Source organism: Rhipicephalus microplus, chromosome 8 (assembly GCF_043290135.1).
Source record: "Rhipicephalus microplus isolate Deutch F79 chromosome 8, USDA_Rmic, whole genome shotgun sequence".
Classification (NCBI taxonomy): Eukaryota; Metazoa; Arthropoda; class Arachnida; order Ixodida; family Ixodidae; genus Rhipicephalus; species Rhipicephalus microplus.
The window spans coordinates 13,665,349-13,953,706 of NC_134707.1; the positions used below are offsets into that span (position 1 = coordinate 13,665,349).

At 44.4% G+C, this 288,358-nt stretch overlaps 7 protein-coding genes and 2 long non-coding RNA genes across 30 annotated transcripts in view; 5 read left to right on the forward strand and 4 right to left on the reverse strand.

The window, feature by feature from the left end:
* Nucleotides 1-8,121: 8,121 nt before the first annotated feature.
* LOC119164151 (uncharacterized) lies at nucleotides 8,122-29,581 on the reverse strand. Its single transcript, XM_037416267.2, has 11 exons — nucleotides 29,467-29,581; nucleotides 29,156-29,245; nucleotides 24,803-24,847; nucleotides 23,376-23,589; nucleotides 21,071-21,166; nucleotides 19,818-19,883; nucleotides 17,340-17,468; nucleotides 14,366-14,494; nucleotides 13,319-13,452; nucleotides 10,592-10,667; nucleotides 8,122-8,588 (listed from the first exon to the last, which is right to left on the reverse strand). The coding sequence occupies exons 2-11, from the start codon at nucleotides 29,173-29,175 to the stop codon at nucleotides 8,502-8,504; spliced, it is 996 nt and encodes a 331-aa protein (XP_037272164.2). The 5' UTR covers nucleotides 29,176-29,245; nucleotides 29,467-29,581; the 3' UTR covers nucleotides 8,122-8,501.
* Nucleotides 29,582-32,073: 2,492 nt separating this feature from the next.
* On the reverse strand, nucleotides 32,074-62,954 carry LOC142768816 (uncharacterized). Of its 5 annotated transcripts, none has more exons than XM_075871092.1 (15): nucleotides 60,253-62,954; nucleotides 59,944-60,033; nucleotides 55,572-55,616; nucleotides 54,258-54,471; nucleotides 51,958-52,053; nucleotides 50,616-50,681; nucleotides 47,648-47,776; nucleotides 44,416-44,544; nucleotides 43,411-43,569; nucleotides 42,215-42,289; nucleotides 38,904-38,981; nucleotides 38,303-38,395; nucleotides 36,147-36,230; nucleotides 34,120-34,185; nucleotides 32,074-32,387 (listed from the first exon to the last, which is right to left on the reverse strand). In XM_075871092.1, exons 2-15 carry the CDS (start codon nucleotides 59,961-59,963, stop codon nucleotides 32,259-32,261), a joined length of 1,383 nt encoding a protein of 460 aa, XP_075727207.1. In that variant the 5' UTR covers nucleotides 59,964-60,033; nucleotides 60,253-62,954; the 3' UTR covers nucleotides 32,074-32,258. The 5 variants fall into 5 exon arrangements, with proteins under 5 accessions (XP_075727207.1, XP_075727206.1, XP_075727209.1 ...); XM_075871091.1 differs by having other exon boundaries at nucleotides 60,133-62,954; XM_075871094.1 differs by adding an exon at nucleotides 55,698-55,811 and having other exon boundaries at nucleotides 59,944-62,954.
* A 152-nt stretch (nucleotides 62,955-63,106) lies between these two features.
* LOC119164153 (TNF receptor-associated factor 3) lies at nucleotides 63,107-80,979 on the reverse strand. Of its 8 annotated transcripts, XM_075871098.1 has the most exons (11): nucleotides 80,735-80,979; nucleotides 78,825-79,051; nucleotides 77,308-77,572; nucleotides 76,632-76,730; nucleotides 75,185-75,343; nucleotides 73,343-73,417; nucleotides 70,035-70,112; nucleotides 69,390-69,482; nucleotides 67,195-67,278; nucleotides 65,171-65,236; nucleotides 63,107-63,417 (listed from the first exon to the last, which is right to left on the reverse strand). In XM_075871098.1, exons 2-11 carry the CDS (start codon nucleotides 78,830-78,832, stop codon nucleotides 63,289-63,291), a joined length of 1,056 nt encoding a protein of 351 aa, XP_075727213.1. In that variant the 5' UTR covers nucleotides 78,833-79,051; nucleotides 80,735-80,979; the 3' UTR covers nucleotides 63,107-63,288. The 8 variants fall into 8 exon arrangements, with proteins under 8 accessions (XP_075727213.1, XP_075727216.1, XP_075727215.1 ...); XM_075871101.1 differs by lacking the exon at nucleotides 78,825-79,051 and having other exon boundaries at nucleotides 80,735-80,977; XM_075871100.1 differs by lacking the exon at nucleotides 78,825-79,051 and having other exon boundaries at nucleotides 77,308-77,567; nucleotides 80,735-80,975.
* On the forward strand, nucleotides 79,469-100,410 carry LOC119164154 (TNF receptor-associated factor 3). 2 transcript variants are annotated; one of them, XM_075871082.1, is made up of 13 exons: nucleotides 79,469-79,489; nucleotides 85,202-85,456; nucleotides 88,449-88,553; nucleotides 89,155-89,316; nucleotides 89,568-89,642; nucleotides 90,295-90,372; nucleotides 91,593-91,694; nucleotides 92,928-93,011; nucleotides 93,577-93,663; nucleotides 94,489-94,542; nucleotides 94,634-94,684; nucleotides 96,556-96,798; nucleotides 99,641-100,410. In XM_075871082.1, the coding sequence occupies exons 1-13, from the start codon at nucleotides 79,484-79,486 to the stop codon at nucleotides 99,869-99,871; spliced, it is 1,533 nt and encodes a 510-aa protein (XP_075727197.1). In that variant the 5' UTR covers nucleotides 79,469-79,483; the 3' UTR covers nucleotides 99,872-100,410. The 2 variants fall into 2 exon arrangements, with proteins under 2 accessions (XP_075727197.1, XP_037272166.2); XM_037416269.2 differs by lacking the exon at nucleotides 79,469-79,489 and adding an exon at nucleotides 81,883-82,488.
* A 2,523-nt stretch (nucleotides 100,411-102,933) lies between these two features.
* Nucleotides 102,934-145,309, forward strand: LOC119164156 (uncharacterized). Of its 7 annotated transcripts, XM_075871083.1 has the most exons (18): nucleotides 102,934-103,175; nucleotides 113,644-113,881; nucleotides 114,778-114,882; nucleotides 121,950-122,012; nucleotides 122,697-122,765; nucleotides 126,786-126,902; nucleotides 129,009-129,062; nucleotides 129,142-129,186; nucleotides 129,252-129,314; nucleotides 130,009-130,059; nucleotides 130,890-130,952; nucleotides 134,302-134,328; nucleotides 134,409-134,465; nucleotides 134,861-134,920; nucleotides 135,008-135,076; nucleotides 137,837-137,896; nucleotides 139,972-140,028; nucleotides 145,063-145,309. In XM_075871083.1, exons 1-18 carry the CDS (start codon nucleotides 102,949-102,951, stop codon nucleotides 145,150-145,152), a joined length of 1,515 nt encoding a protein of 504 aa, XP_075727198.1. In that variant the 5' UTR covers nucleotides 102,934-102,948; the 3' UTR covers nucleotides 145,153-145,309. The 7 variants fall into 7 exon arrangements, with proteins under 7 accessions (XP_075727198.1, XP_075727200.1, XP_075727202.1 ...); XM_075871085.1 differs by lacking the exon at nucleotides 139,972-140,028; XM_075871087.1 differs by lacking the exon at nucleotides 130,890-130,952.
* A 4,467-nt stretch (nucleotides 145,310-149,776) lies between these two features.
* parvin (beta-parvin) lies at nucleotides 149,777-174,956 on the forward strand. 3 transcript variants are annotated; one of them, XM_075871078.1, is made up of 14 exons: nucleotides 149,777-149,835; nucleotides 154,580-154,931; nucleotides 157,121-157,542; nucleotides 160,273-160,553; nucleotides 163,401-163,490; nucleotides 164,517-164,690; nucleotides 165,565-165,708; nucleotides 169,521-169,636; nucleotides 171,763-171,821; nucleotides 171,931-171,950; nucleotides 172,057-172,118; nucleotides 172,192-172,260; nucleotides 173,136-173,310; nucleotides 174,487-174,956. In XM_075871078.1, the coding sequence occupies exons 1-14, from the start codon at nucleotides 149,792-149,794 to the stop codon at nucleotides 174,558-174,560; spliced, it is 2,082 nt and encodes a 693-aa protein (XP_075727193.1). In that variant the 5' UTR covers nucleotides 149,777-149,791; the 3' UTR covers nucleotides 174,561-174,956. The 3 variants fall into 3 exon arrangements, with proteins under 3 accessions (XP_075727193.1, XP_075727194.1, XP_037272171.1); XM_075871079.1 differs by lacking the exon at nucleotides 149,777-149,835 and adding an exon at nucleotides 150,371-151,668; XM_037416274.2 differs by lacking the exons at nucleotides 149,777-149,835; nucleotides 154,580-154,931; nucleotides 157,121-157,542; nucleotides 160,273-160,553 and adding an exon at nucleotides 162,581-162,739.
* Nucleotides 174,957-211,611: 36,655 nt separating this feature from the next.
* Nucleotides 211,612-246,617, forward strand: LOC142768820 (uncharacterized). Its single transcript, XR_012885486.1, has 2 exons — nucleotides 211,612-212,287; nucleotides 242,415-246,617. It is a non-coding gene; the product is annotated as an uncharacterized LOC142768820 (long non-coding RNA).
* On the reverse strand, nucleotides 242,301-255,362 carry LOC119165717 (uncharacterized). Its single transcript, XR_012885485.1, has 2 exons — nucleotides 255,207-255,362; nucleotides 242,301-242,779 (listed from the first exon to the last, which is right to left on the reverse strand). It is a non-coding gene; the product is annotated as an uncharacterized LOC119165717 (long non-coding RNA).
* Nucleotides 255,363-255,498: 136 nt separating this feature from the next.
* Nucleotides 255,499-288,358, forward strand: part of sd (TEA domain transcription factor 1 homolog scalloped) — a 237,377-nt gene continuing 204,517 nt past the window's right edge. For both annotated transcript variants that reach the window (XM_075871106.1, XM_075871107.1), the window contains exon 1: nucleotides 255,499-256,403. The gene's annotated coding sequence lies outside the window, so the exon portion shown is untranslated. The remainder of the gene's footprint in view (nucleotides 256,404-288,358) is intronic.

Sequence of the window (288,358 nt, forward strand, 5' to 3'; positions counted from 1 at the left end):
GAATTCCCTAGTCAAATTCATGAAGGCAAGCACACGGGAAACTTGCATTTGGAAGGGCTTGACGGCGCGTCTCTTTGAAGAGTTGGTGTATCTGTGTTGTCATTTTTTTTTGTGCTACCACCCGACCATCTGTCTTAGTGTCACTGAAATTACCAGGGCAACCCACCGCGGTTGTCTAGCGGCTAATGTACTCAGCTGCTGACCCGTAGGTCGCGGGATCAAATCCCGGCTGCGGCGGCACCACTTTCGATGCAGGCGAAAATGTTGTAGGCCCAAGTGCTCACATTTGGGTGCATGTTAAAGAACCCCAGATGGTGGGAATTTCTGGAGCTCTCCTCAGTGGCACTCTTTCTTGACGTGAAGGGTGCATATGATAATGTAGCTCACGATGCCATCCTCACTTCTCTCGCAGCAATGGGCATTGGTGGACGAATGTTTCAATGGATAAAAGATTATACAACTGGCAGGGGTTTCTTTGTACAAACATGTGAGGGTACAACTGCCCAACATTACACCTACTGCAGAGTACCTCAGGGAGGTGTTTTAAGCCCCACATTGTTCAATGTGGCCCTCATTGGTCTGGTGAAGGTTCTGCCAAAGTCGGTGTGCCTATCCATATACGCCGATGATATTTGCCTTTGGAGTGCTGCAGTTACTCGCCCTCAGGTGCGTGCACGAATACAGCGGGCAGCAACCCTCACAACAGCCTACCTTCAGAAACAAGGCCTAAATATATCAACTGTCAACTAAATATCAACTATCAACTATCAACTAACAACTAAAACTAACTATCAACTAAATATATCAACTGAAAGATATTGTTCTGAGGACTGCTAAGAAGCAACGACTTAACACGACAGCTTTAGGTTTTCAGGGCATCGCATCTCCAGTATACATAAATGAGCACTTGTGTCCGGCAAACAAGGAATTGCTAACAGCCGCTCTAAAGACAAAGCGGGAAAAAACTGGAAGTACACCTGGGTAACTGGTGGAAAGATTTTGATGCGGAAGGCGGATAATTCACGTGTGCTTCACGTCACATGCTGAGGATCTTTCCAAAGTTGTTTGAGGATTGCCTTCTTGTTTCTGTAAACCTGGAGTTTCCTATATTTGTAAATGGCGTTTTCCTTTTCTGAGGTTGAAAACATATGGCTGCAGCAGGATCATTTCGCAGTATTACATTGTAATATTCGCAGCATAAAGAAGAATTTCGATCATCTGCTTTCGTACTTATCACAGCACTCGTTTAAATATGATGGCATCGCTATAACTGAAACTTGGCTTCGAGAAAGCGAATCAGTTCATCTACCCGGCTACGTCATGCTTTCGCAACCTAGAAACAGTGCTACACGAGGAGGGGGCGTGGCGCTATTTATCAAAGACTGTTTTAGTTTCGTTCACCTTAGCAATAGCTCATGCTGCAGTTCATCGGCAGAGACTCTTTTTATTCATCTTCAAAATGGTGTTATCATCGGTGTAATTTATCGTCCGCCAAATTCCAGTGTGGCTGACTTCATTACTGTGATGGAAAGTACCATGATACCCATTGTGGCCTCTAAAGCACCTTTTATTGTCTGCGGTGATATTAACATAGACGTGTCTGGAGATGCATGTGATGATTACGTGTTTTTGCTACAATCAGTTAATCTGAGAAAAGTTATTTCATCACCCACTCGCATAACAGACCACTCGGAGTCGATTATTGATCACGTATTGTGTAACGCTGACCTGGATGTATCGGCAGGCGTATACACTGTTGCTATTGCGGATCACAATCCCACCTTTCTATTTTTACCCCAGAAACACATTTGTGCTCCTGACATACCTGCCGATAAACGTACAACACGTGTCGACTATAATTCCTTGCAAAAACTACTACAAGGTACGAATTTTGATGCCCTCTATGATGAAGACGTGGACGTCGAGTGTGATAACATTGTAAAATGCATTGTGAATGTCATTGAACGATCAACGCGTAGCTGTTCGCGCCGAAATTATGACCATGCCATATGTTCATGGATGAATAGAAATATACTTGAGGTTTTGAAGCTGAAAGATTTTTACTACGACAAATGGAAAAATAACAGGAGCAATGAATACTACCATCAAAATTTTAAGCTTTACAGAAATAAGTCAGTAGCAATGATAAGAAAATCCAAGAAGTGCTACTATACCAACCTAGTGAAAGAAAATGATGGTAACACGAAGAAGATATGGCAGATTGTTAAAGACGTCACTGGCATGGGTAGCAAAGAACGCATTATACCTGATAATCCAACTCGTGAAGTGGCCGACAACTTTAACGCTTACTTTACTAATATTGGTCTCAGCCTTGCGAGGAAGTTCCCTGCTCATATGCCGAATTTAAATGCACCCTGTACTGTTACCAATAATTTCGATCTATGTGATGTAACTGAGGATGACATCCGACAAGTAATTAATAAGTTACCAGGGAACAAGGCAGCTGGCCATGACGCCATATCATCAAGGATTTTAAAGGAGAATATTGATGTTTTGTGTGGTCCCTTATGCCTTATATTTAATCATGCATTTTCCTCTAAAACTTATCCTAGTATACTTAAGACCGCCAAAGTAATACCAGTGTACAAATCTGGTGATCGGAATTTTCCGGACAGCTACAGACCAATATCTGTCCTGAGTAGTATTAACACTACGCTTGAAAAACTAATTTCGTTGCAATTAAGGCACTTCCTGGGTGAACAGAATGTACTTTGTCCCCAGCGGCACGGCTTTGTTGCAAACAGGTCCACTTCAACTGCTGTTTCGATGCTTACGCAATATATTAATTCCGCGCTACATGAAAACAACATAGCAATAGCAGTATTTTTAGACATACGAAAGGCATTTGATGCTATTAGTCATTCCATTTTACTGGAAAAAATGCATTCCTGTGGGATAAAAGGTAACTCGCTTGATTTTTTTTCTAGTTATTTATGGGCACGCAAACAAAAGGTAGTCATTGGTGACATTAAGTCATCTTACGGTTATATTAAATGCGGGGTGCCATAGGGTTCAGTTTTGGGCCCTATATTATTCTCTCTTTATATTAATGATGTCCCGTGATCCCTACAGAGGTCAAGGGCACTGATGTACGCGGACGACACTGTTTTAGTTCTCACAGGGCACTCCTTAGCAGATTTACAAAATGACGCGATGACCAATTTATCGAACATTTCGGAATGGTTTGCCAGGAATCAGCTGACTGTTAACTGTACTAAAACAAAGTACATGGTGTTTCACTCTCGTAGGAAACATATTGACGCTGAATCTCTTAACCTAACAATAAACAACGCTCCTATTCAACAAGTTCCTTGTTTTAAATATTTAGGCGTCACTTTTGATGAACATTTACACTGGCATGAGCAAGTACAGAGTGTGTGCGCAAAGGTAGCCTATGGCTGCTATTCTCTAATAAAAGCTCGCCAATATTTTCCACAAGCTATACTTCGCACACTCTACATTTATTGTGTCATTGTCACATAAGTTACTGTCTTGAATCGTGGGGTGTGACGTACAACAGTTATCTAAAAACTCTTGAACGACTTCAAAAGCGTACACTGAAAATCATAAGCCAAGGTGAATCAGTAAGTAATATTTTCCAATCACAACGCATTCTCTCGGTTCCGATGTTGCGTGATTACAAAATTGCCGTTTTAGTAAATAACATAATTAATAGAAATTCACCTTTGCCTGCTGATCTTTTTTCAATTCCTAAACGCAATACGCGACATGCTTCGAATGGTAATTTCAATCTGCCCAAATGTTTTAATGTTTACGGAGAAAGACTGATACAGTTTAATGGAACAAAAATATGGAACACGGTCCCCCTAGAAATTAAAACGGCACGTAATTTCAGCATGGCATGTAAATCATTTTTTCTGTAGAGTCAAGACATGTAAGCATGTGTGTGTTTGATTCGATTTTCATTGTATTTTTTTAATAAGTGCCTATCTATAGAAACTAGCTGCAAGCTAATAAGTATGCATATCTGCAGGAAAAATGTATTACTGTGTTATCTGTATTATATGATTGTTTTTTTTGGTTTTTTTTTGATGTTGTTACCTCAGAGCTGACCTGTACACTTTTTTATGTTGCACATTGTATTGGACCGTCCACTAGCCACTTTAGGCAATCGGTCCAAATAATCCCTGTAAGTGCATATATCTATTCATGAAAAATAAAGTTTCATTGATTGATTGATTAAAAAAACTGTGAAGTGTGCGTTGATGGCGTTTACACGCAAACCAATGACGCCATACCCTGTTTACATCAATGGGCAGAGTGTCAAATATGCACGGACGCATCGTTTCCTGGGCATAATAATCGACATAAGTCTTTCGTGGAGCCCACATTGTGCGTACTTGAAGAAGAGACTGCTATCTATTGTGCATATCATGAAATTCTTGTGCGGTAAAGCATGGGGAACTTCTGTGGCCTCCATGCTACAGCTGTACAGGGCCCTATTTCTGGGTCTATTGCGCTACAGCTTGCCGGTACTGACTAACACTTGCAAATCGAATACTCATTCATTGGAGAGTTTGCAGGGTAAGGCACTGCGTACCTGCCTAGGACTGCCCCGATGCGCTTCTACTTATGCCACAATCATGCTTGCCAAAGACCATCCGGTCAGGACATATATAGTTGTGGATTGCCTCAGAGCGCACATTCGACATGCTAGCCGTGTCCCCGACCACCACTTGGCCCTTCTACCTTCCGAAAGACCACGTGCTACGTTTTCAGACGTCATAGCCAAGCACCTAAACAGCATTCCATCAGGATACACGCCAGCTGCGAGAACGGCATGCCCTTTGTGGTGCCTCGACCAGCCGCAAGTACGTCTAGAAATTCCGGGAATCAAAAAGAAAAGCAGTCACTCCAGAGTAGCAGTGAAGCAAGCAACACTGCTATTATTACATGAGTTGTACTTAGACCGAACGCAGATATACACTGATGGGTCCGTCTCATCCAGCAGCTCATCCGGTGCCGCTGTAATTCCGGCTGCAGAAATGACAATCAAGTTTAAGTTGTCGCATATGACTACATCTACGGCATCAGAGCTTGCTGCTATAAGGGCTGCTTTACAATATCTCGTTCAAGAACGTCCAGGAAAATGGGTCATATTCTGTGATTCGAAGGCAGCGCTTCAGAGTTTGCAGTCTGCCATGCGTAGAAGGAGCCATGACCAACCGGTACAAGAAATAAGACATTGCCATCATGAGGCTCCAGCACGAGGGCATGATATTATATATCAATGGCTGCCTGGACATATCGGTATTACCGGAAATCAATTAGCCGATGATGCAGCCCGCTCAGCCCATGGAGAAACCCGTGTAGTCCCGATTCCTCTATCAAGGAATGATGCAGCAAGACAACTTTACCTGCTGGCTCGAGATCTCACACGCACGTTCTGGTCGTCTACCAGCTTCCAAAGGTGTCAATTTTATGAACTGGATCCTTCGCTCAAGCTAAAGCTACCATCACAACTTTCCCGCTCCGATGCGACACTGTTATGCCGCCTTTGGTTGGGTGTTGCATTTACAAAAGTGTACTCCTTTCGCATTGGTATGGCAGACACTCCTACATGCGACTACTGCAGAGCTGAAGAGACCATCGAACACGTCCTGTGCAGCTGCGCTTGCTACGACACACAGCGATGCCAGCTCCGGATGGTTTTGAATCGACTTGACCCCGGACCATTTTGTGTGCTGAAGATACTAGGACCTTGGGCATCTGCCTCAGTTGCGCAGAAAGCAACTAAAGCACTGCTATTTTACCTTAAGTCAACAAACCTGAGCGACCGCCTGTAGACTGTGTGTGCTCCCCGAGTGTGCTCGTGATTGTGTGTACCTTCTCATCTTTCTGCAACCTCTTTTCTCCCCTTTATCCCTTCCCCAGTGCAGGGTAGCAAACCGGATGTGCGTCTGGTTAACCTCCCTGCCTTTTCTTGTATCTTTATCTCTCTCTCTCTCTCTCTCTCTCCCCTCTACGGCGTCTCTCATAATCATGTGATGGTTTTGGGACGTTTAACCCCGAATATCAATCAATAAATCAATCAATTACTAAGGTTACCAGCGGTCTCATTACGGCGCCATTTTGTACGCGAATCTCAGTATTTTGCCATCATTCGTCATTTACCTGAGTCACTGGGGTGAACATTGCCGTGAGTCTCGCACGCTCGCTGAGCCGCAGAACATCTGGTGCAAGAAACGGGACTAGGCTAGGTGCATATGACACCTCGCTTGTAATTTGCTACGGACAACACGAGGAGTGATCAAGAAACGTGGGCAGGTCTTGGTTGCTTAGTCGCTTCGTGACAGCACCACAGTGTTGTGGCCAGAGCCCGAACAATAGTCACCAGGCCCCGTTGCTTCGTCGCAGTTTGTTCTTCGGTTTGCAACGCCGTAGAAGGACCGCTAATTTCACCTCCTCCGCTTCCCTAAACGACCATAAAGGTCGCGGAATGTGCCAACCTCTAAGTGAACCCGGGTATGTGGCGTCGTTTTTAAACTGATTAAAATAGCATCATATGAAAACCAATTGGTGTGTACGTTTTTCTGTAAGCACCATTCTCAGTGATTCAAGACGCTTTCTTTCACCATGCGTTGGCATAGTATTATCTTGATTTATCGTTATTAAAACAACTCGCCTTTAAACAGTTGATCTATTCTTGTTAGTATGTCTCTAAGTAATGGTAAGCAAGTTGTGTTGCATTATGTGACCCGAATGAAGTTTCAACTTACTAAAGCGGGCACCTGAAGTTGCAGATGGATGGCAAAGTAAGGGCGCACTGTAATAAACAAAAAAAAACAAGTTACTATTATTTTGTCTACATAGTTTTTATTACTACATTTAGTTGGTTACAAGAAATCTTAACGGCAAATAAGTTTCGCAAAATAGAGCTCCTCTCCAGAGTTTAACCGATACCTATGTCATCGCTGAAATGTCTGACCGATTATGCCAGTTTAGGATGAGACGGCAGCTGAGGGAAAACAAACATTTTGCCCACTGTCTTTACACTTGCTTTGTGCTTGTCTCCTTCTTTTCTTCCTTGAACTGTATATCGATTTTACAGCGTTATGTGTCTTTCTTGTATCTGAAAATTATCTGGAAACTTATATGAAAGCACTTCTTGCACAATTAAAAGTAAACGTGGTGTTGAACAAACTCGGTGCGGACGGAAGCAGATTGTGCACTGTCGAAGACAAGTGCCATTGTCTCCGAGACCAAATGCAGGCTGCATGAACCAAAAAGAACCTTCGGTGCCCTTTCTCTTACATTCTTTGAACTACTGTATAATACGGCGGACACTACAATGATTTTGGCATCTTTTATGGACTCCTATAGAGCCACGCATAGTTGCAAGTCTCGATGAACCCTGGATCGGCGCACTCCCATGTACCACGGACAAAAACGTTTAGTAGATGACGTGATGATAGTATCGGTTTTCTTGAAGCTTTAGACAGGCTGATTCTGCCGAACTAGCTCGAGCGACTTTTGAGGCATAGAGTAAAACAAGCAATGAAAGTACACTGGTTTGTGGAATTGTTAACTGAAGCGCCATTCTTCTTTCAACGATTTATCTGTATGTGTGATTTTGGTGAGGGGGAAGTGGGGAGGGTGCAGGGCATTGCTTCGTTAGATACCCTTGTGATCGGTTGTTTGTTCCGTCCATCAGTTCGCTATTGCTCATGCTCGAGACGTAGCTAAAGAAATGAGACGTGCATTCAACCAACCGAAACACAGCGATATATATTAGCATTGTGCGTTGTTAAACGTACATCTTTCTCCGTGCCCTGTTCTCTCACTTGCGCCACAAGAAGTTTGAAAATTTCAGGAAAGTAATCCTTTGTGATCCCCCATAACCACGCTATGGCCGTTTTAAGATTGACGTTCATCAAGAAGTGTGTAAGTTTCATGACTTTTTCGTGCATGCCGAGCACATGTTCGGGTCCAAAATAACACCCAAGGGTGGAGAAAACTGTTATATGCAGTCAGATGTCAAAATCGGCCCACTTACCTTCATACTTCCAAAGGGAAAAAAATTGGTGAAAATGCAGCAAGATCTGATCACAGGCAACACTGATTACAATGGCCACCAAATTCAATATTACTGTTTATTGCGGCCAAGTGGGTACAGCAACTGGAGAGCACGCTATATAAATCAGCACAGAGGGACAGTCCTCCATGAACATTAGGTTGCTTTAGTATGCCGAGTCACTCGCCTTTTAGGCACTGAAACGGCAAACGTAAGACAACTCGCCAAAAGTCACTCTAAAGTACCACGCGCGAGATTGGCTGTGTTATTATTTGGTGAAAGTGTTACGACGCAGTCCTGTAAAATTCAAAATATAGTGACAATCCAAAATCAAAAATTTCTTATTCCTTTTCTCGTGCAATAGTCAATTTCTAAACAAAATATTGCAGCGATAAAGTAATAGAAGTTTAGGAATATGCCAGTCACACCGAAAGTAGTAAACCGGCTAAGATGCGTTAACCTGGTTTTCGTAAAGTCGTGCGATTATTATCTGTAGAGGTTCTTCTATGCTCTCAAGTCTGTCTTCCAGAACCTGAAATAAAAACAATTTCGTTATTAGACATTCATCACAGACAACTTCATTATACGTGCGCCGACTACTTACCAAAGAGGTTTTTTTGAGCTAAATAAGAATTTTAGACTCGTGCTTTATTCCAAGAATTCCACATTACGAAACATTGCATTAGCAATTTATTATTTTTATATATATAAACCGTAAACCTACTAATCAGTCATAAGAAGAGCTCTAGAACACCATAAATCTTATTTTAAAGTGCTACAACACAAAAAACACTCAATTTTGTCATGCAATATGTGTCATTGTACTCCACAGTTCGCTTTTAAAGTGCACTTGCTTAGTCTTGAAGCTTCCGAAATATATTCATGCACCCCAATGGCCGCGGAAGATAATCAGGCTTGCACACTGGAACAAGGGTCTACAATACGCTAATCCGATAAATATATACAGCAACACCAAAACTCAAGTCCGCACTCTTACAGTCATACATCGGTGACAAACGAGTCATCTTCATGTATGGAAAAAACACCCAAAGCTTTTAGGTAGCAAAGAACGTCGCTTTTTTCATGTATGTATCAAACAGAAACACATCACTTTTAAAAAGTACAGAAACTGCAAGACGAACGCCCCTATAAGAATTTAGTTGAGGCATAGTAACATTTAGATCAAGAGCTTTATACATTTCCTGTAACATCAGCTTTGTTCTTCACAGTTAGGTGTACAAACCACACGTTCTCAGCTGGGATCAAAACGTGAGCTAGCAAGTTATGTTTGACGGTATATATATAGAGCCAGTAGCTTCACGGCAGTTTTGTTTCATGATGATTTTCAAGCCTGGCGCACGTTGACGTCGACAGTTTTTACTGACACTGTGACACTCTTTACCGTCTTCGGGGCCACACTGTACAGCGCTCATTTGAGTAGCGGGAAAACTCTGATGAGAATTTCAAAAAAATACAAAAATAGTAGAATGGGCTACCTACGTGTTGTATATAGTAGAGTGAACTCTTAAATGTTGCATGAATTGAAAGAATAATATTAGTAGAAGTCAATATAAAAACAAGTCAAACTCCAAAACCAATCGTGTAGGGCTCGTTGCAATACCTTGGGGATCAGGTCTGAACAAGGGGTCTGGTCTCTTCTGCTGTATAGTTTCGGTACAACGCGATTAACAATGTTCACCCAAAGAATACGGCCGGGCACAGGAACGCTGTCTGTCGGATTCCATTACCATACAAGAGAAAAATCTGTCTCCTCTCGGTTTTTCCAAGTTCCTTACACTTATATGAGGAGATTTGCTGTGTGGACTTGGTGATGCATACTTAAGGGCTTTCTGTAGCGCGAGGCAAAATACGGAAACAAGAAGGGATAGAGTTCATTCACTCTATCCCTTCGTCTTTCCGTATTTCGCTTCGCGCCACGAAAAATTCTTATACTTAGAAGCGTAGTGGTTCGGGCTAGTTGGTATGACGAGACGATTTTTATAGCTCTAGATCAGAACGGCGACAAAGGTTCAAGAAGAAGACGAGCACTCTCCTTATTCTTTTGCCTTTGTCATCGTTTTGATCTCGTGCAATAACAATCGTTCCTTCTACTGCCTAGTTATATCAATCTTGTCTTATTGAGCTATGTTTTTTTTATAAGCGTTCTGTCACCCAATGTCGCAATGCCTTCAATTAAAAATAACGTAAGGTTGACGATTAGCAAGGTGAAGATAGACAGGAGGAAATCTCGGAAATACAGTAAAACCTCGTTCATAAGTTTTCAAAGCAAAAGGGGCAGATAAACATACGATTTGGCAAAATGTACAATATGAATTGGGCGATCTCAATCGACTGAATTTACTTTTCGTGACAGTTAGCGCATCGAAGTGTTGATGGTTGCTCAACTAAAAATTTAGAAAAGGGTATGTATCGACGGGGTTTTCCTGTTGAATCATGAGACTGCATCAGCGATGCGTCAAAAAAGACACTGCAGTAAAGACCACTGTTTAGGATCCAACATGCTTCGCTACTCACGTTTATTTTGTGCTTGAGCTCCCGAATTTGATCATCCATCTTTTGCTTCTCAGCACTGCCATCTCCTTGCTTGACTCTATAGCAAAGTAAAAAGAAATCCTTTGAGATTAGTGTGGGTGTATTTTAAGATTAAATCAAACCGAATTTGTTCATGTTTCTAAGAAAGGAAAGATAGGAGCTGTCACGAAAAGTTACAACAGTAAGTAGCACCATGAGGGGACAGTCCTGCCTGGGTAGAACAGCAGCAGGCAATGAAATAGAACAAATATTATTAACATGGAACTGATTGCGAAGCTACAGAGGACTTTTTGACACATATTAGCTGAAGATATACAACATTAGTACCATTGTATATGACGAAAAAAAGCGAAGTGTGAAATAGTTTTAGGCAAGCTGATAAAATAGCTCTCAAAAAGCATAAAAAAACAAGGTGGGTTGCCCATCGTGATAATTGAAAGGAGACACACAAAGAAGTGGTCTAATAATATGAAGAATAGTTTGACCCATTTATATACGTATATCGCAAAGTTATTTATTTGATATTTTTTTCCATTTTGATGCCTTTTGCTCTTTGCAACTGGTTTAACAGTGATCGTAGGTGGTAACGGACAATTTCCTTTCCATAGTTTGTGCAACATCGTGCCACTTCCCACTTGTTTTGGTTACTGGTGCTGTATGCTACTATATTTGTTTTAAGGTCTATGCGCATGGCTATAAAATTTACCTCAGGTAGAAAGAATTCTACGTACTCACCTCTCTATCTCACCATCGTCATTCATTAGTCTTTCTTTTCCCCTTTCCCTTCCCCCAATGTAGGCCAACCTCTCTGTCTTCCTGTAAATAAACCTCTCTCTCTCTCTCTCTCTCTCTTGTTTTAAGGTTGGCTAAGTTTTGCAAGGCATTGTCGTGGTTTTTGGTGCACTGTTTGCCTTTTTAGGATTTTAAGAGCAAACCTTTTTTAAACACGGGGTGAAACGTCTGGCGCCCACAAAAAACCCTCGGCTCCGTTGCTTAGCGAGCGTTGCTGAACCCCCTACGCCAGTGTGGATTAGCCAAACCAAGCGACTGGGACAGTTCGCGCAGCCGCCATGCTAGCCGAGTATACCTGCAGTGAAGGTTCGTGCTTCTACCAGGGACGCCGCAGCCGGTTCTGCAGATTAGTTCTAACGCATGAGTTTCGACGCTTTTGCAAGGTCTGTGAATGGTGGTGGTTTAACTCTACTTTGTCTACGCCAAAGAAAGACGTAGCATCAGCCAAGAGGGTCATGTTATGTCCCTAAGAGCAACTGGCTTCACTGTTTCCTAAGTTTAACATGGAAACTGTAACCTTCACTCTCTCCCTCCTTTTTTTGTTCTTACTACCCGCGCTGAAAGCTAAAACGCGAACCAAGTTACAGAAACAGAGTACTGGGTTATACTGCATGCTGGAAACTTTATTTAAGCACCAACCGCGTTGGTTGTGTACTGTGATATTCCAACAATTAAAGAAGTGTATATGGTTGTTGTAGCAACCAAGAGATGCTGTACTCTTAGATCATTCAGCACATAGGTTAAGTACGTGCATAAAGGGCACTTTTGTCCTTGAAAAAGTATAAATTAACGTAAGTTAGCTTCGCAACAAACGCGAATGACCCTGTAGTCCTAAATAGGGCATAGTTAAAGAGGCCCAGCAACACTTTTTGAGCATGGTCAAGTAATGCATCTGATCGGTAGTATATGCTCTCGAGAACGCGCGAGCCAAATATTATAGCGCAGTACGCGACCTGAAATTCTCTATAAATTACCAAAGTCAGCTGAAAATTGCTTCCTCTTTTCTCAACAAATCGCAGGGGAAGCTCAAAAATCACTAATAGAAGTCCTTCTACCAACCGTTGGCTGGTTTCAACATGACGTGGTCGGTAGTTACCAGGAACGCCGCGAGAGGCCGCGACTTGCGCACGCGTGCGCATGCGATGACACTGAAAGACCCTTGTATTAAAAAAAAGCGCTCAAGGTCGCAAGGCACCCATGACACCTTTTCTTAGCCCCTGTCAGCCCCCCCCCCCCCCCTCCTGCTTAGCTTCCGTTGGTACGAGAGAAGAGAGAATGCATTTGCAGCGGCCGACAAATCTTTGTAACTGCGCTTGTACTGGACGTATCAAAATTCTTGCAGCGTCGAATTCATGAGGCAATAAGCTTTTTAAGTGAATCCATTTCATGGTTACTTGAAAAAGTCTTTCAAGGACCCTTTAGGAATATTGTGTAACAATTTTGGATTGTATAACGTATTATAGACGATATTTCTGTGCACATTGCCAAGTAATTCCTAAACATTAATCTATTAGAGAGTAGATTTATCCACCCTAACTATGAGGTTTTGTTCCATGGCTTCCTTAACTATTGAGGCCATAGTTTTACTGAATCAGATCCTCATTTTTTCGATAAATGTCCAGTATTAGGCCACAGGAGTATGGTAGCGTGAATTTATATATTATGACCAAGATTTCCTTTTTTCAAGACATCTCGCAATAACCATCGTACTATCCACAAAAGTATTTGCAAATACATAGATGACGAAGAACATGTGCAACGAACAGTGCGCGTAATTCATTAACATTTTTGGCCACGAATTATGACGAGGCACTCTTGTTGCATCAGTTTTCTTAGTGGCCCTTCACCATTTATACTCCACGATGCGAAAACGTGGTTATTGCGTAAAAAGGTGATGGTGTAACCATCACGACTTACCCGGGCGATGCTTCAGGTTCGTTGCGACTTTGATCTTGGCATAGCTGTTCGTGTCTTATAAAATCTTTTGAATATATATTTACTTTGCAGATTGTGCACTCAGTGAAGTACTTGCTTAGGGCTTCCTTAAGCTTCTGTTGAAACAAAAAAAATATTGATGAATTATTTGTTTAATTTATGTATTTATGTATAATTTATGTATTTATTTATTTATTGTGATTATTATATCACTGTTCTTGTACTGAAGAAAGCCATAGCTACATTTCGGTTAATTGCTGGCTGCCTCTTGCTTAACGTAAAGCAATGTTTTTCGCCCTTGTCCATAGTTTGCTGGAGTTTCATGGGGCAGTGCTACATTCCCCCTGAAGGTAGATGCGCAAAAGTATGCACCAATGAACGTACGCTAAGAGGCACAATGCCTAGGAACGCATAGATGAAGTTCTTTGTTCTAAAGGCAATGTGAATGTGAAGAAGGTAATGTGAACGAAAAGGTAACTTTGCTCCGCCAGAGCCTGAACCTGTGGCCTTCTAATAACGTTTCCAATGCTCTGCCAAAAGGGTAACATGCTTCCGGCAGGGGCTGAAGCTGCGACATCTGTATAACGCGTTCGATGTTTTAATGACTGAGTCGGTAGAACGTCGGGTGCTTTACCAATACATTTGGTAGATCGGATGCAGCGTGCTATAGCACAAGACCTACCAAGATACATCGGATCTACCAACTTAGTTGGTAGAGCTCCCGACGCTCTACCAGCTCAGTTGGTAGACCAGCGGACTCGTTATTAGAAGGTCGTGGATTCGGTCCCTGTCGGTGGCAAGTTATCGTTTCGTGCACTTTTCATTCTTGACATTCACTTTATAGATACAACAAATAACTTCCCCTATAATTTCTATGGCATGATTGTCTGTTGGCTGTCATTATTCCTAATGTATCCCAAAGTGTAAATGTATACCTACTTTATTTTTAGACACAATATCAGGGATATAATAAGTCTTCTGTTAGTTCTCATCAATAAACTTTATCTGAAGCAATTTGAAGGTGAGTACCTCTTCAGATTCAATGGCAGTTGGAGGAAGGTCGCTTTGTTCATTCTTCTGGAATTCCTGACCTCTACCCACATAACCGGTGAAATTGCAGTTTTGGCGCTCGTCTTTGCAGCGGATGTCTGGATTGTCCTGTATCCATCAAAATCAACCGATAAAATCGAGTAAAAAAGTTAGTAGTAAGCACCAAGTGATGAAAAACAAATATTTCAAGCACAAAGTTGATCGTACACTAAAACGAAAACATTCCGCGTATTTAGCTCAGTTCTTTTTATGTTTCCAGACCGGTGTGTCAATGCCAGAGGTGACCCATTTCCGACACGTTTGCACAGCCCATCACCCGAAACAATCATACACCGAAGTGTACACTTTGCGAGAAATAAATCAATTATATGCCACAGATAACTCCCGGAAAGCATTTCGCGTTTACAAAATATCCTCTGTCTGAAGAATCACGTATTGCCATATGCACTTGGCAAGAAATTAAACCAGTTATATATAGCGAACGTTTTGAAAGTAATCTTACAGCCGAATTGATACAACAAAGGCCCTTCTTCAGCTTTTTTGCCGCTCTTAACCACCCACGCTTCGCGAATAACGAAACTGAAACTGCAAAAAACAGTCTGTAGACAGTTCGCTAGCTAATCCTATCCAATCCGAAGCCTGTACTTCTCAGAATTTTCATGGAACTACACGATCGCAGCATCAGATTCCTCTTTGGGTATCATTGTATGGAACTACATGCCCACACTTGTTCGGTGGGCTGCGAACTCAAATCAGCCGCAGGGGAAGGAATGTCCTCTCTTAACTTTATATGTTATACTCTATGCTGCACGTGCTTCCTTGCACCTGCGGCCGTTTCATCCTCGTCGCTGCATAGGCACGGCAGCACGCGACAGGGTCTCCTGCAATCTAGACGAAGTCATTGTCAAGAAGTGTCCATTGACAGCCCTGGTAATCAGCGGAGAGGCGAGGGTGTTGTCAATTTTCTTCTGGAGGTCGTGGCTGCGAGTGGCGCAAATGGAGTGTATCAGGTGTTCCGTCAGGTGTAGTGAAATGAAGCTCTTCCGTGTCCCAGGTTTGAGAGCTTCCTTCAAAGCTGGGGGAGCTGTTGCGTCAAAGCTTTGTCGGGTTGAGCCTTCGGTTGAGCACATGAACGTGCCATTGGGGTGTGGATCTGCGCCAGTGTGTGGCAGCGAGATACGGCTCGTTTTGAAATGGGTCACGTCGTTTGATGCACAGGTATGAGGGTGGGCAGAGAAAAAAAAACGCTGCGGTACTGGACCCAGTTTGACTAGAAACCTTCCTTTGTCCTTGACCTGTGGGCAGGAGCTTCATGGTGGTGCTGTAGGGCGGTACTTGGCGTTTGTCTATTCTAGAGAGCTGTCCAGTTGCGTCGAGCTTTATTGTCAACACACAGGATGCATCAGGTGATGTTGAAGCTGGCTGACTACACGTAAGACAAGGTGGGCTAGCTGTAGCGTTGGCGATTGTTGCATCTCCAGGCAATGGTTCTAGACGAAGCTTACTGCAGGCATTAGAGACATCAGACGGGTATGCCATTCGCACGCCTGGCGGAAAGAGATCCCTATGATCTGCGAGGTTTTATGCGGCCGGTGGCACTTGACTAGCGGTGTCTAAGGACAGAGCTTTTTGTCACTTGACGGAGAGAGATGAGCATCTCTGACGAGCTCCCTCACGTTGGCACATCAGCTAATGATGTCGGTGTTACTTTACAGAGTGGCACTGGTAGACGTAAGCTGGTGTTGGTGATGAAGAGTGTGGCAGAAGCAGCTGAGGTGCGGCGACACTCATCCGTGGCACTTAACGTGCTAAGTGTCGTCTTAGGTGTGCCGTCGAAAACCATGTCGTGCATTGACTGCGTGGTCACCTGCGAAATGGTTCATATCGTAGCGCCATCACCTAAGGAGTTCGGGCAGACTCGAGTTGACTCGTTCGGGGCAGTGAGATTGCGATGGCCTGTGGTTCGAAAGTGAGGTTTCGCATGGCAGTAAGTGATTTGGCACTGCAGGTTGAGGTAGGACTAGCACAAAACTTTGAAGACGGTCGTATGTTTGCGATCCAGGAGGAGGCACAACGCATCGCAGAGTAGAGGAAACATGGCTACCATGCTGTGGTACTTTTCCTGCTGCGAGACGTTGTTGCGCAGTTAGAAACCAGCCTGCATCTGGAACATCCAGATGGTTGTGCTTTCCCGCCAAAATTCGGTAAATTCTGGCGGTAAAAAAATGCAAGGCGCCGTGGTCATTACATGCAGTCGTTGCGTCATGGTGACAGGTGGGGTGGAGGTTGGCTAGCTCGGTGTGAGTGTTTAGTGGAAGCTTCTGGAATTTTAACAGATGGTCAGCAGTCATCACTGTAACGGTGAGGTAGGGGAAGAATGATGCTGCCGCATCGAATGTTAAAACCAACTGTTTGATTTCACAGCCTTCGCGTTCCTCTTCGCGCTGGCGGCCACTTTGTCATCGTCGCTGCGTATGTATAGCAGCACGCGACAATGCGATTATCATATTGACCTCGGGGTTTAAAGCCAGTCACCCACTACAAAAGGCACACACGCTGCTGCATCCTTAGGGCGACGTAGTGGGTGTATCGCAAGTTCGAATAGGTTTCATGTGCTGAGTGTTCAAAGTGCGCACTATAGGAACAGCGTATCGCTAGCGCGTTCAACTCCTAAAGGCGAAGGTTCAGGGTCTCCTAATTTTTTTTCCTTTCACCTGCGTCTACTATTTGTGTTCAACAAGACGGGATTACATGCTCTTTCCAACAAACTTATTCTTAGCAGTTTCAATAAATTTAAGTAGCGTGGTTTTCGTTGCTTATATAGCAAATATTACATATGGCATATAAAAACATACGTGAAAAATTTCTGGCGCTGAGAAAAAAGGATTAAATATATCGAAAATACAAAGTTTTGATAGTAAGTACGAAGCAACGCGTGCTTAATTGTTGGTACCTTTTTAGTATCTGCGACACCTTCGTAAAGCTGGCCTGGTCTCGCGTTCGAGCACTCTGGATCTCGGCCCTCATAACCGTTGGGGATGAAGTTTCGGGGCTCGTTGTTGCCCCAGATTTCAGTTGGCTCCTGTTTAATTGAAGCAAGGGAAATGATTCAGGGAAGTAAACTGATTAGTGAACACATAAGGTAGATACTACGCAACGTAAGCTACGGCGTCAAATGTTGGTCTACTTTGAGAAATAAAAAGAGAGACATTGCATTTAGCTTACTCAGGCGTTCTAATGTAAAGACATCAGTAGGTTTTGACCACGGGTCTTTCAGGCACTGTAAACCTCTGACCTAAAGGGTATGGCTAGCTCACCAACCCCTGTATCGCACGGTGACACATGAAATGTAGTTCTCATTGTGTTTGTGTTGTGTCCGTATTTCCAAGAGGATATTTACACTCTGGTACCTTGATTTTGCTCGATTTTTACCTTCTGTGGCATTTTCAATTACGGTGCTGCTTGCAATGAGACGTTATTCAATAAAAACTTCAGTTGCTAGTGTAGCGCATGTCCTGTCGTCGTCTCGTCTTTTGCATTCTTTCCACTGCTGCCCCACTTTTCCTTTCATCATGGTGCATTGTAAAAAGTGTCAGAAATCCTTCAACGTTTTAGCACGTAAACGCCTGTGTCGCTGCGTGCCGTGAATGGCTGACCCAAATCAGTTCGCTAATCTTTCTGTGATTCTGTATAATATGACCTTCGAATTACGTTTGAATGTGCTTTTGACGGCTTCACGTAATTTGTAAAAGTGGTATTTGCAGACAATGTCCCTGTTAGAAAAAAAAACTAGGCATCTAAGCACTTCTCGTGTCACCAGAAGAATCAACGAGCATTGGTGCTTCGGGCATTCCCGCCGTAACATCTCCAAGTATCTGGTGTTTTCAGAACAAAAATGGTGCCTATTCATTGATATTTAAGCCCAGGTTCCGCAGTACTGATTATTACCCTTTCTTCATCAATAACGTAGTAAGGCTACCCGCGTTCTCATTCAAACAGCGAAAGACGCAGACACAGTGGTCCTTTGAAATCGGAATGACGTGAAATTAACTAGAATTATACACAGGCGTATGTAAGGTTATGGAGGGGGGCTCCTCCTTGTCTGATAATCAAAAGGGTGCCAAATGCGTACCCTAGCTTTGCTCAGTAGGTCCTGTACACCCACCATGATGTTCTTCTCGTTGTGATTTTCGACCGCTTACGTGCAGATCGCGGGACCAAGTCTCGCCTCCAGCAGCCGCATATTTGATGGAGATGAAAATGCTTGTGGCCATGTACTCAGGTTTACGTGCGCGCTGAAGAACTCCAGGTGTAAAACATTTACAGAGCCCTCCACTACGACGTCTTTCATAAAGATAACGCGGTTATGGAACTTTAAACTACAATAATTATTATTTAGGACCTCCTCCTCCCTGTGCACGGAATTTTTTGACAACAATGGAGGCCAGAGAGTCGAGGACCTCTCATACTGCGCTCCAAAATTCGATTGATTAAAATTTTGAATTGATTGATTAATTAATTGATTGATTGATCGATCGATCGGTTGATTGATTGATTGATTGAAGTTCCGCTGACCTCGCCTCTTTTCCCGGAATCTGGGCGAGCAAAGACATGCTCTTGTAGAAAGCAGGAAAAAATACTTTGCTACTTTCGTTCTACTCGACTGCACTCAATGTGCGACTCGTGTGCATCCTGTATGTGCTGTCTCTAACCTACTGGAAGTATTACATGATAGGCGGGAAGATGCGTCAATGACCGCATGAGGTAACACGCGAAACCATTTAGAAATAAAGGTATTTCACTGCGCACCTTTTGGCACATTGCAAAGCCTGCTCTCTTGTGAGCCGATGTTCTATGATGGGAGGATCCTTGCTAGAAGGAAATATAGAACGGCGCGTGCCCTTACGGAGGCATTTCCCTAAAAGAGACAAATTGTGACCGTTGCAGCCAAGCGTCCGAGTCGCTGTATGGCGCGGAACACATCTAATTTGAATATTTGGTTTGATACGCCTTCAGCACCATCGCCACCTGGACGATGTCGCTAATGCGTCTGCGCAACGTAATGTAAGTACCACACCCTTTCGGTTTGTATTAAAGTTGTGAAATAGCACTTTTCCCATCGACGTGCATTTTTTTTTCGTGAGCGTGCTAAAGCAGTGAAAAATTCTGTTAACCCGTGGGTAGAGGTGTAGAGAGGTAGGTTGCGATGAAACTTAAAAATCAGCCCCCTCCCCCTTTAACGGAGAAACCGGCGAAATTTATGAGCTCTGCGATGCGTAGAAAAACGCTGCAGAATGTCATGGGCTTGGATAGCTTGTTTTCTGTTATGAGCCCAAGATAGACGTGTTTTCCTTTTTGAACGATTGCGTCCTTGATATAAGAGTGTTCGAAATTTATGCGAGATTACCGAGAGGCTTTGGAAACTACCCACCTGCACAAGTTCCCGCGCGGTGCGGGATTTTTGCTGAGTAACGGGGTGTTCCTTTTCAATGTGGCTCTGAAAAAAAAAAAGGCCTTCGGTAGTCGCAAGTAGAAACAATATCAAAGACCGATTGAGCGTAGTGGTAAAAACGCTCAAGCCTTTCGCCGACGTTACACTGGACTGTTCTCCTTTTTGTGTCATCTTTCCTTCCACTACCATTAAATATTCTGTTAAAATAGTAGTTAACTGCTATTATTATAGATGCCACTCTTTCAGAAGCCTTCTCCATGATTTATTGACAGCTGGGTTTAAACGAAACAAGTGGTATATAGCAAAAAAGTGCCCCATACATTCACTAGCAGGAACTCTGGCGCTAGTCCCTATATGGGAGCTGAAACGCGTGGCGCTTCAGCGAGCACGGGAATGATGTGTAGCACGCGGATTCACCTAATCTTCGTACTTCGGGATGCGTGTGTGTTCGTGCGGCTTCGAGCTGTTCTGTCGCTAAACAAAAATCAGCGAATGTTTAGCGGTTGTGCTTTACCACTTTAATATTTTATGTCTACCACTTGATAGTAACATATATACAAAGGGTAACTAACTAGATTCCCAGAGAAGGCAAGCGGGTTAGGGGGAAACAGATGGTTAGGTGGGCAGATGAGATTAGGAAGTTTGCGGGTATAAATTGGCAGCAGCAAGCACAGGTCCGGTTTAACTGAGGCCTTTGTCCTGCAGTGGACGTAGTCAGGATGATGATGATGATCATCATCATCATGATAATGATGATCATGATGATGATGATGTCTACCACTTATTGTGTTCAAAAAGTTCAAGGGTTCAAGAAGTTCAAAAAGGATCGTTATTTCTTTTGAAACATAACCAACACACAGCAACAAACGAAACCACAAGCGCGATTCGCCTCCCGCAAGTATGAAGACTAGTCCAATCCGTGTACCATACCTATCATTGCCATTTTCGCTGAACGATCGCAGCGCCAGAGTTCCCTTTAGTTAATTTTAGGAAACGCTATGGTTTATAGTGGCGATATGCGCTAACTAAACATTTTTTTAGAAACATTGGTACTGTAAAATACACAGCGTATAAAATGAGTTAACTCTAGTTCTTATGAGCTAAAAGTGGCCATGTAACTATAGTATAATATTCTGATGACGTCATTAAAAGGTACGCCATTTTGCTTGTGCACTGATTTGATGACACTCGGCCGTAAAGAAGCCGTTTCAAACAGAACGAAGTGCTCGCACCGCGATAGAGTTGGGATCCTTCAGCGCTCCGCATAATGCGCATTCGATGAGGACGTCTTTCCATGTACCCCCATACGTGCAACTTCCTGTCGATGCCTGCACAAAACAAAAACAGAAATGAAAAAATACGTATATAATGAGGCATCGTCATAGGTCGGAAAAATTTGTGAAACTCACTCAGACTCGCTCATGAAATATATTTCATTCTTTAGACTACCCTGAACTCAAACTCGCGAAAATTTTTCTGAGCCAGAAAACTCAAACTTAGACACTCAGCTTGATCTGAGTCGGAGTGAGTCCTGTTTAGTCGACCCCTGAGTCCGTTAGCCTAGGATTAGCTTCTTCGATTATGCTACGAGTGCTCTTTAGCACTAATATCTCACGTAATAAGTGCACTTCATGGCTTCGTTTGCCATAGTATCTTGAAAACGAGTTAAGAATGTTTGCAAACCAAAGAGGTCATTTTTCTTCTAAGGGGTGGCAGAATTGTATATATTTATCAATAACTCCCCTGGAAGAGTTGCAGAGGTTCAAGTCACCCCCTTGTGTAATTCACGCCTTTGATCAATAAATATTGAAATGGTGTACAAACACACTGCTTTTGGATACCTGTGAGTAGACGTGAGTATAAATGTGAATCCAGGTTGACAGTACTACTAATGATTGATAGGACGCACCGGTTACATGCGTAAGCAGCAGCACAAAGTTACAAGGATGATGTGTTGCAGTGCTGACCACAATGTGCTCTGATAGCTTTGATATGCCACATTGAAAAGTGTAAGCACTCTAGGTCACTCCAACATTACTATTAGCCTTATGTGTGCTCATTTTAATGCTCACGCCAACTCCTACATGCTACAGCACACCAGCGTTCATAGGACACTTCAATATTTATTGACCTGATACGCCAGTTCTGACCTTCCCTATTCCCCCAAGGGTTTTTTCAGTGGAGATTCTTGAAAGAAAAAAAAGCTATCGTGTCGTGAATATCTTTAAACTAAAATGTCGTTACTCTATTGAAACCACAGGTAACTCGTATTTGAAGGCACGATTTCAGAAGGTACCAAGTAGAGCATCTATTGTGCGAGATACTGGTGCTAAAGAGCACTCGCAATACGGTCCAAAATGGTCATGTCGACTCACCCAAACTTGATGGAGCTACGAGCGTCAGTCTGAGTGAATCCGAGGGTGAAATATTTTGCGAGCTTGAGCACAAGTGAGTCCCATCGAAAAAAAAAAATACTTGGTGAGTCTAAGTCCGACTAATCCCAAAGAGCAAAATGTATTGAATGAATGGGCTTCCCATTTCTCGCCGACCTGTGACTAGTCCAACCAACAACAAAAAAAGTGTCAACTAACCACGATTACATGCGTGCACACGCCAACAATTTAAAGCGGAATCCGGGAAGCCGCACTGTCGTACGCTGTGTATTTTGCGGGAGTTTTCTCGTCTCGATGAGGCCATCGTTCTCGAAGCATAAAGAAGACCGGATTATACAGCAAACTTTTATCGTCATCACGTAGAATACAGGTTGGGCGCCCTTGTGTCAGTCAGCCTTCTGGATTGCTTTCGTGGAAAGAGCAGTTTTTTTTTTTTTTGTAAAACATCATGTATATTCTATGTTTACTTATCATAACCTTACCGGCACATTTAATTATAGCTTTCCTTATCCCTTTATCAGCGTTATTGAAATATTAGAGCGTGACAGCTGTAAAGTACATAATTGGTAATAATGAGACATTTAAAGGAAACAATATCGATAAAAACTACCCTATATCACAGCAAGAGTACCAAGCACAGGACACTGAAATTGATATCCTTTGTGACTAAAAAATCAAGTATGCTACACACAGTAGCATGGGATTTTTATTCGAAAAATTGAATGATAGTATCGAGTAAAAAGTGCTGCAAATTATTGGTTAGGTTACTACATTCCAAAGCGTGGACTTCCGAACTACTCACTTCTTCACTTATATTTCTAACCTTGTTGAATATGCTTTGCTGTTGCCTTTTAATCTTTCACTTTTCATGAAGACCTCGCTTTTAGTTAGTAAGATTTTTTTCATGTCCCGACAACTTGCCTCTATAAAGCTGCTTATCAATTTACTTTCTACTCCTATGTGACAACACCTTTCTATTAAATCGTGCATTCATATTGAATATGCATTTTTGCTTTGACATTTCGCCTGTTGACAGCAGTTTCTTCTTCGCATGCATTTGTGTAACTCATTACTCTCTATATAAATACGCGCTCTGCCTTTAAAAGGTTCCCTCCAATAACGATGAAAACACAAAAGTTATCACCTGGGATTTAAAAATCTGTGTTGAATCTGCAGGACAAACGAACGTCATGGAGTTCTTGAAACATTCAATGCACAGGTTGTGACAGCATACGAGTCTGACCCACGACGTAATGAAAAAGTAGCAGTTGATGCAGCGGGGAAGGTTCCCGGCGTTTTCTGCGTGTAACTTGCACGTAACGTGCTGGCCATCCTTCAGCGTCACTTTCACATAGTAGCTGCATTAAAAAAAGAAGGTCCGAATGGTGAGTGTTTTAGCGTCGCGATTCTTGTTATGAAAACACTTGTCCATTATCTGCTTTTACGATAGTCAATAAATGCTTTTTTATGGTGTATTCGCGTAACGTACCAAATCGCGATTCGAGCCTGCGGAGTGCGTCAATTACCCCGTCCTCGCATCGCCGCACGCGGACAGATTCGTGAAACGACGGAAGGCCAAATCGGCGTGGAGATCCTCGGGAGGCAATGCCGAAATCCCTGCATGTATAGCGTGAATTCTCCCCTGTCCTGTAAATAGTGGCTGCAGAGGGAGGCAAACTATGCTTCATGTCAATTGAATGATCCGTCTGCGATCACGTCCGTCATGTGAATACGGCTTTGAGATCTCGAAACTGCCGACTCGGCCTCTTATGGAGCCACCTGCCGCCGTTACAGAGGTGCAACTGGGCATAATAGATGACGCGGAGTGGTGGTTGTGTCTGAGACAGCCTCGGTATTTTATCTTTTCAAGCGTCTGCAACGGTCGCTTAGTTTTAGGCATTCACTTTCAGCATGCATCAAGCATAAATAACTGCCTCAACGCGTTACTCTTTGAAAATAAGCACCCGGGAAACGAAACAATGCCGCTCGAAACATGAAGCCGGTGGTGTTATCAGCTTAAAACAGAAAAAAAAAGATGGGCACACCTACATGAAGTGAATAACGACCAATGGTTGAAAATATGGGTATTGTATGGATGAGTAAGCGTACGCTATCTGAGCGTGGCCCCACATAATGTACTTTGATCGACATAAAGTGACTTAAAGAGTCGGCATTCAAGCTAGGTCCTAAGTACCATATTGCCTACAATGAAGTCGCCGACGAAAAGTGTGGCAGCTTGGGCTAGTTGGTATGGCATGACGATAGATATAGCGCGAGAACAAAACGATGACACAGAGACTCTCTGTGTCGTCGTTTTGTTCTCGCGCTATAACTATCGTCACGCCGACTAAAGTAAATGTTTTGTCTTTGTAGGTGTTTTATATTGTTCTGTCAAAATTATGATTATTATAAGTGTGTTATTAAACATTCTTTTTATTGTCTCCCATCCCCTTAAGTCTCAGCATCAGGGCGACATGTCAAGTTTAGCACCAAGGCTCCGTATTACACACGTCAGCATAGCTATAGTCTATGTGGTGCAAAGTATCCGTATGCAGACAAGTAAACGGTTACCTGCTCAAAGATTCCTCAGGACCACTTGAGTTCTGGTCATCGAAGCTGCAAGCGTACAGAAAACAATCCATCGAATAAATATTAGCAGCGTTTTTAAATGTGACGAAGTCACACGTTCCGCTATACCTTTATAACTGAAAGTTGAACGCCGACTTCTTCTCAGTACTGTGTTGCTCTTTCCAGCCATAGGGTTTCCTATAGGTACGCTAGAGCACACTCTGGCGGTAGAGTCTATGGGAGCTGCAACGAAGGGTGTTTCCTCGAGCAAGGCATTGATGGGTAGTACATGAATCTGCCCAATTTTCGTACTTTCGGCTTCGTTTGGGTTCGTGTGGCTTGGAGCTGTTCCCTCACGGAACAAAAATGAGCAAATGTTGCGCTTCACCGCCTTAATTTTTTAGGCCTATCTTCTCATATCGCGTCACAAAAATCAAACCTGGTTGTTCTTTTATTTGAAACAAAACCTAAACACTGCAATGAACGGAGTTACGAATGTGCTCGCAGCCCGCAAGCACAAATACTAGGCAAATTGATGTACTAGCCATCATCCCTCATGGTAACTAAACGATTGCACCGCCAGAATCCGCTCTAGTTAGTTGTAGGAAACTTTTTTGCTTCCACCCTTCTCCTTAAGACTTTTCGCACGCAACGTGGTTTTTTCTACCTCTCAAGTTGCAGTAACGAGAGGCTTTCTGTGTCTCACGCTGTTTCCCAGTACTTCCGAGATGGGTCAACCTCTCAGAAAACCACAAATCTGATGGCGTCATTAGGCGACGTCTTGATGACGTAACAAATTTTAGCAGCCTGTGACGTCATCACATGATTAACGGTAGCCCCCCTAGAAGTGTGCGAATAATTAATTTTATAGTCAAAGTGCACACGAATAGAATCGTTATGGCGCTGAATCAAATAGGAAAACGAATCGAATATTATCGGAACAGTTTTCGCATCTTTATGCAGCTATCTTACACACAGCTTTCGAGTTTCATAGCATTTTATTTGCGATAAATGGTAACAAACAACGAACCATTCTAGATTACATTAAACCGCCAACTATATCACAAGTATGTAAAGTGAGCTAAGTTGGTACGCAGCTGCAAGAAGAACCTTTGAGGCATTTTGCATGTTTGGGATGAAATACAGTCGTTACTCCTGTAGCAATTGTGCAATATGTAACCACTTTTCAAATAAGACACACAAAAAAACGTTAACAGTGTTTCATGAACGAACAGTGCCTGGACACTTGTGATGATGACAGCGGAGGGAAGACACTTTCGATTCAGTGACAGACACACACACACAAAAAAAAACGCGCGTACGCAGCGTAGTATCGAAAGTAGTGTAAAGGTTTGGGCTGCATGCGGATTGGTATCTCAATGAATAAAACAATAAAAATGATCCCTCACTCTTCTCAGTTGCAGTGTAATTCACATGTCAAATAAATTGCCAAGGTGTGTTGTGAAAGAGAATTCGAACAAACTATGGATTACTATCTCAACGAGTTTAGCGCATCAACATAATGTTGCCTTTATTTACATTGTCTCCAATTGTTTTTCACTTTTGCCCCGCCGCGGTGGTCTAGTGGCTAAGGTACTCGGCTACTGACCCGCAGGTCGCGGGATCGAATCCCGGCTGTGGCGGCTGCATTTCCGATGGAGGCGGAAATGTTGAAGGCCCGTGTGCTCAGATTTGGGTGCACGTTAAAGAACCCAGGTGGCCGAAATTTCCGGAACCCTCCTCTACGGCGTCTCTCACAATCATATGATGGTTTTGGGACGTTAAACACCACAAATCAATTGCAACAAAATCGAAAGTTGGGCTAGTTGGATATGCATGGTATAACTGTCAGTTCAAGCGCACGAATAAACAGAAAGGAAGAGAGGACAAGTGCAAATCAATCAATTTATTTTTACTTTTTCTCTGTTTTCTCTCTGACCGGACCCTCTCAGGAAGGTTGACAGTATTGATAGATAAATAATTAAATAAGACATTTTTGTTCTTTTTACTTAAAAATAAAACAAAGTACACCACAATGTTTTGATACATCGTGTTGTGTCCAACCACCTCTTTTTCTGGATGTTCACACGAGTGAAATCTTGGGTGTAGGTACATTGTGCTGGTTAATTTGCTGTATGAAATGATTATACTCCTTGCCACAGGAATGAAAGGTGTACTGCTGTGTTCAGAGTTCATTTTCTATATTTCATCTGTAGTTCATGATAACGCGATGCAATGAATGGGCCTCAAACTGCGTCACAGGTTTTCCACGTAAATTCACGATGTCACGTAATTTCCTCGATGTCACGTGGGCGCTAGAAACACGAACTTTAAAAAGTGCGATTGAATGAAGTGGCGAAAGTTGGAGGACACTTGAGCTTCGCTTTTAAGCGCAGTTCGCAATAGCGTAATCTAGATCTACAATCCCCGAGGTTTCCCCTAATATAATCGCGGACAACTTTTCCTGGCAACCCCGTTGCCAGGAAAGCTACAGAACCAATTTGCATATATCCTACCGCTAACAAGTGTAGTTCCGTAACTGCTTCCTTGTTTTCTGCGTGAAATATGAAAACTATTACCTTCTTCTTTTTTACATACGGCTTTTCAAGATGGGACACAGTTCACAGCAGTGAGATATTGGTATTTGCTTTAATCTGTACGTTGTCTCTTCGTGTTTTGGCACATGGGAGAAAGCCGCACCTTTGAGGGGCCTTTAGAACGGCAGGCGTTGTCTGCATCGATATTAAACGCCGATCGCACACAGCCTTGATTTTCCGCAGCGGTGCGGAACGAACGTCATACCAGATTATATCGAATAGCGAAACGCGTGCTAAGTTCAGCCCCTGTAGCTTTCCCTTCGTTGCCAAAAAAAAAAATTGTCCGCGAGTGTAGACACCTAGTTAAAGCACTAGGGTCACTTCGAATCGTTTTTGCTATAGCTTTTTTTTAATAAATAGTGTGCTATCCTGGCTATGAGGCAGTTTTTACCCGTGGACTCCAGAGTTGCGTTGTCGGTTGTGCCGTGCAGCGGCCGCATTGGGGAGCATGTGCTGTCACTTGAACTGCGGCTCGGGCTAACACATGTTCTTAATCGCATGACAGTGACTTACTTCATCTACGCTGAACTGCAAATTCGCTTTACAACTGGAGCCCGCTGCTAGTTTGAAGCATTCAATAAAGTACAGCGCCCTCTGATTTGCCTACCTCAGTTGCTATCCGTTCGAAAGAACGCTTATCATCTTCGAGTTACAATACGCCATCGAAGTTATACCAACTTTGCTTAAAAATACTCGCTGAAAAGGACAAGAAATTTAGGTCCTTACAAAGGGTTTGAAAGTAGCGCTATAGGCAACAAACGCATTATAACTCAATCTTTCTCCGACTTTGCTATCTACGCAGAGTGGCAAGCATAGCGCTAACTTTTGTGAAACCGCAGCGTATCTCCGATATAACACACAACTGACTAGCAGCGTCAGGACATTCTGCGTTTGACTTCCTTACTCTGTTCTTTTCTTTGTATACAGGCACTGTTTATTGTGAAAGCTGCATTATAACAGGAGATAGAATGGCTTCATCGACTACGCTCTATATCAGCCCCAACCAAACACTTAATAAGTCAGAAAGTTGCAGAGACAGCTATAGATCGACGCTACAGTAGCGATTTCAGTGCAACTTGGAGGGACCTTTCCCACACATCCTAATGTTTCATTAAAAACATCCTCCAGCAGCTAACATTGATGTCGATATATGTTACGTCCAAGCAAAACACTTTATTGCGTCATAAAAGACTGAACGAAACGCCACGCTGCTTTACTGCTGCCTTTCGAAGCAGTATCCAGGCAGCTTTCACGCTCGAACCATCAAACAAAGCAAAATGGCCTAAATCAACTGTGTCAACAGCGTCCTTCTTTACTTAAATATTATAGTTCCACACTGTGATGGTCAAACCTTCATATAAACAAAAATTGAAAAGAGAATGCTCACGTTTATTTTGTACCTAGCTACCTTCAGAAAAATGATCAAACGATATTCTGCTACAGCGTTAACAATGCAGCACTCAACTTCTAACGGCTGTGTGAAGAAAGCCCGAAAAATTCTGACTTGTTCGAGCATGCTAGAAACGGAAACATTTCGACAGGTATCGGTCGTGCTGGGTAGAATATGTAGGTGGTTGAAATAGCTCTATAATTCATATAAAAATGTAGAAGTCACTGCAATGAGCAGGGCTTTACCTGTTTGGGCGACACAGCCATGTCGATTTGGACAGGCTCGTTTACACATTCAGCTACACAAACGACTGGCCGAGAACCAGTACTTTCGTGTCACCATAGGAAGAAAAAAAACATGGAAACTAACCTTGCTTTGACGCCAGCCATCTTTCGCTCGACCGTGTGAAAGCAAGCCACTGCTTTTGAGAGGCCTGTTCCGATAAGCCGACGTGCCTTCCTGCATGTGTCGTGGGCAAACGTTCGGTATCACCGCCCGGTCGCTCTATGCGATATTGTAGCTACGCTCAAAGGTCACGCTGGACATGCGGTGACTCACGCTTGGTATTCATCGTCTACTAAGTTTCGTTGTCCGGGGTTTTTTTTGTTTTTTTTTTTAACTGCCGCTTTCTAACAAGTTCGGCTTAGGTCCAAGCAATTCAATTCCAAAGCCTTGCTTACGCTTCAGGTGTTTGCCAGCCGGTGTATACTTTTCTCTGTCGTCGTCAGCGCGCTATCTCCTCACAGTCTCTGCGTTATCTCCCCGTGCCTTCCTGGTGGCTCACCATTATGTTTAGAGTTTCCTTCAAATGCTACCAGAGGAAAATCTGGCGCTTGAGTCGGGGAGCAGGAGGCGCTCGAGTGGCCATATTCTAAGAATAAAAAAAATAGAAAGGGAAAGAGGCAGTACATATTGGGATGAGGCGAAGGTTGACCTTTCTCTTTCTCCGGTACCGCTGGGATAGCCTTTGTGACGTTCTTACTGTCCTGTTCTCTTTCCATGTCTCCACGCACTTTCTCCTCTCTTTCTTTTTTAATCAGGTGCCATACATACATCAAAGTTTAGTCATTCAAATAGGCCAGAAAACTGCTTTAAGCAGCCTAGATGGCATTTGCTCGGTACTTACCGCATCGTATCGTGGCACAGGCACCATCCACTACGGCGTCTCTCATAATCATATGGTAATTTGGGGACGTTAAACTCCACATATCAATCAATCAATCGGGACACCGACGTTCTCCGGCTTGACGTTCGTTGTTGCGCGTGCTCATTTCTCGCAAGGGTACCCTCTCCTTTTTTACTGTCTCTTTACTCTCTCCTCTCCCTGTGACGCTGGGCCATAATCCATCATGAGTTGCCGCAATGCGAATCTTTCATTATATTGTTAAAACACAACTACTACTCCTATTACGAATACTCGTTTATTGAAGCTATCGCAGCCCTTTCATCAAAGAAGGCATTAAGAACTCCACTCTGCCTTTAGGGAATATCTTTCTGAGACAGCTCTTACCAGCCTTACGAGCGACAGTCTTGCAAACTTTCCGAGTGATTATTTAAATCCTAACAGTTCGTTGTCACGTGACCTGAGCAGAAACGTCACGAACGGCTAACCGAACGCTAGGATACTTACGCCGCAACTTTTCTCGCGCTCCGCTGTCCCTCAAAATTCTATTATACCGATCACTAATTCGCCCAAAGCTTGAGTACGCGTCCGCTATATGGGATCCCGTGCAGCAAAATTTAATTAACGCGTTAGAATCTGTTCAGAACCGCTCAGTTCGGTTCATTTGTTCTAATTATTCCCGTACTGCTAGCATATCAGAAATGAAATCTAACCTTGACCTGCCCAATTTAACTGTCCGGAGAAAACTGGCGCGACTGCATTTTTTTCATAAGATATTTTTTCACAATCCATCAATGAAGCGAGACCTCATTTCACAACCGTCATACCACTCATCGCGCATTGATCATCAGCATAAGGTTGTCATTCCGTTTTGCCGCACCAAATTCTTTTCAGCAGCCTTCTTACCGAAAACAGCCGCCGATTGGAACCACCTTCCCTCTTCCGTTGTAACAATAACAGACCCTTTGTTATTCAAGACTGCAATTTCTCAGCAATGCTTGTAACTATACGCAGTTTCCATTATCTATCTTTGTCTTGTATGTGCTTGAATTCTTATACATTTTTAGTTGACTTATGTTGCCTTCCCGATTTGCGCATCTGACACTTGTTTCTTTATTTTGTCTTTTTTTCTTGTGTGTTATAAATGTTGTACCCACCCCCTCTGTAATGCCCTACGGGCCCTGAGGGTATTCTAATAAATAAATAAATAAAATACGGCATGACTGGTCGAGTACTTCGCTATTGGCCAAGACTATGGCAGTAGCATAGTCACGTGCACGGTCGGGAGTAACAAGGGGGGCTTGGCTACACCCTAATATTGTATAAGGGATGGGCAATTTCGCCTCTGGCCTCTAATCAGTCAAGCCTTATACTTCATTTTTGTAGCAAGAGCTACATTTGCCGGCTTCTTGCGCCGTTTCGCTAGGGCTGGTAGCCACACCACGAGTTGAGTGAGCCGTTGTCTAGCAACCGCTGCAGCCGGCAGCGCCACTCACCGTGCCATCTGGCATGACGTCAGAGGACGAGCTCGTGAAACCACCTCGCAACAAAGGAGGAGCCAGCGTCGCATCGTGTAGTACAAGAGGTGGCTCAGTATGATTCGTTGGCAAATATAGAAAGTGAATCGGAGAGGCTGAAATCGGTCAGACTTTGTCAACGTGACGAACCCAAAAGGAAGCAGTGAATTGAGGAGAAGGAGGAAGAACGAGCCGCACGCCCTGAGAAGCGTAACTCTACAGAAAACCATCTTCCTACTTCTCCCTTCGCACGCTCAAGTATAACTACGTTAAGTCACAACAATTTTTATATGTGTTTTTACCCTTGTTTTTGACGGTAAAGGTTATATAGACGACTCCATAATGTATTCAACGAGCAGTTTACTTCTCACCTAGTGTTCTTAAAAGCTCAGTACCAATGCCAGAAGTTTATAAGAAGTACGTCGACGCACCATTTTTATTTTTGCATATACTGCGAGCATTGTTTTCTTTCGGACTCTATCAATGGGGTGGGCGAGGGGGCGGGGTGTTTTCGTTGCAGCGAAAATCCCCTCAGCCCTAACAAAGAACCTTACTCAGTCTTCTGGGAAGTACTGATGCTCCGTCATCAGTAACAACCATGAAGAGGCATGACATTGCTTACTACCGCACCCATTGATCTAATCAAGTTTCACTGCACTCGAAAAGAAGATTTATTCGAAAAAAAAAAAAGCTTCTGGAAACAAACTTGTTCAATCGTGTCTCTCAAAAAAAATTTAAAACACAATAGCCACCAATTTCACAAATACATGAACAAGAAGTAACTTTACAGTCGTTTCAGTGAAAAACGACCAAGTTAAGCGAAATATTTATCCTAATTCATCGTAGCCATTTCAGCCAATAGTTTTCCTATTGGCTCATCAAGAAATGTGTTCCTTTGTTCCAGGGCCTGGAACCTTGCCCTCAAATCCGACTCGCTTGTCTTGTAGTCTCTCTCCACTTTCTGCAACCAAAGAACGCAAAGAATTGCGGTTACTCGTCATCGTCAACCTGTGGTAGACCAAAGCCACACACTCACGAGACACCAATCAAATCACTTTGAAGTTCTCAATCTACTGCAGTGTTTCTTGACCCAAAGCCCATGCCAGAACTCACACATTACTCAGAACAATATTTTTAAAAGTTTTTATAGCTGGGGTTTTAAACGCGGGGATCGTGGGCATTTTGCAGCCCGTCAACCTGTTATTAGTGACTCATGGTCTACCTGTTACCGTTTGTGGCATTGCTAAATGGTTCTCGTCATATCCTCTCACCTAACGTGATCAATAACACTTTGTTTTCGTAAGATATAGTGACGTAAGTGGTCGTAAGTTTTTTTTTTTTCATGAGGTACCCCATGCGGTCATTCTTTGTCGAAACGATCAACATCTAGATTTTAGACATTGAGGAGATCGGTATTGATATGTTCTCGAATAATTTTGCCATCACGTCTTCCAAAATCTGCATATATGAGATATGGGAAAAGCTTTCGTCAAATAGCAATGTTAACCAACATTTTTTAGTAACTCAATAAAAAAAAACAGTAATATAGGAGCGGATATGAAGTGCAACTCGGTAAGTTAGTAGCCGATCATTTCATCATCCCTGTCACTCTCGAGGCTTTCACAGCCTTTTACGTCCAGTCAAAAATCCTCATTGTCAAGACAGCTCATTTCAGCATCAAGCTGAAAACAGTCTGTATAATTTCCAGTGCCAAAAGACTTCGACCACTCCTCAGACTTAAAGAATCATCTGTGCTCGGAGTACGTCAGCCACAGAACACCTACACACAAACATCTGCATCAAACTTCGACAAAAAACAATCGCTTGCGAAGTGCTGTCAACTATCCACGACGCGTAAAACCAAGCGGCCAAGCGCTTGCTATGAAAGCAACATACAGGTTAAGGACAGCGCTGAGAGCGTTTGCACCACAGTGAACTCTAGGGCTCACGCACCCTCAAATTACAGAAAGGTCAATCACATGATTAGTAATTTTGAACAACGGATAAAAAACCATACCATGAACTATCGCAATATTGAGATCGCTCAATTACAGAAGAGCACATCGCAAGCCCGCGCGACTTTTCACGTACATTGCTACAGGCAACAAAAATTACGAATTCTATGTGCAAGTCAAACATATCGAATTCTAACTCAAAAGGTCAGGCTATAACATCTAACTAACCTACGTGGCTACAGAAAAGCTTCGAAGCTGAGATGCGTACGCGGTGGGCTATAATTTAACGCGTCACTTTCCACACAGTGTCACAAAAACTTCGTGTCTTGGAAAAATGAATCGCATTTTGCATGGCCCTGAGGGAGTTCGTTCACGTATTCAGGGAACATTCTAAGTCGTAGAGTTCCGTTCCAGCCAAGCAGTTAACAATCTGACTGGCACACACGACAAAAGGCACGGCTGGCAGAGTTCCGCCGCATTGTCGTCTACTGACCCTACTCGCGGGGCTTCTCATGACATCCGCTTAGCGGTGTAACAGTCGACGGGCGTTGCGAACACGCAAACGGGGCCACATTACGTTATTGCTTCCTTCTTTTGAAAGCGAACCTTCATCGTCCTTCATGTCTGTGCAAATATTTCAGCTTTTATGTATTTCCTATATGTATCATGGTTTAGGACTAATGCTACGAATTAGAACAATTTTACAAAATAAAGGTTAGTAAGATAAACAGTACATACCTGAACTTGAGTTCGTACTTCATCTATGTCTTCTTGCAAATTTTTACGAAGGTACTCATCTGTTTTCTGTGTTAAAAAACAGAATGATGGCGTTCGTTTAAAAACAGCAAACATCCCTTACATACCAAGCTGACAAAAAATGGCAGTGTGTGTGGGGCGTGTGCATGTGTGTGTGGGTGTGCACTTTTACATTCTAAAAACGACACTATTGTGGTGTACCTTCAAATTATATTGTAATTACCAGGGTTTCTTTGATTGCGTCACGTGAGGCTTATGTATTACTGCAATTTTCTATTAAATTACGAATAGGCATTGGACGCTGCGAGTGTAAGCAAGAACAGACAGTAAGCTGTTTATTTGTGTATATTAGAATTATATGTGGTAACCATGAACTGTATATAGTGTTCTATTTTGTGCAGCAGGTCATATCGCACTTTGCAAGAGAATGACTGACAATCACTTGCTTGTAGCACAAAGCACCAAAGCGAAGATCTTGAGACCTGCTTGAATTATGCTTCATCTAAGAATCTTTCAGTTATTACAAATCCTTACGATGTTTCTTGTGGTTTCCGGCTGGTAATGCGTGATTGTCAACTACCTTTCCCAGAACCCCTCTCTAATCCTACGCAAATTTGCAGAGCTAAGTTGTTACACTTCATGTTTGCATGACAGTTAAGTAGAGGACCAGTAGCATAACTTTCTTATTGGCAACAACCATGCAGAACTGAGCACCACGTTTCGTTTTTTTTTTTCATCTCCACCACAATTCTATAGTGCCTTTTGCAATGTAATCGCCTTTCAAAATACAAAGCTCAATGCAAGCTACATCATTATAAATTGACTTTGAAGGAGATTAAACTCGCTCATTACTTGATAAGAATCAACTAGCAAAAAAGACTGCATGACCAAGTGTGTGCATTACCTGGAAAGGTTGTAGTGCACCAAAATTTATGTACACTGCTGTTTGTGCATTGCGCTTGCATATAAATTCCCCGGAAAACCTAATCCGCACCCTCGTGCTCAGCGAAGTGATGTCGTAGCCACTAAGCTAGAGTGGTATGTAATGTTTCTGAGCTTGAAAATCTGAAACCGTAGACGCTGAACCTCTTTTACTCAAGCAGTATACTATGTTGGTTCGAATCATGCACGGCCAATCGATAATAACAATTGTTGGAATTCAACCTCCCAAAACCAGCACAGCTAACAGTTATTGTAGAGTGATAGAAAATGCATTTTGAAGACAATAGAGATAAAAATAGTACGAGACGTGCTAATTATTTTACCTTTATCACGACACTCTATCTTACGTGCAAAGAATCACGTGCATCTGTGAGAGCTTGTGACAAGCGTGCCTGCAAGCAGGATATTTACTTTCTCTGTCACACATTCTTCCCTTATTTTCGTAACGTTTTTACACTCACCCTATAATAATATAGTTCTGCGAGTTGAATGTCCCAAAACCATGATATGGTTATGGGAGACACAATACTGGAGGTCTTCGGAATTTTCAACAAACTCGGTTTTTTTATAGTGCACCTAAATCTAAGAACACAGGCCGTCAGCATTTTTGCCGCCATCCAAAATGCTACAGCCCTCGCCGGAATTCGATCCAGTGTCCTGTGGGTCAATATTCGAGCCCCATAGGCACTAAACCATCGTGGTGGGCCATTAGATTACCTTGATAACTCTGGTTTTAAATAAATTAGTAATATGTGGTACGTTTAGCGAACGCACTGTCCCATTTTTTTCAGCTCGTGCACTCCGAAATCCGTCCGTAGCAACTAACTGCAGCTTCCATACCTTCTCATCTCTTTGCAACCTCTTTTCTCCCCATTATTCCTTCCCCAGTGCAGGGTAGCAAACCGGATGTGCGTCTGGTTAACCTCCCTGCCTTTCCTTGCATCTTTATCTCTCTCTCTCTCTCTCTTCCGTAAAGAGCGAATTCGCTACTTCAAGGCTCCATAGACTCAGGAAATCATCGAGCACATCTGCACCGCTTATTTGATGAGGACGCAGCATATACTTACGTGGTACTCATCCTCTTTATCGGCGATCAGCTGCTTCAACTGTTCTTTGTCTTTTTTCGCTTCCTCTAACGCAGATTTTACATCCTGCAAGTACAGTAATAATGCACATTTATTACCTCACGATTGTTATGCAGGAACACCACAGACATTTTATCTGAAATCCCAGCAGTATTATGTAATTTTTCAGGTAAATGAAAAGTTTGCAGAGAAACCCACTAATAATGTAGCGAGTCATTTCTTCTTGGGTCAACTTTGTTTTATTCATTGTGTAGTTTCGCGCGCATGTATTTTTGAATATTTGGCTGCCGGCTTCTGACTCCTGTTTTTTTTTAAATAATAGGTGATGCACTTAAAAGAAGCGGAACCACTGTCTGTGGGTATTACGCCACGATGTTGCCAGTTTACTATAAACGCAGGGACGATTTTGATTGTAAGCTGTTACTGTTGGCGCTTATTCGCATTTTGATCTCCTGTGCACGATTCTGTTAATGCTGAATCCCTGATGTATAGTATTTTTTCTCCTTCATAATTGGAGTGCTTTTACGTCATGTCATGTTAACATGAACAGCACACGCGGGCTACGTTGAGCCAATTGTAAGGACTCTCATTACCGAATCACAAAAGTATGCGACTGCTGAGGCTCTGAACGAAGGCGCACTGCAATAAGGTGATCGGTGCGAGGCTCACGTGTGAGCCGACAAAGATCGTGGCTCAAGATACGTCCTCCTACAGCATGCACCCACAATTTCAGCTACTTCTATTACAAGAAGAACTTGGCTAGCTGCCTGAGAGTAACCGTAGTGAAATTAAGTTCAAGACGTAATAAAATACCCGACGCATGCAAGGTAGGAGATGATACATCAGGTCATGGTCTCAGAGTGTGGGTTTCTTGGCTCTAGCATTACTCGTTGCGAATTCTAAAGCATGATGAGATCGTGAGACCACAAGCAGCAAGCCCTATAGCTGTCAATTACGCCCACGAAATGACCAGTATAGAATAGTAATGTATAGTATAGCAATGAGATGATAAAGAAAGCGATGTGAGGGTATGGATGTGAGGGTATGTAATCATACCCTCATGATGTGAGGGTATGTAATCGAGAAAGCTAAATGAAAAGTAACTCATGGCCTAATATGTATAGCATAGCTTAGAAAGTATATAGAGAAGGAAAGAAAGTGGGGAGGACTGATGTAAGGTTGAGAAAAAGAAAAAAAGGAAGAGAGTGGTTAAAAGATAGCATAGCCTTCCACACTATGATTCCTTTAGCTGTGAATCATAATATACCACCTTAGAATGTGTCACATTCACATAGGATAATTCCAAGACACTCAATATTACAATCCAAGAAAAAACATGAAGCAATTCATGGTGCTGAGAGAAATGGGATAACGATTGGTAACTAGCATCCAAATAAACATTAATTCACTCAGCTGTCAGTCGCGTTTCATTTGGACAAAAATACAGAATCTGGGGCTCCAATGGTATGCACAATAAGGTTTTGGTTGCGTTCTTTCAAGATGAGAAAATTAACACTGTTCACACTGGTCTTCTAATGTGACACGTCGAACAATTCGTCAAACACCGTGCTGCCTTCACCAAAGTGACTGGCGACGGTCACATGCAGCACATTGATGTCCAGACATACTGACCACACCGAAAGTTCTAGTGATCAGACGAACGATGCATCCTGCTCTGTTTCAGCCCCAAGTCGAAACAACAAACAAACAATTTCCGTGCACAAATGCAGCTGACGTCGATGAAGCGAATAATACAGTGCGTAGATGAGAAAGGAAATTGAGGGTGAGGGCACCCATACGCAAGCGATTAGAATGGAAAGGAGGTTGAGTGAGAATAAATTAAAGCATAACCATCGGCAGTAGAGTAAAGCAAGGCAGTTGCAACGGCAAGGAGTGTTGAGAAAGAGGAAAAAAGGAAGGAGGCCACCAGCTCCGCGGTTTCGTCAGAGTTCACGCTATATACTAACGCGCAGCTGCCTGACTTTTTTAGGAAAACATTCTAATAATTCATAAATATACACTGACATTTTCTATACAATTACTAACAGTTTAGTTGTCCCGTGCAATATAAAAAGACAGCTAAATTACAACGCATATCAGTTGTGGTTTTATAGTAGTGCCAATGCCATAAAACATACCTGCAGCTCTGCTTCCAGGTGCAGAACTCTGTCGATCAGGGATGACAAGTGCTGGCAGGAGGCAGCATGTTTTTCCATCATATTGGCTGTGGCCTGTTAAAAATGCACAAATGTGAATTAGGGCAGCACTTTTGAATAGAAACTACTATACCGTAACCAAGAACTAGCGTGTGAGAGTCTGATGAATTTCCCACAATGAAAACATCTACAAAATCAATATGCTCTAAAACACATATTTCTCTCTTCCAGATTTGTTTCCGTAAACAAGTAACTCAATTCACCTACCTTTTCTTTTTTTCTTGTTTGTTTAGAGCTCATTCTCTGTACATCTCTAGATGCATTATGAAATAATCGACAAGCACTGTAAAAAAACTGCAAAACTCGCACAAATACTGGACCAACAGTGCAGAAGTCGTCCTAAAGAATTTTCCAAACTTTTTACTACGAAATTAATAATTACTCAGCTCAGCGTATAATGCAACTGCCATCGACTTGGTCACATCTTAATTATAAACGCATAGCTACGCTACAAAATGCACACCTTTTGTCTTAGTAAGCAACCTAAAGAAGACGATGCACACGCTCAGAGTGAGTGCTTTACCTGAAAGTTGCATCCCACACGGGCATACGGGCACTTTGTAGGCTTCGAACGGCAAGTCAGCAAACGCTCATCCCGCAGCTTCAAGAAACAAAGCAAGAAAATTAAGTTAGAACACGCGCATGGTGTTGCAAATCCGTATAGCGTCTGTAATTTTCAAGTATTGCGTTTAAAGAGACAATTGTATTGACAGTTCAAAGCGATAATGTCATAGTCCATCATTAGCCTGACTTCAACCAGTGCAGGGTAAGAGCTCCTTCCATATTCTTCGTAGTCTTCTGCATAATGTGGTCAGGTTATCCCCGCAAAGTTTTCTATATAGTTTGCTCCAATTATTTTATGACTCTCCTTCGCGTGCTTGCTTGCTCATGGAGTTGAGTGTGCCACTCTGAGTGATCAGCACCTACTTTGCTTCTACTACTTGTCTTGTCCGTGCCACTTCTCTCCTACCCCAGAGCGTACAGATATAGATGTCTGTAGTGCAGAACATCGCAAACTCTTGATTTGATTGATATGTGAGGTTTACCGTCCCGAAACCTCGCAAACTCTGTTTCACATTACGTAGGAGTGTACCTTTCGAGGAAAACCACAACGAGGAACACCACCACATTAACAAATTTTGCCTTTGACGATGAATTTTGGCTGGTCCAACAGACAGGGATGAGTGAGGGTAAGGGCCATCGGAGCTCTGGAATAAGGGCCCTTCCATTTGCAATGCTCTAAGTGATGCACAAATAAAATTGATCTCTCCTTCCTTAATTTCCTTATTATTTTAGCACACCTTTGTTCCCTGGCCCCCACTGCCCTTTTCTTCCTTCGTTTTGTTCTAAATAGGAACCTCATAACTTTTATTATGTGTTCACAGTTTATATATTACGTGTATACTGCCTGGAAAATTATATGCTTGTGCTGTGCACATAGCTAAGTTCTTAAAGAAAAGAAAAACAGTAGAGAAGGAAATACAGGGAGTTTAAGCAGTTTTGGAGAACCAGTTTGCTATTCTGCACTTAGGTATAGATCATAATACGCACTGATTGCTTACTGAGCCCTTCACCTCATTTTTGAGTTCATTCGGCAAGTTTAATAGGGTTGTTTGTTTTTGTGTTCATGATCGTGTTCAGAATGAAACAGTAGCAGATATTGCTCAGCTACGTCTTTGCATAACCAATTTCGCCATGCGTCTCTAACCCCCGTATTCTAGAACGTCTCTTCACTCAATGATTCACCTTCACTTGAGAAAGCCGATGGAAGCGCCCTCTCTAGACATTGATAGTGTGCTGTGATTCTCGCGCAGCGCAGCGTCAATTTCAGCCGAGCAGCGGCGCAGTGCTGAACTCTGTCAAGTGAAGGGTGAAAGTTGAGTCGAGGATCGTTTGTGAATACGGGGGTAAATGTGCCAATATAACGCCGCAATGCGAGTTTAACACCGGCTGCTTTGCATCTACACTTGGTTCCCTTTGACGGGAGATGGTGTAATTGTTAACTTCTTTTTATTCATATTTTTTCCCAAATAGGCAGCCCTTCCTGTGGTCGACAAGCAAATGAGCAAAGTGGAGGCATGTCGTGAAACCATGACAGAACGCGACATATTAAAGTTACTTATTGTGCATTGACATAAAGCCCATTGGCAGATGTCAAGCGTATCTTTTTCATTATTAGTAACCTGCATAGCCTCATTGAGTTTTAAAACAAAAAGTTTGCCCATTGGACTGTGTACATGAAGACATTCTTTTAACACGTAGAAATAAAGCATTACTTGATATAATATATTCAATGCTTGATAAGAACCCCGCACCGTTCTTGAGAAAAATGTTATAATGCAGCACATCTCCTTCAGAATTAAATTCCCTAACTTTCAAACAGTGACCCAGAGACTTAACACTCACGATGATGCCTGAATGCATTTTAACGCGAATGCGTTAGAGAGATCGTACCGCGAAAAACCCGCACCCGGCGTTGGCCCCGTTGGTTGTGAGCGAAAAATCGTCTGTGCGTCTGTGACCAAAAAATTAAGTTACCGAGATAGCCCTGAGAGGCTGCTACTTGTCCGCGTGTGCAAGCGCGATCGCACTGAAAAAGCACCGCGTTCGAAGAAAAAAAGGGGCTCAAGGTCATGAGGCGCGGTAATTTTATTGCCCTGCCACCCCTCCCTGCTTAGCTTCCAGTGCTTTCGTCGGGAAGAGAGAAGAGATAATGCAATTGCAGCATGCGACAAGCCTTTGTAACCCCACTCGCACCGGACGGATTCTTGAAATTTTTGCGGCAATGAATTCGTGAAGCAATAAGCTCTTCTAGTGAATTCATTCCATGGTTACTTCGTCTTTCGAACGTCTTTCAGGGTTTTTTTAATGCAATTTTGACAGGTGTCACAACGAAACCGAGCCCGTTCGGCGATAATAGCGCGCACTGGTCCAATCTACTGTGTGCGTGTTTGTGTGCGTGTGCGTGTATGTAACAAAACATTAATAAACATACACTTAGTGGTTAAAGGGTGCATTAGGGGCTGGATTTCGCTATCGCGTTCAACTCTTAAAGTCGAAGCTTGAGGGTGCCCCAATTTGTGGTTAGGGTAGACTGCCGGTATTGCATGTCTAGCGTATCCCCAGAGAAATAATCGAGTGCCCTTCGGTTTCTGCACTCACTGCCGCAATTAAAGAGACGAAATGATAGCACTTTTATCACTAGTGCTGTAGTAACGTGTCATAAGAGCTTCACTCATGAGTCACTAATTATTTATCGACGTATTCTTTTTTTATTTTAGTTATCACCTCTGATAATACGCAGTGTGTTAAAATGTAAAATTCACTTAACAGACAGTTGTTTTCTTTTCTTTTCCCATGATTTGAAGCGTTAGACAACGCATTGTATCAAGTGTCACTACTCACGTTGGCCTACCCATTGTTCGCCATTACATATCGTATAATTGTATTGGAGTGCCACATCTCACGCACGTTTTGATTCTTTTTGTTGTTTTGTTTGTAAGCTCCTTTTTATGGTTCAAGAGCATTTCCACAGAAAATCTAACGTCTCCACTTCTGCTTAAGGCCTGGAAATTCACGTCAGCATTATTTAACAACGTAATAAATAAATAAAAATAATCAACTGCTTACAAATATTTGGCACATATAAATATTAAGTCACACCAGACGTGTAATTTATCGCTCAATTGTATGCGTAAGCAGTAAAGTAAGTTTCTCGCGATTGTACCTCCAAGCCACAAACCGTAAAGCAGCTGTTCAAAAATGCAGCATTACAAGCATTAATTTAAAACGTTAAGGCTTGCTGGTGATCACGGTATTTTTTTTTCAACTTACCTCTGCAAACGTGTCGAACTCCTCAGCACAGTGAGGACATGTTGCCGGCCTTTCATCGCAGTCTTGCATGTGATTCTGAAACCACCCAAAACGGCAGCGGTGAAACATCTCGGCTTACATCATCTAGAACACATGCGCTAGGCTTACATTACCATCATTCAGATTAAGCCACTGTTGAGCTTTTTTAATTTGTTTTGTATACATCGCTATCTGAAAAAGGGGTGTATAAAAAACCCTATAGGTTCACGCATTTTCTGGGTCACTGTAGGAAGTTTCAACCATCCAAATAAAGATTCCTGTATATGCAATATTTTCGGTATATGCAATATTTTCTGCACCATTGATAAAAAACGTCGGAAAAAAGGTCACATTACTGAAATTGCACAGTAATGGTACATTTTGTACGTGACCACACTTTGCAGTTGGCAGTGCTTCCAACCTTTAACTGTGACGGAAGAAAACTGCTAGAGGCTTGTTCGTGTGCTTAAATATCGATGAACGTTGAAGAACCCTAGGTAGTCAAAATTACCAGAATATTCATCTACAATGTATTTCATAATCATACCGTGGTCATGAGATGACTCTACACCCTTATAATTACTGTTTTTAAACTTTAACCATATATTTATTTTACGTCGACGTACTTATTGACGTCCCGTCGCTAGGTAAATCGACACAGCTGCCCACCAAGTGAACAAATTAAGTACTTAGTGACGGGATACACATAGATAATTTTGTGTAAATAGCTGCTCATTTAAAATCTGGCACCAGCCATTGTGTGTACATTTAGGAAAGCGCGCCAATAAGTATCAAGTTTCGGGTATTCAGATGCAAAAACCAAGATAAAATTACAAGAATGGTCTGGTCCAACTTTGAACAACTGGAGTTGTCGAGCGTATATATATATATATATACGCAACGCTTTGATGCTTCTCAAGTTTCTTTTCAATGCTGAAAAAACGGCGGCAACACGTGCAACACTTTAGCGACTAACAGATCAGCTAGTGACACTGCCCTTTTTTTTCTATCCAGTCATGTTTTTAACACACGTACCCGCACGCTATTTTTAAAGGACTCATCTGTTGCCCTCTCCACCTAACATAGGATGATTGCCAAATTGTCCTATACAACTACTAACGACAGATGATAATTACAGCGTTGTAAGAGAAAGAGCTATATTGCAGCTATGCGCTTGCCTTCAGATGTCTGTCTTCCACTTCCATTCCACAGTAAGGGCAGTTGACAAGTCTATGTTCACAGACGCTTGATATATGCGCTGCCAATGCCTTCTTGTTGACTTCCTTCTGACATAGTGGACACTTCGCCATCTTAACAACGCAAGTTTTATAGTGAGTCTGAGGAAAGAAGAAGAAAAAAGGTTTGTCACACATGATTCACAAAACAAGCTTGCAATGTCACAGCGAGTTCACCTTCAGCAGTCTTAAAAACTTGTAAGCACACCTGAGTGTTCGCTATGAAAGAAGCAAGACTATGAAGCCCAGTAAAACTTGAATGAAATTCACAGCTTCGTCGCTGGTCTTCATGTTTCTGTAATGCTCCTAACAACGCATCAATTCAGACACGATTTCGCACAGAAAACTGTCGAGCCACGAGTCATAGTATGTGTGGAACCCGTAGTGCGGCATTGCTGATAACCCACGAACAATACGTCCGCATTGATTGATTTGTGGGGTTTAAAGTCCGAAAACTACCATATGATTATGAGAGACGCCGTAGTGGAGGGCGTCTCTGTATCTGTATAACGCGTCCGATGTTTTAATGACTGAGTCAGTAGAACGTCGGGTGCTTTACCAATACATTTGGTAGATCGGATGCAGCGTGCTATAGCACAAGACCTACCACGATACATCGGATCTACCAACTGAGTTGGTAGAACTTCAGACGCTCTACCAACTCAGTTGGTAGACCATTAGACAGATTATTAAAAGGTCGTGGGCTCGGTACCTGCCGGTGGCAAGTTATCGTTTCATCCACTTTTCTTTCTCGACATTCACATTACACATACAACAAAGAACTTCCCCTATAATTTCTCTGGCATTATTGTCTGTCATTATTCCTAATGTATCTCAAAGTGTAAAGTATTGACCCATTTTCCTTTTAGACATAATATCGAAGATATAATAAGTCTTCTGTTAGTTCTCATCAATTTCATTTATATGAAGCAATTTGAAGGTGAGTACCTCTTCAGATTCAATGGCAGTTGGAAGAAGGTCGCTTTGTTCATTCTTCTGGAATTCCTGACCTCTACCAACGAAACCGGTGAAATTGCAGTTTTGGCGCTCGTCTTTGCAGAGGGTGTCTGGATTGTCCTGTATCCATCAAAATCAACCGATAAAATTGAGTAAAAAGTTAGTAGTAAGCACTGAGTGATGAAAAACAAATATTTCGAGCACAAAGTGGATCGTACATTAAAACGAAAACGTTCCGCGTATTTAGCTCAGTTCTTTTTATGTTTCCAGATGGGTGTGTGAGTGCCAGAGGTGACCCATTTCCGACACGTTTGCACAGCCCATCACCCGAAACAATCGTACACCGAAGTGTACACTTTGCGAGAAATAAATCAATTATATGCCACAGATATCTCCCGGAATATATTTCGCGTTTACAAAATATCCTCTGTCTGAAGAATCACGTATTGCCATATGCACTTGGCAAGAAATTAAACCAGTTATATATAGCGAACATTTTGAAAGTAATCTTAGAGCCGGATTGATACAACAAAGGCCCTTCTTCAGCCTTTTTTGCCGCACTTAACTACCCACGCTTCGCGAAGAACGAAACTGAAACTGCAAAAAACAGTCTGTAGACAGTTCGCTAGCTAATCCTATCCAATCCGAAGCCTGTACTTCTCAGAATTTTCATGGATCTACATGATCGCAGCATCAGATTCCTCTTTGGGTATCATTGTATGGAACTACATGCCCACAGTTGTTCGGTTGGCTGCGAACCCAAATCAGCCGCAGGGGAAGGAATGTCCTCTCTTAATTTTATATAATATATGCAGCACGTGCCTCCTTGCGCCTGCGGCCATTTCATCCTGGTCGCTGCATAGGCATGGCAGCATGCGAAAGGGTCTCCTGCCATCTAGACGAAGTCATCGTCAAGAAGTGTTCATTGACAGCCCTGGTCATCAGTGGAGTGGCGAGAGTGTTGTCAATTTTCTTCAGGAGGTCGTGGCTGCGAGTGGCGCAAATGGAGTGTATCAGGTGTTGCGTCAGGTGTAGTGAAATGAAGCTCTTCCGTGTCCCAGGTTCGAGAGCTTCCTTCATAGCTGGGGGAGCTGTTGCGTCGAAGCTTTGTCGGTTTGATTGATTTGTGGGGTTTAACTTCCCAAAACCACCATATGAATGTGAGAGACACCGTAGTGGAGGGCTCCGAAAATTTTGACCACCTGGGGTTCTTTAACGTGCACCCAAATCTGAGCACACTGGCCTAAAACATTTACGCCTCCATCGGAAATGCAGCCGCCGCAGCCGGGATGCGATCCAGCGACCTGCGGGTCAGCAGCCGAGCACCTTAGCCACTAGACCACCGCGGCGGGGCAGCTTTGTCGGGTTGAGCCTTCGGTTGAGCACATGAACGTGCCATTGGGGTGTGGATCTGCGCCAGTGTGTGGCAGCGAGACACGGCTCGTTTTGAAATGAGTCACGTCGTTTGATGCACAGGTATGAGGGTGGAAAGAGTGAGAAAAAAACGCTGCTGTACTGGACCCACTTTGACTAGAAACCTTCCTTTGTCCTTGACCTGTGGGCAGGAGCTTCATGGCGGCGCTGTAGGGCACTGCTTGGCGTTTGTCTATTCCAGAGAGCTGTGCAGTTGAGTCGAGCTTTTGTGTCAACACACAGGGTGCATCAGGTGATGTTGAAGCTGGCTGACGACACGTAAGGCAAGGTGGGCTAACTGCAGCGTTGGCAATTGTTGGTTCTCCAGGCAATGCTTCTAGATGAAGCCTACTGGAGGCATTAGAGGCATCGGACGGGTATGCCATTCGCACGCCTGGTGGAGAGAGATCCGTACCATCTGCGAGATTTTGGGTGGCCGGTGACGCTGGACTAGGGGCGTCTGAGGACAGAGCCTTTTGTCACTTGACGGAGAGAAATGAGCATCTCTGACGAGCTCCCTCGCGTTGGCACATCAGCTGATGATGTCGGTGTTACTTCACAGAGTGGCACTTGTAGACGTTGGCTGGTGTTGGTGATGACAAGTGTGGCAGAAGCAGCTGACGTGAGGCGACAGTCATCCGTGGCACTTAACGTGCTAAGTATCGTCTTGTGTGTCATTGAAAACCATCTTGTGCATCGACAGCGTGGTCACCTGCGAACTGGTTGATGTCATAGCGCCATCACCGGGGGAGTTCGGGCAACTCGAGTTGACTTGTTCGGGCCAGTGAGATTGTGATGGCGTGTGGTTCGAAAGTGAGGTTTCGCATGGCAGCTAGTAAGTGATGTGGCACTGCAGGTTGAGGTGGGACTAGCACGAAACCTTGAAGACGGTCGTATGTTTGCGATCCAGGAGGAGGCACAACGCATCGCAGAGCAGTAGGAAACATTGCTACCATGCTGTCGTACTTTTCCTGCTGCGAGACGTTGTTGCGCAGGTAGAAACCAGCCTGCATGTGGAACATCCAGATGTTTGTGCTTTCTCGCCAAAATTCGGGAAATTCTGGCGGTAAGAGGATTCAGGGCGCCGTGGTCGTCGTATCTGGTCGTTGCGCCATGATGATAGGCGACGCGGAGGTTGGTTGGCTTGGTGCGAGTGTCAGGTGGAATCTTCTGGAATTTTTTTTTCATTTGTCTGGAGTCCCAACTGTAGCAGTGAGGTAGAGTAAGAATGATGCTGCTACATCGAATGTTGAAACCAACTGTTTTATTTCACAGCCCTCGCATTCCAACTCGCGCTGGTGGCCACTTCGTCATCGTCACTGCGTATGTGCAGCAGCACGCGACAATGCGATAATCATACTGGCTTCGGGGTTTAAAGCCAGTCCCCCACTACAAAAGGCACACACGCTACTGCACCCTCTATGGCGAAGTAGTGGGTGTATCGCAAGTTCGAATACCTGTTGTGTACTAAGTGTTCGAAGTACGCACTATAAGAACAGGATATCGCTATGACATTCAACTTCTAAAGGCGAAGCTTTAGGGCCTCCTTATTTTTTTCCCGTTCACCTGCGTCTACTATTTCTGTTCAACAAGATGATATTACATGCTCTTTCCTACAAAATTATTCTTAGCAATCTTATTAAATTTCTTTAAGTGGCGTGGTTTTTGTTACTTATATAGCAAATATTACATATGGTAAGTAAAAACCTGCGTGAAAAAATTACTGGCGCTGAGAAAGAAGAATCAAATACATTGAAAATGCAAAGTTTTGTTAGTAAGTACGAAGCAACGTGTGCTCAACTTTTGGTACCGTTTTAGTATCTGCGACACCTTCGTGAAGCTTGCTTGGTCCCGTGTTCGAGCTCTCTGGATCTCGGCCTTTATAACCGTTGGGGATGAGGTTTCGAGGCTCGTTGTTGCCGCAGATTTCAGTTGGCTCCTGTTTAATTGAAGCAAGGGAAATGACTCAGGGAAGTAAACTGATTAGTGAACACATAAGATAGATACTACGCAACATAAGCTACGGCGTCAAATGTTGATCTAGTTTGAGAAATAAAAAAAGAGACATTGCATTTAGCTTACTAAGGCGTTCTAATGTAAAGACATCAGTAGGTTTCGACCCACGGGTCTTTAAGGCACTGTAAACCTCTGACCTAAAGGGTATGGCTAGCTCACCAACCCCTGTATCGCACGGTGACACATGAAATGTAGTTCTCATTGTGTTTGTGTTGTGTCCGTATTTCCAAGAGGATATTTACACTCTGGTACCTTGATTTTGCTCGATTTTTACCTTCTGTGGCATTTTCAATTACGGTGCTGCTTGCAATGAGACGTTATTCAATAAAAACTTCAGTTGCTAGTGTAGCGCATGTCCTGTCGTCGTCTCGTCTTTTGCATTCTTTCCACTGCTGCCCCACTTGTCCTTTCATCATGGTGCATTGTAAAAAGTGTCAGAAATCCTTCAACGTTTTAGCACGTAAACGCCTGTGTCGCTGCGTGCCGTGAAAGGCTGACCCAAATCAGTTCGCTAATCTTTCTGTGATTCTGTATAATATGACCTTCGAATTACGTTTGAATGTGCTTTTGACGGCTTCACGTAATTCGTAAATGTAGTATTTGTAGACAATGTCCATGTTAGAAAAAAAACTAAGCACCTAAGCATTTTTCGGGTCACTAGAAAAATCAATGTGCATTGGTTCTTCAGGCACTCCCGCCGTAACATCTCCAAGTATCTGGTGTTTTCAGAACAAAGTTGGTGCCTATTCAATGATATTTATGACCAGGTTCCGCAGTAGAGATTATTACCCTTTCTTCATCAATAACGTAGTAAGGCTACCCGCGTTCTAATTCAAACAGCGAAGGATGCAGACACAGTGGTCCTTTGGAATCGGAATGACGCGAAATTAACTAGATCTATACAAAGGCGTATGTAATGTTAGGGAGGGGGGCTCCTCCTTGTCTGTAACCAAAGGGGCGCCAAATGCGTACCCTAGCTTTGCTCAGGAGGTCCTGTGCACCCGCCATGGTGTTCTTGTCGTTGTGATGATCGACTGCTTAGGTGCAGATCGCGGGACCATGTCTGGCCTCCAGCAACCGCATATTTGATGGAGATGAAGATGCTTGAGGCCATGTACTTAGGTTTACGTGTGCGCTGAGGAACCCCAGGTGTACAAAATTTACAGAGCCCTCCACTACGACGCCTTTCATAAACATAACGCGATTATGGAACTTTAAACTACAGTAATTATAATTAGGACCTCCTCCTCCCTGTGCACGAAACTTTTGACAACAATGGAGGCCAGATAGTCGAGGACCTCTCATACTGCACTACAAAATTTGATTGTATGAAAATATGGATTGACTGATTGAAGTTCTGCCGACCTCACATCTTTTTCTGGAAATTGAACGAGAAACGGCATGCTTTTGGAAAAAGCAAGAAAGTATACTTTGTTACTTTCATTCTACTCAACTGCACTCAATGTGCGACTCCGCCCTGCCGCGGTGGTCTAGTGGCTAAGGTACTTGGGTGCTGACCCGCAGGTCGCGGGATCGAATCCCCACTGCGGCGGCTGCATTTTCGATGGAGGCAGAAATGTTGCAGGCTCGTGTGCTCAGATTTGGGTGCACGTTAAAGAACCCTAGGTGTCGAAATTTCCGGAGCCCTTCACTACGGCGTCTCTCATAATCATATGGTCGTTTTGGGACTTTAAACCCCACGAATCAATCAATCAATGTGCGACTCGTGTGCTTGATGTATGTGCTATCTCTAACCTATAGGAAGTATTACATGATAGGCGGGAAGATGCGTCAATGACCGCATGAGGTAACACGCGAAACCATTTAAAAATAAAGGTATTTCACTGCGCACCTTTTGGCACATTGCAAAGCTTGCTCTCTTGTGAGCCGACATTCTATGATGGGAGGATCCTTGCTAGAAGGAACTATATAACGGCGCGTGCCCTTACGGAGGCATTTCTCTAAAAGAGACAGATTGTGACTGTTGCAGCCACACTCTCAAAAAAAATAGCGAGTAAAAAGGGTGTCTTTTTGTCCCGAAACGATAATCGTCATCTATATTGCGTTCCATACTTGCGCTATCGCGGGGCGATAGCGCAAGTATGGAACGCAATATAGATGACGGTCACGATCGACATGCCCATTAACAGGGTTACATTGCATTCGCGATAGGAAAGTGGCCAGCGCCGAGTTTTTAAATAAGGAAGCGCACGCATGCCTGATGACGATTATTGTTGTGGGACAAAAAGACAACCTTTTTACTCGATATTTTTTTAGAGTGCAAGCGTCGGAGTCGCTGTATGACGCGGAATACATCTAGTTGAATCTTTGGTTCGATAGGCCTCCATCACTATCGCCACCTGGACGATGTCGCTAATGCGTCTGCGCAACGTAATGTAACTACCACACCCTTTCAGTTTGTATTAAAGTTTTGAGATAGCGCTTTTCCCGTCGACGTGCATTTTTTTTTGTGTGAGTGTGCTAAAGCAGTGAAAACTTCTGTTAACCAGTAGGTAGAAATGTAGAGGGTAGGTTGCGATAAAATTTAAGAATCAGCTCCCTCCCCCTTAACGGAGAAACCGGCAAAATTTATGAGCTCTGCGATGCGTAGAAAAACGCTGCAGAATGTCATGGGCTTGGATAGCTTGTTTCCTGTTATGAGCCCAAGATAGACGTGTTTTCCTGTTTAAACAATTGCGTTCGTGGTATGAGAGTGTTCGAATTTTATGCCAGATTACCGAGAGGCTTTGGAAACGACCCACCTGCACAAGTTCCCGCGCAGTGCGGGATTTTCGCTGAGTAACGGGGTGTTCCTTTTCAATGTGGCTCTGAAAAAAAAAGGCATTCGATAGTCGGAAGTAGAAACAATATCAAACACCGATTAAACGTAGTGGTAAAAGCGCTCAAGCCTTTCGCCGATGTTACACTGGACAGTTCTCCTTTTTGTGTCATCTTTCCTTCCACTACTAATAAATATTCTATAAAATTGTAGTTAACTGCTATTCGTATAGATGCCAGTCTTTCAGAAGCCTTCTCCATCATTTATTGACAGCTGGGTTTAAACGAAACAAGTGGTATATAGAAAAAGAGTGCCCCATACATTCACTAGCAGGAACTCTGGCGCTAGTCCCTATATGGGAGCTGAAACGCATGGCGCTTCAGCGAGCATGGGAATGATGTGTAGAACGCGGATTCACCTAAACTTCGTACTTCGAACTTCATGTGTGGTCGTGCGGCTTCGAGCTGTTCTGTCGCTGAACAAAAATCAGCGAATGTTTAGCGGTTGTGCTTTACCACTTTAACATTTTATGTCTACTACTTGATAGTAACATATATACAAACGGTAACTAACTGGATTCCCAGAGAAGGCAAGCGGGTTAGGGGGAAACAGAAGGTTAGGTGGACAGATGAGATTAAGAAGTTTGCGGGTATAAATTGGCAGCGGCAGGCACAAGTCCTGTTTAACTGAGGCCTTTGTCCTGCAGTGGACGTAGTCAGGCTGATGATAATGATGATGATGATGGTGATGATGATGATGATGATGACGATGATGTTGATGATGATGATGAGGAGGAGGAGGATTATGATGATGATGATGATGATGATGATGATGATGATGATGATGATGATGATGATGATGATGATGATGATGATGATGTCTACCACTTCAAGTATTCAAAAGGTCCTAGAGTTAAAGAAGTTCAAAAAGGATCGTTGTTTCTTTTGAAACAAAACCGACACACAACAACAGACGAAGCCACAAGTGCGATTCGCCGCCCGCAAGTATGAAGACTATAGCCAATCCGTGAACTATACCTATCATTGCCAATTTCGCTGAACGATCGCAGCGCCACAGTTCCCTTTAGTTAATTTTAGGAAACGCTATGGTATATAGCGGTGATATGTGCGAACCAAACATTGGTACTGTAAAGTACACAGCGCATAAAATCAGTTAACTCTCGTTCTTATGAGCTAATTGTGGCCATGTGACTATGGTATAATATTCTGATGACGTCAGTAAAAGGTACGCCGTTTTGCTTGTGCACTGATTTCATGACACTCGCCCATAAAGAAGCCATTTCAAACAGAACAAAGTGCTCGCACCGCGATAGAGCTGGGAACCTTCAGCGCTCCGCATAATGTGCATTCGATGAGGACGTCTTCCCATGTACCCCCATACGTGCAACTTCCTGTCGATGCCTGCACAAAACAAAAACAGAAATGGAAAAATACGTATGTAATGAGGCATCGTCACAGGTCGGAAAAATTTGTGAAACTCACTCAGACTCGCTCATGAAATATATTTCATTCTTTAGACTCACCTGAACTCAAACTCGCGAAATTTTTTCTGAGCCAAAAAACTCAAACTTGGACACTCAGCTTGATCTGAGTCTGAGTGGGTCCTGTTTAGTCGACCCATGAGTCTGTTAGCCTAGGATTAGCTTCTTCGATTATGCTGCGAGTGCTCTTTAGCACTAATATCTCACGTAATAAGTGCACTTCATGGCTTCGTTTGCCATAGTATCTTGAAAACGAGTTAAGAATGTTTGCAAACCAAAGAGGTCATTTTTCTTCTAAGGGGTGGCAGAATTTTATATATTTATAAATAACTCCCCTGGAAGAGTTGCAGAGGTTCAAGTCACCCCCTTGTGTAATTCACGCCTTTGATCAATAATTATTGAAATGGTGTACGAACAGACTTCTTTGGAATACCTGCGAGTAGACGTGAGTGTGATTGTGAATCCAGGTTGACAGAAATGCTGATGATAGATAGGATGCACCGGTGACATGCGTAGACAGCAGCACGAATTTACAAGGATGATGTGTTGCAGTGCTGACCACAATGTGCTCTGATAGCTTTGATATGCCACATTGAAAAGCGTAAGCACTCTAGGTCACTCCAACATTACTATTAGCTTTATGTGTGCTCATATTAATGATGCTCACGCCAACTCCTACATGATACAGCACAATAGTGTTCATAGGACACCTCAATATATATTGACCTGAGACGCCAGTTCTGCCCTTCCCTATTTCCCCAAGGGCTTTTTCAGCGGAGTTTCTTGAAAAAAAATCTATCGCGTCATGCATATCTTTAAACTAAAATGCCGTTACTCCATTGAAACCGCAGGTAACTCGTATTTGAAGGTACGATATCAAAAGGTACCAAGTAGAGCATCTATTGTGCGAGATACTGGTGTTAAAGAGCACTCGCAATACGGTCGAAAATGGTTATGTTGACTCACCCAAACTCGATGGAGCTACGAGCGTCAGTCTGAGTGAATCCGAGGGTGAAATATTTTGCGAGCTTGAGCACAAGAGAGTCCAATCGAAAAAAAAAATACTTGGTCAGTCTAAGTGCGATTGAGCCCAAAGAGCAAAATGTATTGAATGAGTGGGTTTCCCATTTCTCGCCGACCTGTGACTAGTCCAACCAACAACGAAAAAAGTGTCAACTATCCACGATTACATGCGTGCACACGCCGACAATTTAAAGCGGAATCCGGGAAGCCGCACTGTCGTACGCTGTGTATTTTGCGGGAGTTTTCTCGTCTCGATGAGGCCATCGTTCTCGAAGCATAAAGAAGACCGGATTATACAGCAAACTTTTATCGTCATCACGTAGAGTAGAGGTTGGGCGCCCTTGTGTCAGTCAGCCTTCTGGATTGCTTTCGTGGAAAGAGCAGTTTTTTTTTTTTGTAAAACATCATGTATATTCTATGTTTACTTATCATAACCTTACCGGCACATTTAATTATAGCTTTCCTTATCCCTTCATCAGCGTTATTGAAATATTAGAGCGTGACAGCTGTAAAGTACATAATTGGTAATAACGAGACATTTAAAGGAAACAATATCGATAAAAACTACCCTATATCACAGCAAGAGTACCAAGCACAGGACACTGAAATTGATATCCTTTGTGACTAAAAAATTAAGTATGCTACACACAGTAGCATGAGATTTTTATTCGAAAAATTGAATTATAGTATCAAGTAAAAAGCGCTGCAAATTATTGGTTAGGTTACTACATTCCAAAGCGTGGACTTCTGAATTACTCACTTCTTCACTTATATTTCTGACCTTGTTGAATATGCTTTGCTGTTGCCTTTTAATCTTTCACTTTTCATGAACACCTCGCTTTTATTTAGTAAGATTTTTTTCATGTCCCAACAACTTGCCTCTATAGAGCTGCTTATCAATTCATTTTCTACTCCTATGTGACAACACCTTTCTATTAAATCGTGCATTCATATTGAATATGCATTTTTGCTTTGACATTTCGACTGTTGACAGCAGTTTCTTCTTCGCATGCAGTTGTGTAACTTATTACTCTCTATTTAAATACGTGCTCTGGCTTTAAAAGGTTCCCTCCAATAACGATGAAAACAAAAAGTTATCACCTGGTATTTGAAAGTCAGTGTTGAATCTGCAGGACAAACGAATGTCATCGAGTTCTTGAAACATTCAATGCACACGCTGTGACGGCATACGAGTCTGACCCACGACGTAATGAAAAAGTAGCAGTTGATGCAGCGGGGAAGGTTCCCGGCGTTTTCTGCGTGTAACTTGCACGTAACATGGTGGCCATCCTTCAGCGTCACTTTCACATAGTAGCTGCATTAAAAAAAGAAGGTCCAAATGGTGAGTGTTTTAGCGTCGCGATTCTTGTTATGAAAACACTTGGCCATTATCTGCTTTTACGAGAGTCAATAAATGCTTTTTTAAGGTGTATTCACGTAACGTACCAAATCGCGATTCGAGCCTGCGGAGTGCGTCAGTTACCCCGTCCTCGCATCGCCCCGCGCGGACCGATTCGTGAAACGACGAAAGGCCAAATCGCTGTTGGGATCCTCGGGAGGCAATGCCGAAATCCCTGCCTGTATGGCGTGAATTCTCCCCTGTCCTGTGAATAGTGGCTTCGGAGGGAGCCAAACTATGCGTCATGTCACCTGAATGATCCGTCTGCGATCACGTCCGCCATGTGAATACGGCTTTGAGATATCGAAACTGCCGACTCGGCTTCATATGGAGCCAGCAGCCACCGTTACAGAGGCGCAGTTGAACATGAGAAAAGAAGCGGACGCTGCTATACGTGGTAGTTGTGTCTGAGACAGCCTCGGTGTTTTAGCTTTCTAAGCGTCTGCAATGATCGCTTAGTTTCAGGCATTCACTTTCAGCATGCAGCAAGCATAAATAACTGCCTCAACGCTTTATTCTTTGAAAATAAGCACCCAAAAAACGAAACAATGCAGCTCGAAACATGGAGCTCGTGGTGTTATCAGCTGAAAGCAGATAAAAAAAAAAAGATGCGCACGTCTTCATGAAGTGAATAACGACCAATGGTTGAAAATATGGGCATTGTGTGGATGAGTAAGCGTACGTTATCTGAGCGTGGCCACATATAATGTACTTTGAGTGACATAAAGTGACTTAAAGAGTCGGCATTCAAGCTAGGTCCTAAGTTCCAGATTGCCTACAATGAAGTCGCCGACTAAAGTAAATGTTTTGCCTTTGTAGGTGTTTATATTGTTCTGTCAAAATTATGATTATTAATAGGGCATTATTAAACATTCTGTTTATTCTCTCCCATCCCCACAAGTCTCAACGTTAGGGCGACATGTGAAGTTTAGCCCCAAGGCTCCGTATTACACACGTCAGCATAGCTATAGACTATGTGGTACAAAGTATCCGTATACAGACAAGTAAACAGTTACCTGCTCGAGGATTCCTCAGGACCACTTGAGTGCTGGTTATCGTAGCTGCAAGCGTACAGAAAACAATCCATCGGATAAATATTAGCAGCGTTTTTAAATGTGACGAAGTCACACGTTCCGCTATACCTTTATAACTGAAAGTTGAACGCCGACTTCTTCTCAGTACTGTGTTGCTCTTTCCAGCCATAGGGTTTCCTATAGGTACGCTAGAGCACACTCTGGCGGTAGAGTCTATGGGAGCTGCAACGAAGGGTGCTTACGCGAGCAAGGCATTGATGGGTAGTACATGAATTTGTCCAATTTTCGTACTTTCGGCTTCATTTGGCTTCGTGTTGCTTTGAGCTGTTCCCTCACGGAACAAAAATGAACAAATGTTGCGTTTCACCACCTTAACTTTTTAGGCCTACCTTTTCATATCGCGTCACGAAACTCAAACCCGATTGTTCTTTTATTTGAAACAAAACCTAAACACTGCAATGAACGGAGCCACGAATGTGCTCACAGCCCGCAAGCACAAATACTAAGCAAATTGATGTACTAGCCATCATCCCTCATGGTAACTAAACGATTGCACCGCCAGAATTCGCTCTAGTTTTTTGTAGGAAACTTTTTTGCTTCCACACTTCTCCTTAAGGCTTTTCGCATGCAACGTGGTTTTCCCTACCTCTCAAGTTGCAGCAACGAGAGGCTTTCTGTGTCTCACGCTGTTTCCCAGTACTTCCGAGATGGGTCAACCTCTCAGAAAACCACAAATCTGATGGCGTCATTAGGCGACGTCATGATGACGTAACAAACTTTAGCAGTCTGTGACGTCATCACATGATTTACGGTAGCCCCCTAGAAGTGTGCGAATAATGAATTTTGTAGCCAAAGTGCACACGAATGGAATCGTTATGGCGCTGAATCGAATAGGAAAACAAATCGAATATTATTTGAACAGTTTTCGCATCTTTATGCAGCTATCTTACACACAGATTTCGAGTTTCATAGCATTTTATTTGCGATAAATAGTAACAAAAAAACGAACCATTATAGATTAGATTTAACCGCCAACAATATCACAAGTATGCAAAGTGAGCTAAGTTGGTACGCACCTGCAAGAAGAACCTTTGAGGCATTTTGCATGTTTGGGATGAAATACAGTCGTTACTCCTGTAGCGATTGGGCAATTAGTAACCGCTTCTCAAATAAGACTCAAACAAAAATCGTTAACAGTGTTTTATGAAGGAACAATATCTGGACACTTGTGATGATGACAGCGGAGGGAAGACACTTTCGATTCAGTGACACACACACACACAAAAAAAAAACGCGCGTAAGCAGTTTAGTGTCGAAAGTAGTGTAAAGGCTTGGGCTGCATGCGAATTGGTATCTCAATGAATAAAATAATAAAAATGATCCCTCACTCTTCTCAGTTGCGGCGTCATTCACATGTCAAATAAATTGCCAAGGTGTGTTGTGAAAGAGAATTCGAACAAACTATGGATTACTATCTGCACGAGTTTAGCGCATCAACTTAATGTTGCCTTTATTTACAAACATTGTCTCGGATTGTTTTTTTACTTTTGCCCCGCCGCGATGGTCTAGTGGCTAAGGTACTCGGCTGCTGACCCGCAGGTCGCGGGATCGAATCCCGGCTGCGGCGGCTGCATTTCCGATGGAGGCGGAAATGTTGTAGGCCCGTGTGCTCAGGTTTGAGTGCACGTTAGAGAACCCCAGGTGGTCGAAATTTCTGGAGCCCTCCACTACGGCGTCTCTTATAATCATATGGTGGTTTTGGGACGTTAAACACCACAAATAAATTGCAACAGAATCGAAAGTTGGGCTAGCTGGATATGCATGGTATAACTGTCAGTTCAAGCGCACGAATAAACAGAAAGGAAGAGAGGACAAGTGCAAATCAATCAATCTATTTTTACTTTTTCTGTGTTTTCTCTCTGACCGGAAACTCTCAGGAAAGTTGACAGTATTGATAGATAAATAAATAAATAAGACATTTTTGTTCTCTTTACTTAAAAATAAAACAAAGTACACCACAATGTTTTGATACATCGTGTTCAGTCCAACCACCTCTTTTTTTAGATGTTGACACGAGTGAAATCTTGGGTGTATGTACATTGTGCTGGTTAATTTGTTGTATGAAATGATTATACTCCTTGCCACAACAATGAAAGGTGTACCGCTGTGTTCAGAGTTAATTAGCCAACTTTCACCTGTAGTTTATGATAACGCAATGCAATTAATGGGCCCCAAACTGCGTCACAGGTTTTCCGCGTAAATTCACGAGAAGGTGCCGCGATGTCACGTGGGCGCTAGAAACACGAACTTTAAAAAGTGCGATTGAATGAAGTGGCGAAAGTTGGAGGACACTTGAGCTTCGCTTTTAAGGGCAGTTCGCAATAGCGTAATCTAGATCTACCATCCCCGATATTTCCCCTAATATAATCGCGGACAACTTTTCCTGGCAACCCCGTTGCCAGAAAAGCTAAAGAACCAATTTGCATGTATCCTACCGCTAACGAGTGTAGTTCCATAACTGCTTCCGTGTTTTCTGCGTGAAATATGAAAACTAATGCCTTCTTTTTTTGCATATGACTTTTCAAGACAGGACACAGTTCACAGCAGTGAGATATTGGTATTTGCTTTAATCTGTACGATGTCTCTTCGTGTTTTGGCACATGGGAGAAAGCCGCACCTTTTAGGTGCCTTTCGAATGGCAGGTGTTGTCTGCATCGATATTAAACACTGATCGCACACAGCCTTGATTTTCCGCAGCGGTGCGGAACGAATGTCATACCAGATTATATCGAATAGCGAAACGCGTGCTCAATTTCAGCCCCTGTAGCTTTCCCTTCGTTGCCAAAAATAAATAAATTTGTCCGCTAGTGTAGACACCTAGTTAAAGCACTAGGGTCACTTCGAATTGTTTTCGCTATAGCTTTTTCTAATAAATAGTGTGCTATCCTGGCTATGAGGCAGTTTTTACCCGTGGACTCCAGAGTTGCGTTGTCGGTTGTGCCGTGCAGCGGCCGCATTGGGGAGCATGTGCTGTCACTTGAACTGCGGCTCGTGCTAACACACGTTCTTAATGGGATGACAGTGACTTACTTCATCCACGCTAAACTGCAAATTCACTTTGCAACTAGAGCACGCTGCTAGTTTGAAGCATTTAATAAAGTACAGCGCCCTCTGATTCGCCTACCTCAGTTGCTATCCCTTCGAAAGAACTCTTATCCTCTTCGAGTTACAATACGCCATCAAAGTTACACTCACTTTGCTTCAAAATACTTGCTAAAAAGGACAAGAAATTTAGGTCCTTACAAAGGGTTTGAAAGTAGCGCTATAAGGCAAAAAACGTATTATAACTCAACCTTTCTCCGGCTTTGCTATCTACGCAGAGTGGCAAGCATAGCACTAACTTTTGTGAAACCAACGCGTATCTCCGAGATAACACACAACTGACTAGCATCGTCAGGACATTCTTCGTTTGACTTCCTTACTCTGTTCTTATCTTTGTATACAGGCACCATTCATTACGAAAGCCGCCTCATTGCAGGAGATAGAACGGCTTTATTGATTACGCTTTATATCAGCCCCAACCCGATGCTTAATAAGTCAGAAAGTTGCAGTAACAGCATAGACCGATGCTACAGTAGCGATTTCAGTGCAACTTGGAGGGACCTTTCTCACACATCCTAATGTTTCATTAAAAACATCCTTCAGCCACTAACAGTGATGTCGATATATATTACGTCCAAGCAAAACACTTTATTGCGTCATAAAAGACTGAACGAAACGCCACGCTGCTTTTCCGCTGCCTTTCGAAGCAGTATCCAGGCAGCTTCCGCCTTCGAAACATCAAACAAAGCAAACGGCCTAAGTAAACTTCGTCAACAGCGTCTTTCTTTACTTATATATCATAGTTCCACCCTCTGATGTACAAAAATTGGAAATATCTATTGTTCCACCTTCATATGAATAAAAACAGGAGAATGCTCACGTTTATTTTGTCCCTAGATACCTTCACAAAAACGATCAAAAGACATTCTGCTACAACGTTAACAATGCAGCACTCAACTACTAACGGCTCTGGGAAGGAAGCCCGAAAAATTCTCACTTGTTCGAGCATGCTAGAAACGGAAACATTTCGACAGGTATCAGTCGTGCTGGGTAGAACATATAGGTGGTTGACATAGCTCTATAATTCATATAAAAAAAGTTGAAGTCACTGCAATGTGCTGGGCTTTACCTGTTTGGGCGACATAGCAATGTCGATTTGGACAGGCTCGTTTACACATTCAGCTACACAAACGACCGGCCGAGAACCAGTACTTTCGTGTCACCATAGGAAGAAAAAAACATGGAAACTAACCTTGCTTTGACGCCAGCCATCTTTCCCTTGACCGTGTGAAAGCAAGCCACTGCGTTTGAGAGGCCTGTTCCGATAAGCCGACGTGCCTTCCTGCATGTGTCGTGGGCAAACGTTCGGTATCACCGCCCGGTCGCTCTATGCGATATTGTAGCTACGCTCAAAGGTCACGCTGGACATGCGGTGACTCACGCTTGGTATTCGTCGTCTATTATGCTTCGTTGTCCGGGGTTTTTTTTTGGTTTTTTTAACTGCCACTTTCTAACAAGTTCGACTTAGGTCCAAGCAATTCAATTCCAAAGCCTTGCTTACGCTTCAGGTGTTTGCCAGCCGGTGTATACTTTTCTCTGTCGTCGTCAGCGCGCTATCTCCTCACAGTCTCTGCGTTATCTCCCCGTGCCTTCCTGGTGGCTGACCATTATGTTTAGAGTTTCCTTCGAATGCTACCAGAGGAAAATGTGGCGCTTGAGTCGGGGAGCAGGAGGTGCTCGAGTGGCCATATTCTAAGAATAAAAAAAATAGAAAAAGAAAGAGGCAGTACATATTGGGATGAGGCGAAGGTTGACCTTTCTCTTTCTCCGGTAACGCTGGGATAGCCTATGTGACGTTCTTACTGTCCTGTTCTCTTTCCATGTCTCCACGCACTTTCTCCTCTCTTTTTTTTTATCAGGTGCCATACATACATCAAAGTTTTGTCATTCAAATAACCCATAAAACTGCTTTAAGCAGCCTAGTTGGCATTTGCTCGGTACTCACCGCATCGTATCGTGGCACAGGCACCCTCCACTACGGCGTCTCTCATAATCATATGGTGGTTTCGGAACGTTAAACCCACCATATTAATCAATCGGGACACAGACGTTCTCCGGCTTGACGTTCGTTGTTGCGCGTGCTCATTTCTCGCAAGCGTACCCTCTCCTTTTTTTCTGTCTCTTTACTCTCTAATCTCTCTGTGACGCTGGGCCATAATCCATCATGAGTTGCCGCAATGCGAATCTTTCATTATATCGTTAAAACACTACTACTACTCCTACTACTACTACGAATGCTGTTCTGTTCTGTTTTAGCTGTTTTGCTGTGGGGAGGTTGAGGTGTCTATTGCCTCGGCTACTCCATATCACAAAGTTCTGCAGCGAAAAATAAAACAATAATACAGAACGGTACCCAAAAATTAACAATACGAAAAAGAAAAAAAACACATAATAGGACACTGAAACCAGTTCAAATAACATGCCAATACACAGTTTTCTTCACGCAGTTCACACAATCATAAAACTACTTACACGCACACCTGCGTTTATTGAAGCTATCGTAGCACTTTCATCAAAGAAGGCATTAAGAACTCCACTCTGCCTTTAGGGAATATCTTTCTGAGACAGCTCTTACCAGCCTTACGAGCGACAGTCTTGCAAACTTTCCGAGTGGTTATTTGAATCCTAACAGTTCGTTGTCACGTGACCTGAGCAGAAACGTCACGTACGGCTAACCGAACGCTAGGATACTTACGCCGCAACTTTTCTCGCGCTCCGCTGTCCCTCAAAATTCTATTATACCGATCACTAATTCGCCCAAAGCTTGAGTACGCGTCCGCTATATGGGATCCCGTGCAGCAAAATTTAATTAACGCGTTAGAATCTGTTCAGAACAGCTCAGTTCGGTTCATTTGTTCTAATTATTCCCGTACTGTAGCATATCAGAAATGAAATCTAACCTTGACCTGCCCAATTTAACTGTCCGGAGAAAACTGGCGCGACTGCATTTTTTTCATAAGATATTTTTTCACAATCCATCAATGAAGCGAGACCTCATTTCACAACCGTCATACCACTCATCGCGCATTGATCATCAGCATAAGGTTGCCATTCCGTTTTGCCGCACCAAATTCTTTTCAGCAGCCTTCTTACCGAAAACAGCCGCCGATTGGAACCACCTTCCCTCTTCCGTTGTAACAATAACAGACCCTTTGTTATTCAAGACTGCAATTTCTCAGCAATGCTTGTAACTATACGCAGTTTCCATTATCTATCTTTGTCTTGTATGTGCTTGAATTCTTATACATTTTTAGTTGACTTATGTTGCCTTTCCGATTTGCGCATCTGACACTTGTTTCTTTATTTTGTCTTTTTTTCTTGTGTGTTATAAATGTTGTACCCACCCCCTCTGTAACGCCCTACGGGCCCTGAGGATATTCTAATAAATAAATAAATAAAATACGGCATGACTGGTCGAGTACTTCGCTATTGGCCAAGACTATGGCAGTTGCATAGTCACGTGCACGGTCGGGAGTAACAAGGGGGGACTTGGCTACACCCTAATATTGTATAAGGGATGGGCAATTTCACCTCTAACCTCTAATCAGTCAAGCCTTATACTTCATTTTTGTAGCAAGAGCTACATTTTCCGGCTTCTTGCACCGTATAGCTAGGACTGGTAGCCACACCACGAGTTGAGTGAGCCGTTGCCTAGCAACCGCTGCAGCCGGCAGCGCCACTCACCGTGCCATCTGGCATGACGTCACAGGACGAGCTCGTGAAACCACCTCGCAACAAAGGAGGAGCCAGCGTCGCATCGTGTAGTACAAGAGGTGGCTCAGTATGATTCGTCGGCAAATATAGAAAGTGAATCGGAGAGACTGAAATCGGTCAGACTTTGTCAACGTGACGAACCCAAAAGGATGCAGTGAATTGAGGAGAAGGAGGAAGAACGAGCCGCACGCCTTGAGAAGCGTAACTGTACAGAAAACCATCTTCCTACATCTTCCTTCGTACGCTCAAGTATAACTACGTTAAGTCACAGCAATTTTTATATGTGTTATTTACCCATGCTTTTGACGGTAAAGGTGATATAGACGACTCCATAATGTATTCAACGAGCAGTTTACATCTCACCTAGTGACCTGAAAAGCTCAGTACCAATGCCAGAAGTTTATAAGAAGTACGTCGTCGCACCATTTCTATGTTTGCATCTACTGTGAGGATTGTTTTCTTTCAGACTCTATAAATGGGGTGGGCGAGGTGGCGGGCTGTTTTTGTTGCAGCGAAAGTATTCTAAACCTTAACAAAGAACCTTACTCAGTCTTCTGGGAAGTAGTGATGCTCCATCATCAATAAGAACCACGAAGAGGCATGGCATTGCTTACTACCACACCCATCGATCTACTCAAGTGTTCAGTGCACTCGAAAACAAAATTTATTCGAAAAAAAACCTTCTGAAAACAAACTTGTCTAAGCATGTTTCTTAAATAAATGTAAGACACAATGACCACCCATTTTACAAATGCACAAACAAGAAGAAGTAATTTTATGGTCACTTCACGGAAGAACGGCCAAGTTAAGCGAAATATTTATCTTAATTCATCGTAGCCATTTCAGCCAACAGTTTTCCTATCGGCTCCTCAAGAAATGTGTTCCTTTGTTCCAGAGCCTGGAACCTTGCCCTCAAATCCGACTCGCTTGTCTTGTAGTCTCTCTCCACTTTCTGCAACCAAAGAACGCAAAGAATTGCGGTTACTCGTCATGGTCAACCTGTCGTGGACCAAAGCCACATACTCCCGAGTCACCAATCAGATCACTTTGAAGTGCTCAATCTACTGCACTGTTTCTTGACCCACAGCCCATGCCGGAACTCGCACATTACTCACAACAATATTTTTAAAAGTTTTTACAGCTGGGGTTTGAAATGCGGGAATCGTGGGCCGTTTGCATCCCGTCAACCTGTTATTAGTGACCCATGGTCTACGAACGATCTTCTTTATAACACTTCATTTTATGACTGTTACCGTTTGTGGCATTGCTAAATGGATATCGTGTTATCCTCTCACCTAACGTGATCAATAACGCTTTGTTTTCGTAAGATATAGTGACGTGAGAGGTCGTAAGTTTGTTTTGTTTTTTTCATGAGGTACCCCATGCGGCCATTCTTTGTCGAAACGATCAACATCCAGATTTTGGACATTGAGTATATCTGTGTCGATATGTTGCTCGAATAATTCTGCCATCACGTCCTTCTCAAATCTGCCTTTATATGAGATATGGGAAAAGGCCTTCGTCAAATAGCAATGTTAACCAACATTTTGTAGTAACTCAGTGAAAAAAACAGTAATATTAGAGTGGATATGAAGTGCAACTCGCTAAGTTAGTAGCCAATCATTTCATCATCCCTGTCACTCTCGGGGCTTTCACAGTTTTCTACGTCCAGTCAAAAGTCCTCGTTGTCAAGAAAGCTCATTTCAGCATCAAAGCTGAAATTAGTCTTTATGATTTCCACTGCCAAAAGACTTCGACCACTCCTCGTCACCATGTTCGAAATTGAAGAATCATCTGTGCTCGGAGAACGTCAGCCACAGAACACCTACACACAAACATCCGCATCAACTTTCGACAAAAAACAATCGCTTGCAAAGTGCTGTCACCTATCCACGACGCGTAATACCAAGCGGCCAAGCGCTGGCTAAGAAACCAACATACAGGTTAAGGACAGCGCTGAGAGCGTTGCACCACAATAAACTGTAGGGCTCACGCACCCTCAAATTACTGAAACGTCAATCACATGATTAGTAATTTTTAACAATGGATAAAAGGTCATAACATAAACTATCGCAATATTGAGATCGCTCAATTACAGAAGAGCACTTCGTAAGCCCGCGCGACTTTTCACGTACATTGCTACACGCAACAAAAAATTACGAATTCTATGTGCAAGTCAAACATGTCCAATTCCAACTCAAAAGGTCAGACTATAACATCTAACTAACCTACGTGGCTACAGAAAAGCTTCGAAGCTGAGATGCGTACGCGGTGGGCTATAATTTAACGCGTCATTTTCCACACAGTGTCACAAAAACTTCGCGTCTTGGAAAAGTGAATCGCATTTTGCATGGCCCTGAGGGAGTTCGTTCACGTATTCAGAGAACATTCTAAGTCGTAGAGTTCCTTTTCTGCAAAGCAGTTAACAATCTGACTGGCACACACGACAAAAGGCACGGCTGGCAGAGTTGCGCCGCATTGTCGTCTGCTGACCTTACTCGCGGGGCTATGGGCGTTAAGAACGCGCAAACGGGGCCATATTACGTTATTGCTTCCTTCTTTTGAAAGCGAACCTTCACCGTCCTTCATGTCTGTGCAAATATTTCAAATTTTATTTATTTCCTATAAGTATCATGGTTTGGAACTAATGCTATGAATTAGAACAATTTTACCAAGTGTAGGTTAGTAAGATAAACAGTACATACCTGAACTTGAGTTCGTACTTCGTCTATGTCTTCTTGCAAATTTTTACGAAGGTACTCATCTGTTTTCTGTGTTAAAAAACAGAATGATGGCGTTCGTTTAAAAACAGCAAACATCCCTTACATACCAAGCTGACAAAAAATGGCAGTGTGTGTGGGGCGTGTGCATGTGTGCATGTGTGCGCTTTTACATTCTAAAAACGACACTATTGTGGTGTACCTGCAAATTATATTGTAATTACCAGGGTTTCTTTGATAGCGTCACGTGAGGCTTATGTATGACTGCAATTTTCTATTAAATTACGAATAGGCAATAAACGCTGCGAGTGTGAGCAAGAACAGACAGTAAGCTGTTTATTTGTGTATATTAGAATTATATGTGGTAACCATGAACTGTATATAGTGTTCTATTTTGTGCAGCAGGTCATATCGCACTTTGCAAGAGAATGACTGACAATCACTTGCTTGTAGCACAAAGCACCAAAGCGAAGATCTTGAGACCTGCTTGAATTATGCTTCATCTAAGAATCTTTCAGTTATTACAAATCCTTACGATGTTTCTTGTGGTTTCCGGCTGGTAATGCGTGATTGTCAACTACCTTTCCCAGAACCCCTCTCTAATCCTACGCAAATTTGCAGAGCTAAGTTGTTACACTTCATGTTTGCATGACAGTTAAGTAGAGGACCAGTAGCATAACTTTCTTATTGGCAACAACCATGCAGAACTGAGCACCACGTTTCGTTTTTTTTTTTTCATCTCCACCACAATTCTATAGTGCCTTTTGCAATGTAATCGCCTTTCAAAATACAAAGCTCAATGCAAGCTACATCATTATAAATTGACTTTGAAGGAGATTAAACTCGCTCATTACTTGATAAGAATCAACTAGCAAAAAAGACTGCATGACCAAGTGTGTGCATTACCTGGAAAGGTTGTAGTGCACCAAAATTTATGTACACTGCTGTTTGTGCATTGCGCTTGCATATAAATTCCCCGGAAAACCTAATCCGCACCCTCGTGCTCAGCGAAGTGATGTCGTAGCCACTAAGCTAGAGTGGTATGTAATGTTTCTGAGCTTGAAAATCTGAAACCGTAGACGCTGAACCTCTTTTACTCAAGCAGTATACTATGTTGGTTCGAATCATGCACGGCCAATCGATAATAACAATTGTTGGAATTCAACCTCCCAAAACCAGCACAGCTAACAGTTATTGTAGAGTGATAGAAAATGCATTTTGAAGACAATAGAGATAAAAATAGTACGAGACGTGCTAATTATTTTACCTTTATCACGACACTCTATCTTACGTGCAAAGAATCACGTGCATCTGTGAGAGCTTGTGACAAGCGTGCCTGCAAGCAGGATATTTACTTTCTCTGTCACACATTCTTCCCTTATTTTCGTAACGTTTTTACACTCACCCTATAATAATATAGTTCTGCGAGTTGAATGTCCCAAAACCATGATATGGTTATGGGAGACACAATACTGGAGGTCTTCGGAATTTTCAACAAACTCGGTTTTTTTATAGTGCACCTAAATCTAAGAACACAGGCCGTCAGCATTTTTGCCGCCATCCAAAATGCTACAGCCCTCGCCGGAATTCGATCCAGTGTCCTGTGGGTCAATATTCGAGCCCCATAGGCACTAAACCATCGTGGTGGGCCATTAGATTACCTTGATAACTCTGGTTTTAAATAAATTAGTAATATGTGGTACGTTTAGCGAACGCACTGTCCCATTTTTTTCAGCTCGTGCACTCCGAAATCCGTCCGTAGCAACTAACTGCAGCTTCCATACCTTCTCATCTCTTTGCAACCTCTTTTCTCCCCATTATTCCTTCCCCAGTGCAGGGTAGCAAACCGGATGTGCGTCTGGTTAACCTCCCTGCCTTTCCTTGCATCTTTATCTCTCTCTCTCTCTCTTCCGTAAAGAGCGAATTCGCTACTTCAAGGCTCCATAGACTCAGGAAATCATCGAGCACATCTGCACCGCTTATTTGATGAGGACGCAGCATATACTTACGTGGTACTCATCCTCTTTATCGGCGATCAGCTGCTTCAACTGCTCCTTGTCTTTTTTCGCTTCCTCTAACGCAGACTTTACATCCTGCAAGTACAGTGATAATGCACATTTATTACCTCACGATTATTATGCCGCAACACCACAGACATTCTATCTGAAAGCCCAGCAGTATTATGTAATTCTTCAGGTAAACGAAAAGTTTGCAGAGAAACCACTATTAATGTAGAGCGTCATTTGTTCTTGGGTCAACTTTGTTTGATTCCTTGTGTAGTTTCACATGCGCATGTATTTTTGAATATTTGGTTGCTGACTTCCCACTCCTGTTTTTTTTTTTTTGTTAAGTAATAGGTGCTGCACTTAAAGGACGCAGAACTACTGTCTGTGGGTATTACGCCACGATGTTGCCAGTTTACTACAAACGCAGGGACCATTTCGATAGTAATCTGTTATTGCCGCTTATTGGCATTTTTGTTTCCTGTGCACGATTCTGTTGATGCTGCATCCCCGACGTATAGTAGTTTTTTCTCCTTCATAATTGGAGTGCTTTTACGTCATGTCATGTTAACATGAACAGCACACGCGCGCTACGTCGTGCCAATCGTAAGGACTCTCATGACCGAATCACAAAAGTGTGCGAATGCTGAGGCTCTGAACGAAGGCGCACTGCAATAAGGTGATCGGTGCGAGGCTTACTTGTGAGCCGACAAAGATCGTGGCTCAAGATACGTCCTCCTACAGCATACGCCCACAATTTCAGCTACTTCTATTACAAGATAAACTTGGCTAGCTGCCTGAGGGTAATCGTAGTGAAATTAAGTTCAAGACGTAATAAAATACCCGACGCATGCAAGGTAGGAGATGATACATCCGGCCATGGTCTCAGAGTGTGGGTTTCTTCGCCCTAGCATTACTCGCTGCGAATTCTAAAGCATGATGAGGTCGTGAGACCACAAGCAGAAAGCCCTATAGCTGTCAATTACGCCCACGAAATGACCAGTATAGAATAGTAATGTATAGTATAGCAATGAGATGATAAAGAAAGCGATGTGAGGGTATGGATGTGAGGGTATGTTTCTCGATTACATACCCTCACATCGTGAGGGTATTACATACCCTCACGATGTGAGGGTATGTAATCGAGAAAGCTAAATGAAAAGTAACTCATGGCCTAATATGTATAGCATAGCTTAGAAAGTATATAGAGAAGGAAAGAAAGTGGGGAGGACTGATGTAAGGCTGGGAAAAAGAAAAAAAGGAAGAGAGTGGTTAAAAGATAGCATAGCCTTCCAGACTATGATTCCTTTAGCTGTGAATCATAATATACCACCTTATAATGTGTCACATTCACATAGAATAATTCCAAGACACTCAATATTACAATCCAAGAAAAAACATGAAGCAATTCATGGTGCTGAGAGAAATGGGATAACGATCGGTAACTAGCATCCAAATAAACATTAATTCACTCAGCTGTCAGTCGCGTTTCATTTTGACAAAAATACAAAATCTTGGGCTCCAATGGTATGCACAATAAGGCTTTGGTTGCGTTCTTTCAAGATGAGAAAATTAACACTGTTCACACTGGTCTTCTAATGTGACACGTCGAACAATTCGTCAAACACCGTGCTGCCTTCACCAAAGTGACTGGCGACGGTCACATGCAGCACATTGATGTCCAGACATACTGACCACACCGAAAGTTCTAGTGATCAGACAAACGATGCATCCTGCTCTGTTTCAGCCCCAAGTCGAAACAACAAACAAACAATTTACGTGCACAAATGCAGCTGACGTCGATGAAGCGAATAGTACAGTGCGTAGATGAGAAAGGAAATTGAGGGTGAGGGCACCCATACGCAAGCGATTAGAATGGAAAAGAGGTTGAGTGAGAATAAATTAAAGCATAACCATCGGCAGTAGAGTAAAGCAAGGCAGTTGCAACGGCAAGGAGTGTTGAGAAAGAGGAAAAAAGGAAGGAGGCCACCAGCTCCGCGGTTTCGTCAGAGTTCACGCTATATACTAACGCGCAGCTGCCTGACTTTTTTAGGAAAACATTCTAATAATTCATAAATATACACTGACATTTTCTATGCAATTACTAACAGTTTAGTTGTCCCGTGCAATATAAAAAGACAGCTAAATTACAACGCATATCAGTTGTGGTTTTATAGTAGTGCCGATGCCGTAAAACATACCTGCAGCTCTGCTTCCAGGTGCAGAACTCTGTCGATCAGGGATGACAAGTGCTGGCAGGAGGAAGCATGTTTTTCCATCATATTGGCTGTGGCCTGTTAAAAATGCACAAATGTTAATTAGGGCAGCACTTTTGAATAGAAACTACTATACCGTAACCAAGAACTAGCGTATGAGATTCTGATGAATTTCCCACAATGAAAACATCTACAAAATCAATATGCTCTAAAACACATATTTCTCTCTTCCAGATTTGTTTCCGTAAACAAGTAACTCAATTCACCTACCTTTTCTTTTTTTCTTGTTTGTTTAGAGCTCATTTTCTGTACATCTCTAGATGCATTATGAAATAATTGACAAGCAGTGTAAAAAAACTGCAAAACTCGCACAAATACTGCACCAACAGTGCAGAAGTCGTCCTAAAGAATTTTCCAAACTTTTTACTACGAAATTAATAATTACTCAGCTCAGCGTATAATGCAACTGCCATCGACTTGGTCACATCTTAATTATAAACGCATAGCTATGCTACAAAATGCGCACCTTTTGTCTTAGTAAGCAACTTAAAAAAGACGATGCACTTGGCTTTTTTTCTAGAAACTACTGCTTTCACAGGGTCAATCATACGCTCAGAGTGAATGCTTTACCTGAAAGTTGCATCCGACACGGGCATACGGGCAGTTTGTAGGCTTCGAACGGCAAGTCGGCAAATGCTCATCCCGCAGCTTCAAGAAACAAAGCGAGGAAGTTAAGTTAGAACACGCGCATGGTGTTGGAAATCCGTATAGCGTCTGTAATTTTCAAGTATTGTGTGTTAAATAGACAATTGTATTGACAGTTCAAAGCGATAATACTGTAGTCCATCATTAGCTCGACTTCAACTAGTGCAGGATGAGAGCTCCTCCCATGTTCTTCGTAGTCTTCTGCATAATGTGGTCAGGTTATCCCCGCAAAGTTATCTATATAATTTGCTCCTTTTACTTCATGACTTTCCTTCGCGTGCTTGCCTGCTCATGAAGTTGAATGTGCCACTCTGAGTGATCAGCGCCTACTTTGCTTCTACTACTTGTCTTGTCCTACCCCAGAGCGTACAGATATAGATGTCCGTAGTGCAGAACATCGCAAACTCTTGATTTGATTGATACGTGGGGTTTAACGTCCCGAAACCTCGCCAACTCTGTTTCACATTACGTAGGAGTGTACCTTTTGAGGAACACCACAACGAGGAACACCACCACATTAACAAGTTTTGCCTTTGACGATGAATTTTGGCTGGTCCAACAGACAGGGATGAGTGAGGGTAAGGGCCATTGGAGCTCTAGAATCAGGGCCCTTCCATTTGCAATGCTCTAAGTGATGCACAAATAAAATTGATCTCTCCTTCCTTAATTTCCTTATTATTTTAGCACACCTTTGTTCCCTGGCCCCCACTGCCCTTTTCTTCCTTCGTTTTGTTCTAAATAGGAACCTCATAACTTTTATTATGTGTTCACAGTTTATATATTACGTGTATACTGCCTGGAAAATTATATGCTTGTGCTGTGCACATAGCTAAGTTCTTAAAGAAAAGAAAAACAGTAGAGAAGGAAATACAGGGAGTTTAAGCAGTTTTGGAGAACCAGTTTGCTATTCTGCACTTAGGAATAGATCATAATACGCACTGATTGCTTACTGAGCCCTTCACCTCATTTTTGAGTTCATTCGGCAAGTTTAATAGGGTTGTTTGTTTTTGTGTTCATGATCGTGTTCAGAATGAAACAGTAGCAGATATTGCTCAGCTACGTCTTTGCATAACCAATTTCGCCATGCGTCTCTAACCCCCGTATTCTAGAACGTCCCTTCACTCAATGATTCACCTTCACTTGAGAAAGCCGATGGAAGCGCCCTCTCTAGGCACGGCAAGTCATTGCATATCATTGATAGTGTGCTGCGATTCTCGCGCAGCGCAGCGTCAATTTCAGCCGAGCAGCGGCGCAGTGCTGAACTCTGTCAAGTGAAGGGTGAAAGTCGAGTCGAGGATCGTTTGTGAATATGGGGGTAAATGTGCCAATATAACGCCGCAATGCGAGTTTAACACCTGCTGCTTTGCATCTACACTTGGTTCCCTTTGACGGGAGATGGTGTAATTGTTAACTCCTTTTTATTCATATTTTTCCCCAAATCAGCAGCCCTTCCTGCGGTCGACAAGCAATTGAGCAAAGTGGAGGCATGTCGCAAAACGATGACAGAACGCGACATATTCAAGTTACTTATTGTGCATTAACATAGAGCCCATTGGCAGATGTCAAGCGTATCTTTTTCATTATTAGTAACCTGCATAGCCTCATTGAGTTTTAAAACAAAGTTTGCCCATTGGACTGTGTACATGAAGACATTCTTTTAACACGTAGAAATAAAACATTACTTGATATAATATATTCAATGCTTGATAAGAATCCCGCACCGTTCTTGAGAAAAATGTTATAATGCAGCACATCACCTTCAGAATGAAATTCCCTAACTTTCAAACAGTGACCCAGAGACTTAACACTCACGATGATGCCTGAATGCATTTTAACGCGAATGCGTTAGAGAGCTCGTACCGCGAAAAACCCGCACCCGGCGTTGGCCCCGTTGGTTGTGAGCGAAAAATCGTCTGTTCGTCTGTGACCAAAAAATTAAGTTACCGAGATAGCCCTGAGAGGCTGCTACTTGTCCGCGTGTGCAAGCGCGATTGCACTGAAAAAGCACCGCGTTCGAAGAAAAAAAAGGGGCTCAAGGTCATGAGGCGCGGTAATTTTATTGCCCTGCCACCCCTCCCTGCTTAGCTTCCAGTGCTTTCGTCGGGAAGAGAGAAGAGATAATGCAATTGCAGCATGCGACAAGCCTTTGTAACTCCACTCGCACCAGACGGATTCTTAAAATTTTTGCGGCAATGAATTCGTGAACCAATAAGCTCTTCCAGTGAATTCATTCCTTGGTTACTTAAAACGTCTTTCAGGGCCCCTTTCACGCAATTGGTTCGACAGGTGTCACGACGAAAACGAGCCCGTTTGGCTATAGCGCGCGCTGGTCCAACCTACTGTGTGCGTGTTTGTGTGCGTGCGTGCGTATGTAACAAAACATATTAATAAGCATACACTCAGTGGTTAAAGGGTGCATTAGGGGCTGGATTTCGCTATTGCGTTCAACTTTTAAAGTCGAAGCTTAAGGGTGCCCCAATTTTTGGTTAGGGTAGACTGCCGGTATTGCATGTCTAGCGTATCCCCAGAGAAATAATCGAGTGCCCTTCTGTTTCCGCACTCACTGCCGCAATTAAAGGGACGAAATGATAGCACTTTTATCACTAGTGCTGTAGTATAACGTGTCATGAGAGCTTCGCTCACGACTCACTAATTATTGCTCGATGTATTCTTTGTTTATTTTAGTTATCACCCCTGATAATACGGAGTGTGTTAAAATGTAAAATTCACTTAACAGACAGTTGTTTTTTTTTCCCCATGAATTAAAGCGTTAGACAACGCATTGTATCAAGTGTCACTACTCACGTTGGCATACCCATTGTTCGCCATTACATATCGTATTATTGCATTGCAGCGCCACATCTCATGCAGCTTTTCGTTCTTTTTGCTGTTTTGTTTGTAAGCTCTTTTTAATTGTTCAAGTGCATTTCCACAGAAAAGTTAACGCCTCCACTCCTTCTTAAATCCTGCAAATTCATGTCAGCATTATTGAACAACTTAATAAATAAATAAAAATAATCAACTGCTTATAAATATTTGGCACATATAAATATTAAGTCACACCAGTCGTGTAATTTATCGCTCAATTGTATGCGTAAGCAGTAAAGTGAGTTTCTCGCGATTGTACCTCCAAGCCACAAACCATAAAACAGCTGTTTGAAAATGCAGCATTACAAGTATTAATTTAAAACGTTAAGGCTTGCTGGTGATCACGGTATTTTTTTTCAACTTACCTCTGCAAACGTGTCGAACTCCTCAGCACAGTGAGGACATGTTGCCGGCCTTTCATCGCAGTCTTGCATGTGATTCTGAAACAACCCAAAACGGCAGCGGTGAAACATCTCGGCTTACATTACCATCATTCAGATTAAGCCAAATACATTGCTATCTGAAAAAGGGGTGTATAAAAAAACCCTATAGGTTCACGCATTTTCTGGGTCACTGTAGAAAGGTTCACCCATCCAAATAAATATTCCTGTATATGCAATATTTTCGGTATATGCAATATTTTCTGCACCATCGATAAAGAACATGGGAAAAAAAGGCAAATTACTGAAATTGCACAGTAATGGGACATTTTGTACGTGACCACACTTTGCAGTTTGCAGTGCATCCAACCTTTAACCGTGACGGAAGAAAACTGCTAGAGGCTTGTTCGTGTGCATAAATATCGATGAACGTTGAAGAACCCTAGGTAGTCAAAATTACCAGAATATGCATCTACAATGTATTTCATAATCACACCATGGTCATGAGATGACTCTAAACCCTTACAATTACTGTTTTTAAACTTTCACCATATATTTAGTTTAGATCGACATACTTATTGACGTCCCGTCACTAGGTAAATTGACACAGCTGCCCACCAAGTGAACAAATTAAGTACTTAGTGACGGGATATACGTAAATAATTTTGTGGAAATAGCTGCTCATTTAAAATCTTGCACTAGCCATTGTGTGTGCAATTAAGGAAGCGCGCCAATAAATATCAAGTTTCGGGTATTCAGGTGCCAAAACCAAGGTATGATTACAAGGCTGGTCTGGTCCAACTTGGAACAACTAGAGTTGTCGAGCGTGCAACTGCATATTATATATATATATATATATATATATATATATATATATATATATATATATATATATATATATATATATATATATATATATATATATATATATATATATATATATATATATATATATATATATCAAAAAGTATAGAATAGGCAAAACGAAAACTTTAATTTTCCTACGTTTCAGCCGGGGACCGGCCTTCATCAGGGTTTTTTTTTTCCCTGATGAAGGCCGATCCCCGGCTGAAACGTAGGAAAAATAAGTTTTCGTTTGGCCCGTTCTCCACTTTTTGGTATTTTTCCACTGGATCCAAGGACACCTTTTTCATATATATATATATATATATATGTATATATATATATGAGATCTAACAGACAGTAATTCCAAGGAATGTACAGGGGAAGTTACTAGAGCCAATGGAATGTAATTAAGAAGAAAGAAAAGTGGATGAAAAAATAACCAGCCGTAAGCTCACGGCATGTTATTTTTTCATCCACTTTTCTTTCTTCTTATTTACATTCCATTGGTTGCAATAACTTCCTCTGTACATTCCTTGGCATTACTGTCTGTTAGATCTCATTAATAGTGTGTCAAAACACGGAACAAACGAGCCCTTAGGTATACACTTCGTTCCCTTATATATATATATATATATATATATATATATATATATATATATATATATATATATATATATATATATATATATATATATATAACCGCACCGCTTTGATGCTTCTCTAGTTTCTTTTCAATGCTGAAAGAACGGCGGCAACACTTGCAACACTTCAGTGACTAACAGATCAGCTAGTGACACTGCCCTTTTTTTCTATCCATTCGTGTTTTTAACACATGTACCCGCACGCTATTTTTAAAGGACTCATCTGTTACCCTCTCCACCTAACATAGGATCATTGCCAAATTGTCCTATACAACTACTAACGACAGATGATAATCACAGCGTTGTAAGAGAAAGAGCTATATTGCAGCTATGAGCTTGCCTTCAGATGTCTGTCTTCCACTTCCATTCCACAGTAAGGGCAGTTGACAAGTCTATGTTCACAGACGCTTGATATATGCGCTGCCAATGCCTTCTTGTTGACTTCCTTCTGACATAGTGGACACTTCGCCATCTTAACAACGCAAGTTTTATAGTGAGTCTGAGGAAAGAAGAAGAAAAAAGGTTTGTCACACATGATTCACAAAACAAGCGTGCAATGTCACAGCGAGTTCACCTTCAGCAGTCTTACAAACTCGTAAGCACACATGAGTGTTCACTATGAAAGAAGCAAGGCTATGAAGCCCAGTAAAACTTGAATGAAATTCACAGCTTTGTCGCTGGTCTTCATGTTTCTGTAATGCTCCTAACAACGCATCACTTCAGACACGATTTCGCACAGAAAACTGTCGAGCCACGAGTCATAGTATGTGTGGAACCCGTAGTGCGGCATTCCCACGAACAATACGTCCGCATTGATTGATTTGTGGGGTTTAACTTCCCAAAACCACCATATGATTATGAGAGACGCCGTAGTGGAGGGCTCCGGAACTTTCGACCACCTGGGGTTCTTTAACGTGCACCCAAATCTGAGTACACGGGCCTACAACATTTCCGCCTTCATCGGGAATGCAGCCGCCACAGCCGGGATTTGATCCCGCAACCTGCGGGTCAGCAGCCGAGTACCTAGCCACTAGACCACCATGGCGGGGCCAACACGTCCGCATACAACCGCAGATAGATTCTCATAATGGTGTGGTAGTCAAGGCATGACAGACCGTGAATTAACTTTACTTTTTGTTCTTTTTTTTTTGTCAACTCCGGAAGCGACACTCTTACGTTGCTGACGTACTGTATCGCTTTCGTCTCTCTCACGTCCCTGTCTGTTAGCTCTCAATATGTCGTCGAGTTTCGTTTACCAACACGTCATAAAATGGCATTGCTAAAATTTATTTCTAGTGGTCATTAGGCACATCTTATGTGTCCTATTTGAAGCAGGCAAAGTAACAACATAAATGGAAATTAACTTGTTTGCAGTAACATCACGGACCCGCACACCTCATGAGGGATGAAGGTGTGCGTTGGAAAGATTCTGAAGTGAGTTTTTTGAATTTTGCATTCATTTGCGTTCCGCACATAAAAAAATCGTCATCTAGTTTGGCGGCGTTTCTTTTGTTGAAAACTCGGCGTACGCTTTTTCGTGTCACGAGTGAGTCACGTGACCATGGCAGGCTGCTATGTTCTAGGCACACGCAGTTGGAGGAAATAAAAGAAACGAACGTTGAACATTATATTATCTGGCCGAAAACATTCTATATTGTGGAATTTTTCTTTAAAGGATCGGTAAGTGGGTCGCTTCATACCGCTCATGCAAGTTATCCAAAATAAATTGACGACAACATGGTATTGAAGCAAAATTGTTGTGTAGAGTGGCCGTGGGCGCTACTCACCATAATCTCCCGAAGGGTGGCACGGTAATTGCAGCCTTCGTTAGGGCAATTGGCTATCAACTTCAGGGCTTCACGGAATCTCTCACTTCTGTCTTTCATCTAGTAAAACAACATCATAAGCAGATTTGTTTCTACAATTTTCCTGTTGCCTACGCATCAATAACGCAGAAAAGGAAAGAAGTTTTCGAGAAGGTTGTCCTGCTACGAAATCCTCTACCAGGACGAGGTAATCTAAGCCTTCCTACGGTCTTGGGAGTTTAACAAAATATTAAGATATAGTGACTTCACCGTTGCAACTGTCATTGTGTCGTAACTGACATGCACTCTCAGGCGAATGAAGTCTGCGGAAGTTGGCAACGCATAAGAAGATAGAACTGACGAGATGTCCACCACCCGAATTAAGCTACCCCAACATGCAAGACAAAATTATACTGAGACCTTCATCTCAGTACGGCATAACGAGCAAGGGCAAATTTTATTCACCTGTGAAGCTTTCTTCGTAAAAAAAACTGTGTATATATCGTTTCAATTGATGTACTACTTTTAAATAATAAGTGTTGATCCCTTTCAAAAGCCTTGTTTCACCTAAAACGTTTCCACAGAACTGACGCAGCACTATCATTTGTTTTGCGAAAAGTAAAAAGTCATGCTTTGAAAACGACTCAAAAACACTTACCTCGTCAATATTGTGCACTGCATAATCTGTGACGCAGTCAAATTTTCCGTCGTTGTCCAACATTGCGAGGCACGACTTACAGTACAGGTGGTCACGTGGATCGGCCATAAGCTGGGAGGAGATGTTCCAGCAGCAGGCGCACAGCACATCTTCCGGAACATCGGCCGCAAAAGTAACAAGCTTGTCATTGAAAGTGTTGCTACTATCTTTAACCAGTAGCTTTTTCGTGGCCATCATTGATACAGTTGCCCCTTCAGTGCCTGCGCTAACAGAAAAGAATATGTCAGGAGCAGTTCAGCAGTGAATGTGCGAGAAAAGCTGTGGCATTGCTTCAATTCCTTCTGTGATGTATACCGTGCCGCAGCCATTAAGTGAAAGAATGGTGCATATTCGATAGAACAAAGAAAGCTACACCCAGTTGTCGTTCTGGCTATGAGAGCCGTAACCCCGTCGAACAAACGAGGGCCACCGCCACAAGCGCCATGTCGCTAGAGGGTGCGTCGACACCTTCTGCCATGCGATGCCGTGCTCTGCTCACTTTTGCTCAGCCCGTACCAACTTGGTGACACTGCGTGAGCTCACCGACTCGTACCGGTCTGTAGAGCTGGCCTGGCGTCACGCCTGTAGTCGTGTTTAGAATAAAGCGGCAGGATGCGACGGCAACCCATCACCCGTCGTCGCTCGTCGCAAGTAATTCCATGCAAGGTAGGCTATTCGCCATGCGCTCGTGTGTTCAGGCTCATATTGCTCACGATAGTACAGGCTGCTTCATACTGAGGGGAAACCTCGGAGCGCCTGGCATCGCACTGCGACTAGCGCTGCAATCGCGCGCCGGCAGCAGCTCGCGCATGCGCAGACGCTTCAAGGGAGTGGAGTTGAACAGCGTCGTCTGCTACGGCAGCGTGCGTGCCGCATTGCCGGCCAGCGCACTGATATCAGTGATGACACGGGAGCTGGGCCGATGCTCATTTTCCGAAAAAAATCTGCACCGCTATGTAGGACACGAAGCAACAAAGAGCGACAAACTAGCACGTGGGTTTGTTTTTGTTTTTTTTTTTTTTCGTTACACGTATGGCTGCGTACTTTTTTTCAGATGTTCCTATATCAACTTGGCCAACTTTGAACGCTTGGCTGGACTAAACATTGCGCAACGCCAACCTCTCGGCCTTTATTCGTGATTATGGGGCACTAGCAACAGTATTTTACCGCATACCTTGTCTGCTCTATCGAAACGCTGTGGTGCTGCGTGCGTTCGTGAATATTTCTTCGCTATGTGTGCCGACACGAGGAAGACACGACAATTAGTAAGCAATATGCGTTTCCTTTATTTGACCTAAAATAAAAATAAGGACTTAATAGTAAGACTTGTGCGAATACTCTGGCTTGAAACGACAGAACAAATTGCAACAAACTCGGGAATGTTCTAGGTGAGGTCAAAACCCGAATGTGCCTCTTTTCGACGAAATTTCATTACAACAAAACTCGCTAACCATCTCGCGACGCATCCCGCTTAGTACCTTGTCATGTCACCAGCGGCTCTGATGACGGCACTCTTTCTTGACGGCAGTCAGGCGTAGAGTGACTCCATGAGTGATGCATTCACTCGCATGGCGTCCAGCTCACGGATGATCGCGGACCACAACCACTCCTCGCACAGTCCGTGTGGAGGATGGCGTACCAGCGACATTTCCATAAAGCCCCAGACATTTTCGAGGCCTGGTGATTGGGGCAGCCATTCCACGGCCTTTTGACGAAGCAGGTCACAGAAAGGACATAGAAAACACGCACACAAGAGGTGCGCAAACTCGCACAACGTTTAGTGCAGACGATCGGCTCAGTTCCTGCAGTAAAATCATATATCCACGCGCTCGCCAGCAATGCGACAAGCAAGAATGGTCGTAGCAGACGACGCGGTTCAAAACTACCCTCCTGAATCATCTGCGCATGCGCAAGCAGCTGACGGCGCGTCGTTGCGACGCTGGCCGCATTCAGATGCCACGTGCTCCGAGATTTCCCCTAAGTGTGAAACAGCCTGTACAAGCTTCTTCAAGGCAACACCTTCCGAGTGATGAAGCCGTGATTCAAATGGTCGGAAGGAATATGAAAACAGACTGCCCACATGAGCCGTCTGCCACCCATGAGTTCGTCATCGAGGGCGAGTCCCAAACAACCTTAAATGACCGTGAGTTTCTGCGAACGGACTGCACCAGCGCAGATAGAGCTCGTCTTCTCGTTTATTTCACGGACAAAAACATTTAAAAACGAACAACTGCTTACCAAGGTGGCTCATGGATGGAACACTTGAAACTGTGTCACCACTCCTCAAACAGTTTTACAAAATTCATGGTTTTCTTCGTGCCATGCGGCCGCTTTTGTTTACTGCTCAATGATCCGAGGACAGAAAGGCTAAACGATATGCGATAGGAACAGGGCTATTCGAAACGAGGGCGAACGCGCATGCATTTTGTACAAAGCCGGCGGAACCTTATCTTGCTACGATATAGTATCTTTCACTATAGCTGGATGATGTCGGCATTTTGATGCTTCGGTGTTTTGAATTTTCTCAGCATTTAAAATTTCCGACTTCTTTTATTTGCAGCGTTTTAATTTTTTTGGTGTATGAAATTTTGGCATTTCGATAGTGCAACCTTTTGATTTTCGGTGTTTTGAATGCCACCCGTGCTTCGGTCTCCCCAAGACACCGCATTTTCGATCATTCATTTTATTTGAACCGTTCTCGATTTCTTGGTCACTCACCGGATGATGATATTTCGCTCACAAACGACGACACTGATGCCTGAACATTAGCGACACGAGCTCTTTAACGCTATCGCGTCAATAAGCGGAAGAGATAAAGAGGCCGAGCGCACTCTCGGAAATCTCTTTGCCCACGGCAGTACGATCGCCGATAACAGGTGATAACACGAACGTAGTGATCGGTTTCAACGCATTAAATCTGCCTCCGCTGTGCATTGCGAATGGAAACAAGTTACCCCGCTGCTTCCTTTATGACGCGAGCGCTCACAAACTCATCAATTATACACCTCTTTTGAGCAACTGCAGAATACACATGCACAGAACACCTATAGAAGCATAGAAAATAAATTTGGCGACATTAAATAACGTTACGTAACCCGTAACCCCACACAAACGTTAGTACGTACTTCAAAAACAGAATTTGCAAAATATGTCAACGGCCAGTGTTGCACATGTCGACAGTGTTAACCATGCGTCACACCAATTTGCTATATGTGGGGCCACGGCAATGTTAACCTGCCCAGATCTTACCCGAACACCCTACGCCTAACCAACGCTCGTCACCAACTCGAAACAAAGCTTATGTTGCAGCTAATCCCGGCCTAAAGCCACTGCAATTAACGTAACTCACTAAGCCTACGCGTAGAGTTTACGGTAAGTCGAAACTCACCCGGTTTTGTCGATGTGAGTCCAAGTTATCTTAACGTGAAACGGGCGGTTTGGCGAGGCTCCCCTGTAGGCTGCCGTTGTTTCCGCCTTGGATTGCGTGCGCTCTCAGAGAGAAGAGCAGGGTCGCCTATCAGCGTTGGTAGCCATGGAAACAGTGATCTGCGAACCCGTGTAGCCGAAGCAGCGGAAGGGCTGCGACAGCTTGTTTTTCATTTCATCGCGCGTGCGCTGGCTGCTGTTTTGAAGAAGTGGACAACTGCAGCCACGATTACGAACCGAGATTGCGTGTTTGATAGCATTACTGAACATAATTTCACATTAAAATCATCATTTTATAAATGTGCCTATGCACTCGAATTGCGTACCTTTTTCGGCGTAGAGTTTGCACTAGAGGAAAATCCGGCGCCAGCGTCTATCAGAGCTGCCACGCAGGGAGCTTCAGACAGCATAGCAAAGATGGATTCTTGGTTTATTTGACTATCTTTTGTTCTTTCGGTTCTGCATGTCTCCGAGTGGAGGCAGCAGCTTTATCGCAAGATGAAGTCCAGCAAACGCTTAGCAGTTCAACTTCGCCACCTTTGCGTTTTTAAACCTACCAAGCCAAATCAGGCTAGGAAGTTTCCAACAACACAACTTTTATCCAAAAGAAACGCCTAAACCGAACCATAAACGCAGTCGCCAGTGTCTTCAAAGACGCAAGTACGAATATTATGCAAATACGCGGACCACTCTAGAGAACTGCGATTCTATCTGTAGTTACCACCGATCCCTATGGTGGTTCAACAATCGCAGTACCACGCTTCTCTCTAGAAAATATTGTAGGAACCCCCATGCTTTTCTGGTCTGAAAAGTACCTCAAAACCCCACGTCAAAACCAGCAGCCCTGGCCTCCGAGATCATCTACCGCGCGCCAGTCGAAAATCTCGAACGCCCGCATTCGCATCATTCATTGGCAAAAATTCGCGAGCTTGAGACGCCAGATGTCACTCGGTTCAGTGGTCAAAAAACATGGCGCGTGCCTTTTCGACGATGGCACGCATGCGCACACTATATGACGTAACCTGCCCCCCTTTCCATCGGTAGTTCACTTGACAGACTGCGCAGTACTGTGACGTGTTTGAGAGATGCAAGTGTTTTTCGGCCTGCGCTTTAGAGTTCCCACGTTATGACTGCTAGGGGTGAAAAGGGGCGGTATCACTCTTTTAAGAGGCTGTCAAAATACTCTTCCTCTCTCTCAATACCATCTTCACCCCGTTTACACTGCTTAGCTACGTGTGCTCTTTTCATTTCGTCATAGGCGTTCAAAAGTGGGAGTTTAAAATCGAAACATAATACCGTCTGTTCAGTTCTCATAATTCGGGTCCTCTTCCTCCGCTGCAGAATTTCACAGCAGATAAAGCGCACGTGTTACAGCGTGCTCAGTGTGGAACGTACGGAAGAAACAAAGCAGCGTTAATATGCTTTATAAAACTTTCTACAGTACTCAAGAAGAGTTGCCCGTGACCTACGCACTATATAAAAAAGATGGCACGTCCCACTATATCGTCCATAGGTCATTCGACAACTGATTAGATTCTCACTTCCCCGTTGTGAATGCCGCTCTCGTTGACAGAGGGCAGGACCAGCTCGAGACAAGAAACTACATCGTTTATTGCTTATCAACACCGTCGCTTCGACGAGGCGCCCGTCGAGAGCGACGCGAGCGGAAGGGCAGTTCTTGTTGCCGCCTTTTGCGCCGGCCCAAGCCGCCTCTTGGTGAGTTTTTGAACCTGATACTTCGCGTGAAGTGCGAAATTTTTTTCGGAAGCAGGGAGTTCCAGTCAAATCCTTTCCTTTGTGTCGTTCAAAAGTGTTTCAACTATGGCTACTTTTTATGGCGTGCGGTTAGGGTGATGACGCGTTGCAGAAGTCCACACCTACGAACAACCACAAGAACGCGAAAGGCCTATGTCGCTTGGTCCGTGTCGTATTTTGCTGGTAATTCGTCTGGGTACACGTTTGCAGCGTATCATTGTTCTTCCTTTGTTTCGTGCGCGAATCGTGGTTTCCGCTTTAAAATGCATTCAGCGCCGTGCCTGTCTGCATTCATATACTTGACGCAATGTGTTCCTTATCAGCACCGGCTGCACAAGCTACCAAACATCCGTCCAGTCTGACAGCTCGTTTGATCTATGAATCACTGAACTCGAAACCTTTCTTTTCGGTGCCGGTGTGACGGGTTGTAATCGGGATGTATATTGCAGCCGTGTTCTGTGCAGCGCCGAGTGTGGTTGACGTTAGTGACAACTCTAAATTACCGGCATGTCTGTTATAAACAGCCAACCTAATGACGAGGGGTCTCGCTGATCCGCAATAGTGTTTTTTGTCCTATATAGATTCATTTCTAGGTTGGGGTTCGCTTAAACTCAGTGACAGAATAGCCGGCATGGCATGTATGAGTCACATAAAGCGTGTTCGTCAAGTTCGGCCTTATTTGGGAGCATCGAGATATGGTTTCTTTCTTGCATCTTTCAATTTGCACCTATAGAGCTTATCACACGATAACTGAGCTGTTGTTGCTGTCGAAAACTTGTTTTTTAATGTTCTCAAAGCGATGGAACAGACACGTCTTTGCTGCTGAGACTTACGGCACATAATTTTCCGGTTGTAATTTACGGATCTTGAAATAAATAAAATATGAAACCCATCATTGAAGGAAATGCTGGTGTTGCTATACTATTCCTATAGATGACCTTCTTGCAATACCGTGTTTTCGTCTGAGTACCGTGCAATGTAATGAAATATCAATGCTGAGTTAAAAATACTTTCTACAACCAATGTCATGCTGTGAGCACGGTGTCCAACGTTACCAGGTGATGTAGTCCATTCATACAAGATCCAGCAAATCAAACCACCGGCGTCAATTGGGCTCTAATATAATTCCAAGCTAAGTGATTCCACAGAGGACAACAGGATGATGACAGATTTGGTCAATCAGTAAGTGGAAGATTACAATCACCAAAAAAGTTATGCTTTCGCGTAGTGGACCGATGAGGGAACTTTGTTGCGCACTGTACGTATTCTTCCCTTCATCGATTTCCTGCGTAATTGCGCACTCAGTGGGTACGAATGTTAACCGTCTTCCAATAATTTAACGTGACGCACTCTTTGACAGACATAGCTGCGTGTGTTTCGAGAGCGCGATATCAATATAATTGCTATCAGTCGCCACCTTTCGCACAAAGTACTGCTATCAAAACAGAAGCGTAACTGCTTTCCTCCAGTTGAGCGCTCTGCACAAAAAAAAAAGATCTCGAAAAAAACAAACTTGAAAACAGAGATCGTCCCTCTAGCCTCCGTTCCTGCGTTTTTTCGCGTTGCTACACAATGCATTCATACCGTCCAGCTTGGTTTTCCTATACCTGTTATGCGCAGTAGAAGACTGATATTTATAGCTGAAACAGTAGAACACTGATATTTATAGCTAAACAGTAGGAAAGTGATATTTATAGGTGAAGCACTGGAAGAGTGACATTGATAGCTTGGACTAGATGTCAAAGACGTGCAACATGGCGGCGTAGATGACGTGAAGACAGTGCAACCACGCGTCTATCAACCTTCTTCAAAGCGATAAGGACGTCGCTGGAGCTTCATCGGGTATCTGTGCATGAACAACGAAGGAACCGGCTTGCGATGTGGTAATAACATTAACGTGGCATCAGAAAGTTCACGTACCTTCATGTTGGTGCTCTAAAGGGGCTCTTTCAGGGACGTGAGAGCAAAGGCTTATTCCCGACCTAGCGTTGCTGATTCATATGAGGGGTTTACGGCCGTCCCAAAGCCACCATATGATTATGAGAGACGCAGTATTGGAAGGCTACGGAAATTTTTACCACCTGGGGTTCTTTAACGTGCACCCAAATCTGAGCATAAGGGCGTAGAGCATTTTTGCCTCCATTGAAAATGCAGCCGCCGCAGCCAGGATTCGATACTTGAGTGGGAAGTCACCTGAATCGACACCCTAGTCTGTTGTCAAGATATTGTCGATATCACTATGTGAGCCCTCAGAAAATTGACCTCAATATCAAAACAAAATATTTATCAGCCTTCACTAATCTTTGCACATTCTTAGAGCCACATTTCTATGCAGCAGTGTCGATGTCATTACGTGAGCCCTCAGAAAATTTGCCCCAATATCAAAACACAATATTTATCAGCATTTACTAATTTTCGCACTTGAGTCTGTGTATGTGTGTTGAGTCTTGAGTCTGTGTGTTGAGTCGAACATGAGTCTGTGTATGGCGCAGATTCGTGTAGCAGCGTAAAAACATCTTTCAAGACTCTTGTCGGTACGCCGGCGTCTCTCATGATCGTGTCGTGGTCTTTGGCAATAAAATCTTTCGATATTCTTATCATGTCCTTAACCGTTTAAGGGCGAGGCACACAGGGCTGTTTACGAAATCGCTTATTTTCCCTTTTTCGCTCCCAGATTAAGATGAACTCCGAGAATGCTGAGGGAACCTACAAGCTTCGAGATCACCCGGCTTTTCCCAATGAGATCGCTGTCTCGTTTCGCAAGGAGCTTCGGCCTGAGCTCATTTGCGCCGCGTGCAACTGCATCACCGCCGCTGGTCTGAAGGATAAGAAGAGTCACGTGTTCTGCCAGACATGTGCCCACACGCTCACGGACGACACCGACCAATTCACCTGCTACTTATGCGACACGAGTGCTCAACTACGCTCGGTAAGTGGCGCGCACAACGATAAACACACGGATGTGACGCACGGTTGCGGAACGAAAGCGTTCCTCAGGTTGAGACGTGAAGGTATGAAAGAGCTGCGGGAGGCGTGATTGGAAGACAATTTCGTCTCCAACCAAATGACTTATCGATAGCAGCAAAAGTAAAACGATAAATTCATAGCATTTCCACGGAATGGGACGAAGCATCCATCAGTCTATCCGTGCTTCCGTCCGTGCTTCCGTCCGTGCTTCCATCCGTCCGTTTGTTCTTGCTTCTGTTCCTCCATCCATGCGTCCATCCGTCCGTCTCTCTGTCTTTATGTCCATCCGTGCGTCCATCCATCCGTCCTTCAGTATCAACTCGCATCTTTTCAACGTATATTGATTACATACAAGTACCGCCATCTAGCGGACATTCCAAGAACTAAATTCCCGTCCGTGCGTCCATCAGTTCGTACGTACGTCCGTGCATCCATCCATCCGAAATCAAGCCATCTAGCGGACATTCTAAGAACTAAACTCTCCTGTGGCACATACCCGATAGAAAGGTGTTACTACATAGGGCGATCGGGAGATGCCTTAAGTAGCTTCGCCCCTATAATGGTCAAAGAAAGAAGGACAATATCAATGATGCATAATTGTACCGTGGTGTGACATCACCCAAAATCTACATTAAGATATCAGCACGGCAAGATTCTAAGCGTAAGCCTACTTCCCGGCAGCCATCACCTAATACACCTCACTGAGCATGAGACGCGACGGCAGATCATTGGAGTGCTGCTGCAATAGTTGGGGTAGCTCTAATATCTGACAATTCCTAGTTGTTCTAACCTGTTGAATAAACATCACCGAGTAAAAAAGACGAATCACATGCAGCGCGTTAGACATATGTCCGACATAGCGAGCAATAAACTTCAAGGGCGTTCGCAGTTCGCTTTCAAGAGTAGAACGTGACAGCCTAATCGAACCGTTTTCGCATTGCCTTTTCAATCGCTAGCCTGCCTTCGCTTCTCGAAGAAGACCTAAACCGTGGTGCCAAAACGTTTAGTGCGGAGGCCCTACGGGTCCAAACTATTGAAGGACAGAAAAATATTGAAGGAGTTAGAAAGTGTGTTCGGCGAATGCCGAACGCACTTCGGAATTGATAAGCGAGTCTTGTCGACGAAGGAGCGTTGCTGCACCCACCGCTATGCCATTACGTGATTGCTGAGAGTATGTGAGTGGGAGCACACAGACAAATGATCGGACGCCGCCACTGTTCCGTCACATGATTACTGTGAGAGTGTAAAGGAAAGAGGCCACAGCTGTGGTGGGGCTACTGTTGCTGTGCTCCACTGGGCCATCACATTATTTTCGAGATAGTGTCAGGGGGAGAGGCCGCAGCTGGCAACGTTCCAGGGCACAGATGAACGGATGGTTACATGCCGTGGATATGAGGTATTAAATGTTTTTGCCTAATTATCTATGAACTATGCGGTGCGACGAAACGTGGCCACAAGGTCACGCGGTGGCAAAATTTGATATGCTTTAAAAGCGCCACCCTGAGTCATGTGCACCATCTCGCAGGTGTTGTGTCAAGCCAGGGATATGAAAAGATATGACATGTCCTGATGGCTTCAGACTTCTACGCCGACTCCTCACAAACTCTCCTGTACAGAATCTTGATCTTCAAAGTGAGAACTATTCTTATGGATGGCAAAGCACACGCTATTGTCAAAGCTATTTAAACCCCCGTATACATAAAAAAAAATTTCAGTTAAGTCATGAGTTTCGAAACTTCGGCATTCGGTGGAACAACGATATAAATTATTTTCAACCACAAGTCATCGAAGTAGTTTTGTCGATAACGATTATGAAATGCTGCGACAAGCACAGTTTATTACTTGAACTGTGCTTACTGAAGTGTGCCTTTGCGACATTAGCGTCTGCACTAGTACCCTTGGCGAACATTATTTCTTAAGAAGCCACGAGCAACTCAGTGTTACTGACAGCTCCACCAAGTGGCGGTGCTAAAAAGGGGAAAAAAACAGCCAGTTTTTTTTTCTGATAAGGTGATAGTGGATGATAGTCCACCATTACCAACAAGCAACATTTGTTTGCAGCTCACATTTCATGCGACATTCTTCATTACTAGCGAAAATGGCCACGGTATCTGTGTGCATTTGCTGTACAGATTAGAGGTAACCATAATCAGCTCTGCAGCTCTTCAGTAGGCTGCATTGCAAAATAAATCCTAATTTACACTCTCAACCAACATCCCCAGAGAGTGTCACAATGCAAGAGGACGGGCAGTTTGCATCACAAAATTTAACAAGCGTGTAATCAACTGTGAGCTCATGCATTCTGAGAATTGCAAAGTTGATGTGATTCTTCTCGCCTTTTGCGAATATAACAGTGGAGTACTTGAAATGTATAGCTCTCTTTCAGAATAAAATTCAGTCTTACGACTGCACAACCAGAATAAACAGTAGAACTGGCGGAAAAGCTCTAGCAAATGGCGAACATAAACAAAACAATTTCTTTCATCTATTCTGTTTCCTCCCTCTTTCATTCTTCTTTATTCACCCCTTTGACCATCTTCTTCTTCTGTTGTCTTTCTTTCTTGCTTCTGTGTAGAAAGTTAAAATATGGCAATGTAGGAAGAGCTAACTCATTCTATATTGCCATCTTTTCTCTCTTCCTCCCCCACACTTCTCTTTTCTACCTTCTTGCTACGCTATGCATGCCTAATACCTACTGTCCGTGGGACATAAACTCTACTCTCCATGGCTACGTGATGGTTTACCCTCTGGTGTAACTTCTGTTTTATTTCTTTCTTTCTCTCTCTCACTTAACTGTCCCACTCCCTCGCTATCCTTTAACTCTCATGGCTATGCAATGCTACGAGCGGCTGGACACATACGCGCTTTCAACAGTGCATATTCGCTCATGCTTACGCCAAGTTAAACAGCTTCATTGTTAAAAACTTGAAATTTTTCCTCCTTTTTCTTCACAGTTGAAAAGAAACGATAAAGAATGGCAAGTGTTGGAGAATATGCAGTCTGCTTGCCCGAACGAAAACAGAGGTTGCGATTTCAGCGGCAAGTTGCGACAGGTTCTTGTAAGTTTGGCCTTATTATTTTATTTTGTTTACATGCATAGATACACAAGTACACAGAAAAAAAGACAGAACAAGTTGGCAACCACCACCAGGAGGGGCACAGTGCCTGCTTATTCTTTTGGGAGAAAGGGAGAGATAGAAGAAAGGAATATAGGAGGGTAGAAAAGGAAAGAAGATGGGCAAGTAAAGAAAAAAATTAACAACGAAACAAGCGAAAGTAAACACGAAAAAAAAGTCTAAATAGGTGGCCTGGTTCGTCTGGTCCAGAAAAGTCAGTAGAGCTCGACGGGTCTGGTCACGTCGAGAAACAGAACCTTCTGGAAAGAGGTAATCGTCGATGGCCGGGAACGTCCTTTTCAAAAATTTCGTGGCCACCATGAAGTTCTTCATAAGTAATTTAACGACGGCCGCGAAATTTCTGAAAAGTCGCTATCATTCACCAGCAAAGCCCGGTGCACAGCTAATGTCAGACAGTGCATGATGTCTGCTTTGACAGCGACTTTTTTACTACCGAGTCATCGTGCCGCTTGTTCGATGCATTCTTTCGGGCCGTCGTCATTGTTTCGTTCCCCAACGCACTTTACGTGTTGCGGTCTTGCAGATGCATTACGAGAAGTGTGACATGAGAGGAAAGGTGAGATGCACCTTGTGCGGAGATGCGTACGCGATGAAAGTGATTGCCGAGCACATGGAAAATGACTGTCCTCAAAGATTGCTGGAATGCGTTTTCTGTGAGAGAGACGTTGAGGCCTGCCAAAAGAGGGTGAGTTTAGTCGCACATTTCCTTAGAATAAAAGTGTTCACAGTGGATTAGTTAGTTTACTTTAGTACGAAAAGGGAATTTTATTTCGTTTCACTTAGAGCTAACCGCCAGTCAGTATGAATATGATCTATTGTTGAGAAGTATGTACAAAATTTCTGCTCGTTACTTTGGTTGATTTCACTCTGTCGTCTTGATTCGTTAAGAGCTTGGCCTGCTTGCTCCTGATCCTGTCCCTTTTTTGTTTATTCCAGAAACATGAAGCAAACTGTGATCAGCGTCCTGCAACGTGTGAATACTGCGCTAAGAAATTCAGGACTTACAAAGAGGTAACCTCAAGATTCAGCACATTTTTATCGTTTTCTAAAGGAGTTGACCTTCGGCAACGTGAAAGGTAGTCCTATGAACAGTCGCCCAGGAAGCGGGTCGGTCTAGATACAGTTTAGCTGCATTCTTGTCTTAGCTTTGTTAGAGTAATGTTTTCTAGCATGGTATAAGCTTTTTTGCGCAGCAGTCATTTTTTTCGTTTTTAACTTTTTGCTTAGTGTTTAAAGCATGTCAGTTGCTTCCTTTTTTTACTGGCGTCCAATTTGCGCTTATCTAGATAACTGTACTGGAGCAAATTTCTTCCTCAAGGTTGCTTCACTAAAGCAATTTTTAATCATCACCGTGAAACCAACACTACCTCAGTGGTTATTATGTTCAACTACGACAGACGGAGCAATTTTCTCCTCCAACTTCTCCGTAACCAATCACCAGATGGTCTACGTTTCCATGCGGCCCTCATCCACCCCAAATCTCACCGCGCATGCACTTTCTTTCATTGTCGAGCGACCCTCAGGCAGCATCATGTGCTTAAAAGAATGTGGTACTTGATATTAAGTTCAAACACGAAGCGTTTCTTTACATTGTAATAACGGAAAGTGCAATTGCCAATGTCGCGTTCTTACTACTCGACCCTTGTCGCCATCTTGCTTTCAGCTTGAGCAAAACCATGAGCCTGTCTGCCAGCTTAAGCCTATAGACTGTTCGTTCAAACAGCTGGGCTGTGACTTCAAGGTAAGGAAACCTTTGTGAGCATGCTAGAGCTCTGCGACACAAATAAGTCTTCTATTGCTCATTCATATGAACTCCTCTCGCGAAGTACTTTAGCTTGGGCTAGCTGGTTCATGGTACTCACTTAGAAAGGGCAGCGCAAAAACACTGTCTCTACTGTCTTTCTTTTCCTCGTGCTTTTTGCGCTGCCTTTTCTAAGTGAGTCCACTCGCGTATTTTTTGTATGTTTCTATAATTTTTACAGGTATATGATAACCGGTTATATAGACAGTCAGGTCTCTAAAGCTGCGAAAGGCTGTTAAACCGTCAAAATTCAATGTGTGTTTTTTGTGGTCGTCTGAAATTACGTAACGCTGCCCGATTTGAAACTATCCGATTTGGCATCGAAACAAACCGCTCTCTTGCTTTGGTCAGGCTACCTTCTCTTCTCCACCTCCATCAATGCACATCCAATGCAAGTGGTTTCTCTCTGAACAAGAGGCACCCTGATCTACACTTACATCTGGTAGAGTGACGTCCGAGCACCCCTTTGAGAGCTGGCATAATGTTAGATATTGAACCTGTGACCGTTCAGACGTCAGTGCAGTCCGCCTGCCTAGTAAGCCCATTGCATGCGCAGAGCTACGGAAATTGCACGTCCGCTGCCGTAGTATCAATGCGCATTGCAAAGCGTGACAGGTATTGCGGAATAAGCCCCTTTCCAGTGACTTCGCACGAAATCGATTCCCACAAATGGTGGCATCTGCTCGAAATTTTTCGTAGGTTCTTGTTCTCTTGACAATGGTGATGCACCTCGTTACCTAGCTGAGACCAGGTCACCACAGCGGTGCTCCGCCTTTAAAAGCATTGAGGATCGGCTTTGGGCCGTCCAAAGAGCTCACAATGCAGTGGTCCGGCTCAGCCTGCCCGTACCCACTACCCACTATTTGCATTGGACTAGGCAACCAACAAAGGAATATATATTGTAAAACCTTACAATGTACTTTCATAGTGCAACGCATGAACTGCTTCTTTTAATTACTTAAAAAATAAACGGAGTTACTGTGACCATTAGTTGGCGACGGCTACTCCTTTCCACTTCATTGTTCCAAAAAAAGGAAAAACAGAATTGAAGAATGTATTCAAAAACAAACCTACAGCACTGTCCATATACCCAACCAACAAATAATAGACTAATATATTTCGCTTGTCTACTAAGTTAATTTTGCGGCTTCACGGAACAGGCCGCTAGACGAGAGATGGAGAGGCACGAAGAAAATTCCCGCTCCAATGGCCATAGTGAACTGTTTCTTCGCAAGATATGCCACCTGGAAAAGGAAAACCAGGTAAGTCGAAATCAAGTATTCGTTTAAAGAGGAATGCTCTGCGTAGTCTTTCTTTGGGACTATTCTTTGCGTTATAACAATGCTATCGAGAATCGTTGTCAAGTCTGATTTTCTACACTTTTGTGTACTCTTCGCGATTGGGTACTAAAACGACCCGTTAGTTTTAACAAAATATTGTGTTTAGTAGTATCATTTCTTTTTTTAGCAAAAAAACTAAATAAATGTAAGTGTAGACATACGCTTTCTTATCAATCGTATTTTCGTTACACAGCTTTCGAGAGGAAGGCACTTTCGTACCATACGTCCATTGCTTGTTCCCTTAGCATTGTAGTATCACAGCTTGTCAGGGCCATTCCTAAGCTTTTGAGATATCTGTACATGGCGCCTACACCATGGCGGCAATGGCATCCTGTCATGGCTGAGTGGAGAATAGGTGAAAAAATCACACCTTTTGGGATTAATTAATTATTCACATCTTATGTAAAAAAACTACTCTAAAATCACTGCGCCAAGAGCAAACGATTGTATTGAACGTATGTATATTTACTATATTTCAAGAAAAAATTGCCAATTCTGCGTCACTCTTTGGGGAAATTATGCTTTTTTTTTATCGCTACTGTGATTTGATCAATATTCGGCAACACGTAAGCAATCAAAAAACTGCCATTATGTTTAATAACGAAACATCTTCGTCATAGTGATTCGACTAGGTGTAATAACAAAATATGGCTTTTTGGTATTACGACCAATACTTTTGATGGCTTAAGTGCTGAGCCTGTACACATAGTCTGAGTCCCTCCCTTACTTAGTATATGCTTTACGATCTTGAACCTTGAAGTATTTGGGCACGCCTTTTTAAAACAATTAAGCACCACTACGGGTTTTCATTTAGGCTCGGACGTCTTGACTGAAAAAGATTGGATATGCCGTAGTGCCTATACCGAAATAGCCCTGTCCCTTGATGTTAGAATGCATGTGAGTTAAGCCAATTTATTTAGATGCCTAAAGTGAATTTAAAGTATTGCTGAAATTTACCTACCAATTCGATAATCAGAAATAGTACTGCGTGAGCTTGCGAGTGTAAAAATTCAAATTTGTCATTGATGTAACACCTCTGAGAGGGTTAATTTGAAAAATGGAAAGTTCATGATACAAAAGTTAGAAATAACTTTTGAATCATGAACTTCCCATTTTTCATTTACCGTTATAATTTCTAGACTGAATTTTTTGCAGGACCTTACCAAAGCATCAAAAGAACTGTTAACTACTGTCGCAAGAAACCATGAGGAGAAGATGCGAGAAATGGAAAGAAAAATGGTAATTGTCATGCTGTTGCCAGGTTGTTCTCCATTAACTCACCAACGCTGCTATGATCATAGGCCTATTTCTCAAAACACTCTTCTAACCCAAGTTGTTTTAAAAAGGAAGTAGCTTTTCTTTTGGAGGGGTGGGGGTCTATTTCATCCAGGAGGCACACAGAATATTGGCAGATGAGCATTGGTATTGTATTCTGATCCATATGTCTAGCGAATACACATAAAAACAGATTAGGGGTCGTCTCTACCAGTTGTTGAACAGAACATTCCTCCTTTACATTGGAATCCGTTTTCTTTGTGACAAATTGAGCGTGACTTTGTCCAGGTCAATAGGGAATCTTAAAGATTGATCATTATACCACGCAGATAATCAAATGTTGGATACATTGATGGTTGTGTCCCTTACCTTTAGAAAGCTCTCAGAACTGCACTTATGAAAATAAGAGTTCTTGTTTAAAACGAGACATAGCTTCAACATGTTCTTGGAGGGATGGCATAGTGTTTAAGTAATTCGTCAAGCATACCTGTATGCTAATAATTTTTTCACAAAAATATTCAATTCTTAGGTGGAACTTCAACAATCTGTCAATGCTGAGAAGACGTTACGCACAGAGTTGGAAAACGAAGTGCTGAAGTTAAAAAAGGAAGTTCAGGTGATGCTTCTACTTCTAAGAACACAATGCAAAAAAATGTTGCTGCAGTGTGTTTGATCCTACATGACATTCTCGGAATGATTCTTGAATGGACACGTCCAAGTAAAAGGAACACTTTAGTCACAGTTCTCCCACAATATATTTAAATGTGTGAGCTACAGATTCTGCATGATATCTTCGCCATTCCGCCTTGTCCGCTTCAGATGAAAGAATGTGAACGGATTGTGCTGCCCGCTTCTCGTTGCAGTCAGCTATATGAAGCCAACAAATAATAATTGAAAAAAGGCATTGAGGTGTTGTCTCAAGTCGCTACTCAGAATATATCATCCATACGAGAAAGGAAGGTTACAGTGGATGACTAGAAAGGAGAGTTACAGCAGACATAAAACCACTCAGAATCAGTGTTAAGACTAGCTTATTAACATTATATGCCATGTCTTGGCGCTTCTAATCCAATGCGGTCTCTTATTTCATTCAACAAAATGAAACAAGAGAACGTATTGTACACCATCATAACTGCCTTATCTCTCGTCTGCTGAATGCCACTGTTCTCTTTGAACACTCCAGCTTGACAATAAAAATTTCCGCAAAGTAGATTCTTTAAAACCTCTGCAAGCTTGCAAGTTTCCTAAGTGTTAGGAGAGATACTTTTCGCTGACACATGTAGCATTAAAGATTGATTATCAAGTTATGAAGGTCATGCAACTACCTGCTGGTAATAAATAAAAATTCTTGGCTGCTACACTTTCGTACTTAAATTTAAACGCTTGGTTCACAATAATTAGCGAGAAGTAAGCCCTAAAGCAATTTTTTTCTTTTTTCCAGGCACTCACGGTGAAAGAGGATGCTCAATATGGTCAGCTTTCTTTACAAATTTCGGTAGGTGTAAAGTTCAAGCTATTTTCTTTTCAGTTTTGTAAAGTTCTGTCAACCAGTTTTGATCACCTTTTTTGTGTCCCATTCTTCTCAGGAGACAGAAAATGCTGTGCAACGGCTTACACATGAAGTACACCTGGACCATGTATGTACTTAGAGCGAACTTCATTCACAAATTGACTGCGATAGTCACGTGTACAGTAGACTGTTGTAATAGTTTGAATATCAGGTCTACGTTAATCGCTGAAATAGCTTTCCAGAAACTTTGTAATAATGGTCTCGTACTAAGAAAGTCCTCAGCAATAATTAGTCTTGTCTTTGTGGTCCGCATATTTTCATCCCAATTTGAATCGCCCAGATCCGAGAACACCTTCGAACGTAATATGCCTGTCCTTCACTGCTCGAGAGAGAGTGCTAAGGTAGACTGGAACACTAGCCAGCGAAAAGGACACTTGAGTTTTAAATTTTTCTTCGCGTACAGCAAGTACTTTTGGCGTCTGCTTATCTATCTATCTAGCCGCTTACCATGACGATAGTTATAGCGCGAGAACAAAACGACGACACAGAGACAACAAGGACACGTGTCTTTTGTGTCCTTCTTGTTGTCTCTGTGTCGTCGTTTTGTTCTCGCGCTATAACAATCGTCATGCCATACCAACTAGCCCAAGCTGCCACACTTACGCTCTGGTTATTTCATGATCACATTCTTGATTTTGCGTGAGCCACAATTAGTAAATGAGGGGGGGGGGGGGAGCGTAAGATGGCCTGAAAAATACTACGCCCTGATCTAGCCTTGAATAATGTCACAATGCTGCCACGTGCGTCATCAAAAGCTTTCCGCCAGACGTGTGGCACATACGCGCAGGTCGGTATGTGCAACAAGTATACGCCCGTACGTGCCACAGGCGATTGACACTTTATATCTACCCAGGATTGGCAAGAAGGGACACGGGTAATGTTAACGTGTGAGCGTTAAGAAAAAAGCTGACATCGGAAGCATTGGCCTCACAAGTGCAAAAAAAAAATGTCACATTCTCAGTGGGAATCGAACCCAAGTATTGTGCGTAACCATCAAGCATTCTACCACACAGCCACGCCAGGTCTCGGAACTACTTTTCAAATGCAGGCTATTATGAAACGTCAATTGTGCTTGCAGTGCTAGCTATCCAATTTTACAAACATGACATATAATGTATATGTACTCCTGTGATACAGCTTTCACGTCGAGTTATCGTCATGTGTGATTAGGTGTCATGTGCTCAAGTTGATTTATTTAAGTGTTCCGGCACTACTATCCTCGCGAGCAACAGCGCTTCCTATCAGCTTATCACCTGTGGTGTTGCCAATACTTATGTTCCTGCTTATCGTTGCGCATGTGAAAGCAACTGGTTTATTAAACATCCGCAATTCTTCAATATATGTCTGTACGTGCAACATTTGTACATATATTTAGCGTCATTTCATGACTTGTCGTTCAATAAAAAAATACAACACGATCACCTTCCCTCCACATGCTTCACCTAACGTCGATTCCCAAAGTACACGAGGTCAGCCAAAATTCTTTTTTTTTTTTCAAGAGTAGACCTAAAGGATTTCTGACACCAAATTTGCAACCTCTAGATGTTTGCGTTGCGCGATTTTTTTTTTCTACACGTGGGCACTGCCCATCGATTATATATAGTGGTGGACATCAGCTTTACACTACCTTAGCTTGGTTTTATATAAGGGCGGGTACTGAAACAAGTTTCCAACTGAGAGAAAATTTGTCGCAATTGCCGTGGCCACTTTTAAATATACATGTTAGAGTACTTACGATTACATTTTGAGATTACCAGAAAAAAATTCACCGAGTGCGGTAAAAACATTCGCCACCAGAGATTTCACAGTGAGGTGTTTTTGAGGTTACTTTCTGCATAAATCAAACTGAACGGACTCCATGACGAAAATATTTCGGTGTGTACATTTGTATATTTTGCTTTGCTCTGAACAATGACATACTCTTATTCTTCTCTACAGCTAAAACCAGGCTTTGTTCACATCTGGAAGCTGCAGCCGTACCACGACCTGAAAACGGCAGCCATGACATCCGCCGAGACAATATCGTCGGGCACACTGTACATCAACACACCGGGATATCATGTTGAGTTCACAGTCGGATTCGGTAGCGGTTCCACTGCGTCACCGCCACACCTGTCGTTTAAGTGCCAGATTTGCCCCGGTCAATATGATGACATGCTGCCCTGGCCCTTCAAAAACAAGGTGAGGATCGTATATATATATATATATATATATATATATATATATATATATATATATATATATATATATATATATATATATATATATATATATATATATATACATATATATATATATAGCACACTCATGAAAAGAACACAATCTTCTGCGATTGCACCCCTGAGTGCCTTAGAATTATGCCGTGCGAGTTTGATGATTTTATCGTTGCACATCTTAACTTCAAAGTGAAGGGCTTATACAATATGAAACATAAAGAGTGGTGTTACATGCAAAACGAACACGGCACAAAGTTTCACAGTCACAATGCATGAACACAGAATTTCTTCGTACGAAACTTAATAATTAATAAGGCAAGAAGTCGGAGGAGCTTTAATATTATTTTTGAGAGATTTGGGTCACATATCCTTGAACATTTTTTATCGCCTGTGTACGTCTGGTAAAGGGTCAATAAAGGCAACTATTAAGTCATTTTTGATTTTTGAAAAAGTGGTCCAGAAACCTCGTAGTGTTACTTTTGGGCCAAATAAGTGCTTATTTTTAAATAAAATCACGTTTCAGTGATCCGCATTGCGTTAGCACACTTCAAATTACCCGCTGAAAGCAAAATGCCTCGCATCACTGTTGCCGTGCATAACGTTGACCGGCTTTCCTGTGCGGCCGCCGAGAATAGTAGCAGGAAAACCAAACCAAAAGGATCCACAGCAGCAACAATGGCCATTGAAGAATTTCCAGCCATTGGCTTCGAGATGGCAGACGGGCTCGTTCCAACTAGGCTCCGATAGATGGCACGACCAGTCCAGTTTACCCAGACGAAAAACTTTTGAATCAATTGCGCCATTCGCCATAGTGACGTCTGGTGTTGTTTTCTTCATGAATAGAAGAGAAACGAGCCTATAGCAGCACTTTATTGCGACTATTTATACACAGGAGGTTATTTCTTTTGTGCAGCAAGTTCAAATACTAGTGAATAATTGTAGGCGGTTCCTTTCACGTCATTGGGATCATTTTGTGAACGTCCTACTGCGGCGCATGTGTTCTCGTTAGTTTGCCTTATTTTCTTGGTGAGTAGAACACTACTATTGCTAATATTGTCGCTTTAGATGTTTTCAACCACTATACATAGCCATAGCTACCAACCACTATACATAGCCTTCATAGACTACGAGAAGTCGTTTGATTCAGTAGAAATATCAGCCGTCATGCAGACACTGTGGAATCAGGGCGTAGATGAAGTATATATAAACATTCTGGAAGAAATCTACAGGGGATCAACTGCTACCATAGTGCTTCATAAAGAAAGCAACAGAATACCAATCAAGAAGGGTATAAGACAGGGGGACACAATCTCCCCAATGCTATTTACCGCGTGCTTACAGGAGGTTTTCAGAAGCCTAGAATGGGAACAGTTAGAGATAAGAGTTAATCAAGAATACCTTAGTAACTTGCGCTTCGCCGATGACATTGCATTGCTGAGTAACCCAGGGGACGAATTGCAACTCATGATTACGGAGTTAGACAAGGAGAGCAGAAAGGTAAGTCTTAAAATTAATCTGCAGAAAACGAAAGTAATGTACAACAACCTCGGAAAGGAGCAGCGCTTCGAGATAGGTAATAGTGCACTTGAAATTGTAAAAGACTATGTCTACTTAGGGCAGGTAATAACCGCAGAGCCTAACCACGAGATTGAAGTAACTAGAAGAATAAGAATGGGGTGGAGCACATTCGGCAAGCACTCTCAAATTATGACAGGTAGATTGCCACTATCCCTCAAGAGGAAGGTATATAACAGCTGTATCTTGCCGGTATTTAGCTACGGAGCAGAAACCTGGAGACTTACAAAGAGGTTTCAGCTTAAATCGAGGACGACGCAGCGAGCAATGGAAAGAAAAATGGTAGGTGTACCCTAAGAGACAAGAAGAGAGCAGAGTGGATTAGGGGACAAAGGGGGGTTAAGGATATCATAGTTGAAATAAAGAAGAGGAAATGGACATGGGCCGGGCATGTAGCGCGTAAACAGGATAACCGCTGGTCATTAAGGGTAACTAACTGGACTCCCAGAGAAGGGAAGCGGGTTAGGGGGAGACAGAAGGTTAGGTGGGCAGATGAGATTAAGAAGTTTGCAAGTATAAATTGGCAGCAGCAAGCACAGGACCGGGTTAACTGGCGGAACATGGGAGAGGCCTTTGTCCTGCAGTGGACGTAGTCAGGCTGATGATGATGATGATGATGATGATGATGATGATGATGATGATGATGATGATGAGATGTTTTCATACATTGAGCCTTCACGCTCCCGTAAATTGTTGTTGGTTTTAGTGGTCATTTAAGATTTAAAATTAGGTGCGAATGGATTTGAGCATTCAGACCTCTGTATGTCTGCTCTGTATGAGGTAACCCAAATACGTCCCCCTTTGTGTAACAGCGGGTATGGTGTTTGGCTGCTGACTCACAAGTCTCGGGTTTTCTTCGGGCCACGGTGGTCGCATTTTGATGGAGGTGAAATGGTAGAGACCCGTGTTCAATGCGATGTCATGGCGTGTTAAAGAACCCCAGATGATTGAAATTTCCAGATCCCTACACTACGGCTTCTCTCGTAAATATATCGTGGTTTTCGGACGTAAAGCCCCTGATATTGTCACTAACTTAACCATTTGTTCCACTTGGTCACGAGAGCGAGCCATGCGGCTCAATCCGTGCTGCGAAATCTGCGCAGCAACCACTACACAGTTTCTGGCACTAACATTCCAGTTCATTCAGCTATATCATAGCAGAAAATGCTCCTTTTTTCCACCATCTGCAGTCTGGACAAAAAAAAAACAATTTAAATGTTCCCCTTTTCCAGATCATCGTGGTTCTTGTAAACCAACTAGAAGAACAAGCCCGACGGTCTTTCGAAATGGATGCGGCGTCGGCCGAACACGCCATCGAGTGCTTGAAGAAGCCAGAGTCCGGTCAACGGAACCCCAAATTCGGCGTCTCCCAGATCATATCCGTGCCGCTGCTTGAGAACGTCAAGAAGGGATTCCTCTCCCAGAATTGCGTCGTATTTAAGATCATCGTGCCATCTATTTAATTATTAAGTCACCATACCTACTCAGACGATTTCCACACAATACGAATTATTCAGGTTTTCCCTCAAATTCCTACGAAAATGTACAGCAACTGTCTGGAATATACGTGAGGAGCCTATGAGGTGTTTTTTTTTTCAAAAGATCCGAATGCAGCAATTGAAACTAGGCTAAATTTCACGAGAGCGTAAAGCGAGCCAAACAATCTTTAACTTCTAAAAGAGTTCCAATCAAAATGGGGCAGTTGCTTATCGTGTACGTCTACTATTGAAGTGACAGTTGATTCTTCAACGTTGTCCCGTTGGAGTGGAACCGTGAACATAGCAAACTGAATCTGCAAGTGCTATGGTAGTCTTAGTGTAGGCTTGTAAGCACAGCAAGTCAGCTGTAATTTGTTAGTGAACGCCAGTCGGTCTTTTTTTTTTCGGTCATGTTTTCCAACTTCTTCGCCCGTTTCAGAGAAAGACATCGAAATTGTCATCCCTTGCGCCTCAGCGTATATTCCAAACATGAAATAAAGTTACCTCCTTTTTTTTTTGCATCATCTGTCGTTCACGATGAGTAACTGAACTGGAGAGTGTGTCGCACACCTAGATGCTGAGTTCGCGAGAACCGTGAGCTCGGTTTCTGTTTTCCAAGCGCCTGGACACTTTTCATGAACAAGCAAGCGAACTCTATTTCGTTCATCTAATGCAACACACTTCTATTAACCGACCTTGAAAATCTCAATAGGCAAAGAAGCCAAGCGATGCGTCGGTGATGTTATTTGTAGCTTGCAACCTAACTGTAGTAATTATGACACAAATATATATTAAATCTAACAAAGGAATGCTAGTGATCCAGCAGCGTCGCAATGACGCGTTCTCATTGCTGGCTCGCATGGCGCCCCGAACATTGACTCGCTGTCTTAAAACACCCCATCCCTTACTGAGCCAGCGTGATCACCAGAAGTGTGAACGCGAGGAATGCAAGACGCCACCCCGCGGATCTGTGCACAACTGAACAAATAATCACTCTGTTGTGGAGCACTGCATTTGGGGTCCTCTCCGTCATTAACGCAAAGCACACTCGAAGGCTGTTGGCGAAAGCGTGAAAGGGCTAGAAGAGAGGGTGGTGAACGGTTAGATCAGGCGCATCTGGCTGGCATTGCCAAAATAGTGAAGGTGATGCTCAGTAATACGCCCACACAATAGGAAGTAAAAGGGTTATCGAGGTTGCTCCGTTAGAGGAGTAACTAAACTGTCACGCCCATTGCACCATTTCGGGAGTAACTGTGAAGGAGCAACCGGAGTGAGAAGCGCTACCGTTGCGCCCCCGGGTCACGTGAAGGAGCAACCGCACTCTCGCGGTTACTCCACAAAGGAGCAACAGTGTTTTTGTGCAAAAGAAAGAATCATAATGTAACCATAGAGTTTCCTAAAATTAACTAGAGAAATCTCTGGCGCTGCGATCGTTCAGCGACAATGGGAATGATGGGTAGTACACACATTTGCCTAGTCTTTGTACTTGCGGGTGGTCAACCGTACTTGCGGCTTTGAATTATTGCTGGTTACGGTTTTGTTTTGAAGAAAAAATGAACCCTTTTGAACTTTGTGACCTGGTTTGAAATGGTAAAACTAAAAAAATAAGGTTGCGAAGCGCCAACGCTGAACATTTGCTTTTTTTTTTTCATAAAAAAACAGCACCAAGTCACACGAACACACACGGAGCCAGAAGCAGGCCAAAAGTACAAAAAGTAGTCAAATGTGTGTGCCACTCATCATTCCCATGCTCGTTGAAGCGCCGTGCGTTGCAGCTCCCATAGACACTAGCGCCAGAGTTCCCTCTAGTGCATATTAGGGAATTCTATGATTGTAACAAAACTGATTGTTGGCCTAGTTGGTACTTGCTTAATGACATGATTTGGCCGCAAATAGTACACACACAAAGTAAAGAAACACTCAACGACAAGCACAAGCGGCACTTCCAACTAAAGTAGACCGCGTGCAAATCCAGCCTTAAGTTACAACATACAGACATGCGCAGTCTTCAGACAGCCTTACGCTATCCAGCTATCAAAAAATCTCTTCTCCGATAAGTACAACGTCACCGACGGTTCGCTGTTACACCTTTCACCTTTCTTTTTCAGGTAATAGGCTTTCATCAACGCACGTGCAGTGTTATACCTACTTCTACCTAGAATCTTGAACTCGTTCAAACGTAGTACACACTCGCAGGCTTTACAATGCATAGGCGAATGCGCCAAGCCATCTTTCAATAAATTTAATTCATTCTTCCTAACCCGTTCAGTAATACAGCGCCCGCTAGTCTTGATGTACGAGTTTCCACGATCTGTACGAGTTGCTTTTGCGGAAAGCAAGAAGTGGAAGTACTAGAGCTCCCACGGGAGAACAAGGAACTGAAACCGTAAGACCTGCAGTGATTCCTTATGCTCATAAGGTCTCCTACATTCTGAAACAGGGTAGCAGGCCAGTGTGGGGTACATGACGCCTTTTCCGCGCCCGTAAAACTGGCTCAGCTGTGCCCGAGAACTGCTAGAGAGGGGGGAGGGGGAGGCCAGCCATCAGGGATGCGGCAAGAAACATGGCACGATGTACGGGAAATGTGCCAAAGACGTGGTTTATGACATTCCCATTTCTTGTGGCAACTCGTACATTGGGACTACCGGGCGTTGTATTAATTAACGGGTTAGGGAGCATGAATTAAAAGCATTACTTAGCTCCACAATGCTGTGTGCAATCTTTTGCGCACATTTTGTCTCTTGGAGGAGCCTTTAAAGAGCCCTCTTCGTGGTAACTGCGCAGTTGCTCCAGAAAACTTTTTTAGGGTGCAACATGGCGAGAATTCCGAAACATAACACAGCGAGGCGTCAACGTGCTGCTGGCGTGGCTCTGTCGCGGGCCAACCGATGAGTAGGACAACACGGTCATGGTTGAAGGCACAACGCAAGGCAGCACGCTCGACGTCCCCCCCCCCTCCCCCGCACAGAAATCTTACCGACATCTAACACACCCGCTATTGTGAATGCGTAATACTTTGACTGTTTCAAACAGGCGCGACGATTCGTAGATTATCGGCAGCGATGCGCAAATGGAAAGTGATAAGCACCCTTTCTGCACTCGTTTCTCGCATCCTGCTTTCGCAGCGCCTGCCGTCTGCGCGACTGCGAGCAACGATACAGCCGGAAGAGCTTCTGTGCCTTCGGTCGCTGCTTATCGTTTGTTGCTATGGCAGCGGATATGGCACCGCTTCGGTTTCAGTCGTCACGCCAGCTATAGCCGCTTCGAAGCGTCGCTCCGTCAGGGCAAGGTAGGTGTCATGTTTTCTTGCTTGCAGACTTCCGTAATTACGTGAATATATCACCGTAATCTTGTATTTAGGTCCCTGTCATGAACTAGTTTGGGGTTGGGCGCGAAGGCTTCATTTTACACGTCCAGCGGCAAGTTATAACACGGATGCGATTGCAAGAAAGACCCGGTGATTTCGTTTTGTTGACACTGCCAGCAAGGCTTTTCGGATAAGCCTGCAGGTAGGCATTTATCGGTACTGAAACAAGGAGGTGCGTTTTGTCGTTACACCAAGTGCTGCTCGGATCTCTTGCTTTCGTCGGTGGGCGCAGATAGTTCGGAATCGCCGTGCTGGCTGACCTACACAGACTAGGCCTCGCGAGCCCGGTTTCAATATAAGCGTCGTACTCGTCAATATTTAACGTGAGACAATTTCGTTCCGCCACCCCTTCTCTCACCTATATAAACTATACGATGCACAGAACTGGTGGGGGAGAGCGCAACATTCTTTTTATTAGCACCATAACTGTCGCTACATGCAGTTGCTTGCGATAACCATGTAACATCGCTATAAATATGCCGCTAAAGGTGGTGTTGGCTGTGTTATGAGTGTTCGAGACGAAATTTTGTGTATGTCACCAAAATTGCAGACGCTGAAAGCATAATTACGTACAATCAGTAGACCAAAATTTTCGTGTTTTCATCCACGATCACTTACGCACTCGCTGCCTCAATTTGTGAATTAGTTCAACGAAATCAGGTCATTTACTAGCACTTTGTTTAGAAATATTCTCTGTTGTTCACGCCGCCTTGATGTCGCCTACTTTCGGATTTTCTAGCTTTCGAAATTTTCACTTAATACGCGCCCTTTCTCAAATCTGTGCGGGGCTGAAATCTGAACGTTGTCTTAACTAAAGATTCAATCAGAGCGATTACTCGTTGACAGGTAGCGTCACATATGGAGCATAATTCTTCCGTTATCTGTAAATGATAGGGAACTGTCGGTTATAATTTTCTGCGCTAATAAATGTCATTGTCACAGCGAACGTAGCAGCACCCTTTAGTGATAAATTTGTTATTCCGACGATCACGCCACCTTTGTCATTCTTACCCACACAGTGTATGTTTTCAGCTCATCATTTCTTAGCCGGTTCCCAAGTTGGCTTATACCTATCTGATTGCAAAAGAATTGCAAGCTGTGCCAGATGGTGAAAGTTCTGGAAGATATTTCAAAAGCCAGCGCACACACCTGCATGGCCAAAAGAGTAGTGTTGAGTGTTGCTGCTACTTCTTTTTCCCACTCCTGTCTTTGTGTTGGCTATTAAAATATATTAAAGAGCTGACTTGTTGGCAAAAAAAAAATGCAGGGGTAAACAGTCTGAATTTCTAATTGTTTTCTTTTTTCATACATTATGAATTCCGCGCTTACAAATGTCATGCATAAAATTAGACATTCCCAATTATAATTGACATCAGTTGAAACTACACTGTAGACAGCATGTTTCGCGGTTACCACAGAGTACTAAGCTAAGAGTACAGCAACATGTTCGAGTACAGTTGTTTTGCGGTAAATGAACGTAATGATTAAACACCTGTATTATTAACATTATTATTAAAACATAACGGCTTTTTTTTTGTCAACGACCTGTCATATTTTCTATGATTAGCATTTACTAAATCTTCTGTGTGTGTATGGGGGGGGGGGGTGCTCTAGTACAGTTGTGGTATAACACTAACATTAACCTTGCATGAACAAGACACCACTGGATTATCGAATGCATTCATGGCTTAAGCCACATAACGATGCACGCAGCGTTGTATTTTGTCAGTTGACAGTAGTGGTCTAGTACATTTACTTTTGTTTTTCACGGCACCCTTTTGGATCCATGCCTGTGCTTGAAACGAGAACGAAAAAGTGTTTCGCGATATGCGTGCTTTTCTGAATTTGGCCAATAACTGCGGTAGAATACGTACCACGTACAACGTAACTGAAAATCATGCCTGACTTGAACGCACTACAGATGTGCGTTCGCTTCTAAAGGCGGCGAAAACAGATAAGTTGCTGATTAACACATTTCATATAAGCTTATTCTCTCTATTGCAATCTCGGCTGTTTTTTTTTTTGACATCGCCGCCATCGCCAATCACCATATATATATATATATATATATATATATATATATATATATATATATATATATATATATATATATATATATATATATATATATATATATATATATATATATATATATATATATAAATGTTAAGGCGTTTAATAGCCGGTCCACAGCGAGCAAGCACAATGGCGACAGTAACGGCCAAGCACGGGCTCTCAGTGCGAGCGGCGTCCTTGTTGGGTAGCCCCACTAGAAGGTACTGAAGAGTTCGACCCATTTCATAGTTCGGAGGCTTCGCTACAATTACCCCGGGGTCGAAGAAGGAGCCGCCTGGCGACCTAACAGCTTGTTATTATGAGCGGGTCATAATAAGCCTTCAGGCGCTCCACGTTGACGATGTCTCGCCCACGGCGGCGCATGTCCGAAGATTGTTCAACAGGTTCGATCAGATGGTTGACGGGTGAGGTGCGCTCGATGACACGGTAGGGGCCTTCGTATTTGGGACGTAGTTTGGAAGAGAGGCCAGCGGCAGAGGTCGGGATCGAGAGCCATACAAGCGCACCAGGAAGGAACGTGGGCTCAGAAGTGGTGCTGGCATCACGGATACTCTTCTGCCGCTCTTGCTCGTGCGTCGTAAAAGTCTTGGCAAGCTCGCGACACTCTTCAGCAAGCCTGGCTGTCTCGGAAATAGGTGTACACTCAGATGGATCCGGCGTGTACGGGAGTATCGTGTCCATGGTGTGCGACGGGTGCCTTCCGTACAGCAAGTAGAAAGGTGAAAAACCAGTCGTGCTCTGAGGGGCGGTGTTGTAGGCGTAGGTGACGAAGGGCAGTATATTATCCCAATTAGTGTGGTTGGCAGCGACGTACATAGAAAGCATGTCGCCGAGGTTGCGGTTAAAGCGTTCGGTGAGGCCATTCGTCTGTGGGTGGTAAGCAGTAGTTTTGCGGTGGACAGAATGGCACTCCGTCAGAATGGCTTCGACGACTTCCGACAAGAAGACACGGCCTCGATCGCTGAGAAGCTCTTGGGGTGGTCCGTGGCGCAGTATAAATCGATGCAGCAGGAAGGACGCAACATCGCGCGCAGCAGCCGCAGGGAGAGCGGCGGTTTCGGTGTATCGCGTTAAATGGTCAACGGCAACGATGGCCCAGCGGTTACCAGCCGACGTCAGAGGAAGTGGTCCATACAAATCGATACCTACGCGCCCAAAGGGACGGTCAGGGCAAGGTAACGGTTGTAGACTGGCGTGCGACATGTGAGCTGACGGTTTACGGCGTTGGCAAGTGAGGCAAGAGCGAACGAACTGCTGCACATAGCGGTACATCCCGCGCCAGAAGTAGCGTTGTCGAATGCGATGGTAGGTTTTGAATACCCCAGAGTGCGCGCATTGCGGATCAGAATGGAAGGATTCACATATCTCTGACCGCAGACTGCGGGGTATCACGAGTAACCACTGCCGGCCGTCGGCGTCGTAATTGCGTCGGTGTAGAAAGCCGTCACGAATGGCGAAATGACGAGCTTGACGACGCAATGCACGCGTGGATGGCGTTGCGGATGGATCAGAGAGCAAGTCGATCAGCGGGCCGATCCAATTATCCTGTCGCTGTTCGGTAGCGATTATGTCAACGTCAATGGCAGAAACAGCAGCCGAGGATACTGAGCAGAGCACATCACCTTCAGGCAGAGGGGAGCGCGAGAGGGCGTCGGCATCAGCATGCTGGCGTCCATTGCGGTACAGCACGCGGATGTCGTAGTCTTGTAAACGAAGAGCCCAACGGGCGAGACGGCCTGAGGGATCCTTCAATGATGAAAGCCAGCATAGTGCATGATGGTCGGTGACGACATCGAATGGGTGACCATACAAATACGGTCGAAACTTTGTAAGAGCCCAGACGATCGCCAGGCACTCTTTCTCCGTGACGGTGTAGTTTGTCTCAGCTCTCGTGAGCGTACGGCTTGCATATGCTACGACATATTCAGGGAATCCGGGTTTTCGCTGCGCCAGGACAGCGCCGAGGCCTACACCGCTGGCGTCTGTGTGCACCTCCGTCGGGGCCGTAGGGTCGTAGTGGCGTAGAATGGGAGGAGATGTCAACACATGGCGGAGCTTCGCGAACGCGTCGTCGCACTCAGACGACCACGAATTGAGGGACCCGTTAGTTCCAAGGAGCTTCGTCAGCGGTGATATGATCGTGGCAAAGTTTCGTCTGAAGCGTCGGAAGTACGAGCACAGGCCCACGAAACTACGCAGTTCTTTGACGGACGCAGGTTTGGGGAATTCGGCCACGGCCCGAAGCTTGGCTGGGTCAGGAAGAATGCCATCCTTGGACACGACGTACCCAAGGATGGTGAGTTGCCGTGCTGCAAAGCGGCACTTCTTCAGATTTAGTTGCAAGCCGGCATCGCTGACACGTGCAAAAACTTCTTTCAGACGTTGGAGGTGCGTAGAGAAATCTGGAGCGAACACCACAACGTCATCGAGGTAACACAAGCACGTGTGCCATTTCAAGTTGCGCAGAACGGTGTCCATCATGCGCTCAAAGGTCGCAGGTGCATTACATAGACCAAACGGCATGACGTTGAATTCGTACAAGCCGTCGGGTGTGATGAACGCAGTCTTCGGTCGAGCGTCATCAGCCATGGGTACTTGCCAGTACCCCGAGCGCAGATCGAGAGAAGAAAAAAATTCGGCTCCGTGAAGGCTGTCAATTGCGTCATCGATGCGCGGCAGTGGGTAAACATCCTTGCGAGTGATCTTATTGAGCCGTCTGTAGTCTACACAGAACCGCGCAGAACCATCTTTCTTCGCAACAAGAACAACAGGAGACGCCCATGGACTGTCCGAGGGTCGAATAACGTCGCGTCTGAGCATATCATCAACCTGCTCGTCAATTTCCCGACGTTCAGCAGGCGACACGCGGTAGGGACGTTGCCGTAATGGTGGATGGGCACCAGTGTCGATACGATGCGTAACAGCGGACGCACGACCGAGAGAACTTCGCCCGACATCGAAAGAAGAACGATATTCTCGCAAAAGGTTCAGAAGCTGGGAACGCTGTACCGACGTGAGGTTGTCATCAATGCAAGGGCCAAATACATCAGGAAATGACGAATCAGAAGTGGAAACAGCACTGATGGTGCGCAAATTGGGACAACGCGAGTCATCAGGTACGTCCAGGACTTGTGCGTTTTTGCACTGGTTCCACTCTGCCGAGACATTCCCCTCGAACCAAGGTAACAGTGTACGGGGATGGGTTGGTCACGAAAATAGAGGCGTTGCCCTGGGTGATTTGCACGGTCGCGAAAGGTACTAGCAACCCTTTCCTTCGGCAAGCACGGTCGGATGGCGAAACGAGTGCAATTGTGTCGGAGAGTCCAGCGCAGTAGACAGATACACCCATCGTGGAGCTTGGAGGCACTAGGGTATCGTCTTTCACGAGAATCTTGCTCACTTTCGAAGAACTGTCTTCCGGCGTCAAATGCGAGAAGGGGGAGAGTTCAATTTCGGCGGTGGCACAATGGATGACGGCGTCGTTGCGGGAGAGAAAATCCCACCCCAGGATGACGTCATGAGAGCATGCGGGAATGATGATGAATTGGGCGACATACAGAACGTCCTGAACGACAACGCGAGCTGTGCACCCTGCTGTAGGATGGATACGATGCAAACCGGCGGTACGAAGGGACAATCCAGAAATTGGCGTCGTCACTTTACGAAGCAAGCGGCAAAATTTTTCGTCCATAACAGATACTGCAGCTCCTGTGTCAATAAGAGCAGATGCGTGAACACCGTCCACAAGCACGTCAATGACATTAGATGGGCGGCTCTGAGGGCTTTCACAATGCGATAGCGTCGCAGTCCTTGCCTCGGGGACTGCGACGACTAGTTTTCCCGCTCGTGAGCAGCTGAACTTGGCCGCATGGGGGACGGGGAACGACGTCGTGGAGACGGTGACCTACGAGAAGATGAAGCTAGGCGAGTTGGCGGTGGCATAGACGATGTTTCCTCGTGATAGGTACGCCTAATCTGGCCAGCAACAGGCGACGAGATATGGGGCGTCTGTACGCGAGTGCAATAACGTGCTACGTGGCCGGCGTAACCGCAGGCAAAGAAATGGGCCGGTTGTCGGATGTGCGCCATCGGTTCGCCGGGGTAGGTCTTGTCCATGACGCAAGAGCCGATGGACGGAACGGTGGCTGGAAAGGCTGCAGGGGGTGCTGGAGCTGAGTCTGAGAGGTCACGTCAACATACGTAGCCGGCATACCCGCTGCAAAGGATGGAGGTCGTGCGGCAGCTTCGGCGTAAGTCAGTGGGGCGGGCGCTTGAACGACTGGAGGCGGCCTGGCGACCACTTGGGCGTAACTTGGGGGTACAGGAGCCGGAAGCTGCTGTGGGTGGTACGCAGGCATAACCTCCGCTATTTCCTGCTCAATCGCTCGGCGGATGGGGGGGGGGGGGGAATGGTAGTGGCCGATTGTTGAGCAGCCGGTGGGTGGGCGAAGGGCAGGAGAGAGAACTGCCGTGCGATTTCCTCACGTATGAAGGACTTGAGGTCTGCCAGCAGTGCCACCTGGTCACAGCTCGCCTCCAAGCCTGCAAGCCCTGCATCTCGTGGTGTGGAGCGACGGGTCATCGAACGCTGCCGGCGGAGCTCCTCGTAGCTCTGGCACAGCGTGATGACCTCAGCTACTGTGCCTGGGTTTTTGGCCAGCAGCATCGTGAAGGCATCATCGGCAATGCCCTTCATGACGTTCCGGATCTTGTCTGATTCGGACATGCTGTCGTTGCATTTCTTGCATAGGTCCAAGACGTCTTCAATGTAGCTGGTGAATGATTCACCGGCCTGCTGAGCGCGTTCGCGTAAGCGCTGCTCGGCTTGCAGCTTACGAACGGCAGGGCGGCCAAAAACGTTGGTGATAGCGGTCTTAAAATCGGGCCAGGTTGCGAAATCAGACGCGTGGTTGTTATACCACATGCCGGCCACACCCGCGAGGTAGAAAACCAGGTTGCCGAGGTTGCCTGCCTCGTCCCAATGATTGGGGACGCTGACGCGTTCGTACATGACGAGCCAGTCCTCGACGTCGGTGTCATCCGCGCCGGTGAAGACAGGTGGGTCGCGGATGCGGGGGACACCGGAACATGGCGTCGGCGCAGGAGGAAGCGTTTGCTGGGCGGCGTCTTGTTGCATGGTTGAAGGCACGGTACGGGATCTAAGCTCCAAGGGCATCGAATGTGAACCGAAGATGTTTGAAGGGCACAGCACTCTCCACCAAAATGTTAAGGCGTTTAATAGCCGGTCCACAGCGAGCAAGCACAATGGCGACAGTAACGGCCAAGCACGGGCTCTCAGTGCGAGTGGCGTCCTTGTTGGGTAGCCCCACTAGAAGGTACTGAAGAGTTCGACCCATTTCATAGTTCGGAGGCTTCGCTACAATATATATATATATATATATATATATATATATATATATATATATATATATATAGGGGAAAAAACTCTCGACTATCTCCCCGAAGGGAGTTCTGATGGGGCGCGAAGCAGCAGCGGTGTGAAAGGCGTTGACCCGGTAGAAACGGGCGTCAACGCGTGTGCTGAAAGAACAGTTTGAAGCAAAACTCGATGCCGCGTTTACTCGAGTAAACGTTTGTTTGAATCGCAATGACGCGGAAGGTGGGGCGCGTTAAAGACATTTGCACTCGCCTTCCTTGGCTCGCGTCTCGTCGGGGTTACTCGCGCGCCGTCTGTATTCTCAAACGCAATCATTGTTCTTAACTCGCACCTTGTCGGTGTCGCTGGTCTTCCACTGCCGACGCTTGCAGTCGGATTCCCTGGCTCGCGTGTCGTCGGTGTTGACGTCGCCATTCGCGAACGCGTTCAGCTTCGCTAACCCTCGCAACACCAGCGACCGCCGGGAAAGGTATGCGCGCACTAGCGGGAAATATGCCGTGACGGTGTCCCGCCCGTCGGCGTAATCGCGTGGCAAGCAGCGGCGTGCTGTCCATAATCTCGGCGCCGCGAGATTCTCAAGACGCGCGCACCTGCCGGCTCGCGGCTTGTTCTCGCCGACAGGTGAAGAGAGTTAGCGTGGACGAAATGATGCCCACGCGAAGAGTGGGCTTAAGCGGTGGAGAGTGTGAACCGAGGGAGCTGATATGCGGCAGGCGAAGGAGAGAGACGTCACCGCGCACTGCTAGGAGGGCGTGACCTACTTGGCATCGCTCCAACACCTGCGGCGAGGGGAGCTGTGCGGACGGAGGGACAGCGTTACACAGGCTTGTCATAGCTGCTTTACATCTAAAAAAAGCCACCCACGCTCGGCGCTTAGCTCCTAGCTCGTCGCGATGCGCCGAAGCACGCTTTTTATTTATAGATATTGTGATCTGTTCCCAGATCTTATCACGGTGGTTATACGTGAAAAATACAAACAACAAAATAAGCGAGCGCTTATCCTTCGGTGGGGACAATCGTGTGCCTTCGCCTTTTACTGGAACGATTGCGTTAGTTGCCGGGCCCACACAGGTCCCTTCGCTCGCTGCACGCCGTTCGAGAAAAGAGCGCACTTTTCATACACATCGATGTGTAACAACTGGAAAACTTGTTAGTTTGCACTCATCTGTACTTGTAATTACGCTTCGCACACCGTTTGTGATAAGCATGGCTTCAAGCGTCGAGCTGTAAACGTTAGTTCACGCTCATCCTGTGACGGTGTTGTTCTCGCGCGTCATTTGTGCGTGAGCCGCGTGACTATTTACAGTGAAAGGTGTTATGATATCACAGCTCGGGTCTCGCGCAGGGCCGTACTTGTCAACCACCACTGCCGCCGCCGGCGTGCTTAAACACATAGCGCGAAATTAATAAAAAAAACCTAGTAACAATGACACACTGGGACTTGATCCTGGGTCCACTGGGTGCCAGCCCAGTATTCTACCACTGAGCTACGCCGGTGCTTGGGACTTGTTGGCAAACTTGCCTTAGGCAGACTTGATGTCGGGAAAGCAAACGCGTCAAAACGACTTATAAAGCATTTTTAAAACGCGAAAGAACAAGCAGTCGTTGCACAATGCAATTAGCGTAAAGAGTGGGTCGTCCATTGCTCGAAGCCATTACAAAAAGCTTGTGTTTGTTCCGCTAATAACTGTGGTGCATACCCAGGCGTAATTTCTCAATCATCGTCAGCCACTGCATGAACAATTGGCACGCAATCACTCGCAATAGTTTAGCAAATACCACGCTTCTCAGAAGAATTTAAAAAAAATTACATGCCGACTGCTGGCGTACTAACCTGAAACTTTTACTATTAATGCCTTAGTGCGCATCACACAAGTGTGCTTGCAGCAGTTACCCAATAAGTGTTTAGATAAGGCTTTGAAAGGATGCTCTTTTAGCTTTCGCTGGGGCTGTGCTGAAACTTCCACGCAGGCCTGGCGTTTTTTTTCCTTGCCTATGGGTGAAAATTACGCTTGAGAATAGTTCATGGAAAGATGTCTTGGCGGCTCGATGTGATGATAAATCACCGCACGATGAACATAGCAGGCGCCTAAAATTTTGAATAAGGAGCTTCTCATTCACAGGCATACCAAGGTGCTATGTTGTCTCTTGCAGATAAGCTTGCGGTAAACAGTTCGTAATCATTAACTGATCTTTTAGCCTAAACAATGCCAAATGCATCACTTCGACACAGTGGCACGGAATCGTGATGATTTATTCTTCATTTCATTTACATGTTTCATCAGGCCTGCTGCAATCCTAGACGATATGCTGTTTATTCTTTTGTGTGTGTGCGTAGTGTGTATCACACCACAGCTGATAGTTCCATATCCTCTGCACACTGTTTGGCCTAGGATCGTGATATACTTCCTGTGACAAAATATACCCGATCAAGAAGAACCGACCAGGCTAATACAATTGACAGCTACTTCTTCCGTTTTGTAGTTCAGGCTTTTTGTGTTGGCAGACATGCTCACTAAAGAAATCGGGCGCCGCGTTGGTATGGCGTTACGGTGCTCGGCTACTGCTGCAAATGTCGCTGGTTCGAACCCGGCTGCTAGGTGCAGCATTACCGAAGAGGCGAAATTCTAGAGGGCTCTTTTAGTGTGGCATGTCAGTGCACGGAAAAAAAAAAAACACCAGACGGTCTAAACTTCTCGAGTCTTCAATTACGTCATACCTCGTAATTATAAAGTGGCTTGGCCACATTAAACCCTAGATAAGCATGAATAAGTCAGACACGGTGGTGTGAACACTTGCGAGTTCACTGCACATTACTTCAGCGTAATCTTAAGAATGCCACTTGTTTTTCAGTGACTCCTCGTCACTGCAGTTTGTAAGCGTGATGTCTCTAAATAATTGCGCTCCCTTTTGCAGCGTCATGTCGGAAGTCGTGTTACTCCGAGACTTTGAGGACGATGTTCCCAAGGACTTAAGGATCAGCTTCTGCGAGAGCTTGCCGCGGGAGGCGCTGTGCATACTGTGTGAAAACGTGTCCGCCCGTCTGTACAAAGATCGAAAGGGACACGGTTACTGCAGATCCTGTCGTGAAATGTGCAAGCGTGAAGATATGTTCCACTGCGCTACTTGCAAAGACGACTTTTATGTTTGTGAGGTAAGGAAAAGTGCCTTGCAAGTTGGATCTATCTATCTATCTATCTATCTATCTATCTATCTATCTATCTATCTATCTATCTATCTATCTATCTCTCTATCTATCTATCTATTCGCCTATCTATTCGCCTATCTATTTACCTATCTATGTGCCTATCTATCTGTCTATCTATCTATCTATCTATCCCCCTATCTATCCGCCTATCTATCTATCTCATCTTAGAACAGATAAAACGTATTACAAGCTACTCGCTTGTGATATAGGAGTGCGAATACCTGTTCTTCTAGCCTGCAGTGGAAAGTAACGCATACTGATGGAGAATGCTGGAAAATATCGGTACTCCTATATGGAACTTCATGCTGAGCTACCTTAAGCTGTCCCGCCCCGCCGAGGTGGTCTAGTGGCTAAAGTACTCGGCTGCTGACCCGCAGCTCGCGGGATTGAATCCCGGCTGCGGCGGCTGCATTTTTGATGCAGGCGAAAATGCTGTAGGCCCATGTGCTCAGATTTGGGTGCACGTTAAATAACTCCAGGTAATCGAAATTTCCGGAGCACTCCACTACGGTATCTTTCTTAACTAAAGGTGGTTTTGGGATAGTAAACCCCCCCAAATCAATCAATGAATCTTAAGCTGTCCCGTAGTTTCACTTCATCTAAGCATCGTGATGAAAATGATTTGCAACACCAGCAATCGTCTGCAAGACACTCATTATATTCGGCTGGCTGTACAAAATGATTGTGCTCTCCGAGCTTTTCGTTCTACTCCTGAAAGCTTTCAATGTACCAACTATCTCAATTATCAGCCCTTCTGCCGGTGTATCTTACTTGCCTTCAGAAGAAATTTTTTGATGACATATAGAACATGACTATATCAATGAACTTTTTTTTCTTCATAGCTGGAGCAAGAGCCATCCATACACGATGCGATAAGGAAAGCTCGAGTTATCTGTCCGAGGAGCAATCCAGATGAACCTGTGGAGATCCCCTTTAAAGCCCTAACCGTATGCTGCACTTTGTATTTCATTCACTTTTTCACAAGTTTAGACCCGAAAGCAGATGCGCATCAGCTGTGTTTTTTTTTTAATATTTATAAAAGTATATATCTCTTTCTGTGCCTCTTTAAGCCTACCGGTCAACAAAGCGGTAAAATACTGTACAGAAGCCAGAGGCATGGTGCTACCACAGGAATAGCAAGGAAGGCAGGAATAGTTCAACCTTCCCCTCCATAGTTTTTAAATTGTGTATCTATACAATATACATGCATGCATGCAAACGCACGTGTGAGCATACGTAAAGTATATTCAAACCCTTCTACCTAACAGAAATTTCTGGATCCACCCCTGAATGCTACGTAGTCTTTTTTTCCTGCTCGTTTTTGACATCAGTCGAAGCGAGTTTGTAGTCCAGCTACAGTAAACTGACACAGGAAGACGTTTTAAAGGGGCCCTGTAATACTTTTTTTGAGTTGTAAGCACGGGAGTCAAGGCTGCCGAGAACACGTGAGCCAAATGTTACAGCCCAGCACGTGGCCTTGAATTCACAATAAATTCTCACTAAGACTAAAATTACTCGCTCTTCTCTGCAAAATAGACAATACAAGCTCGAAAATCTCTATTCCCAGCGACTTGTTTATTGGCGCACTCTGTTTTTACTGTGGTCGCCACGAGGAACCGCGATTTGTCCACGCGTGGGCACTCGATCGAATTTAAAAGACGCGTATCAGAAAAAAAGTGCTTAAAGGCCAACTCCAGCGATTTTAGGACCATGTCAAGGTAATGGTGTTTCTATGTTCCAGAGACACTTTTGCCACGAGCCCAATAGCTGCAATGCTCAGGACACTTGAAAACTATTTATAATGAGCAAAAAGGTGCAATACCGAAACCGAAATCCAACCGGTCGCCCTGTCTGCGTATGACGTACTATTTGGCAAGAACCGGAGGCAGTATACTGGTGCAGCCGGCGCGGAGTATGGAAACTGTGAAAGCCAGACCGGAGAAGCGCTGGCCAAACGTCACAGAGGAATGAAGAAAGCTTTTCCGTGCTATACCCGTGCCAAACACCGCGATTGTCGCCTTGTGGCTAGCACAATAAACGCTGTAGGGGCCAAAGTAGCGATGCCATCGGCTGCGTCACTTCCGTTTACGTGCCAGACATGACGTCACACACAGTGTTGCTAATAATTCTGGCAAACGAGATTAGCTTTTCTGGACAATTTCGAAAATTGATTTGCAAAGAATAAGCGCGTCTGTCAAGCCTATAATTTGGCATAAATGACGGAAATGTGCAAAGCAACGTACCCAGTCATTTTCATTGAGATACATTAACCTCGAAAAATCGCTGGAGTTGGCCTTTAAGGTTAAGAGCGTGCGTGACGTATTTTCTTTGCCGTGCCATCCCTCCCTGCTGAGATTTGAGAGCTTTCGTTGGGACCAGAGAAGAGAGAATGCAACCACAGCGTGTGACGAAGCTGTGTAATTTTACAATATAAATCTGCAACTCCGCTCGCAGATTTCGGATTCTGAACATGTCTTTGATTGTGAATTCGTGAGACAATAACCTCTTTTAGTGAATTCATTCTACGGCTTCTTGAAAAAGGTATTGCAGTGCCCCTTTAAGGTCAGTTGTTGATCCCACGCAGCACTATCGAAAACCGCCGAATCGACCGTCCTATCACCAGTGCATGCAAGAGTTCCGCTGCTCTTGGTGAGGTCGAGGAAACGTGTCACCTGTTAGTGCCATTCTTCTGGCTTGTTCCTTTGATGAGACGTTATTAAAACGTATTCAACTAAACATACGTGGAATCGCGAAGTCGGGTGCTGTCCAGCAGCGTCTCTGCAAGCTAGCTGTCAAGAGAAAATGACGCTGTAGGCTGTCTCCTGAGCTTAACATTGGTGCCTCAGCATGAAAGAAGCCATTGCTGTCAGATACTAAGGATGAGAGCATTGAACTGGTTTAACACAAGACACGCCTTTATAACACTTGACTACGGATTAGCTTACTACAAATTTCGCATATTTATTTTTTGAAACAAAAAGAAGAATGGCGTAGGTTTTGAATGCATGAAATCGCAAGTTTAGATGGGAACAGTGATGAGATGTAGAGGTAATCTGGTAAGCAAGAGCAGCAGATCACTAAAAAAAAATTCCTCCTTCACAGACATCTGTGCAACACTAAAGTAAAACGTGTTCCTAGATAAATAGTTTCATGTCTGCTGTATTTTGACATCAAAGATCTTCGTTAGGCCCCAGATATTATCATTTATATAAGAGAGCTTATACAATGTATGTTGGTATTTTACAGCTAAGCCACCTTTTAACTACATCTCCATCCTAATGACTAACGTCATTGAATAATGAGTAATCTTGTTCTTGCGGTTATAAATGCTTGTGGTAGCTGTAGTAAGTAACGTTGAGTGGCTCCAGAAAAAAAAATCACGGCATATCTACGGAGTACATGATGAGGAGTGGGGTGAAGCGTCCACAAGTCCGTCCGTCCGTTCGTGCGTCCGTCCGTCCGTCCACACGTCCATCCGTTCGTGCACCTGTCTGTGCGTCTGTCCATCCGCTCGTCCATCTAGTGAACACTCCAAGTACCGCCATCTGGCATCTTTTTATCATATATTCATTGTGTAAAAGTAACGCCATCCAGCGGATATTCCAAGGACTAAACAAGGAGTAGCACGGCCGAACTAGAGGAGTGGCACACGCAAACTGTCTCACGGCTCACGCTTCGTGCCTAGTTCCCACCTTTCACCGCCGCTAAATCATGGCAACGCGGCCCAACCCTTGCTAAACCTGTGTGTTTAGGAAAAAACGGTTAACGATTTAGAGTACTTGGTACTCCACTGTGGCAGAGCATATAGCCGTCCCGTGGGTCACCACCTACCGTGGGTGATGTGAAAACAGACTGACTTGCTAAAACCAAGCAGGTTACGCGACACCCAATGAGTTTAACGTGGCAATATTTCTCAGGTGCTACTCTGGACACTGTCGAATAGCGTCATGTTGTGAACTTTTGTATTGTCGGCATTGTAAGCCAATCAGAGAAGTCGTAGGAGCTCACTTGGCCAATTATCATCGATCGATGGCATAATCTGACAACATGACGGCATTCGACAATGTCCAGGAAAGCATTTCTGGACAGGTAGTGTTCAAAGTACGTCCTTCTGCTACTGTTTTTTTTTTTTTTTGGCAAGCATCACATTCAGAGCAAAATTTATTGGAGATTAAGTAACTGACACTTGTCCCTCTAGGTTATTTCATCAGAAACAACTATCTTTTTATTTATGAATAACGTGCGCGGGTTTTCTCCTCATTTAAAAATGTGCGCGCGTGCCGCTCGTTTAGTCCGGCAGTGTAGGTGGCTACCTACTACTACTACTAGTACTACTACTACTACTACTACTACTACTACTACTACATACATCTCGGACTCACGAACCACGGCATAAGGAGCTTCGTCCCTAAAAGTGGTGTGACAGCCAGAAGAGCGTGACGGATTGTACGCCATACTTGGGCTACTTGCTGCATGTTTCCAGTCAACTGTAAATGCTTCAGGTATTTCATTTCATTTATTTACTCTCAAGGCCGAAGCATTACAGAGAGGAGCGGGTATACATCGTACAGAAAATCAGGAAATACAGCAAATCAAAATTATATGCGCACAATGGCGGTCTGAAAACCATAAAAGAAAAGAAAGACTGCGTGATGTGAAGAAAAGGCAGGGTGGTTGTAACAACAATGTTCAACATGGTTGCGTCTTTGAATGACACGCGCACACAAAAAACTAACAAGAGAAAACACAGCGTGACTTAAGTGGCGAATTTACGCGAAGTGGTTAGAGAGGGCGTTTTTAAACAAAGTGAGGTCAGTGAACGCCACTAGCCGACAGAAGGAAAACGCAACGCGCGCTGTGTCTTTGCTCGCCGGTCCCGATTTTTTGCGGCACCAGTGTAAGTGGGGAACGTGGAGTTACATAAGATATATACAGTATGGCCTTCCTTCTAGCATGAGTGGGCCCGCTACCAGCTGGCGGCCGGCGGCCGTTGGCGTGCCCCGGTAGCCACATGGTGTCGTGTGAGAGGACGGACGGGTGGACGGATCGAAGTAAACGTTGAGGATTAAAAGATTCCTACTTGAAAAGTAAGACCATAAAACAGAAAATACATAGTCGAGTCAGAAATTAGATCCCCTCACAAGAAAGGCTCAGAAAAGGACACGAACAAGCGAATTAACACACGAACAGAGCACGAAAGAGCAGGACAACACAAGAAAATCACGGAGAAGTGCCGACAAGGTATACATCAAAAAGATGAATATGTGCTCCGAAATTTATCCTGCTTTTCTTCGTGGTGGTAGCATAGAAAAGTGACTTACATTTTGTGTTCAGAAGAAGTGTTTGACGATTTACAGTACGTGCTACTCTAGTACAGGAAAGCAGGAAGCGGTCTTTGTGTGTTTGGAAAAAGTTAACGATTTAGAGTACTTGGTGCTGTACTATGGGACAGCGTATTACCCTTTGGTGGGGCTCACACTCGATGAGCTCGTGTCGATAAAAATTATGCTAACTCGGGTGGAGCCCTTTGTTTAGAAAAAGTTAACAGTGTAGAGCACTTAGAGCTTGCTCTACTATGGCATATCACGTGACCACGTCGTTATGAATTACTGAGTAGGCGCGACCCCCATCCTCCCACCCTACCCACTGGGACTCTTAGGAGGAGAGGGGCAGCTTTTCTCCGAAACAACGAACGATCACCAGGCGGTGGTTGATATGACAAAATTTTGGGTTTTTTTTTTGGGGGGGGGGGGGGGGGGGGCAGATTGCTGCTCTTGCTCCTGAAGAGAGCGGCAGTGGGTGTCCAGTGTGCAGCTCCATGGTCGTCTGCAGCTCGTCAAACGGCTGGTAAAAACCACCAGAGTAGTCTAGTAACACTGGTCTCTCCCTCCGTTCGCCTCGTCCGAGTGAGTGGGGTACATTTGTGACGTTTTCTTGCGAGTTGACATCACTATACACATAGGCTCCGCCTTTATCCCCCAGTATTTGCCCCCGTCTGAATACCCATTCACGGTGTGGGCCGTTCCTTCCTCTGTATTATTACTATTATTATTATTATTATTATTAGTAGTAGTAGTAGTAGTAGTAGTAGTAGTAGTAGTAGTAGTAGTAGTAGTAGTAGTAGTAGTATGTAGTCACCTCTAGTTTGTGACTTGCTCAATAGTTAGCATTACGCATTATCATGATAATTCACTCCGTGAATATGTTGTGAATGTTTTTAAGTGCAAGGTACTTGAGGTGCCCGACAGGTCGTCTGTCCATGCATATCTTTTTTTCAATACCTGCATAACTCGTCTTTATATCTTCATGAATACGTTTTCACGTTGTTGCCTTTTTTTTTTTTAGGAGTGAAGCTCCTTATGCCTTGGGTCGTCCCCTGATAAGTTTGTAGTATGCAGCCACCTCTAGTTTATGACTTGCTCAATAGATAGCGTTAGCGGTTTTCACAAAATATACACACAGTGAATGATGATGAGTGGGGCGAACCGTCTGTTCATCCATCCATGTGTCCAACCACCCATCCGTTCATTCGTTCATCTGTCTGTTCATGTACACTTCCATCCGTCCATGCGTCCACAATTCCGTCGGTCCGTCTGTCGGTCCATCCGTGCTTCCACTCATGCATGCATCCGTCGGCCGTCTGTCGGTTCGCCCGTGCTTCTCTTCAACCATGCGTTCGTTTGTCTATGCTTCCGTTCATAAGTCCGTCCGTGCGTCCATCCATCCATTCGTCCATGCTTCTGTCCGTCAGTCCGTGCTACTGTCCGTCCATCCGCGCATCCGTCAGCCCATGCCTCTCTTCGTTTGTCCATCCGGATGCACGGATGATCGGACACACAGACGAATGGACGGACGCTTTGCCCCACTCATCATAATTCACTCCATGGATATACTGGGATTTCTTTATTTACAGAACTACGGCTATTTGTTGCTCAATATTTGTTCTTGACACTTCCTTATGTGCGTTCAATTTTTGCGTTGTCGAATTGCAGTTCTTTGTACATTCAGCTTCTGCTTGGGCCTATTTTTGGGCATGCAGTGTTGTGTAAATAAAATGAACAAGGTAAACCTCCTGCAGCGTGATTACGCTCACAGTAAAGTACTCAGACCTAACCATAAGAGGGCTAAGAGTGCTCAACACATGATTAAGATCAGTGAACAAGCTATAATATGATGCATTGAACAAGAATAGCCAGGGCTATCAATTTATTTAAAATCACTCTAAATTATCGCAAACATAGGAATGAATGAAGGTGCTTGCAAGAGGGGGCACCACCACCTCTTCTAACGTTGAATGCCCCTCATTCGATCAGCGTTGGCGTTAGTGCGACGTTGAGTCGCTACGTTACTACTACTTATGCGGGAAACAAGCTGTCGAATGTTGCAGCGGACAACGTGGGTCGCAACTGGTTTATACTTAGCATGAAGTTGATAAAGAGCAGCAAAAAGAAGCGCAAATGTGGAACGCTGAGTATGTGAATCTGCGTGGCAAGATTCTGCTCTGGACCGGGGAAACCTGACTTGCTTACGCCAAACATTGGGGTCATTGGCGCTTTGGTAAACCAATCACTGCTATATTTACGAACGGCAAACACTGGGTTTCCGTGCAGTGCACTTCCCAAAGCTTCACAGTAGTGAATACGCCTTGTTTTTTTGTGTTTCCCTTTAGATAATGGTGAGCTATACTCACGGATAGTTTACATAACTCTCTTGTCTCGGGATCTTTCAGAGGACCACACAATTTACTATATGAGACATCACTCTCACGTTTTTTTTTTTTTTTTTACGCAAAAGATGCCAAACCTCCTTTTACGCTTGGGTTTTTTTTTTTTTTTCATGACTGCACCCTAACGCCAATACGTTATCACTTTTTCACGATTGAGCACAGGACATGGCTCGTGCAAAAACATGGATACTTGAGTTTGCGCTCTCTGTAGTTTTTATTTACCGTGTGGAATGATAAACTTCGCTATGTAATTTAAACAAAATTCGTCTGGTTTCATCTTTCTTCCAGGCTCACCTCAAGAACTGCCCTTGCAACGTTGTCGCAGCTCCTCTAAATCGGTCCTCTGATTCGGTAATTATTATTTTCATTGATCATGCGCATCCTGGCATAGGAAATTTTTTATATAAGATGATTGCTGTCAATTACAGAAATAAAAGAAAGATGCAGCTTCGCAGCTCGTTTTGAGGTCTAGTAGAGAGGATAATCATTTCCATGACTATTTTTGCATTATCGAAGTAACCATTCGTAATAACTTATGTATGTCGCACACCCAAAGTAAGTAGGTGCAATCCTCTGGTCATGTAAGTGAACATGAATATTTTTTTACTTGAAGACGCTTACGTACGCTTCCTCTTAAGCTCTATTATCTATAAAATTTTCTTGTTCGAGTTCTCTTTATTTCTGTATTACTGAATGAATGCGACATTTTTGTCAGATTGTCAAAGCGTATCTATCAGAACCGCAACAAGGCTTGTTAACCCTGGTGGTATGCAAGGGTAAAAAAAGGTTATGTAAAATTGAGAATTTTTTTTATTTTATCACACACTAATCAGCTTATATATATGCTGGCCGCGGCGCCTTAGCACGTAAAGTGTCACTGCACTATTCAAGGGCGCAGGTTCGGTTCTGACACATGGCTACCACAATTTGACGGTCACGAAATGCGAAGCCCTCCATGTTAGTGGGCCTCGCAGTATTATGGTTTTCGTCACCCAAAGACCCAGGAGTTCTTACTATCACCCCTTTTTGCTACAGCGTTCATCAGGAGAACAACAAGGCCCCATTGACCCCATTGATCCTCAAGGAGAAAACAAGGGCTCCAAGGTAAAAAAAACAATGATAGACATACGCGACCTAATATTACTCAATATCAATAATTTACTCAATATCATTCCCTTGTGAAAAAGAGAAGGCTGATTTCTAAAAATAATAACATAAGGAAACTTAGCAACCATGACACAGCGATCGGGGCTTGTTATCCGGAGTGCACTGCAACCGGTGTTATGCAACCTAGAACAGTTAGGCTGCTGGTATGGTTCCCGGCTGCATTTAAATTCTACTTAAAAATTAATGTTGCTCAGAACGAGAGAAACACGAACCTATCAATATTGGTTCGTTATGAATGCATGCACACGCATGGAGTGGATATTTGAATTTTTATTGCTGAAGTAAATTTCAGGCTATGCCCTTGACGCGGAGGACTTAGAAAATGATTTATAGGGTTTCAAAAAATGAAGTTTCATTTAATTGGCAATCCAGAGCAGCTTACTTGGGCTTGCCTAATCTTTCCTCTTTTTTTTTACTGTACAAGAATATGTAAAGCTGCAACCAACGATGTTTCCACAGTTGTAGCATGCCGCATGCTGTCCGTTCGTATTGTCAGAATCTCTTCTCCTGTGTGTGTGCCTGCTTGCCCTGGAATTTTGTGCGATCAAGAATGGTCGTTTTACTCACACATATTCTAAAAATACTGCTGTGCAAATGTTCAGCATGTCATTCCCGTTATTCAATAGGATTTCTTACAGAATCACCCGCCATAGTGGTGTAGATGTTTGGAGGCTTGACTGCTGACCCGCAGGTCGTGGGATCGAATCCATGCTTAGGCGGCCACGTTTACGGTATAGAGGCGAATGCTTGATGCCCGTGTGCTTCGATTTTCGTGCACGCAGAAGAACCCCACGTGGTCGAAATGTTCGGGGCCCTTCACTATGGCGTCTCCACAAACTTCTTATTTCGGGTCGTAAAACCTCAGCGATTATTATAACCCTTACAAAATCTCTTTGATCATATACTTTTTATTTACTTGCCCGATAGTTAAAAAACACATGGAACTATATAACATTCTGTAACAAATGGAATTATACTATTCTAGCATACGAAAACATATTGAATTGACGAAACGGCATACGCATAGTTTCAGAGCAGTTGTCTTAATTATTTTTGAAGCCATTGACTTTCATGCCTTTAGTAAGCTGTCTTCACGTTAATATCACAGTTTGCCCGGTCGGTTTTCTAAGCTCGAAACAATAATTGTGAGACTTCATCATTCACAAAATGGGCTACTTGCCATTTGTCTAGAACCAGCAAGAAAGTTTTTTTTTTTTTTGTGAGTGTGACTTGATTCCCCCGTAAAGCTCATTTTTCATAACCACCTACGCGGAATCGAATCCCGGCGGCGGCGGCCGCATTTCCGATGGAGGCGGAAATGTTGTAGACCCGTGTGCTCAGATTTGGGTGCCTGTAAAGAATGCCAGGTAATCTAAATTTCCGGAGCCCTCCACTACGGCGTCTCTCGTAACCATGTGGTGGTTTTGGGACGTTAAACCCCTCATATCAATCAATCGAACAATCATAACCATCTAGCAACTGTTCCTAACAGTGAAGCGAACTCTTTCCGTGCACCATGCTATTCTGTCGCGCCAATTCTACTCGTTATCTTTCGGCATTACCATTATTTACACGTCCTTGATTCGATGTGATGAACATTAAGTCCCGGTTGACTCGGGCCAGATTATTATTTTTTTATCGGAGCCCTTAGGCCCCCGCTCCTGCGTTTAGTGGCGTCGCCGTTGCATTCAGCGGGGTAGGTGTAACCGCTTGACATAAAAAGTAGTCCGATAAACATAGAAAAAAATTAAAACAACACCGCAGGTTGAATGAGATTCACACCTGCCCCTTTAGTATGGCAGTCAAGTGTTCTTTCACAAATCCGTGGTGGTGCTCGAAACTTATTTTCGAAAATGCCGTGCGCAGCAGTCATGTCGGGCAAGGAATCGAGTTAACCATATAGTACGGTTTGGCAGATGTGCCAAATAAGAGCCAGTCATCACACAATAAAAATCGCGCAAAAATCGTGTGGTTCAGTTCTTTCTACTTTTTGAAAGGTGCCGAGTCATGAGTCTACGTCATCAGGTACTGGTTTAGAGGGTAGATGCATAGTGGGTGCCTTGCTTATTCGCATAAAAATGAATACTGGCTTAGTTGGCGCTGTCCTACATTGCAAAAAAAAAAACTACGATTTTATGACACGGTGGATGCCATCCGGAAAGCCGAAATTTTAAACACAGCTCTTGACCCAACACGAAGCCTTTCTCCGAATTCGCGTTGAGCAGCATCATAATTGTCGGCGAGTTTTCCTTACTGGGCAACGAGATGCCATGAGGTAACATGAAAATGTGTAGCATTTCACTTTCGAAAAAGTTTTTAATTACTGATACTTGACAGGGTGAGTAAATACTTGTGTTAAAGAGAGAACTCAGACGTCGAAGTCTGCTTTGTATTCGACAGAATTTTTCTAGAGATTTTTTGTCCTCTCAACTAAAATAGTCTGTACTTGTTCAAATTTGTGGCGCCGAAGCAGAGGATCAGGAGCACGTGCTGGCTTCATATCTTTGTAATCCTGTGACAGCATTCGCAGCCACGTACCGTCATTTCCAAAAGGCCGCTATCGTAGCCGTCGCCATAAAGCCTACTTCACACTGAAACCTCCGCTTTCTACAGCGACCGGAATTCCCCTGCCGCCGAAACGCAGCGTCGTTCGCACTGGTCGCCCCGCGCCGCCGAATATGCCGTCTACTACGGGGCGAACGCGGAATGGATGCGCTGTCAACCGGTTGTTGTCGCGGCTCGCAAACGCTACTACGCTATCCGGTGGTGTATACTTCGACGATTCTCGTACGCAAGAAGCAAGAAAAGACAGTACTGCTTACTTTGCTGGCAAGTGGCTGTCTTGTAAAGCACGAGCAGAAAACCCACCGACGCCAGCGGCGTTGGTGGGTTCATTTTGCTCTGCAAGACCGCAACAAGCTCGATCGGTCACGCCAACAGCAAGCTCGGTCACCTCTTTCACGAAATACGGAGGCGAAGTAGGAACAGAGTAGGTTAAGCTCCCGTTGGTTTCAACATTCAGTTACGTGCACTGCCGCATAACAAGTGAGTAGGGCTTGGCCGCTATTTTTCAAAATTCCTTCACTAGCGCTCCTATTAGTCCACGGTGACCGATTCGGCGGCAGACGCCGCAAAAATCGGTCCGAGAGCAATCGGCACGGAGAGGGCCCTTTCGGCGGATCTCGCCGCCGCCGAACCGGATTCGGAGCACTTTCGGCGGCCGGAATGCTCAATGTGAACGCGGCCTATGTGTGGTAGTGCATGTGGGCTTCATCGTACGATACTTAAGCGAAGTAATTGGACACATGTGCTTTTTTAGCGAGGGCTACATTGGCTATATTCTCGCCATTTCACTGTGGCCTGTGGCCGCACCTCCAGCTGAGCCGTTGCCTAGCCACAACTGCTAATGGCTGCACCACTCGCCGCGCTATTTGGAATGACGTCATAGGAGGAGCTGGTGAAACCTGTATATAGAAGGGGCAGCTCAGTGGAATTCATCCGCAGATATAGAAAAGTGAGTTGGAAAAACTGAAAGAAGCATGGCTTTGTTATTAGAACGAAACCAAGAGGTAGTGGTGAGCCGAGGAGACCGAAGAAAACACCTCGAGAAACATGACCGCACAAATAACCAAGCTAAACAAAAAGATTAACCATACCTTTCCGTAATACACACCCAAGCTTAATGGAGTTAAGCCACAGCTAATTTTTCCTATGACTTTTCTCATCACTTTCTATGACGTCAGACTCTGCTGTCTTGGATCGCTAAATAAGCACATCTTTGTGGCGCAACATATGTACTTACAGGTACCACCTCATTGGTCGAGTTTAATGAACATGCTGCCTGATAGAGCAAGGTAGCAGAACCCAATGCCACTATTAAGGTCATGATGTTTTTTTTTACTGTTCATGAAAGACTAATGATCACTCACACATCTATGTACTTTGCTTTATTTCAAGATGGCCCAATGCAGTTACTGCAAAAAAGCAATCCCGAAAAAGTCAGTGCAGCAGCACATGGAAGACTGTCGTGAAAACCTGCAAATGAGCTCGCAGCACGGTGAGACAAACTTCGAGGTGACTATGGACTTTTCTTTGCCTACTTTTGATAGTTTAACTCCCAAACAGCGGGCAATAGCCACTCACGTAGTCTTTTGTTACCTTTACAATTTGTCTGTGCAAAAATAAATCGTACTTTACACTATTCGTGCCCATATTTATCAAAGCAGAATACGAGACCAGTTAGACCACGTGCTAACTTGGAGGTCACCAAGGTGTTTGCACCACTTTTTTCACGACTTTTTGCTTCGTTTATGTTTCTTTCAAGTCAATCATGCAAGAAGACACCTTAAAATGTTTAGGTCTAATTGCCATGCATTAGCACCATTCTTTCTCTGGTTGTGTGTTGCACTTGTTATCGGTGAATGCTGTCATATACCATCATAATTAACTGGCTTGCTAGCCCATCTTGAATAAATTTTCTTAATTTACATGCTTCATCATTACCAATAGAACATGTATAGGCTTAACTTGGCACACAAAAGCACAGTCGCTTTCGTACAAGAAAAATGTCTTCCCACTATACAAAATAGCGCCACTCCTGCCAACATCAGCGGCTAGAAGAACATGCTTTTGGGCATGTTAGTGCCTTAGTTTGCTGAACATTCCGTAACTGGAGTTTCCGTAACTGGAGTGCTGAACATTCCGTAACAACTCAGATTGATTGAGTGCAATAGACGTGTCACTCACACAAGCCGGCCCATCACTTCTAATATAACACACTTCTAGCAGTTCCTGTGCTGTTCGGACTCTCCTTTTGCCGATAATCCTACCTTGCCGAGTTGTCCTTCTTTAATCAACTGATGGCATGCCAGGGGTAACTTCTTCGTGCCCCTCTGTATGGGTGAAAGTTTACTTGTTTTTCAGTCTGCACCGGCTATAAACACTTGGTAGTTTGGCGGCCGTCTCTCTCTTTCCTCTCCTCTTTTTCGTGTTCCTTGTATGGCATCAGCTACGAAACGTTCAGCAAAATAAGTGGCTATGTAAGCGAGAAAAGCGATGAAAATCCTGACGCCGCCTTCTGTTTTCCTCGCCATCTCAATTGTCATGACGTCATGGCTTTTGACGATGCAACCTAGTGTCTACGAAATATAATCAGCCAGGCGATTTGCAATGGAAGATTCCGAAGGTTTTATTAAGCCAATTGGCCACAACACAAAAAAATGTCTTGAAATCCATGACGTCTCACAGGCCGTTTTGGTAGCGAAGTGTGGCGTTAAACTTAAAACATATATCAGTGAGCCTCACTTTCACTTCTAGTCATCAACTTTTGGGACGGCAAAGCAAAGGACGATATATTTTTCAAAAACATTATCAGCCTACACCAAACTTATTGTGGCAGTGCAGTGTCTCTGTCAATAATTTACTGCAGATCGTAATATTTCTCGTTGGGGACCGTACGACTGCACAAACGATAAAGCTCAATGGGTGTTTTTGTCAAAAGCTAGCTTAACGTAGACCATCGAAAATGCTAGGTCTTAGGTAAACGTTGATGGCCCAATAGCATATATATATATATATATATATATATATATATATATATATATATATATATATATGTGGGAAAGAAGTGTATACCTAAGTGCTCGTTTTTCCGTGTTTTGACACAATAATAATGAGATCTAACAGACAATAATGCCAAGGAATGTATTGGCGAAGTTATTAGAACAAATGGAATGTAAATAAGAAGAAAGAAAGGAGGGTGAATATATATATATATATATATATATATATATATATATATATATATATATATATATATATATATATATAATAAAAGAGTGCAATACGATGGTTTGTTGGTTATTTGATATCATAAAATTATTTGTGCATCACAGTAATATGGCACTTGTATTGGCTTTCCTTTTCCAAGTATTCATTACGCACTTGACACTTTTTTTTTTCAGCCAAATCTTTATTGGTAGACTTCTGGCCTTTTAAATGCATACACTACCGATTTCGGAACAACATGAATGATTCAGTGATATAGAATTTATTTATTCATCTAATTATTTATCAATTGACCGATCGATCGTTAGAATTGAAGAGCTGAACCCTTCGCTGTGAACAAAAAAATTCTAAAAATTTACATTCTTCTATTTTGTGCGTTCTTTTTCATTTCAGCCTAAACAAAGAAAAAATAGTAAGACCATTGCACGACGTGACAGTTGTGGGGATGTAAGTGTTTCAAAATACTTTTTCTTTGAAATGTTTAAATCTCAGTTCCTTAAACACACTGTTTTCACGGTCACTTCAGATGTCGGGAGATTTTTCAGATGACCGAGACATGCCTTCATTTGAGGTAAGTTTGTGCCTCGCGGTATCTTGCGATTTTTTTTCTGGACATATTTTGTTATGCTCTGCTAGACGGATGATGACACTGTGGATGCAGCAACAAAACTTAAAGGTGGTGACACGAGTTATTTCAATGTAAGTAGAACGTCACTTATTTCCTTGGTAAACTCTTATCTACTAAAGCATGACCAGTTTCATTCAGTTTTGTGTGTGATATTATGCTTTGATCCTAATAAGCATAGAGCAGTTCATAGTTAGTACAAATATGTTTTCTTTTTTCACAAAAAACTGCATACTTTCCGCTAATTCACACAAAGATGGGTCGTAGAAGGCTGCTGAGCATGTTCCAGCTTCCCTTGTTTCTGCTTCACAGGGCAAACTGTCCTTCTTATGCAGTACTGTATACAGCTGTGTTTTCTCTTTTGCATTTTGTACCTTCTTTTTTGTGTCTCTTGCTTTGCTTTTTTTTCTCTGTTTCTTTCGCTGATTTTCTACAGTTTTCTTACTTCCTCTATTCTTTCTATGCCTTCGCTTCTCTCTCTCTCTCCTTTTCTCCCTACCTCTGTAGTTAATCTATCCCCTTATCATTTTTATCTGTTTCTTCTGTTTCTATTTTTCTGTCTTTTTTCTTTGTATATCTCTGTCGCTTTTTCTGTGTGCCTTTAAATGTCTTTCTTCCTCTGTTTCTTTATATGGCCATGCCAATCTTGTATCGAACTTTAAACATCAACGGTATTGTAATAGTGTGTCTCTGGTCTATATTACTCTGAAACAATTATGCTCAATAACATTGTCGCTAAACTCGTAAACGCCTTCTTGTCCTCTTTAGGGTACCATGGAAAAAACCGAGAAATCAGCCTTCCCTACAGACTCCATTGAGGTCGGTAACTTTGTGATCGTATTTCCGCCTAACCGCTTTTCTTTAGCCTATCACGTGCGGTGATTTGGTTTTAATGGGAAACCTTTATTTCACTGGTACATATCGTGACTATCCCACATTTCTGAAAGATATGTGTCACCAATAAATTGTCGCTTATTATTTACTTTTGCGTACAAATGAAATTGTAATACAAAATACGCGATGGCAATTATATGGTAATGGCCGAGAATACAAGTATTTATGCCAGTATAGTGCCTAGAAAATACAGAAATTATTATTTACATACATACCAGGGAGGAGGGCATGCTTGTAAAAAGGCAAACTTGAGAGGCGTACTTATCGAATTTTGATTACTTGTGCTAACCTAACGCAATTTGAATTCGTAAATGCAGCCTTTTTTGAGGAAACGTAACTTCTTCGTGCCAGCTTAATATTATATATATAAAGTAAATTTTAAAATATTCCACAGGTAGCATGCACCATGGAAATTGAGAAAAGGTTTAGTCCTTCTCAAATCTAAAAATTTATTGGTTTTCAGGTTGAATAAATATGTTAAACGATGGTGATAGTGCAACGTATTGTATACGTGCAAACTTTCCTCCTGCTTATATATATATATATATATATATATATATATATATATATATATATATATATATATATATATATATATATATATATATAAACTGCCTGTTATATATTTATCTATTCACATTCTGCGTGGTCCATGGATACAGCCATTTATGTTTTCTTTTTCGGTGTTTTTCCGTACTCATTTGGATGCTCGTATATAATATAAACTTAAAACCATCTGTTCCTTCACACTTCAGCTTTCTCATCAGCTGGCTGATGCCCTCGATCAGATACGTGACTTGAAAGAAGAAATATCAGAGGTGAGATCACCCTGAATATTGGTAATCCATATCGGCATCTAGCACACAACACAAGGACCAAGTTACAGCCGAAGAGCACCTGTCATTGCTTTCACCACTTAGCGCCAGTCTTCTTTGGTTGTAACTCGGTGTTTGAGTAGTGCACTAGATTCTAAATAGTGAGATCAGCATTGGCGTGGATTAAGAGCTGGTGACCCATTCAACGGTGTAACCAGGTAAAGAGGTTTTTCATGTTTCCCTCGCACCCATTGCCCAATCTTCGTGCCTGTATGTCCCTGCACAAAGCCTCAATAAATAACTGCTGTAAGATCCAAAGCAAGCCCCCACCTCCTTGCTGTGAAATATAATCGGACAGGATTTGGAGAAGTCATGCTTGGTCATGAACCAAAACTCAAGATGTTGGGACAGCTGCAAGGAAGTGCTTCTAATGACAGGCTTTATTGAATGCCCATGCATTTGCTGTTATTACCCAGCTGGAGAGAAACTTTTGAAGTTTTATTAGTTATAACAAGCAGCAAAGACGTTTTTGAAGTGTTCCGACAACTAGTAACAACTCGGACTTCAGAGCTCAGAATTACCGCACCTATTTTGATATGTGCACGATTTTGTTGCACACATATCAAAACACTCGGTGGATTTGTGCTCCTGGGAACCGCTGCTGCAGGATTTCGTACCACAGGAACAAATGCTAAAAAAATGACTAAATGGGTGGGCACTTGCCCCGCCGTGGTGGTCTAGTGGCCAAGGTACTCGGCTGCTGACCCGCAGGTCGCGGGATTGAATCCCGGCTTCAGCGGCTACATTTCTGATGGAGGCAGAAATGTTGAAGGCCCGTGTGCTCACATTTGGGTGCACGTTAAAGAACCCCAGGTGGTCGAAATTTCTGGAGCCTTCCACTACGGCGTCTATCGTAATCATATGGTGGTTTTGGGACGTTAAATCCCACTGATCAATCAATCATCAGGGGTGAGCACTTGCTACTGGGTACTTGCTCCAGGCCACTTGCTACAAAGCATTTGCTAGATGGTCGGTGCATATTTCGATTCTCCCGAAATATGGGAAAGGGCAGTTGACCAGATTTTGTGCTTCTAATTACTTGAGAATTAACTACTGTTCACTCTTGAAATAATCTTTCTCTCGGGCTCTCAGTATTTAGCAGCACGTATTTTGTAGTAAGCAATTAGCCGCATTTATCGACGCATCTAAAGTCAACAGAGGCAGTTTTGGAATATGCTCTAAGTGTGGACGAAATCAACACACTGCCGACCAATGTAAAAACATATTCAAAAAATTCCGCCATATCCACGAAGTGAATGATGTTGAGTGGGCGAAGCTCCGGAGGTAAACCTGGTAAACCATGAATCCTCTGTACATTTTGCCCACTCGATTTTATTACATCGCTCCCCCTAGCGTACGTCGCCGCACTAAATCGAACGATTGCCTTCAACCAATGACACGCGCCATATGTGACATCATTCCTATTTTATAAGATCTCGCGTCTTTCATCAACTACAAGCACCGCTTTCTAGTTTATAACATCTTGCATCATTTCATCATCAGCTACAAGTACCACCATCTAGTAAACACTACAAGAACTAAACGAGAGGTGGCTACATACAGGAGACGGTACCGCCATCTAGTGAACACTGCAAGAACTAAACTAGAGGTGGCTACATACAGGCTACAGGGGACGCACAGCCCACGCCCTAAGGAGCTTCGCCCCTAAAAGACGTTTCGGCTTCCGTACAGGAACGTTGCTCACAATGAAGCATGATCAGCAAGTTCGCTTATCTATGAGGTCGTCTAGTCCAATTTCTTAAATATATTAGGGATATACTTTGAATATATTTTACCTTGGTTGGCGCTGAGGTGATTTTTTTTTGTCTTTCCCCAGGCAAGCGGGTGTCTGCCAGACTCTTGACTACGTATACCAAGAATGTGCCAGAAGTAGCATTGCTGGAGAGCGCTCTCTTTAACCTTGTCCCTTTGATAAAGTCTACACTGAATTACCTGTGTTTGTTAGTTGTAGTACAGTATTAGCTTAACACTGATGCTGTTTGGCCACAAGTGGTACTCGCTAATCAGGCCAATATTCAAGTAAATCTTACGTTTCACTTTATCAGCTTGATGTCCTACTGTGGACGGATCTCATAAGGGACGGGTGTGCAAAATACAACAGTGTCACCAGCGCACAAAAGTAGTGAGCTCTTACAGCTCTATTGGTAACGTGCGTTACATGAGTGCGTGCATACGCGTATTTGTGTGTACGCCCAAAGTAGGTAGTATCATTCAACTATTCCAAAAAAAAAAGTAATGACATTTTACAACTGCTGTAGAGGCGCGTGGCTTCGTGTAGACAGCGATGTCGCAGAACCAGTTCTTTCCCACCGCGGTGGTCTAGTGCCTAAGCTACTCGGCTGCTGACCCGCAGGTCGCGGGATCGAATGCCGGTTACGGCGGCTGCGTTTTCGGTGGAGGTGAAAATGCTGTATGCCCGTGTGTTCAGATTTGGGTGCACGTTAAAGAACCCCCGGTGGTCGAAATTTCTGGAGCCCTCCACTACGGCGTCTCTCATAATCAAATGGTGGTTTTGGGATGTTTAACTTCACATATCAATCATCCACCAATCACAGCCAGTTTTTTTGTAGTGTACATGGGCATGCTAAAGACAACAAAATGTTTATCTTAGCCTTTTTATTTGATTGATATGTGAAGTTTAGCGCCCCAAAACCACCATATGATTACGAGAGACGCCGTAGTGACAGGCTCCGGAAATTTTGACCACCTGGGGTTCTTTATAGTGCACCCAAATCTGAGCACATGGGTCTACAGCATTTTCGCCTCCATCGAAAATGCAGCCGCCACAGCTGTGATTTGATCCCGCGACCTGCGGGTCAGCAGCCGAGTACCTTAGCCACTAGACCACCGCGGTGGGGCATTTAGCCTTTTTGAGGGTAGCGAATTTTATTCTCTCCCGTTAGACCTGTTTATCCTTGCAATTCTTCCCATTGTGTACATGTGCGAGTGTGCTCCTGACTGCCACAATGTAGCCCGTAATCGGGTGAGACGAACTCTAGCATTGAATGGTATTGCATCTAGCGTCACCCATTCACGACAAACAGAATGTCTTGCGAGCTGCTACATGGCACATCGCCTAACACAAAGGCAAGAAATGAAAGCACATTTTCGCAGCCTACGCCCTCTACTGACGTCTGCTGTCCTAACGCCACGCATTTTTGTTCCATCCACGCGAATATTTTTCTTCCACATGTTCACGAGTACGGCTTTGTTCTCAGTGAACAAGTGTGCATGTCTTATCTGAAATTCTCCTTTGATTTTACTCTTGCAGCTTAGACAGGCAGCTGCTAAAACAAAGGTAAGCTTTAGCACTATGAAACCGTGGCTGGTGAAGCTTGATATTAGTCTCATGTTTTTTGTTTGTTTTTGTTTTTGCAGGGAGACGTTGATTTTCTCAATGTTGCAGTCCCGACAATGCAAGATGACATGAGAAACGTAAGTCCACCTCTTTCAGCTGTTCATTCATGAAATGTTTTTAGGCAATGTGCTTACAGAGGAAGTTGTCGAGTTCGACTCGATTTGTGACGTAACCATAACTGGTTGGCGGCATGAGTATTGTTTGGGGGACAAGGACAAAAGGTGCACGAGGATGAACTCTCGTCTCTGTGTACCTTTTCTACTTGTCCTGAGTTCACGCTAAACAATCATGATGACCTAACAAGTAGCCCAATCCGCAACCCTGTGGTTAACTTCAGGTGCCTCTACGGACAAAAACTGACGGCACTGAAAACTCTCGTGTTTGTGTATTTTCTGTAGCATCTAATCTAGGGGGAAAAAAGGCTGAATGATGTTAATGGGCTCAGTCACATCAAACTACGTTTTTTCGGCAGGTTCAAATCCAGTGTGAACAGCGCATCTCGAAATCAGAAAAGGCTATCTCCAGTCTCGAGGTAAGCGCAATGCCCCCTGTGTTAAGCGGCGTGGGCTATTCTTGAACTTGGCGCCTTTTCGTTAACCTTCAGTTCCTCATTATGCAGGAATCAAAGAAATTCCTCCTGGAAACTGTGTCCCTTCTTCAAGAGGACACGAGGAAACATCTGCAAGCAGTAGGTGTCTCAAAAGTGTCACAATAATAAATTATGGGACGCGGACTAGTCAGGCCAAATAATGCACGGGTTGATACTCTGAATGTTTATATATTTGCCACTGCACGAATTCATAATACTTCAATAAGTATTACTGTGTTGCATTTTATTTAGAACCGTAAAGAGCTCAGTGAAATAACTTTTCAAGCTGTGTTTCTAGCTCCGTCCTTTTTACGTGAAGCAAATATTACTAAAGCTCGTATTTTACTTTCAAACACTTCTAGACAAGCACTTCCGCTTTGAAAATATTCAAGAACAATTTTAATAAATACATGTGCATAAGATAACGAAGCACAAGTTTACCTGAGATTAGGAAAATTAGTGACTATGTTAAATATTCAGATTTATATGCATGAGCTAATTTAAAAAGCCAACGCTTTTGATGTGAACATTGGGCCATCTGGTGAAGCAGCTCCCAAAGTGGTGCTTCTTTTTACATGTCCTTCAAAATCCGATTCAGCCGCGCGTGAAACTTGACTCGCCAAACACACTATTTTGTTGAAGGCGAAAGACCCGCAGGCATTGCGCCGACTGAAGTTAGAAGCGAAAAACGCATAGTAAAATATATTTCGGCTCCCCTACGAGGATACTTCTTCACAAGCGTATTCCCTTGTGAACAACTCGCATTCTTACTGCACTTTGGTCGTCGCAGTGCTTCCAGGTTTTTTTTTTCCCCTCCAACCCTGAATAATCTCCACCACATGGGCTTTTGTCAAATTTTAAACATCAGTACACCAGCTACAGAATCGCTGACATACGGGTGCAATGATCAGGGTTGCCTCCAGATTTTAGTTTAAGTGCAGCGCTTGCTGTGGAAGCAAATGTACAATCAGCGTCAAATGAAACCCAAACAGTGGCAAGTCTTTGCGATAATGTAGTGCGTGCCGTGCCGTCCAGTTATCACCATTGACAGGCGTGCTCATTCTGTTCCTCCGCTTTGCGCAAATATGCGTAGCTGCTCGTAGTGCTATGAGGATGGCGTGCACTATAGCGTCGCAAAGGCTTGTCGCTGTTCGTGCCTCATTTGACGCTGATAGTACGCATAGGTTATATAGGGAAAAGGAAAAAGACCTCAATCTTCGTGTTACCTTTCACTAGGTAGAGGTAGAAAGGGGAAGACAGATGAGAAGGAAAGAGGAGAGAAAAGAAGACTAGAATACCAAGTGCGGAAGGGCTATAGCCTATTCAGTAGGCCACTACCATGCAAAAATACAAAAAGGCATTGACTGATTTTGTGTGCGAATACAGATCGTGTTGGCATTAGAGCACTGACTGTTCTGACAAGAGTCTATTGTCAATGTGGGTGAACATAGAAGCTAGCGGTAGTATGTGCTAGATGCTAAAATTATGGATGACCTCTTTCCCTTTCTCTCAATCTATTCTCTCTCTCTCTGTCTTCGTGTTTGTACTAAGAATCTGGATTATTCACGTAAATATACTAAAACGTTTGAATTTGAATTCTTGTGGTGGGTTTGCGTGCTGACGCTACTCCAGAAGTTTAATGCCTTGTTGCGGTGTTCAATGTTGCCTGCAAAAAACCGTTTCGTCATCTTAGAGGGCACAACTTTAACCAAATTAATTATCGTTTTTATCGACTTAACGGCACCAGTCTCACAAAACCATCTACCAAATCTTCCGGAAGCATTCTCAACACCTGCAATTAACATTTTACGCTAGCCTTGTTGAGCTGATGTTGCAATAAATGCAGGATGAGGCGTATTATGTTTCATGATGAGTATAAGGAAGCTCTATTTACGCAATGAGTGCTAGGGAACTTTCGATGTCAAACAACAGACAACACACTCATTTTGCAAGGTGGCATTTTATTACTCTATAGTTGGTTATTCGCTTCAAGCGCAATCTGCACTTTAGAGCAGTGTTTGGCTGCCTGAATATGAGGTATATTCGAAGCATAGATCAGTAAGCAAAGGTGAAACTCACTAAGACTCATTCGAAAATATAATTTGCTCTTTGGACTGACTTCAACTCCCACTCAGCAAATTTTCCTGAACCGAACTCATTCGAACTCACACTCTCACACTCACAAAAACATTTTTTTTTTTCAATCGGACTCACTTGGACTCAAACACAGCGAAATATTACTCAACCTAACTCAATCAAACTCGCACTCACGACTTGATCTGAGTCTGGGTGAGTCCGAGGAAGTCGACTGAAGTTCGCCTGCCTATGCTAGCAGGTCTCTTGTTGAGGGTACTCTACATGAACGCTCATTCGTGGCACTACATTCAACGCTTGTCTATTGGCTGCCCGAGCCATGAAATGTCAAATGTATCAAGTCCAGCAGACTTCTACACGCAAAAAATGAAGTCCGAAAGATGTTTTGGTGGTGATACTATCTTGACCTGTGCAAGATAAGTCACAATGAAACAGTTGTGTCATTGCACTTTCCTACCCAATATTTAAACCCACAGTTTTGATGAATTAATTGAAAGAACGAGTAGGTTAATATTCTGAAACTAGGTGTGACACTTTCTTGCTAATTCAGTAAGCGTTAGCCCATTGCTCCAATGCGAATCAGAAAAGCATTGCCATGTTTTCGATGAAAAAGAAGAAACACGGAAATTTTTATATCCGATTTTTCCACAATTTAGTTACCTTAGAAGCGAAAACGACAAGAAGCATTGTTCCACAGTCCGTGCCATGTTAAATCGGTGCTTTGTTCCGGCTTCAAACAGCCTTTGTTCACGTTCTCTGGTGCAGGTTCAGGAGATGGTGCAGAACATGACAGAAAAGCTTTCTCTCCCTGTGCATGATTTACAGGTAACAGAAACATGAAACGTGCTTGCCACCTCATCTATCAACGTTTTTTTTTTTACTTATTGGCCTGCGCGGTGTACTTATTGATTGAGTTTTATGGCTTGCTAATATTTCTTAAATATTGATTGTTTTAATTAGCTTGTATTTCGCAGCATGCCGGTAAATTCTATTTGTGCACAAGGTGCACCTAAAGATAAGTTTGTAGTATCGCTTTGGTGCTCGTGTAGGTGTTGTCAACACTGCGTAATCATGCCGTCCATTCCTGAAGTGTGTACATTTCAACTTAAGTTCAAAAAGATATGATTTTACCGGTTTGCCACAATGTCTAGTCTGCTGTTATCTGCTGCTGGTAATCACCGTCTTTTCAGACGGGGATGACCAGCAGAGGCACACTCCACCACAAGAGATGAGGTCAATACTAACCCCCGTAAAACTGGCACGCCAAGAATTACAAGGTACACCCTACAAATATGTAGGTACTCTTATGGAAACGTCGGCCAGCCTGCATGAGGCACTTGTTTTGTTAATTCGGCTTATTCAAAAAAAAATTATTGAGATATCAAGCCGGGGAAGTATTTAGGTAGGCCTGAAAATGAGTATGGCGAAAACAAAGAAAATGTTGAATGACCTGGCAAACAGAATTCAAGATCGAAATTCATACACTGGAGTGAATACAAGAATGTGTATACCTTGGACAACTACTTACGGGAGAACACAATCCCAGAGCAGAAATTCGCCGAAGAATAACAATGAGGTGGAGCTCATTTGGCAGGCACTCTCATGTGTTGTGAGCAATTCAGCCCCTATCAATGAACCGAAAAGTGCATAACCACTCCATGCTCCCACTTATGACGTATGGAGCAGAATCAAAAAGAATAACAATAGAAAAGAGCGAATGTGGAGGAGCACGCAGCGTGCAATGGAACGTAGAATGATATGGATAACGTGCAGAGATCGGAGCATAGCAGGATGGGCCAATAAAAGACTGGAATTGCCTACGTTCTAGATGACATCAAGCGAAAAAAAAATTGACCTGGGCTAGCCACATAACTCGTAGAACAGACAACCGGCAGACAATAAGACCAACAGATTCGGTTACCAAAGGAAAAGACAGTCAGTGAACTGTAAAATGCAGTCGGGAACTGCTCTTACTGTGCCCGTGCCACTGGGGCAACAGTAATGCACGCGCCACATCGCGATTATCAGTATTTTGCCAGCGTCCGCAGTGAGGCCGAAAAACCGGGGAGCCAGATCGAGTGCGTCACGCCTACTGAGACGCTATCGAATCTGTCTCCCCAGGGAACGCGTCGCTGTGCGTAGTCTTCCTGGCAAGCGAAGCTGCACAAGTATCCCATACTTCAGGGACAACGAGTTCGATGTATCATAACGCTGCCCACACGGTACAACTGCGACGGGATCCAGTTCCCCCGGAAGACCACTCATTGCGCGTGTGTTTCCTACTTCTGAGACACAGTCTAGACCGATCGCGCGAATTCTCTACTTCGGATGTACGATCGAGTCCGAACAGAACGTACCACAGCGAAAAAAGAAGGGGCTTCACCTTATGCAACACACAGGGGCCGTTATGTAAAACGGCCGATATTAACAGACCGCACAGGCACAGCGGATTACATACACAGAAACCATACGGTAAAGCTAGAAGTGCAGGGGGGCGGGGGGGGGGGAATAGCCCCGAAGCCTGGCAACCGCATTAGGCGAAACCGAAAAGAACCTTGCCGTGCATTTCCCTATGCAGAGCGTTAAGCAAAGAGTGATGCTTCGTTGCTAAACTCGTCATCCTGACTTCTTGAGAAACTGTGCCAATAAAATTCCTTGTAATAATGAGGTAATCCTCAGTTTAATAACTTTACTGTGCTTTGATCTGCTTCAGCACGGCCTCATTTACAAATCAGTTACTTAAACACAACAACTGTTGGGTAGGAAACATGGAGCTTTATTTCTGAATATATCTGCTTGTATATTACATATTATAACAAACTGGTAACTCAATAATTAGCTAGTTGACTCATCTTACTCAATATCGGCACTCAATTATGGATATACTATTATCTTTGCAGCAAAAATGCAACTGGCTGCATGGTGCTGTTCAAGAGCTTAACAGGAAAACGGAAAAGGTACAACGCCGATCCAACTCTTCTCATTGCTGCTGTGGTAATGTAAATGAGTATGTTGCCCACATTTATCTGCAATGCGTTAACTACGCAAGCAGAAGAAAACGTTAGAACACAGGTCAGCACACTGCGGCCCGCGTGGCAATAGCGTGGTCCCCGGCACGACATAAGAACCCTTGTCCACCCTTTCCTTACTACTTCTTATCTAAAGGCCGTCATGGCTATTTCGGCATCAAAGAGTGTTTTGGCTTGCCATTCATGTTGCTACATTTCAGCCTTGCTACATGGGGGCTCAAAACTTGGGCTTTTTTATTTTTGTTTTTAAGGAGAGATGTAACTCAGACACTTTTTTTCAAAGTATTCACTTTAGTGCAATGAAACTTGAGCTGTTTATAGAACTTTTTATGCTTATTTCAAATATATAATTAGTGTCTTGCAAGTTGCGTACTATTAGCTATGCTACATGATGAAGTGAAAACCTTAAACCTTTCCCCCTCTCCTTCTTTTCATCCGTAAGCTTTCGTAATTCTTTACCATTCGCAGTTCATAATGCTTAAAATAAAGTGTAGCATACAAATAACTAATTAGGAAACACATACAAAAATATGTAGTAAGTCTAAAAAATAATAGACGTAAAAATGCCCAAATTTCACCTACCCTAGTAAAGGTTTACATACAATTTTTCATTATAAAATAAAATATTGAAAATTAAGCTAGATAATTTTCTTTGCATACTTTGGAAAAAGTTTAGGCAAAATTTCGTGCAGATCCGAGCACTAGAAATGGCCGAAAAAGGAGGGGCACATAAAGAAATGGCAAAATTTATGTTTTGAGAAAACCGAGCTTTAAAGTTAAAGTTTAGTTTTTATTTATGAAAGATGTCTTTATATGCGATGAATTTTGTACACCAAAAAGAACAATCCTTCTTGTAGTGGCCACTACCACTGAAACACACCAGCACCATGAGTTTATCCCTCTCGACGTTTTCGAGCCGACTCTTCACAGACATTTCGCTCACAGACAGGGCCATGAAACGCTTGCCAAACTTCTTCCACTCTATCTGGCAGAGCCTTGTGCCAACTGCAAGCTATGAAGAAGTTCGACAGGACTACGAAATCTAAACTAAGTCCAGTGTCGTGGGACACAACAGTGCCGATGCCATTTTGCGGCCATGTTTGTGCCAAACACCATGACATGTACATAATGACAGTGTCATCCCCGCTAAGCTTCCACACTGTGAGCTTCTTCGACCTTGCAAGATCGGCGCTGACGTCATCCATTGCCGTATCACGAACTTTCTGGCTGATGGCTGTGAATGACGTTTGATTCATTGGTTTTTGCAAGCCAACAACGCCGCGAATCAGACCAGCTGCTCGTAGTCTATTCCTACAGAGCACACCGCCCCAACGGCTTTCTCGCGCGAGCAATTGCTTTTTTTTTTCATTGATAACAGAGATGAATACACGAAAAAACTCCCAAGCATTTCCCCGAGGGTGAACATGGTTAAGTGCGAATACACGGGGTGATGCTATGAGGGGTATTTATTAATTCGCACTATTATATATATTAATCACACTATGGTGCCTTTATGGTGTAATGGTTCCTGGGAATCGCAATTTGATCACACGGGGGAGTTTACGTTAACTCACTTGCGAATGCCAACGGATTTTAACTTTACTCCCCCTCACGACCCGCTCTCGGCGGGAGACTGGGAGAGAAGGCGGGCGCGCGAGAGAGAGGGGTGCGCGCGCAGCTGCAGCGAGCGAGGAGAGCGGAGGAGCGAGCGAAGGGGGAGGGGGTATAATACCCGTGCCACACGGGCAGAAAAAATGGCATTTACCCCCGAATGCCTTCCGATTTATTGCCATTCGCGCGGTGCCACACAGGCGAACAAAATGGCATTCATCCGAATGCCATTCGAATGCCATTCGCCACCAAATGCCTTCACCAGAACTCAGTTGACTGAGAAATGCCTACTCTCGACGACACAGCTCGCGAAGTGCGATTTACCTGAAAGTATATAAAACAAATCATATTGAGCTAAAATAAAATTTCCCGCCTTTTATTTGCACTAAAGTCTTAAAAAGGTGCTTTGAACGTTATACGAAGAAAATAAAGTATCGACAATGAAACGCTTGTCGCGTTTAACGAAACTTTGGCAAACAAGCATGCAACACTGGTATTTTCATCGCCATCGCCATCGAGTTCACTTTCTCCGTGACTCAGGTTGAAATGGTTTGATATTAATTGAAGTTCAATGTCCTGAAGCTGCCGCATAATAACTCGCCTCTGCTCCAAAATTATTCGCTCTTGAGCACGATGCTTTGCACGGAAACACACAAGTGCTGCCGTGAAAAAAACGAACTCTGCGAACATCTTCTTCTGAGAGATGCGACAGGTGCAATGCGACATGATTGATATGTGGGGTTTAACGTCCCAAAACCACTATATGATTATGAGAGACGCCGTAGAGGAGGGCTCCGGAAATTTAGACCACCTGGGGTTCTTTAACGTGCACCCAAATCTGAGTACACGGGCCTACAACATTTCCGCTCCATCGGAAATGCAGCCACCGCAGCCGGGATTCGAACCCGTGCCCTACGGCAGGTGCAATGTGACAGGCGCCCTTTTCTATTTACGCTGTGTATCTGAGTAGTGTTGGCTTAGGTTGCTACGGTCGGCTGCAACATTGTAAAACAAAGCAAGAAACTAAAACTAAGGACAGCGTAATACGCTTATTTCTACATTTAATGATTATCTGATGTGTATGAAGCTTGTAAATGCTTCTTAATTTTTTTTTTGTTGCTATTCACTCAATGCTCACTTGGAAGGTGCTGTAATCGACATCATCAAGTCAAATGTCATTCGCTTTGGACGTGTAGCAGCGCCGGCGAAACAAATGTCATTCAGGAACTGAAGGCCTTCGCCACCAAATGTCACTTTCTATGCCCGTGTGGCACGGGTATAAGGCGCGTTACTGACACCGATATCAGCGTCGCGTCCGTGGCTTATTCGGTAGAGCGTCGCGCTGCGGCCCGCCAAGTCCTCTTTCTTTTAAAGATAGAGAGAAGACTGCGGACGCCGCCGACGGCGGTGGATGGTTTGGGGTCGCTTATAAAGTGTATTCACACTTAAAAAGCATTGTTCAGCTGTGCTTCTCGACAAGACATGGACTCCGCAAGTAGGCTTTACAGCACACACAGGCGCGCAGCTGCCAATGGCGGTCCCCGATCCGTACCACATGACAAGCCAGTCGCGGCGCTCGAGAAAGTGCGAAAGCGTGCTTCTTTTTATTATTTCTTGCGCCGCATCAGCGAGGGAAACTGTCGTCATTGGAAGAGTGAGTCTCGACTCTTCGCATCATGCGATCGAGAATAGCGAGTGGAGGCGCATTATCGGCGGCAAGGTGCTCGAAGACTGCATACTTTGGGCCTTTTAACAGGCACCTTGTGCTCTTTAGACGCAATTTTAAAGCATTTCCAGTTAAGTCGCGACATGTATATTTTTCAGCACAGTAGGTACTAACCTTATCAAAACAGGCGAAAAGAAAAATGGTTAACTTGAAAAAAAAGTACGCCTTTTTTGACCCGCATCTCCCCTTAACAATATTTCATTAATTACAATTGGCGAAAATTTCAGTCGTTGTCTGAAAATGAGCTGCCATGTGCAGTTATGTATGAAGTCATGTGTTATTCCGTACACAGTGGGTAGACATGAGGCAGAAGTGTGTGTGTGTGTGTGTGTGTGTGTGTGTGTGTGTGTGTGTGTGTGTGTGTGTGTGTGTGTGTGTGTGTGTGTGTGTGTGTGTGTGTGTGTGTGTGTGTGTGTGTGTGTGTGTGTGTGTGAGAGAGAGAGAGAGAGAGAGAGAGTGAGTGAGCAGCACATTTCAAGCATCGCAGCAACAACCACAGCAAGCATAGGAGCACATACTAACGGCTTCCTCTTTACTGGCTCGGTGTGGTCAACAAAAAAATCAAGAGCACCTTTAGGGGGCGAAGCTCCTTATGGCGTGGCTTGTGCTTCCCCGTTGTGGATAACCCCGCGTTAATTCTTGAACCGGCCATAGAGGGCGGTACTTGTACTATACACTGAAAGATGCGAATGGTACGACGCTAGAGGGCTGTACTTGTAGAAAAGTATTGACGTCACACGTACGAAAAGAGAGAGAGACGATCGCGTGACTACGCTCGCGTGTTCTTCGGCGGCTCCGTATGCCAGGGAGCGCTCTTTAGTACAATAAAAGCATCGCATGAGCACGCGCATTCAGACGTTTGGCGGTGGAGGATGGACAAGGCTGCTGAGCGGCGTGCGCGCAGGACGGCGGCGGTGGTGGCGGCGGCGGCGGCGGCGGCTCGCGGTCGAAGAAGAGACCCCGACGAGGACCCTGCAGTACGACAACGGGAGGCCGAAGCGGCAGCGGCGTGCACACCCATCTTCGCCTCACTCTCCATCATCCAACCCCGTGGATATGCTGTCATTTTTTGCGCTTACTTCATTTCTGTCAATGCCTGCCGTGGTGGCCTAGTGGCTGGAAACTGGGCTGCTAGGCTGCATTTTCGGCTGCGTAGGCTTCCGTGATTTGTCGTGAAAAGAGAAAGATTTTTCAGCTGTTTTTGATAATTCATTGTGATTTCCAGGCCACGTGCTGCGCCGAAATGTTTCGCTCACTGCCCCGCCGTGGTGGTTTAGTGGCTAAGGTATTCGGCTGCTCACCCGCCGGTCGCGGGATTGAATCCCGGCTGCGGCGGCTGCATTTTCGATCGAGGTGGAAATGCTGTAAGCCAGTGCGCTCCGATTTGAGTGCAATCCAGGGAACCCCATGTGGTCGAAATTTCCGGAGCCCTCCACGACGGCGTCTCTCATAATCATATGGTGGTTTTGAGAAGTTAAACTCTACATATCGTTCATATCCATCAATTATTGATGTCAATAATGGCTCCTTCAGATCTTCTATAGTCGCGTAGCTTACAAAACTATTTCTGCTCCATATATTCAAAAGGGTCTGCCATCTTTACCCTTTTTTTTTCTGATTTTCAGATGCAAGAAGACTACTGTGAGCTTGTGCAAAACATTTTTACACCTCAAGAGGAAACTAAGAAAGGCAAGAAAGGTTCATCCTCTCGCTAATAGTTTTCTCTGGAGGGCCACAAATCCACGCCATGTTTCCCTTAAATTTGGCCCTTGAAAGGAAGATGTTTTCTATTATTTCTTTTTGATTGTTGTGCGGTAACTTACGCTTTACTTCTGCATTTTGTGTGACAATAAATAAATGATCACAATCGAAGCACTTGTGTATTTTTTTCTTTTATATTTCAGACTGCATTAAGGAATCGTCAGAAGCGAAGAATGTGGGACGAGCACATTGAAGCTTAGATATTGAAGGTATTTGTGGTTCAGAATAATGATGGAAGACATTGGGGTAACTGCTAGCATAAAGGAGTACTGGCGTGAACTTTAAATATTTTGGTATTGATGCTCTAAATAATAACCTTGGTTTCGAGGACCCCAAAAAAAGAGTATCATGGTGCTTAGGAATGAATCGCATGTATTTTAGTGCTGCTATCTTGAAGGGACGCTTTTCGTTTCTATATCGAGGGGATGGCTTTTTTGTGATGTGCCATGAGAGCGTGACGTCACGGGAAGACATAAGTTTGAGACTACTTGCGGTAGATGTGCCATCTCCTCATGGGGAACGTAGCGATGAGGGCATTGCCCCTAGCGACCCCGACAGCGATTTCTGTGATTGAGGACTCATGTAGGCCGCAGAGTTCGCAAACTAAATGGAACTAAGTTGACTCATCGGTATAATGTCCATGGCGGTTGGGCTGGCTTTCTGATGCTCAGCGACGAAAACTTCAAAATGAATAAAATATTTTATACTTGTTTGAAGACTCTGGCGTGTGGAGAGTGCTAACACTGCACACCAAGAAAGCCAAAAATGCCCCTTTGCGTTGTCTCAAAATTATGTCAGTACTGCTTTAAGCCATATTACTAAAAAGATTATTGAGCCTTGCCCTATGGGGGAAAATCGGGGCAAGTGATCCTCGACTTCTGCATGCATGCCATACTGCTTTTCTTTCTTTCCTTCTTTCTCTCTAACTCATTGCACTACACTCTCTCCTGTTTCCTTTCTCCACGCCAGGAAATGGTCCGTGATTCATGTGATTAGCAGCGCATTATCTGAGTTGCTACAGGCGACTATGGTCATGCATTCATTACCATGCAAAAATGAAATTTGGCAAAGTGAAATAAAAATTTACCTCGATAACCTCAATTAAACATAAAATTATACAACAAAATTGTCGTCTCACAAGCATACTAAGAATGGCGGGGAAAGAAGATAAAGTAGAATGGAGCTGTAGTAACCCTTGTAACCACTCCAATGACGTAAGCAGCAGTGGATTTCAGGTTGAACCCTTGTAACCACTCCAATGACGTAAGCAGCAGTGGATTTCAGGTTGATGTTATTATTTTATCCGCCATGAGAATACACATGGAACAAAAAGAAAAAGGTTCGAGCGTCCCATCACACAAGTGAAGCCCACCGTGTTGGCCTTCTTACCATTACTTTCAACGGTTCCAAACTAGGAAGTTCGTTTACCAATTATTTACTGCATAGTTCATCTTGCAACTAAAATAGCAGCTCACTGTTTTCGCTGTACCTATATACAACTATTGCTTTAAATAAACCTGAAAATGTTTTTCTTGTAAACATTCACGGAAATATAGTTTGTCCGTTACGAGATTTGTTCGCCTATTTATATCTTCTAAGGCGTTTTGAATCAAAAGATCCAAAGACCACAAATATTTCTTTGTGACATGCAGAGTTTTTTTCAATTTTCCTAATTATCAAATACGTGTTCAATGACGTTAGGTTAACTTCAACTCAGTAATCATTTATACATTACCAAGTATATGCGTACATATCTCCTTTTTTTTACTTTTATACACATTGGAAGTACCGTGTTTTACGAGTGCTAGGGTACAGAACCTGTGAAACCTGATTCATGGCTTTCGGTCGGTATCGCGAAGCGTCATTTAACATCTTTCATGCTGATTGATTTATTTATTGATTGAAACGTCTCTAAATATAGGAAGTACTACTGTTTTTGCAGGAACAAAAGACGTTGTCTCGGGGTGCCATCAACTCTCGTTACGGAGGGCTGGGCAAGGTCTACTCCATAATAGACATCTCTTCGTTATCGTCGTCTTCGATGTAGCTGGCATAAAAATGCCCAGCACGTGCGTGTCACTATTGAACTGTTTCGTGTTAGCTGCGAAAATGCGGCCTGCAAGTAAAAAAAAACGATAGCATAATCAAAGAAACTCTTCATGCTGTTGTGCAGTAAGTGTCCTCTAACATTTCTGAGATGCAATACCAACTAACCCACCAAGTCAACTTTGTCAAAGAGGTTCTAGTTGTGTTTATCTGGAGCCCCTTAAGTCAAATGGATGTTTTCCTGGATTCACTCTCGCGTAAGTGGAGCCTGTTTTTTTTTTTCTTCCATCTCCTGCGTGTTCATTCTTTTGCGAAAGAGCGATTAGAAACAAAAAAAAGTTCATATCAGTGCTCGAATTCCGTCGTCTTTTTTTATTTCCCTTGTGCGGTCGTAAGGTAGCCCCTAATATGCAGAACTAGAACGACATGTTTTGGGTGCTCCACGATACTCGTGCCTTTAAAGGGACACTAAAGAAGAAAAAAAAACGATTTTCGCTTTGTTAGTAAATTACTCTTTCGTAGCCCCAAAACTACGACGCTTACCGCAAGAACGTACTGGGTAAGCGAGAAAATTTGAAAACGAAAAATTTCGGTGCTGACATCACCAACAGGTTTTCACCTCAATCACATCTGCGTCATAGATTTTGATGTTGTCTATCAGGATCAGAATACCGCTTCCTACTAAGTCAGAATACCTTTTTTTTCCTACTTATTCAAATAACCCTCTTAACAACCTCGGCAAATAAAAAAATGGTTGCGTTATTTTTTGCTGACATTTCCCTTCTTTTGAGCACTATTGGCTCAGCAGTCTGTTTATGTGACATCGTAACAAAATAAACTCTTCATTAATCCGCATGGGGGATAAACTCTTCATTAATCCGTATGGGGGATATAAATGTTGATTTTCTCCGACCCTTCTTTGCCGTTCAGTCGTATATGCCCGTTGCATGACTATCGCGAACGGTCAACGTATTTTACTTCGTTTTGTGCGTTTTTTGACTGTGCAAGCGGAAGCAACATCGTGTAGCCGAAAAGCGCAATATGCTGATAGTGTCAATTCTTTAGTCTGACACAACTTATGTGTAAATGAAAAAAAAAATTGAACAGATGCCAAGTACCATGAGAATTCAAGTTATGCGAAGCACGCAGAGGGAAGGTGACTGTGGCGTAATTTTTATTGAGAGAAATGTCAAAAAGTGATGCAAAAGATGCGTGCAATCTTTTAGCATAGGTAATATATCAATATTAACGGTTAAACTTCCTAAAACAATAACATGATTATAAGAGATGCCGTAGAGAAAATGTTTACCAACCCGGGTTCTTAACGTGCCCCTAAAATTGCAGCACAGACATGTGTTGAACAGTCACATATGTTTTGTATAACCAGGTGTTTACACTTACGTGACGATACCAACTGCAACATGGGTAACACCAACACCAGAAACGGTAAGCTGATATGTGACGCTTGTGTTAGCGATAATGGTAGTCCTTGATAATGCTGCGTACACCATCTTCAACGGCTGGCGTTCAAGTATACAACAGACGTTGACCGGACGGGACGCCTCTATCATGCAGTACTTATATAATAATTCTAAAACTATATATCGGCGAGAATAAGAGAGGCATAGGTGTCTTTGACGCCTATTCAGCAAAACCATGGTTCACTGAGCAGTGCTGAACAGTTCAGCACCGACATCCAATATGTCAACGGGAAATGCAATGCGGTCGCCGACGCGCTCTCACGTGTAGCAGTGATTTGTTAGTTCAAAGCTCTCAAAATTCCGTCATTCTGAGATTCCACAGTATGGCTATTTGACAGTGTCCCGAATATCACGTAAGAATTCATTTCATTTCACCAGCAAGCCCTTGAACTGGCGGAACAGCTTTGAGATGTGGGCTCGTGTCTGCGTTAATGTTCGACAAAACTAAATGACCCGAACATGCAATAGGTTCATGGAAAGCAGAAATGCGCGTTAATTGTTGTAATTGACTGAAGTCTGAAAGTGAAAACCCGAGGCACGGCGCCAAGCAAGTGTAAATATAAAAAACACACACCAGAATAAACTTCAATTGCCACACGGGAGTGTCGTTCACAAACAAAATAACAACATAGATATGTGGGGTTTAACGTCGCAAAAACAAAATAAGAAAATAAAAACATGTCTCCGAGTAGGTCAACTTAAGTACGCTTGAATACACCACGCAAACAGCGCGCAGACAGTGACGGTAGATTGTCATTGCTCTAGTTGAGAATGCGCCTGTATCACGAGCGACTCGAGATAAAGTCGTCGGGACAGTGTTTTTGTTTTTTTAGCAAGAACACTTGCATTCCCGTTGTACTGAACTGAAGTGTACAATCTGTGGCGTAAATTGAACTCATGTGGATGAAAAATAATCCTGTCTATGCTTTAGCTCTAAACCCACAGCATTCCCATTGCGCTTCCTATCCAGCTAACACGTCCAGAAAACCCTAGTGCAGAACCACCCGATGATGGGGATGAAGAAGTGCCTTTGTACGTACGTAGCTGAACCGGTAGAGCATTGATCATGTATGTCAGAGCTTGTGGGTTCAAGTCACACCAACGGGAAAGGTAAGTTTTCAACAACTTAAATTTATTTCAGTATGCATCGCCATCGGTGTACGAACCTGTGATTTTCCTAGTCTGATTATCTTTTCGATTTGCTGGGTTTCGCCTTACGTATAAGCGAGCCCCTCGATAGAAATTCCTCTTGTCGAAGTACATTAGTAAACTCATGGGTGGGGACAAAGCAGTGGCTTAGCCAGGGGAAGGGGAAGGCAGACAGGGCCCGTGGCCCCACCCCCACATTTTCTTTCTGCCATGGCGTACAAAGCATAATATGACGCTTGACCACATCTGCCTACAAGGCCTCCCCTTAAATAAAGGTGGTACACACCTCCCTCCACCCTCCTCGAAAAAATTTCTTCATGCGTCCCTGGGACAGAGTCACGTCAGTGTGAGGAAGTCGCTGCTGGATAACGAGTGCTTGTTCCGCCAGCGTAACCCTTTGCGGCAAGGCTCGCAGGAAGCAGGGCCTCGCCTGCGCCAGCTCCACTCGAGCAGGAAACGTCGCCCGTCCCTCCACTTATCGCCGTTCATTTCCTGGCCCCGGACCGACAGAGTGCGAAGACCCGACACGGAGAGCAGAGACATTGTTCCCGGGAGCCCAAACGTGCGAACCGGTCGCACCGATTGCCAACGCAATTGATCTTGTGGCGTAGACGAAGAAGACTCTTGCGACCCAGCTTCTCAACGCGGTGTTTCAGCGTGTCATTCAGTGTCGAATGGAAACTCGTCGGCTTTTCTACTTCAAGGTGAACCGCAGGATTGTGGAATATTGGCGACTCCTTCCCGCTACAGCTCGAAGCGGCGTGTCAAGCAACAGTGCCACCGAGCGCCGAGTTGAAGCTCTTCTATCCTTCTGCATCTGGGCGCACTAAAGAGAGCAATCTCAGTAACCGGAAGTATCGACAACTTCTGCAGGCTTCTGCTCGAAGCAACGCTTCAATCTATACAGTAGTGTGCTGGGTCGAGTCAACACTTATCCATCATCCTGCATCGGTATGTGCCAAAGGTACAGGGGTGGTTAATGACGACGACGTGTGTTCACACCATCGCATCAATCCAATGTGCCCCCTGATAAGTGCCTGAAAAGTCAACAGTGCCACGTAGTGTCGAGCTGGAACAGCGTATCTCCCCTTATAAGGACACTATCAATATATACCAAGCAGTAGGTGCTACTCTAAAACGACGCGTCAGACAAGTGTGCCAACAAAGCAACCGCACTGCTTGAGGTGCACGTCAAGAGGGTCACCTTATGTTGGTTCGAGCCCTTTCTTCGAGAAGCCTGTAAATATATCAAAAGGAGGTGCATCAGGAACAATTGACGTTGTAGTTGGCTACAATGCGACGTTCAAAGCGATGCGTAGCAAGTGTCCTGAGTATCAATTAAACCTTTTTACTTCGTCTGAGTGTCTTAAGTCTCAAGTCCCACAGGAATAGGAAATCTGGACCTCGTCTCTTTGTCCGAAGGAATGCTTTAGTAGTATTCATGCGTGTGTTTAATGTGTGTCAAGCTTGGTAGCACGGAAGCATGCGACGTTGATGCAGGACATCATATATGAAGACACTGCTGTCTTTACACAACGTGGTTTTCCTCCAGATCTCAGTGGCAGTGAACGTGAAGCATCTTTGTGGAATTCCCGTTTCGTTCATTGCACATTTTTGTGGAGGTGTCACGGTAGACGTGAATTTCCTGGTGTCTCGACAACGAACTTCCACGCTGGAGGATACCCATCAATAGTAAAGTAACAGAACTGCGGTGGACTGTTTTAGCGTGTGACCCAGCCCAAGCTGGTTCTTCATGGACGACGCTCCTAACCGAACCATGTCGTCGAATCAAAGGTAAAGTTGTTTTACTTTCCCAGCGTAGTTCTCCACTCTAGCTTTCGCTCCGCGTTGATTCCGTTCTCGCATTTGCGTGCACGACTTTCCTGGTACGTTTAAAATTACCCATGATTATGTTTTGTGCTGTACCTTCCTAGTCAGGTGAGGACATTCATTGAGGCTCTAGCCAGTGATGAAAATGTGTTCTCATACAACGGTCCAGCTCGTGACGCCAGCCACACCAGCCAGAGCGCTGGCCTACAGTGATGATAGAGTCCACAGAGTTCTCTGCATCTGCTGCCATGTTCAATGCGACGCGCAAACGAATGCATTTTGACGTTGCAGCAGACCTCTTTTCCGAGGAGTGGGCTCTGAGCTTGGATGTGTCGTGGTGGTGGCAGGTTTAAATCATACCTCAAAATAATCACGTGTTGAGTGGATTTTATTTGGCTTAAGTTTTCGAGAGTGCATCACGTGCGCTCATATAGCTATTGTTTTTCATCCTGTATGATCAGTGCATGACCAGACCACAACATTTCCCCCTGTCGGAGAAGGGGGGGGGGGGCGAAAGGCGTAAGCTTTGTTCGATGAGGAGCTCCAACCCAAATGAGCTACTTGTACTTTTGTATTTGTGAGAGCACTACTTGTGCGCGTGCGTGTACTGTTGATCATGAAGAGAAGAAAATGGAAGCCTGTATTAATTTATCCAATTTTTTTTTAATTTGAAGATTAGAAACGCTGGACTAAAGGTAGCGGGAGGTCGTATCTCATTCGTATGAAATTTTTACCCAGCCACACAGATATGTCAAATATGTTCCCCTCTAAATTGATACAGGGTTATCAGCTCCCTCTCCTAACCACCCACGTAATCCTTCAGCCCTGTGCCTTGAGGAGGCTGTATGACCGACCCTATACTCTAAAGAAGATTCTGGGAGTGTGGCTTTTATGTACTTCAGCCCAAAAAGCCACACGAGCCCTTCTACAGTTCTTGAGGGCAACGCCACTGTGCGACCGCTTGTGAAACCTGAACTGTGTGTGCGGTGTGTGTGTTATGTGCAATGTATATCTCCTCCTCTCTTTCTCTTTTTCTCCCCAATTCTCTCCCCCGCGTAGGATATCAAACTAGACTTAGTCTAGTTAACCTCCCCACCTTTCTGATATATTTTTTTTCTTCTTCTTAACAATACCGTGCGATCGTTGATTTACGGCTATGGTAGCACGCCAGATATCCAAGCTTCATGCATAACATGAAACCAAACTTCATGCATATACATCGCTAATTAGGCCTAAGTTAGAATACGCTTGCACCATCTGGGATCCTCACACCAACCACAATACTAACGCACTTTAAATGGTTCAGCGCAAAGCTGTTAGATTTATTTTTTCTAAATTCCGTTCCACCGATTCGCCAACAGCGTTCATGCAAACTCATGGAATACAAACATTGAAATTAAGACGTAAAATACTCAGGCTCAAATTTCTTTTTCTTCTGAAGAATAACAAACTCTCTTTTCATCCTGCACCATATCTACGCCCGTTATGAACTAGACTAACCAGACATCATCATCCTCAATCTTTAACTCCATATCATACAAGAACTAACACCTTCAAATTTTCTTTTTTTCCTCGCACTATTAACGAATGGAACTCACTGCCATTATCATTGATTGATTCAGTTGAGTCAATTGACCTGATCGATTTCTCATAACCTAACATTGAAATTGAAATGTAAGCGTTTATTTTGTTTGTTTTTCGCCTTTTGAAATGCAGTGTTTTTGTTTAGCAATTTACCCCTCCTGCCTTGGCCCATGTGGGCCTGCAGTATGTTGTAAATAAAATAAATAAAAATAAAATAAATATGCGAGAGGTAACGAGATCACCTACATGATGCGCAAGCGCAAAAGCCCACTCGCTTGAGAGCGTACTGTGCTGAATTATTTGATTCGAGTTTCACATTCAATATCAATTAAATCTCAGACAAGTATTCTAAGGAAATTATAGGGGATAATATTAGGAGTAACTGTAACGTAAATGTGAAGAAAAAAAGGTGTATGAAAAGATAACTTGCCCTAGGCACGATCCGATCTTACCACTTGAAAATAACGCGAAGTGGTAGGAGGGGGTGAAAGTCGTCGTGGTACCTCAGATGGTAGAGCATGGAATGCTTTTCGAAGGTAGCAGCTTCGGATCCTGCCCACTGCAAGTTAGCTTTTCATCCACATTTATTTCTTCACACTTACAATACAATTACTCCTAATAATATTCACCATTCTTTCGTTAGCATAATTGTCTGTCAGATCTCGTTATTATTGTTTCTAACAGAAAATAACGAGCCCTTAAGTTTACCCTTCTTTTCTAGACAAAATGTCAGCCTTATCTGGGTGATTGTGTGTTCAGAGCGCCGGTATTACGCTGATACTGCCACCGATGTTTTAAGCTACCATATACTGGGGTCGACACTCGCGCCGGGTCAATAAAAAATTGTAAGGGCGTGCTATCGGTGTCAAACAAAACACAAACAGCAGCGAGCATTAGCAATCGTACAGTGCACGCGGACCAATCACCATCATTGACAGGCACAATCGTTTGGTTTGGCAGCGATGCACAACCCGACTATACCGCAACATTTCCAAGTCTGTTCTAGTTTCGATATTTCTAATGAAAAAAAAACACAAATAGAAGAACGTAAAGCCGCAATGACCAAAAGCTCTCAACTCAGCCTCGCCGGCCAGCGTTATCACCATATCGTCATATCAGTACGAGAATAGAGGCGCAAGCGTCGCACTGTAGGGGAATGGCGGAGTGCTGTCACTGCTGTTGTACACACCTATCAGTGATGACTAAACCGGGTGCAATGATGCAATGCCTGCCGCTGTTCCCGTTTCAGTTGACGCCGATAGCACACGGCTTTATTCTGTCTCGAACACAGGTTTTCGGAGTTGGCACCAGAGGGCGACACATTCCCCGTTCATCGCAAAATGTCCGCGGAGGAAATAAGGGCGGTGAGCAAGCGGCTCTTCCGACGCTCAACACTCCTGGACGCCCACAGTGCCGCTGTCGCCTCAGAGATGGGTGGCGCAGAAGACTCGTCCTCTGACGAAGACCCACCACCGCCTCGCGTCGTCGGCGTACAGGTGGTGCCCGAAGGTCCCATCTACGAGCTACCTCCGCCGCCGCGCAAGGTTCCTCCGCCACCCCCGGTCAGGAGGGACTCGCTACTGGCGCCACCTGGAGAGTCCCTCTTGCCTCCACCTTCGCTGGAACTGTTCACATCTGATGACGTAAGATCCGTGCAGGCGTGACGTAATAGAATCATTTTTGGTGCGAGTTGGTTGATTGTCTTCAAATAAAAGTAGACCACCAATTAGACAGGACAAGAGAGACAAGGAACATTCCCGTCTTCTTGTCCTGCCTAACTCGCGCCCTGTGTTCATATTAAAACATGTGACGGTTGACCGTTTTTCCTTTCATATGGGCTTCCAAAGCCTGCCGCACCGCGGTGGTCTAGTGGCAAAGGTACCCGGATGCTTACCCGCAGGTCGCGGGATCAAATCCCGGCTGCGGCGGCTGCATTTCTGATAGATGCGAAAGTGCGGTAGGTCCGTGTGCTGAGATTTTGGGTGCACGTTAAAGAACCCCAGTAGGCCGAAATTTCCGGAGCCCTCCAGTACGGCTTCTCATGTAATCATACGGTGGTTTTGGGACGTTGAACCCTGCATATCGATCGATCAATCAATCTAAAGCATTTTTTTAATGGTGCCACTACATCTTATCGTAACTGGGAATATCCGCCATTCTCCTTTCGCCACAACACTTCCACCACCGTTCCCGTGCACGCACAGAGTATTTGGATTGCGTCTGTTGGGCGTCACAGAGACTTTGGCCGATTAGCAGTGCTCCGGGCCGAATGAATGCATGTGCAAACGTGTCCTTGTTGCCACCACCGTGAAATTAGGTGACAAGCCGCCTTCGCTGGCAGCGCCCACCGCAGTAAAGTACAGCTCGACCGCGTGGGCATAGTACCTTAACTTAACCTAGGGTTCCCACGTATTAACTGCTAGTAAAGTGAGATATAATTAGGATACGTAGAAACAGAGGCAGCTATTTTGAGACACGTGGTGCTTAATATTTAGAGGCTGTGCTTTTTCCTGAGCCTTCTTCGATTATGCGGACTAAATCTTCTATAAGTGACCATAAATTTAAACTTAATCATGAACATAGGGGTTAGCGGAAATATAAGTGTTATGCTTCGAAATACCTGTTCCACTAGCTAGCGGTGGAGTACAGCAACGACTGAAGTAACTGAAAATGCAGGCTGCTAAGAATGAACAATGGTGAATATAAGCTTGTCAACATTAGCTAGTACAAGGTGTGTTTGTCTATTGTGTTGAATTATGCCGTCCAGTGGACTCTCACTCCTCAGTTCAAATTTATAAGGGTTTTCTGGTTATGTTCTAAATTTAGGTGGTTATTTAGTTTACACGTTCTTTGATCTCTCACCAATTGATATGTTACTTTCTTTATGTCTTCTACCTATTAGTTCAGTAGTACTTACCATAAAAAGTTGTATCTTTCTCAGTTCGAGCTCTGAAAATCAAGTTTTTCTCCTTTTTATACACACAGAAACTACTTTAGAAACCCCACTTTGATTTCCGAAGAAGGTTTAAAATTGCAATTATAATGCCAGATAACACCCGTTTCCTTAATCTTACGAAATTGCATCTTCCACAATTCTTCACAGAGCCCCATATGGTTTCTTGCACACTGATATATACTGTACGGTCACGGTATGGAGCCGGTCGGTCCTTTTTGAAGATTTACTGAAGCATCTATTGATTGACACTTTCATTTGTCGATCAATGGTGACGATCTAGGGAACAATCAGGCACACTTTAACAAAACAAAAGAATACAGTTTTCCGAACCCTTTCTGTGAGTAGCGACGTGCCCCGTGTCGATAAATCCCTTTTGGCGCTCGCTCTACTCTATTAAGAAAGTGATGGACGCACGTCTCTCCAAATAAAAGGTAATGCGTCTGCTATAAGACAGTTATATATGTGGCTAGTCAGAACCAACAAAAAGAAGATGAAAGATATATTTTTTTAACTCGAATCAATAATATTTTAGCGCGAGAGTTATTGCGCGAGACATTGCGTTAGCGCGACAGTTACTGGGAGTGCTCTACGTTAAAAGTGTGAGTTGCATCAGTGATACGTCTGTATCACCTTTCCAAAATGCGATGCACATCTTTGATACGCGATTGTGAGCACGTTTTTCGCCGATGCACGCATGGGCAGAAAGCTGTAATCTGGTTGCTGGTTCTTTCGAATAAACACTTGAAATTTCTTATTTCCTTGTGTATTCCTTTTCTAAGTTGGCACTAGTCTAATGTACCCATTTGGGGGTTTTAAACGGGCGATCGAAATGAATTGGTCACTGAACAGGCTTCACGCGGTTCTGGTTGTTCTCAGGAAGACCACCGGTCACCGGCGGCGACTCCGGATTTTCCTCTGCCGCCGAAGAAGTTTCCGAAGTCACACGCGGGCTCCGCAGGAACCACGACAGCCGCCGCTGACAAAGGCGCACATCCGTGGCGACGTAGCGGTGCTGAGCTCACGGCGGATGCGTCGGCGACGCCATCCGAGCAGCGTCCCAGAAGACCCGGAGTAGTCCACTTCGCCCCCGTGGCTCCCACTGTCGTACTGTTTCCCCTGAGTCCCGAAGGCGCCAGCAGTCCGCGAAAGAAGTCGGCCACCCTGGGGAACTTTTTGGACACCCACGAGACCAGCTGGAAGTTCACGCCGGGACACCGGAGTGTGACCTCCACTGGAGCCACAGCAGGAGATCAAGCAATGGTGCCCGGTATGCCGCGCAAGGACAGCAAGGAAGAGTTGTGAGTAACCTCGTTTGGTGGTTTACCGGAGAAATGCGATTGCATTCATAAGTAAAGTGTGAGATCGGGGTTGTTGATATATTAGGCGACTCAGCGCTAAAAGTAGACAAGGGACACAAGCAAATCACGAGGACCAGTGCAGACATCCAGCGGAATTTTATTGCAATGACTCGCTAATATATAGTGGACAGAAAAGATATGACCAAACACTTATGCAAGAACTAAAAAATAAAAATGTAACCCACAAGAAACAACCGATTACACCGGAACACCACGTGCTAGATTGAAATAGGCCAGTTTCGATAAAAGTATTGACGGTTGATTGATACAGCTTCCTTGTGTTATATTGTCTCAGCCGCGATGACGACTCGGCTGTCTTTATTACGATGAGCCGCAAGAACTCTTGTTTTAGTTAACGAGGGCTGGCCCCGAAATTACGAACAATGGGATGCCAAAGAACAGGTACCACCCCAACGCTTCTTACTTCTTGACAATGTTCCTGTAGCCTTACATTAGGCACCTGCCCATTTGGCCAACGCCTATTTGTCCACAAGAGAATGGTATACTGTAAATAACTACCACTGCACACTCAACAAACTTTTTTGGGTGCTTAATTATGCAATGCCTTGCAGGTGTTCCTACAGGACAAGTGCAGACACGTAACAGAAGCAACTTCTTCCGTGAAGAAAAAACCACCGACACACCCACTCTTTGCCTATTTTTTTTTCAGTCCCGTCTTTGCTTTTTGCACTGATCAGTTGAATAATGGATTCATAAGGGCACCAAAGTGTATGTCCACTCAGCCAGATGGCTTACGAAAATTCTACCCTGGTAGGCACATTCGCGCTCGGAGCATGGCAGATTAGGAAATATCCTACTGCGCACGACTGACCCAGGCTGTAGAGCTCTATTATTCAAGTCACCCGGGCTCACTCGAACTCGTAACTGAACAACTCAACCAGGTTCACTCACAGTCAATCTTGACAAAAATTATACTGAGCGCCTAACGAAATCTTTACTCTTTTGGGTTCACTCGGACATAGTATCCAAGTTCATTACGCCAAGCTCGTTTGCCTTCAACATTATGCAAATTGTACTCAATTGACCCTCTGGGACTGAAGCTTACCGAAATTCTGGACTTGGGAATATTCAGATATTCACTTTTTCTATTTTGTGTCTCTGGGAACGGGGGAGTGGGGTGAATATGATAACCAGAAGGCAGGGAGGACATGGATGAGTGCCTATCTCAACGTTACTAGACGTTGAGTAACGTTGCGCCTATCTGTAATAGAGGAGGATGGTGTGTTGGAGTGCAATATTTTTGGTGAGGCTGGGCTAGAATCCACCAGAGATTGAGGGGCTGTTAAATTTTTCGAGATGTATGTATGCTTGATTTTAGGCTACAAAGACAAATTTCACTTCCCTGGAATAAAAGTTTTTTTATCAGTGGTAAAATGGAAGAGTTGGTATAGAGAACTTGAGCTTTCTTGGTTACAAGAATAACATGTGGGAGCAGCTGCGACCAATATGCGGCCATAGACGTCTTTCTCAGCGTACATCCCAACCAGGTTGTTTTCCGATCTGCGATGTTTTTTTTTTATTATTATTCATGAGCTGCTTCACATAATTGTAATGACTCACGGACTAATATACTATTGCAGTGGTGGCGAGAAACTCAAATATATGGAATTTTATATATTTAGAATAACTAGTCGAGTTACTCTATTTAATGATTACTGAATGAGCAAGTCGGGTAGTTGGCAATGGCCAAGCGGATAGTCTGCGTTGGATCATTCGTTATTTAGTACTATGTGTAGTCCTGGTTTTTTTTTTTTTTTTTTGAACAGTTAGCAATCAGTTAAACATAAAACTTCATCTGTTCGTGTTGTAATCCACGTATTATCGTTATACCATTGATGATCCAGAATTTTTTTCTGGGCGGAGGATCAGCCAACTTTTATGCAACTTCGTGCGTGTGTTAATATGTGTGCGTGTATCTTTGAATATTTGGGATTTGCACGTGTATTTATGTGCGCAATCTTTAAGAACTTTGAGAAGGGGATTGAACGACCAACCCTCCTTTATGAAGCTACACGTATGTTATCAACATAAGCTTATTACGTACAGCTTTAGTGTCGTTTTTTTTTTATAATACAAGATGGGGCGACGACAACTGACTAAATTGAGAGTTATGCACGCACACTACACTCTAAAAAAATGGAATTCCTTAAAGATTTCTTCCTACATATATGAATTTCATATGCATAACGCCCTATAGAACCATGTCAACTTTCTTTAGGAGAGGTGTAAGGCACATGATTCTTCAAAGGGGTCATCATGTGTCTGTATAGAGCTCTATACACATGAGAGCTACATGTAAGAAGAAAGAGTCAAGAGGCCTCTTTTTTTATTTAGACTGTCTTTTTTGTCTGTTGTTGTCGTCGCTCCTTACACTTGAACATGTGCTGAACTAACACATGTAGTCTACATGGCAGACCGAACTTGTTGCCGTGGTAGTCTGCTCGGTCTGCCGTGGCATTCTTACTACTTGCTTTAATGTCACTTCTTTAACGCCTCCATACCTTCCGATTGCAGCCATGGCAATCTGTCCAGACAGTCTTGGCATTCTTACTTCTTGCTTTAGTGTCACTTGTTTAACCCCTTCGTGCCTGCCAGTTGGAGCCGCGAGAGATATATAGATTCAACTTAGCTATGCCATCATTTTCTCAGAATGACGTCATCTTCCGACACCGATGATTTCGAAGAGCTCCCACCACCGCCACAGACGGAATGCGGCACCGAGGACTCCACAGATTCCAACGAAAACATCTACGAAAGCGTCGGACCGTTGCGCACACCGATAGAGGGTCAACCGTCGCCGATAGATGGCCAGCGGTCCCCGCAAATAAGCGTGGCGACCCTGTCACTTGTGCGACCACACAAGACCAAGAAGTTTGCGCGCTCTCTACAGGAGGCACTCACTGCCCATTTGGATGCGTCCAAAGCAAAAAGTAAGGAGTGTGGAAGCATTTTAGGCGTCATATAAGGAATTAGAGAGGCCCTGCAACACTTCTTTTTATCGTTGTCATAAAATGCGGCCAATCGGTAGCCGAGGGTCCTGAAAACGCGAGCTACGCGTTTTACCAATACACGTAGCCTAAAATTTACCAATTATAGTTGATGTCAGCAAGACGTAATTGACTGTTTTCTCTAAAAGTGATGTCATGAACCCAAATGACAGCACCCTAAACTCAGAGGGCACAGCCATCGGCTGATTTCAGCGTCATGAGTCGTGCAGTTACCGGGCCTGCTACAGGATGCCTCCACGTGGGAACGTGGCGGCATCCCGCGGCGCCACACTGAAACTAATCTGCGCTTTTTAAGAAAAGGGGTGGAATATCTGCCGAAGTTTAAGGTCATGACACGTAGTGACGCGGTACGCGTCCTCTGAGGCCTCTATCTGTCCCTCTAAACGTAACTTCGAGCCCACTCGCAAGTACAAAAGGAGATAGAAAGCCCTTCAGGCGGGCTAGAATTCTTTGTAACTCATCCGGTACTTCACAGATTCTGAAAAGTTTCGCGGCAGTGCATTCGCAAAACAATGAACTCTTTTAACGCAGTCATTTGGTGACTACTGAAAAAAGGGTGGCAGGGTGCTTTCTAATGTAAAATACTCATGTGTTGATATGCCACATCATCTTTTTCAATATGACTACTCATATGAGGAGTTTCGTGATAACCGAATCATGTCTAAGCAAATCTGGCCGGTGACGGTATGACGCCGGCTCTCTTGTAAGAGCTGTTCTGTCATAGTACAGCTTTAATGACACTATCTGTAGATGCTGGAAACAAAAGTGTCTCTAGCCCTAAGTGTTCACGTTTCCATCCATGACTAGCTGTACTCCCCTGCAAATTCTAAACATTGGAATGTGAGCACTCTCCCGACCTATCACATTTAAACGCATACTGCCAGCGCATGTTAGCATTGACTAGTGTAGGCTAAGTGGTACCTAATGTGTGCAAGAATATCAAGTTGCTGACTATAGGAATGCATTATTTCTGAAAATTACATGTGCCCTTGTCACGTGTATGCCACATAACAGTCAATATTGGTGAAATTAGTGTAATTGTGTCTCATGCGGCCAGTGTAGATGTTCTTTAGGGACCCGTACAAAGGGCCTATCAACTAATAACTGTGAAGAACGTAAAGGTTTTTATAATGATGGCTATTACTAATAATTTTATTGGGATTTGATGTCCTAACACCACCATTTATTATGAGAAACATGGTGCAACCAGAGTCGCCACAACGAAAGCCATCTATATCGTGAGGCGCGCGGAGGCCATACCAAAAGTTTTTTCCGCTCGGTGAAAGGCACGGGCGTTGTTTCAACGTGAAAAAGACTGCCAGCGTTGAAAATTCGGTCGGGGTGACTAGTGCACCGATGCGCGTTTCTATACCTGAGCAGACGCTCACCTAAAAACCCATGTGATTTCTCTAATTACAATATAGACTGATTTTATTTACATTGCTGTGTCACTGTGTCCAACAGCCCACCCCCTTCCCTCTACCAAATTTCGAGATTGGTAGCCCTGCTTTTGATCGTAAAAAGCTAAATTCAGTCTAGCATGGCTGCTACAATTCAGCGCCATGACAGCTCTCTTGGGGAGTAGCCAGGAGGTGGCAAACCAGGCTTGTGCTTCCCCACCCCCTGGAACGGTTTTCGCGGCACGGAATAACAGAGATTGAAAAACGACTATTTCAAGAAGGCGCCATCCCCAAAATCATGTAGCTGCCCAGCACCCCTCCCTCGTGAAAAAAGATTTCTGGGCTAGGCGCCTGCAACTGACCCAGACATGCTTACAACTGCAAAATGAAGCTGTCTGTATACCGTATTTCACAACCGTGTTCAGATTTTTTTTTCACGCGTCAGAATATACGTCCGGGCTGAACAATTTCGAAACACCCGCCCTTTTGTAGCATTCGTTTGCGCAGCATAGATGGCGCGGCGTGTCCACTGCGTTGGCGCGGATTGCTTTTTCTCCTTTTGCCTCGAAAGCTCACCGCGTGGGAGTAAACTGAAAATGGCGTCACCGCGGCCAAAGTCGCCCAAACCTGCGACTCCCCAGAGGAAGAAAGACGAGTCATTTCTGGAGTACTTGGGGACTCTTGGCCGCAGGAAGAAGATAAAGGAAGGTAGTAACTTAATCACTCCTTTATAGTCGTCTCCCGTGGGGTGTTACCGCGGTTTCGGTCGTAATCGAGCGATCGTATGAACGAGTTCCCTTCTGTGACCATGTATGGTGGTGTGCTGGTTTTACGCTAACGCCTTTCTGCGATTTTGCACCGACCGTTTGTCTGTTGTTTTTGTAAATTGCTGGCACTCCCTTGGAACAGTAGAAAGCGTGACAGTGGACCGATATACTCGAGTTGTTTCTTGCTTCGACTGAAACAGTCGCACCACGCCCCAAATCTTCTTGCCACCTGTGCTGCAATAGCCGTGTTTACTTGCGCAAACCGCGGGTGAGGGACAACGTTCTGTGAAATTCCGTCGTAACGGATCTATTCAATGCGAAAACTAGTGTGTGTCAAGCGGTACCGCGGTAACCGCGGTCTTATCAGGTGTGTTTACGAGATGTGCGGTGTTGTAATACAGGGAGTGTCACACGTACGGTTCACTTTCGATCGCGATTCCCTTATTTGCGCGAGGTGTGGCATACAGCCAATCGCATTCGAAAAATTTCATCGTGATCGAGGCTTGATGGCTACCGTATTACGCCAAGCTATCTAGAACGGTAAATCGAAATATTTAACACGATTTGCGTATTTACATAAATATATCATGTTTTGCGTGCAGTGGTAGAGCTCCAGGAAGAAGGGAAAAATGCCATCGACACGCCAGGAAGTCCAACACTCCCGGAACTGCCGCCGCAGGATTATGTCCTCGGTATGAGGGGTTTATTTTTTTATGCAAGTGGAGATCAGCAATATTTTACTTGTATTGATTCAGTGGAAGTGTATTTTTTGGACTCAAGGCTGTGCAATTTGGATTGTGTTAATTTGCATTGTGTATTACAGTGGCGCTGATATCCATTTCTTTATGCGAATACGCGTTCGCAAAAACTGTCATCATTACGAAGGGTCTTTACGTTTCTATAAGCGTGTGCAATATAACTCGGCTGGTGAGTGTTCTTTTTATCCGCTACATCGTCCTCTGCTTCCTCCCCGAGCTGGTGCACTAAGCACATGCTCTACTGCTGCGCCAATTCGTCCATTATTCGCTACACAAGCTCGTTGGGCAAGAAACAGAGTAGAAAGACAGAAAACCGAGACATAAATGGAGGGAAACAGAAAAAAATAGAAACGCTGAGGAACTAATACACAAGAGAAAGATGGAAACATACACAAGAAAAAAGAAAAAAAAGGAGCAAGACAAAAAACAGCGAGAGCTACGAAAAGGAAGTAAAAAATAGAAAAAGAATGGTAGGAATGTGACTACAAAAAGATGGTAAAAGATAGAAATAAATAGATAAAAAGAAACGTACAATAAAGAAAGGAGAGAGGAAGAAAGAGAACTATATGGAAACATGGAAGACTATCGAGCCCCATTTTTCTTTCAGGCTTGACGCCATCAGTGCCAATCGGTTGTAATTTTTTCAGTGACAAAAAGCGATAGTCTCTTCTTTTTACAGTGAAGTTGTTTTAGTCTACTCTGTATCATCATAGTAGCTGTAGCCATAGAAGTCGTAGTTGCAGGCATCACGCAGGTAAAGTTACCAAAGGGGGGAGTAAATATCAATATAGATCACATGATAATGATGATAGTGCATTAAGATGATGATAATGCTTGAAATGAAACTAAGCTGTCTTGTTCTACCATCACGTACCCGCACTGCTGTGCACTTACAGCTTGGCTGTCTGAATGCTTTCACTGCGTTGAGCTTATTGAAATATTTCTTGTTTCTTTATTAAGACGAAATGGAAGAAAGGGCCATGATTGAGCCATCATCTTATGAAGACCCAAAGTTTAAGGAACTGATAGCCGTACTCATTGAATGGATCAACGATGAACTGGCCAGCCATCGAATCATTGTGAAGGATATCGAAGAAGATCTCTTTGACGGACAAGTTTTACAAAAACTTCTTGGTAAGCTCCTTTAGCAGCATTCACAACACTGTATCAAGATAACTAGCACCTTACATGACGGTCATGATTAAATGGTATGTGGCTCACTAAGCCAAGTGTTGTACATAAGATACGTTTGCACTGCTAGCCAACAATGTATTACGATGAAACCTCTCCTATGAATGCCTAAGCTTTCGGGAAAGTATATTTAAGAAGTACATTACTTCAGCTAAATGGAGCGCTTATTGGTTCACTTGTTCTATGTATGAGCTCCTAACTTTGATGCTGATGCGTCACTCAACGAGCTGTTTGCTTGCAACTGCCATTCTATGAATGATAGCTCCTTGCACTTTCAACACTATCGGGATAAGGCATTTATTCTACCTTGTCAAGAATCACTTCTAAATTTTTTTTCTCATTTGTAAACGGTGGAAATGTTGCAATAGTATTCATAGTGATACATAACAGTCGCTAAACACGGCTGCATGAAAGAGGAGGACGAAGTAGGTTTTCGTTTGATGCTGGACTGGCACAATCTTGCTCGTCGAGTTCTGTGCATTGTATATAGATTATTAAAGAAGTTACTTGTAACATTATTGGTGGAGGTGCGGGGTAGAAGAAGTACTAGCAGTCGAAAGGTCGCCGATAGTGTGACCACTGCGCGTCTCCATCGATGTACGGGGTTCGTCCACCTCCACCATACTCGTAACAATAGCATGCATTCATATGTTTGTGCACTCCAAGTAATGGCACACTCGCAAAATGAACAGGAAGGAGTTTCTAGAGGAATGTGCGAAAAGTGTCAAGTTATAACTTAATGTTGCCGGCTTGCGCTTTTTTTAAACATGTGCAAACTCTAATATAAACTTAATTACCCTTTTTGTTTTCCTAACAGAAAAGCTGAGTGGAAAGAAGCTCGATGTGGTTGAGGTGACCCAGTCTGAAGAAGGTCAAAAACAGAAATTGAAGACTGTTGTGGACTGTGCAAACCAGGTACTTGGACTTCCAAAGTGGGGTCAATACAAGTGGAGTGTAGAAAGTAAGTGCTGTTGGTTCCATGATCATCCATACTACTTCATACTCCATCTGCTTGCATCGGAGGTCATAATGAAATACAAGAATACCCATGTATGTAGATTTGGTTGCACAGTAAGAAACTACAGAGGGCCAGTATTAATGTGCGGTCTCCTACTATGATGTGCTTCATAATCAAGTTTAGATGTTGGCATGTAAAACTCCAGAAACTATGATACAATTTATTCTTGCTCTTCAAAATAACACTAATCAGAAAAGCAATTTTTGTCTATTAGTAACACCTTCACAATTCGAAGTTAACCATTCTTGCAGGAAGACAGTGCTTGGTAAATGAGATTTATTTATTTATTTATTTATTCATTCATTAATTTGATTTGCATACCCGGATACACAAGGACACAGAGAAAAGAGGGAAAGAGAAAGCTGGCACAATGCCTGCTCACTCTTTCGAGAGGAAGGAAGAAACAGAAAAAAGAAAAATAAGGGGGGAGAAAGAGGAAAGAAGGAGGCACGTAAGAAAAAAAAGCGAGAAAACGCCCAAAAAGCAAACCCAAGTGGACACCATCTCAAAATGATCGCACGAAATGATGGGATGTCATAGATTTGGATGGCATTCATTAGTCTTTACGCAGTTTTTGATCAGTAAAAAGAAAGTACATTGCCCTTTGAAGTGGCCATAGGCTTAACATAGCAAGGTACAGTAAATCTCATTCAGCCAGTGTTGTCAAAATTTTAAAAATACACTTTTAAATTAAAGAAATTCTGCGTGATGATTCTGGCACAAAGTTTAAGATGAAACTTTCAGCGTGACATACTCTTTTATTGATGAACCTGTGATGGTGAAATAAATAATATTGGATTTCTCACAGTGAAATTCCTTTAGCTAAATTGATCTATTGTTTCACTTCAGGGTTATTTTAACTATAGGAATGTACATTGTGATACCAAAAGATAGACTTTCCAAACACTGAAGCTTTCAATGTGTTACACCATTTTGAGAGGCCTTTTTTATTTGCCTAAGCTATCAGTGTTCCCAACAAGGCAGTGCCCTGTTTCATGTACTCTTTCGAGGTTGTTGTTATTCACCTACCGCCTCAAAAATCTTCATAGTAGATAAGTGTCTGTGGTACCTACTGTTAATGTCAAAGCTATAGGTCTGATACAGGCACAGTGCCTGTGCTTTGGTTTCAGAAAACTCCACAAATGGCCATGTGCTTACCAGGTTTCATTGTGCATTAAATACTCCCAAGTAATCAAATTTACTTTCAGTGTTTTTTTAGTATGGCATGCCTCGTAGTCAGACACTGGCATGGAAAGTCGGGGCAGCTCGGATTAAAAATTCATAATTAAACTAGTTTAACATCTAGTTTTAGGGGTGTGTAAACCTCCTCATTTTCTCGTGGTTCACAGCATACGCTTCTGCACTTGGGTTCAGTGCTGTTTTGGCCATTTCTAAAGTTCTACACCTTGATTGATATACTGCTCCAGGTCATCCATGCATCAGGAGCCACTGTGACTTCATGGTTAAAATGATCAGCTTCTGACCTAAAAGAGACGCACGATCCCTGCCATTATGGCCTATTTTAGTGGAGGCCAACTGCTAGGGGACCTTGCACTGTTCGATATCAGGGCACGTAAAAACATCCTATGAGCTCAAAATAATTCAGGTGCCTCCACTATGGCATCCCTGATAGCACTAGTAACTTTGGGATGTTAAGCGCCCTAGACTAACTAATCATTCATCGATGCATTGCCATGTGCGAGCTGATCCTTCATCAATTTTTGTTTTGAAACTTGCACTTTTGCAAGAAATTTTGGTACGTCAATAAAAGGTATTATGTTCCGTAATTATGGTCAGCATGCTATTACTATAATTTGTTTCCTAGTGGCTACTAACAAGCCACTGTCAGGAAAGGTAGTATACATTTCACCAATCACTGTGGGACATTTTGATTCGATGAAAAAGATAGATAATTACTACTTTTCATGTGGTCCTCATCTCTTTGTCGCTCATTCATTCTTTCATTCATTTATTCTTTCATTCATTCATTGGTGAAAGTGCTCATGAACAGCTGTAGGCCCCTGTCAAGGTGCACCTTGCTTGTATAATACAGAAAAATAGATAATATAAGAACAGGAAAAAGTGCTACAGCAATGTAGCAAAATAATGGATGTTAAATACAAAAATTGCACATAAATTGAACCCTAGAACTATAATTGTTGACATCATAATGTGTGGTATTTTGTAATTACTCTACAGATAATGGCATTAAAGGTACAAGGTAAATCGCAGACAGAAGGCTCCAAGTACTGAAATTATATTGGAGGATTTATTGATATGTGTAGTTTAATGTCTGAAAATCGCCATATGATTGAGAGAAGTCGTAGTGGAGGGTTCCGAAAACCTAAACCAGTTTGAGTTCTTTAACATGCATCCAAAGGTTAACGCACAGGCTTACAGCATTTTTGCCTCCATCAAAAATGCAGCCGTCGAAGCTGGAATTCGGTCTCGCAGCCTGTGGGTCAGCAGCCGAGTACGTTAGCCACTATACCACAACGACAGGGCAAACTAGAGTGAAGGAAGGAAGCATAAATTTGAAGGTTCGTTTTTTAACATAATAATAATGAGAACTAACAGAAAAATGGAGTTTAGAAAACTGGTGTATTCGTTGTAAATTTATTTCCATTACTGGAAGTCCAAACGTGGGATTAGATCATAATCGAAATTAAAAGAGCATAAAATGTAGTGCCATATTCCCGCATTGATTTTACATTGTGCTTGAGATATATTGTTAAATCATACTTAAAATTATCGAAAACCATTTTGTTGCGCAGCCTAGCAGAAGAGTCTTGAAGCTGGAATATGGAATATGTAGTCTATCACTTGGCTGAACGTCGTCGGTCGCGTAGTCTGATGCTGTCAACCAGGCCAGTCTTTAAAATTAGGATATTTATAATAATCCAGCCAGCTCAGTTATGTGCTGTTTCCGAGGTAAAAAGAGTAGCACGGTAAAAGGTGGTACTGCCGTCGCAGCCGCCAGTGGATCAAGTCTAGTCGTGGCACATTTGCGCGGATTGCACCCATGCGCGCTAAGCTACTGCGCTCGAACACAAACTGCAGGCGGACTCGCTGTTTGTAGCTTATGAGCATACAACTTTATGTTCACTGCAGATAGAAATACTATCAATGTTTTGCGACGTTTTCTAATTTAACAATTTGAGATTAGACTCGCTGATGGGCAAGATTTTCTTCGCGCTTAAACAATGGGCATAATAAAAATGATTCTAGCCCCCTTTAAGTTCATTGCATTGTATAAATTTTTTTCCTTTGCATTTCATGAAATTTCGAGGTCGCAAATGCAATACATGCATATTTGTCTGGTAGTTCTCCAGGTACTGCTCAATTCTAGCAAGAAAAATTTTATAATAATGCTTATTTTAGGTGTAATAAATAAACTTTTTGTATTTCACTCATTAGCCCAAAAGACCGTTGTCCTTTGTGTTGTATCAATTACCACTTGGGATCTTGTTCACCTCGTTTTTTATGCTATGCTGTTGATAAATAAGCTTTTTTAGGATTCAAACCTTCTGAAACTTTGACATTTTGTATATGTATATATGGGCTCGCATAACGACACTCTCTCAAGCATATATTAAGGGAGTGTAAACTCCTTTCTCGAGTTATTTACTTATTTACTGGCTGCACCTCTGCCTTATCTCACATGCGTTGAATGTGAAAGCTTTGAGTTATATTTCTTAATTGAAATTGTACACTTCCTTAGATCTGCTGTAATTAGGTTGTTTTCTATCTTTTAGGCATTCACCAGAAGAATGTGGTATCTATTATTCACCTGTTGGTTGCTCTAGCTCGACACTTCCGAGCACCAGTGAGGCTGCCGGAAAATGTGGTGGTGAATGTTGTCGTTGTTCAGGTAGGTGAAAAAAAGATGTTTCATCACTATTTCTATGTCTTGCAGAGCAGAATCTCTATGCAGGAAATTAGCCTGTGCAAAACCCTGACTTTATCAGTACGCTTGCACACTGTTTCCTTGCGCAGAGAAATATAAGAACTAGAGAGTGGCCTCATATGTCATGCTACTGCATAAGGAGTCGGAAGAACTGATTGCTTATTTTGGTATATGGGTGCATAAAAGCATGTACATGTGAATAATACTGAGCAGTGAGAACATATCCAGAACACTCTTGCATATAGTGCTTCACAACCTGCAGTGCTGCTCCAGAAGGTTAAACACCATAATCTAATTTACAGGACTTTTTTTTTTCAAGTTCAATAAAATCAGACTTCTGTTTGTTCAAGTTTGATGTTTTGATTTTTTTTAATACTTTTGTTTATGGAAGAAGCTTTTGCTTTTTGGCAGTAAAGGTGATGAACACCAAGTCACTGTTTGATTACTTTTTCCAACAATTATTTTATGTGTGCTGATGTCGGGCCACTTTCCCGGTTGTATTTTCATCTTTGCCCTCCAAAATGGCCATGGAGTTATGGTGTAATGAGAGAAATTAAGTGTATTCCAGGTGTGTTGTGGGTATTACATATTCATATAGCTTAAATTGAGACTTACAAGAAAGTGTCTACATCGGTAATTGCTTAGTAAAATACTACCTGTACTTGTATAAATCAGCATGAACCCAATGGAAGCACAAAATGAAAAGAATACAGTACGTATACTTTCCAAAAACTTTAGTTTATTGAAACGAAAAAATCGGAGAGAAATTCACTACATGTGTTCATTTGGCTACACATAAGATTCTCCTCTTTTGTGAAAAGGTGTTCACAAGCCAGTCTTGAAAGCCCTCAAAACTCAATAGACAAAAAACCCTATCTTTGTCTAACTGTACTCAGTTTTATGTACAGTCTGTACACTCCAAAAACTTGTAGTGTGCTGAGTGCCAGGGCATTGTAAGATACAAGGAAACATCCTAACAGACCACCTAGGTGTGTCCGTCAACAAAACCACTGCCATTACATCAATGGCTATTCCTGCTCTCTTGAAACGAAAGCTCAGGGCTCATTGACAAAGCATTTTTTCGGGCGCCAGTATCTAAACCTCGTCGAACTAAAAATACACATACAAGGTAAAGGACAGGACACACACACAGTACACACTCATGTTTTTTACGCGGTGGCGATCCTTCTTTGTGTGACATGTGGTGAAGCACTGATCGTTCTTCACATTTTAATTCAGTGTAATGAATCAGACACGCTGAGAAAACATTTTTCATTGCCCTACCGACAACACACAATTTTTCATCCATCAGTGTTCCTCGGTAGCGAACCACTTTTGACAAATCAATCACTGCTGGCGTTTTTAACAGACGTGCGTGCTTTTCCTGTCATATATCGAGGCACTCTGTGATACAGCCTCTGAAGAGAGGTCGCTGCTGCGTTGGCTAAATTCCCACCATGGTTTTATTATCACGACCTTTCACCATTCACACTTGCTGAACATATTTCACATCACTGTTCTGATTTTAGTACTTCTATGATATAACCCAAGTTAGCACAAGGAATTTTAGGGCTGTCAACATGCAACAACTGAAGTTGCTTTTTTCAGTTCCAGTGTTGCAAAAGATGCACAGGCTCAGGCTATTGGCATCCTAATGTGCTTGCTTTTACATTTAACTGCTCTTGATTGTAGGTTAGAGCTGTAAAATGTGGGTTTGTGTTTTATGATTATTTTAACATTGCTCATTTTAAAAGTCATGGTAAAGACATCATCAAGTTAAGTGCCTATGAATTTAGATAAATAAAAGCTTCACCATAAAAATTTTTTCTACGAACATAATGTTTTAGTCTTTGAATGTTCTTTGCGAATGTCACTGGCACGAAGATACATTTTATTGATTTAAATGTGCACTTTATTGTTCTGAAATTCATAATGCTTTGTGGCAAGAAAGCAGACAAAAATAATGTTGCTGCATCATATTTGGTTGATCTACAAAATCAAACAGACATGCACGAATATGCTAAAATTACTTCTCACCTGGCAAATGGAGCAATCTTTATTCTCGTTCATGGGTATCCTTTCAATTCTAGAAACGGAATGGAATCCTGCACCCAAGAACTGTTCAGGAAGAGCTGACATCTACATATGAGTAAGCACAAATGTTACACTGATTTTGTTATCTTCATTAACACTTGTGAAATCCCTTTGCCTATAAAATTCATTTGCATAGTTATTGATCACTTACTTCATTATTTCAGTGACCTTGGCATGCGAGTTGGTAAGTGCTAGTGGATATTTGCACTTCGGTGGTCTTTCAGCAGGAAGAAAACTCATCAGTGTGCGCTTCCGTGGCGATTGCTTACACCATTTTCTTTCACATGCAGAACGAGATGCATTTGATACATTGTTTGACCATGCTCCTGACAAACTGCAAGTTGTGAAAAAGGTTGGTACTCTTCATAAGCAAGCCTTTGTTCCCTTGCAATGTTTCATGTGGAATTGTGGCACTTTTTTTTCAGTCACTCATGAGCTTTGTGAACAAGCACCTTAACAAGATCAACCTTGAGGTCTCCGATTTGGACACACAGGTTTGTTTGAACATTCCTATATGATTTGTCACTGATTTCCTTAGAGAGTGGAAGCATTGGAACCTTCTATAGAATCGTTTACAATCCAGCATACTTATTTTTTTTCTTCAGTGCGGCTTTTCAGTCTAGCTGGTTAAATACGTCGAAACGCGTTTTAGTGCTCACACACACAGATAAGAAAGACACAACGGGGCAAGCGCTGACCTTCAGCTGAATGTGTATTGCCAGAAGCAATAGTATAAGTAGATTTGTACAAAAAAAGGCCCAAGCACTGCGCAAAAAAACCTGCCACATCCAGCAAGGGGAATTCAATTGCAGTCAGCACCAACAAGGATAGCTAAGGCAACTATTATCGGCCCTCACTATGAGGGCAACTTCAGCAATCTCTTGGGTATTTTGTTGTCAATCCTATGTAACACAGCACACTCTGTTAACAAAGCTTTGCATACACAGTCACCGTAGACTCGTGACCATCCTTATGTCCGCCCAACTTCTGCTTGTGTTCTCTTGGCCTATCATTTAGGCCTCTCTTTTAGGCCTCTCTTTTAGGCCTCTCTTTGCCTGCCCAATGCAAACACAAACAAGAAGCGATATATTGCATTGCAAAAAGACAATATATACCTTCACCTTCTGACCAATTTCCTTTAAAGCACATGACAAGTTGTACATCTAAAACACGATTTTCCTTCTGCGTTGCATATGCTTTAAACCATGCAGAACCAAATGACCATGAATAGACATTACTGCCATGGAATAATAATCTATACATCACATGTTACTTTCTTTACTGGATGTGTTTCCTTTGGATTCCGTTTATAAAATTGATTCCCATATATAGAAAGCACTTCCGTCGGTAACGCAATTTCTTTCTTCAGTTTCAGGATGGAATTTACCTGGTTCTTCTCATGGGCCTTGTCGAAGGGTACTTCGTACCCCTCTACTCGTTTTTCCCAACACCATCAACATTTGACCAGAAAGTCCACAATGTGTCCTTTTCGTTTACTCTTATGACGGATGCCGGCTTGCCAAAACCTAAGGCAAGACCAGAAGGTGAGTCTTGTAAATGTTTCACAGTGTAACAAATTACTCGATGCTACATAAGCCTTCATTCTCGTCATTCAATATTTCAGCTACTATGTAAGTGCCAAAGAGTGATAGCATTATTGTTATGATCATCGTTACTGATGATTCATGTTAAATAATATCAGCACAGTTCTTTCCATTAACATCCGTTAAAGGTGGCCACTATTCTTTCCTGTGGTTATGAACTTGCTCAATAATGTTGGACTGTATGATCACTGAAACATTTTGAAGGTAGTATGCCAGCTTCAATATCTATTAATCACTGTGACAGTGGTAATGGTAACTAAACTTTTTAAGGTTTTTAATGTAATATGTTTTTCGAAATAACAAATTCATTTTAGCACATTATTGTTTTTACTACCACTGCTGTATTACATTAAGTTACTGCTTGTTAAGTGAATTCTTATCGTTAATTATACTGTTGGCAGCCTAATGCTGTGATCAGTGGATGCTGCCAAGCCCATTTCAGAGGGTTTTAGTCTAGTGCTTAAAACATCACCATATATTGTATCTTGATGCAGAAAATGAACTTAAACTTGTATTGAATCACCAGCAGCACAGTACTTCATACATTACGGCAGGTGTTAAGCTGTTCAAGCTTTTAGTGTGCATGGTTCTTTCAGCAACATCAAATATTCACTGCTAAATGCTGTCACACGTTTGCCTCCATTAAAGACATCGTTGTGTGGAACCAAGTGGGTGATGGGGCCTGCTTTCGTAGAACAGTGCAGAATTCGGTAGCTGCATAATTTGAGGGGGCTCTTGCTTTTAGGGGTCCCTACTTAGAACTTTATTACAATAATCATTGTACTTTATTGTACTACATTGTTCATTGCTGAAGAACACAATAATATGTGTACTTCAATGCATGAGCTTACTTGCTCAACGAAAATTCTTATAAAGGTGAAATACACATGTTTTGAGATTTGTCTTATAACAGGCTTTGTTAATCATCAGCAAATATAGAAGTTTTGCAGTCCATCTAATACGGCCATATTGCCACATGCAGTAGCCTAAAAGACTTGTTTTGAGGGTAACCCTATTGTGTTTGCTCACTCTATTATGAAAAAGACATGGTATAAAAAGTGCTGCAATGCTAACATGGATTCTGGCCAGCTGATTTTTTGATAACGTCTTTTCCAGATTTGGTAAACTCTGATCTCAAGTCCACATTGAGGGTGTTGTACAACCTGTTCACTAAGTACAAAGACACATGAGTTGCCTTTGACCTGAAACAAGTGGTGGTTCCATGCTTCTGGAGGCCTCACACTGCCAAAAAGATTGCATCTATGTATTAACACTTGTTAAGCATTTGCCTCAAAGTGCCTAAGAAATCCGCGAGTAGGATGCATGAAAAACTGATTACAAAATGGATTATACATTGTTAGATTGAATGTAATATGTTGATGCTAGGTTTGCCATGGTATAATCACATAGAAAGATACTTTAGTATATGTGTACATAACAAGTAAGTAAAATGAGCTATTTATTTACGTTCTTTTAGTCACTGAAGTAATCATCGTTGCTTTTTTATGCTAATTGCGTGTGCAATGTTCTTTTTCACATGTTTGCTGTAAAAGGCTGGTCCACAATAAATTGCCCCTCTTGTTGAAGTTGGCTACTAGTGTCTTGTTTTCTGTCTCTCTCTTTTTTGGTGATGATATTTTTCTTAGGAAACTTTTTCAAAAACCAATGCCTCTTTCGCTGATCTCTATGTCGATTCTTCCGCACGTCGCGCGATCGAAACCCGGTCGCGGCAGCCACGTTTTTATTTTGATCAAAACGAAAATGCTTGAGACTAGTGTGCTTAGATACACGTGCACGTGGAAGAGCCCCAGGTGGTAGAAATTGCTGGAGCCCTCTGCTACGGCGTCTCTCATATCGTATGGCGATTTTGGTACGTTAAACCCCAACAATTGATATTGTTATCATTATGCTGATTTCAGAAGTTTTATGTATAAATGTGGTAAAATAGCTCCTGATTAGGATTGCTTGCATTATGAATCCTTTCTGTGTCACTATAATACATTCAAAGTAGTTTTTTTTTTTTTTTTCAGTTGAGATTGCGTCAGTGATGGCGTCCGAGTTTTTCAGCTGAGATTGCGCGCTGTGCGCAATCCCGAATGCTATGCTTTAATAGCGTCGTTGACGAATCGTTCTTTACTGGTGCTGGTAATGATTGAAAACATTAAGCGCCATGCCGCCATACTTCTCTTCATCGCTTACGGACTACGGAATCGCACCCGAATACAGATCACTGACCAAGAGAGAAGGTGTGAGATATATGAGGATTGTTTGTATAGATTTTTGTCGGCTTTGATAGTTCAATCAGTAGAGCGTCGAGCACATTACAGAGGTTCGATTCTGGGTGGACAAACATTTTTTCGGAAATTATTTCTTTCTTGTTTGGTGGTGTTCACTTTATCGATGATCATATCCGTGACGAAAATATGTCGCTTAAGTTTTGGTGGACCCCACTTAAAATTCTTTCGTGTTAAAAAATGGGAAAACGCTGTGCCAATTTTTCACGAAGGCTCCATCTCACGGTGGCATCAAGAGGTGTTGGAGATGAAACCACCGAAGTGAGTGATACAATGTATACTTCTCAAGTTTTCAAGAGGAAAGTTGTGCGGTAGTCATTCCAGCATAAAACACCATCAGCAGTTCGGCCTCTCGCGAGGCGTAGCTCTGTGTAAAGCTTGATGTAAAGCTTAGTTCAGTGCATGCACCGACTATTCTTATTTGACTCTACTTGCTTTTTCAGTTGATAATGTCAAGTGTAGCTGTGTCCATGAATACGTGCTACTTTTTAAGTGGTATACGATATCAAGAAATGATTTTCATGCACCAATATCCACTGTTGAGCTGAGGGATTATTGGTGCAATTATACATAGGATTGTTTCGATGCATTTATTGGTCAATTCATTCCGCGATTTCACATGAATCACGTGATAACTTGAATTTAAAATCGCCTATTTGAAAAGCCAGAAGAAAAGGTAACTATTCGGCATTTTGATTGAGAGGTTTTATCGCTCTGAAGAAGAGGAAAATTTACAGGCTATATTAGTACAGTGACAGGTGCTCATTGCTGCTGTAACACTACATCCGCTATTCCAAAGCGTGGTATGACAATTTTCTTTGGTATTACGAATATCGCGGTAAAACTTGAGTGACTAGCGTCGCTCGAACTGCAACATGCGATGCAAAATAAGATGTTTTTCTGCAGACGGGGAAGCGGAAATTGTGTAACCCGCTGTTGCACAAAGGTTTAAGGTTATATACTTAAATCCGTTGAGGTCCCCTTTAATTATTTTAAGCATGCAATGTAATGGCGCGATTTTGCTACTCGGAGATGTGTTTTATGCAACCTTGTGCTACCAAACCAACCACGAGAATGACAACCTGGCATATTGATTAAAAATAAAGTATACCGCCCTCTTTTAAGCTCGCTCCAACCTAATGAGTCAAGTAATATCGAGGTACGTAGGTATGGGTAAGGTGGCAGTTTTGTATGCTCTACGAGTTTTTTTGTTTTTTTTTTGAGTGAAAAAGGGCGAAAGGAGCGTTTCAAGTAATACGTTTGGGCATCGCCGTTTTGGTCATTTTGGCAATGTGACCGTTTCTGCGCAGATCACTATAAGTGTAGAGGCCTGAAGCGTAATGGATATTGGCATCTAGTTGTAGGGTTACATTATATATGCTGCATTTATGATGTAACATGATACATGTTGAAGGTGTCGTGTGGAGTTATCGTTGTGTATGTGTGTTGTGCCGGGGATCTCGGAGTCTTAACACTTCAAGCTGACGCTATGCGGTGAGTGTTACATGTCGTTAGTTACGTTCGAAGTTTTTTTTTTTTTTTGCCCTTCGCCGCTCTTTGGAACTAGACATAGTTTTCTCCTTGCCCTTTCATTCACTTTTCTATGTTATTAGGCTAGCTGTAGATGTAGTTTCTAGTACGTATAGCTGACTCCCGACTGAGAACCACTGTCTACAATTTTATGTATTTACCAGAGCTTAAGTACTACTACAAAACGCCGAAAAAGTACGATACAGAATTAAAGGCAGCGCAAGTCAATTTTTCAGCAGTTAGAAACTTTTCCGTTTACTTTTCATGCACCCAAGCCACTGGCAACGTGTAGGCTGAACGTAACAATCGCACAGAAGTAACCGATTAGTTCAGTCGCTGGTCATTAAGGGCAACTGACTGAATTCCCAGGGCCAACACATGACGGGGATATGGAAAATTAGGTGGGCTGATGGGATTAAAAAGTTCGCAGGTAAAATGTGGCAGCAGTAAGCACAAGACCGGGTTGGTTGGCGGATCATGGGAAAAGCCTTCTTCCTGCAGTGGGTGTAGTCAAGTCGATGGTAATATATGTTGTATATCACATATAGAGCGTATATGGGGATTAGTAGAAGCGGACAAGTACCTTTGAATGGCAGCCCTCTCATTCAAGTTCAGTTAACCAACCACAAACATAAATTGTAGCGGACGCGATCTGCCATCTTTATTACTGAAATAGTAAGGATATTTGTCCATCAATATGACTTCTAGTATAGCGTGTGACCAGTCGTGCTTCTGTTTAACCGGCTGAAATAATTTGTGAAAACTACTGAACTTTCCAATCGGGTCAAATTACTAGTTTGATTCTTGCTAAGTGATTCCTGGCCTGTATGCAAAAAATATCATTATCTATAACACCGTAAATACAGCTTTTGGCGTATGTGCTCATGTTTCTTGAAACGGCCTTCACTGCAGTCGACCAGGGTTGTTGGAGCAATGGTAATCACATTAGGAGATATATATTGCATGTGTGGACTTTCTGACCTGTATAATTGTTAGACGCCATACCAGGAGGAGGTGTTACACTTGCAGTCATGCTGTTTCACTCTATCTTACAAGCATACTCTGTCTGGAGTCAATCCTGATCATTGACTTGGATGTCTTGTATTGGCATGGTTCGGAATTGCTTCGTTAGCTGCCGCACTGATCACAGATGTTCATAATGCTAGCGTCTGCAGTTTCAATGAACACAGTCATTTGGTTTTCACTGATTATTGTAACACCTATTTTGTCCCTAAGTAAATTATCCCCACGACTCGCACTCTAACTTTTTTTGTGCATGCATAGCAATTTAGTCAGTCTAGACTATGGGAAAGCTTTCGATAAAGTTACTCAAGCCGTCTATTGCTAAAATTTTGAAAGCGGCACCAGCACACTAACGTTCTTTGACGTTCTTCAATTCTTCCATCCTTCTTTGTCAACCTTTCTTAATGGCCCCGCCACGGTGGGCTAGTGGCTAAGGTACTCGGCTGCCGACCCGCGGGTCGCGGGATCGAATCCCGGATGTGGCGGCTGTATTTCCGATGAGGCGGAAATGTTGTAGGCCCGTGTGCTCATATTTGGGTGCACGTTAAAGAACCCCAGGTGGTCGAAAGTTGCGGAGCCCTCCACTACGGCGTCTCTCATAATCACATGGTGGTTTTGGGACGTTAAATCCCACAAATCATCATTTTTTTAATGGCCATCTATCTGACTTTCTCCCAGTCACATCAGGGGTTTCCCGGGGATTTGTGCTTGGTCCCTTTCTATCCCTAAATATATTCCCTTCAGTGGTGGTACGTACAATGGTACACATCAGCATCGGAGACGTATAACGCACCACGTGTTTTTGTTTTTTTTTTTTCAAACGGCTTAACAATTAGCAGACAGTTAGTGGTCATTCGACTTCATTCTGCTGCGTATTTATTTATTTATTTGGTGAATACTGCCGACTTCTATGCGAAATCGTAGGCAGGAGTGGGTGACAGATACACTTGATTGCACATTTTCCAGGGCAAGAAAACAACAGAAGCTTAAAACAGAAAAAAAAATGTCGGGGGGGAGATATAGAAGAATTGGTGCAGAAGATCACTTTGCTGGAAACACTATCATGTTCAACGATCCTTCGACGTGCTGCGTTTCAGGACATGCGTTAAGAGCTTTGTTTCTTTGCTCTCAAGAAATTCAACCAAACGAGGGAACCATGCGTGCATTTTGGGACAAGAATTGATTTTCTATACAGATATTGAAGCCGAGTGTTGAAGGAAAGTTAGATATATATTACACGCTGATTACCGCTAAACCTGAAACTCACCTAATACACCACATTCCGTCATTGTATTTATTGGAATGTAATATTGAGTGCCTTGGAATAGTACTACACAAATGAGGAATATATTGAGAACGCGATAGGCTTTAGACGTGGGGGATTCGAGCCGCGGTCACAGTGTGAGCGATGTCGCGAGGGACAAAACATCTATTTCTACGCTTCTCCTATGCAAAATAAGCACTGGATTTTACGTATACGTCAAGAAAATGAATATGTATTTATGCAATAAACATTTGCTTATTGTTTTCTTGGTAGTTTTTGTAATTCGACATTTGGTTTATTCGGACGTTTTTCTCCGTTCCCTCAAAATCTGCACTAACGAGCTTTAACCATGCCATGGCTATGCCATGCTTTACTCACTTCCCTCCCTCACTACTCCACTCACTACCCCTCCCTCACTACTTCCATCTCACCATGACGCCAATTCTCCCCACACTCACATCCCCTTTTCTCTTCCTTGCTATGTACATTCATGGCTATGCTATGGTAGGAGCTGCTTGGCGAATGCCAGCTCTCAACAGCGCATACCCACAACGTTTTGTGACATGACACCTGATCTTTCTTAAACAGCTGTGTAAAAAACAGCGCCGTCGGTCTCATTAAAAGCCCAGCTCATCTTTGCACGGACAAACAATTTTAACTCGCGGCATTTGGCTATTCCTGGAATGGACAACCAGGTTGTGGTCTGTCGAGTGGACAGTGGCTGCTGTGACGGTTGATCTGCCCCGTCGAGCGTTGATTTGGCGAACGTAGGAAAAGGTCGTGTCCGACACTCCGAACGAGAGCAATAGGTTGACCTTTTTGCACTGACGACAGGGCCTTTCGATCAAGATTTATAAGCAAACTTGAGTGACTTGGACAACGGCTCGGCAGGAGAAAACGGCCAGTTAGTCGTGACACTGACGAAGTGCTTCTGGCTTCTGAAATCGCATCGATTTTTTTTTAATGATATCGCCTCGACTGGCGTTGTTTGTAGCGGGAACAGGAACCACTGACACAGACATCACATATTCTACGAACAGCGCAGCACAATTCACAATTGTAAGCTACACTAGAAACATGTCATGTCCTACATGTTTTCGATTTGAGCGAGGGCCCGAAAATAAAAAAAAAAATAAAATGAAAATCGCGGGCCTGACGTGAAAGGTCAGCACTCGTGTAGTCGTGTAAAGGAGTAACTGGAAAAACGCAGAAATCTCGAATGACGTTGTTTACAGCGTAGTTATAACAACTGATCTCTCAAAGTGAAATAAATTATCATCCCCTTTGTGTCTCTATATCAATACCCTCGAAAATTTTGTTCTCCGAGTAAATAAAGAGATATTCAACAAATGTGTCCGCATTATTTCTTTCAAAGGTTGCTGTCAACACTACATGTATGCTATGTCATGCCTATGCACTTCTCATCTCTAACATCCTCATAAGCGGAAATAAAGTATCCTACAAGGTGTTTTAAAACGATGGTGTCAGTGTTTAAAGAGAAATTATTTCACCTCCAGCTGGCAATAGTGCGCAGTAAGATAAGAAGACGTGGCAAAGACAAGGTGTTCAGGCTTACGACTTCAAACATCCCATCTGTTACTTTTTAATTATCATCATCACGCTTACCTGAAACGTGTCTAGTTCGTATAGCAGAGGCTTCACCCATGTTTCGCCATTCAACCCGGTACTGCGCTTTCAGCGGCCACGTTATCCTCGCTAACTTCTCGATCTCATCTACCCACATGACTTTCTGCCTTCCCTCCATGCCCTTGGCTTCTCTATTGAGTAACTGTTTTGGCGCCTTCCCGCTACACGCACAGCCCATCTTCATTGCTTCTTAATTTCGAAAAACATGTCCTTGAAACACATTAGTTCCCCGACCCAGTCGGCTCTCATCTTGTTCCTTGAACGACTATCACTTTCAATCGCTGGCTGAACGAACAAGCATGCACCGTGACCTTATAAAAAAAGAACTGTCTTTGGTTGAATAATACAGGCTTCGCATTCACTTATACGGGCTTCCCATCCAGTGAAATTCGGCAGACTCCACGTACCCTGTGAATCGACGTTATGCGAAGCACGCGGAGATAGAGGGACCGCGTTGTAATTTTCTTATCGAGCAATACGTCATGAAATGGTGTAAATTACATGTATAGATTTTGCACGCACAGAAAACTGTTGAAGAGTGGTAGATAATAATACCAGTTTGTCCTTGCGCAACGAAGCTAACAAGAACATTAGTATTAGCAACACCAGAAGCGGTAAGCTAATACGAAGCACTGGTGCTCGCAAGGATGGTAGCCCTGGATACCGCTACATAAATCAACTTCAGCGCACGGTACCTAACTACAACTGACGTTACCACGACGTGACGGCTGTATCACACGAGTAAATATGTAATGTTTATTAAATTGGATAGCCCCAACCGTAATTGACGTTTCGTGAACATTAGTAAGAGAGAGAGATAGAAACATTTTTGAGGTCCGTTATCGACGTAGGGGAGAGTGTCCCCCGTGCAAGGCATGTGTGATGGTTTCATGACAACATAGTAAAATTGTTCGACACACGAAATAAATAAGTTATTCGCATAGATGCGTTCAACGAGACATCATGTCGTGAGCGCAGCAAACCACTGTTTCTTTTTAGTCATTTCGGCACATCATCCTTTGTTAAATGTTTCTCTATGTGACCATCATACAGTCTTTGACAGCTCGAGCTACACCCTGCAACGTTGGCAAGCATTGTACGAACACCATTAAGTGAAAGCCACATATTGTCAGCAATGAACGACCAAACAGTGTCAAAAACTGCTACAAAGGCTGTTCTAGACTTTATAAAAAGCACTGGACTAGAAACTAGACCGTAGGGTACTATGCTAAGTGGCTACTGTACATACGCACCACCTCTTCTTGTCATTACCCTTCATCATCATCACCCTCCATCCCTCTTTCCTTCCCCTTTCCCTTATCCCCTGTGTAGAGTAGCAGGCTAGAGCGAACTAGCTCAGGCCGACCTCTCTGCCTTCTAATAAATTCTCACTCTCACACTCTCGAGCTACACCGCAGTAAAGTGGTTCCTTACAATACAAGTACTGCCAGAGAGCACATTCGGTACTTCGTACGGTTGAAATGCATAAAGGAGACAGCACGTTCAAGTGTATTCTCCAACGGGCAGTCGTGGCCTTCCTATTCCGATGATCTCCATCACGCGATTCGGCGCCCCTGCGAAAAGCGAAACCAGAGCGCGCCGGCTCCAAGCCGTGGTGGTTTGGCACGGAACTTGGCCTCGGCGAAAGAAGATAGACGCGGCGCGTGCTTCGGGGGTCCCTCTCGCCTTGGGGTCGAAACCCGCCAACGTAAACACAGATGGCCCATCTGCGTGCGCCACCAGAGTTCGCTACGCTCGCACGCTCAGCCGTTTGCTTGCTCGCTTGCTCGCTTGCACTAGGCCCCAATTTATACAAGACCGTTGCACGGGCTTGGCCCGTGGTTAAGAGTGAAGTGTACCTCGCTGTTCTGGGGCCTTCCTTCGCCCCTGTCTATAGCCACGAGATGCAAGAGCGCGTTTTTGTTTATACCAGCCGTGCGCAAGGGATGCGCGAGTCCGGCCACTCTGTGGGCAGGCCCGTCTGGACTGTGGATAGCATGCTGTATATAGGTTCTTGAGGTTGTTTCAAATCGCGCGCTTTAATCTGCAGGTTTCCCGTGGTATACCTGTGCGATGAGACAGTGATTGCAAAAACGGTAGCAGCTCGGTTATTGTCTGCGTAAACTTCATTTACAATTCAATACTCTACTCTTCGATGGACAAGGATATCGCGGTTTTCTTAGACTGCAACTTTCCGTGTGCCAGTCAAGTAGTTGTGTACCCTTCTGTGAAAGTCTTACGGAAATATAAGGCATGCACACAAAAAAGATACATTATATATGTATATGGGAAATTCAGTATATAGAAAATACATAGATTTTGTGAGGAAACGTCCCTATGAAACTATTGAAATGGCATAAGCAGCGTTTCCGTGGGATCGCTTCATTTGCATGCATTCACAAAAAATTAACCCTATGGAAGGCGCGAAAGACTGAACTTCCATGAATATGGTGAAATTCCCTTATGCAGTATCAAGCCTTTATAGAGTGGCGAGGACAGAATGTCAACTTATCACTTATTCATAACCCTTGGTCGATCATGTATAATAAGCGAGTACTTTTACCGTTTTGTTCGCGTGAAAGCAGGCCCGCCTACATGTATAGATATAACAGCAGTCGCAAGCATGATGTCAGTATTATACGTAAACACAAAGGAGGAGAAGCCCTCTAATAATTAAAATGTTAGGAGCAGCATATCAGTCATGTAGGACCCTTTGGTGTCAGTCTTTCTATTTTGTGTATTTTTTGTTTTTCAGTGCACACTGCAAAATAACATACTGTCGAATCGATATTGTGTCAACTCAAGCCTGTTTCATGTCGACATAATAAAGGAAACTAGAAAGAAAAAAAAGCTTTTATTTATGCAAGTCTAAAGGATCGTTAGTATAGCCAACGCCTGCTTTATTTCATTCAGAGCCAGTGCAAACGCGCGCTTCTCAACAGCAGCCGTCGGTCCACCTTATTTCAGTATAGTAGTCGTGATGCAATGCTGCATGAAGGGAAGCCGCTGCTTGCATCACACGTCCTTCCGAGCGCTTTTTCCTCGGAGTTGCGATAGACCTGTTTCCATCTGCAATATCGTACCTCTGTCAGACTTGTTCCTTCATGCTCCTTCTTCGTGGCTCGAAGCAATGCCGCCACCACGTCACAGCTCTAGATGTACAGTGGCGCTACCGTGACAAGTCTCTATGGGTTGCCCGCAGAGTGCCACGAAAGGCGACAAGCTGTCTCGAAACTCCATGTCACTTACAGAGCCAGCGTGGCCGCCAACACTGTGATCACGAGGAATACAAGACGCCGCCTCACGCATCTGTACCCAACTGAACAAAAAAATCATTTTATATTAACCCGTCGTGATGCACTGCATGAGGGGCTCTCTTCCCCATTGCCGCAAAGCACGTGCAAAGGCTAAGTGATGGGCGAGAGCAGGAAAGGGCTGGTGATGAACGGCTGGATCGAGCGCATCAGGCTGGCATTGATAAAATAGAGGAAGCTTTGGTATAGCGGTCAGTACACCGGCTTGTCATTCGATGAAGGAACGGAAGAATGTCTCAGCGGTGACAATTTAAGCTTGAACTGCTTCTCAGTGTGCTTAGCGGCACAGGGTGCTACAAATCTTGTACGGAATCGAAGTTTCTTGTGTTTAATTTGCACAAGCTCGTGGATTACGACAGGTTATTCAATTGCGGTCTGGTTAGACCAGCATAAGCGTTGCCAATCTGGAGATACTTTGTCCAGTGCGGCATCTTTGTGCTATTCTTACAGCAGATATATCACGCTCGAGATTGACCACGTATTGTGAATGGATGCTTATCGTCATCATAAAACAGCAGCATTTTATACATGATTGTCGATTTCTGCTTCATTTCGAAAACGCGCGCGCTTGGTGTCGAATGCAGTGATTCTGATGGCGGAGAGAACGACTACAGAAGAAGAGAGAAAAAGAAATACATACAAAGATAGAGAAAAAATGAAATTCTGGTCGAAAAAATAGTTATATGCGGGAACAAGCAAATTTATGTAGAGTATAGTGCAGCGAGGGATGGGAAGAAGAGAGGTGAGAAGGTGAAAGCCAAGCCACGCTGTGCTGTGACTCAGCCTCGTGGAACGTATACGGCACACTGCAATATTGTTTTTTTTTCCTGTGAGTGCCATCATAATATGCTGTCTGTGAGATTAGCATCACTTTACGTGAAATTCATCGTTGTGGTGGTGGTGACATTTTATCTCATTTGGAATATGGATTCAACATGGCCTCAACACAATGAAAAGGAGTGGAATTGCGAAAACTTTTGATCTAATTTCAGCTCGAAATTGCCGTCCTCCCCATTAATGCGCACGAAACATTTTTCGCTAGTTACTGTGTTCACAACTGTGGAAAGTTAATATGAGTACTCTTTGTGTTGCAAAGTGCTCCGAGGTACACAAATAACACCTAGGAGGTCAGAATAACAGTTTAATTTATCCTCAGCACCTCATTGGTGAATGTCGATGGTAGTGACATAGAATGTCCTACTGCGTAAGTTCTCGCGTTTAATGTCGCTGTGACAGCTGGGACGACATTAGACGCACATATACACATTTTCATGTTTGCTCACATACAGGTAGTTATTTGAATATCCGTAAACTTTAAGAAAAAGTTTTTTAGTTGTCCAAATATATTTGCCATTTTATCGTCTAATAGCTTCGAATATTAAAGAGACACAAAAGAAAAAAACAAGTTTTTCGTATTAATCGATTAGTCTTTCATGATAGGAAAATCACCACGCGTATGGCGAGAGGTTGCCAGGCGAGCCGGAAAAACGGAACAGAAAGAAACTCGCAGGTGTTAACGTCATCATGAAGTTCGTGCACTGGCAGCCATTACGTCACACATTTATTCGGCGTCTACTAAGGCGTACGCAGTTCCAAATCAGTGAAAATAAAATATGTGGCCTTCTGCGTGAGCCGGAGACTTATCACACTAAGTGTCGAGAATTTTCGTTCAGGTAATGCACCAAAATACGAAAAAGCAGTTCGTAGCCTGTGACTTCGCTACGGCAGCTTTTGGTTGGATATTGTAAAGTGAAACTCACTACAGTAATTTTCTATTCTAATAATTAACTTATGATGGTGAAATTAACCACATTGAAGCGTTGCTTTAACGTTCCCTTCCATCACCGCGCCAAAAAATAACAAAATTTCGATGGATCCGAAATTGTTGAGGCCCGTGTACTGTACAATGTCAGTGCATGTTAAAGAACACCAGATGGTCGAAATTTCGGGAGCCCTCCACTAAGGCGCCTCTCACAACCGTATCGTTGTTTTGGGACGCAAAACCGCAGATAGTATTACTAAAACAAAAGCAAGCAGAGCTTGTTATAAAGAGCTGGGGCATCTTGTTCGTGACAGTTTATTCAGTGTGAAGGCTGTATTCAGTTAAGACCTCCGAACGCGTTTGGCACACGACCGGGGGAATCCTTTGAAGTCTGGGTGACTCGCGTTATGTGCATGCCAGATTTGCGGAACGTGAAAGCAAACAAGGCCACGCTTTCACGAAGCGCCGTTCGAACGGTAAAAGTGGCCGATATTATTTCAGGTTGCACGCCGGCTCTTTCGAAAGAAAATAATAATTGAAGCGCAAGAAAACGGCGTGTTTGTTTCTGCAAGGGCCAAGAAAAACCAACAGTCCTGGACTCTAGCGGGCCGTCGCCCCTTTGGCTGCTTGCCGACTAGGTTTCTGGAAAAAAAATCATGGCACACACAAAAACTTTGGTAGAGAGGGTGGCCCTGCCCCTGGCTTCCACTGCAACCACCCATGTGGATCAGTTTTTTTTTTTTTTTTAGAATACAGAGGGTTGAGCCAGAAGGTATGATAGGTAATTGATAAGCTACCAGTTCGCAGTTGAAGTATTCTTATGGTCCTTCTTTTCATTGTACGACGTATGTTCTGCTATCCTGAAGAACCTTCTTTTGAGCGGCATATTTTGCAAGAATGTTTCCCATAAAATTTCCTTATCTTATGTGAAACGACGCAAAGAGAACATGAGAAGCTGCTCTGTCCTTTTTTTTTTTTCGAGTTCTTTCGAATACGCCGGCCTCGGGCTCCCGTAGCAACAAGGCAGCATTCATCCGCTGACACCTGACGTCTTCTTGCCGTCCAGGCTCGTCACTCGCAAGACGACGCCTTCGCCCATACACCGTATACAAGAGGTGCGTGCGCAAACAGACAAAAAAAAATATAGGGGAAAAAAACCACCGAGGGATCGCATTGCCCACTCGCCTTTACAGCCCAGCGCTTGTTTTCGAGAAGCGCATCATGCGCGACGCTTCCAGCTTTGAACGTGATCCGCGGGCACGTCACGCGGACAAAGGATCTCTATACAGAGGGTGCAAGCGCATATCAACTGCAGACGCATTGTTCGTCCCTTCTGCGCCGTCGCGTCGCTCGTCATCAATGCCCATGCCGAATGGACGCAGAGGACATTTGCAAGAACGGGTTTGCCACTGATGCCCGCGGTGTTGTCTGTGAAGGAAAGCACCCCGATTTTGACCTACTACACGTGTAATACTTTGTCGCTCGGTGACCTATAACGAGGTTCTTGTTAGTCGATGACCGGTCTCCAGCTCTTTTAGAAGACTGGTTTTAGATGAAGATCGAAAACAAGACAGGCTTCTTTGATTGACCTTTTCGGGCTATTCCTTTGCTTTCGAGCTTCGGGAAAAGGTTGCCCTAGAGGAGTGCTCACGATGTCATGGAAGAAACATTTCATCCTACCGTTACCCTAGCGGAAGGTGTCGTCAAGCGTACGTTTCTTTGTTCTTGACCTCGACCATCTTTTACTGTAATATTCTTATAGTTTAATGGTCGCGTGGAGACATGACGCGTTTGTCGTTTCTGAATTATGTGGCTTCTCGAGTCTGGACGTGTTTATTCGCTAAAATACCAACACACCGCCAAGGAAAAACTCCCCACTCGCTCAGCAATGAAAACGTATGAACTCCAGCCTACACTTTTTTGCACCTTTACGAGGTCCATGGCGTCCATAGCTGACGTCAACCATAAATTCAACATTATTTGCGGTGTCACGGAGTGAACATTTACATAACTGTGTTTATTCACTGCAGCGTACCATAACGTTTTTGCCAAGGGGGAAGGGCAGGGGCAGTGTTGAACTACTCTTTATGTAAGATCATGCGCGTGTTTGTATATGTGTGTGTATAAGGACACACGATAACTGAAAAACCTGGAAAAAATTCACACAGCCTCTCCCCCTTACCCTCTCGTGTACGCCAGCGCTACTTTTTGTAGAGCAAAAGGCACCAAAACTACAGCTGCTTGTGTTTTGTTTTTCTTTTGTAACATTTTCTTATCTTTATGTTTTTTTTTCTTTTTTCGCAGTCGGGCCGTTCTCTACTGCGCATCGCTATAATCTCTGAGAATACCAAAAGTTGATTCAAGAAATTGTTTTGCTGACATGCCAGATATTGGGAACACAATCTTTTCTCTGGATAGCCTAAGCTTGACCTACATACGGTGTTAACTTGACGCCACCTTGTCGCCATTTTCTGACCTGATGTCGGTGATGGATCATGCTTCTTTGAAAAAGGGAAAATGACTCTCAATGGCAAGTGCCGGCGTTAGACTATATTGTTTGCCTTTTCAAACCCTTTCTCTATCTCTTCGTCGATAAACGGTACACTCAGTGGAAATGCGAAGGGCTGATACCCTACTGAATTTAAAGGCCAGCTTTCATAATAAAGTAACTAGGGCTGACCATCAGATCTTAGAAATACTGGCTAATCACTATAGCTTCCAAAAAAAAAAAGCTGAATGTTGCTCTAGAGTGACCGAAATGAAGCCCAGCTAATGTTTCCATAATTTGCTTGCAGAAACACAGTCGACTAGCCGCAGTCATCGGCTTTTCGAATGCGGAAGGCAGGTTCGTTCTCGTCTCGCAGCACGTTCAGTCACTTTGCTGGAGGCACAAAAACCCCGATGCCGTAGCTGTGAAGAAGATAATTGCACACTCGCTCACATGCCCTGGCAGTGCACGGTATTACATAGCGCAAATTTCAGCACAGAACAGGACTGGGCGAGGACCCCTAAAAGCTCGAAGCTCTCAGTCCAGCTCTCGGAAGTCCATGAATGGGTGGAGGGTCATGGTCTTCTGGTACCGCTGAAGGTGCGGCCAGCAACGGCGGCAGACCCCCCTTCAGAGACTGCCTGACCAGTTTCTACAAGACCAAATAAACTTCATTTCTTTTCACTTCACTACAGTGTCGTCAAGATACATTTAGTAGGGTTGATGTCGCTACGGCTCTAGTGCCTAGAATGGTAAGTGTATTCTAGGCACTGTACTGCGGCTCCAGAGCTACGTAGCTCAAGGCAATGCTGGGTGCATCTCTGAAGGAGCACCGACGAGGAGGGTGAAAAACTGACAGGATGCCTCATGCACTCGCCTCACACGACTCGAAAACGAAATCAACAATCGTATTTTTCTTCTCAGTCAATGTAGTGATGCAACTTCCTAAAGGAAGAAAATAAACTTTCATTGTCCAATGTACGGAGAGCTTTCGTTGAGTGGCGCCCTCAGTCGAGGACTCCATTACCTTTCGCAACCGTGGAACTGTTTCTGCACCTAACGTGGTTTGGCAGAGAATCCGAGACCGGCCCACTTTTGACTAAACGATGATTCCGTGTGGTGACGTAAGGAATTTTAGCCATCTGTGTCGTCACGATCATGTCATATGAAGACGTCATCAGTCCATGACCATTTTTTGCATCACTCAAGTTTGTGCGGACACCGATTGTTAAGTTTGGCGTTTGACAAAGCATCTAAGGCTTTCGTCGTGACAACTTTATTGAGAGAGCTAGGCCCCGTTCGATTCATGGCCGATCCCCCGGATTGAGTGGCGCCGAGCAACTGTGGAAGGACCCACCGAGCCGTTTGCTTGTCACCCTGGGTGGCTGGCAACCTCAGCCCGAGGTAGAAAGTCAGAGCGAGGATGGCAACCTTGGATTCGTCTACAAGAAGCCGACGTCATCGCATCATCTGTGTCTCCATACCGTAGCAGCGCTAATTGACAACATTTTTTATGGACACGTAGTCCATAGCTGGAATGTACCCTGACAAATTTCCAAATTTAGATAACCAGATTCCTAGATTTATTTTGTATATTACGTTTTTGTCTCATTTCAGAGCTAGTGAGGCTGAAAACCTTCTTCCCTCTACACGGCTCTCTCCCTTTTGCGCAAATTGAAAACCCGAACCTCTGCTTCTCATTCATTTGAACTGTCGTACAATAGGCACCCTAAATTCACCGTTCATATCTTAGTGTAATCTATGAAGATGCGTTTATAAAACGTTAATTCCAATATCCTAACTTCGATATAAAGACGTTGAGCCACAAAATCAAAATTCACAAAAAACACGTTTCAACGTCGTCCTGCATTCATCTCTTTTATAGCCACCAATTAGGGGATTCCAAAACATCGTATCGTAGAGTCAGCGTCGAAATTGCATGTACCGCGAGTCACAAGAGTGAGCTACTTATTCCGGCTGGTTTGGTGGGAAGCCTTGGACATAAATTTGCGGCCTGTTGAACGTGCTGACACCATGTACCGCGCAGTTCGACAGAACATCACAAGTTGCTAGGAAATTCAAGGTTTTCTCAGACCTATAGTGGTCTCTGAACATGTGACGCCGACTTCACGTCTTTTTCGGTTCCTCTACAAAAACTTGCTTTCGTGATACGGTGTGGCATGCGACAACCCGTCCGCGCCGCAATTACGTCGCGATTCACGAGCAGGCAAATAATCTTCATTCAAGAGAGATTCTCCCGTACAAGTCTCATGGAGTTGTTACAGTCCGGGTTGTTGCCTGTTTCCCTACCGATGTACCAACGACTTCGCCGTACGCCGCATTTACATCCTCGTCCTGTAGTTGCTGCGTTGGAACCATGCACGCTTCTCACGACATGATCAACAATCTTCATCGCAGCCGACCGCTGTTGTCAACGGATGCTGTCTCGAGGAGGGAGTTGTGGAGGAGAAACACACGTGCTTCAAGCCTGAGCGGGTCCAAGGAACCATGACTGACAATGCACAGACGGATGGATGGTGGGGCCCCCCCCAGCAACCAAGAAGGAGGGGAGGGCCGTAATCTCGACTCGTACAACACGAAGCACTCCGCCACCAGTGCGTGGATAATGAAATTCCGCCGGTTTCGCCGGGCTCGTATCCGTTTCTCTCCAGGAGCACCCACGAATAGCGTAATTGAAGGTAATGACGGAGCAGAAACCACTTCCAGAGTAAAACGCGGTCCTGCCTTCTTTCATCTAGGTTGTTTTTCTGAAGTAAGGCAACGTTGTTGTAAGCCTCTCGCTCTATCTAGGTGGTCTCGCGTTTCATCGGGGCCGCGATACAGCGTGTGCACAGACGGCTCATGTCTGAAACATAGAAGGATGAGTGCTGTCCGCGGTGCGTTGACACCGTGAACGAAGACCACTATGCACGCCACTTTCGGGCACATCATCGTCGTCGCTGATGCTGTTGGGCAGTTTCTGTCTCGCGGCTTTGTATGTGGCCCGAGCTGCCTGACAACATCTCTTACTTTTCGGAAAGACATCACCTCGCCAACGCGGTGACGAGTGAATCGGCAATGGTTGGCTGCCCGCTAAGTGGCCTTTGGACATATGCGTGCGAATGCTGGCAAGCAGGAGTTCATTTCCACGCCTTACCGCCACGATGCCGTGAACTGCAAGACAAGGGCAACGATGGGTTTCTTCGTAAAATTGACACACACACACACACACACACACACACACACACACACACACATATATATATATATATATATATATATATATATATATATATATATATATATATATATATATATATTGAAAAAGGGTTTATTGGCGACTGTTGCGACGGTGGTCCTACGATGAAACACGATCGGACAAGAGCAACGGTCGAGCAGATGCCGGCGATGATCAGCACGAGCCGAGCGAGCGAAGCCAAGCACCCAGTACCCAAGCGGTGGCGATGTTGTTTGCCAACGATGCGTTTTCTTCTTCACAATTTGCCCCCGCCGAAAAAGAGCCATCCTGGCGACCTAAGAGTCTGGAGGCAGAGGGCTATGATATGGCTTAAGGCGGGCGATGTGGACGATGTCACGTCCACGCCGGCGCATGTCGTCAGATGGGGAAAGTGGTTCGATGAGAAAATTCACCGGCGAGGTTTGCTCCAAAACGCGGTATGGGCCCTCGTACTTTGGAACGAGTTTTGAGGATATGCCGGGGCTTTGGTAAGGAACAGCCAGCCATACAAGTGATCCCGAGGAATAGCTGGGGCTTTGTGAAGAGTCGGCGTTGTTTTCTTTCTGGCGCTGTTGTTCTTGCGACGTAAAGGTGCGTGCGAGTTCACGGCACTCTTCCGCATTACGGGCAGCTTCGGACACAGATGGGCATTCGGATGCGTCAGGATGGTATGGAAGGAGAGTGTCGATGGTGTGGGATGGTTCGCGTCCATAAAGAAGAAAGAAAGGTGAAAATCCAGTGGTAGACTGTGCCGCGGTGTTATATGCGAACGTGATGAATGGAAGAATGCGATCCCAGTTAGTATGATCGGATGTCACATACATGGCGAGCATATCGCCAAGGGTGCGGTTAAATCTTTCCGTGAGCCCGTTAGTTTGCGGGTGGTATGCAGTGGTCTTGCGATGAACAACATGGCATTGAGAAAGCAGAGACGTGACGACTTCTGATAGGAAGGCTCGACCTCGGTCGCTTAGTAGCTCTCGAGGTGCACCATGTCTTAGTATGAAGCGATGAAGGATGAAGGATGCTACGTCCCGCGCAGTGGCACTTGGAAGGGCGGCGGTCTCAGCGTAGCGTGTTAAATGGTCCACAGCGACTATGATCCACCGATTTTCATCTGATGTTGTCGGTAGAGGGCCATAGAGATCAATTCCGATCCGATCGAAAGGTTTGGCAGGGCACGGGAGCGGTTGAAGCGCACCGGACGAGTGGAAAGGCGGTGATTTGCGGCGTTGACAGTCAGGGCAGCCCATAACGAATTTTCGAACGAAATTATACATTCCGCGCCAGTAGAAGCGATGGCGAATGCGTTCGTAAGTTTTGAAAACTCCGGCATGACCACATTCGGGATCGTCGTGAAAGGAGGCGCAGATTTGTGATCGCAAGCTGCGCGGGACAACCAAGAGCCACTTACGACCTTCGGGGGCGTAGTTGCGTCGGTGTAGCAGCCGATCACGAATCGCGAAATGAGCAGCTTGACGTCGGAGAGATCGTGGTACCGCAGTGGTTGACGATCCAGAGAGACAGTTAAAAAGGGAAGCGATCCACGGGTCCTTGTGTTGTTCACCGGTAAAAGAGTCGAGGTCGAGAGATGCGACGGAGTTGGTACCATTGGTTTCGCAGGCCGAGTCGGGAGGTAAAGGCGAACGCGGCAGGGCGTCGGCGTCAGAATGCTTGCGTCCGCTGCGATAGATGACACGAATGTCGTACTCCTGGATTTGCAGTGCCCACCGAGCTAGGCGGCCAGAAGGATCTTTCAATGTGGCGAGCCAACAAAGTGCATGGTGGTCCGTTACCAGGTCGAATGGGCGACCGTACAAATAAGGGCGGAACTTGCGAAGCGCCCACACTAGCGCCAAGCACTCTTTTTCAGTGACGCTGTAATTGGCCTCAGCTTTAGTAAGTGTGCGACTCGCATAAGCGACGACGTATTCGGAGTAGCCCGGCTTGCGTTGGGCGAGGACGGCGCCTAGACCAACCCCACTAGCGTCTGTGTGAACTTCCGTTGCAGCTGTTGGGTCGAAATGCCGAAGAATTGGAGGAGATGTTAGCAGACTACGGAGCGTGGCAAACGCGACGTCGCAGTCAGAAGACCAGGATGAAAGGTCTGCATCACCGCGTAGGAGGTTGGTCAGTGGTGACATGATCGACGCAAAATTTCGCACGAAGCGCCGGAAGTACGAGCATAGTCCGACAAAACTGCGTAATTCTTTCAGTGTAGTAGGTTTCGGGAACTCAGCGACTGCTCGCAGTTTTGCAGGGTCGGGTCGAACACCATCCTTGGACACGATGTGCCCTAAGATGGACAGCTCTCGCGCGGCGAAGCGGCACTTTTTAAGGTTCAGTTGGAGCCCAGCGTTGGTTAAACACGTCAGCACCAGTTGGAGCCGACGCAGATGTGTAGGAAAATCGGGAGAGAAAACGACAATGTCGTCGAGGTAGCATAGACACACAGACCACTTCAGTCCACGCAGTGTGTTGTCCATGAGTCGTTCAAACGTGGCAGGAGCATTACAAAGCCCAAATGGCATTACGTTAAATTCGTACAGGCCATCTGGTGTAATGAACGCAGTTTTCTGGCGATCAGCTTCTGCCATAGGAACCTGCCAGTATCCAGATCGTAAGTCTAAGGAGGAGAAGAATTCGGCTCCTTGGAGGCTGTCAAGGGCGTCGTCGATGCGCGGTAATGGATAGACGTCTTTCCGCGTCACCTTGTTTAATCGCCGGTAGTCGACGCAAAATCGAATCGATCCATCCTTCTTTCGAACTAGAACGACAGGAGATGCCCAAGGACTGTGCGATGGTTGAATAACGCGACGGCGTAGCATCTCTTCGACCTGGTCGTTGATGACGTGACGTTCTGCTGCAGAGACACGGTACGGTCTTTGACGCAATGGCTGGTGCGAACCGGTGTCAATGTAGTGGTGCACTGCGGAAGTCCGACCCAATTGCGGCTGAGAAACGTCGAATGAATTCGCGAAGTGCTGGAGAAGATTAAGAAGCTCGGCGCGTTCATGGGCACTTAAGGTGTCGGCGATGGAACTCGAGAAGGTGTCACTCGATGAGCATTCCAGTGGGGAAAGGGCATGAAGTTCGGTCGAGGCGCTACTGCACGATTCGTCTGGCATGTTAAGGAATAAAGAGGAATCGAGGTACTCCACTCGACCGAGACATTCGCCGGCAAGTAGCGTAAGCGGTGCAGAAAGGGGGTTGTGGACGAAAATATTGCTTCGGCCCGCAGTGACGTCGAGTGTAGCGAAAGGCAAGGAAACGGCTCTGCGGCTCATGAAAATGTCGGAAGGTGTAAACATTACTGTAGCGTCGTTATGGTCATCGCAGCAAACAGGGACAACGGCAAGAGAGGCTGGCGGAATTTCAGTGTCTTCACGTACGACAAGTTTTGGAGACCGCTCAAGAGTTTCGTGCAAAGGTTCGTCATACAGGTGCGAAAATTGAACTTCAGCGCATGCGCAGTCGATGACGGCATGATGTTGTGACAGGAAGTCCCACCCGAGGATAACGTCATGCGAGCACACCGAAAGGACGATGAACTCGACAACGTACATAGAGCCTTGGATGAAAATGCGGGCTGTACAGGTGCCGAGAGGTCTGACTGGCTGTGCGCTAGCCGTACGAAGCGATAGTCCAGAGAGCGACGTGGTCACTTTGCGTAGGGAGCGGCAGAGCTGGGCGGCTATAACAGAAACGGCAGCACCTGTGTCGATGAGGGCAAATGTAGAAACACCATCGACAGATATGGCGACGACGTTAGCAGGTGAAGTGCGAGGACTTGGGCATTTCGATGACGGCGCAGTTCTTGCCTCTGGAACAGCGGCGTTCAGTTTTCCCGGTTGGAGGAAGCGGGTCGGGGACGCATTGGGGACAGAGATCGCCTGCGAGGAGACGGCGAGCGGGAAGAGTGAGTCGGAGCTGGGCGCTGGGGTGACTGAGACCCGGGAAGATTAGTGTAGCCATACTGCGGTGAAGGATAGGGAGCAGGTAGGTGCGTGGGCGGCGGGTCATACGGTAACGGCCAAGTAGCGTTGTGTTGCGATTGGAAACGACGACGACAATATCGTGCCACGTGTCCTGGAGTACCGCAGGCGTAGCAGATTGGTCGATTGTCAGCAGTGCGCCAGGAATTGCTGACTCGCGGTGCAGCCCAAGGTGTCGAAAGAGGGGTAGAGTGGGGAGCAACTGCAGGCATGGGTGGCAAAAGCTGCTGGCGGGGTCTGCTGCGTACCACCTGGGCATAGGTAAGAGGCGCGGCCACGGGCTGCATAGCCGGCGCATGGGGAACAGTCACGGCCACAGGCTGCTGGTGGACAGCGACGGGAACAGCCTGAGCTACCTCTTCGGCAATAACGTCGCGGAGTGGTGAGGGCAGACGAGAGGACGGCGGCTGCTGCGTGAAGGGAATCAACGACAGTTGCCGAGCTACTTCTTCACGCACGAAGTCTTTAATCTCTTGCAGGGTTGGTGCGTGGTCGGGAACGGAAGTGAGACTGGAGAGCGAGTCGGCGTGTGAGGAAAATGGCCGAGTCAGGGCGCGCTGCTTGCTCAACTCGTCGAAACTTTGACACAAAGTAACAAGTTCCGCAACGGTGGCAGGATTACGGGCGAGGAGCAGCTGATATGCACCGTCATTTATCCCTTTGAGGATGTGTTGAATCTTCTCCGACTCGGGCATGGTGGTGTTCAATCGGTTGCAAAGTCCAATGATGTCTTCAATGTAGCTTGTGAAAGATTCCGTTGGTTTTTGTGCGCGAGTCCGGAAGCGTTGTTCGGCTCTGGACTTGCGGACAGCGGGTCGGCCAAAAACGTCAGCGAACAACGTTTTGAAGATGGACCACGTCGTAATGTCGTTTTTGTGGTTGTTATACCACATTTCGGCTACGTCAGTGAGGTAAAAGATGACGTAAGTCAATTTGTCCGCGTCATCCCACTTGTTGTTTGCGCTTACCAGTTCGTAGTTAGCGAACCAGTCTTCCACGTCAGTCTCATCAGCTCCGCTAAAGACTTTGGGCTCTCGCAAACGAAGAACGCCGGGGTTGCTGGGGGATGGAGTGGAAGAGCCAGGTTGCGCGTTGTTGGTAGCCATGATGGTAGGTAGCGTTCGGTTGCGCAGCTCCAGGTTGAGGCGACGGCGAATGGCAGCACCCAGGTTCAGGCGACGGGGAATGTCAGCACCCTCCACCAATTGAAAAAGGGTTTATTGGCGACTGTTGCGACGGTGGTCCTACGATGAAACACGATCGGACAAGAGCAACGGTCGAGCAGATGCCGGCGATGATCAGCACGAGCCGAGCGAGCGAAGCCAAGCACCCAGTACCCAAGCGGTGGCGATGTTGTTTGCCAACGATGCGTTTTCTTCTTCACAATATATATATATATATATATATATATATATATATATATATATATATATATATATATATATATATATATTTAGTCAGAAAAGAAAGGAGCACACTTATGAAAATTGGATACTTTTTTTGCTCATTTACGTTTCGGCCATGGCACAGCCTGCTGAAGGCCTTGCCACGGCCGACGAAAGCCATGCAACCCCAGGTGGTCGAAATTTTAGACGCCCTCAACTACGACATCTCTCGTAATCATATAGGGCTTTTAGGACGCAAAACCCCACATATCTGGGTTATCGTGGCGCGACATGAATAAATTATGAATATAGATTTTATGCTGATTGATTGATTGATTGATTGATTGATATGTTTGGTTTAACGTCCCACAACCACATATGAGTATGAGAGATGCCGTAATAGAGGACTCCTGAAATTTCGACCACCTGGGGTTCTCTAACGTGCACCCAAATATGTGCATACGGGCCTACAGCATGTTCGCCTCCATCTAAAATGCAGCCGCCACAGCCGGGATTCGATACTGCGACCTGCGGGTCAGCAACCTGGTACCTTAGCTACTAGACCACCATGGGGGGGGGGGGGGGGGGGTATAAGTTTTCTGCGATGGCATTAATATCATATGATGCATGTCATGTACATAATCAAAGATAAGGTGGTCCTATTGCACTTTCAGGTATTCCATTCTCTAAGACCAATTGCCCGCTTTCTGCGGGCAAGTGGTCTTAGAGACAGACTGTATGCAGCGTCGTGGATCGTCTGATGACCTTCTCTCTCCTTTTTTTACAATGTCTCTTTTCTCTCATCCTTTATCCCCCTTACCCCCTTCCCCAGTACAGGGTAGCCAGCCGGTCTGAGAACTGGCTAACCTCCCTGTCCTTCCTCATTTATTCCTCCTCCTCCTCCTTCTCCTCCTCCTCCTCCTCCTCCATTCGCTGGAACTCGCCGTAATTTGAATAAGTCACATGAATAAGTGACGAGCTTGAATTAGAACGTGATGACATACATGACAAATTACTACCGTGATGCCATGGTGGTTGTTTGATAGTTTTTCTATTTACTTATGCGCACAACTACGGGCATGCCTGTGTAATTCATACGAACAAAAGGCGATGACACGCAAATAGAGTACATCATCTCTATCATAACATGAGTGGCACAAACAACGTTATGAGAACCTAGTGAAGCCGTCGCGATTGTTTTATTACCACCGCATAACGGAACGCATATGCATGTGTCGTTAAAATTTAAGAATGATTCACATGGATGTCATGATTAGCTTCAAAACAAAACAATGCAGCGTATGAAACTTATCGCTGACTGCCTAACAGCATCGATTCCCACATATTTGATTGAACTTCTCTATACTTTTTTCTTGCAATATTATGCTTTTAAACAGCCAATATCCTTAGCCAAATTCGCCAGTCCAGAATTATGCGAGTAATTATTGTAGGTTTTGACGCTTTTATGCGATAAATGTTTTGAATTGTACATCGTTTTAATCAATTGAATGATAGCCCTTGTGAAATTTATTACCAAATTATATAATTAATTCCTTTATTGTCTTCTTGGGCGGTGGTATGCGTCATCTAATTTTCAATGAAAAATAACTTTATTAGAACGAAAATGTATGTTTGAACCCCTCATTCAGTTTACACAATCTACTCAGCGCTTATTTGACCACAGCGAAAATTAGGCAAGCCTTCGTAAATAGTGTTCTCTTTGTTTTATTGGACTTGTTTCGTGGGTGCGACGCATTTGTATGGTTCTGATATATAAACTTTTCACACGCGTTGGCCCCTACGGGAGTGGTCAAGATAATCGCCTTGATAGCGTGGGGCGCCCCCTACGAAAATTTGCCTCGTTTTATCTGTACATCTGTGAGCGTTTCATCTTGACGCGCAGGAAGAAACTACACGAAAGCCTCTCCATATATGGCGTCATTATAAAAAACAAGAACGCGACGTATGAACCGAGCACCGGCAGTCACGGTTCACGGGTGTTACGGGGTTAACTGGAAGCTGACGCGTTGATGGACAACACGGTCGCCTTGTAAACGCGTATCCTTCCGGTATTGAACGGCGGACGCTGCCGAGCATGACTGGAACGAAGGGAAACACGCATCGAGCTTGTAAAAGCGAGAAGTCGAAAGTCCCACACGCGGGCAATGTATAGACTATCTAACAAATCGGTTTCGTCGCCACCATACTGGCCTGTTAACGTTAACCGTTTCGCATTTTGAAAAACTCAACGAACGCGCCATGGTGGATCCATGAAAACGGTTGGGTTGCTGCATGCCACCTTTCCTGAACTCATCAGTTCACGTGTACACGTCAACGTGAAATTGTCTGTGGACAACGTATGAAAAAAGGTGACCCCAAGAGCAAGTACCTGCAGCTACTTTCAGTAAATGTTAACATGTTGATGGACAGTGTGGTTGTGTAACGAGCGTGCCTTATAGGCTAACGGAAGACGAACGCTGTTCATAATGACTGGCACGCGCGTAGGGAGAATCAATATCGAGTTCGTAACGGTAAAACTACGAGACCTCCGCACGAGTGACGTGGACCACAAAGTAAACGAGGAGACCTAACGAGTGCTGGGCCCGCCTGTAACTCGGTTTCCAAACGGAACCTGGCGCGTTGATGGACAACGTGGTCAATGCGGCGGGTGTGACTATGCAAAGGTCAGGGTATACAATGTGCAGGCCACACATCTGTGGCTAATCCCAAAGTACGTCGTCGCTGACGCGATAGAATGTCGCCGAGGTTTCGGTCCATCTGGATGACATTTTGCAAACGAGACGTCAATGTCAGATCAACCAAGTCGCTCTGTGGACAGTCGTGTTTACGGAGAGGATCGACGCCGCCTAATGAAGCAAGCGAAGGTCAGTTTTGGTCAGCGAATCAAATAAATAAACAAGTCAAGAGCCAACTGCTCGCACAGCTTTTTGTTTTTCGACACAGTGATTGGCCAATTAGAGCTTACGGTGGCAAGGAGTTTCGTTGCAGAATATCGTAAAATATTCCCCACTGCTTTGCGTTTAATGCCCGAAAAGATAATAGTTCACGTGCTACATATTTGTTGTGAAAGTATTGCAGACCTTAAGCCTATGACACAATTTTGCTTCAGGGTTGCCCTTAGGTTGACGAAAAAACTAGCCAGAATTCAAACTAAAAGTAGCCGAAGTAGCCATGCCATTTAATATTATCGCCTAATTTGCAGCGAAATCGGTCCAATGCTATGTGTCTAATGCCCAAAAGGATAAAGTTCCCGTGCTACACATTTGTTGAGGAAGGATTCTATAGACCGTATACGCCTAAGATACAATTTTAGGGGCGAAGCTCCTTATGGCGTGGCTTGTGCGTTCCTCGTAGTACGTAACCACCAGTGGCACATACCCGAAATAGCGGTCCTTACGATTTTGACCTCCAAGGTGGTTCCGGTGAGAGATTTCTTCTGTGCGTTGTTGAACAATAAAAGATAGAGCTCAATGCACATGTCGATGGCTGCTAAGGGAGAATGAGAGACAGGAGCATTCGGCCTTTATGTAACGCGTACGCTGCGATCCCCATTAGCAGCTATTGGCATGTACATTGAGCACGATCTGACAAGAAAGGGTTGCTACGTTATACTCGCTGGGTGTAACCTCCTTGGTTTTACAAAGGTTTAGCGAGCGTTGGGCCGCATAGCCATGAATACAGTGAACTAGTATATACCATGAACTCGAAGTGGTTAAAGGTGGGAAGTAAACCCGAAGCGCAAGCCGTAAGAAAGTGTGCATGTGCCACCTCCCGTTTAGTCCTTGAAATGTCCGCCGGATGGCGGTGCTTCTATATGGAGAATATATGATGAAAAGATGCGAGATGGTGGTACTTGGAGTGCTGAATAGATGGACGAACGGACTCGCAGACAGATGCATGGATGGACGCATGAACGGACGCAGGCGCGGATGCATGGACGAACGCAGGGACGGACGCACGAACAGACGCACGCATGGACGGGTGGATGGACGCATGGACGGTTACATGGACGTACGCAGGAACGGAAGGAAGCAAGAACGAATGGACGGACGAATGCTTCGCCCCACTCCCTATCATTCACTCCGTGGATATGCTGCCATTTTTTTCACCGGGGTTCCCGTTGGGTAGACAGTAGCCAGAATTCAAGCTAAAAGTAGCCAAAGTAGCCATGCCGTTTAATATTATCGCTATAATCTGCCGTCCAATTGATCCAGTGGCTTGCGTCTAGCGCCTAAATAGTTAAGAGTTCCCACGCTACACAATTGTTGAGGAAAGATGCTAGACCTTACGGCTATGACAATTTTTCAATTGTCATCATCCCTCAAGATAAAGAGCACGGGGATAGTGTTTCGTTTTGTGAAAACCTTGACAACCTTTCTTCAGTGTTCATTGTTTTCGTGGAAGATTAAGTTGAAACGTGTAGAAACATTTCCTGTTGACTTGTTTTCGTCATGAGATAGGCCTATAGGCCTCAAGAGCACGGAAAATGCATCTTTAAGCACGATTGTGCCCCGAAAAAGAATAACATGTTTTTTATAGGCTAGTTTCGGTTCCTACTGTACGTTCACGACACGACAAGAAACGGCACGACATGAGCTTATCATCACCTGCTAGCGCATGATATCATGACATTTCCATGGTTGCTTCGCCCAAGTGGCCATATTTGCGTGTATGAATACCTTACGTCATGATCATAACTACCCATACTGGCGCAGCAAGTCACCAGAATTGGTACCCTAGCCTCACTATGCTAGTGTTGGTGTCAGTAATGCGATAAGTGAAAGTTACTCTATATAGTGTAAAAATGAGATGTCATTTTTTTTCCTGAGCTTCAAACTTTCCAAGTGCCGTGCGTATTCACACGACGCTTGAGCTGCAGAATGAAATCAGCATAAAAAAATGGCTGCTAGTACCCTTTCAAGGGGATAAAAGATTCGTGTTGAAGAGCGATAGACCTTTTACTGATGTTTATTTCTCAGAACGATTTCATATCCTACGTATTAGTTGATTGACGGTTTCTAGGGCTTACAGCAATGAATCACTTTATCCCTATTGCTGGTAAAGATTACGTGGATAGGGCGATTTTTTTTTTCGCTTTTGAAAATGTTGCAGAGTCTTTGTTAGTGTTCTGTGTTTTCACCGCAGATAAAGGTAAAGAACTTCGCCTTTCGTGATGAAAAAGTTTCTTGACCTTACGGCACTGACACCCTTTGTCACCTTCGCTGTTGACGCCGTGGCGATATTTTTTACTTGGCACGTCTTATAGATGACAGATGTGGTTTCGACTTATGGTGCCATTGCCCTTTATCATCGATATGAAATCTACGGCGACATTCTATACAAACACGTTTCCAAAGCTATGATTGATTGATTGATATGTGGGGTTTAACGTCCCAAAACCACCATATGATTATGAGAGACGCTGTAGATGGTGGGCTCCGAAAATTTCGACCACGTGGGGTTCTTTACGTGCACCCATCACACGGGCCTAAACATTTCCACCTCCATCGGAAATGCAGCTGCTGCAGCCGGGATTCGATCCCAAAAGCTGCGGGTCAGCAGCCGAGTACCTTAGCCACCAGACCACCGTGACGGGGTTTCGGAAGCTATGAAGGGGCAAGTCCGTAGCCTTTTCAAGCTTACACAGCTGAACTTCGCCTATTCCGTCTCTGTGGATCAGTGACTAGGGTGATCGGCTGCTGGCCCAGAGGTCACGGGATCGAATTCCGGCTGTGGCGGCTGCCTGTTCGATGGAGTCGAAAATGATGTAGTTCCGTGTGCTCAGATTAGGGTGCACGTTAAAGAACCCCTATAGTGGTCGAAATTTCCTGAGCCCTCCATTACGGCGTCTCTCATAGCCATATGGTGGCTCTAGGACGTTCAACTCCACATCTCTCTCTCTCTCTCTCTCTCTCAATTCCGGCCACTGTGGTCGCATTTCGATAAAGCATAATGCTAGAGGCTTTTCTACTGTTTGATTTCAGTGTGCGTATCAGGGCACTAGACGGTTAAAACTTCCGGAGCCCTCCACTACACTGTCATAACTTGGTTTTGGGACGTAAGATGTTACGTATTATCATTATTATAACTTGGTTTTAAGACGTAAAGTATCACGTTGTTATTATCATTACTGATCGTCATCCTTTAGGGCTCGGAACTTTTGCAGACTTGCTTCGTCCGCCTACGCCACTCGCCTGCTGACCAGAAGGTAGCCGGTTCAATCACGACAGCGGTGGTCGTAATTCGATGGAGGTGACATGGAAGAGGCTCGTTCAATGTGCAATGTCAACGCATGTTAGAGAAGACCATTAGTCTAAATTCTCGGTGCCCTTCACTACGGCGTCTCTCATAGTCATATTCTGCTTTTGGGACGTAAAGCCCCAGATATTATTATTAAGTCGGCTGCTTATTTGATTATTACAGCACTTCGAAAAATATTTGAAGGTTCATGCGCCACAGGAGGAGGCACCCCAAAAGAGAAAGCAGGGAATTTAACCAGGCTTATGCCCGGTTGGCTACCCTACGCTGGAAGAACGGTAAAAGGGAGTAGAAAGATGAAAGTAAGAGGAAAGAGAAGCAAAAAAGAAAGCATGCTAAATCAGCCACTGAAGACTTTTAGGTAAACAATTTACATATTTTGCGATACCATTATCTGTAATGAAATCAGTAGTCATAGTTCTACGATTAGAATGGGAACCTAACTACAAAGCACGTCTTTCGTGGCACTCGTTGAAGTGCTCCTTGACGGCAGTGAGATTTCAAACTTAGTTTTTCAGCAGACTTCCGCGAAACGTCCACAGTAGGGCAAAGTTTAGTATGTCTTTCCTTTTGAGACTTCCTTATTTCTTTCCATGTCATAGTTAGGTGTGTCTGGAGTGCTAGAAACATAATATCGTGTCGCCCAAGAAAACAGGACTTGCGTTTCTGAGCTGATCATTCCGATTAAAAAAAAAAACTCTTTCATCAGAGCCCAACAAAAACCAGCCCAACAAATGCTCATCCAGCCGCTCATCTTTTGATTGAATGTTTTCGCTTGATCGACAGTCTGTTCGATTCGCTTTTCTAGTCCTGTTTGTACAACTACAAAGTAGTTTCTGTAACATCGATTTTCGCTCATTCTAGTGCGGAACGTGTGCTACACCAAAAGCGTGAATACTGTATTGTACCTCATGGCGACTACAAGGAACGATTGGGAATACGTTTGAATGTCCAATTGTAATATTGAACTGTTGAAGTTATTGTAGCATTCTCGAGAAGATTGGGGTAAATCGATTGGATAGTAAGTGTTTGCTGAGCTCTGTATGGAAGAAGAAAAAAATTGCAACCGTGGGTAGTTCCACTGAAAAAAAAAAAAGAGCGAACCAAAAAACTTGTCCGCACATGCCAATGAATGTCAGGTCTGAAGCATACATGTATCAATTTTCATTTCGTCATGGTGCGGCGTTTTTTTTGAACTTATTACTGCAAGCCAGCACCGCTCGCTTGCTCACGTGACCACTTCAAAGCCAAGTTGCACTAAGGCCGTGCAATGAACTGGCTGCTGTGTATGCTAGAATAATGAGGGTAGGAAACGCCGAGAACTCAGCAGTTTCACCTGTGAAAAGGGAACCTGAAAAAAAAAAACGGACCAACAGCAATGCTAACGGCCTACGACTGCAGTAACCAGCGAGGCTCAAATACCTGCAGCTTTGGCGGCTTCTCCGTCAAAGACATTTCACTGTTCGAGAGAGAAAATCCTGAGAAAATAACCGGAACGTGTCTTTCTATTTTCGAACGACGCACAGAAAAAAACAATAACACAGAAAACGACTATTCCAGGAGTGTGCCACGTGGTTGCGGCTAAGAAAGACCATTGAGCCAGTCCACCTCTTCCCGTGCGCTCTTGACCAAATCAGGAATTCCAACGTGGCGGGGAACGCACCTGCGTTCAGCCCTTTTTGCCCCTTGCACGGTTTTCGGCAGTGCTTTACGGCGGGACGAGACACGACCCTCCCCTTGGGCTTTCCTCTGCGGCCGGAGTGTACACAATGGCTTTGATTTTCACGGGTGCCTGCTGAGCAGTCGAGGTAACGGGGATTGCCACGCGGTTTCGCCGTGCTGCAGCAGCCTGACCCACTGATCTCCTGGTCCGACAACAACGCCCACGTGGTGGGTGCTGAGTGGGTATTGCAAGTCTTCCGCACGCAGACGGCCACATCTTAAGAGCAAGACAGCGCGCCATGAAATATTTGGGCCGACAGATAACTTTAAAAAAATTGTTTCGCACTTCAGTGGATTTTTTATAAATCCCAAATAAAATAAAGTTTCTAAATTTGATTAAAAAGTGTTCACGTTTTTACCAAAAAACCACCGTTCTTGGTTACACGTTTCTTGGATTTTCGTGTTCATTCGTAATATTCGGTGAAAACTTTGCAGTGGTGTGGCGTTCAGGGCACAATTTGAAAGTAAATTATGATCAGCAATAACAACAGCTTTGCGAATATTTATGTGAGGGGAATACGTTTGTGTGAACATTGGATCTTGTAAACTTCACTGTTGAGTGGACACTTTCTTCTATTGAAAAGCTCAGACATAGTGGCTGGGTGTTCTCTTATATGCTTTTGTAAAGTTTTCTGCTTATTTACATACTAGCGCCATAGTGCAATTTTTGAGGAATCAGAAACATTGGGAAAGTACCAAACCTGATAAAATTTTGTCTGCTATGCTTGACTAAAAGCCTAAAACAATTTTATCCACTGTGCTTTATTACAATAACACTTTTATGTTTTTGTTTTAGCAAAAGCTTATTTGCGAGAACCTGAGTGGATTCTCAGAGAAGGCAAGCGGGTTAGGGGGATACTGAAAGTTAGGTGAGCAGATGAGATCAGAAAGTTTGCGGGTATAAAATAGCAGCAGCAAGCACAGGATCGAGAAGACTGGCGGATCATGGGAGAGGCATTTGTCCTGCAGTGGACGTAGTCAGGCGGATGATGATGATGATGATGATGAATTGATGCGGTACTAAAAGCAGAACTAATAGATGGTTTTCTAGTGACATGATCGGCTATGGCAATATTTTACTTTAAGTTTATGTTTCATGTAGACATATGAATTGAGATAATACTTGTAATTTCTCAACTCTAGTGTTGTGTTAGCAGGTTTTGGTTAAAATGACTAGCTTGAACTGACGTCACCTAAACTGCCATGCTGGCTGCTTAAGTAACGTCAGTTCAGCGGCATAAATTAAAAACAGCACGTTTTGAAGTGTAGCTTCAGATATGCGAGACCGCTGTTCTGATACAGCAAACTTCAGCGCTTGCATTGGCCTATTTATGGTTGCCTGTGTGAAAGACCCACCAAGGTACAGTTGCATTGATATAAAAAGATCCAATAGCCACAGTATTTTTTTTAATTTAGGGCATATTTATTTTGGAATTCCTACTGGAGAGGCGCAATACCACGACACTCCGACATGTGCAATAATGCTCACATTGCATTACCTTGGTTGTTCCGCACTGGCAAGCTTTTACTTGAACTGAAAACCGAAACAAAAAATTATTGTCGTTTGCACTCCGGAATGAAATAATAGATAATGTCTTGATTGCGTTTTCATTCCACTAAAACTTTTTTTTGTTTCGTTATGACACGCTGAATTTCAATACTTGCGACATGAAGTTTTATGTTTGCTTCTAACAGCTATAGGGCACAGCGTTATACATCAGTATAATGCTGTGTCCGCGTTATACAGATGTACAATGCGGACACAGTGCTGGTGCTAGGGCGCGGTGTGGCAAGGGGAGCCGTGGCCTGGCTTGAGGGCCGGTGCTGGTGTGTCTTAAGGGGGCAGGTACCTCTTTGCACACCCCTGCTGAGCATCATGCCCTTCTATCTTGTCTTAATGCTGTGAACTATGGGTGTTAAGACAATATCGACAAGTCGAGCGTCCTGTTTTTTTTTTTCAAGTTTTAAGTTTGCAGTTTTCTGATACCCCTCCTTTTTGTACTCCAAAGGGGTGCGCTTATTCATTAGCACAACGGGAAGCGTGCCGCAGTCATATTAGTCATATTTTCTGGTACGTACACAGCCTAGCCTGCATAAGTAAGACAACCTGCGCATTAAATAATCATTCCAGCCTGCACTCACAATCGTTATATTCTGCTTTTTTGTTCAGTTCTATAATATGATTCGTACGAGGAGACATTGAAGGGCGACAGCGTAGCAGCTCGGCAAATAGAGGTCACCTTTTGCGTCACGCAAATGCGATTCTCAGAATGTGCGTTCACTACGAGCGTAGTGCTCTACCGGGGAAAATTGATTAATTGTGCATGCCGCTCGCGTATCTCGCTGTCCTCAGCGTCTTCGTGGCTTGTCGGATCGCCTCGGTTCTTTCACGGCCTAGTTCGTAGCATTGGAACGACCGGTCCCGTTCATGATCTTTAGGTGCTGCTCCAGTCCTGAGTTCGCGTGGTACGCGCGAGCAGAATACCAATAACTTACTCCCGAACTCATTAAAACCCACTGCGGTGCGTTGTGAAAGCTGTATACCTGAGGTCGGTCAAAAAGTTGTAAAGTTCACTACGCCGTTTGGCACGTGATACCGGTTTGTAATCGTTCGAATGGTGTGGAGAGAGCACAAGGAGTAAGCCGGGGAAATAAACCAGAATCAAAGATCAGATCACAACCACGTATAGACCGGACGGGAATCGCCAACACACCGTAATTTCATGTGCTAAGAGTGGCGACACTCCCCGTATGACCTGCACTGATTATTATGCTTTACATTACTTTCGTAGCGCACGTGTTACAAAACATGCGTCGACTAATACAGTTGAAGGATGATGGAAGATCTGGTTTACTACGTTGCAGCAAAAGATTGAGAAACGATACCCCAAACGGCCAACCCCATCCGCAGCGCCCTCCAATATTGCTTAAGTTTTAGAGTTCATACTTGTGTGATTGTCAATTGAAAACCAATTATTGCGCATATCTGAGGCATCATAACAACATGTCAATATTTTGTATGTGTGTCTTTATACTAGAGAAGTATAAATAAGTAATCCTAAGGACCATAGCGTTTATCACGCTGCGCTGACAATGCAACGGAATGCTCAAAAAGGCAGGCGTTTTCAACGCTTTGCTAAGACGACATGGTGGTAGCACCTGCTCGTCGCTTTGCGTTCTACACCTTATCGCCTCCGAGACAGGCGCGCATCTTTCTCCGGGGGCGCGCGTGCCTTCCTTCGTTTTCGAAGATAACTGCCAGATAGCGCTCGTGTTTAACGTCCTTCGATGCACTCGTTCGCCTTCGCTGCACGGATCGAGGCTCTCTAACGCACCGCCTCCAGAATACAATTCACCTATTTTTTTACGCATAACATCAAATAAACGTTTTGGTCACTCTCTCCAGACGCAAGACTGTCGTCTTTCGACGACATTTGCAGTGGAACAGGCAGATACGGGGACAATTTTTTTGGAAGTCAGCACTCAGCATAGTCAGCTGCTTGCATTAAAACGCTATCTCTTGACGCCGACAAGAGCTCTCGCAAGTGGGGCCCCATCCTCGGACTCCTGTGACCATGTTTCCATCTTTCCTATCTCTCCTATCCCCTCGATATGTCCCCACTCGCTGGCCTAGCGCATCTCTCTTTCTCTATACCTTTACTTCTATCCTTTTAATCCCTCCTCGCCCCCATCTCCTGTGAGCTACTGTTGAGGGGTCGCACCGTGATGCATACAGTTGCGGGGCTCACATTTCTATTCTTTTCCCTCTCTTAGAATCACTTAGAATCACTTAGCATGGAAAGATGCCGGAGATACAACTGATGATAATATCGAAACGTTTGGGTAAAAAATTTTCGTGTGGGAGTCTTTCTCGTTCTGGAAAGAACTCATTAAGTCAATCAGGGGCAACAAGCTTCTACTGCAGTATCTTGCACGTGGTGGACCCTTGCTGTGATTCGTTTTTCAGTAGCAAACTGGACGTGCGTCTGGTTGACCTCCCTGCCTTTCGTTTCTTCCCTTCCTCCTCCTCCTCCTTCATGGTGGGCTAACGCCAGAATCAATGCCTAAATTTTGCCCGATAATAAATGTTCGCTATTTCTTTTTCATTCTCCGTACTTGGTCAGAAAAGTCGTGAGCTTCGTATACGGTAACGATTAACTCTTTCATTGGAAATAATGATTCATGGTTGCAGTTTGACTGTGTCATCCACCGATCTCCGAGGAGTAACGGACCGAAGCAGCCTATAGTTATCGAAGGACACTCTCTGGTCCAATAACAGTGATTATTTTCTAAACAACATTCAGTGTATTAAAATATCACCAAGAGCTTTTTTTGTTGTTGTTTGTCTGAGTACTATTAGTACTGTCAGTGTCTATCTTCATATAAGAATGCGCCTCTGTACCCATTACTCCAGAGCCTGGAAAAGGCCTTCAGTATATTCAAATAAAACGAATGGTCTAGAAAGCACGGTCTTACATGCTGCGCTGGCACTTATATATGTCGATGATATTGACTTAGTGAGCTGATAGAACGTTCCTGGACCACAAAGAGACACTGCCTGTGCATTTCACGTCAAGGAAGAAAGAGATACTGGCCTCTTTAGAATATCCTTGTCGAGTGTTGTGCTGGGTTTTGGGTGTGTTATGCGCGTGTTGTGCACTTTGCATAACTCTCCATCCTTCATCATGTTCATCGGGAGTAGCACACGCATGGCGTTCTGCAGGCAAACGTCTCCAGTTGTCACCAAAGAGTTTCTCTCTCCCTTTCTCTTTATCTGTTTACTTTAAAACAACGTAGGGACAATCCGCCTTGTTTCTGTCAGCTTTTCTTTATCACGCCAATGAGTTTTGGTGGCCAATGTCGAAAGGCATACGAGAAAAGACCTGTAGTCTCCTTCCCAGTGGGAATAATGTCCCCTGTCTACCTCAGATACCAATCACCGGAAGTAACGACGTCGAATTGATGCGCGAACGAGAAAAGACACCATCGTCTTGAACCCTGACGGTAGCGTTCACACGGCACGTGCGCACGAAAGACGTCTTTGATATCCCAGAAGGGGGTCTCCGCGGCGGCCTTTGCAGCGGCCCTGTCTCCGCCGCCAGCTTCCAAAGTTAAACCGGCCGACGGGGAATGGAAGGCGCTCCTTCGTTGCGCCATGGCCCCCAAGCCAAGGAGTGTTTCAAAAACCGGAAGCCGGATTGGAAGAGGTCCAAGTCTGTCCTTCCGTCTTTCAACGGAGCACGCGCATCGTGTGTGTGTGTGTGTGTGTGTGTGTGTGTGTGTGTGTGTGTGTGTGTGTGTGTGTGTGTGTGTGTGTTCACTAAGGTCAGAGCCTCCTCCCTCCCGCTGTGTGTTTGTACAACCCTGCCCGACCGTTCAGTCATCTCCTTTCGCACGTCTGCCTCTTTATGCTTCTTTTCTTTTCGGGCCATTATTTCACCTCTCACAAGCCTGACTGATAGTGAAGCAGAAGCTAATAAACGGCCCCCAGCCCCCGCTCTCCACTTTACATTTTATTTTCTCACCGTGTTGACGTCATGGTAACGCATTGTTGCTGACGCTGTTGTGTAAACCCTCTCGTTCATGGGCAGTAGGGATGACGAAAAGAAGCCGGTGGCCGGAATAAGCGAAGTAAATTTTTGCACACTGCTCAGAGCAGCGACAGAAACTCGAACAGATTGATAATTTTGCGTGATTCCATCGAGCTAGACAATTTTCCGATAGTGTTTGTTCACTTCGTCTCGTTGCCCTTCACCACTGGTTCTCCAACATGAAAAAAAAATTGCTTCAATTAGTTTAGACCGATGGGCGTTGGCTAGATTTTGTCTCCGGGGTGCGTAACCATGTTGCGTCATGTCTGGGAGAGGTGCGGAAGATTGCTGCAGATTCAGTGAAGGCATATTCGTTTGTGGCTTGACGGTGGCGAGTGCCCCTTTTGCACCACCTCCTGAAGCCCCCGTTCGGGCTGTTGGGCCAGTTACAGCGCTGCAATATTTCGGACATACTCGCTAACGTTTTCTTTTCGCGGAGCATCCACAACGCTTTGCGCATGTGTGTATCGCGAAAAGTTGGCAGCAGATGATCCATGTGCGCTACCATGTTGTGAGGATTATCGATGTTTCTCGCAATTTCTGGTATTTTTCAGCATCGGTCAACGTCGCCACTACCAGTGACATTTTCATCAGTGCTAATGACACTCAAGACAAGCCAACATTGCAATAACACGAAGCGTATAGTTCGTGTATAATTGGGAAGGTACATTTAATGATTGCGCAATTACTGCATCATTGAATGAAAAAAGACTGTAACGTATAAGTCGTGTTTGGCGAATGCATATGCGACTTTGTGAGTTTTAAAGTTGTACTGAAAGGGTTTCGTACAGGGCGAGGAGACGCCTCTCAGCGGTCGGGGTGACCCGAGAATTACGGTAGCGGAGACAATCGCTTTGTCCAAACAGCAGTCAGTCTGCAGCGTCCGAGAACCTGTCACGCAGGAGCTGGACATATCGTGACAATGTGACAACACACGACAAGGCACATATAGCACATGCAAGCGACCCGGGTGTCGTAGTCGTGAGACAACTAGGTCGGCCGCGCACTCCATCATCCGGTACGTGGGTCAACAAGCACAGGCACCTGTCGCGTCGCAAAATTGTCACTGGGTTGACACTTCAAAAAGCCTCTCAGTAAGGTTCAAGTCAATATCCAGACGACAGCAGCGTCACGGGGCTGCATAGACATCGAAAAATGTACTGGAGGAGCGGAATACGAGTTGATCGACAGAAGAACCCCACGTCCGTTTTGCCTGTGACGCCTCGTTCGCTTTTTGGCCATCTAAACACATGGTCTCCAACTATCATGGACACTAAAACAATCAGACCCCCCGCTATGGTCAGACATTTCGCTTTAGGAAGAAGGATTCAACTGCCGTGAATACCGATATTAGTTCTTTCAGAATGGTCCCTGAACATTACCTGGTAAGTACAGAAGGCTTTGTCGTTCTCGGAGAACTCCACCCCAAGTATTGACGATGCTGCCTAAACTTTTGTTATCTGTTCATATCCTAGCTATATCCTGTCAACTCCAGCCGTCAAGCCAAAACTTCTGTGAGGCCTTTGAAAAAACTACTCTGTGGACTACTTAATCTGTGATTAGGTATCATGCGATTGCCCCACTGCGGTGGCCTAGTGCCTAAAGTACTCGGCTGCTGTCCCGCAGGTCGCGGGATTGAATCCCGGCTGCGGCTGCTGCATTTTCAATGAAGGCGAAAATGTTGTATGCCCGTGGGCTAAGATTTGGGTGCACTTTAAAGAACACCAGGTGGTCCAAATTTCCGGATCCCTCCACTACGGCGTCTCTCATAATCTTATGGTTGTTTTGGGACCCCACATTTCACCAATCAGGTATCATGCGGTTTTTTCTGTGGGAGTTAAAGATCCAGTGGATTGAAAAGATCAGATCTCGCTACCACACATGTAGTGTACCTCATGAAATGTTAATGAGGCTACGTTAGAAAATTCAACTACATCACCCTGAATTGCATGGCTCTGCTATGAGAGGATAACCGCTAGAAAAAAACTACTCATGCTTGTGCAGGAATTAAAAAAACGCGTAATCAACAAAGCTTGTCATACTATTCATGTAACTGCGCGAACATTGCAACTATTAATTCTTTGAAGTCTCGTGTTGAAATATTGTGCCATTTCACCTGTTTCACACAGTCAGAGTTTCCCCGCCGCGGTGGTCTAGTGGCTAAGGTACTCGGCTGCTGACCCGCAGGTCGCGGGATCAAATCCCGGCTGCGGCGGCTGCATTTCCGATGGAGGCGGAAATGTTGTAGGCCCGTGTGCTCAGATTTAGGTGCACGTTAAAGAACCCCAGGTGGTCGAAATTTCCGGAGCCCTCCACTATGGCGTCTCTCATAATCATAGCGTGGTTTTGGGATGTTAAACCCCACAAATTAATCAAATCAAATCACACAGTCAGAGTTATGCGTGTTATCATGGTCTATGAGCATGTCGTCCACAGCAACTCTCTGCTTCCCATAAATTTGGCACGTAGTGTATCACGAGTTTTCGCACATCCAGAGGGATCCTGCAATGCTAAGCGGCGAATCATACAGTCGTTAATGTCACTGTGTCATTACAAATATTTTAACGGTGGGCATCACGGCTCCATGCGCGAGTCCAGTAAAATAAAAAGCTACCTGTCCACCAGGATATATCTTGTAACCACCAGGCTCGGGGCAGCATGCAGTACCTCGAAGCGTTCACATGTTGCATTTGCGCTTCCAAAGGCTGCACAACACTATACTCTTGAGCAGAGAAGTGGACAACGAAGACTGTACGCATGAAGGCCGAGACCACTATGCCATGGCTGAACAAGACGCTTCAGAAGTAGACACAAGTGTAGTGCGGCACAGCATACTTTATACAATTGCCGAACTTGCGGCTCAGTGCGTCGACGAGGCTCTGAGCAGTTAGGGGCGTAGTGAAAGAGACAGCTAGAGGGTGCCAGTAGCTGTTGTTGTACACGTTTTATGATCTTCAAAATGCGGCAACATTGTGACTTCGGCTCTCTCGCTAAACTTGCAAAAGACAGCAGCTAATATCTAGTACCCAAGCTCTCCTCGGCAACCCTGAAAGCTTAGAAATGTGAAATGCGTCAGTACACAGCCGTAAAGCGCACAACATTATGAAATGATGAATTCATAGAATGAGACCTCGTGCTTGTGGTTGTGCATTCCTCGTGATAAACCGTGCGATATGAGCGTGATAGTGATTGCATGGCGCAATATTCGTGGTAATAGGACAACTTGAGGTTATTGTCTTCGTGTCATGATCTTTTTTTTGTTACTTTCATCCTTAAGAAAAAGTAACTAGTCTAGTTTGCACGATTTTGCAATAGCTAATTTCTTTTGATCAAAATATCGAGTTAAGTTCGCGAAAATAACGATACCGTTGTTTTACTCTAGGTTTTTCTTCACACATACATGATGCGCTGCTCAAAGGGCTAGTATTAGAAAGCACGCCCATACAAAGGTTGTTACAATGTGGCGAGTCAGTGGAGCCTGGACCATAAAGCCGAGTATACATACCAACAAACGTTTGATGTGTTCAACAAATTTTAAGCGTACTACGTCTTTCAAACGTATACAGTACAGCATTCGCGCTTAGACTATAGCAATACATGGTTAGTTTCATCAACTGGCACGCGCGTGGGTGTGATCTGTCCCTAATTGCGAGCTTTAACTTTGAGAAGTTCACTTCCTTAGGCAGAGGCCTTCTTTACAGTTTTTTTCTCCTTTCAAGGTATTTTTAATTAAGCAGAGAAGCATTATTGTCTTACACAAGTGCATGGTGCAACTTCCAAACTGAGTACATTTCTGGAGATTTGATACCCTGTGTTTCCTCAGTAACAGGTGGAAAACAGACATATCTTCTTGTTTTTTTGGAATCAACTCATGGCACCATAGACAATTTGTGAGCCAATGCATCCTCTGGGAGTCTTAGTGACTCGCTTTCTTGCTCAACGCATGCAACTATAGTAGTTTACGTTAATTCCTACCGTGTTAAAAAGTTCTACATTTGCCTGCCTTGTCGATAATAAATTGTCGACCCAAGAGACATTTGTAACGATGCCGAAATAAGCGTGTGATTGCCTCAGCGGCAGAAACGGTTGCGCCGTCTGTCGTTTATACAACTAAACCGCCGTGCAAGCTGTTGCGTCCAGCTTTTTTTCACCCACTAAATCAATTTTCGTCCAGTGCGTTGTCATGCAAATAAATGACCCATGTGATGCCTTTTTTTAGTTTTGTGAATCAGCTGCAGATGCATCTGCATGGGGGGCAGGACTGTGTAAACAACAAAACAGCAGTTTCAATCGACACATGCGCATTAAATCATCATCATCATCATCATCATCATCATCATCAGCCTGACTACGTCCACTGCAGGACAAAGGCCTCTCCCATGTTCCGCCAGTTAACCCGGTCCTGTCCTTGCTGCTGCCAATTTATACCCGCAAACTCCTTAATCTCATCTGCCCATTTAACCTTCTGTCTCCCCCTAACCCGCTTCCTTTCTCTGGGAATCCAGTTAGTTACCCTTAATGACCAGCGGTTATCGTGTCTACGCGCTACATGCCCGGCCCATGTCCATTTCCTCTTCTTTATTTCAACTATGATATCCTTAACGCCCGTTTGTCACCTAATCCACTCTGCTCTCTTCTTGTCTCTTAAGGTTACACCTACCATTTTTCTTTCCATTGCTCGCTGCGTCGTCCTCAATTTAAGCTGAACCCTATTTGTAAGTCTCCAGGTTTCTGCTCCGTAGCTAAGTACCGGCAAGATACAGCTGTTATATACCTTCCTCTTGAGGGATAGTGGCAATCTACCTGTCATAATTTGAGAGTGCTTGCCGAATGTGCTCCACCCCATTCTTATTCTTCTAGTTACTTCAATCTCGTGGTTAGGTTCAGCAGTTATTACCTGCCCTAAGTAGACATAGTCTTTTACAACTTCAAGTGCACTATTACCTATCTCGAAGCGCTGCTCTTTTCCGAGGTTGTTGTATATTACTTTCGTTTTCTGCAGATTAATTTTAAGACCCACCTTTCTGCTCTCTTTGTCTAACTCCGTAATCATGAGTTGCAATTCGTCCCCTGAGTTACTCAGCAATGCAATGTCATCGGCGAAGCGCAGGTTACTAAGGTATTCTTCATCAACTCTTATCCCTAACTGTTCCCATTCTAGGCTTCTGAGAACCTCCTGTAAGCATGCGGTAAATAGCATTGGGGAGATTGTGTCCCCCTGCCTTACACCCTTCTTGATTGGTATTCTGTTGCTTTCTTTATGAAGCACTATGGTAGCAGTTGATCCCTTGTAGATTTCTTCCAGAATGTTTATATATACTTCATCTACGCCCTGATTCCGCAGTGTCTGCATGACGGCTGATATTTCCACTGAATCAAACGCCTTCTCGTAATCTGTGAAGGCTATGTATAGTGGTTGGTTATACTCTGAGCATTTCTCTATTACCTGATTGATAGTATGAATGTGGTCAATTGTTGAGTAGCCTGTTCGAAATCCTGCTTGTTCCTTTGGTTGATTGAATTCTAATGTTTTCTATATTCTGTTAGCAATTACCTTTGTAAATAGCTTGTATACTACAGAGAGCAAGCTGATCGGCCTGTAATTCTTCAAGTCCTTGTCATCTCCTTTCTTATGTATTAAGATGATGTTAGCGTTCTTCCAAGACTCTGGTACCCTTCCCGTCAGGAGACACCTCGTAAACAGGGTGGCTAGTTTTTCTAACATAATCTGTCCTCCGTCTTTCAGCAGATCTGATGTTACCTGATCCTCACCAGCAGCTTTGCCCCTTTGCATGCCCTCCAAAGCTTTTCTGACTTCTTCTATCATTACTGGTGGGGTGTAATCGGGGTTACTGCTAGTTCTTATAGTATTAAGGTCGTGGTTGTCTCGGCTACTGTATGGATCTCTGTAAAACTCCTCCGCTTTTTTAACTATCCTATCCATATTGGTAGTTATTTTGCCTTCTTTGTTCCTTAGTGCATACATCCAGCTTTTGCCTATCCCAAGTTTCCTCTTCACTGCTTTGACGCTTCTTCCGTTTTTCAGAGCGTGTTCAATTCTCTCCATGTTATACCTTCTTACATCGCATACTTTACGTCTATTAATCAACATCGAAAGCTCTGCCAGTTCTATTTTGTCTGTTGTACTTGACACTTTCATGATTTGACGCTTCTTAATTAGGTTCTTCGTTTCCTGGGAAAGCTTGCCAGTGTCCTGTCTAACTACCCTGCCTCCAACTTCCACTGCACACTCCGTAATGATACTCGTCAGATTATCATTCATTGTATCTACGCTAAGGTTGGTTTTCTCACTAAGAGCCGAGTACCTGTTCTGCAGCGACACTCTGAATTCCTGTACTTTCCCTCTCAGTGCTAGCTCATTTATAGGCTTCTTGCGTATCAGTTTCTGTCGTTCCTTCTTCAAGTCTAGGTGAATTCGAGACCGCACCATTCTATGGTCACTGCATCGTACCTTGCCAACCACTTCCACATCCTGCACGATTCCTGGGTGTGCAGTCATTATAAAGTCTATTTCGTTCTTATTTTCGCCATTAGGGCTCCTCCACACTCTAAGCCAAAAATGCCCAAAATGGGAGCAACGGCTGTTTTTACTCCTTCGGACCGACTGTTACTCTCCGAAAAGACCAAGCGGAACAAGATGGCCGACTTGTTCGAGAATGGGGGAGCAACTGTATTCATCTTAAGTTTGTAAGGGAGCAACGGAAGGAGGAACCACTGTAAATGCTCTCGTCACGCAACGGTTACTCCCCGGCAGGACACCGCACACAAATATGCATGCCGCCCACATTGATATTCATGGGCCAGATTATTGTTTGTTCTGTGTGCCAGACTTCACCAAACCAAAACAGTGATTTATTTTAGCATCCGTAGATAATAAGATAGCAGCGCTGGCTGAACACAGAAGGCCTGAGAATACAGTACGGCAAATACCTAACACACGCAGCAGCAGACTGGAGAGTTGGCACGTCAACGCGGACCGAACGCCGAAACACGTGCAAAACAACGATAAAAAAAGCCTAGACACGCCGTTCGTCCGCGAAGTAAGGGCGTCAAAGTCGATCAAGCACCGAAACACGTGCATAAGGAGCCCCCCCCCCCCCCCCCCCCGGCCCAGATATATCGGAGAAAAAAAAAAAGCGGACCCAGACGCGCTTCTCATCAGCCATACGCTTAGTAGCACGCTTCACCGTGTAGTTTGAGGGCAGAATGACGAATCTGCGCCATCTGCGCCCGCACGACAAGTGTGGCGCTAGTGTAGCAAACGATGTAAGTTACAAAGTAATTTTATTCAGTGTTTATGTTGACTAGCACTAAATAAAAATTACACTCAACTTTTTATATTTATTTATGAGTTTTAGTGTACCTCAGTTTTTTTTATAATTGTATTAGGAGAACACACTGAAATTATTGCACTGACGCCTGTGCTGCCACTGCTCGACGTTTTTTTTTTTTTTTCGGCGCAACTAGGTTCGCGTTCGCACTACTTACTCATTTTCATATGGTCTGTGGTTGGCGAGCACATGGACGTGCGAGCTGCTTCTGAGCTATGTTTTGATCGTGTGTGTGTGTCGCAGATTTGCGTTTCTGCTTATTCGTGATGAAGGTTAGTGTATATTTATCTTTATGGAGCGCGAAGTAGTTGTGGATTTTGCTGCTGGGTGGAACAAACACATCGTAAACACGTCTTCAGCTATCTGCAAGCCTGTTCGCTCGTCGGACAAAGGACTGAGCATGCATCAGCGTGCAGGTGAGTGGCATTTCCAGCAACGTTTAATGCTCTTACAATACATTGTTGAGTGGTTGCGCTATTGAAAGAGAAATGATTTGCTCTTATTCACCGTATCCATTGCTAGCCGTATCGGACTAAATTACCTCTATTACCGCCTGCATACCCTCTTGCTTCCCCTGTCACCACTGCAGTGCCAGTGTACTTTTGCAGTTAAAAGTTCATTTCCGCAACACTACCTCGCTTGAAAAAACATTGGGGCGGGGTTGTAGCTGCATTCATACTGGCACTTTTCTACCATTGGCGTTATGTAATGTTAACGGCTGAGTGTTGGGGCCTTGGGCCGCATTTTTTAGAGATGTAAAGTGTATGTAAATCAGTAAGTGAACAAATCATTGTCGCATCACTTCACTTGCATAGCCAGGCGGTTGCGCACAGAATTTTTTAGGCCGGGCGTAGGGAGCCCAAATTGACGACCATATTCGCTTGCCCGGCCTATTCAGATAAGCGGACACCCCCCCCCCCCCTCCCCGCACGCCTAGAAAAAAAAAAAATCTGCCCACATCACTGCGTCACTTGCTTCACCTCTGCGCTGAACGTACTATTTTATAAGCGCACCATCAAGCGAGCAGTTTACATATTGACAGAACAATTGGAGGAGGAATGACCCAAATCTTTCAGATTTCTTTAGTGATGCAAAACCTTAGCAAAACTGAATATTGTAAAAGACAATCATAAATGCTGTATGTTCTCGTTAGCGCTGTCATTATTCTGCATCATGAAATCTTTATGCGCTGTGAAAACTTGGCATGCCGTTGAAGTCACATATCTACGTTAATACCAATCGACGAAAATTTCGACAACCTCAATAACGCCGTTTGGGATTTGCCGCATGCACATAATTAGGCTGATTCCTACTTGGCTGTTCTTAACCTGACTTCACTGCTACCAAATGAAACAATATTTGATGCATGTCTTTTACTTTTTTTTTCAGGGATATGACACAAATTTGGTTATACTGCAGATAAAGATGCTCCCAACGATGCTAAAGTACAGAAAGCAAGTGAATTTTGGTAAGTGCAGACTTTTTGTACTACGTATATGAAAGTATCGCTTTTTAGGGGCAAACTGTGCATGTGTTGGCCAGAGAATAGTTCATTATGCCACATGGTTACACTGGCACTGACAATTCGACATGGCTCCGCTGGCCCGTGTGTGTGCTCACACTGTTACCGTTAAAATAAAATGTTTATGTTTTCATTGCAGGGATTGCTGTTTGTACTAAAAAGCCAACTGCCAAGATTTGTTTACGCTGGTACTCCTAAAAGTATGCTTTCCCTATTTACATGAATTTTGGCTTGCACAAAGCATAACACTTGGGCCTAGATTCACAAAGCTGTCCATGCGCAGGCCTTCATAACAGCGTTTCTTGACTTGCCTTTACCCTGTTTTCTGCAGATGTTTCGTGGGTTTAAAAGTGCCACAGCATGTTGACCTCCCCCACTCTGAAATATTCGCGTTCAAAGTTCCGCAAGAGTGGGCTTAACTTTCTTGTGCACCTCTTTGCTAGTCCAAGATACTGAAGTGTTATGCTCTTACTAGAGGTGGCAGTGTTTCTAATGTTTGTATTTCCATCACATTGACCAAGTATGCGATCTTGGCTTCACTGGTAGCACATCCTCAACAAATGTCTTTGTGGCACATGTAGAAGGCAGTACAAAATAAATAGGCAGACATTCACACCGGGAGCTAACTTCTAATAATGCTTTTTTTTTTGGAAACCATGGTGTGCTTATTCCAATTTTTCTAACAAGCAGTAATTTGTTTGGCTGTGAACGAACAAGACGTTGAACTAATAAAAGCTTCACATCTTGTTGCTCTCAAATATATATGTATTGGCAAGCTATCTGTGACACTGTCAAACAAAGAATCAGAATATCTGTGCATGCCTTAAGATATATTGCTTCGTTTACATATCTCGTGGCTGTGACTCGTCAACCGAGTGAACAAATGCACCCTAGTTTTCTAAATTTAAAGCATTTTTTGAAGGTAGCACGGTCTACATTTATTTGTCTATAGTTTTGTCCAGCCGTTTGCGTCAGGTACAAAGAAATATACTGAAGATTATCATGTAGCGTCAGCAAATGGTTGCTTTCAAGCAGGCTTTGCATGCTTGGCTTGTGCCTACAGGTATTGCACAATTCAAGACGCAGCAGCGTATGATAGAACAGTAGAATCGAGAGCAACTATGTGCACGAGCTAAATAAGTATTTTAACATGAGCGGACAGTACGTGTTATTTGCCACACACATGACCTCATTTAGAATGCCCATTGGTGAATGGGCTCATAGAAATGTCACTCAGCTGTGTATAGGAAACAAGTTAACTGAACCTAAGGGTATCTTTAACTGCTACAAATATGCTTTGTTGAGGTGCTGCACATTTTCTTCCAGAATATTGCTGTCTGAGACATCATGTGAAGAGCGTCTACCACATCAGCATTTATATGGCTTGCCAAGTAACGTTTGGCCGAACCTTCCTTTTTTTCACATTTCGTTTTGCAGTAGACATCCTAGAATGTAAGGGCTGCTGCAGTGTGTGTGACTCATTGTTATGAATTGATTCTGGCATGTTTAACCTCACACTTCTATTTTTTTTCTTGCAGCAATGAGATGCTTCACATATGCCTGCGGTGACGTTCTGCTGCGCTAGCCTGATGGAAACACCAGCGGCGAAACTTGAGTTCTTCAGAATTGGAGAAGTTGCCCTTCTCTCACCAATGATGACACAGACTGCCCTATGCTAGAAATTCAAGATTGTTTTTCCACGGATGACGCAGAAAACCTTTGATGTATTATGGTGTTTGTTTAGTGCTGGCTGTGGTGTGGCGAAGTCTACTTTTACGTGTGGTCACACGTCGCCTCATAAAAAGAACAATAAAGCATTTATTTTCCTTTCAATATTGTCCACTTTTTGTGTTAGAAGCACCCAAGCAGTGCTCTTCCAATGAGCTCTCGCCATGTGCTAAGCGTGTGACAAGCATACTCGAGATAAATACTCATTTCCCCAAGGAGTAACTGGAAGCATGTGCAGTTGGTTTTCAGAGAGTAACTGCAAACACGTGGGAGGAACGGTAAAGAGTAACTGTTGCTCTTAGAAGAGCAACTGGTGGGAGTAATGGTTGGTCGGCAGGGAGCAACTGGTGGGAGTAACTGTTGGTCTGCAGGGAGGAACTGGAGGGAGTAACTGTTCAACCCCCAAAGGAGGAACTGAAAGGAGAGCAACGGTTCCTCCCTCTGCAGTTACTCCTTTTAGGAGAGTAATGGGAGTGGCAATGCAATTGCTCCCTGAAAGGAGCAACCCCTATACCCCTGTTGCTCCGTTTTGGCTTAGAGTGCATGTCCACTTGCGGTTTTCTCGTTTTCGGTAGAAGGTATTCAAAATCCGCAAATTATTGCGTTCTGCGAATTCTACTAGTAGCTCTCCTCTGGCGTTTCTAGTGCCAATGCCATAATCTCCTACTGCCTGGTCTCCAGCCTGCTTCTTCCCTACCTTTGCATTAAAGTCGCCCATCACTATAGTATACTGTGTTTTTACCTTACCCATTGCCGATTCCACGTCTTCATAGAAGCTTTTAACTGAAGCGTCATCATGGCTGGATGTAGGCGCGTAAGCCTGTACTACCTTCATCTTGTACCTTTTATTCAGTTTAATTACAATACCTACCACCCTTTCATTAATGATATAGTCTTCCTCTATGTTGCCAGCTATGTTTCTGTGAATTAGGAACCCCACTCCCAGTTCTCTTCTGTCTGCCAAGCATTAAATCAACCACAAATTAAACCTGAATCACTGCTTACATCCAGCCTTCTGTCACCTAAACTCTCAACGGGCACCAATATGCATTCTGCATTCAAACTTCTCGCATAGAACGCAAAGATGCGGATGCTGTGCTAGCACAATAAAATTTATCAATGCACCGAGTGTACTTGCGTGATCACGTCTTAATCTGAGTTTTCAGATACGTCTCAATTTCATATATGTTGCAGCTAACTCATGTCAGAGCCCGCCACTTATCAAATGCGCGCAACCATTTGCGAGTTTTCAACATGTAAATAGGAAACTGCTGACGTTACAGTCGGCAGTAGCTCATAAGATGAAGGATCACCAAGCTGCCGCTTGCAACGCTATCTTGGCGAGCTTCCTTCAACCACAACGCTCTAGCAAGGAGGTCAATAGTTGAATCTCGATGTTCACCTGCAAAGAAAAACAAACGGCAAATACCACCTACCTTGGGAGTCGATGACACGCGAAGTCTAAATTGGCCTTAAATAGCTAGTCCCTAAATAATATAATGTTCATGACAACGTCTGTAATTACCATTCGCGTAGCTAATTCATACTTAATTAGCACAGTCTCAATTGTCTTGCATTGAAGAAGCTCACTATAATAATAATTAACATCGCTTCATTTACAACAACCTCAATTATCTCGTACTTAGAACGTCTGCACATCAGCTGATCAGCCTGGAAAACGGGTTCAGGGAGCAAGTAGAACATGAACAAGAGGAAGTGAAGGAGAACCTCTGAAGCAGCGTGCTAGAGATTATAGGATGATCATGATGGCAGTTTTTTTGGTGACCCCAAACGGCATAGCTAACTAAAAGCTCCGGTGAAAACGTAGGAAGCATTCGTGTTTGAGTCTTTTTAGGCACAAGGAACCGTGCGATTATTTAAAACTTTGCTTCTCATTTGGCATGCAGTTTCCTCAATTTTAAATTCGCGTCGATCATTGCACAATCAAATGTTACGGCTCCCAGTGCAATAGCCTGCCGACGTATGAAGCGGATTATATGAAAGCCATCGCAAACCCCTCACTGCCTATCTACTTTTTATCCTTACCCTCCGCCAGACGTCACCTCGTGCACTTTTCGCCTGCTTAGTCCGGCGAAGACTTTAAGAGGGACGCTCTTCGCGGTTGCGTAATGATACGACTTCTAATTAGTTTTCAGGAGCAGGGACCGCGTGATACGCTCAGAAGAGCTCTCGATCTTCTCTTTTCAGTTTTCCCTCCTCTTCGCGGTTCATCTCTGCTTATAAGCGGCTTCTTTTTTTTAAATTCTTTTCGTTTTTCCTACTTTTACAGCTTCTGCTAGCTTGTTTTGAATTTCTATTTCTTTTCTGTCTTCCTCAATCGTTGCTCCAATCACTTCCATCTTGTCCTTACTGCTACGAATCGCAATTTCGCTACGGCGGCCGATAGCTTTCCTTTTTAGCCATGCCGCCTGGGCCTCTCCGATTTTATACCGGTGGTAGTTGCGAGGGGGAATCGCGAGAGGACGCTCTGGTCGCTAGCGATCGAGAGTTGGGAGATTTATTTCGCTCCTTTTGAAGTTGGTGTTTCGAACGCCATCGTTTTCGTTTATTTATTTTTCGAATCCCGCGCTTGTGTCGACGCGGCTAAGATATAATGCCAGCGCTTATTTCTTCTTTCGCTTTTGATTGCTTTTTTTTAATCTTCACCAAATGGCTGCGTACGTTGCACGTAGCTTCTAGTTCCTTCGTTCCGGGCTCGCTTGCTAATTTCATTCGCCCAGTTTTCATTAAGTGCGGAGCCCGTTATTAGTGCAGCCGCGACGTACTTAGTTTTATATCGTCTTAAACTTCCGCACTTCAAACGTCGTCGCCTGCTCTTACCTTTTTTTGCAACTGGAAACGAAGCGACCGTTTCTGGTCCGCTCTCTTTAGCGGACCCGTTTGGGCTTATCTTCGAATCTTCATTTTCATATAGTTTTGATCTTCGTCATCTTACGCGGACCGTGACAGAACTTGTACTGGTGTTTGAAGTGAGCGATGGCGGCGCACGTGGCACAAAAGAAAACAGATGGCCAAAACGCATATTTTGGGGGGATGAAATAATGTATTGAATGTGAGGGAGAGCGACAGTTAAGAAAGACCAGACGGGAGAAAACGCAAGTGCGGGGAATGGCCGTCTGCTAATTCGGTGGAGATGAAAGCAGATGTCCCGCAAGTACGTTAACGTTTTCATTCATTTTTGTTTTTTTCATGCTCGGCCATATCGCTCCCGATTCTGTTTGCTTTGTGCAAGTCTGACGAGAAGCTAAGGTATTCATTTTTATGCGCCGAGCATAATTCGTACCCTTCGCCCTACCCGCCTCGTATATATGTTTATCGCAGAAAAATAAAGTTTTTGTGCGGAAAGGTATTTTTATTGCACAGCCGAGCCGTTATACATTCCACGCAGTGAGTTTTAAATGTATCTTTCTTTTTCTTGGTTATGCCTGCCTCGTCACGAATTTCATCCTCGGCGAATCATGGAAACGTCGGAGACAAAATTGTATTATGCTCCGAGTTGAACGAAATTCATGCGCCATCTTTTGCCCTCGGACGCCGTCATACGTCTTAAGGGGAATCGCAGGTGAAAGAAAGTTTACTGTTTATTTTACAAACTTGCTCTAGAGTGGTGCAATATAAATGGAACACTGGAAAAGATACGTCATGGTGCCACCGTTTTTCTAAAGTTGGGTTGAGCTGTGACACAAGCGTAACTTTCGCACGGTATCGTTTGGTCTTCATCATTTGCCTATGCAAGCCCACAACAGAGAAAATGCCTCACTCATGTTCCCCTAATGAACGTGATCTTGCGACATGCTGCAACCACGGCTTCTTAATCAACCTTGTCCACCAAATCTCCTTATTTCCGTGGCCTACATCTCCGGCGACGACCTCGCCAGTGAAGCTGCCAGAAAAACACACGCAGAAACAAACATTGTTTCTGTACCTTCATCAAGCATTGACGTATAGCTCAACAACTAAAGTAAGCTGTCGCCGAACATCACACCGCAGAAATAAAAAAAACATCGCAGTTCATGTTACATCGATTGTGTGATCTCGACCCATTCATACGACCACGGCTACCAGATGGTCTTTCCCAATACAGATATACGATGTTGTGCCATCTGCATCTTGATTTAACATTCACCAACGACTCCTCAGTTATGATGGTGAATGTCGACAGCTAGCGCCCAGGGCAACAACTGTACCGTCTATAACACTCAGTACCTATTGTTTTGCTGCCTGACTTACGCAAACGAAATGCTTCATCTCCATACTGCTCTACATTACTTGGACGGAAACGCTTTCAATGCCGAGAAGATATTGGGACTACAGGGCACCCCGTCACTGTTCCGAAAGGTGCTTTAAGCACTGTAATTTTCTGAGAGATACCGTGTGTGATATCAGGAGTGGTACTGTTGGGTCGGCTGGAACAGTCACATTTTCTCCCATTCTCTATAACTTTCCCTTCCCCTACCTCTTTCCTCAGTGCAGGGTAATTTACCGAACACAGTCCTGGTTAACCTCCTTTACTTTCTTTTATTCTTAATCTCCATTAAAATGTAGTCTTTTACTCATATTGAACGGTGGTTATCTAGTCTATACGTACCCCACCCGTGCCCATTTATTCTTTTATATTTAAACTAAGATGTCCTGAACATGCTCCTTGATACCACCATCTTCAGCTGTCGTATGTCTACTGCTTGACGAAGGCCTCCTATCACCGATCTCCTATTCACGCCTCACCAGTCATTCCTTGTTCCCTTCTTTTTGCTTGCTTACACTTACAGCTTTTACATATGGCATGCGTGCAAGAGCTCAAGTATAGCTGTATGAGACAAGCACTGGTGGCGGCCAACGCCCCATTGTCAGAACTAGTCGCTGAGGCCTCGGACCTCAACATGATGCCGTGTGCCGGTAGTTGGAGCAGCAATGCATCTTCCCGTCGCTCAAGCCTGCCTTGCAGATCTTGCAAATTTTGGCAGTTGACGGTATAAAGTAGCCACGGAGAGATATAGAAATAGAAACTTTGTTTGCGCATAAGGCGGAGCATTGCAAATGGTCTGACCCCTATTCCAGGACTCCGCTTTCCTTTGCAATCATCTCTGCACGTTGGACCAGCCAAAGCTGATCGTCCAAGACCGAAGCTGGACAGCGCTGCCTCCCAATATTCCTCTGTGTTGTTCATGCTGCGGGGTTCCTCCTTATGAACTGTACACTCCCCCGTAATGTGAAACAGAGTTGGTGCGGTCTCGCACCTATATCTCTGTGTGCTGCGCCAAGGGTTAGAATACATGTCACGAAGAAATTTATGTTTCTTCCTTACCTAGTGGAAGTGCTAGAGCGCGTTGCTAGACTGGCTAGTGTGCATTAATGGCCTAAGCGGCTTGCGGTGCAATAGCCTCCAGGCATGCCCGTTCACAATACGCAACAAAAGCGCCAATATTCTTTATCTAGATTTTCTAAAAAAATTGACACTGTCGTCCCCTCTCGTTTCAGAAACCAGTCGTTGCGCCAGACCTAATCCACGTGCGTGGAACACATACTAAGGTAATCAGTGCCTCAAATGACGTCACTCCAATGCACACGTCATCTCGCATTCGCAAGAGGCTTCCCATTTTGCCACGGCAGGGTTTACTTGACATGACTTTGTTCGCTCGCAAATATAATGAGATATGACATACCTTGTGGAAAGCCTGTTGCAAATAGACCGCATTCACGCTTTCTTCGAAGATGCGAAGAAAAGGATATCTGTGTGCAGTGTTTCATATTGGAAAGTATAGCCGGACATTGGACTTCATGAGACCCATCATTAAATGGTATGATGGTTCGCATCACGCGAAACACCCCCTCATAGTGGTAGAAAGGCTGGATCTTTCTTTGGAGCGAAATGATATGTTAGCCCGCACTCTGCCTACCACAAATGCTTAATTATTAACATACGCGTGTGTAATTATTGGCCCAGACACTCCATCACATGTTTTCTTTGCAACTACAATGGCACCTAGAAACCAACAAGTAAGTTTGCTGAAGGATATAGATAGATAGATAGATAGATAGATAGATAGATAGATAGATAGATAGATAGATAGATAGATATATAGATAGATAGATAGATAGATAGATAGATAGATAGATAGATAGATAGATAGATAGATAGATAGATAGATAGATAGATAGATAGATAGATAGATAGATAGATAGATAGATAGATAGATAGACGGACGGACGGACGGACGGACGGACGGACGGACGGACGGACGGACGGACGGACGGACAGACAGACAGACAGACAGACAGACAGACAGACAGACAGACAGATAGACAGATAGATAGATAGATAGATAGATAGATAGATAGATAGATAGATAGATAGATAGATAGATAGATAGATAGATAGATAGATTTTTAACGAAATCTCTGAAGGTGCACACCTCTATTTCATCCGTTTATGGTATGGGAAATAAATATGCGAAATACTGACACATTAAGTTTTAAATAATGAAGAGTTTTTCATTAGCATATTTTATGCAATTTCCTTTAATTGCTGTAATGCACGTTACTTTAAGAGCACGTTCGCCACTGAATTTTCATGTAAGTCGCCGAGGTATACTACGACACGTCAGCCTTCATTAAAACATCTTGAGGCTCGCAGTTTCGTCTGATCGAATTCGAAGTGAATCCGCCAATATATGAACCGCGCCTAAAACGACGCCTTCTTCATCGTTTAAGAGGGAGCAGAAAAAAATAAATAATAAAATAAAAGATGGGAATTTATGTTCCGAGACACATTCGAGGAGGAGCTCAGCAAAAAATGAGCACTCACGGTCTCGAGCTGGCACAACTTCTGAAACTTAATTGCATCTGAGAGGAAGCAGTAATTATCGTTCGCAGCTGTATGGCACCTCGGACATTATAAAAGAAAGAGAGAGCTCTGAGATCCGTGAAGCGGTGTTCGGGTTCTGCCATATAAAAGCAAGCGGCTCTCGGGCGCGCTCACTTTTTTTGTTTAAAGTTACACTGGAATCTCAATGTCCTCATTACTCCAATCTATGTTTGCTTTTGTTCTCTGTTTTTTTCCTTCATTCTTTTTTTTTGTAAAAGAACGAAACTGTATAGCCCTCCAAATGCAATCATGCCACATTGCTTTAATTTGCGAGGCCTTTGATCAGAAAGCTACAAAAAATACTTAAGACCAAAAAAAAACACAAAGGAAGCGTAAACAGAGATACGAAGCAAAGAAACACATGAGGAAGACGAGAATGGAGAAGTTTTTATTCCGGTGTGGACGGCGCGTTTTAACTAAATATGACGTTGATACCGTGAAGCACTCCGCCCCACCCGCCCTCTTCTCCCGCAAACTGCCACCCGCCTTTTCCATTGCCTCTCCTAAATTTCACGGGACAGCGAGCCCGAAAATGAGCTCTAAATTGGGAAAGAACTTTCAGATTAGCGCGTCCCTGGCCTTAATTTTGTTACGCGTTATGTAGCACCGGACCACCTCACCGCTCCACCCTCTTTACAACCTGCCTCCCCCCCCCCCCCCCCACACTTTTTATTTCAGGTACTGGATCTTCGTCTCCGCAAGCCCTCTCATCAAAGCTGTCCCCCGACCGCCCACCTTTTCAACTTTTCAACAAACACAGTTTCGAAGCTTTGTGCACAGCTGCAATGCGTCCCGAGTTTGTTACTTTTTTTTTTCAGCACCGCTTGTACTCTTGTGTGAACGTGGGTGAAATACGATCGCCCGAACTCGGACGTCACTTCGAGGATTAAGCTCTAACGACAAGTGACCGAGCACCTGTGCCTGTTCGAGCAGTCGGTTTGTAATAATTCAAAAGTAGCTCGACGGCGTTCGTTTGTTTGCTCGTTCGATTGTTTAGTACTTGTGGTTTATTTATTGTATATTTGAGCTCTTCACTTATGGCTTGCCCTAGCATGAATGGGTTTTGTTTGAAAGCAAAAGTTACAGTTTTCAGAGTGATAGCTAAGCAACGAATGCGATGGCAACAAATTAAAGTGTTAAACGAAGTAAGGCTTGCAACAACTCCTTTCACGTTCCACCTGGTGTAACTGAGCGATACTCTGGCGTAATTATACGCAGCCGCGGCAGCGTGTGAACGAATCTTCATGCTGCACATCGCTTCACCGCAAACTGAGCTGTTCGTTATTTAAGACAAAGTCGGCAATGGCAAAGTCCCGTGTCAAGCGAAACATTATAGGGAAAGGTTAAAGCAGTTTCTTCTCTGTACACAAAGCAGTTGCAACTTTCAGCGTAAGTACGAGGATTAAGGAATAAGGAAAAGGGAAGAAACCATAGAAAACGTCATAGAAAAGTGTCGGCGATCATTACTGAATAAACGGTACAAGTTAAACGAAGTGGACGCAACGTAAATTGAAAGTGCGTATGAATTGCAGCATAACACGTATAACAGTCTAAATCAAATGGTGTACAAATTTTATATACCGCAGAGCTACTCACCGGATCGTTACGCACGTATACTTCAAAGCTTCCCGCTGATTTTCGTTGCAATGTCCAGCCGTTCATGTCTCTGCCAGTAAAATTAAATTTATAATGCGTCGCGGTCAAGTGACGTGTCTCAAAGATCTCAGAGTTGAGATAGCTGGGAGACTGCTTTCCAACCGTGTACTCTCGGTCACACAATGTTTGCCTCGATCCGATTGCCTTCGCACCTACACATTCCAGTGAAAGCGCACGAGCACCACATACGCTTATTTATGGGCGAAGTTCCTCGCAGTCGAACCTTGTCCTGCGCCAACATTGTTTATATTTGCTTTTTTTCTTGTTTTTGGCGTGGACGTGTAAAGTTTGTGTAAGGTTTTCATGAAAGAATAAAAAAGAAAACAAAAAAGTATGAAGGAAGAAAGAAAAAAAAAGAAAGAAAGAAAGAGAAAAACACAGAAAAGCCAGGAAGTCTCGATATTGATATGAGAGCCGACCTAGCGCAGCTCATCTTACAGCTTTTCTTCACAGCAATATCTTGCAACGCCTGCAAATACTATTTAAGGGTCAAGTTGGGGAGTACTTCGAAATGATTGCAAACATTCGGGTTGCCATTTCATGACGCTGACGTCACCGAATACGCAATGCCTCTATAGTCTATGCTCCAATGCATTGTTGTTTAGAACAAGGTTTTTCCGTAAATCTGTAGTGATGGTCAACTATTTCTTAGAGGTTCCAACATTCGAACACGGTATGTGACCAGCTGCGGTAACATTGCATGGTTCACTCCCCTTTTTTTTTCTAAAACAGCAAATCGAAATGGAGAAAGAAAAAGCAGCGAACAAGTGTAGTTACCTGTTTTTCTCGTGCTGAAAACAGTTTCTGCAAGAAGTGATGTTCTGAAACCCGATCGTCACCTGGCATTAGTCATAGTTCGTGTTTATCTTGTTGTTCCACATAATGAGCGATTTGAAGCCACGCGTAAACATATCATTAAAAATTAAGTCCTTCTCTTATAACGTTTCTCATATGTTCTTAACGTTACTTCTTGCCAGGGGATAGTTGTATTTTCTTTTCTTCCACTGTTTATTGCGTCCTTTGGTGTCCGCGCGCAGTCATTATTTTTTTTTTTTCACTAAGCTTTCGGGATGTGCACGCGTAAGTGACCCAAGTTATTGAAAGGAACTAAGGAGCACCCACTCGCGATCCAAGGAAGGAACTTTGCAGCAATTCTCGAAGGGAGCGATCAGATTTCAAATTACTACTTGAAGTTCTGGCCTGCCTTGCTACCCGGAAGTGGACGTACGTTGCCGTAACTGGACCTTGCTTCGGTCAGTGCTGCACATTCAGAAAACTCTCTAATTTGTCAAGTCAGAAAAGAAGAACGCGAGAAAAAAATTAAATGTTAGTGCCTTTCAGAACAATTACTATCCAAGAAGCTTGTGGGCGAGTTTTCGATACGTTGTCTGGAGGTCTGCGTATACTGTTTGCATTGTCGCTGCACTTGAAAACAACATACACAAAAAATATCGTTTCATGTTTGTTATGTATTGTTACCGCACTTCTTGCTGTTCCCAATACGCCTCTGAATACTGCGATGAACAAATGATTCGACATGTTCTGTGTCGTTGTCCGCAGTATAGCTCACAGAGACAATTCCTCTGATTGATTGATTGATTGATTGATTGATTTGGGAGGTTTAACGTCCCAAAACCACCATATGATTATGAGAGACGCCGTAGTGGAGGGCTCCTGAAATTTTGACCACCTGGGGTTCTTTAACGTGCACCGAAATCTGAGCACACGGGCCTACGACATTTCCGCCTCCATCGGAAATGCAGCCGCTGCAGCCGGGATTCGAACCCGCGACCTGCGGGTCAGCAGCCGAGTACCTGAGCCACTAGACCACCGCGGCGGGGCAACAATTCCTCTGTAAAATACTCTCAACAGGTTACATGACGCACCTGGGTCAAACTGAAGTATAATACGTAGTCGTTCCGACTTAAAATTGTAGTAACTTTGCTTAACATTCCTGTTACTATGTTTCTTTCGTTCTGCTGGTCTGTCTGAACGACTCTCAGCAGAACATTGTCTTGAGTGCTTCTGTGAGAATGCATTTTTTCTTCTTTTTTTGTCGTTTTGTCTATCTCTTTCAAATCACTTAATTCCCTGCTTCAACGTAGGCAGCATACCGAATGTCAGCGAATGATTAACCTCTTCGCCTTATTCTCTCTTGAACATCTCCAGACGCTCCATCAGATCTTAAGCCAATTTGATGATCAACCTATTAGAGTACACAAGATTTTGTGAGGTCTTCCTCGCAGCTCATTATCCCAAATGGCAACACGAGACCATACGGTCACACGAGCTGGAGCCACACACAAACGCACACACAAACACACACACATTCCGCGTGTGTATTGTGACTTTTGCCATCTTCATGCTTTCTCTCTTTCTTTTATCCTTTTGTCCTCTTTTCACCTCTAGAGTAGAAAACTTCAAATTCTCATTTGCCTCCCGGCATTTCCTGGGTGGTATATATCTATGTCTGCCTCTTAAATGCGTTGTGATATTCAGGTATGGTGTTTGGGTCTATTTGCAGTTGAAAGCACGGGCTTATTTCGTGGTCAGGAGCGTTGAAAACAAACTTTACTTCTGTTTTGGTTTTAGCTTTACTCTATTCTATTTTTATTCAAAACAATGTGTATTGAATGGATCGACGGATGGATGGACGGGTGGATGGACGGACGGATAGACGGGTGAGTAGGTGGGTGGGTAGGTTGGTGGGTGGGTGTATTAATGGATGTATGGATGGATGGATGGATGGATGGATGGATGGATGGATGGATGGATGGATGGATGGATGGATGGATGGATGGATGGATGGATGGATGGATGGATGGATGGCAACTTTATTGTTCCGCCAGATAAGGAGGCCCCGCACTCCCCGGCCCCGGCACACATGCTTTGGTGACCGGGATCAGAACATCCGCGATTATTAGCCGGCGAAGAGGTTCTGACTTCTCGCGGCTTCTTCCTCCAGGCGGATCGCTTGTTGCTGTAAAACAGGGTCCTCGTTCCGCAGCAGGGCTTCCCAGGCCTCACCGCTTCTCGACGTACTAGAGCACCAATGGGGGTGGTTTCGATGATGTAAAGGCAGCACAATTCCGTGGCAGTTGAGACACTTCAAGAGCATAATGACGCAGCCAGAATGTTATTGGTCTCAGTGCATGAATAACGAGAGAACAGCAGTGGCTCGTACAGCTAACGACAAAGTCACGTCCCGAAATCCACTTCCCACCATGCTTCGCTCCACCATGGCGTGTTCAGTTACGTCATTGAAAGACACCTATATAAAGACCACGTCTAGCGGTACAAGGCGAGGTTCAAGACCGCCCCGCCGCGGTGGTCTAGTGGCTAAGGTACTCGGCTGCTGACCCGCAGGGCGCGGGTTCGAATCCCGGCTGCGGCGGCTGCATTTCCGATGGAGGCGGAAATGTTGTAGGCCCGTGTGCTCAGATTTGGGTGCACGTTAAAGAACCCCAGGTGGTCTAAATTTCCGGAGCCCTCCACTACGGCGTCTCTCATAATCATATAGTGGTTTTGGGACGTTAAACCCCACATATCAATCAGGTTCAAGACTGGTCGTATGAGACAACACCAAGAGGTCGACACACACAAAAGGGTGCTTCGTATCAGTGGGGGGGGGGGGGGGAATGATTCTCTCGCCTTTGAGCACCTTATAACACAATCCCCTATCGTTCATTATCGTTCCTTGACTCGGCTCTCCAACAGACGGAACATGCCAGTAGCGCTGACACTGAGCAGCGGTATTCGTTTTTCCAAAGAGCACGTGCTCTCGGCCCGACAAGATGCTGCAAGGAGCCGAGCGCGAGATAAAAAAGAGCAAAGCGAGATATATTGTTTGCCCTCCGAGCACTCGTGTTTGTACGCTTCTAACGCCCTTCAGCTAAGCCCTGTAGCTGTTATGTGCTCGTGCCTTTTCAAGTCTTTCGACGACGACGTCGTCCAATGAAAAACGGCCCGGGGAAAATAAAAAAAAAATATTGCAAAATTGTGTTTAATACCTTTCGTTGGCTCTCTCTACAATAGTTGACCAGTAAAATGGAAAATCGCAGGGAACTGTGGGATACGACGGCTTCCGGTTCGACGCACCACGTGGGTCAGCAGCGGCAAGCGTGCATTTCTGTAGTGCTCCGTTGAAAAAAAAAAAGCACCCGGCCGTGCAATGCCAGTGCTTTAGAAGTTTGTTTTGTTTTGTTTTTTTTTGCCAACCGTGACTGTGACGATGACAAGCTACGAAAGCCATGAACGGTCCGGAAACTTTTTTTGTCGCACTAAAATGATCTGCAATGCTTTTATGCATGCTGCTCGTGGTTGCTGTCAGTTTGGCTAGCAGATCAGTCGATACATACAACAGTTTTCTTTGATACGGTACTGCAGATAAAAAAGTCACCATTTTAAAGATCTCAGTGGATGTAAATGACTGTAGCAATGTGCTAAGGGTTAATTTCGGGATCACTGCTTCGGCCGACATCGTCAGTCGATCGGCATTGAGCGCAACACTATTGAGTGCGTTGAGATATTTTTTTTTCTAGCCTTCAGCGCGCCATAACATGCATTTCTTAGGCGAAGCCAGATGCTTATTTGAACGCTGATCTTGGTCAAGCTTCACGGCATGGCGGCACTGAAACAATGCAGTCAGACATAGATGGCGCCGAATAATCGAAACCCTGCGCTTGCTTAACGCACTTCTGTCTTTGGGTGCCGTCCTGGCGCACAGTTTGACCAAGATAAACGCAAATGAACTCGTCCAGCGCTTCGTGTAAACTTACTCTTGAGTGAAGCTTTCGCATTTTTTGTCATGTATATGGGTGCGATTGCCGGTGCTAATCTAGTACGGCAGGTAGAGTTCGCCCACTCATTTCCATAACATTTTTGCTATAGGCGCGCCTGCGCGACAATTCGTTTCTGAATATAATATTCGCAGCGAATTCATGCATAGGCTTTTCTTTTTAGTGTGGAATACACACGTACCTGTGATAAAGTGGTTTTCGCACACTCTGGCTTCAAAGTTTCGTACTCAAAGGCTACCTGTCGCTGTGGCTCTCTTCAAAGTCGCGGCCCACCTCGCTTTTGTCTTCATTACATGAAAATTGATACCTGCGTTTGCCTTGAACGCTCGAGTTGGAGCAGCCAACGGCTGAACAACCGACCATGGTTTATCAGGACGAAGATAAACGGGCTACCAAATGCGCGAATCCCGGATATTCTGAGGCTTGCGGCGAAGTGGGTTGCCATCGTCGACTCTTCTCGAACCGGAAGCCGGCAGCAGACGGTGTATCTCACAATTCCTTGCTCTTTTACTAGTCACCTATATATTGTACGCGTGCGGGCTGTTAATAACTAGAAGAAGCTTTGGCTTACAAAATAAATCGCATAAACAATTTAGCCAAGGTAGCAAATTAATTGAAGTAGATGGGTCAACACCCTTTCCGTCGATGTGACAAGAACCCCCAAACAAGTTGTGGGAATTGGCGTAGTGCGTAGCAAGACGTAGGACGGGGGTCTAAATTTCCCTAATATTTTTATTTTGCATGTGCAACGCTCTGTGTATACATGCCCGCATACAAAACCACACATGAGGTACATCAAGGTAAGTGTAACACTCCCTTCAAAATATTTCTGCCTATGCCTTTGGCTGGCGTTTCGGGTCCCAGCGATGGAAAGTGTCGTTTCTCTAAAGGACCCACAATATTTGAGCCCCCAGGCATACCGTCTATGTATTTAAATTGTGCTGTCCTTGAACGGCCTCTAGTCGTAAAATATGGTGCTTTAAATACAGAAGGATAGCTTGGTGTCACGAGTGTGGCCATGGATTTTCGTTTTAATTAACTAACGCATGCCCGTGCGTCTTTATCTTTTTTTTATTTTTCGGTCACGTGCAACTATGACACACAACAGCAACTGCAGCAGTCTCAGTAGAAGAACGGCCTACTAAGACATCATGTTTGTGTGTATCATTTTAGGCTCACAATGCTCCACCCCGCCGCGGTGGTCTAGTGGCTAAGGTACTCGGCTGCTGACCCGCAGGGCGCGGGTTCGAATCCCGGCTGCGGCGGCTGCATTTCCGATGGAGGCGGAAATGTTGTAGGCCCGTGTACTCAGATTTGGGTGCACGTTAAAGAACCCCAGGTGGTCTAAATTTCCGGAGCCCTCCACTACGGCGTCTCTCATAATCATATAGTGGTTTTGGGACGTTAAACCCCACATATCAATCAATCAATCACAATGCTCTGTATAACAGAACATTCGCAATCGTCCGAAAAACAGGTGCAGACGAAGATAACACGTTTATGCCATTTCGTTGGCGCGAGACGGATCGTCTTTGTAGTCCATCGTGGCTATCGTGGCACAGAACCTTCGTGGACTCAACGACTTCACTGTTAAGAGAAAAACGCTGCCGCCAACTACGGCATAGGACGCAACAACGCCGCTCGGGACACAGAGCGCGTCGGCCGATTAAATCAATAAACACAAGAGGCGCGCACGAGCGCTCCTTCAAGAGCCCAAGCGAAGCGCGGCGCCAGGCAAGAGGTAAATCTTCCCAAGTGGGACGTGCCGGCCCGGGCAAGGAACGCCGTGTTTTCTCGCGTGTAACCAAGTGCAGGAACTAAGCAACCCCTTATGCTCGTATGTCGCAACAAATGGAAATGTTCAACCAACGCAAACACGCAAAAAAGAAACCGAAGGTTGCACCGAGTGGGAACCATCAAACAGCGATGCTGTAACGATGATAATTATTTGTATTATGACGACTTTCTGCACAACAATGTTGTCATCACCGTCATCGCGATGTCGCTTTATTTATTTATTTATTTATTTATTTATTTATTTATTTATTTATTCACTTCATCTTCTTCCCACGTAACCTTCATGGGTCATGACTACTACTACTGCTGCTGCAGCTACTATCTACAGCTACTAATACAACTATTTCTACTACTACTACTACTACTACTACTACTACTACTACTACTACTACTACTACTACCAACGCTCATGCTACAACTGCTACTACTCTTACTATTACTGCTACTTCTAGTAGTACTACTTCTAACCACTATTACTACTGCTGCTTACTTCTACTACTACTTCTAGTAGTAGTAGCAATACTACAACTGCTCATGCTATCACTACTACTACTACTACTACTACTACTACTACTACTACTACTACTACTACTACTACTACTACTACTACTCGTCTTCCTTGTCCTCCTCGTCTCCAACTCCTCGTATTATAGCACAGCCCTGTTTGTATCGGGTCACGGCCGTTGTCGAATCACTGGAATGTGCCCTCAATAGTTTTGAAAGCGTGGCTTTACTCATCGTCCTTGATGTTGTTGGTGTTTTTGCTATGGTCATCCAATGACAGAAAATGCAGCTAGTTGGTAGTGATGAAGCGTGAAAGAAAATGAACTTTTGGCAGCACAAGTAGAAGAGAGGAGAACAAGGCACCAACTATCAACTGCAGGGATGCACTGGGGCGTTATAGACACTAGACAAAATACTTATCTACGCATGCGCAGGCACGACATCGCCACCTGTCAATCCGGCACTTGAGGGATTGTGCGCCAGATTGCTTCGTTTACTCTTTTTGCAACTTACTCAATGACAGGATCAGCCACACGCTTCCACTGCTATCGATATGACCAGCATCTACTATTAGATACGTTTCTTCATACTTGGACTTTTATGCGAACTGTGCGTTCGTAGAATTTCATCTGTTGGTCCGTGTCGTCGTTTTCGTAATGCTGCGGCTGCTGAAAGTTGTATATATGTGTGTGACAATGGTAAGCTGCCGGATAGCTTTGACATCACCACTGGAGGCCCATCGACGACCGTTCTATTCGTGAAAACACGGAATCCGGAGAAAAGTCCCGGCGAAACAACGTGCGGCACGACATTAGCCTGCTGCGTTATATGGGCTCGCGCGCGCGCAGATGTCTATGTGGCGCGCACGGCACGGAAGTGTGTCTGTGTCGCTCCCCACATTATACGCAATTATTTTCTTCTCGACCAGTCTGTCGACGTTGGAATCAGCGGTGCGTGCAGTAACGACGAGTGTATATGCGCGTAGTAGGGTTTCGGTGGTTGCCGGTTGGTGGACTGAGTGGAGAGAGAGAAAGAAATCGGGGTACAGCAGTTCCGTATATCTCTCCAGCTGTCTGTCTCGATTCCGAAACACACACCGAGTTGCTTTTTTTGTTTCGCGAAGCGGGACCCATTCGAGCTAACGGACGGGGTGTACGGCTGTAGGCACATTGGTCAGAACCACGCGCACCGAGAAAGATTGTAGGACACCTTCTAAATTTCACATTGCGTTCGGTGAGAGCCTGCGATCATGTGATTGACTACGCCTTGTCTTATAGGGGCGAAGCTCTTTAAGCCGTGGGTCGTGCATCCACGATGTAGTAGTAGTAGTAGTAGTAGTAGTAGTAGTAGTAGTAGTAGTAGTAGTAGTAGTAGTAGTAGTAGTAGTAAGTAGCCACCTCCACGGCCGGACTAGAGGAGCGGCACGGTAGCACCCTTTTGAATTGAGGAGAAAACCCGCTCACGTTATTCATAAATAAAAAGATAGTTGTTTCTCTTAAAATAACCTACAGAGACGAGCATCGTTGACTCAATCTTCAATATAGTTTGCCTTGAATTTGATTCTTACTAAAAAACTAGTAACAGAAGGACGCACTTTGAGCACTATCTGACCAGAAAAGATTGCCGCGTTAAACTCGCTGAGCGTAACTTACTAGGTTTTAGCAAGGTTTAGTGAGGGTTGGGCCACAGCGCCATGAACTAGTGACGGTGAAAGGTAGGAACTAGACACGAAGTGCAGGCCGGAAGAAAGTGCGCGCGTGCTGCTCCTCTAGTCCGGCCATGCACGCCACCTCTCGGTTAGTTCTTGAAATGTCCGCTGGATGACGCTACTTCTATATGGTGAATATATGATGAAAAGATGCGAGATGGCGGTACGAGGAGTATTCATCAGATGGACAGACAGATAGATAGACGCACGGACAGATGGATGGATGGACGCATTAATAAACGAACGCACGTATGGTTGGACGGACGCACAGGTGAACGCACGGATGGATGCATGGATGAACAGAAGGACGCGTGGACGGATGCATGGATGGACGGACGGATGGACGCACAGACGGACGCACGAATGCACGGATAGATGCACGGATGGTCGCACAGGTGAACCCACGGACGGACGGAGGCAAGAAAGAACGGACGTACGGAAGCGCAGACAGACTGAAGGACGCTTAGTCCTACTCATCATCATGCACTCCATGGATATGCTGTCATTTTTTGCTTGTGTGGGTATATCGTTTGGTGTAAGGGAACCTACATTTTTAGGTTTCCCGTCCTAACAGCCTGCCGTGAAATTCCTTGCCAGTTGACCTGGCCTCCTGTGGAGGATAATCACACTACCTGGTTTCTGCTCAATTTGCAAGTACTATTTGTCGGCAACTGTGAAGACTGTTCATACATTCAATAAAGGTTATTTGTTACTGCTAAATTTCTTAAGAATGATTGAACGGCGACGTGAAAGTGTTGAATCAACTTAGCAGAGGCATTAAAGTTTTTGAACTCAAACCAGTGACAATATTGTGAATTTTAAATGTCACTTCTTACAAGCGAAGTCCACTTCGACGAACGTATACATAGGCTTGTAAAACCTGTAATAGTTCGCATATGTTTCATGCTCAGGCCCACGGGACGACTTTCGGCTCTCCCATAAAAGAGTACACCGTACTCTAAATCAATAACAACTGTTTCTACGCACACATGTTTTGAAGTTTTCGTAACGGGACGGCTTCACGCTCTCCCATAGTAGAGTACCTGGTACTCTAAATCGTTACCCCTTTTTTTCTTCTAAACACACGTTTTCAGTACTGACGTATTTTTTCCCCCGCGGGACGGCATTATAGAGTATACTAAGTCGCTAGCCATGCACTTTTTCTGAACACATGTTTTTATGCGCTCCCATGGTAGAGTACCATGTACTCTAAGTCGTTAACAAGTTTTTGAAACAAGCCGGTGAGACTGAATCTCTCACCAAGTTAGAGGTCCACAATACGGCTTTATGTTTTCAGAAAGTTGAGAACCAAGTATACTGAATCATTGAACCTTTTCTCTAAACAGTTTCGATGCACAAAGTCCTGATGCTGAAGAAACGGCTCGAATGTAAACATTCGACAGAAGTCTGTCTGGTTAGGTATGAAACTGGGAGATGATTTCGAGTCCAACCAAAAGTTTACAAGTAACCAAACGTTTCGAAACCGACTTGGTTCCTTGCTCAGGGGTGACTGCGGAGCCTACGTAGCAGCGGCGTCTTCAAAGCACTCGCGAGGTGGATAATGACCCCCCCCCCCCCCCCCGCCGAACGGCTCACTGCTCTCCCATAGTTGAGTACGAAGTACTCGAAATCGTTAAATGTTTGTTCTAAACACACGTCCTTTCGAACGCTGTGAAATACGTCAGGCAACGAAGGTGTTGCCCTTCAAGTATTGTTGTTTGGTACCAACTTTTGGAAATATTTTCTCGTACATCGTCCTCAATATCAATTCATTAAATTTTCTTACTGAGTCCTTCCTCTGCCCACGTGACGCTGGTAAACTAATAGTACTACTGCTGCTGCTGCCACCACCACCCACACCAATACTACTGCTAAAACAGCGACGAATGAACATGGTAGAAGGACAACTTCGTAGTGAAAAAATTAACTGAAGTAAGAAGAGTACATTGCAGCGACCTAGTGGGGTATTGTCGGTTAGTGCGTAATTAATATCTTGTAATCACCCCATATAACCTACACATAACAACTCAAGTTAGCCTTAGCATAGCATAAGCCCAAGTTTAGCCAACAGTGGACAACACTCATCTAATAAACCATCACTCTAGTCAAGAGTAGTGAGAACAAGTCGTCATTAGGCGCCATTAGTTAAGGGCAGGCAGACTCAGCAGTCAACGGCAGTCGCCAGTAAGTAGCAGAGACTAACCAGTGTTAAGAGGTGTTAGTGGCACGTGGCCTCTTGAACACGGTATGCGATGGCGATTTGCAACCATCTTCTCACCAATTTCAACTGCTTTATTTGAAATACTTTCCTTGAAGCTGCAGCGCTTTACATTGACCAGTTGTTCCAAACCTTTCAGTATGCTTTGCAAGACTGGGCGATCGCAGAGGCAGTGAAACGCATGGGAGTCGGCAGAATTTGTTTTTAATTAATATTTTTTTGAGAAGGAGGGGTCTAAACTCGTCTAGCATCGCTGCTGGGGGAGGGGCGGCGCACTTGTTTAGCTTAGGAAGGGGGGGGTGAAAGGGGCAAGTACTTTCGGGGCTTGAAGTGAAACTGCCCCCTTGGAACCCACTTGACGAAGCTCATGGTTAACTGTCACATCTGTGGCATGGTTAACTGTCCCTCGCATACTGCTCAGTGAACTGACTCATGAGTCGACTCATCAATGACTGCTTAGCTTTAGAGAAAAAAATTGCCCGCAGCTTCCCTCGGGGGAACACTGAGGAGGATGCGGACCATATAATTGGTTAACGGGGTGTTAAAGCGCGACTTACTTGGGTCGATGGCTAAATTGGTTAACGTGGTTGTGAAATGGGGTGTTAAATTGCGACTTACTTGGGTCGATGGCTAAATTGGTTAACGTGGTTGTAGGAGGGGGTGTTAAATGAGTGAACACGTACACACGTATGCGAAAGGGCGGCGCTGGTCGAAGGGACGTCGATCATTGTGTTTGTGGATTCGTTGGAATTCATTTCACCGTGACCTTGGACGTCGACGCGCCGTACAAACCAACCGACGAGCGGCAACTGAGCGAGCGAGCGCCGACCTTGAGTATATATACAGCACGACGGCGCATGCACTGTCAGCTGTTGAATGTTCTCGAAGCGCGACGCCACATGCGCGTCCACTGGAGAATCAGGAGAATTGTAGATGTCGAACGCGGTGTGTAGAGGAGGAAGGGTGCACAGATGGTGGAGGAGTGAAGCGCGCACGGTGTGTAGAGGAGGAAGGGATGCACAGATGGTGGAAGAGTGGGCGACGGCGCGACGGCGCATGCGCGCGCGTCAGCTGTCGAATGTTCGAGAAGCGGTGTGGACGGCGCGGACGACGCGGACGGCGCACTACAAGGCGCGAGTATAAGATGCTCCGCATCTAAAAAAACACGATTACTTAAACAATTACACATAAACACATGCAAACAATCACTCACTCACTCACACCTCGAGACATTGCCAAACATTATTTAATTGAAGCTTGAAACTCCACATTCATTAGAGTGATTATGTTGACTGCCGTACGTAGATGTTGTCACCATGTAATCGTCGTGCTTCTTTTGCAGGTATATCGGGCATGTCGTACGTCTCTGGGACAATTGGCTGACTGAAGCGTCACGTGTAGCCACGGATTAGATCGCAGCTGTGTCAGTTTAGCAGCGAGCCATCGTAGCATACCACACCTGCACCATTACGAAATCTTTCACTTTGAGAAGCGGAACGACACCATTTCTCTGGTCACTCACGGTACAAGAGCGTCTGAACACGGTGCCCAAGAGAAGAAATGAAGAACACAAAGCATCAGCGTCCTTGATTTTGTCTCGACCTGTTCTCTTGGATTCGCGTATGGACGCGTATACCTTCATATATCCTGAATTCGTACCCTCAACGTCCTGTCCCTCTTGACTCCCACCGACTCATATCCGCGAGACTGAAATTGAGTGAGAGAAAGGGAAGTTTATTGTACACTTCACTTACGTACACAAACGAAACATCAAAAACAAGTTAAGACAGGGTATACATCTTACAAATGAGCACCAAAATCTAATTGATCACTGGGTATCCAATTGCTACAAGTCAAAGGAAAATTAAAATGAATCAAGTTAATCACAATTTACAGGATAACACTTATGCATGCGTACTAGAGTGAGCGCATGGCTAGTACGGGACAACTGGAAACCTCAGCTGTCCCTCTTTTACTTTGAAGAAACGTGTGTGCCATCGTCGAAGAAAGGCCTCTTTGCCGTGCGCTTCCAGCTGCTGATCTAAGTAATTCCACAGTGAGCTGTAATTTCTGTAGTGCGGGATAAGCCCCTATATGCAGCTTCTTTGAGTGAACTGTCACTAATTATCAAAGCCTAATGCTGGCTTCCGGCTGAGCATTGTATTGGCGACGGTGTGCTCAACAAGGCCCATTTAATGGAGAATGCTTTTGGTGGGTCTGAGTCCTAGGAAAGCCGGTTAAGACAAACGCAAGTAATTTTGAGTTCGAGTGAGCACAGCTGAGCACAACTTTGACGGGTGTCTGCACAAGTGAACCCTTTTGAGTGGCAGTTAATCTTTCCTGGTACCTGAGTTTGAGCGATTGCTAAGCGCAGATATTTATTGAGGTTATTCCTACTTATATTACTTCGACTGACATTCTCATAAGGGACGATTCTTTGGGAAACTGTTGTAAAATGAATATTTATTCAACTTTTTATCACAAAGTATCAATACTTTGGGCAAGTGCGAGTTTATATCCGCAGGTTTCATATCAGAGCAACTGTCTCCTGCAACACGTGTAAGCAGTCCAAGTCCAAATCTTCAATTTAGTTAGTCATAACTTCTCCCACTCCGGCATAATAACTTTTTCATTCTTACTTCTTCAAAACACGAGCTTATAACGATGCAGATTCGAGGAGGGGGCGCTTCACACAAACAAGAAAACAGAAAAAAAATAACTTCGCGTATTTTCTCCCGAAAACGGAGAATGCTCCGAAGGTCGCACTTCCAGTCCAGGAACGCATACCTGCGCTGCCACAAAAAACCAGCATTCGTGAAGCCTGCCGGGCACGCTGCTGCAGCTGACCCGACCATGCGAGCAGCGCCGGAGTCGCATTACGCCTGCTTCTGTTTTGAGACGTAATGCTGCTGATGACTGTTATTATTCAGATTGGGAGCCTGGAACGAAAGGCTGCGTCCAGCGGCGGTGGCCGCAATGTAGTTTAGCCGCACACCACTGTTCTGCTGCTGTCATTCCTTTGATACACAAGGCCAGTTTCTCATCTAGAAAAGCATGGGGTTGTATAGAAGATACTGAGGTTCAGGGTGGAGTTGGTGAGGGGGGGCATGATGTATGGGGGGAGGGGGATTTGGAGCGGCGTGATTTGTGGCTACCCCTTGCTTCCCCCGCAGTTGCACTTCGCGGCAGGTTGAGCACGTCTTTTGTTGGTCGCAGAGTGTCTCTCTTTTTTTTTTTTAGTTCGTACACGCACCCCCACCATACTTGCACCCTTACCTACTCTTACATTTCAAATGAGCCGCCCACAACTTTTCTTTCCCTCTCTCTCTCTCTCTCTCTCTCTCTCTCTCTCTCTCCGAGTACTTCCCTTTGTGATGTCCCTTCAACGTGCCCACTGGAACCATTGTTCGGCGATGCACAGACGCGCGCGCGCCTATCGAGGTTTTTTTATGAGTCACGAAGCAGCAGTTGCATGGTATCATTGTTTTGTTACGCGCACAAAAACGACGTGGGTCAAGGGTTACTTTACCCGCATATCATCGGGTCTATTGTTTCTGTTTTCGTGTTTCACGCCCCGGACTTTTATTACAACGCCCGCCAACACTTGTGGCGACGACGAACTTCTTTCGTCATGCGGTCCTTCTTTCGTTTCAACAGCACTCGCGAATCCCTTGCAAGCGGCGTGCAGGGACGATCGCCGCTTTCTGTAACGCGTTTGATAACTTCGATAGCCCGATAACCCACTTTGCCCGCAACACGAAGGGATCTCCGCGATCGATTGCTTCGGCGGAATGCACTCTTCACGACGACAATGCCGTGGATGTTATGGCTCATTTAGATTATGTCAAGATGAATCCGGCTGCAAGTCACTGTTCTCTCGGGGTCATCTATTGGGACGTGTGAAATCGTTGCACTTGACGAGGGTTAAAATACATCCTTGTTCCGAACACGTGTTTTGAGCGCAGAAGGAACGTAACATATATAGAATCGGCCGTTATTCGTGATTAAGAACTAAGCTCACGACTCAAGATAGAAGACGAGAATTAGGGGCTTGCTTCAGCCAACTATGGACCAGATATATTTACAAAAGAGCCCTAAAAGGGGCGAGTACTTCGTTCTCTTGGTCGGTTGCTTACGCGGATAGTTCAAGAGGCTGGCAACATGCATGTAGCAATGTGCTGTGGTTGATTCTTTGTTGCACCAGAATACCAACATTGATGAGTGTCACTCAACTCATATCACACTAAATGTCTACATTCTATCGGCTTACGATCTAGTCGTCAGTAAAAGTTGTCATCGTCATAGTTTTTGTAATTGGTCTGCTACTTGCGTAGATATATTAGGCCGAGACGTCTCTGAAAAAATAAATCTGAGGACAGGTAGAAAAAAAGGCACACAGTAAACACTTTTTCAGCGAGGTGCCACAAACAGTCCAGCTGCCCACAAAAAAAAAAACCGTCTGCAGTTTCAATCAACACGATAAAGTATTCTCATTGATTATTCTATCAGACGGGTGGCACTATACTTATATTAAACGTCGATAGCATGAATATGATATCAATCTCTTTACATAAAGCAGAACCATCCATCTCATACGAGCTGGAAATTCGCAAGATGTTTTGTGAATATTTCTAGAACGCCAGCAGTTAAGTAAAATATTGGTGTCACTAAAATATTACATTTATGTCACTGGTCAAGTTCTGCATACCCAGGTCTCACCAGCAGCACTGCCATCAGTGGCAACCGGTAACAACGGATGATTTGCGAATATCAAATATTTAACTTAGAAGTGAATCCGGACATTGAAAGCGGCTAACTGCATATTTTATTGAATATTTTTATAATAGTTCAAGTATGAAAATTGTAAGTTCTGACTTCCGCAAAAGAACTAAATAATTAGATATTTAAGGTAAATTTTTGTACACCTAGTAATATACAGGAAATGTACGTACATGCTGTACAACGTTACTCTTGGACACCATCTCATATGCACTTATTTGTTTTTAAATGACAGAAATAGCTGCCAGTTACGTCCTGCATAGTTCATAGTTTCTTTTTGCACATTGTATAACAATTTGTCTTGTTTCGCATGTACCTATATATAGAATCTTTTTGCGTAGATTTATACGCCGTTATTTGTCAAGGGAACCATTTACACAACTCGTGTTGAGTTCTGCCATGGCACCTTAACTGAATAAATATTACACAATGTAATCCATTTTGTTAGGAGTAATAAACTGATTGATTGATTGATCGATACATAAATCAATCAATTGATTGATTAGTTATGCATGGGAAGCAGCAACACCGTTGTGGGCGTCCAAATTACTTCTAATAGACAAAGCAGCGTCTCACTACACACACTATTCCCGATGTGGTGATACGGTCAGAGTTTATTATTAATGTAAGTTTGCATCTAACTAAGGAGAAGCAATGAAAACTTGTCACCATGTTGTTCTTTTCAGGGACTTCCTTTTAGGATAACCCAGGGTCAAGCTCCTTTTTAATGTATTTTTTATTGATAATAAAATATATTCCATCTTAATTCGGCTGTTTTGTAAGGTTTAATTGCGGCATTCTATTGTAAGGACGTACTTGGCCACATATACAATGTTATGCCCCGGCCTCTACACTTGAATGCTAGCAAAAACTTGCAAAAGCCCAATGTTAGGCAACTAGTTTGTAAAAACTCATCCACCTACTTGTGCATGAAATTGTACGAAAATTTGCAGAGACATGTAATTAATTATTCGTGCCCATTTAAATACAGGTTATAATTTTGTGGTGTCTGTATATTTTGAAAATTGAAAGTGCTTTGCGAATCGAGTATATGAAACTATATGGGTAAAATATTTGATCTTTCGTGCCTTCAAATTTTTCTAGAACAAATGTTATTGATGAAAACTCTGCGAACAAGCTTAAATTATTTAATTAGTTAGTGGCATGGCATTCTGTATTTCACGTGCGGCTTAGCCTCCCATGCGAAGTAATAATGCTGCCCACTTCATTGTTAAGAGGATCGCCTGTCCAGGTAGCACTGAAAGAAACATGACTCAGTGCATGTCGAGGCGATGAGGAAGGTGACAGAAAAGATGGGAAGAGCGTAAGAAATTATAAGAAGAGGTGAATGGCGTCCATAGCTCAGGACGTGACAGGTGTCCTCATCAGCCGGTTGTCTAACCTAGGGTCTCCAACGAATAGAAGGACTGCCTTGAAGACCTCGGTGTGGCTGACGGAAGAGAACGAGAGGTTCATCTGGAGAGAAAACACGGAAGGAGCGGAAGAAGTTAGAAGAAAAGAATGACGTCCATAGCTCAGGTGGTGCCAGGTGTCCTCTGCAACTGACTGTCCAGTCCAGGGTCTCGAAAGAAGAGAAGGTCTGCCTTGAAGACCTGGATGTGGCTGATGGAAGAAGAGAATAGGTCCATCTATGCAACTGCAGGCAGACCCTCGTGACAGATTGCAGCTTCCACAGCTGCTCGTTGAGCTCGAAGAGCGGAGTAAATGCACAGAGAGGCTACAGAACTTCGTGCAGGGAAACGAAAAAAAAATCTGGTTTGCAAGTGACGCTTGCAGCTATTTTAACCAAGGTCGCTTGTCTTGCAAACTCATAAATAAGAAAGATTGTAGAACATGTCTCGATGAGTACGTTACCCCTGGTTCATTATGACAATGTCCGGTGTTTGGCAAATTCAGAAAATCATGCGGCACATCGCTCTTCCTCTCCTAATCGCTCTCGCTGACCATAGTCGCTTGACAGATAAAAAGTGACAAAAATACAATACGGGTATACTAAGGTCTTCACATGAATCTCTTGCACTATAAACCGATATACCTACAGTGACATTCGGGAAAGCGCATTTGAATATAAGATGCCTTCTGTGCTGTCATGTTCATTTTTGTTTTAGCCCACGCATAGACGAAGTTATTATCGACATGAAATGTAACATTTGAATGAACAGTCATATGCTAGCAAAATGTTCTTGCGTTTCTATTATCTGAGAGATGGCAATTATCGTCATGTCGCCCTATATATAGGGTGACAAATGCACAGAGGACAGTTTGGCATGGCTATCGAATGTTTTTCGCCTTATTAGATCTGATAAACACTAATCGAAGCTTAGAAAATGAAAAAATAAAAAAATTAGGTCAGCCTCGCGCTAGTGCTGTCAATACTGAAGGAAGTTCAGAGCTGGACGGCCATCTTTCTCTTCGGCTTTCTTTTTCTTTCTTTGTCTCCTTTCCAGATTTGTTCTGTTTTTTTTTTCGCTCCACTTCTGTTTTTTTTCTTCCTGTCTTTTCTTTTTTCTCTCTCTCTTTATGTATTTTTCTCTTACTTCGTTTTTGTGTTTTTTTGTTTTATACGTGGCTTCGTCTACTTACTCCAAGCGACAACAGCATGCGATAGCCCGGGTCTCTGAAGTGCTCCGCATTTAAAATCATCATCAAGGAGCTTGAATAACAAGAAAAAAGAAGGCTTGAATTTTGTGTACGTTTATCCTTACACAGAAAACGTAGTATCGAAATTATATTGCAGCAATGTGGTCTACCGGTTGCGTCGGCCGTTCTGTTATCATTTGGGGCCTCTGCGCCTGGGACATTCAGACAGGAACATTTTCAAAACAGACGAAAAGTTCATACGCGACTCGAATAGATTTGGTAGATGTATAAACTACTAACGATTCTTTATTCAGGCTTCCTAGTTCAAATATCTTCAGTGTCTGGGAGATTCCACAAAATAGTGCGACTTGAAATTACAATCATTCATAATTAACATTACATTAAAAAAATAATCTCAGTATCATTTTAGCTTTTACTGAATATAATAACAGATCCAGTATGTATGATCCACCCGACTCATGGCCGATACCCCACGGTGGGTAGATGCCATTGATCCAAGCATCATCATCATTATCATCATCATCATCATCAGCCTGACTACGTCCACGGCAGGACAAAGGCCTCTCCCATGTTCCGCCAGTTAACCCGGTCCTGTGCTTGCTGCTGCCAATTTATACCCACAAACTTCTTAATCTCATCTGCCCACCTAACCTTCTGTCTCCCCCTAACCCGCTTGATTTCTCTGGGAATCCAGTTAGTTACCCTTAACGACCAGCGGTTATCCTGCCTACGTGCTACATGCCCGGTCCATTTCTTCTTCTTGATTTCAGCTATGATATCCTTAACCCCCGTTTGTTCCCTAATCCACCCTGCTCTCTTCTTGTCTCTTAAGGTTACACCTACCATTTTTATTTCCATTGCTCGCTCATCATCATCATCAGAGAGCTAAACGTATAATGGCTATGCGATACGCGGCTTTTCCTGAGTTAAGCCAAGCGATGACAGCATACGACCGCTCTAGCTCCTTAAGTGATCCGCACTTAAATAACGAACATGAAAATGAATATAATTACACGTGTGCGCGCTCTTCCAAGACTTGTCAAGTTCCCACATATGGGTGAATGAAAGGAATACTTGGGGTCACCTTTTGCCCTGTCGATCAGTCTCAGCTGGTCGATAGGCCATTCATATTGAAGCAGTGTTGTACAGAACGTTGTTTATCTATGCAACACCTGTTTGCATGACGTCCTGGTGTTGTGCGTAATACGTTCGCGGCGTCAGCTCGGACAGATAGAAACATGGATCGTCACACAACGTCTTTTCTTTTCGTCCAGTCACAGGCCTTACAGCAACCTTACGCGATTGAGAGCGCTGCTCGTAGTTGGTTTAGGCGTGGCGATCACAGAGGCGTGCAATCGTTTCATTGCCATAGGTCAGTAAACGCAGTCATGAGTCAACCTATATCTATCATGTCTGATTATCAAGCAAGGCATATTATAGATAACTCGGAGCTCGTTTAGAAACTAATAAGCACATAATTACCGAGGTAGACACCGTGTGTACTGGAAAGTTCTCATATGCCGTTTACATCCCGTTCGAACGCTGGTACGTGCTATTATTTGCCTACCTTGTCAAACTATTTTCACTTTATACACCTCAATCTATTTCTTGCGTTGCTAAACTTAGATCTGTGTTTGTAGAAGAAAGTTGATTTCGCTCATTTTGTTGTGTTCTATTCGTTTCTTTTTTGACTATTGCGTATTGCTTTTATTCTGCTATGATAACGTGATCTATATATTTTTCTCGTAAACTGGTTTTTATCGTTTTTGCCCAGGTGCCAAGCAATACGTCGGACTGCGGGCGAGCGAAGCCACCTATTGGCAGCTTTTTTTTTTTCAATTGATTTGTGGGGTTTAAAATCCCAAAACCACGATGTGATTATGAGAGACGCCGTAGAGGAGGGCTCTGGAAATTTCGGCCACCTGTGGTTCTTTAACGTGCACCCAAATCTGAGTACACGGGCCTACAACATTTCCGCCTCCATCGAAAATGCAACCACCGCAGCCGGGATTCAATCCCGCGACCTGTTGGTCAGCAGCCGAGTACCTTAGCCACTAGACCACCGCGACGGGGCTGGCAGCTTTTTTTTTTCCTGGTTGTCCTTTATCGTTTTATGCATACTTGGCGGAAATTATTTTGGCGCCATAAAGATTTGATTTATTGGATGCAGGGACTGCCGCAGTGTGAGTACGACGGGTTGAGGAGGATTCTCTTGAGTCTGAGTCGAGTTTGGCTTTGCAGTGTGCTCGAATGAGCTCTGGTGAATACGAGATTTCGTGATTCTTATTGACTCCGTGTAAGACGAACTTTATTTTGAACTTGAGTGAGTACGGCTGTCAAGGTTTTTTATTTGTCTCACTTGGAGTGAGACCATGGAAGAGCAGACTTTTCGTAAGCGCAAGGGCGGATTAGTAAATATTTAGAATGTTTGAATAAACTCGGCTGGAAAGAAGCTTGTCAAGCCTCAGTCCATTTTTTTTTTTTCAAGCTGAGTCCAAACATCGTGGCCTACCTCTGCTGAGTACAAATTCGATTAATCTGATCCTGGTTATGTATAACTTTGGTGAATTGGTGCAAAACTGTATGGGTGAAATCTTCGTGAGCGTGGGGTTGAGTAACGACTAAAGTAAGATCCCAAGTAAAACGAAACGTCGTCAGAACTTGTCGACACGACTAGAAAGGTATGCTGATCGTCTAGGTACATTATGTAACGTTGAACAAACGTTTTTCTAGGAAGTTTTGTAGAAGACGTTGAGAAAACGTTTTTTACAAGAAGTCTTTTTCAAGAAGTTTACTGAACGTTACTTTCTAGAACTTTTGGTCGAATTTGTGAATGAAGTCTCGATCGTCCATGCCATATATGCAGGGTGTTTTCCACGTTTCTTTCTTTTTTTAAAGCAAAATAACATTCGCTTTACATAATTATGCAGTATGTACTCTTTTATATTTTTACATATTTAAATGTAGTAACTAAGCTCTCTAGTCAGCATTGAGAAATTGAGATGCGCTAATACGGTGTGCGCATGCGTGGCTAGAACAATTTCAATTGTCTGGACGTGTCTACTCGCCACTCAGTCGCCTCTCGAAGGAGCGGGTTTGAGTCGATTTCTATCGTGTTTTAAGTTTGCTTGCGCTTTGTGTTCGTGTTTCTTTGTTCTGCCAGTGCTGCTGATTACGAAGATGCGCTATACTCAAGCGAAGACGTGTGGCTTCGTATCGTGAAGCACTCGCGAGGTATGTACCAGGTTGGTGCTGTTGGTGCTTTGTTACTACTGCGTTTACCACCTTTTTCCTATACCATGTGCACGATAAGTGAGCTTTTGTTTACGTAGGGACCCAATTTTTCTGTAGTATTTCAGCAGCGTAAAGGCAAATTTGTGCGAAGTTAAGCGCGAATAAGCTTTTTTTTTCGTTTGTGTGGGGTGTGAAGCATGAACGCGCAGCGAGAATTTGGCGGCAGATTTGAGCAGAGTTGTGGCGGCGGCTGCCTCTGTCAGCAGTGGTATTGGAGGGGGCCCTGCTCACGAGTGACCTGCACACGTCATAGTTACTACAAAGCGTGCAAGTTTTGCGACGAAGTGTGTAGTCATTGTTATGTATAATAAAGGTTACAGGTGTGCAACAAGATTTGTTGAACTTTTGCATTTACTTTTGGATGTGCAGTATGATGTATTCCGGGCAACACCATAAACAATAATGAGTTGACGTTTACAAGCTTGTCTTGTCCCCAAACAAAACAGATTATTGTAATGATAGACGGCAGTCACTAATTAATTTTTTTCAATAAATATGGCACCGATTTTGCTTCTTGGAAAAGTGCCAGCAATTATTTGATGCCAAATTATGCTGATATGCCTACTTGTCACTCTCAACAGTGAACAGCTAAATGCACCGATTTCAAAGCACTGACATTATGCAACAAATTAACCACGGGTAACGCTCAACAAACTGGTTTACAACAAAAATAAATGTCTCAAATGGGTGTTAAGAGATCTAGCCAAAAACTTTTTGGAATCTTAGCAAGAAGTTTACTAGGCTTATAATAATACAAGTATAGTAAACGTTTACAAAGGTTCTTTAAAAAATCTAGAAAGACTTTTTTTACAATTCTTGCTAGAAGTTTTCTAGCCGTATAATAACACGGCGTTAGCACAGCTACAGGAGGTTTTCAAGCTTCTTAGGTTTAAATAACATATCATCAAGACTTCTTATACACTTTTGGGCTTTCCATTTGAACATTTATTAGAAGCTTTTTAGTTTTTCTTGTGTTTTGTGGGATGTAGTTTGCAAGTGGTCGAGTCTCGCCAATTTTGCTGTCCTTGGTGTCTAACCACACTGGATTTCTGGCCCTCATAAGAAAGGAGACAACTGAAGGCCTTCCAGGATACCACAGTGACTAAAGGTTCGAACACGTAGAAACAGGGAATGAAAGGCGAAGCTAGACTTTTCATCAATGACTATAATGGATGTAAAGGTATAGTAAAGCCTGCTTGATGTCCAGAACGGCAAAATTTGACGCAAACTAAATGGCACACTGTCAGTAAAAAAGTTTAGGTTCTCCGATGTAATACAGAAGAAAAACTGTGCAGTTTAGACACAAAAAAGAGTATTCACAAGGTCCGTGCAAGAAAAACTCAGTCTATCAGAAAGAACTTTGCGTGTAACTAAGAACATAATGACAGATGCATTTAAGAATTGTTCTGAAGCTTGCGTTACACTATTCGGTTACTTCCAGTTCCTTGGCCTAAAACATGATACTGAAGGCAATCCAATCGAGTTGTATGCTAGGTACCAAAAGGAAGGCTTGCGTTTCGTAACGAACAAGTGACAGATCGCTTGTTCAAGTGGACGTTGTTGTGTGCCCAGTTGCTGTGTACATGCTCCTGTTAGGACTAACTCGTACGCTATGTAGTTCAGGTAATGTTAACGCAAATGTCAACAAAGAACAAATCAAATTCTTAGAAATAAAGGAAACTATATCTGATATTGTGAGTTATTGAATGACGTCACTAAGAATTATTCAACTGATAGCGCAAAATATTTTCTGTTTCCAGGCACTTTAAATCGGAGCCTCACTTGAAGAGTTAGAAACCTGACACAACAGACCAGAGGTTTAGGTGTTGCACTGATTATTTCGCCTATAAGCAAACTACTACAATCATAAACGCGAATGTGTTACGCACAACTTCCACTGAAATGGAATAAGGCAACTGTTAGCTCTACACATAGCGTTATCATAGTCACACCACTGCACGTGATAACTTGTGGCTATAAAGATGGTGGCTATACAACCCCCTATAAGCTTAACGAAGAATTTTGAATCAAGAACAGTGATGCAGCACGTATGAAAGACTCTCAAAATGCGACAGCGTGATCAAAGGAAGGCCAGTAAGTTCATTGTTACATCAACGTCCGCTAAGCGGGACAGTATAAGCTCTTTGATAACATCAGGCATCTTATCAATGCTCAGTCGAGTTGGACCTGACAGAAGCTTTGCTTGAAAACTTTTGACACACAGAAGTGTAACGACCCGACTCACACTATAAAGTGCGTTAATGCCTATGACGTAAACGAGGCAAGTATTCGTCACTAAAATAATGTATAAACTCTTTTTATAAGTCAGAAACTTCTCCTTCGAAATATTTGGAAATTATAAGCATTAAGAAGACATTGAGTGTTTTCCAGCTGTCCCAGCGTTTTCAACGCTGTGCGATGCATATAACACCGAATAAAAAGAATGAAGACTTTTAGTCGAGTAGTGAAAGAAGCATTTATTAAAGTGATGACGCTAATGCTTCCAATCTTCTAGACGCGTGCGACAAACACAATGGCTGGAGGCCCAGCTGCGAAGGAATGTCATCGAAACGCGTCTCAAAGCGGCTGCGATATGCCGACAGGTAATGAATATGTCGCTCGTTTCTTTTGAGCACATGTGCTCACTGGACAAAATTGCAACCAGTGCGTTGCACTTTGGACGGCGACGTGACATTTTTTTTTACATATGTGAAGGGACCACGGAGACACTTTATCTGCTTCAGAAGCTTCTGTAAAATGAAGCCGTCCGCTAAATTTTCCAGATGCTCTTTGCAAATACGTCGTAGCGGCGACTCCAGACTTACTGGAATAAAACAAACATTTCGTTGAATGTGACACTTTACGTAGTCGCCAGAGCACATGGGTCACTCCGGAAACATCGCGTGTATAGAAAAGTCGCACATCGTGGTCTTATCACAAGAGATCAAGCGAAAAATAAAACACATCACTACTGGTAACAAGAGCTGTAGTTTGTTCATTTAGAAATGTTATTAGTCGATGTATTTTGTAATGCGTAAATGAACATGGGTCTGTAGAATAGCTGTACTGCTATCCTGCTGTAGACCCAAACTCATCGAACGCTTCCACAAAAGTTCCGAAAAAGCGCATACAAAATATTGCCCCCGTTTAAACACAGGCGTCGCAGTTCACAATATCTGCGTGCGAATTCCAGCGAAAGTAGATTTTTATAGCAACTGTGAAACTAAGCCTCTAATTTGCTTGCAACGCACTCACACCGCCTCCGATTTGCTTGCAACGCACTCACACCGTGAAGAGTCACAAAATGGGATCCCCCAGATCATGTGGAGTGCTGACTCTTACACACTCTACGCCGTTGAGTGTGCTGCAGTAGCTTGAACGAACTACAACAGTGGTTTAGCCTGCGATTCCGTAGCATCGAACAAATAGCAGAACTTACGGGCTTATTAGACGCTAACTTCACAAAGCCATCCCGGTCAGCTGAGAGCGCTAACTGCGCTCGCCTACCCTACGTGGCGCCGCAGGCGCCCGCGGAGCGGCAGCGGACGCCAGCCGGTTTTTCCACTCTAGGTCTGCCCACCCTGGTTGCCCGCTCTCCATGCCGCCATTTTCGTTCCACGCTCCCTCTCTTTCTTTCTGATTGGACAGAACCCGCTGCGTTCTCCTCTCCCGTCGCGACAGCGGGTGCTCTTGGCCTCCTGGAGCCAGAAATGCGAGCGACGCCGCGAATGTACGCGCGGAACGTTGCAAAGAACTACCGGCATCTGATGCCGTGACGTCAGCGGCGGAAGTGACGCGCTACGCCCCACCCATGCGCGTGCGCCGCTGCGCACTAGGGGCGCCCGCCGTCCGCGTTTTGGGGATTCTTTGTGCCATACTTCGCATTCCAAGCCTGCGGGAGCAGCTGCCGCCTGTGCCGGAGCGTGTGCGAGGAGCGCCGTGCCGTGCGCGCTTCGCTTGTGTGCGTGGAATTTTCTTGACGTCGCTAGCTGCAGCGGCCGCTCGCTCGGCTTTCCCTTGCCTGAACCGTCGACCGGCCGACCGCTCGTACGTCCCAGTTTTTCTCGTGGCCGTCGATTTCTTCTTCGACGGCCGTCGCAACTGAAAGAGAAGTTTGTGTATTTGTGTGCGCGTCGGGGCACCGCTGACGAAAGGAAAAGCGGGAAACAGCGATAAAGAGAGAGAGCGAAAGAAACGTCTTGTGGTGTGTGTACGCGCGTTTTTCTCTGCCAGTCGAAAAAAGGAAGAGAGGAAATTATAGACAGACCAACCAGTGGACTACGTGACCCAACGGCGACAATTCTCCCCATTTCTTTTTTAAATTGAGTGTTGACGCTACCGTTTCTTTTTTTTTTTTTTGTCACCTTTCCCAAGTTCTGTTTTGCTCTGACCCCCCCACTCTGTGGTTGATTGCTGTTCAGTGTTCCCCCAGCTTTTTCTTTTCCTTGTTTTTTGCCCCTGTGATCATCGTTTCCCGAGTTTTTGTGTTCTACTGGATCTACCAAACCTCGACTGTTGTCAGCACAGCCGCGTCATCGTCTCTGTTTGCCACCACTCATTTTCGTTGCCGTCTGGTACAGCGAAAGAGGACAGGACCTTCTCTGTTTACCGGAGTTTCCCGCCTACGCTGAGTGAGGTGAGTTCTACGACGCTTGCTTTATTCTCGAATCCCGCTTCCATGACACGAGAACATTCTCAGAGTCGCTGGTAACGGTTCAGTTTGAAATACACTCAACGACAGTGCATTCGTAAGACCGTTCCAGGTACTCGTACGATTCAACAGACATGGTGCATCTGTGATCAAAACCCCCTCCCGTTTGGTCGTCTGCTAAGAAAGCGCGGGCACTGCGGCGTCTGCTAGCGGCGTGGATAGGTTTCGCGCCCGAGTCTGCGCAGAGTGGAAGGCTTGCTCAGTTGGAGCGTGTTGCTGTCGTCGGCTGTTTATTTTTGTCACTGCCTCCCCACCCCCCGCACACCTCCTCTCTCTCTGTGCGATTGGTTGTCGCCCGTGCGGGCTTGCGGTTACAATGGTGCGATAACCACTCGGCGGCCGTGACATCACTCTCCCGTCGGTTGCCAGCAGTGGCAGGGCGTGCGGCACAGTGCGAAGAGTTCGCGTGATACGGGTAATCGGGAGAGAGCTCAAAAAAAGCGGCGAGTCGGCGGTGGAAAGAGACGCTAGACCTTGACTGGAGTTCCGGTTCCTCGTGTCTGCAGTCGCCCACCTCCACAAATCTGGGGAGAGGGTGGTTTATATTTTGCGAAGACAGAATTGCTCGCGAAGCGGGTTCTGCTATCACTGGCATTATGCAGTGCTTCTTCTGTTCTGACTGCCTCACGTTTTTGAATGGCGCGTCAACGACGTGTGGTGTCTGCGCCTCGAACGGGACGTAGTCCAACGGTCCTTATCTCGTAACCCTGATCAGCGCGTTACGCTGTACTAAACTGCATAAAATGGTGGTGTGGAGCGTTTTTGTTGTCGCAGAAACTGCAGGATGTTTGTGCATACTTTTACCAGGTATTGATGACATTGGAGAAAGGGATCCATTTAACTATTATATTCCATTGCTTCCAGGATGCATTACTGGGACATCAAGAGAATGTCACTAGGGCGCTTGCGTTATCACCTATATCGGTCGGTTCGTAAAGGAAGCTTCAAAAGGAATGGCCACAGATACCGCCACGTGTGAAGTGCGTTGCGGAAGGAATGTTTTGCTTTTTTGAAAGGGAGCTGGCGAAAGACCCTCCTGACATATCCATTTAGCAGTTTCTTTGTCGGTCGAAGCGGCCACCTTTGATCATTTATTCGCGACATTTGTCCTGGCCGTGGTATCTGCCCGGAAAATTCTTGTGATATTTAATTTCACGCTGACCGTGGAACCTGTAGAACGTCGCGCCTGTTCCGAGCGTCACACGCAGGTACCGGACATGAAGCATTGTTGACATCTTTGTTTCTGAAACGATCGGTCACTAGTCTACGCACAAAAAAGCCACTGTAAGGTAATCTTGACCTACAGGACTCCATGTGTGTGTGTCGCTGGCAGGCGACTGCCGACGCCTCTCGGTCGGCTTGTTTGTTGACCCGTTGCCTGGCAACCATGGGCGATGACTATCTGTGCCGCCCGCCCGACGTGCTGTCTTTATGGTTCGCCCACTCCACAACGTTCGTTGGCGACGCCGCGCGTGAGGGGACTGACGGAGAGGAGGTTGTGGAAAGGGGAGGGACGAGTCTGCTGCCATCTGCACCCACGCAAGCCAACTGCCTCGGCAGCTGCGCTGGCGACGCTGTGAGGAAGCGGGCGGCCGGCACTGCTCTGCGCGGGACACGCTCGCTTTAGCCACGCTTCATTTTTTTCGTTCTTTTTGCATACGTTTAGCCTGAACTGTGCGCTCAGTTCTTTCTTTTGACCTCTGTTTGCTTTCCAGCTGGGTTGTCCCCCCCCCCCCCTTTCTTTTTTCTGGCGGGTTTGTGTTCCCGGTTGCTTGAACCCTCGCGGCGGCTGACCTGTGGAATATACCAAGTAGGCTTTCGGGACTGTTACGTTGAGTTCAATTGAGGTCTTCAGAAGTGCGCATCGTAGTTTTCAGAGACTCCACGGGCGTTTTATACCTTGTGGTGTTATCGGCCTTGAATACCCCGTCAGGCTTGCACAAAGTCGTCGTTTGCGTTCCACTCATGGTCGGTTTACAAACTCTAATGATTGTCAGGGTGTTTTAGAAGTCTTTAGCATCGGGCGTGTTTATATACAATGAATACAAATCTTCAGGTAAAGCCATATATATATATATATATATATATATATATATATATATATATATATATATATATATATATATATATATATATTGTATTATATGAGTGTGTTACATATTATTTGGTGTGATTAATTGCTCTCATGTGCACTTAAATCTAACTAAGCACAAACTCCTCTATCACTTGGCCTTCATCGAAATGCATCTGGTATTTGATGCCACAACCTTTGTGTCAGCAGTATAGCAGCGTAACGACGAGAGCACCATGGCGGGTAACCAAGTGAAAGTGGCACGTAGTAACTCACATCTTTGTCGCACAGACTCTATTCATTTTTTTTTAATCTCACGCACAGATGCTCTATCGTCAGTATGCAGTATCGCCATAAACGCATTTGATCTCATTAAGCCTGCTCTTGTAGATCTGGCTGCGGCTGCCATTACCCTGAGGAATCTAGAGGAATCGCTCTCTGTAATGTCGTCGGCCTCGCTGATGGAGCCGTGACTAACGTTCAGTACGAAGGAATCCACGTTCCCGATCAATGCAATTGTGTTGCTATAGCGTGCCGACTATGAGGAAAGGAAGGAAGGGGAATTTGAAGGCGGCACTATTCGTGAAAGTAAAGTGATTAACAGTTTCACGAAGGTCGCCTGGCATGTCTCGGTCGATTCTGAGACTTATTAGTCATCGAGTGTTTTTTTTTTTTTTCTCCTGAGATACAGACTTCAGAATAATAAAGCCACCGTGAGTTCGTAACAGCCCCCAAAACCCATTGCGGTGTTCTACGCATGCGTATATCTTCAACGCCGTGACTTATAGTTCCTGCAGGTTCTTGGAGTGAGCTACTTTAGCGATGGTCTTATTTGTTGCGGCACTCAAAGCCAGCGGGCAATGTTCTACGATCATAAATGCAACTGGAGTGGCTGGTAATCTATCCCGCACCTTCGATCTTACCAGAGCGTCGTCAGCCGAAACTAATTTTTTTGCGCTTTTAATAAACGTTAACGTGCCCCGCCTTGGTGGTCTAGTGGCTAAGGTACTCGGCTGCTGACCCGCAGGTTGCGGGATCAAATCCCGGCTGCGGCGGCTGCATTTTCCGATCGAGGCGGAAATATTGTAGGCCCGTGTGCTCAGATATAGGTGCACGTTAAAGAACCCCAGGTGGTCGAAATTTCCGGAGCCCTCCACTACGGCGTCTCTCATAATCATATGGTGGCTTTGTGACGTTAAACCCCACATATCAATCAATAAACGTTAACGAATGCTACAGAAACATGAACTTCTATTCAATACACCGCAGTACACGTAACTTAGTTTCGCTGTATGCAGAGAGAGAACGAGGCCCCAGTTATCACTGTACACGTGCGTTTAACTGTTACTGTGCACGGTTATCAGTGTAGGCCAAATCATGTATTTTATTATCAGTGTGGGTTCCTCCTCGCATCATGTATCATTATCATTACCATGTATCATTATCAGTGTGGGTTCCTCCTCGCATCTTATATCACACAGCGCCTCTGGGATGGGCCCGTTTTATTCACCGTCGATGCCATTCAAGGCAGGTTTTTTTTTACGTAACTCTCTTGTAGTAAAAATAAACGTCAGGAGGAAAGAAGGAAAACCAGCGGACACGGCTTGTGAATGCCGATAAAGACGGCAGGGAAACTCTGCTTCCACCTCACCCTTTCGTGGCGACCTGGAAAAACCTCGCTGACGCACCAGCTCCCACCGTGCCACCGGGTGTATATTTTCCTCCCCTCAGTAAACCGAAGGAGTATTGCCTCAGAGATGAAAGGCGTTCAATCGCGGAAGCTAGACCTGCAAGCTGGTGATGTCTTCGGAAAAAAATTACGTTTTTTTTTTTCTGGCTGAAACTGTGATGTGATTTATTTCTGGGGTTTAACGTCCCAAAACCATCATTTGATTATGAGAGACGCCGTAGTGGAGGGCTCCGGAAATTTTGACCACCTGGGGTTCTTTAACATGCACCCAAATCTGAGTACACGGGCCTACAACATTTCCGCCTCCATCGGAAATGCAGCCGCCGCAGCCGGGAGCCCGTGATGTGATTATTGGTCACGCGGATAATGATGATTAATGTCGGCCACCTAGTGCTCATTTAAAACTTGGACACATAAGTCTGGAGTAAATGAGTGGTCCCGCTTGTTAAGCCCTGCTCGGTTAGTTGCCTCACATTGAAACATGGTTGACACTACAAGAATACACGAAACTCAAGCGCTGAGTATGAAGACAATCATATTTTTGCACGTCGTCCAGATACGCTAAGAAAATAACGCTTGGAAAGGGTCTTTTGTCGCCCACAATAACAATTCTCATCCGGTATGCTTGCATTTCAAGTTTTGAAAGCTTGGTGCTATCAATTTAAATGGCCGGAAAGCTAGCTCCCCTCCGTCATACAAAAGGGGGAGGGGGGGGCTCGAAATTCTTAATTTGGCATGCGCATTCATACACGCACACACAAACTCATGCACGAACTTACATAACATGGCTGAAACCTTCCTCTAAAAAAAAAAAAGTTATGGCTGTGCTACTCCTCTTTATGCAGACATATGATCTCCATGTTTTTATTTGCGCTGACTTCGCGAGACATGTTGGCCGCCGCCGCCAGCAGGGAAAACGTTTAACCGCCATCTTGGATTGAGGGAGAACGAGGGGGTGTAGTGTAGGTCGCTCTGCGTCTGTGGTGTCTGGCTTCGCGCGGTGCAAAAAAAAGAAAGTGCGGTGGGGGGGGGGGGGGGGCGCTCTTGCCGACACGAAATAAAAAGAGATATGAAGAAGAAGGTGGTGGGATAGGGGGGTGGGTACGTTCGCGACACTTGTTGGAAGGGGATGCCAGCGTCGGACGTCCCGTCAGAGGATGAGGCGGAGGTGCATCTCGGCTGGCAGGGCACTGGAGACGCGACGCTCCCGCTGCACTGCAAGGGGGCGCCACGTTCGCCCTCTCCTCCTCATCTCCGCGCGTGGTACGTTCTCTCTTCCTTTTTTTTTAACCTTCTTTCCACGATTGCGTCAATGCTGGTCTCGCCCAACGATGGGCGCTGTTTCTGAGCGAGCTTAATAATACGAAGACCGTTGAGTGTGAAGTATTTTTTTTTCCTTCATGTGTCCCAATTTTGTAGTTTTCGAGTTTCTCAAATGAAAAACACAAACTTTGTATGGAACGATCTTTATTCACCATCAAATTCTAATCAGAAAAGATTTAGCTTTGCGAAAGGGCTCTAAGAAGTTTAAGTGTGTCTAACACTGGTCGCGAAAATTCGTTCTTCCATCCTATTGACCGTACGCAAATCACGAACTGCATATATATACGCACAGATGAATGTATATACACAACTTTCAAATGACGTATACACAAAAACTGCGAAGTGTAAATATTATCGGGCATTCGAAAATGAGAGCTCTCTGGGAATTGGACTCTCCGGAGCCCAATGGCAGGCATTACTCGTACGGCAATAATAGGAAAACCCAGGATAAAGCAAGAAAACACGGTAATTATTCGATTTTGAATTTTAGCCAATATGATTTGTTGCTTCGAATGTGTCCAATCGAACTTACACTGACGCTAGGATGGCAGTTGATTGCAACCTTAAAAAAATTGTCAGTGTTACCCACAGCGATCGCTGCCCCTCCCAAAAAAGCTTACACAAATGCGCTGACCAATAGCACTTGTTTTCGTGACGTCAGACACTTCTGGAGTGTTTCACATTCTTCACATCTATCCATGGCGTTGCTAAAAGTGCCTCAATATGTCAATGGCGCCTACGACTGTCTATAAACATGGAATATGTGTGTACGTAACTTATATCTTTCAAGCGACAAGCGGAGAGGACTCATGAATATTTCTCTAGTTCTTGCCGTCTTCCTGCCACCTTTTAAAAACTAACCCCTTGTACATACGGTATTCATTCGTGTCAACATATAGGCAATATATTTTTATCTTTCGGCGGATAAGTTATGTACGTCACGTTTCGAGAGAAATGTTCTCAGGTCCAACACTCTAGGTTATTAGAAAAGCTTTCCTTTGATTTGTGAAATTAGAGTTCTGGGATATGTAGTGCAGCAGCTTACATTTTTGAGGCGTGTATGCTTGATATCAGTGCCTCCTTGATTTTTTTTTTTGCATGAGAAAGTGCCGCATGCTAACAAGTAACATCAATGCCTTTTTATTAAAGCACTACTTAAATGTATTGAAAACTGATTCTGAGCGAAACGAATTTAAACTGAAAATGAGCGCCTTCCCAGGCCACTTACGCAAATATATACTGGTGTATTGTCTTGGGTAATTCCGATAAGCTTTTTTGCCATTTATTTTTTTTATTTATTTTTTGCAGCAGCAGCATTACAGCGACTATGTAAAACATACGGCACCTTGCAGACCGTTTCGCGTGACGCGAAGCACACTGATCTTTAGGCCGCTAATTCACTCGCAGCGAAGAAATGAGAAGAGAAGCAGCTTACATCCTTAGCCGCAACGCTCATTGGCGATCGATGAATTTGTTGGAAATATTTTGCTCTGTTCGCAGCGGTGGAGCGATTTTTCGGTCGGAAACCGTCGAAATTGCGCCGAGCGAGCGAAACCGTCAAAATTCTTCTAAGGAGCTTGTTTCAATTATGACTGCTGTGGCGCTCTTCGAAATTAATTTGGATTGAAAAGTATGCATATTTTCTAATGACAAAATACGAGTGCCCTTCAGTTCACGTTCATTAGAATGAAGCGGCCTCGTAATGCATAGATTTTTACAATACATTTGAAAAAAAAAATAATGCACTGCCTGCCACAAAGAACGGCAATCAAACTTATTCGCTGCGCCAGTGGCAGAACAAACAATCGTAGCCTGTAACAAACAATCGTAGCCCGAATCCTCCATTGGTGGCGGTTGCGAACAGGGAAACCGGAGCGATTTTTTTCTCGCTGCAATCGCGACATGTAAACACGGTTTTTATATCGCTTTGGTTCGAGAACCAACTGCGTTGTAGCCGCTGACAACTGTTGTCACTTCTTTCTAATGCGTCGTTAGAGGTTTTTTTTCTTTCTGTTTTGCCTTCAGTATTCATACGGGTGAAATGTAGTCAAATACCAAGTGTCAAGGTAGCTGGCGACATTATATAGCGACTCTGACGATACGAGTATAAAATCAATAAGTTTGGGGAACGAGATAATAGCATATCCCCTGGCCACGTCAACGAAGTGGGGGTTTTTGACCTTACATATCAAGCATTGTGTTCCGTTGTTTTTCTTTCAACTTGCGTCTGTCGGGAGACGGGCCGTGACTGTGCGTTTGTCACATGTGCATCGCATGACCCTGGAGTGATACGAGGACACTGTCAATGCGAAATGCACTTGAGTCCCCAAGATAGATAGATAGAGAGAGAAAGATACAGCGCAGGCGTCGAACACGCTGCACGCTACTGTATTCTTGGTGACGCTGCCTTCTCTCTTTAATTCCCGCGTTGCATGCGCAGTGGAAGTAGTCGCCCGAAACGGCGCGGTCTACGAAGTTGTTTGCAGTGCGATATATCACCGCCGCGGCTGCCTTGTAATAAAACAGGTGTACGTTTCGCGCGTTATCTGTCAAGTGGCTTTGTTAATGTCGTGGTCCTTGCGTGGGATCGACACTGTTTTTTTTATTGAACAAGGATCGGATATTGTAAATGAATGCTGGCTCGCATCAGTGCAAGCTAACAAAGAGTAATGTATGCCATTGCGTATGTGTACAATGAGTGTTAGCACTTTATGAAAGTCCATTAAGGATGAAAGATGTGATATAAACAGGTCTCTCAAATACGCGGCCCGTGGGCCAGCCTGCATATGGCTGTCTTCATCTCATAAATTTGGTTAATACGGCAATCAAAATGCTTCAGTCACAGGTATAGAGTATTTTAGGGGCAAAACTTTTTAGGTTGAGGCTTCTCTGTTGGTGGCGTTCGCCGTAGCCATGACGAGGATGCTGATGGCGATGAAGAATGAGCGTGTACAGACAACACACGCTCCTTCAACCATCACGGCACAGCTCATGCAAGGCATAACGTTTCCTAATATACACGAGAGGTAACTCTGGCGCTACTGTCTATGGGAGCTGCGACGCACGGCGCTTCAGCGAGCATGGGACTGGTGGGTAGTGCAAAGATTTGTCTAATCTTCGTACTTCTGGCCTGCTTCTGGCTCCGTGTGTTTGTGTGGCTTGGAGCTGTTTTCTCACGACACAAAAATCAACAAATGTTCAGCGGTTGCGCTACACCACCTTATTCTTTTAGGCTTACCGTTTCGGATCGGGTCACAAAATTGAAGAGGATTCGTTTTTTCTTTCAAAACGAAACGGAAACCAGCAATAAACGAAACCGCAAGGGCGATTCACCGCCCGCAAGTATGAAGACTAGGCAAATATGTGTACTACCCATCGTTCCCATGGTCACTGAACGATCGCAGCGCCAGAGTACCCTCTAGATAATTTTAGGAAAGTCTACGATGCAAGGTATACCCACTGTACGCCATGACGATGATGTTGACGATGGCGATGACGGTCACGGACAAGGACTGACTTGTGTGGCACATAAGGTCTCGATATGCTCTACGATGTAGTTCTTACGACTGGAAACAAACAACAACCACTAGAGGAACGTGCACAGACCTCGTCTTTGCCGACTTCAGGCTACAAATCTGATACCAAAAAGCAGGAATAATGAAGGCAAAACAAAAGTCACCACTCAGCACAACATACCAGTTATGAGCAATAAGACATGCATATAACTGTACACCGCTTTGTCACTCACATGCGTGAGCGCTTGTCATGGGTGATTTGCGGTAACACCGAACAATCCAACGGCTTCGCCTGCTCTTCATCAATCACTTCCTAGATATAGCATGTTTAATTTTATTTAAAAAAATGGCGTAGCTACACGCTAGTTGAGCTAAAACAGACTAAAACAACCAAGTTTTTGGCCTTTACTTCCACCTTTGTCTCCTCCTCACACTTGCTTCCCTTACCACCACTACTTATACATATTATAAAATGTTGTAGTATACTATGCCATACAATACAAAGCTATGTTTTAATATAACAAGCCGAACTGTCTAGCCTGAAATGGTGGAACTTTCATGATTAATACTGAGAGTCGGCCTAGCTGGAAAACGTTCACCTTAATGATTGCGCAAAAATACACACAACAACGCAAGGACAAGGAGAATAAATACAACGAAAAACGCAATTTGAAATATTTCGTGACACAAGACCGTTGTTTTGGTTCGTTTTCTTTCCGTAGTGAATCGCAATGCTCTTAACCTTGTACATTGAGCCTTTCGGGCTGCTGGTATTGACGTCTTTTATGGAGTCGCTTGCTAGGGTGGCTTTGGTATCGCTGGTAGGGAAACATTAACGCACCGCATATTTGTTGCGGCACTTATTCGCCCCGTTTTGAACTATTTATGCGCGCGCTTCGACGTTTGTCAATAAAGGGGCAGCGGCTCACGATCTGACAGCTAATTTTTCGCGTGATCTGCCCAACTCTGTGCTCTTTGCACGACTGCATTTGTTCTTTTCATTTTTCTGTCTCTCTAAATTACTCTTCGTGCAGAGTGTCAAAGCAGGTGTTTAAAATCGATCTAACCACCATGCGTTTGGCTAACTTGTATAAATCCCAATGAGGGTTACACATATCCGACACGGTTGCGTAAATTTCCGGCAGGGTCATTAAAAATCTAAATTTCGTTCGACACTAGTTTTGTGGTAGAAGTGTGACAAATCTGACGGCTGCACTTGCCAAATTTTTATGCTCGCCAAACGAGAAAATAATCTATTGAAGTAACAACAAAAACATGAATTCGCAATCCAAAATAGTAGCGCGACAGTTTTTATTCGCTTGTACACTTTCAATAAATTATTTCCATATAAGTGCCAATCCCATTAGATGTAGTCGTGGCGATGGAGCATCTCTGGTCGAAAAAGGAAATAAGGTCCTCAGTCATAAAAATATGTGGGTTTTAGGTGCCAAAATCACGACATCATTATCAGGCACGCTGTAGTGGATGGCTGCGGAAATATCGACACTCTGCTGTTCTTCAATGCCCACTGACATCGGTTTTTCAATGCCCACTGACATCGCCCAAAGCATGGGCCCGCAGCATTTCGCCTATACCAAAATGCGACCACCGCGACCGGTGTCGAACCCGGGACCTCCGCGCCAGCAGTCGAGCTCCGTGATCTCACGAGGTGTGGAAATAAGCTTCTGCACATCATCAGACACTTACGTCTCTTTCTTTATCTAGACTATATGGCTACACTTCTCACGAAGCTCTCAGTGAGGGGTGGTTAACCGAACTTGATTTTCGTTAATCTGCCCGCGTTTCCTTTCATCTATCTTGCTTGCGAAACATAGCGGAACACAGCCACTCGCATAGAATATGGACAAGCTGCACATTTGCGAACACGGTAGTACAGCAGTGCAGTCGTCGGCATGCTTAACCCGAAGGCTGTGCGGCATAACCTGGACTTGTTTGACTGATGCCAGTGGCGAAGCTCGGGGTGCTGTCGCTGAATCAATACCATGGGTATGATTGGATAAAATGTCGGCATCCATCGGTAACACCTCGGCAACAAAACCCAAAACTACGCGGCGCTGACATTATTCAAACTGTTTAAGGAATTGCTGCGCGGCTTCTTCGAACTAAACTTGTTGAAGCCCGTACTTGCCAAAGTATAATAATAATACTTGAGGTTTAATGCCCCGAAAACACCATCTGATTATGAGAGGCGCCGTTGTGGAGGGCTCCAGAAATTTCGACCACCTGAGGTATCTTAAAGGTATCTTAACGTGCACCCAAATCTGAGCCCACGGGCCTACAGCATTTTCAGTGCTTGCGAAAGTAACAATCGAATTTAGCCTAATATTTCTCTCACTTATCGAGATTTTTTTGCCACATGTTGTAAGTGGGAATACGTTGTAAGTTAACTTTGACGTACTCAGCGCTTTAAATCTCCCCTCTCCCTCTTTCTCATCTTCCTTGTCCCCTTCCCTAATCCCCCAGTGTAGGGTAGCCAACCGGATGTCTTTCTGGTTAACCTCCCTGCCTTCTCCCTTTTTTTGCGTCCCCCTCCTCGCCCATAAAAAGATTTCTCGCCGGCACTGTTTTGCAAGTATACTGTGTAAAACTACAACACCAACAGAAACAATATCTTGCCGAAATTACGTGCTGACCAAGTCGCCTACACGCGGTGGCTTCGCCATCACGTATGCATCCACTCACGCGCGTTACCGTACACAGAACAAAAGCAAGACAGAAAAAAAAACTTTTAGCTTGAAGCTAACGCTGAAGCAACCATGATATATTCGCCTGGACGATGCGATCGTTATACAGCGGCGCATTAGCGCGTTTCTTTATGCCCGCTCCACGATTTTCTCAGCCACCCCTTAAATCTCTGCTAATTGGCGTCGGGTGTCATTACCCGCATTTATCTCCCTCCCCTGCGTTAGTTTCTCGCTCTCTCTTCTTTTATTATTCGTTTTCGGACTGCATCGACACCAAAACTACATTAAGGAGGAAAACGGGCGAAAAAAAAAAGAATGCCTTCTAAAAACAAAGAAACCTGCTGTTTTTTTTTATTTACGGAAAAGTATTTGGTAACAATTTACCAACAGGTTGCCCCGTAAACTGAGACGCCTGTTTTTGTCTGTGTTAATATAGGGTCGGTGCGTTATGACGTGACGCGCAACTCTCCCATAGTCGTCGAGGACGCGGGTTTCATTCCTTTTTTCACAGCAGCACATTTCGATGGCGTCAGAAACGTAAGAGAAACCGTCTACTTAGTGCAAACGCATGGCAGAGAATTTCAGGTGGTCGAAATCCACACCTTCTGACTACGGCGTCATCAACGCAACGTTATTCTGGAAAATAAGACCCCAGAAATAATTTAGTGATTGATATGTGGAATTTATCGTCAAACAAGCTCCATTCTATTATTAGAGACGGCGTAATGGAGGGCTCCGAAAATTTCGACCACCAGGGGTTCTTTCACCTGCACCCAAATCTGAGCACACGGGCCTACAGCATTTTCGCCTCCATCGAAAATGCAGCCGTTGAAGTACCGTAGAAATAGTTAAACTAAAAACGTACTATACTGTTGCACTGACGGTGACTAGAGATGCGTGATAAGTATACCTGGCAGCTCGCTATCACTCTCCAACGTAGCCTAATAGCCGTTGCTAAAACAGTGTGCTGTGTCGACACTGATTTCCAACGAATGCCGGCTCACCACTCATTCTTCTGAGGTTACTACTCGTTTGCGTGCGTGTGTATGGGTTGCGCGAGAAAGATGCATAATGAAGCTGAGACGTCGAGTTTTGGACCAAGAGGGAGGCGACGCTCATCTTTCGTCGGTTTTGGCTTTGGCAGCACGCTTTGGCAGCAAGCTTTGGCAGCAAGGCTTTGTCAGCAAGCGCGCGCACATGCGGCCAAAGCCTTTGGTGCTGCTTTTCTGTTGCCGCTGTACGCCATTAGTACTGGCGCGATGGGCGGACCCGTATGTGTCCGCAGCACCGCGCTTTCATGGCGAGAGAGAGAGAGAGAAAAGCAGAAACTGAAAGAAGGTTTCGAGGAAGTAATTTCGGCGCCCGTTGCAACAAACGTTGCAACAAGTCATGATGCTTGGTGAGCGCTTGCTTTCATTTTTTTTCCCCTTGCTGTGCTCTTTGAAACATCGAGTAAGTGAAAGAGTAAGATAAAACGAACAGAAATGAAACAGGCGGAAGAAATAAGCATGAAAGCAGTTGCGAGAAAACGACGTGGGGGGCGGCTGGTTGCCAGCGATGGCGTCGAAGGATACCGGGGCAAAAACTGGTGACGGAAGTAGGGAAGGTTGTTGGTGGCGTTCGTGGGAAAGGGAATTCAAATGAAGAAATGGAAGTTGGTGAATAAGAAGCATTGTTCGAACGACTCGTTTACCGCTGTCGCTCATCGCGCTGTCGTAACGGTGCGCTGGAGCTTGCAAAGGTGGTTCGTCCGAATGGATGTCGCGTATATAGTGTTCAGTTTCAGAGGTTACCTTCTTTTCGGGCACGGAAGCCTAAAAAAAAAGGCGTAGCTCAAATATTGTTTCTGTGACGTCCGCAGTTGCTTAGTTTTTTTATATCAATGCAGAAGATGGCGCTGGTTTGTTGGTGGGTCTAACTTGGCACCGGCTCTTTCTGTCATCTCTCGTCTATATGTTTGAATGTGGTGTAAGAGAGTGCTGAGTAGGTTGTCGATTTTGCAATACATAGCTTGCGGTCGCACCGAACCCTTTTAAGCGATTCGCGGAGATTAACGCGAAGGTCTCAGGATCGAATTCCGGCTGCGGCTTCTGCATTTTTGATGGAGGTGAAGCTGTTTGAGGACCGTCTGCGGACATCTAGGTGCGCCCAAAGAATCCTAGGTGGCCAAATTTTCCGGAGCCCTCCACTACGGCGTCTGTCACAATCATGTAGTGGTTTTCGAACGTTATACTCTAGATAATAATATTATATTGGTGATTCGTGGGGATTGCATAATTCCGTAATATCTCGATGATTTTTCGAAATCTGGACAAGCAACGTGATTTTTTTTTTTGAAGAGCTGTCACTGTGTGGTCAGTAAATCTGATGGTCTGTGAACTTCCGGTGGCGCTACACTTGCGTGTGGGCCAGCGAGCACTGCTTAGCGCAAGTATTAATCTTGAGATGACGGTAAATTTGTTCTGAATTCCTAAAAAAAACAGCGCCCGGCTTCGAATATCTCGAATAATGAATGCTTTCATTCAGAGTGTGCGCAACAGTTCGAATTAGGGTTTTTGTCTGAGGCATGTTTCAATGTGCACTCATATTTTTTTTTAGGATTCGCTTAGTTTGGACAAAGGCGAAGGCAGCAATTTTTTGGGGGTGACCGGGGGGGGAGTGGGGAGTGGACGCACACAATAGAGCCTAGTGGACAAACGATTGGCCACCAAGACGTCACGACGTTGTGTTACCATGGAAACACTCTGTTTGATGACCTGATTATTTGTACATCTTTTCTGGAATGGGTGGTCGCCTCCTTAATTAGCTGAGCAGGTCCTCTATTTGCACCTGTCTCACCATTGCCTATTGAGCGAGGTTATGGCCATTCCAATTTTCGACAGTAATGGCAGCCGAGGACTCGTTATGTTGCGTTGAAATGAAGGTTTACTTTGCACCTTAAGCTCCTAGAATGCAGAAGACATGCCCTTGTTAGCAGCGCCTCATTAATTTTCAGTTTTAATTTGCTGAAATGCTTGCGTTCTTTCTGGCCCCGCCACGGTGGTCTAGTGGCTAAGGTACTCGGTTGCTGACCCGCAGGGCGCGGGTTTGAGTCCCGGCTGCGGCGGCTGCATTTCCGATGGAGGCGGAAATGTTGTAGGCCCGTGTACTAAGATTTGGGTGCACGTTAAAGAACCTCAGGTGGTCTAAATTTCCGGAGCCCTCCACTACGGCGTCTCTCATAATCATATAGTGGTTCTGGGACGTTAAACCCCACATATCAATCAATCAATTGCGTTCTTTCTGGTGGAGGAACTATATCAGGTAAAAACGTACCTCCCTCTTCCCCCTACAAACACACATTTTCACTAAAGAACACTGCGTGCACCTCTGATAACAACAAAGGACACGTTTAAGAACCGTGCTAGAAACTAACTGCGTAGTGTACGCCAATGCGTTATCCTTGCTTTCCAGTGTGTTTAGTGCGCTTCCAGCGTCAACTCCCTGCCGAGAGTTTAACGTTTTAGCGCGCAGTCCGAGCATTCCACGCTCCGATCGCGACAGCCAGCCCAGAGACTCGGCGCGCTTGCGTTGAGTGGTCTACCTGTGTTGGCGTTCCCAATAGATTGCATGCGTACACGCGTCGGATAGGGCTTCCGCCTGTTCCATTGTTCGCTGTCGTACGCTTCCCCCAGTTTGAGCACCCGGGCAATCGTTCCACAACGCCCCCCCCCCCTCCTCTACTCTTTGCCCAACACGACTGCCATTGTCTGTCCTGGAGCCAGAATCGCCCTGGGGCTTTATGATGCGTCGGGTCCTCGCAGAAAAAGAGAAGATAAAAAGACTTATAGGCCTCCTGCGCTTGTACTGATGGCTAGAGTTATTGTTTATAGTATCTCACATTATCGGCCGGCCACCTTCCGCTAACGTTACCGCTGTATGGCTTCTTTACCGGGGTTTTCGCGGAGCGTTGTGGGTGACTGCCTTGGGCGCTTTTGCCACTCGATCAATGCTGGAACGACGCGTCGAGGGTTTTTAATATCATCCAATACGTGATTCTGTAGTCTTGACTTACCTTTTGTTTGTTTGTTTGTCTGCTTAACTTTTGTGTAACCAACACGGTGTCCCAATTCCACAGGGCGCTGTGCTAGCTAGCGTTAATTGTGGGTAGACTAGGTGTATATTAGAGGAACGTGTTTCGAAACACGAAGTTTCACATCTTATTTCTATACATGAGTGGTTCATAGACAAATATGCAACATGATGGTCAACAAATCGTTCTTCTTAGACGAAGCTTACTCATTTCGGTTGCCTGCGCTCTTCAAGCCGCTGTTGGGATATAATTTTCGACATTTTTTTTGCATCTATAGAAAGAACAGATTGGCCTTGTAAGTAAATAATGTAAGTGAAACAGCGCTCTTTCTTGCCAGAACGGAATAAGAAAGAAGGACAGAACTGCTGGTGTATTCTTCCCGTCTCTGCCTCTGTCATAGTGTTCGCTATTCCACTTACGTTATACCACAAATAGAAAATGTGAATAATGGAACGGCAGTCATGTCTATGCGGTAATTGTTCTTTCTTTTTGTGGAGTTTATACAGCTATCATTTGTGACAGGTTTGCTAGTCGAAGTTCGGCAGAAAAAAGACAAGGCTTTAGTATCCTCTATTCCCACGTCCGTATCCGTATACCCCGTCCTTTTAGATACTGACCTTTGAAAGAAGCGCCGCTTTGAATTTGTCCATGTTCGCAGAGATACATTTCAAAAGATCGTTCCCATGATCACTAACGATTCAAAAAGTCGCCGTTAGGTTCTCACCGGGTTCCAACGAACACTGAACCACCAACCTGCTTGGAATACTCGTTTCCGATCCAGAACCATTGATCGTCGGACAAAGTGCCTATCAATGGGCAGCTTGTGCCCACCATCGGTTGCGAGACCACCTCGCCGATAGTAGTCGCCGAAGGATTAGATCTTTTTTCATTTCCTGTGGTCCGAAAGCTCGCATTGCCGTTCAGTTTCCCACCGGACGAGGTCTTGCCGGACGCCAAAAACCTTTAATCGGCGATATCCCACGCTTTCCAACGACATCGTAGCCCAGAACTAAGGATTTCCCCGTGGCTCGTAGCACCCCATTGACCTCTTCTTTGTCCCCCTGACCAGTCAAGCGTCCAGGTTCGCTCTGCAAACTCCTCCTTGAAAAACCAGAAGCGGACGCTGACATTCATTACTGACCGAGTCCGATAGAGAGAGAGACAGGCTCTCGGAAGTGGTCAGGCGAAATAATAGCCTCCCGAGGGGTGGCAGGGAAGAGTTACAGGCTGCGAACAAAGTGACCGAAAAAGCCAAGAGGCCGCCACTGCTAGTGAGCGAAGATTCCGGTTCGAGATGATCGTCAATCGCTCCTCACAAAACCTGTCCACCGTTCGTCGGTTCCCATTGATCGCCAACTTTTTCAACTGTTGCTGCTGCTGCTTGTTCGCTTCGGCCCGTCACTGCGTTAACAGTGTTCCGTCGTGGGAACCCTGTAACCTGGCGTCACTAACGGGTTTCTTGATATGGCTTCAAAGAAAAATAGCGCTGCGTCATGGTCAAGACCTCCAATGTTTTTTATATATATAACCGGACCATCAAAGAAACAAAATGGGTTTCGGCTCTCGACTGAGACTTGGACGGACAGGGGAGCCTTTAAAGTCATAATGGGAAGCTGAAAGAAACCAATCTGACCCCAATAATGGAGAGAAGATTGCGCTTCCATTGGAAACAAGTATTTCTTGTGCAGCCTCAAAGAATAGATGAACGGGCATGCCCGGGAAAGCGACTTAATAAGGGAACGAGAGAATAGATCGTGCGAATTGCTCGGAGATAGGTATATATGTATGTATGTATATACCTACAAATATATAAAGAGCAAGTTCAGTCTCCCAGGATGAGACTAAAACAGGGTGAGGGAGAGAGCTTATAAGAAGCGCGGCGTAGTCGTATGTAAAGCAGCTCAAGCCAGAGGCCGGGACGGACGGATGGCGCCCGGCAGTCGCCCCACCGCCGTCTCCGCCGCTTTCTATTGCTGTTCGAAGCGTAAACTGGTTTCGGCCAGGGCGTGTAGTTGTACGCTGCCTGGTCCGGTTTCGGGAGCAAAACCTACCCCCCCCCACCCCTGCTTTCCCTCCCGGCGGCTCCTCAGCCCGACGCAGCTCAGCGGCAGTCGTTTCCTGTCCTCCTCCATCACTGCTCACCCTCTCCCCCGTCAATCCTCCTCCTCCTCCTTTACACCTTCCCTTCCATTCTCTCCGGATCCAGGTGTGCTCGAGTCGTGGCACTGCGTGCATGCGCTCAACGACCGCGAGACGCGAAGGGAGCGAGCGAAGGGGGAGTAAAAACAATAAAAACACCCTCTACAACGAGAGAAAAGGTGTAGACGAGATACTTACTCCCTGGAAGAGCGTGGTCCCGCTCATCCGCTGTGCTGCCGCTGCGGCCTCGAATCTTGGAGGTCCTGACGCTAACGGTGGGCCACTCTCCGCGAGTCCAGTGCACTCCTCTCTTACACTCCAGGAAAGAAAAGGGTGCACTAGGGCCTTTCCTGTCCCACAAGAATAATCGCTATTTTATTTATTTATTTGTTTGTGTGCTTTTTAATTCTTTTATAGATGCTGCTGTCTCGATAGAAGAGACGCAGCAGGAGTGGTAGATTAGACAGTAGATCGAACAACAAGCATACAGTGAATTAGAGACGTACAACAAAATGCCGTTGATCATAATGAACTAATTCTGCGTCTGTTTCAGTTTAGATTTCAAGAAACCATTCATGTTATTCCAGAGCTCAGCAACGCTCGCAGAAGCATTTAGAAATGGCTCTGAATCGACCATATTAAGTGGGTGGCGTCGGCGCGTCCGGTGCAATGTCTGAAGGAAATCGGTGCTCAAATTCCACAGCGGTCGCGTACAATCTTACATAGCAAGGTGATTCGTTCAAGGGTTCGTCTGTAGACTATCTTGCCCAGTAGTTTCAGGTCACGTACAGTGTGCATGCTATTCGCAAGACATCTCTTTCTTGATAGAATAGTTGCGTGCGCCGTGTTTTCAGTAAAAGAAACGCAAGCAAGCGTTATTGTCCCAAGAAAAAAAGACACCCTAGATGACTCTCTTCATGTTGTTTATTAGAGAGCTTGTCAACGAGTTGCTGTACTCTTTCTGACCTACAGTAGCTTGAATTTGACTTTAGCGCATGCGTGATAGTGGAAGTGAGCTCCGCCGGTTAGATTTCCCAAAGCGGTGCATTTTGCCATGCGATTATGTTTACGTGAATCAATCCCTAGTTGCAACAACACTCAGTTATCGGTTCGAGTGTGCTGGCACTCCGTTCTATTCAATTCCGAAACCACGTGGCATTCAAGCTTCGCCGTCGTCGTTGGAATAAACGCTAAAAAAGAAGCGGCACCCTCGAGTGCGGACAGGTCTTCAGTTAAATGCGGCACAAGTTCAGGAGAACATCAAGGTTTGAAGCTACGAATATTCAGAGGTCGCGCGCTTTGCTGGTCATGGTTCATAATTGCTGACCTCCAAGTCACGTGATTGCGTGCATCACGTGGTGGAATTTTTCCACCAAGTCACGTGGTTGCGACAGCCGCACTTGGACTTGCAGCTGGATGTACGTACGAACGTGCAGCAAAATGCCAGAGGCTAGCGTGTTTGGTCATAGATGTACGTCAAATAACCCCAGGTTGTCGAAGCTCCCCTGCGTGCATCACGTGGTGGAATTTTTCCACCAAGTCACGTGGTTGCGACAGCCGCACTTGGACTTGCAGCTGGATGTACGTACGAACGTGCAGCAAAATGCCAGAGGCTAGCGTGTTTGGTCATAGATGTACGTCAAATAACCCCAGGTTGTCGAAGCTCCCCTGCAGTCTCTTGCATAATCATATAGTGACCTTTGGGCGTATAAACCAAGTACTTATCATAAGGTGATTATTCTTAAATAACAATGATGCGAAATTTTTAGCAAATTTTGCTGCCTTATTGACAAGGTGCTCGTTATCGAACAAACTACCACTGGTTTTCTTCAGAAGACACGTGCAGCATCATCTTATGACTTGGCTCCAGCGAAACCCCTGCTTTAAGCGTTGTCATCTCATCTTTCATACTGAAAACATTGCAATTAAAGCTACATACCTAATGTCTGCAACATTAACTTGCTGGCAATTACCCAGAACAAGTCGGAAATTGCGAAACATAGTTGTAGACTAAGATTTCTCCGGACAGTGTTTCCGTTGACCGAGCTTTTTGAAAAAGGCGCAACTCTGTGGAATGCATGATCGGGTTGTTGTTCCTCCACTAAGTGCTCGTATCTCGACCGCACTTCGGCAGTTCATTGTGCACTACGTGGACAAATTGCACCTGCCTCTTTGCTCTAGACTGTCAAGTTGTCTTCGCTGCATTTCTAAGCAAGCTGCTTCGCACTTCCAGTAATCGAGCTTGTTTGTTGTCGGCCATGCCGGAGATTAAGATTCCGAAATTCACTCAGTAGTATATATTGTGTTCAGTGAGCGATAGGGTTGAAGATGAGTTGGTAAAGAGCACAAGACTAAGATCTTAATCAAGAGCTGAAGGCTACCATGTTCCGTCTTCTTTGGAGTTATCCAGGAAGCTGTCATTGTCCGTCATATTGTCAATTTTATATATTGGGACATTTTTAGCCAGTAATGAAAGCTCTAGTGCATTTCTCGGCTAATCAGAGTGTCAACATGGCGGATTTGGCAACGCGGATGAATACGGCAATGTCCACAAGACCATGCCTATACCGTGCTTTGTATCGTTACGCTCAGTCTGACGTTCCCTACTTACCTTCTTTTTGGAGCTGTGCTTTTACTTTATAATTATACATGTTGAACTCACACAGCAAGCCCCTGTAACAGAGCTACAACTTCGATTACGGATGAAACATGTACGTCCACGCAAGGAAAACCTCTTCAGAGGTGCCCAAGAACGGGTCTCTCTGCTGAATAAATGGGTGTTGCTGAAAAGTGAAAGCACCAAGGATGCCCAAATGCACTTCAACTCATGGATTCAGTGTGGCACCGCGTTCCGGTTTTTCATCCAACGCGTTGACCACGCGACCAGCAATCGAGCCGTGAGAGGCATGGCCTCTTTCTTCTTTCCAGCTTTTTCACCCTAAAAGGACCCGCCTTCCATTATTACTCGTTTTTTTATCATACCCAGCGAGGTGTAAAGCACGAGTTGTTGTGTGCATGCTCACACTGGAAGCGGGACCCCGTCCTTCACATTGTTACGAGTAGGTTTCTAATGTTACCACCACGGGCATTCTCTGGAATACAAAAAATTATCATGAAGAAAGGCGAATCGGGAGTCGGTGTTCTCCTGGGTGCAGCTCTTGACCGCTCCTGCGGCTGTGTTTTCCTGCGTTTGGCGAAGGCAGTTGTTATATGGGATACGGCCTTGTTATCCCATACCACTGATTGTTACGAGTACGGCGACGAAAGACGGGCTCCCTTTGAAAGACGTGTTTACAACGCTTTTATCCACTTCTTCCCCACAAGACTTCTTCCCTTTTCAGGGACTCTCTGCGCGTGCGCACGTCCTTAATCGGGAGTTGGGAGCAGGGGATCCGTGTAGGGCTTGTTGCAAGTTAGCCTATCCCCCTCTTCTTTATCCTTTCTTTCGCATCGTAAGTATGCGGAGTTTGTTGAAAAATGAGTGTGCGTTACACTATATACCATATCCTTCATTCGTCGCGCTTTCCTTTTTTACTCCCCATTCCCGAGATGGCCACTTTTCGTTTGTGAGGAGAAAAAGGGGATCCATAAAAAGGGATGTTGTTATTGTTCGCGCACCCGGTTTCGTCCCACCGAGAACTCGAGTTTCGTTGTAAATGCACGTTCCTTTGATTTCCCCGTCCATTTACCTTGTCTGCGGTCGACTCCGCATACTCACTCGAGGGGAGTTACAACCCTTCTGAGCTCACTTCTTAGGAGAAAACCTGTTGACATGCAAATGCGTTCCTCGCTCTTTTCTTCTTATTTTTTTTTCTTCTAGTCTGTGTGGGAAAGGAACTTGAATGCTTGAGGCGCCCCGGGTATTCTCGCGATGACGTGGCGACGGCCCGAGACTGTTTGAAAAGAAACGCGTGTACTGAAGCTCGTGTAATGAACTCAAGTGCGGGCTCTATCGGTGACAGCGAGGTCGGTGAGCAATCGCGAGCACGTCGCCCCCGAAAAGCTTCCTGAAATCAACTCCTCGCGAATCGTCATGAAAGGTGCCGACAGTATATTTCAGAGTTGGGAGGTTCCAGTAACGTTTGCGGAGCTGGGTTATCGCCTCCGTGCCCCCGTCTCTCTTCGTGTTCGGTTGGTTCAGTTGCCGCCTGACGCTAATCGCGTGTGGCAGTACGCCAATGTTGTATACAGGAGTCATGGTGCTCGTCTGTTGAACCTAGAAGTCGCGGGTTCGCATCCCTATTGTGGCGGTCGCGTTTCGATGGAGATGAAATGCGAGAGGACCCGTTGTGTTGAGCATTGCCAGCGCACACTAAAGAAAGCCAGATGGTCGAGATTTTCGGAGCTCCTCACCGTGACACGCAATACACATGAAATTTAAGCTCGCCCGAGTTTCCTGGTTGCACATAGTGAGGAGGGCTCCAGCCAACTACTTGGACGAATTCGAAAAGACTTTCTATGCACCACTTGACTAGCATATGAATGTTCATGAATAATTTTCTTTCATGATCATGTCATGGTTCTAGCACGTAAAACCCTAAATATCAATATACTGGCTTTTAGCCCCGCCGCGGTGGTCTAGTGGCTAAGGTACTCGGCTACTGACCCGCAGATCGTGGGATCGAATCCCGGCTGCAGCAGCTGCATTTTCGATGGAGGCGAAAATGTCGTAGGCCGTGTGTTTGAATTTGGAAGCACGTTAAAACAACCCCGGGTGGTCGAAATTTCCGGAGCACTCTACTACGGCGTCTCTCATAATCATATGGTCGTTTTGGGACGTTAAATCCCACATATCAATCAATCAAAACATTGGCTTTTAGAAGCGTTAGTGTTCAAAGCTGAATAAAACATTCACACTGAATTGGTGATGAACGAGTGACGATTGACGTGCCAGTAAAGAAAGAATGAAGATGGCAGGGCATGAATGGCTATGGAATGTTATCACAGTGTTAAGTAACTTGACAAGATCAAGTATAGCGACAAACTGAATGGAGCGGTTTGGCAAAGTAGCTAACGCAGTAGCTAACGCGAAGTAGTAACGCAGTAGAACAACGCAACAGATAAGGACTAACGAAGAACGCAGACACGCTAGCACTGGTTTGTTGGGCGCTTACATTTATTATACCGACACCCTTATGCTTTCACCCTCCGTAACCGACGCAGTTTTAGTTACGACATGTGTACTCTACACCTAAATAGGCACGCTATGAATGGCCGTTATCATGCGCAGCAACTGGCATAAAAGGTGGGACGTATAGTGTACGCAGAGAAAGATATAACTGAGAGCAAGCTGAATTCCGGTATTCAAGGCGTACTCGAGATGTTATGATTGAGTGGGATTTTTCCGCGAAGGGGGCAGACGGTGGCACCGGAGGCTGTTTAGCAGCCGTGAGATGTGAAAAAAAGAAAAAAGTCGCGAAGTGTGCTCCCGTGCTGCACTTGCAGAGAGCGACACCACCCTCGAGTGCAAAGCGAGGACAACCTCGTTCGTTCGGAACGTGCTCGGAATACTCGAGCAGCTTCTTTCGTGCCACAGTCGCGTACTCAGTTGACTGCCCAACACGTTCTTACAAGCAAGAGGCGTTTTTTTTTCGGTGGGTCACCTTTGGAATAGTGGTCGTCATATGCTCTACTCGGCCAGTTCACTTCTGCTGCTGGGAAAAGGATCGAACACGAAACCAGACACCGAAGTTGTTCTACACGAAACTGATATGTACAGCGTACGTCCTACTGCCATGATGGCATGGTGGAAAAAAAAGAGATCAACGAGGATGGCAGTAGTTTAGAGAGGCTGAAAGATACCGCACATTTGCCACTTTTCTTTTACCTTATCGGGTAGACCTCAAAAGTTGGGGTAGTACTACAGCGGATTCGTTGAAGGTCTCACAAGTATACCGACACTGAATTTCGAGGCTGACTTCACTCTTCCTAGCTAATCTCATGTACTTTTGAAGCAGGTTTGAAGTTGAGGAAAAGATACGGCGAATCATCCTAATATTAAAATTCAATTTTGGCATTTTGAGTCTACTGACACCGACGGTAATTGTGGACGTCGGGCTACAATATGCCATTCTGTTGACTCAATGCGTCAATTTACCTAGTTGTGGTGACCTCAAGCACAAGGAGGAGGGAGGAGGGAAGCAACAAAAGGGAGAAGGCAGGGAGGTTAACCAGAAAGACATCCGGTTGGCTACCCTACACTGGGGGATTAGGAAAGGGGACAAGAAAGACGAGAAAGAGGGAAGAGCGGGAAGAGAAAAAAAAGGTGGGGGAGAGACTGACAGTAATTTCACTGCAGCGTTCTCAAGCAGAAATTCTGAAGCACAAAATCACACAATATCCCTTTGCGTTTCCAGAACGGAGCCACGGAGAGAAGCAGCCTTGGAAACGTCGAGCACATGACGGGAAGCATGTACTGAGTTGAGAGGTCATGCAGGGTATAGCACTGAAACTAGTCTTTCGAAACGTGTCGTAATTACGTTTCACGAGGACATTCTGTGTGCTCTTGAGGGCTTCTGATGTCAGACGCAAAGAAACTAATACTGGCAATTTTCATGCCAGTTTAAAGTGGATGGGTGGCTGGCGCTCGACCCTACGCTACATCCATGCTTACATCGGTTGTCGCTCGCAAAGAACATTGAGTAATAGTAACGCACACGCGCGCGTCGGTGCGGTAATCCGTCACGGCAGCGCTTTATCATACGTTGAGCAAGCAATCCTGCCAGTTGGCAGCTCAGAACTTTCCTTCTTGAAATTCGACGCCAAAATGGTATCCCACAGAACGTGCTCTGGTTTTCAGCATCCTCCAGAACAAGAATCGGCGGAAAATAAAAGTGAAACAGAAGGAAAGCGCGAAAGGAAGGAACATAAAAATACGACATATAGCTAGGTCGAGGAAAGTGGAGCGTCGAGAGACCTTGGGCTGTCCGTTACGTCATCGAACTAGACATCATCTCTGGTGTTTTTTTTTTTTCGGACTCGCTGAAAACGACTCCCGCTTAAGCAGCGGAACTGTTCACATCAACGAAGCTTTGACGTGACCTGTTCACGCGTTTGTCTTGCTGCGTTCTTTTGTTTCTTTCATTCTTATCCTCCTTCAAATGTGTTTTTTTTCTCTCTGGTTTGCCGTGCTTTGTTGTCTCGTTATATTTCGTTCCGTCCGTCACACCTCGCGTTCATCCTCTTTCTGTTTCGCGGCCGTATCCGTTGTCCATTGTTTTGCGAGGCAGATAACGGGAGATCCCGGCAATGTCAAAAAAAAAAATCAAGAAAAAGAACAAGCGGTACGCGTTAAGCCTCGTTCTTTCCGGAGCGGCCGTCGGCGTGAACCGAGTGGTGGCGCTGCATTAGCTTCCCCTGTCAAGGCACGAGTGAAAATTAAACCCTTCACTGCGAAGTACGAATCCTCAACTTCATTATTTAAAGGAAGAAAAAAAAGATAAATGTAATGGTTAGTTCACTAAGTATTACGGCTAGGTGGCGTTAGCCGCCGCCCGATCTAAAGGGTACAGCCACATCCATCCATCCATCCATCCATCCATCCTCTCTCATTGCACTCGCTCGGTGCGTGCAGCCAGGGGGCGCTGTGGCGCTTCGCGCCGCCATTGTCGCGTCGGCAGCGGCCCTGAAACTGTAGCGCGTGCGATGGCGTCGACGCGTCAGCCGTGTCAGAAGCATTGTTCGCTTCGCGCTCTTTCACCTCAGCCCTAAAAAATACGAAGCGCATAAGCATAACTTACGCGGCGACGAAGCGACGGAGAGCTGAGAAGAATGAATGAAAAACAAGCAAAGTGGTGGTAGTGAAAAAGGCCGTTTCTTTTGTTTTAAGCGCTGGGCGAGCAGCGGACAGCGTGCATGTGTGATATATGTTTGGCAGCGAGTGAGTTAAACGGGAGAAGATGCTTACTTTGCACAGGCAAGGCTCTTGACAGCCAGTGCCAATATTTACTGATCACATCGTTTGTTATCTACAAACGTCGATTCAATTCCATTGAACAGACGCAAAGGTTTGATAGAACAGGATTAGTGGCGCTTTTCTGGGTAACATGTGGTGTAGAACGAGAGTTTGCGGGTTTAATTCGCGAGTGTAGGAGAGCTGAATTGAATGGTATGCAAATGTGTTGAAGAACTTAGCCTTTTATTGTGGCATCTTTAGTATTCGCAGCTTTCACGCGGTGTGAATCAGTGGATGGATGGAATGCAGATTCACTCAGGTCTTTGTACAGTGCAAACAACGCACTCGTAGTTGTCGTGGTGTTGTAGTGGCTATAGCGTTCGACTACTTACCTGCAAGTTGCGGGATTGAATTTCGGTTGTGACGGCCGCATTTTCGATGCCGGCGATAATGCTAGAAGCCTATGTATTCTTTGGTTTAAGTGCACTTTAAAGAACCCGGTAGAGGTGGTCGAAATTTCTGGATTCCTCCACTGCGGCGTTTCTGATCATGATATTTTAGTTTTGGCACATTAAAACCCAACAGTTTTCCTAAACAATGCAATCGACTGGGAACGTCGGGGTAAATAATTGCGGGTTGTTGACGCCTTGCTGCTTTTTCAAGAAGTGCGTCTTCAAATGTTTCAAGGAGTGCAACATATGTTGCTTCAGCTGTTTAGGAAAGTTACTGAAGAGATCAGACCTCAGACTTGAGAGTGGCCGATAATATTTATAGCCAATAGGAGCTGGTGACCTTTTACTTTCCGTCGCGCACTGAAACGTTTCGGGTCACAACTCGCCTTTCCATTAATTTATTGACTCAGTCTTTAGCAAAAGCACGAGTCAGTGGCGTAATCCTCATAATTAGAGATGTTTTATGGCCGATACCTGAGAGTAACACTGTATTAGAAGTCATTCGGTGCATGGCTTGGCATATTTCTCTGTGCGCTATCAGCGTCACAGCATTCTTTGGTGGAAAATGGCGAGCACTGACGTTTCAATATTGAAAACTGAAACGTTCGAAGTGACGATATATTGCTGTGGCGTAAAAAAAGGAAATGCTTCTCTAAAACGCGAAATGTTTCCGCAGCGCTTGTTGCTTTCACCGGCAATCTCTCTGTCGTCTCTTTTATAGCCTTGTGACTTCGAGGGTCAACTGCGCTCCGCATTGCTTCATCTCCATGCCTTGTGCAATGGGAAGGTGTCCTTGCGATTTTTGCACCCTTGAGCAAGTAGTTCTATATTGCCTCGCGGCGCTCGACTCGTCGACGGTCACGCGCACTGTCGGGGCAGTGCATCGGGACACAGCGTACGCTATACGCGCACAAGAACGCTTTGACGTTTCCAACAACTCGTCGTCAAGACCTCTTCTACAACCTGTAACGCGAAGAGAAGGAGCGGGCAAAGCGACTTGTTTTATATACAGTAGGGGGACCCGATGACCACCACATCGGAAGCAGGCCTGTAAACAGTGCGTGAGCCACTGAAGTGGCAGGGTCAATTTGTGTATACAAATAGATAGATAGATAGATAGATAGATAGATAGATAGATAGATAGATAGATAGATAGATAGACAGACAGACAGACAGACAGACAGACAGACAGACAGACAGACAGACAGACAGACAGACAGACAGACAGATAGATAGATAGATAGATAGATAGATAGATAGATAGATAGATAGATAGATAGATAGATAGATAGATAGATAGATAGATAGATCGATAGATAGATAGATAGATCGATAGACAGACAGACAGACAGACAGACAGACAGACAGACAGACAGACAGACAGACAGACAGACAGACAGACAGACAGACAGACAGACAGACAGACAGACAGACAGACAGACAGACAGACAGACAGACAGACAGATAGATAGATAGATAGATAGATAGATAGATAGATAGATAGATAGATAGATAGATAGATAGATAGAAATATGGATTGATGGTTGAATGAATGAATGGTGGATGGATGGACGAATGAATGATTTTTTTTCGTATCAATACATTACTTTGTCATGATAGCAGAAGCATCACTCAATACGGGGCTTGACTGCTGGTGCCAAAAGACGAGGACTGGATCCCAAATGTGTAGGTGGCATTTTTATAAAGGCGACAAGCAAGAGGCCTGCGTATAACTGCGCGATGTCACTGCCCTCTGTAATCATTCCGCCCTGCGGGTGCAATAAATGAACGAACGAATGAATGAATAGTATCTGTGGGCGCTAAAAACACCAGGTGGTCGACATTTTATGAAGCCTCCTCTATGGTGTGCTGCATGAAACCCCCACTAATAATTACAAGAACAGTGTTTGCCCTCGGTAAGCAATACTTGAAATTCGCTGGTGGTTCGCCTTCTCTTTTTCCCTGTTGACGTGTTTTATATTGTGTGCAATGGTCGTGTGGTCTCGTTTTCGGCTGTTGTATCTGCGATGCAGTAAGGTTTTCAGACAAGCTGCAGAATTCATAAACCAGCCCAAACTCAAAGTGGACTATAGAACTCTTTATCTGAAACAATCGTTTCTATAAAAAAACAGAGCCGGAGATGTGTTTTAATGACAGTTGCAAATATACAAATAAACCTTAACGACGTACCTTTCTGAACATACCCTTGGTCGGGTTGAGCGTAATCGTGCAAGCCACTCTTCGAGCGTTATCAGGCTGTTTGATGCGTCAATTTTTCGTCTCGTTATTTTCTCGGCGACAGTGAGATTATAGCGGCTTGCTGGGCAACGCACGCTCGTAAAAACAGAGCACGACGCGCTTTTCGCCAGGTTTTTGTTTTATTTTATTTATTTTCTTATTCGCTTCTCACTGACTTCCCAGCGGTGCCTTCGGGAAATCAAAGCCGCCGAACCGGGCGGGTTTCCTTCTGCGCGAGAAAAATGAGGCTGACTGTTTCTGTAATTCTTGGTCTTCGTTTATTATTATTTTCTTCTTTTTTCTTCTCCCGGTTAGTCGTAGTTGTGCCTGCCCCGAATGTTCGAGCAAGCGTGAAATGTGCGATTGAAAGAAAGATATCCACCGGTAGCACTGCGTGTGCTGTTACGATAACTGCTACGAACTCGGTAGTCTTGTTATACGTGCGAGAATAGACGAGAAGTAATGGAAACATATAAACAATAAAGGTAGAATTGGGGTTTAGGTAGCCCCCGTGAGTGTGCTTGTTTCTGCTGGAGGCAGAAGCCAACTACGTACGCGTATACGCGACTTTGATAGACCCCTTTGTTGGGCAGCTTGCATCGTCATAGACGGAGGCCATTATATGAAGTGTGTTGCAGGGAGGGGAGTCTTGTTTTTTTTTTCATTTGCTTAGTTTGTCCGGTTTGTCTTGGCTCCTTTCTCTTTAAGTGGGCCCCACGGCGATGCCTAGGACACCTCGTTCAAAATCTCAAATCCATAAAGTCTTTCAAACGGAAATTTGTTTGATGTTTTTTAGTCACGTAGTTTATATGTTGTCTCGATCACAGGTTTAGTATCATGTTTTTTATGTCATCCAGTGCATCGCTAAACAATTTTCTTCTCAATAACTATTTCGATTGTATTTTTTAAACGAACCCGGAAACTTCTACTGAAACGCAGAGCTTCACGTTGAATATGGCACTAGAACAGTACACGGCAATCAATCTAAGCGTGATACCACCAATTTTTATCGCCTGCTGCACTTCTTTCACGCTCGATTTGGTAGGCGACCCAGTTCTTAATGTTTTTACTGTTCAACGCCCCCTCCTCTCTGTGCGGCGTCCAATAACTTCCCCAGCAATCACCTAACCTAACCTATTCCGCTTGTGATGCTTGTCTCGCGGTAAATGTTCTGCTGTAGCATCCTCATCCATCCATTTTGTTTCGCGGGAAAAGCTTCAGGGCACGTTTACTGCCAGACGCGCTTGCTTCTCTTTTTTTTTTTTCCTTTCAACACCAAACCTACCATTAAGCCCCCAAATTGCGTCCATATTGTGCTTGAAGAGGAACAGAAAAATTAAAAAAAGCGATCATGCAGCACTAACTTTTTGGCAAGAAGCAGCGTTTTAAAGCATGCTCCAGTAATTGCGAATAAACCTGGTCTGCCCGCAGAGTCAGTGTCCTGTACGGCTAACTCGGCCATTGGTGATTGTCTCCGTAAGCGTATTAGAGTTTACAGAATACAGGGGATAACAGACGCGTAGGTGCTCACGGCTGAATCTCCAGTAAACTTGGAACGTTAACGTAATTGTTGGTGCCTGGCGTCTCATACGTACAATATGATTACGACTATAAGGTACGCCTGTGTACTTTGCGATCACACAGGGATCTTTAACGTGCACCTAAATCTCAGTATATAATATTCAGGTCGCGGGGAGAAATCCCGGGCCGCCACGCCAGAGATTCAATTTCGTGACTTTGATTGATATGTGGGGTTTAACGTCCCAAAACCACCATATGATTATGAGAGACGCCGTAGTGGAGGGCTCCGGAAATTTTGACCACCTGGGGTTCTTTAACGTGCACCCAAATCTGAGCACACGGGCCTCATTCATTTCCGCCTCCATCGGAAATGCAGCCGCCGCAGCCGGGATTCGAACCCGCGCCCTGCGGGTCAGCAGCCGAGTACCTTAGCCACTAGACCACCGCGGCGGGGCAATTTCGTGACTTTCAGGTCAGCAGCAAAACTCTATAACTGCTAGACCTCTGTGGTGGTAGTCGTGGAACATTGACTTCAAACCGAGCTGATAAATGCAACGCTGCAAACCTGGCATGAATAAGCTACGTGGGTTTTTCATGCATTCGCCTTATACCCCTGTCACACGGGCACTTAAAAGTCTTTTAAGTAAGCGGTCTTTTTCCGAAAAGGAGTTCCTGACAGCAGACACACGGCACAGAGCGAACCCCTTTTCAGAAGCGGTCTTTTTCGTAAACGGCGTTCGCCGATCTCTTTTACGGCCCCGAATGAGTAACCTCGAAACCAGTGGGCGCCAGCAAGTTTCGAGTGGTGAGAAAAAAAGAGCGAATGCTTATTTTTCTGTCACCAAAACTCTTTGTAAAAACAAGTTTCATATCCTGCAGAAGGTGTAATGAATTCTTTTAATGGTTATTTCCTTTTCTACTCTCGTAAGCGGCTACAACGCGTCGGCAATATCACGTGGTGACGCTCGATCTTGCGCTGCTTTATCCTCTCTTTGGCGGCTTTTGCAGCGTCTGCCTCGCTTTCCAGAGCGAGAAGGCAGGCCGTGAGGCTTGCGATCCTCGCTTTTTCTCCCGTACGGTCGCCCATAACGTGTCGAGAGCAGTCGAGAGCAGCGAAAAACAAATACGGTAAATAAAAGCACAGTGGTGCCAGACGGACTTGTGCACGTCACTAGTTATGGGAATGCTTCCTTATCTAGTGCAAAAAAACATTCACATTGGTGCTTTTTCATCTCTTATTCTTAAATTTATTTAAAGAAACGAGCAGTGCAACAAGTCTTTAATTTGTACATCGTGATACATCGTTTAATTTTCATTGCTTCTCTTTTAACTGCTAGCGCCACGCTTTCGCTAGCGTCTTCGAACGAAAACACTAAAAGGAGATCGTTGCTGCCGTGTGTCTGCGCCGCAAACACCTCTTTGTTAAAAGTCTTTCAACTTCGTAAAAGACCGCTTACTTAAAAGACTTTTTGCGCGCCCGTGTGACACAGGTATTAGACGGCGGGAAGCTGAAAATCAACTTAGTTTTCTTCTAAATCGATCCCCGACACTCCCCCCTCCATCCACCGCACCTTCTTCTTTGAAAAGTGATTGTGTTGTGAATTTAAATATGTGTTAATTTATGGTCTTACCAAAAAATGACAGTTGGGCAACACCTGAGTTGTAATTTGCGACGCGTCGCTTCTTACAAAATATTTCTCTTTCCTTTTTAGACACCGCAGCGCTGTGGTTCACCACGGTTATCAGCTCCCGGAGGGCGTCTAAAAATGAACTCACCGGCCATTGATAAGCACTGCGATGGCGAAGCTCTTAACTCGGCGGCTGATAAGAAAGAGAAGGCCTCATGATAGCTTCGCGAGGAGTCGCCCAATCGCGCGCACTTATCTCGGAAGCGGGCCTCGTGCTTGCTGTAAAATAGCTGTCCTTGCGAGGAACTGTGGGATGATTCACATCTGAGTTTGGGTGCAGGTTCATGGCTTCATAATCAGCACCGAAGGAGCTGTTCACGAAAGATGACGTTATATATACGCATGTTCTTCAACCACACGTAATGCCGTGGAATATATTCAGTTTACCTGTTTTTGCACTGAAGATCATGTATATATTACCGGTAGATCGAAAACTGTCGCGCTTCGTGCATGAGCACGCAGAAGCTGTTCATAGCGTGCACAGGACGTTATGGACCTACAACACGGCGACTTGGATGACGTTAGGGCAGTAAAACGGCATGGTTCGCTATCACTACTATGTTCGTCATTCA

Bases quoted from the DNA above. Each gene is read 5' to 3' on its own strand.
- LOC119164151 (XM_037416267.2), bottom strand. From the start codon at position 29,175: ATGGCTGGCGTCAAAGCAAG. The intron at 23,590-24,802 runs GTAACCGTTTAC...TTTTTAATGCAG, and splicing joins CCTGAGGAATCTTTGAGCAG to CTACTATGTGAAAGTGACGC. The intron at 17,469-19,817 runs GTGGGTAGTTTC...TCAATTAAACAG, and splicing joins CCGCGCGGGAACTTGTGCAG to GAGCCAACTGAAATCTGGGG.
- LOC142768816 (XM_075871092.1), bottom strand. From the start codon at position 59,963: ATGGCTGGCGTCAAAGCAAG. The intron at 52,054-54,257 runs GTGATAACTTTT...TGTTTTGTGCAG, and splicing joins CACTGACTTTCAAATACCAG to GCATCGACAGGAAGTTGCAC. The intron at 42,290-43,410 runs GCAAGCGCATAG...GGGTGGTTTCAG, and splicing joins TGGAAGACAGACATCTGAAG to AATCACATGCAAGACTGCGA.
- LOC119164153 (XM_075871096.1), bottom strand. From the start codon at position 77,975: ATGGGTTGCCGTCGCATCCTGCCGCTTTATTCTAAACACGACTACAGG. The intron at 73,418-75,184 runs GCAAGCTCATAG...GGGTTGTTTCAG, and splicing joins TGGAAGACAGACATCTGAAG to AATCACATGCAAGACTGCGA. The intron at 69,483-70,034 runs GTAAAGCATTCA...CATTTTTAACAG, and splicing joins GTGTCGGATGCAACTTTCAG to GCCACAGCCAATATGATGGA.
- LOC119164154 (XM_037416269.2), top strand. From the start codon at position 82,327: ATGCCGCTCTCGTTGACAGAGGGCAGGACCAGCTCGAGACAAGAAACT. The intron at 93,012-93,576 runs GTAATTGTCATG...TTCAATTCTTAG, and splicing joins GAGAAATGGAAAGAAAAATG to GTGGAACTTCAACAATCTGT. The intron at 94,685-96,555 runs GTATGTACTTAG...TCTTCTCTACAG, and splicing joins ATGAAGTACACCTGGACCAT to CTAAAACCAGGCTTTGTTCA.
- LOC119164156 (XM_075871083.1), top strand. From the start codon at position 102,949: ATGCGCAAATGGAAAGTGATAAGCACCCTTTCTGCACTCGTTTCTCGC. The intron at 122,013-122,696 runs GTAATTATTATT...TTTTTGCTACAG, and splicing joins TAAATCGGTCCTCTGATTCG to CGTTCATCAGGAGAACAACA. The intron at 140,029-145,062 runs GTACAACGCCGA...TCTGATTTTCAG, and splicing joins TTAACAGGAAAACGGAAAAG to ATGCAAGAAGACTACTGTGA.
- parvin (XM_075871078.1), top strand. From the start codon at position 149,792: ATGTATGTCAGAGCTTGTGGGTTCAAGTCACACCAACGGGAAAG. The intron at 171,822-171,930 runs GTAAGCACAAAT...TCATTATTTCAG, and splicing joins GAGCTGACATCTACATATGA to TGACCTTGGCATGCGAGTTG. The intron at 172,119-172,191 runs GTTGGTACTCTT...CTTTTTTTTCAG, and splicing joins AACTGCAAGTTGTGAAAAAG to TCACTCATGAGCTTTGTGAA.